Raw genomic sequence first — 255,348 nt, forward strand, 5'->3', positions numbered from 1 at the left:
GCTCTGTTCTAGGGCTTGCCTATAAATGTGCTTGATATATATTAGTATACATGCACTTCATACGCCTTCCACTAGATGTCAACAGGCAGTGAGAGAAGAAATGGAGTGTATAACTTGATCTGAGGTCGAATAAAAGCTCTTGGCATGACGTGACACCAGTTTCCTGTTTTCTGGAGCGCGCGAGAAGGGACCTGGTATTGCCTTCTGAAAAGCTGTCGTTATAGACGACTAATATCTCCGGCTTTGATTTTATTTGATAAATGTGACAATATCATCGTAAAGTATGTTTTTTCAATATAGTTTTATTAGATTATTGAAATTTTTTCGGGACGTTAGGCGTGTTGCTTTGTCTGCGTTTGTTCACGAAGGAGAGCTTCGCGCCACTTTGCTAGCTTTCCGTGCTAATTGACTGCAGAAGAGGACATTCTAAAACCAAACAACGATTGTTCCCGACAAAGGACCCATTGTACAACATTCTGATGGAAGATCATCAAAAGTAGGACCCATTTTATGATGCTATTTCATATATCTGTCGTACATGTGTACTATTAGTTTGCGCCCAGATTTTGGGCACTCTCTCGCCATAACGTAAGCTGGATGTCGTAATGAAGTTATTTTTAGAATTCTAACACGGCGATTGCATTAAGAACTAGTGTATCTATAATTTCCTATACAACATGTATTTTTTAGTAACGTTTATGAATAGTTATTTGGTCAGAATAGGTGAGTGTCCTAAAAATATCCGGACTTTCTGGGAAAAAGATGCTACGTTAGCACAATGTATAACCACTGATTTCAGCTCTAAATATGCACATTTTCGAACAAAACATAAGTGTATGTATAACCTGATGTTATAGGACTGTCATCTGATGAAGCTTGTCGAGGTTAGTCAAAAATTATATATCTTTTGCTGGTTTGTTACGATCGCTAGCTTTTGCTGCTGGTAAATGTCTTGTGTTTCTGGCTATTGTGGTAAGCTAATATAATGCTATATTGTGTTTTCGCTGTAAAACACTTAAAGAATCGGAAATATTGGCTGGATTCACAAGATGTTTGTCTTTAATTTGCTGTACACCATGTATTTTTCATAAATGTTTTATGATGAGTATTTAGGTATTTCAATTTGGTCTCTGAAAAATGTCTGTGCTTTTATATTTGTATTTGGTGGTGAGCTAACATAAATATACGTGGTGTTTTCGCTGTAAAACATTTTAAAAATCGGACATGTTGGCTGGATTCACAAGATGTTTATCTTTCATTAGCTGTATTGGACTTGTTAATGTGTGAAAGTTAAATATTAAAAAAATATATTTTTTGAATTTCACGCTCTGCCTTTTCAGTGGAATGTGGGAGGAGTGGCGCTAGAGGAACCCCTGTCCTAGACAGGTTAAGGAAGTGTGTAGGTCGCATTCTGTATCATACAGCTATGAAAGTTATATATTTAGAACAGCTATGAAAGTTATATATTTAGAACCACCTGCTCAATTGGAATCCAGCGACGTCTGTGTCCTAGAACTGTTTAGTTTTTTGTGTTCGGACTGGTAAAACAGGATGAGTAAAATAAGTAATGTAAACATATCAGTAATTACCAGGAAGCTCTACATTTATTTTAAAATCACACTAAGATTGTTAAAACTGGCCTCAGGTTATTGAGGGATCTGATTAGGATTTGCCCTCATAGCAAGGTTGATTTATCATGTGGAGGTTTCATTCAGGTCTCTATTTTTTAAAAACACACTGTCTTTGGCAGGAGAAAGACCAGACTCAGAGGAACCAGAGCCAGGGATGTCCAAACCAGCAAGACGACACCAGTGCTCCCACTGTGGAAAGGGATGGAACCGATTATGGGACCTGAAACAACACAAGAGAATACACACAGGGGAGAAGCCTTACCACTGCTCCCAGTGTGGAAAGCGGTTTAACCAGAAAGGTCATCTGAATGAACATGAGAGAATACACAGAGGGGAGAAGCCTTACCACTGCTCCCAGTGTGGAAAGTGTTTTAAACAGCCAGGGGAGCTGAAACGGCATGAGAGAATACACACAGGGGAGAAGGCTTACCACGAGAGAATACACACAGGGGAGAAGGCTTACTACTGCTCCCAGTGTGGAAAGGGTTTTGACGAGCCGGGGGAGCTGAAATGTCATGAGAGAATACACACAGGGGACTTGCTGTCTTATATTGTTGACTGATAATGATTACCTGTTTTTACCATATGAACTTGAATTGTACAAAGTATACTAAAACATATATTTGTATGTTTTTATTAGAAAACATGAATTGAATATGGAGTTTGAATATAGAGTAGGTCAGATTCCTTCTGTTTTAAATGGTCCTTTTTTAAACTCTGACACTGTGTGTGTGTTTATCTGTGTGTCATTCCTCCAGCACTGCAGATAATCAAGTGATATTTGGATGTGATGCATTTGTTCCGTTGTTTACATTTGCAATGTTGGCCCACTGATGATTTAATGAAATGAAAATGTTCACAGACTCTGTAATGCAAAATGTTAATTGTATGTGTCCACATATCTGAGTATGTGACTTGTGGTGGATGAATCAGAATTAGTTGGGTAACATAGATAATTAAGATCTCTTATCTGCATAATATGCTGATGTGATATACTTGTTATTAGAATGTATCCCTTCGGACTCTGGTGATGGCAGTTGCACTTCTTCCCTCAGCTGGGGCTCAGTCACCTGGGTCCCAGAGAGGGCAGAGGTCAGGCTTGTCTTTCACATGTCCCTGGTGCTATGCAGAATATCAGGAAGGGAAGAGGACAGGAGGGAACATTGTCTTCATATGTGAATGTATCTGTTAAACTATGTGAAGGGATGGTGTGATTAATGGGGAACCACTTACTGGTTTCCACAATGTCTGTGCGCAAGTCACTCCCTCCTTTGGCATTGGGGGGAGGTGTATGGCAGTGTCTGGAACCATTGTATGTCCTCTCTGATGTTGCACTTATCCTGGGATAGTGTATGACCTAGAGGCTCACTCCCCTCAGTGAGCGTGTCCAGGAGTGGGGTCAAGAAGGGGTTTTACTTGAGATGGGGGTATCTAGAGTTGACAATTGAGTTATGCCATTGGATGAGTTGGTGTTTTTGTGCTATGAAGTACCAGGAATGAGAATAGAACCTCGTCTTAGGGACCAAACTGAATGATAAATTATAGAGAATGCTATCTGGCTACGGGATACTCCTTTCTCATTATAAAATCTCACTTTGTAAACTGTTCCTAATATCTGTGGTTTATGTCGACTAGGGGGTGGATCTTTGCTATAAAAGATCTCAGTAGCCATTGTGTTGCCACTCTCAACGGTTCATTAGAAATAGTGAATTGTTGAAAGTCATTGCAAAGATCTTATTATTAAAGATGTAGTTTAAGTATAACTCTGATTGGTGTGTGAAGTTTTTAAGTATAACTGATTAGTGTGTGAAGTTTGTCTCTCATTTGGTAATACAGAAATTAACCACCACAGACTAACCTTGTGAAACTGACCTATTATAATCTCCTGTTCCTGGGAGTATCATCCTGTGTTGCAAACCAGCTGAACCTGCGTCCTTGTATGAATAAAGTCCCTCCCAGGAACAGGAAACTATAAAGATATGTGCTCATCACCCAATGCTTCAGGAATTCAAACTGTCTACACTGCGCTGTGTAACTGTTATTCTCTCTGAGCTCAGAAATAAAGAATCTTGGTTTGACTTGGACTCCAGCAGATCCTTATTTTATAATATCCACCACAACTCTCCCACAGATTGCTGTTTATCATTGTCTCAATGAAGAGTTCTTTGTTTTACTTTCCTGGGGTCAAACTGTTGCGTGAAATAGAAAATGTCCTCTTGTCCCGTGCACTGTAGTCAGCAGCTCACATATACAGTGATGGTAGGCTACATACACAATGAGATTATTATGGATGAGAGCAATATTATTTGTCAAATGGCAACCAAGCATCAATCATCATGTCACCAGAATAAGACCATCCAAATGTATTGGAAAGGAACATCAAGCTCATCACATGCAGTTTCACCACCCTGTGAAGTTCATTACTTATTTCATCTGTAGCCTAATAAACTACATGGTTTCCCAAGTCGTAGAGGGAGGACCACACAACATATCATCACTTGACTCCAAGTTAACTAAGATGTGATGTTTATTATATACATATTTGCTCATAAAGGAGTTTCCACCTCCATTTCTCACTTATACATTTTTACTGACACAAAAAGACCCCACCATGTCAAACGAACTAACATCTGTCTGCATTTATAAAAGTGTACAGGCATATCCTGTTTCCATCAGCCCCGTCATTACTTTAGAAATGGTTGGATCAATATCCACCTTCATGATATGGATGAAGCCTGATTTGGAATGTCTGAGTAGTTCTGATGTCATAATACACTCCTGTGATAATCAAGTGATATTTGGAATGTCTGAGTAGTTCTATCTGATGTCATAATACACCCCTCTGATAATCAAGTGATATTTAGAATGTCTGAGTAGTTCTTGCTGGCTTCATAGTTTACTCCTCTGATAATCAAGTGATATTTACATGTGATACATTTGCTCCATTGTTTCCATTTGACGTCAGGAAGAGAATGGGCTGATCGTGGTGGTACTATTCTATAGGTAAGGCTGTCCAATATGAATGTTCACACAATAGGTTTGATCGGTAGCCAGTTAGCTAGCTGCTACGTCTTTGTCCACACAGCAGCTAGCTATCAACAAAGTAAAAATGCCCTCCAGGACTGGTGGTGGCAGCAGTGTACTACAACCACTGTTTACCGGAGCTTCCTGAGGGGGAAAAAATTTGGCTGTATTTTGCTTGATTAACCATCCAAAATGTTATGTGAGTAAAGTCATACCTTATAAAAAAAACTCACAACAGGTGTGATGGAAACAGGTTCTCAGAAGACTGAGGTGGGTTTTCCTCAAACTTTTTACCTGGGCTTTGCTCCTTTCATATTTATTTTGATCCTGACAAACTCCCCAGTCCCTGCTGGTGACAAGCATACCCATAACATGATGCTGCCACCACAATGCTTATTGTGTGGTTAATGTGTGGTCTATCTCCAGGTCATCAGACTGATAAATAGTCACCTCTAGCCAGCCTCCGCACAGTATCCTGCCCTGAACTTTAGTCACTGTTACACTGCCGTCTACCACCCAGTACTCCACCCTGTATTCTAGTCAAGGCTCATCCTATATAACTACTACTGTACACACCTTTTCTATTCATATACAGTCCATAATGTCTATGCACACCATCATATACATTGTAAACTAACTGTATATATATTTATATTCCAGACTCTGACATTGCTCGTTCTACTATTTCTATATTTCTTCATCCTTGAAATAAATTGTGGGGATTTGCATGTATTGATTTGTATTGTTAGATATTACAGCACTGTTTCAATACAACAGGGATGACATCAGAGAAATATGTGTATGAGACCAATAACATTTGATTTGATCTGGTCAGAGGTGTGCAGACAACAGATGGTGTTTATGGTGCAGAGGACTGTGGACTCAGTGGAGGACATCCCAGCCACTTGGCAGTGTTGACACTGTTACTTCCTACCTGACTGGTAGTAGGACTTCACTGCTACTTCCTATCTGACTGGTAATAGGACTTCACTGCTACTTCCTATCTGACTGGTAATAGGACTTCACTGCTACTTCCTATCTGACTGGTAATAGGACTTCACTGCTACTTCCTATCTGACTGGTAATAGGACTTCACTGCTACTTCCTATCTGACTGGTAATAGGACTTCGCTGCTACTTCCTACCTGACTGAAGGCTGTAGGAATGAAGATATACGATAGCATAACTTCCTGTAGGCAGTGTAGCAGAACTTCCTGTAGGCAGTGTAGCATAGCTTCCTTTAGGCAGTGTAGCATAACTTCCTGTGGGCAGTGTAGCAGAACTTCCTGTAGGCAGTGTAGCATAACTTTCTGTAGGCAGTGTAGCAGAACTTCCTGTGAAAGTAGTGAAATGAATGACATTGAATGAAAAGGTGTGGCATTTACTTCTGTGTATGTCCAATGTATATTGTGTGATCAAAATCTACTATAGAAATGATAGTTTTCTTAGTTGATCATACTTCAATCAACTTTCCCAGCATGAACAGCAGCCTCAGAACAATTTCGTATTTATAATGACAGCATGGCAAAATGCCTCCTATGGGGCAGTAAACACAGATCTGGTTACTTTGAAATTCTGCCCCTGAACAAGGCAGTTAACTTCTCTTGGGTAGGGGGAAGCATTCGGAATTTTGGATGAAAAGCATGCCCAAATTAAACTGCCAGCTACTCATCCCCAGAAGATATGCATATTATTAGTAGATTTGGATAGAAAAAAACTCTGAAGTTTCTAAAACTGTTTGAATCATGTCTGTGAGTATAACAGAACTTATTTAGCAGGTGAAACCCTGAGGACAAACCATTCAGATTTATTTTTTTGAGGTCACTGTCTTTTCAATGAGGTTTCATTGGGACACCAGATTTCTAAGGGACCTTCTTGCAGTTCATACCCCTTCCACTGGATGTCAACAGTCTTTAGAAATTGGTTGAGGTTATTCCTTTGTGTAATGAAGAAGTACGGCCATCTTGAAGGAGGGTCACTCGAAGTGTCCTGTTTGTTAGAAGCGCGTGACCAGAAAGCTAGCTACAGTTGGTTTTAATCCTGTATTGAACACAGATCATCCCGTCTTCAATTTTATCGATTATTTACGTTAAAAAATACCAAAAGGTGTATTACAAAAGTAGTTTGACATTTTTTGCCAAAGTTTACAGGTAACCTTTGAGATATTTTGTAGTCACGTTTCACAAATTGGAACCGGTGTTTTTCTGGATCAAACGCGCCAAATAAATGGACATTTTGGATATATATATCGATGGAATTAATCGAAAAAAAGGACAATTTGTGATGTTTATGGGACATATTGGAGTGCCAACAACAGAAGCTCGTCAAAGGTAACATGAATTATATTTTTATTTCTGCGTTTTGTGTCGCGCCTGCAGGGTTGAATTATGCTTCTCTTTCTTTGTTTACAATGGTGCTATCCTCAGATAATAGCATTGTTTGCTTTCGCCGAAAAGCCTATTTGAATTCTGACATGTTGGCTGGATTCACAACCAGTGTAGCTTTAATTTGGTATCTTTCATGTGTGATTTAATGATAGTTAGATTTTTATAGTAATTCATTTGAATTTGGCGCTCTGCATTTTCTCTGGCTTTGGCCAAGTGAGACAGTAGAGTCCCGCCTAAACTCAGATTTTTGGATATAAATATGAACTTTACCGAACAAAACATACATGTATTGTGTAACATGAAGTCCTATGAGTGTCATCTGATGAAGATCATCAAAGGTTAGTGATTAAAACCTCTTAGAACTACCCCCCCCCCCTTCTTTCAATTTCCACCTGAAGACATACCCAAATCTAACTGTCTCTAGCTCAGGCCCAGGAGCAAGGATATGCATATTCTTGGTACCATTTGAAAGAAAACACTCTGAAGTTTGTGTAAATGTGAATTGAATGTAGGAGAATATAACACAATAGATCTGGTTTAGATAATACAATGAAAAAACAATACGTTTTTTATTTTTAATTGTTGTATCATCATCTTTAAAATGAACAAGATAAAACAAACATTTAGATATGAATATGGGGACAATTTCAGTGGAAAACATAAGGCAACAGTACTTGTGCAAAGTTTCAGATTGATCATTTCCAAAATGAGTGTGCTACATGACATTAATCATGAAGCCACCCAGGTGTCCCACACATGTAGCCCAAATGTACCCAAGTGGCCAAATTGGTGAAGGTATACATTTTGAAACAAATAACTATATACAAAATACCAAAATGGTATTCTAACACCACCCCCCACAAAAAAAATTGAGGGGAAAAATATATATGTACCGGTCTTTTCCTGCTGCGTCTTGCGCGCGATGGACTTCGGACTTGCTCGCTTTCCAAGCGTTGGTTTAGCCACTTATATATCGCCTGTCATGTTTTTACTCGTTATAGGTGTTAAAAACATCATAAGGTAGTTAATTTAAACCGTTTTATAGCAATTTATATCCGTTTAGTGCGATTTTGAGGCATTGCTTTGTGATGCATATTGAAGCACCGGGCACGTTTCGGGGTCCCGGTCGAACGTTAGTGGTCATTTCGACGGACAAGAGGACAGCTTTCGACCAAAAGAAGATTAGACCCAAGAAAGGATACATTGCCCAAGATACTGATGGAAGAACAGCTCACAGTAAGAACTATTTATGATGATAAATCGTTGTTCTGTCGAAAAATGTTATACGCGTATTCCGCCATTTTGTTTGGTATAGCTTCGCTTGGCGAACCCTGTATTGCACAGTAAGGATAATTTTAGAAATGTTATTCAGCGATTGCATTAAGAACTAATTTGTCTTTCGATTGCTGTCCACCCTATATTTTTTAGTCAAGTTTACGATTAGTTATTCATTACGCCAGATCACTGTCCAAAATGGCCCCCGACATTTTCAGGCTAGTTTTGCTAGTATTGTCATGTTATAACCACGGTTTTTTGTGGCTAAATATGCACATTTTCGAACAAACTGTATATGTATGTTGTAAAATGATGTTACAGGAGTGTCATCGGAAGAATTCTGAGAAGGTTAGTGAAAAAATTAATACATTTTGGCGATGATTACGTTATCCCTCTCTTTGGCTTGTATCAATGCTCGGGTAACGTTTGCACATGTGGTATGCTAATATAACGATTTATTGTGTTTTCGCTGTAAAACGCTTAGAAAATCTGAAATATTGTCTGAATTCACAAGAACTGTGTCTTTCCATTGCTATGCTTTGTCTATTTTTATGAAATGTTTTATGATGAGTAAGTTGGTAATACACGTTGCTCTCTGTAGTAATTCTAGTCGCTTTGGGGAGATTTGTGATGGTGGCTGCAATGGCAAACTATGATTTATACCTGAAATATGCACATTTTTCTAACAAAACCTATGCTATACAATAAATATGTTATCAGACTGTCACCTGATGAGGTTTTTTCTTGGTTAGTGGCTATTTATTTCTTTATTTGGTCGAATTGGTGATAGCTAGTGATGGAGTGGAAAAATAGTGGATTAAAGAAAATGGTGTCTTTTGCTAACGTGGTTAGCTAATAGATTTACATATTGTGTCTTCCCTGTAAAACATTTTAAAAATCAGAAATGGTGGCTAGATTCACAAGAAGTGTATCTTTCATCTGGTGTCTTGGACTTGTGATTTAATGATATTTAGATGCTACAATTTACTTGTGACGCTATGCTAGCTATGCTAGTCAGTGGGGGGTGGTGGGGGGTGCTCCCGGATCCGGGTTTCTGAGGCAGTAAAAGTTAATATGACTATTTGTGGCGATCACCGTATGTTGTCTATTTTCAAACCCGGATCCGGGATCGGTAGTTAAGAGAAGTTCATTTTACCTCTATTTCTGCTTTTTGTTACTCCTCTCTTTGGCTGGAAAAATGGCTGTATTTTTCTGTGACTTGGCTCTAACCTAACATAATCGTTTGGTGTGATTTCGTCGTAAAACCTTTTTGAAATCGGACACTTCAGCTGGATTTACAACAGGTGTATCTTTAAAATGGTGTGAAACACTTGTATGTTTGAGGAATTTAAATTATGGGATTTCTGTTTTGAATTTGGCGCCCGGCAGTTTCACTGGCTGTTGACGAGGTGGGACGCTACCGTCCCACATACCCTAGTGAGGTTAACAAGAAATTTGTGGAGTGGTTGAAAAACAAGTTATAATGACTCCAACCTAAGTGTATGTAAACTTCGACTGTGTGTATAAATATATAAAAAAATATATATATATAATATCAAATGAATATGCGACCATTTAAACAACTGCATTAGCATGAGAAGCAAAAACCTATTTTACTTACTGATCTAAAAGTGGATCTTTTCCTTCCAAAAACATTTCTTCCGCGCTGGAATCATAACTGTGGTCACTCACAGAGTCCTCATCCATTCCTTCTGTGTCACTCTCCTGGTCAATTTCTGCAATAATATCATCAAAATGTTTATACTTGGACTGAGATTTAGCTTTTCCACTCTTAGTAGCCATGTTTAACTTTTTCAGATTTGAGAAGTTTGTAGAAGAGAAGGAACTGCTGTGAAACGTAAACTACAGTGCGTCCTGTTTCCTTTCACCAGAGAATGAACTCTGTTGCGCACAGCTCTAGCATGATGGCTGTTTGTCCTACAAACGGCATTCACATACTGCTGGAAAGCCCAGCTCATTGGCTATCTAGCTAGGTTTCAAAACGATAGGTGGTCATTGGACCAAGACCCTTCATGGGCTAATTCAGGTGTTGTATAGCCAATACATCATGTAGAATGATGAAACAAGTTTGGTTGCCTTCTAGAGTGTCTGAAGATTGCACAGAAACCGAACTTGACCATGTTAAACAATGTTAGATTTCTAACAAAATTAGATTTCATAAAATTGTTTTGTTGCAAGTTCAGTCGGAATTCATGCAGAATGCTGTTTACAACATGGATGGTGTGAGGATATATAATACCATTCATGAGTTCGGAGTCACTTAGAAATGTCCTTGTTTTTGAAAGAAAACCTATTTTTTTGTCCATTTAAAATAACATCAAATTGATCATAAACACAGTGTAGACATTGTTAATGTTGTAAATGACTATTGTAGCTGGAAATGGCTGATTATCTACATAGGCGTAGAGAGGCCCATTATCAGCAACCATCACTCCTGTGTTCCAATGGCACGTTGTGTTACCTAATCCAAGTGTATAATTTTAAAAGGCTAATTGATCCATTTTGAGCCTGTAATCAAACCCACAAATGCTGATGCTCCAGACACTCAACTGGTCTAAAGAAGGCCAGTTTTATTGCTTCTTTAAATCAGCATAACAGTTTTCAGCGGTGCTAACATAATTGCAAAAGGGTTTTCTAATGATCAATTAGCCTTTTAAAATTATAAACTTGTATTAGGTAACACAAAGTGCCATTGGAACACAGGAGTGATGGTTGCTGATAATGGGCCTCTGTACGCCTATGTAGATATTCCATAAAACAATCTGCCATTTCCAGCTACAACAGTCATTTACAACATGAACAATGTTTACACTGTATTTCTGATCAATTTGATGTTATTTTATTGGACTTTTTTTAAACATTTTCTTTCAAAAACAAGGACATTTCTAATTGACCCCAAACTTTTCAACGGTAGTGTATATATAGATATACACATTTAAAATTTGCACCAATTGATTGGTGGAAAGAACAGGTGACTAAGTCAAACAAGATGTTTATTAGTCTGTGACAGCCCTACTAGTAAAAGATACCAGTCCATCTTCATGTCAACTAACACAACTCTGCTGGTTGTCCTGGTAACAGATACCAGTGGGCAGATCTATTGTATTTGTTCAAACTACACTACAGCACTTACTTTGACGTGTCAAATCTGATCCTTTCTTCTCTTCTCTTCCTCTCACAGTTCCACTCAGCCCCGTTGTTTTCCTGCAGTCCACCAGCTGCACAGACAACCTCTTCATACCCAGCAGTGAGCCGCTACCGGGAGAGGCACGACATGGGGACTCTGGGAGGGTGGAAGGGCTAGCATTGTCCTGGTAACCATAAAGAGGGGACAGACACATATCATTATGGATGCTTATGTCACTGTTGACATAAAGTGCTTTACAGAAACCCAGCCCAGACCCCGATAGAGCAAGCTGTATACTAGACCAAACCAAGCTGTACCATCTGGTGTTCTGATCTGGAGAGACTCTTCTCTTCCTCGTCAGCAGGATGTTGTTGATGCTCCCCAGAGGATCCAGGATAGTCATGTCTCTCTCCTGTGTGAACGAGAACATCAAACAGATGGTAAACTTATGACCATCTATTGCAATTACAGTGTTACAAGAGGCATGAATATATGTCTAAAAAGGGCCTAAATTAGCCACTTTAATTATACTTTTTCTTTTTTTGTGATCAGTGGTATAAAGTACTTAAGTAAAAAATACTTTAAAGTACGATTTAAGTAGTTTTTCAGGGAATCTGTACTTCACTATTTTTGACTAATTTGACTTTTACTTCACTATATTCCTAAAGAAAATGATGTACTTTTTACTCCATACATTTTCCCTGACACCCAAAAGTACTCATTACATTTTGAAGGCTTAGTTGGACAGGAAAATGGTCCAAATCACACACTAATCAAGAGAACATCCCTGCCTCTGATCTGGCAGACTCACTAAACACACGTTTCAATTGTAGATTGTCTGAGAGTTGGAGTGTGTCCTGGCTATCTATAAAAATAAAAAAAATTAAACTAGAAAATGGCACCATCTGGTTTGCTTAATATAAGGAATTTGAAATTATTTATATACTTTTACTTTTGATACTTCAGTATATTTTAGACTTTTACTCAAGTAGTATTTTACTGGGTGACTCACTTTTACTTGAGTAATTTTCTATTCAGGTATCTGTACTTTACTCAAGTATGACAATTGCGTACTTTTCCCACAACTGTGATGCAAATGTTAAAGGGCCGTTCCACAAAATGGGTGCATTTTGCGTCCCTTTGATATTTTAAGTAGAAATGATGCACTGTATATTATATTTTAAAAGCCTGTTATATTAGAATAAGTGCACTTTAATATAGGCCACATAGAGAATTCAATAAATACAATTTTGAAGTCCCCAAAATATATGTACCAATGGGAGATTGCCCCTTAAACAATTCCTACAGTACTGAACAACATATCAAAGTGCAGAACTTCAGTATACTGCCCCTTTAAAAAACACAGTTCAACAACTGCATAGTTTGTGTCCCTGTTTTTAAGACAGTACTCACTGGTGGTAATCGGAACTTCAGTCTCCTCTTTTATTGAGATATCCTCCTCTTTTACTCGAAAAGGTTCTTCCTCTTCTTTCAATTTTACGGCATCTTCCTCCTTTTTGATTCTGAAAGCTTCTTCCTCTTTTTCCACTTTGACAACCTCTTTCCCATATTCCTCTTTCACTGTAATATCATCCTCTTGTTTCTCCATTTTCATTCTTCAAGCTTCTTTGCCTCCTTTCACCAGGGTTTCTTTCTCCGTCTAGATTTGTGCGTTTATGCTCCGGGAAATTAACCTAGTGCAGTATCAATGTAACACATTGCTAATTTAACAAGCAAATTACGTTTATAAATGAACCAGTAGATAGGTAAACAGAATTATGTTCGAAACACAAAGAGTAATATACACAAGAATGGTCTAAAGAGTTTTAGGTTTGCTAGCAAAGCACCGCGTGGTTAAACCAGAAGCCTTTTGTCGCTGTTGAAGAAGCCTCCTGTCCCGTCCACTAGATTATACGTCACGCAAGAAGCATCACCTGAAAGACGCCCATCACCTTCTGCTGACTGGAGTGGGTAACGCAGTTTGGAAACAATAGTTACTACACTTTTGTATTGGAAAGAACGTCATAATAATTTAACAATAAGCTGATATATTTTCTCTTACGTCTTACAAATAATACCGTCCTGTATACAGACGTAGAAGCTTAATAGTGTAATAATAATAGCGACCCTGGGTTTATAATTGCGGGAAAATCGACCCTGCCGCACGAGCATGCTTTTGCGGCACAGTCGATAGCCCGCCGGACCTCGGGCTAGAAGGTCGAGGGTTCGAGACCTGCTCCCTACTGTTTCATTACAATATGAATATGTAAATGTTGAATAAATACTTATTTGATTAGGTAGTGTTTTAATACACATTTGCTCTGTTCATTTTTTACATTCGTTTTTATTTAGATGTGACGGTACTATTCCCTTAAAGCTACGCTCTTTAAGATACAAATCATCCTGTAAACCAGGGGTGGGCAACTCCAGTCCTCGGGGCCTGATTGATGTCACACTTTTTCTCCCTCCCTAGCAAACACAGCTGATTAATCAAATTGCATTCTAAACTGAAGATCATGAATTGTTGATTATTGGAGTCAGGTGTGTTAGCTGGGGCTGGGGCAAAACTGTGACACTAATCAGGCCCTCGAGGACTGGAATTTCCCAACCCCGCTGTAAACAATAGAGCAAATGCGTCACATTCAAATAGCACTTGATTATCTGTAGTGCTTTACACTGAGTCTACAAAACATTAAGAACACCTGCTCCTTCCATGACATAAACTGACTAGGTGAATCCAGGTGAATGCTATGATCCCTTATTGATGTCACAAGTTAAATCCACTTCAATCAGTGTAGATGAAGGGGAGGAGTCAGGTTAAATAAGGATTTTTAAGCCTTGATACAAATGAGACATGGATTGTGTATGTGTATCATTCAGAGGGTGAATGGGGAAGACAAAATATTTAAGTGTCTTTGAACGGGGGATGGTAGTAGGTGCCAGGTGCACCGGTTTGTGTCAAGAACTGCAAAGTTGCTGGGTTTTTCCAGCTCAACAGTTTCCCATGTGTAGCAAGATGGTCCACCATCCTAACAGTGCCGTTTAAGATGAGGCAGAACGATTTGTTTTTTCATGAGCATGGCCTTATTTCTATTACAGCATATTAGATGACTGCCAATCATATTCCATTAACATTGTTCAATGTAACAGCGATAGGTTTAGACTACTACATGATACTAACATTTCCCCTATACCTATCATGAGGTTTCTACAACCTAGCCTATGAATTAAAGTTTACAACGTAGGTGCACACAGGTCGAGAGAAAAATTTGAGGTGACAGACAGTGACACATTCAATACCGCCTTGCACACTCTTGCCTGCATCTAGCTGATATACGGTGTAATCATTAGTCCAACAGTTGCAAACGAGAGTTTCTATTGGACAAATTCAGGTATGTTTATCCCCGTTTTGTTCCGTTTAAGAAACGTTTTTCAACAACAATCGGAGGAATGTGTGATCTAACTTGAACTTTAAGTAGCCTATATTTGATGTGATATATTCCTTTCGAGACAGGATTGTGTCACGGCACAGATCTGGGGAAGTGGACCAAAACATTTCTGCCACATTGAAGGTCACAAAGAACACAGTGGCTTCCATCATCCTTAAATGGAAGAAGATTGGAACCACCAAGACCCTTCCTAGTGCTGGCGACTCAGCCAAACTGAGCAATAGGGGGAGATGGGCCTTGGTCAGAGAGGTGACCAAGAACCTGATGGTCACTCTGACAGAGCTCTATAGTTCCTCTGTGGAAATGGGAGAACCTTCCAGAAGAACAACCATTTCTGCAGCACTCCACCAATTAGTCCTTTATGGTAGAGTGGCCAGACGGAAGCCACTTCTCCGTAAAAGACAAAAGAAAGCCAGCTTGGAGTTTGCCAAAAGGCACCTAAAGGACTTTCAGACCATGAGAAACAAGATTCTCTGGTCTGATGAAACCAAGATTGAACTCTTTGGCCTGAATGCCATGTGTCACATCTTTAAGAAACCTGCTATCATCCCTACGGTGAAGCATGGTGGTGGCAGCATCATGCTGTGGGGATGTTTTTCAGTGGCAGGGACTGGGAAACTAGTCAGGATCAAGGGAAAGATGAATGGAGAAAAGTATAGAGAGATCCTTGATGAAAACCTGCACCAGAGCTCTCTCCAGAGATGTTCGATCCGGTTCAAGTCTGAGCTCTGGCTGGCCCACTCAAGGACGTTCCGAGACTTGTCTCGAAGCCAATTTTGCGATGTCTTGGCTGTGTGCTTAGGGTCATTGTCCTGTTGGAAGGTGAACCTTTGTCCCAGTCTGAGGTCCTGAGCAGGATTTTATCAAGGATCTCTCTGTACTTTGCTCCGTTCATCTTTGCCTCGATCCTGACTTGTCTCCCAGTCCCCTTTTAAATTATACAAGAAAAAAATATTCAATTGTATTTATATCAGCAAGCAAGAATAAATTAAATAGGACTATTTATATAATGAATATGAATTCGGAGGGCAGAAATGATTAATTATTAAAGCATTAGATCTCTAACTAAAAGCTTCAATCATACAAAAGTTATACTTTTATCCCGACCTGGTTCTCTATCAGATTAGTAAGAATGTCTCACCCGATGTTCAAGAATGGCCTTTTTCTCTTTATTCAGATTACAACCTCTCACTTTCAGTTATTTGAAAATGAAATAATCTCCAAAAGATCGTTATTTTTAAAACAAGCCTTAGAAAGTTGGTTGCAATTTCAGTTTAATCCACCAGAAAAGACCAAACAAATAATACAAAAAAATGGTTAAACTCAAATATAGTAACTGATCAAAATAAATAAATACAATTGATTACATGAAAAAGGTATAATCTTTGTAAATTATACCATCAATAGGACTGGTGGAGTTGTCACACATGCAGCTCATAAACATATATGGAAATGTCTGCTCTACCCAAAATTACAACCAACTAATTGCAGCATTACCACAAAAATGGAAGAGACAAGTGGAAGGGGGGAAAACTAAGAATCTTGTCTGTCAGCCCTGCTTTAAAGACCAAACTTGGTTAGGGTAACTGAAGGATAGGACTGGATGGTCTTCAGAGATAGATGGGAGAGGTTTAGGGTAACTGAAGGATAGGACGGGGTGGTCTTCAGAGATAGATGGGAGAGGTTTAGGGTAACTGAAGGATAGGATTAAAAACGAACTAAATATATCTATTGTAAAATACATTGTGTCCGTAAAATGTACATAGTATGTAGAAGCTGGACGTAGAAGCCTAATAGTTGTTGTGCATTAGTTTACTCTAATTAGGGGATGGATGGTAGGGTTAGTGGAAAACATGTTTTTATATACATACAGTGCCTTCGGAAAGTATTCAGGTTCTTAGAAATGTTTGCAAATGATAGAAAATCAAAATAAATACTTTATTTACATAAGTTTTCAGACCCTTTGATATGAGACTCGCTCAGGTGCATGCTGTTTCCATTGATCATCCTTGAGATGTTTCTACAACTTGTGGTAAATTCAATTGATTGGACATGATTTGGAAAGGCACACAACTGTCTATATGAGGTCCCACAGTTCACAGTGCATGTCAGAGCAAAAACCAAGCCACGAGGGCGAAGGAATGGTGCGTAGAGCGCCGACACAGGATTGCTTTCATTGTGCATCTGTAAATATTTGTGAGTGTTTTAGGTGACAAGCCAACTTTCTTTAGCCTCCTGAGGTTGAAGAGGCTCTGTTGCGCCTTCTTCACCACACTGTGTTCTTGGGGTCCTTCAATGCTGCAGAAGTGTTTTGGTACCCTTCCCAAGATCTGTGCCTCGACGCAATCCTGTCTCGGAGCTATACGGACAATTCCTTCTACCTCATGGCTTGATTTTTGCTCTGACAGTCTCATAGCAAAGGGTCTGAATACTTACTGTTATGTAAATAAGGTATTTCTGTTTTTTATCTTTAATAAATTCACTAAATTTTCATAAAACCTGTTTTTGTTTTCTCATTATGGGGTATTGTGTGTAGATTGCTGAATATGTATTTTTTAAATCCATTCTAAAATAAGGCTGTAATTTAACAAAATGTGGAAAAAGTAAAGTGGTCTGAATACTTTCTGAATCCACCGTACAAACATCACATTGAATATTCAACTCACTTTTGAAAAGCTCCATGAGGAAGAAAGGATTCCCAGATTATCTTTTAGATGTTCTGTCTTCAGGATGTTCTGGGTTGATGTCTGTTGGAGAGGGGAGGGGCAATTGAGTGAGCTGGGGGCCTTTTATTACCCTGCCTCTGGGAGCCTGTCAGCTTGTGACATGATGAGAGAGAGTGAAAGAGGGTCTACCTGTAAGATAGTTAGGCAAATTTAACAATGACTTGCAGGCAGTGGGTTCAGAATAAAAATGACAAAAAAATGAATACAGATTATACCACCACCCAAAAGGACACTTTAGAGATTGGAAGGGAAAAGGGGCATGAGCTCTACACAGGTAGAGGCGTATCTGTCCATGTTACCTTCAACAAAGCAGGCACTGCTTCATGTGGCCTCACCTACACTCACCTTAATAGCCCATATGCCACTGGGTGATAGAAATTGTCATAGGTTTAGGGCAACATTATGTGAGGTGTTATTATGTGTTGTTAGCGATGAGCTTTGGTCAATTTAGCTCGTAAAATGCCACCCTCGTCAATCTGTCACCTAATCCTGCCTAATGGGCAGACCAGCCCTGGAGGAAAGTATTGGCTGTAAGAAGGAAGAGAAAACATAACATCTGGTTGTTTTTTCTCCAATCTGCGTTACCCACTCCAGCCAGCTGATGGCGACATGAGTCTTTCGGGTGATGCTTCTTGCGTGACGTGTATTCTAGTGGACGGGACAGGATGCTTCTTCAACTGCGACAAAAGGCTTCTGATTCAATCAACGCGGTGGTTTGCTAGCTGGCTCATAATTATGTTTACGTATCTACTCGTTCATTTAAACGTAATTTGAGTCTTAAATTAGCAAATGTGTTAAATTGATACTGCACTAGGATAATCGCCCGGAGCATGAGCTCACTAAGCTCGACGGAGAAAGAAGCTCTGATGAAAGGAGAGGGAGAAGCTTTCAGGATGATAAAGGAGGAAGAGGAGGCTATCACATTGACAGAAGAGGATGATATTACAGTGAAAGAGGAAGATGGGAAAGAGGTTGTCAAAGTGGAAGAGGAGGAGGTAGTAACTTTCAGAATCAAAAAGGAGGAAGATGCCATAACATTGAAAGAAGAGGAAGAACATTTTAGAGTAAAAGAGGAAGAGGAGGCTATCTCAATAAAAGAGGAGGAGAGGGAATTTCCGATTACCACCAGTGAGTACTGTCTTAAAACCAGGGTCACAAACGATGCAGTTGTTGAACTAATGGGGTCTAATTTGTGGAACGTCCCAACAGGAATCTGTTCCAAAATCTTCGTAAAGTACAAGGATGCCAACAAACGCCGCATGCAAAGTAGCATGGTCAATTCACCTAGCTAACACGCTGCCGAATAGGCATCAACTCACCACGTAGCTTATTCTTAATGTTTGTCCGTAGGCTACCAGAGTGGATTAACGTGGTGAGTGAAACACGTAATGAAATAGCCCACTCCCTTCCCGGTGTCTTATTCTGCCTCTATACAACTTTGTATGCGCTGTTTGTTGGCAACCTTGTTATTTACGAAGTTTTTGGAACATATTCCTGTTGGAAAGTTACACAAATTATAACCTGAACTAATGTGTGGTTTTAAAGGGGCATTCTACTGAAGTTCTACACTTGAATATGTTGTTCAGTAAGGTAGGAAATGTTTAAGTGGTAATCTGCCATTGGTACATATATTTTTGGGACTTTTAAATTCGATTTATTGAATTCTCCATGTGGTCTATATTAAAGTGCACTTAACTTTGCATAACAGGCTTTTAAAATTCAATATTGGTGCATCATTTCTACTTAAAATATCAAAGGGGTGCAAAAAGCCTCCATTTAGTGGAACGACCCTTTTACATTTACAACACAAACAATATTTTACAAAATCATGATGAAAGTGCCCATTTTAAGCCCTTTTTAGACATTCATGCCTCTTGTAAGACCCTATGATTGTAGTAGAAGATCATAAGTTGACTGTCTGTCTGATGTTGTCGTTCACACAGGAGAGAGACATGACTATCGTGGATCCTCTGGGGAGCCTCAACAACATCCTGATGCTGACGAGTCAGAGAAGAGTCTTTCCAGACCAGAACACCAGATGGTACAGCTTGGTCTGGTCTAGCATACAGCTTGCTCTATCTGGGTCTGGGCTGGGTTTTTGTAACGCACTTCATGACAACAGTGACATCAGCATCCATAATGATATGTGTCTGTGTCCCCTCTTTATGGTTACCAGGACAACGCTAGCACTTCTGTCCTACTGAAGTCCCTATGTCGTGCCTCTCCCGGTAGCAACTTACTGCTGGGTATGAAGAGATTGTCTGTGCAGCTGGTGGACTGCAGGAAAACAACGGGGCTGAGTGGAACTGTGAGAGGAGAAGAGAAGAAAGGATCAGATTTGACTCATCAAAGTAAGTAGTTTAGTTTGAACAAATACAATGGTTCTGCTTCTGACTGGTATCTGTTACCAGGACAACCAGCAGAGTTCTGTTCAATTCATTATTTCTCAATGATGCTTTAAAGGAGAAGTTTACCCAACATCCAGAAACTCCTAAGTGATTCCATACATTGAAACTAGTCCAGTGGATATTTTCCCTCTTTCTCCCTGTAGTGCTGTACTGAAACAGCTGCAAAAACGTGACTTGTGATGTTGCTGCATGCGGGCCTCGTTCTGCTGCTTTGCCAGTTAATTTGTTATTTTATTAAAGCTTTGGCCTTTGGCCTTTGGATTGGATTGTTTATTTATGTCTGAGGGGAAAAAATGTCAACCCATAAATCCTATCCAAACATGATGATGTCATAGTGAATTCATGACATCTGAATAAATATTTTCATGCTTTATAATATGGTTATATACAGTTTATATATTTATATATGTACTGAACAAAAATATAAACGCAACATGCAACAATTTCAACGATTTACAGTTCAAATAAGGAAATCGGTCAATGTAAATAAATTCACTAGGCCGTAAGCTATGGACTTCGCGTGACTGGGCAGGGGCGCAGCCATTGGTGGGCCTGGGAGGGCATAGGCCCACTCATTGGGGTTCCAGGCCACAAAAGGGTTTTATTACGGAGAGACATACTGGCTGGTCTCAGTTTCCCATAGGTGAAGAAGCCGGATGTGGATGTACTGGGCCGGCGTGGTTACATTTGGTCTGCAGTTGTGAGGCCGGTTGGACGTACTGCCAAATTCTCTAAAACAACGTTGGAGGCGAATTATGGTAGAGGAATTTACAGTACCAGTCAGAAATTGACATTCCAGGGTCTTTTTTAATTTTTAAAAACTATTTTCTACATTGTAGAATAATAATGAAGACATGAACTCTGAAATAACACATATGGAATCATGTAGTAACCAAAAAAAGTGTTAAACAAATCAAAATATATTTTATATTTAAAAAATCTTAACGTAGCCACCCTTTGCCTTGATGACAGCTTTGCACACTCTTGGCATTCTCTCAACCAGCTTCATGAGATAGTCACCTGGAATGCATTTCAATTAATACGTGTACCTCGTTAGAAGTTCATTTGTGGAATTTCTTTCCTTCATAATTATTTTGAGCCAATCAGTTGTGTTGTTACAAGGTAGGGGTGGTATACATTTACATTTAAGTCATTTAGCAGACGCTCTTATCCAGAGCGACTTAAAAATTGGTGCATTCACCTTATGATATCCAGTGGAACAACCACTTTCAATAGTGCATCTAACTCTTTTAAGGGGGGGGGGGGGGGGGGGGGGGTTAGAAGGATTACTTTATCCTATCCTTGGTATTCCTTAAAGAGGTGGGGTTTCAGGTGTCTCCGGAAGGTGGTGATTGACTCCGCTGACCTGGCGTCGTGAGGGAGTTTGTTCCACCATTGGGATGCCAGAGCAGCGAACAGTTTTGACTGGGCTGAGCGGGAACTGTACTTCCTCAGAGGTAGGGAGGCGAGCAGGCCAGAGGTGGATGAACGCAGTGCCCTTGTTTGGGTGTAGGGCCTGATCAGAGCCTGAAGGTACGGAGGTGCCGTTCCCCTCACAGCTCCATAGGCAAGCACCATTGTCTTGTAGCGGATGCGCGCTTCAACTGGAAGCCAGTGGAGAGAGCGGAGGAGCGGGGTGACGTGAGAGAACTTGGGAAGGTTGAACACCAGACGGGCTGCGGCGTTCTGGATGAGTTGTAGGGGTTTAATGGCACAGGCAGGGAGCCCAGCCAACAGCGAGTTGCAGTAATCCAGACGGGAGATGACAAGTGCCTGGATTAGGACCTGCGCCGCTTCCTGTGTGAGGCAGGGTCGTACTCTGCGAATGTTGTAGAGCATGAACCTACAGGAACGGGTCACCGCCTTGATGTTAGTTGAGAACGACAGGGTGTTGTCCAGGATCACGCCAAGGTTCTTAGCACTCTGGGAGGAGGACACAATGGAGTTGTCAACCGTGATGGCGAGATCATGGAACGGGCAGTCCTTCCCCGGGAGGAAGAGCAGCTCCGTCTTGCCGAGGTTCAGCTTGAGGTGGTGATCCGTCATCCACACTGATATGTCTGCCAGACATGCAGAGATGCGATTCGCCACCTGGTTATCAGAGGGGGGAAAGGAGAAGATTAATTGTGTGTCGTCTGCATAGCAATGATAGGAGAGACCATGTGAGGATATGACAGAGCCAAGTGACTTGGTGTATAGCGAGAATAGGAGAGGGCCTAGAACAGAGCCCTGGGGGACACCAGTGGTGAGAGCACGTGGTGCGGAGACAGATTCTCGCCACGCCACCTGGTAGGAGCGACCTGTCAGGTAGGACGCAATCCAAGCGTGGGCCGCGCCGGAGATGCCCAACTCGGAGAGGGTGGAGAGGAGGATCTGATGGTTCACAGTATCAAAGGCAGCCGATAGGTCTAGAAGGATGAGAGCAGAGGGGAGAGAGTTAGCTTTAGCAGTGCGGAGCGCCTCCGTGACACAGAGAAGAGCAGTCTCAGTTGAATGACTAGTCTTGAAACCTGACTGATTTGGATCAAGAAGGTCATTCTGAGAGAGATAGCAGGAGAGCTGGCCAAGGACGGCACGTTCAAGAGTTTTGGAGAGAAAAGAAAGAAGGGATACTGGTCTGTAGTTGTTGACATCGGAGGGATCGAGTGTAGGTTTTTTCAGAAGGGGTGCAACTCTCGCTCTCTTGAAGACGGAAGGGACGTAGCCAGCGGTCAAGGATGAGTTGATGAGCGAGGTGAGGTAAGGGAGAAGGTCTCCGGAAATGGTCTGGAGAAGAGAGGAGGGGATAGGGTCAAGTGGGCAGGTTGTTGGGCGGCCGGCCGTCACAAGACGCGAGATTTCATCTGGAGAGAGAGGGGAGAAAGAGGTCAAAGCACAGGGTAGGGCAGTGTGAGCAGCGCCAGCGGTGTCGTTTGACTTAGCAAACGAGGATCGGATGTCGTCGACCTTCTTTTCAAAATGGTTGACGAAGTCATCCGCGGAGGGGGGAGGAGGATTCAGGAGGGAGGAGAAGGTGGCAAAGAGCTTCCTAGGGTTAGAGGCAGATGCTTGGAATTTAGAGTGGTAGAAAGTGGCTTTAGCAGCAGAGACAGAAGAGGAGAATGTAGAGAGGAGGGAGTGAAAGGATGCCAGGTCCGCAGGGAGGCGAGTTTTCCTCCATTTCCGCTCGGCTGCCCGGAGCCCTGTTCTGTGAGCTCGCAATGAGTCGTCGAGCCACGGAGCAGGAGGGGAGGACCGAGCCGGCCTGGAGGATAGGGGACATAGAGAGTCAAAGGATGCAGAAAGGGAGGAGAGGAGGGTTGAGGAGGCAGAATCAGGAGATAGGTTGGAGAAGGTTTGAGCAGAGGGAAGAGATGATAGGATGGAAGAGGAGAGAGTAGCGGGGGAGAGAGAGCGAAGGTTGGGACGGCGCGATACCATCCGAGTAGGGGCAGTGTATACAGAAGATAGCTCTATTTGGTAAAAGACCAAGTCCATATTATGTCAAGAACAGCTCAAATAAGCAAAGAGAAACAACAGTCCGTTACTTTAAGGACCACCACAGGAATGGAAGACCCAGAGTTACTTCTTCTGCAAAGTATAGGTTCATTAGAGTTACTAGCCTCAGAAATTGCAGCCCAAATAAATGCTTTACAGAGTTCAAGTAACAGACACATCTCAACATCAACTGTTCAGAGGAGACTGCATGAATCAGGCCTTCATGGTTGAATTTCTGCAAGAAAACCACTACTAAAGGACACCACTACTAAAGGACACCACTACTAAAGGAAACCACTACTAAAGGAAACCACTACTAAAGGACACCACTACTAAAGGAAACCACTACTAAAGGAAACCAACAAGAAGAGACTTGCTTGCACCAAGAAACACGATCAAGGGCCATTAGACTGGTGGATATCTGTCCTTTGGTCTGATGAGTCCAAATTTGCGATCTTTGGTTTCAAACGCAAGTAGGTGAACGGATGATCTCCGCATGTGTGGTTCCCACCGTGAAGCAAGGAGGAGAAGGTGTGATGGTGTGCGTGTGCTTTGCTGTTGACACTGATTTATTTAGAATTCAAGGCACACTTAACCAGCATGGCTACCACAGCATTCTGCAGCGATATGCCACCCCATCTGGTTTGTGCTTAGTTAGACTATCATTTGTTTTTCAACAGGACAATGACCCAACACACCTCCAGGTGGTGTAAGGGATAATTGACCAAGACGGAGGGTGATGGAGTGCTGCATCAGATGACCTGGCCTCCACAATCCCCCGACCTCAACCAAATTGAAATGGTTTGGGATGAGTTAGACCGCAGAGTGAAGGGAAGGCAGCCAACAAGTTCTCAGCATATGTGGGAACTCCTTCAAGACTGTTGTTGGAAAAGCATTCCAGGTGAAGCTGGTTGAGAGAAGAGTGTGCAAAGCCGTCAAGGCAAAGGGTGGCTAATTTGAAGAATCTAATATATATTTTGATGTAACCCTTTTTTGGTTACAACATGAGTCCATGTATTTTTTCATAGTTTTGATGTCTTCACTATTATTCTACAATGTATAAAATAGTAAATATAAAGAAAACCCCTTGAATGAGTAGGTGAGTCCAAACCTTTGACTGGTACTGTACATTAAATTCCCTGGCGACAGCTCCAGTGGACATTCCTGCAGTCAGCATGCCAATTGCCCGCTCCCTCTGAGACATCTGTGGCATTGTTGTGTGACAAAACGGCACATTTTAGCGGCCTTTTATTGTCCCCAGCACAAGGTGCACCTGTGTAATGATAATGCTGTTAAATCAGATTCTTGATATGCCACACCTGTCAGATGGATGGATTATCTTGGCAAAGGATAAATGTTCACGAACAAGGATGTGAAAATTTGAGAGAAAATAGCTTTTTGTACATATGGGAAAATTCAATCTTTTTTTTCAGCTCATGAAACATGAAACCAACACTTTACATGTTGAGTTTATATTTGTGTACAGTGTAGTTTCTATCAGTTTTAGGAACATCTGCTGTCATAGTGAATTCATGTGAATGAACAAGCCTTTTCAGACTTTAAAATATGGCTGTATATAAACTTACTATATATAGTTACTATCAGTTTTAGGAACATATGCTGTCATTGTGAATGAACAAGCCTTTTCAGACTCTATGATATGGCTGTATATAAACTTACTATATATAGTTACTATCAGATTTAGGAATGTCTACCCAAAATATCTCACCGTATTTTTTACTTTACCCAAACTGTCATGACATCAGTAACAGTCAAAATGTTGAAAATTTGTCAACGTCTAAATAACAAACTGGGCCATTTTTAAATAGTGTGTCAAACGGGGAGATGTTATGTTCTTAAGTTATTTTATGTTTAAGGAAGTGCGTAGGTCACATTCTGTATCATACAGCTATGAAGTTAGATATTTAGAACCACGTGCTCGATTGGAATCCAGCGACGTCTGTGTCTTCAGTGTCCTAGAACTGTTTAGTTTTTTGTGTTCTGACTTGTAAAACAGAATGAATAAAATAAGTAATGTAAACATATTATTAGTAATTACCAGGAAGCTCGACAACATTTCTTTTAAAATCACACTAAGATTGTTAAAACTGGCCTCAGGTTATTGAGGGATCTGATTAGGATTTACCCTCGTAGCAAGGCCGTTTTATCATGTGGAGGTTTCATTCAGGTCTCTATTTAAAAAAACACACTGTCTTTGGCAGGAGAAAGACCAGACTCAGAGGAACCAGAGCCAGGGACGTCCAAACCAGCAAGACGACACCAGTGTTCCCACTGTGGAAAGTGTTTTAACCAGTTTGGGGACCTGAAACGACATGAGAGAATACACACAGGGGAGAAGCCTTACCACTGCTCCCAGTGTGGAAAGGGTTGTTACCTCTTATGGGAGCTTAAACAACACGAGAGAATACACAATGGGGAGAAGGCTTACCATTGCTCCCAGTGTGGAAAGAGTTTTAACCAGAAAAGCTACCTGAAAAAACATGAGAGAATACACACAGGGGAGAAGCCTTTTCACTGCTCCCAGTGTGGGAAGTGTTTTTACCAGTTAGGGGACCTAAAGCGACATGAGAGAATACACACAGGGGAAAAGCCTTATCACTGCTCCCAGTGTGGAAAGTGTTTTAACCAGTTAGGGGACCTAAAACGACATGAGAGAATACACACAGGGGAGAATCCTTACCAATGCTCACAGTGTGGAAAGAGTTTTAACCAGAAAAGCTACCTGAAAAAACATGAGAGAATACACATTGGGGAGAAGCCTTACCACTGCTCCCAGTGTGGAAAGTGTTTCAACCAGTTAAGGGACCTAAAACGACATGAGAGAATACACACAGGGGAGAATCCTTACCAATGCTCACAGTGTGGAAAGAGTTTTAACCAGAAAAGCTACCTGAAAAAACATGAGAGAATACACATTGGGGAGAAGCCTTATCACTGCTCACAGTGTGGAAAGCGTTTTACCCACTTACATAACCTGAAAACACATGAGCTAAAACACAGGTGGTGAAGCCTTACCACTGCTCCCAGGGTGCAAAGGTTTTGCCCATTTTAGGAAGCCTGAAAGAACACATGAGACAGCACACAGAGGAGAAGGCTTAGAAAAGCTCAGACTGCGGGAAAACATATTACTCATCACAGTCACTTAAACATCATGTGCGAATCCACACAGGAGAGAATAATTACTTCTCCTAGTGTGTAAATTTATATTTCACATCACATTAACTTAAAATTCATCAGAGAACATACACAGTGCTCCAATTGTCTTATATTGTTGCCTGAGAATGTGTTTACCTGTTTGTACCATATTAAATGAAATGGTTCAAAGTATACTCAAATGTATGTTTTTGTAATAAAACATGAATTGAATATGGAGTATGTCAGTTTGAATATAGAGTAGATCAGATTCCATGTGTTTAAATGGTCATTTCTGTTTATCTGTGTGTCATTCCTCCAGCACTACAGATAATCAAGTGATATTTGCCTGTAATGCATTTGCTCCATTGTTTAAATTTGCATTGTTGGTCCACTGATGATTTAATGAAATGAAAATGTTCACAGACTCTGTAATGCAAAATGTTAATTGTATGTGTCCACATATCTGCGTATGTGACTAACCTCGTGAAACTGTCCTATTATAATCTCCTGTTCCTGGGAGTATCATCCTGTGTTGCAAACCAGCTGCACCTGTGTCCTTGTATGAATAAAGTCCCTCCCAGGAACAGGAAACTATAAAGATATGTGCTCATCACCCAATGCTTCAGGAATTAGACTGTCTACACTGCGCTGTGTAACTCTGTTATTCTCTCTGAGCTCAGAAATAAAGAATCTTGGTTTGACTTGGACTCCAGCAGATCCTTATTTTATAATATCCACCACAACTCTCCCACGGATTGCTGTTCATCATTGTCTCAATGAAGAGTTCTTTGTTTTACTTTCCTGGGGTCATTTACAAGCCTCCCACTGGTTGAATAAATGTTGTTTCCACGTCATTTCAACAAAACAAATCCATGTGATGATGTTAGATCAATGCAGAAAACTGATTGGATTTGTAAAAAGCCATCAACATCAGGAATCTTTATTTATTTTTCACCCAACTTGTAAGCTAAATCCAATGACAGGTGACATTTTGTGTTGATTTCATGTTGAATTCACGACTCAAAGAAATGTAAATAGAAACTAGATGTTGAGCTGACGTCTGTGCCCAAAGGGCTGGTTTGAATAAGTGGCAGGTGTTGGATCAATATCCACCTTAGTAGCTAAGTTTCCGTGCAATTTGCGACAGATTTTCATGTGAATATTCTCAAATATGTACAAAACAATATATGCATTTTCTCACCAGAAATGTTTCTTTCAAACAGACTAATTGCAGACATAAGGCTTTGTGTGACAAATAAAAAAACTTTTGCTGTTAAAATCCCATATACCGTATGAAAAATACAAGTTACATGGGTTTCCATCACATTTTCAACTCTACTGAGGGTTTAAAAAGCTGTTTATATATTATATAGCAAACGTGCTCTTGTCCTGTGCACTGTAGTCAGCAGCTCACATATACAGTGCTGGTAGGCTACCTACATGATGAGATTATTATGGATGAGAGAGATATTATTTTATTTGTCAAATGGAAACCAAGCATCAATCATCATGTCACCAGAAGAATACCATCAAAATGTATTGGAAAGGAGCATCAAGCTCATCACATGCAGTTTCACCACCCCGTGAAGTTCATAACTTATTTAATCTGTAGCCTAATAAACTGCATGGGTTCCCAAGTCGTAGAGGGAGGACCACACAACATATCATCACGTGACTCCAAGTTAACTGAGATGTGATGGTTATTATATAAATATTTGCACATGAAGGAGTTTCCATCGCCATTTCTCATTCATACATTTTTACTGACACAAAAAGACCCCACCATGTAAAACGAACTAACAAATTGTCTGTCTGCATTAATAAAATTGTACAGGCATATCCTGTTTCCATCAGCCCCGTCATTACTTTTGAAATGGTTGGATCAATATCCACCTTCATGATATGGATGAAGCCTGATTTGGAATGTCTGAGTAGTTCTATCTGATGTCATAATACACCCCTCTGATAATCAAGTGATATTTAGAATGTCTGAGTAGTTCTATCTGATGTCATAATACACCCCTCTGATAATCAAGTGATATTTGGAATGTCTGAGTAGTTCTATATGATGTCATAATACACCCCTCTGATAATCAAGTGATATTTAGAATGTCTGAGTAGTTCTATCTGATGTCATAATACACCCCTCTGATAATCAAGTGATATTTGGAATGTCTGAGTAGTTCTATATGATGTCATAATACACCCCTCTGATAGTGATACATTTGCTCCATTGTTTCCATGTGTCACGTCCTGACCATAGTGCTTATGTGTTTTGCTTGTTTTAGTGTTGGTCAGGATGTGAGCTGGGTGGGCATTCTATGTTGTGTGTCTAGTTTGTCTGTGTTCGGCCTAATATGGTTCTCAATCAGAGGCAGCTGTCAATCGTTGTCCCTGATTGAGAATTATATATAGGTGGCTTGTTTTGTGTTGGGATTTTGTGGGTGGTTGTTTCCTGTCTTTGTGTTTTCTATGCACCAGCTAGGACTGTATCGGTTTGCCACATTTTGTTATTTTGTATTTGTAGTGTTCACTGTTTATTCCTTTAATTAAACATGTTGAGCACTGGCTACGCTGCGTGTTGGTCTGATCCCTGTTACACCCCCTAATCTAGTAAAGAGAGTGAAGGCTGCCGTTACATCATGTCAGTTGGTTTCCCACTCTGATGATTTATATCTGACAGAGGGGCTGTAAAGGAATAGTATGGTGACATCTTAGTGGGGCATATTTGGAATGTCTGAGTAGTTCTATATGATGTCATAATACACCCCTCTGATAATCAAGTGATATTTGGAATGTTTGAGTAGTTCTATATGATGTCATAATACACCCCTCTGATAATCAAGTGATATTTGGAATGTCTGAGTAGTTCTATATGATGTCATAATACACCCCTCTGATAATCAAGTGATATTTGGAATGTCTGAGTAGTTCTATATGATGTCATAATACACCCCTCTGATAGTGACACATTTGCTCCATTGTTTCCATGTCAGTTGGTTTCTCTGATGATTTATATCTGACAGAGGGGCTGTAAAGGAATAGTATGGTGACATCTTAGTGGGGCATATTTGGAATGTCTGAGTAGTTCTATATGATGTCATAATACACCCCTCTGATAATCAAGTGATATTTGGAATGTTTGAGTAGTTCTATATGATGTCATAATACACCCCTCTGATAATCAAGTGATATTTGGAATGTCTGAGTAGTTCTATATGATGTCATAATACACCTCTCTGATAATCAAGTGATATTTGGAATGTCTGAGTAGTTCTATATGATGTCATAATACACCCCTCTGATAGTGACACATTTGCTCCATTGTTTCCATGTCAGTTGGTTTCCCACTCTGATGATTTATATCTGACAGAGGGGCTTTAAAGGAATAGTATGGTGACATCTTAGTGGGGCTTTAAATAAATAGTATGGTCACATTTACAGGTTGTGGCTCAGTATTCTTAGTATGATGTGAAAAAAGAACAATCAACTATTTATTGATAATGTATATTCCTATTCAGCTTCTACATCTGCATAGAGGCAAACAGTATCTTAAAGTTGAATATATATATATATATAAATTGTACACTTCTATTTTCACAATTTGAATTATTATTCATCAAAAACTATACCAACAATACACTGCAGCTTTGACATCAAGAAGAGATTGGGCTGATGGGTGTTGGTGCTACTATACAGGTAAGGCTGTCCAATATGAATGTTCAATACACACAATAGGTTGATCAGTAGCCAGTTAGCTAGCTGCTACAGTCCAATATAAATGTTCAATACACACAATAGGTTGATCGGTAGCCAGATAGCTAGCTGCTACAGTCCAATATGAATGTTCAATACACACAATAGGTTGATCGGTAGCCAGTTAGCTGTGCTGCTACAGTCCAATATGAATGTTCAATACACACAATAGGTTGATCAGTAGCCAGTTAGCTAGCTGGGCCAGTAACCGAAAGATCTCTGGTTTGAATCCCAAAGACAACTAGGTGAAAAATCTGTCAATTTGCCCTTGAGGACAGCAGCAGCAGGAGCCTCATGTTTCTCCCATTCTTCTCTGCAGATCCTCTCAAACTCTGTCAGGTTGGATGGGGAGTGTCACTACAAAACTATTTTCAGGTCTCTCCGGAGATGTTAAATCGGGTTCAAATCTCTACCATAACGTCCTGCTTGGTGGAGTGATGCAGAGATGGTTGTCCTTCTGGAAGGTTCTCCCATCTCCACAGAGGAGCTCTGTCAGAGTGACCATTGGGTTCTTGGTTACCTTCCTGACCAAGGCCCTTCTCCCCCGATTGTTCAGTTTGGCCGGGCTGCCAGCAGTAGGAAGGGTTTTGGTGGTTTCAAACTTCTTCCTTTTAAGATGATGGGGACCTTCAATGTGGCAGAAATGTTTTGGTCCACTTCCCCAGATCTGTGCCGTGACACAATCCTGTCTCGAAAGGAGTATATCACATCAAATACAGGCTACTTAAAGTTCAAGTTAGATCACACATATGCTCGTACACTTGTCTCATTTTTACAAAAATAGAATTGTGCTTTTGGTCATGCAATATTTTCTTTATATATATATATATACTGATCATACCAAACATTTGGAGAGAAATAAACGTCCTAATATAGACTAGGAACCTCCTCCTTTTCCCTCAGAAGAGCCTCAATTTGTCGGGGCATGAACTCTTCAAAGTGTCCAGAGCCTTCCACAGGGATGTTGGCACATGTTGACTCCAATGCTTCCCACAATTGTGTCATGTTGGCTGGATGTCCTTAGGGTGCAGTGAAGGCTCCTCAGGGAAGGATGGTCTTCCCCTTCCTCCTCTGAGGAGCCTCCACTGCACCCAAAGGACATCGAGCCAACATGACATAATTGTGGGATGGGATTTTCAGTGAGTTTCAGAAGAAAATAAATTGCTAAAACATTTTTAAAAAATCCTTTTTGATAAAACTATACTAAATATAATCACATCACCATCATCATTAAATAAAAAAATAATTGAATAAAACATACTATTTTGCATCCTCCTCTGGGTACATTGACTTCAATACAAAACCTAGGAGGCTCATGGTTCTCAAGGCTTCCATAGACTTAAACAGTAATTATGACAACTTCCGGAGGACATCCTCCAACCTATCAGAGCTCTTTCAGCATGAACCTTCTCCGCTGTGCAATGCGGTTTCCGAGCTGGTCATGGGTGCACCTCAACCCCGCTCAAGGTACTAATCGATATTATAACCGCCATCGAGAAGAGACAATACTGTGCAGCCGTATTCATGGGTTGGCACCCCCCATTGGGTTGTGCCATGGCGAAGATCTTTGTGGGCTATACTCGGCCTTGTCTCAGGATGGTAAGTTGGTGGTTGAAGATATCACTCTAGTGGTGCGGGGGGTGTGCTTTGGCAAAGTGGGTGGGGTTATATCCTGCCTGTTTGGCCCTGTCCGGGGGTATCATCGGATGGGGCCACAGTGTCTCCTGACCCCTCCTGTCTCAGCCTCCAGTATTTATGCTGCAGTAGTTTATATGTCGGGGGGCTGGGGTCAGTCTGTTATATCTGGAGTATTTCTCCTGTCTTATCCGGTGTCCTGTGTGAATTTAAGTATGCTCTCTCTAATTCTCTCTTTCTCTCTTTCTTTCTTTCTTTCTTTCTTTCTTTCTTTCTTTCTTTCTTTCTTTCTTTCTTTTTCTCTCGGAGGACCTGAGCCCTAGGACCATGCCTCAGGACTACCTGGCATGATGACTTCTTGCTGTCCCCAGTCCAGCTGGCCGTGCTGCTGCTCCAGTTTCAACTGTTCTGCCTGCGGCTATGGAACCCTGACCTGTTCACCGGAGGTGCTACCTGTCCCAGACCTGCTGTTTTCAACTCTCTAGAGACAAACGTTTCTTAAACAGAAAAAAACGGGATAAACATACCTGAATTTGTCAAATAAAATCAAACTTTATTTGTCAAATGCGCCGAATACAACAAGTGTAGACCTTACAGTGAATTGCTTACAAGCCCTTAACTAACGGTACAGGTCAGGAAGATTTAAGAAAATGAGCAAATGACCAAAAGAAAAAAATTATAAAAAGTAACGCAATAAAATAACAATAACAAGGCTATATACAGGGGGTACTGGTACCGAGTCAATGTGCGGGGGTACAGGTTAGTCGAGGTCATTTGTACATGTAGGTAGGGGTGAAGTGACATTTCATAGATAATAAACAGCAACTAGCAGCAGTGTACAAAACAAATGGAGGTGGGGTCAATGTAAATCGTCCGGTGGGCCATTTGATTAATTGTTCAGCAGTCTTATGGCTTAGGGGTAGAAGCTGTTAAGGAGCCTTTTGGTTCTAGACTTGGTGCTCCGGTACCGCTTGACGTGCGGGAGCAGAGAAAACAGTCTATGACTTGGGTGACTGGAGTATCTGACAATTTTTTGGGGCTTCTTTATAATTGTCCTGGATGGCAGGAAGCTTGGCCCCAGTGATGTTCACTACCCTCTGTAGTGCATTACGGTCAGATGCCGAGCAGTTGCCATACCAGGCGGTAATGCAACCGGTCAGGATGCTCTCGATGGTGCAGCTGTAGAACTTTTTGCGGATCTGGAGACCCATGCCAAATCTTTTCAGTCTCCTGAGGTGGAAAAGTTGTTGTCGTGCCCTCTTCACGACGGTCTCGGTGTGTTTGGACCATGATAATTAGTTGGTGATGTCTTCAAGACTGTCTCTCACCTAAAAAACCTATCTCGACCTGTGTGCACCTACGTTCTAAACTTTCATTCATAGGCTAGGTTGTAGCAATCTCATGATGGGTATAGGGAAAATTCTAGTATCATGTAGTAGCCTAAACCTATTGCTGTTACATTGAACAGGGTGAATGGAATATGAATGACAGTTATCCAATATGCTGTAATAGAATTAAGGCCATGCTCATAAAAAAACAAATCGTTCTGCCTCATCTTAAACGGCACTGTTAGGATGGTGGACCACTCTTAGTACACATGGGAAACTGTTGAGCTGGAAAAACCCAGCAACTTTGCAGTTCTTGACACAAACCGGTGCACCTGGCACCTACTGCCATCCCTCGTTCAAAGACACTTCAATATTTTGTCTTCCCCATTCACCCTCTGAATGATACACATACACAATCCATGTCTCATTTGTCTCAAGGCTTACAAATCCTTATTTAACTCATCTCCTCCCTTTCATCTACACTGATTGAAGTGGATTTAACTAGTGACATCAATAAGGGATCATAGCTTTAGCCTGTATTCACCTGGTCAGTTTATGTCATGGAAGGAGCAGGTGTTCTTAATGTTTTGTAGACTCAGTATAAAGCACTACAGATAATCAAGTGCTATTTGAATGTGATGCATTTGCTCTGTTGTTTACAGCGGGGTTGGGAAATTCCAGTCCTCGAGGGCCTGATTAGTGTCACAGTTTTGCCCCAGCCCCAGCTAACACACCTGACTCCAATAATCACCTAATCATGATCTTCAGAATGCAATTTGATTAATCAGCTGTGTTTGCTAGGGAGGGAGAAAAAGTGTGACATCAATCAGGCACCGAGGACTGGAGTTGCCCACCCCTGGTTTACAGGATGATTTGTATCTTAAAGAGCGTAGCTTTGAGGGAATAGTACCGTCACATCTAAATAAAAACGAATGTAAAAAATGAACAGAGCAAATGTGTATTAAAACACTACCTAATCAAATAAGTATTTATTCAACATTTACATATTCATATTGTAATGAAACAGTAGGGAGCAGGTCTCGAACCCTCGACCTTCTAGCCAGAGGTCCGGCGCGCTATCGACTGTGCCGCAAAAGCATGCACGTGCGGCATGGTCGATTTCTGCGATTATAAACCCAGGGTCGCTATTATTATTACACTATTAAGCTTCTACGTCTGTATACGGGACGGTATTATTTGTAAGACGTAAGAGAAAATATATCATCTTATTGTTAAATTATTATGACGTTCTTTCCAATACAAAAGTGTAGTAACTATTGTTTCCAAACTGCGTTACCCACTCCAGCCAGCAGAAGGTGATGGGAGTCTTTCAGGTGATGCTTCTTGCGTGACGTATAATCTAGTGGACGGGACAGGAGGCTTCTTCAACAGCGACAAAAGGCTTCTGGTTTAACCACGCGGTGCTTTGCTAGCAAACCTAAAACTCTTTAGACCATTCTTGTGTATATTACTCTTAGTGTTTCGAACATAATTCTGTTTACCTATCTACTGGTTCATTTATAAACGTAATTTGCTTGTTAAATTAGCAAATGTGTTACATTGATACTGCACTAGGCTAATTTCCCGGAGCATAAACGCACAAATCTAGACGGAGAAAGAAACTCTGGTGAAAGGAGGCAAAGAGGCTTGAAGAATGAAAATGGAGAAACAAGAGGATGATATTACAGTGAAAGAGGAAGATGGGAAAGAGGTTGTCAAAGTGGAAAAAGAGGTAGAAGCTTTCAGAATCAAAAAGGAGGAAGATGCCGTAAAATTGAAAGAAGAGGAAGAACCTTTTAGAGTAAAAGAGGAGGATATCGCAATAAAAGAGAAGGAGACTGAAGTTCCGATTACCACCAGTGAGTACTGTCTTAAAAACAGGGACACAAACTATGCAGTTGTTGAACTGTGTTTTTTAAAGGGGCATTCTACTGAAGTTCTGCACTTTGATATGTTGTTCAGTACTGTAGGAGTTGTTTAAGGGGCAATCTGCCATTGGTACATATATTTTGTGCACTTCAAAATTGTATTTATTGAATTCTCTATGTGGTCTATATTAAAGTGCACTTATTCTAATATAACAGGTTTTTAGAATATAATATACAGTGCATCATTTCTACTTAAAATATCAAAGGGACGCAAAATGCACCCATTTTGTGGAACGGCCCTTAAACATTCGCATCACAGTGGTGGGAAAAGTACGCAATTGTCATACTTGAGTAAAGTACAGATACCTGAATAGAAAATTACTCAAGTAAAAGTGAGTCACCTAGTAAAATACTTCCTGAGTAAAAGTCTAAAATATACTTTAGTATCAAAAGTATATAAATAATTTCAAATTCCTTATATTAAGCAAACCGGATGGTGCCATTTTCTAGTTACATTTTTTATTTTATTTACGGATAGCCAGGGACACACTCCAACTCTCAGACAATCTACAATTGAAACGTGTGTTTAGTGAGTCTGCCAGATCAGAGGCAGTGATGATTACCAGGGATGTTCTCTTGATTAGTGCGTGAATTGGACCATTTTCCTGTCCAGCTAAGCCTTCAAAATGTAATGAGTACTTTTGGGTGTCAGGGAAAATGTATGGAGTAAAAAGTACATCATTTTCTTTAGGAATGTAGTGAAGTAAAAGTCAAATTAGTCAAAAATAGTAAAGTACAGATTCCCCGAAAAACTACTTAAATCGTACTTTAAAGTACTTTTTACTTAAGTACTTTATACCACTGATCACAAAAAAAAGAAGCATAATTAAAGTGGCTAATTTAGGCCCTTTTTAGCCATATATTCATTGTAACACTCTGTAATTGCAATAGAAGTTCATAAGTTTACTGTCTGTTTGATGTTCTCGTTCACACAGGAGAGAGACATGACTATCCTGGATCCTCTGGGGAGCCTCAACAACATCCTGCTGACGAGGAAGAGAAGAGTCTCTCCAGATCAGAACACCAGATGGTACAGCTTGGTTTGGTCTAGTATACAGCTTGCTCTATCGGGGTCTGGGTTTCTGTAAGGCACTTTATGACAACAGTGACATCAGCATCCATAATGATATGTGTCTGTCCCCTCTTTATGGTTACCAGGAAAATGCTAGCCCTTCCACCCTCCCGGAGTCCCCGTGTCGTGCCTCTCCCGGTAGCACCTTACTACTGGGTATGAAGAGGTTGTCTGTGCAGCTGGTGGACTGCAGGAAAACAACGGGGCTGAGTGGAACTGTGAGAGGAGGAGAAGAGAAGAAAGGATCAGATTTGACACATCAAAGTAAGTGCTGTAGTTTAGTTTGAACAAATACAATAGATCTGCCCACTGGTATCTGTTACCAGGACAACCAGCAGAGTTCTGTTAGTTGACATGAAGATGGACTGGTATCTTTTACTAGTAGGGCTGTCCCAGACTAATAAACATCTTGTTTGACTTAGTCACCTGTTCTTTCGACCAATCAATTGGTACACATTTTAAACGTGTATTTCTATATATACACTACCGTTGAAAAGTTTGGGGTCAATTAGAAATGTCCTTGTTTTTGAAAGAAAAGCACATTTTTTGTCCAATAAAATAACATCAAATTGATCAGAAATACAGTGTAAACATTGTTAATGTTGTAAATGACTGTTGTAGCTGGAAATGGCAGATTGTTTTATGGAATATCTACATAGGCGTACAGAGGCCCATTATCAGCAACCATCACTCCTGTGTTCCAATGGCACTTTGTGTTACCTAATACAAGTTTATAATTTTAAAAGGCTGATTGATCATTAGAAAACCCTTTTGCAATTATGTTAGCACAGCTGAAAACTGTTATGCTGATTTAAAGAAGCAATAAAACTGGCCTTCTTTAGACCAGTTGAGTGTCTGGAGCATCAGCATTTGTGGGTTTGATTACAGGCTCAAAATGGATCAATTAGCCTTTTAAAATGATAAACTTGGATTAGGTAACACAACGTGCCATTGGAACACAGGAGTGATGGTTGCTGATAATGGGCCTCTGTACGCCTATGTAGATAATCAGCCATTTCCAGCTACAATAGTCATTTACAACATTAACAATGTCTACACTGTGTATATGATCAATTTGATGTTATTTTAAATGGACAAAGAAATTGCTTTTCTTTCAAAAACAAGGACATTTCTAAGTGACCCCGAACTAATGAATGGTATTGTATATCCTCACACCATCCATGTTGTAAACAGCGTTCTGCATGAATTCCGACTCAACTTGCAACAAAACAATTTTATGAAATCTAATTTTGTTAGAAATCTAACATTGTTTAACATGGTCAAGTTCGGTTCCTGTGCAATCTTCAGACACTCTAGAAGGCAACCAAACTTGTTTCATCATTCTACATTACGTATTGGCTATACAACACCTGAATTAGCCCATGAAGGGTCTTGGTCCAATGACCACCTATCGTTTTGAAACCTAGCTAGATAGCCAATGAGCTGGGCTTTCCAGCAGTATGTGAATGCCGTTTGTAGGACAAACAGCCATCATGCTAGAGCTGTGCACAACAGAGTTCATTCTCTGGTGAAAGGAAACAGGACGCACTGTAGTTTACGTTTCACAGCAGTTCCTTCTCTTCTACAAACTTCTCAAATCTGAAAAAGTTAAACATGGCTACTAAGAGTGGAAAAGCTAAATCTCAGTCCAAGTATAAACATTTTGATGATATTATTGCAGAAATTGACCAGGAGAGTGACACAGAAGGAATGGATGAGGACTCTGTGAGTGACCACAGTTATGATTCCAGTGCGGAAGAAATGTTTTTGGAAGGAAAAGATCCACTTTTAGACCAGTAAGTAAAAAAGGTTTTTGCTTCTCATGCTAATGCAGTTGTTTAAATGGTCGCATATTAATTTGATATTATATATATATATATATATATATACACACAGTCGAAGTTTACATACACTTAGGTTGGAGTCATTATAACTCGTTTTTCAACCACTCCACAAATTTCTTGTTAACCTCACTAGGGTATGTGGGACGGATAAGTTCCCACCTCGTCAACAGCCCGTGAAACTGCCGGGCGCCAAATTCAAAACAGAAATCCCATAATTTAAATTCCTCAAACATACAAGTATTTCACACCATTTTAAAGATACACCTGTTGTAAATCCAGCCAAAATGTCCGATTTCAAAAAGGTTTTACGACGAAAGCACACCAAACGATTATGTTAGGTTAGAGCCAAGTCACAGAAAAATACAGCCATTTTTCCAGCCAAAGAGAGGAGTAACAAAAAGCAGAAATGGAGGTAAAATGAATCACTAACCTTTGATGATCTTCATCAGATGACACTCATAGGACTTCATGTTACACAATACATGTATGTTTTGTTCGGTAAAGTTCATATTTATATCCAAAAATCTGAGTTTAGGCGGGACGCTACTGTCTCACTTGGCCAAAAGCCAGAGAAAATGCAGAGCGCCAAATTCAAATGAATTACTATAAAAATCTAACTTTCATTAAATCACACATGAAAGATACCAAATTAAAGCTACACTGGTTGTGAATCCAGCCAACATGTCAGAATTCAAATAGGCTTTTCGGTGAAAGCAAACAATGCTATTATCTGAGGATAGCACCATTGTAAACAAAGAGAGAGAAGCATATTTCAACCCTGCAGGCACGACACAAAACGCAGAAATAAAAATATAATTCATGCCTTACCTTTGACGAGCTTCTGTTGTTGGCACTCCAATATGTCCCATAAACATCACAAATTGTCCTTTTTTTCGATTAATTCCGTCGATGTATATCCAAAATGTCAATTTATTTGGCGCGTTTGATCCAGTAAAACACCAGTTCCAATTTGTGAAACGTGACTACAAAATATCTCAAAGGTTACCTGTAAACTTTGGCAAAAAATGTCAAACTACTTTTGTAATACATCTTTTGGTATTTTTTTACGTAAATAATCGATAAAGTTGAAGATGGGATGATCTGTGTTCAATACAGGATTAAAACCAATTGTAGCTAGCTTTCTGGTCACGCGCTTCTAACAAACAGGACACTTTCGAGTGACCCTCCTTCAAGATGGCCGTACTTCTTCATTACACAAAGGAATAACCTCAACCAATTTCTAAAGACTGTTGACATCCAGTGGAAGCGGTAGGAACTGCAAGAAGGTCCCTTAGATATCTGGTTTCCCAATGAAAACTCATTGAAAAGAGAGTGACCTCAAAAAATAAATCTGAATGGTTTGTCCTCAGGGTTTCGCCTGCTAAATAAGTTCTGTTATACTCACAGACATGATTCAAACAGTTTTAGAAACTTCAGAGTGTTTTCTATCCAAATATATCATAATCATATCTTATCTTCTGGGGATGAGTAGCATGCAGTTTAATTTGGGCATGCTTTTCATACAAAATTCTGAATGCTGCCCACTACCCAAGAGAAGTTAACTGCCTTGTTCAGGGGCAGAATGACATATTTTTACCTTGTCAGCTCTGGGACTCGGTCCGCCAACCTTTGGGTTAGTGGCCCAACGCTCTAACCACTAGGTTACCTTATCGCCCCAAGGTTCCACATCATCAAGCAACATGGTCTGTTTGGTGCTGTTCCATTCACTCCATTCCATTGTTATATAAATAGCCATTGGAGGCTGTTGAGGGGAGGGCGGCCCACAACAATGGCCGGAATGGAGTAGAATGGAACAGCACCAAACAGACCATGTTGCTTGATACCATTCCACTCACCCCACCCCGGCCACCACTATGAGCCGTTCTCCCCTGACCAGCCTTATTCACCATTGATAAACACACACTTCACCGTCGTGATTATGTTCCCTCTACTCTATATAATAGACATCTGTTTATTTTACGTGTCGATACAGGGCTCATCTGTAGAAGTATTCTTACTGATTGTTTTTTTCTTACACAGTGCCAGGGACTCGGATGAACAATGGGAACCCACAATGTCAAGGTGTCCATCCCCCACTAATTCAGACGCTGAAGCTGGTTCATCCAGCCGGACCCCTGCTGTCTCCTGCTCCACACCTTCCCCTGCCCGGCCATCTAGAGGTGTGAAGAGGCCAGCCCAGAAGCGGAGGAGGCCCAGTGAACCAGCGGCAACTACCACCGAGGCAGAGGACCGTTGGCACACTGTGCTAGAAGATGATGTGGAGCCACTTCCACCAACATTTAGACCGAAAAGGCAGCCAGGACCTCAGCTGGACATGACTGCAAAGTACAGCCCCCTTCATCTTTTCCAGATGTTTTTCTCCTTGTCAGTTCTTGATTCGCTGGTTTCTAACACCAACAAGTATGGGGCTAAGACACAAGCAGGCAAGAAAGAGGCATGGAACCCCATTTCCGTCCAAGACCTGTACTGTTACATCTCACTGGTTATTTACATGGGGTTTGTGAAGTGTAAAAACCTCAAGGACTACTGGAGAACGTCAACACTCTACCAACTGCCTTTCCCCTCCACTGTCATGTCTTCTAAAAGGTTTCTGACTATCTCGCAGGCGCTTCATATCAGTGACCTACAAGTTGATGAGGACAATGACAAGAAGAGAGGCACAGCAAGCTTTGATAGGCTCTGCAAAATCAAACCTCTCTACCCCAGCATGGTTGAGGCTTGCAAGACCCATTTTCAACCCAACCAGAACCTGTCCATAGATGAGAGGATGGTAGCCTCAAAGGCTGGAATTGGCCTCAAACAATATATGAGTAACAAGCCAACAAAAGGGGGGTACAAACTGTTTGTTTTGGACGATTCTGTGTGTGCCTACACTTGGAATTTTTTTGTTTACGAGGGGAAATCCATCTCAGCCACCGGTAAGGGACTTAGTTATGATTCCGTTATGGAATTATTAGATTTTCAACTGCTGGGGACGGGCTACAAACTGTTTGTGGACAACTTCTACACAAGCCCTACCCTGTTCACAGACCTGAGGAAGCTGAATGTGTGGGCTTGTGGCACCATTCGTCCCAACAGAGTGGGTTTTCCCAAAACAAAAGTCAACGACATGCCTAAGCGGGCTGATAGGGGTACCATGCGATGGATTCGTAAAGATGACCTGCTCTTTGTAAAGTGGATGGATACCAGAGAGGTGGTCATGTGCTCCAGTATCCACAAATCGTACAGTGGCGATCAAGTCGTCAGGCGTGTGAAGGACGCTAATGGGGAACAGACCACTAAAAATGTTCCCATTCCTGCTGCTGTGAAGGATTACAACAAGAGCATGGGAGGTGTGGACCTGTCAGATGCTCTGATAGGCTACTACAATGTTCTCCACAAGACAACGAAATGGTACAGAACATTGTTTTATCATTTCATCGACATTGCTGTGGTGAATGCATTCGTCCTTCATAAGGAAATGGCTAAGAGCTGTGGACAGACCCCCATGACACAGCTAGCCTTCAGAAAGCTGCTCATCCAGGAGCTTGCTGGCTACGGCACAAAGTCCACTGCAGCACCTTCTGCCCCCTCTACCTCTGTCCCTTCTGCTCCTGCCACCAGTGGTGTTCACATGCCCGAATTCATAACTGCAGGCATGAATGTGCCTCGGGGCAAAAAGGCCACAGCATGGAGGCGTCGTTGTGTTCTTTGTCACATGAAGTCCCCCATCACCTGCACGACTTGTTCGGTTTGCCTCTGCTTTACAGCAGAAAGAGACTGCTTTGGGACTTGGCATCAGCAGCACAATATTGTGTAGAGGACTGAGGATCTTCCAAATACTGTCATTCTAAAGTTGTTTTATTTTATTTTTTACTTTGTGTGGTTTGTGGTGTTGTTCAACAGTGATATTGGATCCCTGGGCTGCTAACTTGGCCCTTAAATGTTTCACTTCTGTGTTTGGAGATATTGGATCAGCATTCTTGTCACATTTCCCGTTAGTACCTTTTATGTAGGGAAGCTAATGATCCATCATTTATGACATTCCTGGGAGTGTGTAGACTAAGCATTTTTGTATTTTCTATGTAGTTATTTTCTTGAAAAAAATCAATTTGGCCATTTGGGCAACTCGTGTGGGACACCTGGGTGACTTCATACTAAATGTCATGTAACTCGCTCATTCTTGACGTTATCAGTCTGACTTTGCACATGTACTGTTGCCCTGTTGTGGACAACATATAAATGACCCCCAGCGTCCTATATCAATGTATGTCCTTTCTTTTGCATTTCAAAGATTATCAAATAAAAATTTAAAACATGTTTTTATCTTTTACCAGCTGTGTTATATTCTCCTACATTAATTTCACATCTCCACAAACTTCAGTGTTCCCTTTCAAATAGTATAGAATATGCATATCCTTGCTTCAGGTCCTGAGCTACAGGCAGTTAGATTTGGGTAATTTTAGGTGGAAATTGAGATGAAGGGTCCTATCCGGACGAGGTTTTAACCTGACCCAACCATTCTCCTCCCTCTCCTGCTGGCTTTCGCAGATTGTGCCATTACTCTCCTGAAGTTGCCGCATTGACCAATCATGTCAATGAGAAGCTATACAGAGCTGTCCTCATTGGTACAACATTTGGGAGGCGCTTGGCGGTTCAGTACGGAGCTCCATTTGGCCTCTGGAGGCTGAGACTAAAATCCAATTTATGCTTTATCCAAAAATTTAGTATTTTTTAGGATTAGTCCCTACAACCGCCTTTCTTAAAGTATGGGTCAGCCTGTCAGTGTACATTTATAATTGTTCACAACACCACAAAAATTGCAAAAAATTTCAAACCTGTTTTCACTGTCATTATGGGGTATTGTGTGTTGATTGATGAGGGGGGAAAAAACGATTTAATCCATTTTAGAATAAGGCTGTAAGGTGAAAGGTCAAGGGGTCTGAATACTGTATGTGCCAAGTTAAAATATTCCCAAGAGACATGTTCTAAACTCTGCTTCTGGCTCCTCAGCAACTTTGGCACAGAAGAGAAGAGGGGACTTCCGAGTGGACTTCTAGTCATACTCAGGAGGCGGGCACACCATGTACAAAGAATAATAATGCAATTTAACCAGTAATGGATGGTGATGAAAATAATGACATCACCAGTAGTCATGTTAAAGTTTTCAATGTTTATTGGTGGAGTTGATGTATTTGCATGTGGCTGTGCATTATATGATGCCTGAATAGGAAACATAGTCTGATCGTGACTACTGGTTTTCTTAATAAATTATTGATCAAAACCTTCTTTGGGGTTAATTCCAAATATCTACTTGCATTGCTTGGTAGTGTATTCGCATAGTATGATACATAAATAATAACATTTAAGTAAAATAAAACAAACGGTATTATCCTGAATTCAGACGTGAATAACATTTTTGTTATCACATCAACAAAACCTTTCAGAATGTACCTGTTTTCATTATAGAACGTTGGCTAGTAAGCTGCTGATCTGTCTGAACCAGTAGCCTTGTGTCGAACGGTCCCGTCGACTAGATTATACGTCACGCAAGAGACAACTTGAAAGAATCATCTGCTGACTAGTTTGGGTGACTCAGTTTGGGAAAATGTTAATTACATTGTTTATTCTTGCTAACAACTTAATACAAAGTATTTTCAAAATAACCAGATCTGTGTTTACTGCCCCACAGAAGGCATTTTGCCATGCTGTCATTGTAAATACGAATTTGTTTCCGAGGCTGCTGTTCATGCTGGGAATGTTGATTGGCAATTCAGTTTGGTAAACTAAGAAAACTATCATTTCTATAGTAGATTTTGATCACACAATATACATTGGACATACACAGAAGTAAATACCACACCTTTTCATTCCATGTCATTTATTTCACTACTTTCACAGGAAGTTCTGCTACACTGCCTACAGGAAGTTCTGCTACACTGCCTACAGGAAGTTATGCTACACTGCCTACAGGAAGTTATGCTACACTGCCTACAGGAAGTTATGCTACACTGCCCACAGGAAGTTATGCTACACTGCCTACAGGAAGTTATGCTACACTGCCCACAGGAAGTTATGCTACACTGCCCACAGGAAGTTCTGCTACACTGCCTACAGGAAGTTATGCTACACTGCCTACAGGAAGTTATGCTACACTGCCTACAGGAAGTTATGCTATACTGCCTACAGGAAGTTATGCTACACTGCCTACAGGAAGTTATGCTACACTGCCTACAGGAAGTTATGCTACACTGCCTACAGGAAGTTATGCTATCTTATATCTTCATTCCTACAGCCTTCATCACCGCCCCCGGAGTCTCTTCACTGTCTGATCTTCAGCCCCATGTTCACAGGAGAGCCCACCTGCACTCAGCTGGTCAGGTGCCTTAACAGGAAAAGGATATGACATCAGACAGGGAGAAAGGCAACGGCAGTGGTGCCCTGTATGTCCAAGGTGTCTCTGGGCCAGATGACTGTAAAATAACTTTGTGACCGCTGCTGAGGTAAAAAAAAAAGGCCATACAAATTTGCTTGATTGATTGTATAAATAGAAGTCCTACTACCAGTCAGGTAGGAAGTAGCAGTGAAGTCCTATTACCAGTCAGATAGGAAAAAGCAGTGAAGTCCTATTACCAGTCAGGTAGGAAGTAGCAGTAAAGTCCTACTACCAGTCAGGTAGGAAGTAGCAGTGAAGTCCTATTACCAGTAAGATAGGAAGTAGCAGTGAAGTCCTATTACCAGTCAGGTAGGAAGTAGCAGTGAAGTCCTATTACCAGTCAGGTAGGAAGTAGCAGTAAAGTCCTACTACCAGTCAGGTAGGAAGTAGCAGTGAAGTCCTATTACCAGTAAGATAGGAAGTAGCAGTGAAGTCCTATTACCAGTCAGGTAGGAAGTAGCAGTGAAGTCCTATTACCAGTCAGGTAGGAAGTAGCAGTGAAGTCCTATTACCAGTCAGGTAGGAAGTAGCAGTAAAGTCCTACTACCAGTCAGGTAGGAAGTAGCAGTGAAGTCCTATTACCAGTAAGATAGGAAGTAGCAGTGAAGTCCTATTACCAGTCAGGTAGGAAGTAGCAGTGAAGTCCTATTACCAGTCAGATAGGAAGTAGCAGTGAAGTCCTATTACCAGTCAGGTAGGAAGTATTAGTGAAGTCCTGTTACCAGTCAGGTAGGAAGTAGCAGTGAAGTCATATTACCAGTCAGATAGGAAGTAGCAGTGAAGTCATATTACCAGTCAGGTAGGAAGTAACAGTGTCAACACTGCCAAGTGGCTGGGATGTCCTCCACTGAGTCAACAGTCCTCTCCACCATAAACACCTCCACCACCGTCTGTTTTCAACACATTCATGTTTCTTATAAAAATAAGAAGTGATGCAGTCAGTCTCTCCTCAACTCTTAGCCAAGAGAGACTGGCATGCATAGTATTTATCAGCCCTCTGATTACAATTAAGAACAAAACGTGCCGCTCTGTTCTGGGTCAGCTGCAGCTTTACTAGGTCTTTCTTTGCAGCACTGGACCACACGACTGGACAATAATCAAGATTAGACAAAACTAGAGCCTGCAGAACTTGCTTTTTGGAGTGTGGTGTCAAAAAAGCAGAGCATCTCTTTATTGCGGCTAGACCTCTCCCCATCTTTACAACCACTGAATCTATATGTTTTGACCATGACAGTTTACAATCTAAGGTAATGCCAAGTAATTTAGTCTCCTCAACTTGTTCAACAGCCACACAATTCATTACCAGATTCAGCTGAGGTCTAGAACTTAAGGAATGATTTGTACCAAATACAATGCTCTTATAGTTTTAGAGATGTTCAGGACCAGTTTATTACTGGCCACCCATTCCAAAACAGACTGCAACTCTTTGTTAAGGGTTTCAGTGACTTCTTTAGCTGTGGTTCCTGATGTGTATATGGGTGAATCATCAGCATACATGGACACACATGCTTTGTATAATGCCAGTGGCAGGTCATTGGTAAAAAAAAGAAGTACATCACACTTTACATGTTTGACATTAGAGAAGCTTCCATTAAAAACCTGTTGAATTCAATTAGGTAGATAGCCCTGAATCCACGATATGGCAGAGGTTGAAAAGCCATAGCACAGACATTCTTAAACAACAGGTTATGGTCAATAATATCAAAGGCTGCACTGAAATCTGCACAATCATCAGTCATTTGTGTCAGTGCGTACATGTTGAGTGCCCTTCTCTATGAGCATGCTGAAAATCTGTTGTTACTTTTTCTACAGACAAATAGCATTGTATTTGGTCAAACACGATTTTTTCCAACAGTTTGCTTAGAGCTGGCAGCAAGATTATAGGTCTGCTGTTAGAACCAGTAAAGGCCGCTTTACCACTCTTGGGTAGCGTAATTACTTTGGCTTCCCTCCAGGCTTGAGGACAACGACTTTCCTCTAGGCTCAGATTAAAAATATGACAGATAGGAGTGGCTATAGAGTCAGCTACCATCCTCAGTAGCTTCCCATCTAAGTTGTCAATGCCAGGAGGTTTGTCATTATTGATCGATAACAATTTTTCCACCTCTCCCACACTAACTTTACAACGTTCAATACTTGCAATGCTTTTCTTTCATTATGTTTTTTTTACAAGTTTGTTTCCATCATTCTTTATATCATTGATCTTGGATTCATAATAAAGTTTATTATTTTTGTTGAGTTTGGTCACATCATTTCTCCATTTGCAGTACGTAAGCCAGCCAGATGTGCAGCCAGACTTATTAGCCACTCCTTTTGCCCCAACTCTTTCAAACATACAGTTTTTAAACTCCTCATCAATCCACGGAGCCTTAACAGTTCTAACAGTCAGTTTCTTAACAGGTACATGTTTATCAATAATTGGAAGAAGCAATTTCATATGGTTTTCAAGTGCAGTGTCTGGATGCTCCTCATTAATCAAATCAGACCAACAAATATTTATAACATCTTCCACATCAGAGTCACAGCAGAATCTTTGTTTAATAACCTCTTATACAATAGTTACACAGCGAAGTGGAGACGGTTTCAATTCCGGAGCATTGGGAGACGAGCACATATCTTTATAGTTTCCTGTTCCTGGGAGGAACTTTGTTCATACAAGGACGCAGGTGGAGCTGGTTTGCAACACAGGAAGATACTCCCAAGAACAGGAGATTATAATAAGTCAGTTTCACAAGGTTAGTCACATACTCAGTTATGTGGACATATACAATTACCATTTTCCATTACAGTCTGAACATTTTCATGTCATTAAATCATCAGTGGGCCAACAATGCAAATGTCAACAATGGAGCAAAAGAATCACATCCAAATACCACTCGATTATCTGTAGTTCTGGAGGAATGACACCCAGATAAACACACATAGTCAGAGTTTAAAAAAGGACCATTTAAACACATGGAATCTGATCTACTCTATATTCTCTATATATATATATACTCTGACATACTCCATATACAATTTGTTTTCTAATAAAAACATACAAATATATGTTTGAGTATACTGTGTACAATTCAATTTCATATGGTATAAACAAGTAAACACATTATTAGTCAACAATATAAGACAATGGGAGCACTGTGTATGTTCTCTGATGAATTTTAAGTCAATGTGATGTGAAATATCAATTTACATAGTAGGAGAAGTAATTATTCTCTCTTCTGTGTGGATTCTCTCATGACGTTTAAGTGACTGTGAAGAGTAATATGTTTTCCCACAGTCTGAGCTTTTGTAAGCCTAGGCAAACTCTTTGCACACTGGGAGCATGTAAGGCTTCTCCCCTGTGTTGTTTCTGGTCCCCTAACAGGTTAAAACCCTTTCCACATTGGGAGCAGTGGTGAGGCTTCACCCCGTGTGTATTTGTTCATGAGTTTTCAGGTGACATAAGTGGGAAAAACTCTTTCCACACAGGTAACAGAGGTACAGCTTCTCTCCTGTGTGTATTCTCTCATGTATTTTCAGAGTCCCAAACATTGCAAATCGCGTTCCACACTGGGAGCAGTGGTAAGGCTTCTCCCCTGTGTGTATTCTCTCATGTTTTTTTAGGTAGCTTTTCTGGTTAAAACGTTTTCCACACAGGGAGCAGTGGTAAGCCTTCTCCCCTGTGTGTATTTTCTCGTGCTGGTTCAGTTGTCCTTTCTGGTTAAAACTCTTGCCGCACTGGGAGCAGTGGTAAGGCTTCTCCCCTGTGTGTATTCTCTCGTGCTGTTTCAGCTCCCATAAGAGGTTAATACCCTTTCCACACTGGGAACAGTGGTAAGGCTTCTCCCCTGTGTGTAATCTCTCATGTCGTTTCAGGTACCCTAACAGGTTAAAACTCTTTCCACACTGGGAGCAGTGGTAAGGCTTCTCCCCTGTGTGTATTCTCTCATGTTGCTTCAGCTCCCATAAGTGGTTACAACCTTTTCCACAGTGGGAGCACTGGTGTCTTCTTGCTGGTTTGGACGTCCCTGGCTCTGGTTCCTCTGAGTCTGGTCTTTCTCCTGCCAAAGACAAGTGTGTTTTTTAAAAAAGAGACCCAAATGAAACCTCCACATGATAAAACAGCCTTGCTACGAGGGTAAATCCTAATCAGATCCCTCAATAACCTGATGCCAGTTTTAACAACCTTGGTGTGATTTTAAAACAAATGTTGTAGAGTTTCCTGGCAATTACTGATAATATGTTTACATTACTTATTTATTCATCCAAAACTAAACAGTTCTAGGACACTGAAGACAGACGTCGCTAGATTCCAATTGAGCAGGTGGTTCTAAATATATAACCTTCATAGCTGTATGATACAGAATGCGACCTACACACTTCCTTAAACATAAAATAAGTAAATAAGTAATTTTAAGTGGAAGTCCAAAACTTGTTTTTACATCGAAGACACAAAGCACATCAGTAACATCTCCCCGTTGTTGAAAGGGTTTGACACCTGCTGTTGAAATGGCCCAATTTGTTATTTAGACGTTCACAGATTTTCAACATTTTGACTATCGCTGATGTCATATTTTGGGTAAAGTAAAAAATAAGGTGAAATATTTTGGGTAGATGTTCCTAAAACTGATAGTAACTACAATAAACAAAAATATAAACGCAACATGTAAAGTGTTGGATGTTTAATGAGCTGAAATAAAAGATTGCAGAATTTTTTACATCCCAGTTAGTGAACATTTATTCTTTGCCAAGATAATCCATCCACCTGACAGGTGTGGCATATCAAGAAGCTGATTGAACAGTTTGATTATTATACAGGTGTACCTTGTGCTGGGGACAATAAAAGGCCACTCTAAAATGTGCAGTTTTGTCACACAACAATGCTACAGATGTCTTAGTGCAATTGGCATGCTGACTGCAGGAAGGTCCACAGGAGTTGTTGCCAGGGAATTTCATGTACAGTACCAGTCAAAAGTTTGGACTCACCTACTTATTCAAGGGTTTCTTCATTTTTACTATTTTCTACATTGTAGAATAATAGTGAAGACATCAAAACTATTAAAAAACACATATGGAGTCATGTAGTAACCACAAGTGTTAAACAAATAAACAAATATATTTTTATATCTATAATATATATAGATTCTTCAAAGTAGCCACCCTTTGCCTTGATGACAGCTTTGCACACTCTTGGCATTCTCTCAACCAGCTTCACCTGGAATGCTTTTCCAACAGTCTTGTAGGAGTTCCCACATAAGCTGAGAACTTGTTGGCTGTTCTAAAACTTTTGACCAGTAGTGTAGAATAATATATCTGTAGATCAGATGTTAATGAAGCAATACAGACAGATTTGAAGTGTCTTTTTTCTTTTGTTTTCCTGTTCTACAGTCTTGTAAAGATAGGGGGGGTTGACTGGGACAGGCATTGTAACATCCATAATGATTTGACTTTTTTTTTGTAAAACATGCACCTGACATCAGATCGTCTTTAAACTTTCTCTCTAAAGCTAACTTTCATCAAGGCCTTATATGGTCTATTGGTTTCTCTCTTTTCAGTGGCAGTAACCTTTTTCAGTGTTATGATATTCATAACATCCATATCCACCAGTCTATCTTCATGTCAACTAACAGAACTCTGCTGGTTGTACTGGTAACAGATACCAGTGGGCAGATCTATTGTATTTGTTCAAACTAAACTACAGCACTTACTTTGATGTGTCAAATCTGATCCTTTCTTCTCTTCTCCTCCTCTCACAGTTCCACTCAGCCCTGTTGTTTTCCTGCAGTCCACCAGCAGCACAGACAACCTCTTCATACCTAGCAGTAAGGCGCTACCGGGAGAGGAACAACACGGGGACTCCGGGAGGGAGGAAGGGCTAGCGTTGTCCTGGTAACCATAAAGAGGGGACACAGACACATATCATTATGGATGCTGATGCCACTGTTGTCATGAAGTGCTTTACGGAAACCCAGCCCAGACCCAGACGGAGCAAGCTGTATGCTAGACCAGACCAAGCTGTACCATCTGGTGTTCTGATCTGGAGAGACTGTTCTCTGCCTCGTCAGCAGGATGTTGTTGAGGCTCCCCAGAGGATCCACAATAGTCGTGTCTCTCTCCTGTGTTAATGAGAACATCAAACAGATGGTAAACTTATGCCCATTGTCGTGGAAATATTGAATCAAATATTTCTCAGATACCGGAGCATGTGAATTCAAATAGACTTCATTACAAAATTAACAAAGCCAAGCATTTCCATTGAAGAACTGACTCTCCCTTACATAACATCGTCACCCCACTTTTACATAAATGATTGATACCTTCTAGCCTTGGCCACCCTAGTCTTGCTGCCTTTCTTATTGGCTCAGACATTAGGGCATAGATTCTATTGGTGGCGTGACACACAGACATGAACACTCCTACTGTCTAATGGTTCCTATAACTGATTAGCTAATGTTCCTGTCCAAAGGTCTTCACAAGTTCAGGCTGATGTTGTCTATGTATGATTAACCCATGTGCATGTCCAGTAGCCTTCACAAGATCAGATATGGCCCAGACCAGTCTGTGTTGGTCTACCTTGCCTCATCCACACGGATTCTGCTTACGTTCTGTTTGTTACATGTCTAATGGTTAACTCCATGTTGATCCAGCTCCGTACATTCACATGGGCTCAGCCTTCATTCTGCTTACACATGGCTAATATTTTACCTTATATCGATTCTGCTTTCTCCTTCAAAGAAAACAGTATGGGTACTGAAAATCTCCAGACGACTGGAAATTCTCTAACACCATCTATTGCAATCACAGAGTCTTACAAGAGGCATGAATATGTCTAAAAAGAGCCTACAATGGCCACTTTCATCATGATTTTGTAAAATGTTGTTTGTGTTGTAAATGTGAAAGGGTCGCTCCACTAAATGGGTGCCTTTTGCGTCCCTTTGATATTTTAAGTATAAATGATGTTACCAATACTGAATTTTAAAAGCCTGTTACATCAGATGAGGGGAACTTTCATGTAGACCACATGGAGAATTCAATACATCTAATTGAAAAGTCCCAAAAATATATGTACCAATGGCAGATTGTCCCTTAAACAATTCCTACCTTACTGAACAACATATTCAAGTGTAGAACTTCAGTAGAATGCCCCTTTAAAAGACACATTAGTTCAACAACTGCATAGTTTGTGCCCCTGTTTTTAAGACAGTACTCACTGGTGGTAATCGGATCTTCAGTCTCCTCATTTTTCACTCCCCAAACGTCTTCCTCCTCTTTTACTGAGATAGCCTCCTCTTTCACTCCAAAAGGTTCCTCTTTCACTCCAAAAGGTTCCTCTTTCACTCCAAAAGGTTCTTCCTCTTCTTTCAATACATTCTCCTCTTTCAATGTGATAGCCTCCTCTTCCTCCAAAACACAAAGATTAATATACACAAGATTGGTCTAAAGAGCTTCAATGTCTCGGTTTTAAATTCGCTAGCAAACCACCACGTTGGTTAAATCAGTAGTCTGTTGTCGCTCTTCAATAAACTTTTTTTTCTTATTTTTTCGCTGTTGAAGAAACCTCCCGTCCCGTCCACTAGAATATACGTCACGCAAGAAGCATCACCTGAAAGACGCACATCCCCATCTGCTGACTGGAGTGGGTAACGCAGATTGTTTTATATATTTATTAGAAGTAATTTTAAAAACAACCAGATGTTATGTTTTCCCTTACTTCTTACAGCCAATACTTTCCTCCAGGGCTGACCTGCCCATTAGGTAGGATTAGGTGACAGATTGATGAGTATTCATTTTTTGTCATAGTTATTCTGAACCCACTGCCTGCAAGTTGACATTAAATTAGCCTCAGTGATTTGTATTTTCCTTAAACTTTCTGAAGAGGAAACAGCCCGGAAATCCCCCTGTCTGAGTGCATTTGTCTACCACTATGTTTAGCTGTTAGCGATGATGCTAATGACAACCATCTTCTGGTTGATAGAAAAGTTCTCACACAAACCTTGTCAATTAAATGTTAACTACAAAGTAGTCTATGCCTACCTGGCAGAATGATATCATGATTATTTGCATCAATCCAGTTGTGATTTGTTCAGCAAACTGTGCAATAACATGTGTGCTACAGAGACACCACTAACCAAGCAAGGCTCTTGCTGGTGCCTCTTGAATTAAAGGGTATCTACAAACAAAAATGAATTTTTTTTCAAAAGTGGTCTCCTGATGTAGTTTGAGTATTGTTGAGGACTTAGAACATCCAATGTTGATGTTTTTCTATTAACAGTGTATTTAAGAGAAAAAACAGAAAAACAGGGACAAATCAGAAACCTGGAAAAACGGAGAAAATGGAATTAGGTTAAAAACAAAAAAAAGGATTTGATAGAGATGTTATATATAGATAGAGATGTTATAGAGCCCTAAATAATGTAGAAATGTTCTCTTATTACTGGATTATCTAGGGATAGTGTAGAGTAACAGCTGTGTCCTGAAGTGACCTTTAACCTCCCTGCTCCTCAATACTTCTTCCACTGGATCAAAGCTTCAGCCAAGTAGGATACATGATAGTGGCAACACATGGAGCTGGGTTGGATATAGTCATGGTAGGATACATGACAGTGGCAACACATGGAGTAGGGTTGGATATAGTCATGGCAGGATACATGATAGTGGCAACACATGGAGTAGGGTTGGATATACATGATAGTGGTAACACATGGAGCTGGGTTTGATATAGTCATGGTAGGATACATGATAGTGGTAACATATTGAGTAGGGTTGGATATAGTCAGGGTAGGATACATGATAGTGGAAACACATGGAGTTGGGTTTGATATAGTCATGTTAAGCAAAATACTTTTCTCAACGTATTGTGCAGCTTTCTGTTGCAGGATCTTTTTATGGGGGGGTGCCCTTTGTTGTTTACACTTCACACACATGGTTATGGGCTTTAAAAAAGAAGACACCAGTACCATGTCAGATACAGTTTAAATGTATTCATATTTGAATTTACATCCCAATATGACACTTTAAATACATCATCAGAAGACTGAAATGTAACAAAATGCCTATTGTGTTTATTGAACTGTACACTGAGATGCTCAGTTGGTCAACATTCCCCTCCAGTGATTCCCCAACATCTTGTCAACATGTGCCACAAAAATGGAGCTGATATCTTATACCAGTCATTCTTTATAGACATGTATCCATAACAAGGCTTAGGCCTCCCATATAGTCTGCAAAAACCTCTCCAAAATGTCACATTTTTTAAATATCTTTATTTTCATGCATATAACTTAATCTTTTTTATTACCAAATTCTATCTTTCGTGTGGACAATATTTTTTTCATGTTTTCATGAGTGTTTGAGATTAGGTCCCTGAATGGTCAAAAACCTCTTCAAATAGAAGTACATTTATAACACAATATATCTTACAGGTAGGTCCTCTCTCACTCTCTCTCATCATGTCACAGCTGACAGGCTCCCAGAGGTAGGGTAGGTCCTCTCTCACTCTCTCTCATCATGTCACAGCTGACAGGCTCCCAGAGGAAGGGTAGGTCCTCTCTCACTCTCTCTCATCATGTCACAGCTGACAGGCTCCCAGAGGTAGGGTAGGTCCTCTCTAACTCTCTCATCATGTCACAGCTGACAGGCTCCCAGAGGTAGGGTAGGTCCTCTCTCACTCTCTCTCATCATGTCACAGCTGACAGGCTCCCAGAGGAAGGGTAGGTCCTCTCTCACTCTCTCTCATCATGTCACAGCTGACAGGCTCCCAGAGGTAGGGTAGGTCCTCTCTAACTCTCTCATCATGTCACAGCTGACAGGCTCCCAGAGGTAGGGTAGGTCCTCTCTCACTCTCTCTCATCATGTCACAGCTGTCAGGCTCCCAGAGGAAGGGCAATAAAAGGCCCCAGCTCTCTCAACTGCCCCTCCCCTCTCCCCTCTCCAACAGCCATCAACCCAGAACATCCTGAAGACAGAACATCTAAAAGATCATCTGGGAATCCTTTCTTTCTCATGGAGCTTTTCAAAAGTGAGGAGAATATTCAATGTGATGTTTGTACAGTGCCTTCGGAAAGTATTCAGACACCATGACTTTTTCCACATTTTATTAAGTTACAGCCTTATTTTAAATGGATTTAATTTTTTTTTTTTTACATATTCAGCAAACTACACACAATAGCCCATCATTTGGGGCGGCAGGTAGCCTATTGGTTAAAGCATTGGGCTAGTAACCATAAGGTTGATGGATCGAATCCCAGAGCTGACAAGGTAAAACTCTGTTGTTCTGACCCTGAACAAGGCACTGTTCAGTGGTAGGCCGTCATTGTAAATAAGAATTTGTTCTTAACTGACTTGCCTAGTTAAATATAAAACATTTAAATGACAAAGCAAAAACAGGTTTATAGAAACATTTATTAAAGATAAAAAATATACCTTCTTTACATAACAGTAAGTATTCAGACCCTTTATTATGAGACTGTCAGAGTAAAAACCAAGCCATGAGGTAGAAGGAATTGTCTGTAGAGCTCCGAGACAGGATTGGGTCGAGGCACAGATCTTGGGAAGGGTACCAACACATTTCTGCAGCATTGGAGGTCCCCAAGAACAGAGTGGCCTCCATCATTCTAAAATGGAAGAAGTTTGGAACCACCAAGACTCTTCCTAGAGCTTGCGGCACGGCCAAACTGAGCAGTCGGGGGAGATGGGCCTTGGTCAGGGAGGTGACCAAGAATCTGATGGTCACTCTGACAGAGCTCTAGAGTTCCTCTGTGGAAATGGGAGAAACTTCCAGAAGGACAACATCTCTCCACCTCTCCACCAATCAAGCCTTTATGGTAGAGTGGCCTGACGGAAGCCACTCCTCAGTCAAATGAACATGACAGCCCACTTGGAGTTTGCCAAAAGGCACCAAAAGGACTTTCAGACCATGAGAAACCAGATTCTCTCGTCTGATGAAACCAAGATTGAACTCTTTGGCCTGAATACCAAGCGTCACGTCTGGAGGAAACCTGTCACCATCCCTAGGGTGAAGCATGGTGGTGGCAGCGTCATGCTGTGGTGATGTTTTTCAGCGGCAGGGACTAGGAGACTAGTCAGGATCAAGGGAAAGATGAACTGAGCAAAGTACAGAGAGATCCTTGATGAAAACCTGCTCCAGAGCGCTCAGGACCTCAAACTGAGGGTGAAGGTTCACCTTCCAACAGGACAACAACCCTAAGCACACAGCCAAGACAATGCAGTAGTGGCTTCGAGTCAAGTCTCTGAATGTCCTTGAGTGGCCGAGCCAGAGCCTGGACTTGAACCCGATCTAACATCTCTGGAGAGACCTGAAAATAGCTGTGCAGCAACACTCCCCATCCAACCTGAAACCTGACAAAGCTTGAGAGAATCTGCAGAAAAGAATGGGAGAAACTCCCCAAATACAGGTGCCAAGCTTGTAGCATCATACCCAAGAAGACTCAATGCTGTAATCGCTGCCAAAGGTGCTTCGACAAAGTACTGAGTAAAGGGTCTGAATACTTATGTAAATGTTATTTTTCAGTTTTTTATTTTTTAATAAATTAGCAACAATTTCTAAAGACCTGTTTTTGTTTTGTCATTATGGGATATTGTGTGAAGATTGATGAGAGGGAAAAAATGATTTAATACACAATAGAATAAGGCTGTAACGTAACAAAATGTGGAAAAAGTCAAGGGGTCTGAATACTTTCTGAAGGCATTGTATATAGCCATGTTTTAAAGTATGAAAAGGCTTGTTCATTCACATGTCATGAATTCACTATGACATCATCATATTTGTATATATCCTAATTAAACAACTTTTGATGGAAACATGGTTATTATTTATTTAACAAGGTAAGTCAACTGAGAACACATTCTCATTTACAGCAACAACCTGGGGAATAGTTACAGGGGAGAGGAGGGAGAATGCATGAGCCAAATTGTAAACTGGGGATGATTAGGTGACCATGATGGTATGAGGGCCAGATTGGGAATTAATCGAGGACACCAGAGTTAACACCCCTACTCTTATGATAAGTGCAATGGGATCTTTAGTGACCACAGAGAGTCAAGACACCCGTTTAACGTCCCATCTGAAAGATGGCACCCTACACAAGGCAATGTCCTCAATCTGAATACTTTACAAAGGCACTGGAAGTGATTGAGGAGAGACCATAATTGCTATATTCTAATTAAAATTATTGACCCATAAGAGAACACATGACCAAAGCAAGGCGTAACCATTTAGAAATAAAACAATATTCTTAATGATAAACATGATCTAATAAACAAATGTTTGCATAACCAACCAGGACCAACCCTGTTTAGCTTCAGAAGCAAGCCAGCTGTGGGAAGAAGGGTGGTATGCTGCTGGCTCCAAAATCAAGCTATATACAGCCTAATTGTTTCCCCTCAGGAAGCTCTGGTAAACAGTTGATGTAGTACACTGCTGCCACCACCAGGCCTGGAGGGCATTTTGACTTTGTTGATAGCGAGTTGTGTTGCTAAAAACGTAGCAGCTAGCTAACTGGCTACTGATGAACCTATTGTGTGTATTGAACATTCATATTGGACTGTAGCAGCTAGCTAACTGGCTACCGATCAACCTATTGGGTGTATTGAACATTCATATTGGACTGTAGCAGCTAGCTAACTGGCTACCGATCAACCTATTGTGTGTATTGAACATTCATATTGGACTGTAGCAGCTAGCTAACTGGCTACTGATCAACCTATTGTGTGGATTGAACATTCATATTGGACTGTAGCAGCTAGCTAACTGGCTACTGATCAACCTATTGTGTGTATTGAACATTCATATTAGACTGTAGCAGCTAGCTAACGGGCTACTGATCAACCTATTGTGTGTATTGAACATTCATATTAGACTGTAGCAGCTAGCTAACTGGCTACTGATCAACCTATTGTGTGTATTGAACATTCATATTAAACTGTAGCAGCTAGCTATCTGGCTACTGATCAATCTATTCTGTGTATTGAACATTCATATTGGACTGTAGCAGCTAGCTAACTGGCTACTGATCAACCTATTGTGTGGGTTGAACATTCATATTGGACTGTAGCAGCTAGCTAACTGGCTACTGATCAACCTATTGTGTGTATTGAACATTCATAATAGACTGTAGCAGCTAGCTAACTGGCTACTGATCAACCTATTGTGTGTATTGAACATTCATATTGGACTGTAGCAGCTAGCTAACTGGCTACTGATCAACCTATTGTGTGGATTGAACATTCATATTGGACTGTAGCAGCTAGCTAACTGGCTACTGATCAACCTATTGTGTGTATTGAACATTCATATCGGACAGCCTTACCTATAGAGTAGCACCACCACCCATCAGCCCAATCTTTTCTTGACGTCAAAGCTCCAGTGTATTGTTGGTATAGGAGTTTATGATTAATGATTAATCCTATTTATTTAAAGCCCCACTAAGATGTCACCATACTATTCCTTTAAAGCCCCTCTGTCAGATATAAATCATCAGAGTGGGAAACCAACTGACATGGAAACAATGGAGCAAATGTATCACTATCAGAGGGGTGTATTATGACATCAGATAGAACTACTCAGACATTCCAAATATCACTTGACTATCAGAGGAGTGTATTATGACATCAGATAGAACTACTCAGACATTCCAAATATCACTTGATTATCAGAGGAGTGTATTATGACATCATATAGAACTACTCAGACATTCCAAATATCACTTGATTATCAGAGGGGTGTATTATGACATCAGATAGAACTACTCAGACATTCCAAATCAGGCTTCATCCATATAATGAAGGTGGATATTGATCCAACCATTTCAAAAGTAATGACCGGGCTGATGGAAACAGGATATGCCTTTACAATTTTATAAATGCCGACAGACAATTTGTTTGTTCGTTTTACATGGTGGGATCATTTTGTGTCAGTAAACATTTATGAGCGAGAAACGGTGGAAACTCCTTCATGCGCAAATATTTATATAATAACCATCATATCGACGTTAACTTGAAGTCATGTGATGATATGTTGTGTGGTCCTCCCTCTACGACTTGGGAACCCATGTAGTTTATTAGGCTACAGATGAAATAAGTTATGAACTTCACAGGGTGGTGAAACTGCATGTGATGAGCTTGATGCTCCTTTCCAATACATTTTGAGGGTCTTATTCTGGTGACATGATGATTGATGCTTGGTTGTCATTTGACAAATAAAATAATATCTCTCTCATCCATAATGATCTCATCAAGTAGGTAGCCTACCAGCACTGTATATGTGAGCTGTTGGCTACAGTGCACGGGACAAGAACACATTTTCTATTTTACACAAGTTTTTAAAACCATCAGTATAGTTGAAAATGTGATGGAAACCCATTTAACTTGTATTTTTCCATTCGGCACATGGGAATTCAACAGCAAAAGTATTTTTTTGTCTCGTAAAGCCTTTGATCAGCAATAAGTCTGTCTGATAGAAACATTTCTGGTGGGAAAATGCATATATTGTTTTGTACAAATTTGAGAATATTCACATGAAAATCTGTCGCAAATTGCACGGAAACTTAGCTACTAAGGTGGATATTGATCCAACACCTGCCACTTATTCAAACCAGCCCACTGGGCACAGATGTCAGTTCAACATCTAGTTTCTATTTACATTTCTTTGAGCCGTGAATTCAACATGAAATCAACACAAAATGTCACCTGTCATTGGATTTAGCATACAAGTTGGGTGAAAAATAAATAAAGATTCCTGATGTTGACGGCTTTTTACAAATCCAATCAGTTTTCTGCATTGATCAAACATCATCACATGGATTTGTTTTGTTGAAATGACGTGGAAACAACATTTATTCAACCAGTGGGAGGCTTGTAAATGACCCCAGGAAAGTAAAACAAAGAACTCTTCTTTGAGGCAATGATAAACAGCAATCTGTGGGAGAGTTGTGGTGGATATTATAAAATAAGGATCTGCTGGAGTCCAAGTCAAACCAAGATTCTTTATTTCTGAGCTCAGAGAGAATAACAGAGTTACACAGCGCAGTGTAGACAGTCTAATTCCTGAAGCATTGGGTGATGAGCACATATCTTTATAGTTTCCTGTTCCTGGGAGGGACTTTATTCATACAAGGACACAGGTGCAGCTGGTTTGCAACACAGGATGATACTCCCAGGAACAGGAGATTATAATAGGTCAGTTTCACAAGGTTAGTCACATACGCAGATATGTGGACACATACAATTAACATTTTCCATTACAGACTCTGTGAATATTTCATGTCATTAAATCATCAGTGGACCAACAATGCAAATGTAAACAATGGAACAAATGCATCACAACCAAATATCACTTGATTATCTGTAGTGCTGGAGGAATGACACACCCAGATAAACACAAAGAGTTTAAGAAATGACCATTTAAACACATGGAATCTGATATTATTCATACAAGGACGCAGGTGCAGCTGGTTTGCAACGCAGGATGATACTCCCAGGACCAGGAGATTATAATAGGTCAGTTTCACAAGGTTAGTCTGTGGTGGTTAATTTCTGTATTACCAAATGAGGAGAGACAAAGTTCACACACCAGTCAGTTAAATTACATCTTTAATAATAAGATCTTTGCAATGACAAACACAAACTCAGCAAGAAAAGAAACGTCCCTTTTTCTTCCACAGAAAATAAATGTACGGATCTTTTTCAGGACCCTGTCTTTCAAAGACTATTCGTAAAAATCCAAATACTTCACAGATCTTTGTTGTAATGGGTTTCAACACTGTTTCCCATGCTTGTTCAATGAACCATAAACAATTAATGAACATGCACCTGTGGAACGGTCGTTAAGCCACTAACATCTTATAGACGGTAGGCAATTAAGGTCACAGTTATGAAAACTTAGAACACTAAAGAGGCCTTTCTACTGACTGAAAAACACCAAAAGAAATATGCCCTGGGTCCCTGCTCATCTGCGTGAACATGCCTTAGGCATGCTGCAAGGAGGCATGAGGACTGCAGATGTGGCCAGGGAAATAAATTGCAATGTCCGTACTGTGAGCGCCTAAGACAGCGCTACAGGGAGACAGGACGGACAGCTGATCGTCTTCGCAGTGGCAGACCACGTGAAACAACACCTGCACCGGATCGGTACATCCGAACATCACACCTGCGGGACAGGTACAGGATGGCAACAACAATTGCCCGAGTTACGCCAGGAATGTACAATCCCTCTATCAGCGCTCAGACTGTCCGGAATAGGCTGAGAGAGGCTGGACTGAGGGCTTGTTGTAAGGCAGGTCCTCACCCGACATCACCGTCAACAATGTCGCCTATGGGCATAAACCCATTGTCACTGGACCAGACAGGACTGGCAAAAAGTGCTCTCACTGACGAGTCGCGGTTTTGTCTCACCAGGAGTGATGGTCGGATTCGCTTCATCGTCGAAGGGATGAGCGTTACACCGAGACCTGTACTCTGGAGCAGGATCGATTTGGTGGTGGAATGTCCATCATGGTCTGGGGCGGTGTGTCACAGCATCATCAGACTGAGCTTGTTGTCATTGCAGGCAATCTCAACGCTGTGCGTTACAGGGAAGACATCCTCCTCCCTCATGTGGTACCCTTCCTGCAGGCTCATCCTGACATGACCCTCCAGCAGGACAATGCCACCAGCCATACTGCTCCTTCTGTGCGTGATTTCCTGCAAGACAGGAATGTTAGTGTTCTGCCATGGCCAGCGAAGAGCCCGGATCTCAATCCCATTGCGCACGTCTGGGACCTGTTGGATCGGAGGGTGAGAGCTAGGGCCATTCCCCCCAGAAATGTCCAGGAACTTGCAGGTGCCTTGGTGGAAGAGTGGGGTAACATCTCACAGCAAGAACTGTCAAATCTGGTGAAGTCCATGAGGAGATGCACTGCAGTACTTAATGCAGCTGGTGGCCACACCAGATACTGAATTCTACTTTTGAATTTGACCCCCCCTTTGTTCAGGGACACATTTCTGTTAGTCACAAGTCTGTGGAACTTGTTCAGTTTGTCTCATTTGTTGAATCTTAGGTTCATACAAATATTTACACATGTTAAGTTTATTGAAAATAAACGCAGTTGACAGTGAGAGGACGTTTCTTTTTTTGCTGAGTTTACAATTACCATTTTCTATTACAGAGTCTGTGATCATTTTCATTTCATTAAATCATCAGTGGGCCAACAATGCAAATGTAAACAATGGAGCAAATGCAGAACATCCAAATATCACTTGATTATCTGTAGTGCTGGAGGAATGACACAGCCAGATAAACACACACAGTCAGAGTTTAAAAAAGGACCATTTAAACACATGGAATCTGATCTACTCTATATTCAAACAGACAGACTCCATATTCACATACAAATATATGTTTAAGACTACTTTGTACAATTCAATTTCATATGGTATAAACAAGTAAACACATTCTCAGTCAACAATATAAGACAATTGGAGCACTGTGTATGTTCTCTGATGAATTTTAAGTCAATGTGATGTGAAACATGAGTTTACACACGAGGAGAAGTAATTATTCTCCCGTGTGGATTCTCACATGACGTTTAAGTGACCGTGATGAGTAATATGTCTTCCCACAGTCTGAGCATTTGCAAGGGTTCTCCCCTGTGTGCAGTCTCATGTGTTCTTTCAGCTTTCCTGAATGGTTAAAACGCTTTCCGCAGTGGGAGCAGCGGTAAGGCTTTTCCCCTGTGTGTATTCGCTTATGAGCGTTCAGGTTTCCTGACTCTCTAAAACTCTTTCCACAATGGGAGCAGTGGTAAGGCTTCTCCCCTGTGTGTATTCGCTCATGAGATTTCATGTTTCCTAACTTGTTAAAACTCTTTCCACACTGGGCGCAATGGTGTGGCTTCGCTCCTGTGTGTATCCTCTCATGTCTTTTCAGGCTTCCTAATCTGGTAAACCTAGTTCCACACTGGGAGCAGTGGTAAGGCAACTCCCCTGTGTGTATTCGCTCATGAGCTTTCAGGCTTCCTAACTGGTTAAAACTCTTTCCACATTGGGAGCAGAGGTGTCGTCTTGCTGGTTTGGACATCTTTGGTTCCTCGAAGTTTGGTTTTCCTCCTGCCAAAGACAGTGTTTATTTAAAGAGAGACCTGAATGAAACCTCTTCATGATAATGCTGCCTTGTATGAGGTGTCATGACCGTACCGATTATCTCTCACCCCCAACTTAGGAGAGATCTAGGGGTATGAAGATGTGGGGGGTTTTTGACCCCTCACGCCCATTGTAAATCTTAGGCAACAGACAAAATTCTTTTGTCCTCTCACTATGGAGAACCGGCCTCAGAACATTAAACATGGAATAAATGGACTTTGGAACAATGGTTTCCGTCAGCCACAATGGTGGTAATGACGATAGATGGAATATGAAAATTAATGTCATTTTTGTTTTGTTATTAAAGGTTAAAGGACGAAGTCATTATGAAAACATTGTAACTTTAAGAGTTTTCCTAGTATATGCTTGATGTTTATACATTGTGCGTTGTGTGAAAAATGTTCAAATCAAAGAGAATGTTTTGGTAAAGATGAAATGTGAAGTTAGTTGTCTAAAATTGGATTTGAGAAAAATCTAGACCTTGCCTCATAACTTCGTAAGCCCAGAGAATTGCCTTAAAAGCGGTTACGCCCACGTCTGACCCGAGGGTATAAGACATGTGAGTTAAGAATTAACATATCAGGCTAAGTGACCCGAGCTGCAGCAAAGGTCTGAGTAGTCAACGAACCCAAAACACAACACGAGGTTGAAGACAAAGGAATCCTTTTCTACTCATGCTATGGATGAATAGCTGCGTCTAAGCGGGTGAATTCAAGCCGGACCACCCGGTCTCCACCCACCATCGAATCGTGGTATCTACACTGTTTTCATTCCTACGCTGTGAGCCCTGAGTTACAGGGCTGGCTGTCCTCAGAAGAACCCTTTCAGAACAAGGGTGAGGAATCAGACCACTAAGCAAAAAGGACACTGACATCGTGAGGACAACCAGAGAGTTGCACCAGAGAAGTGCGTCATTTCTTGAAGCCTAAAAGCCCACGCAGAGAGACCCACAGCGGAGACCTTCAACACGTAATTACATCATTATATTCTGACCCATAAGAGCGGCAGTTCGGGGCAAGGTTAGGGTTAAAATAAGCATAGCTGACAAATGCACCCAAATGTATATTTCTCTCGTGTACTTTCTCTTTTTCTCTCTTTTAAATCCCCATTTTGTGTAACACGCGTCAGAGTGTGTTGGCCCGTTGTACTAAGTTCTAATCAACAGCCTAGACTGTGTTTTTGTGTATGCGTACCTTTTATTATCATTTTAGCTTTCTAGTAAATAAATAATCAACTAAAATTGGTGTGGTTACAAACTCATTGGTGGGACTCGGGTTTGTGCAGATTCCCGGATTATGCGACGTTCAGAATGAGACTGTAGAGGAAATTGATTAATTAGCTTTGAGGTAATTTGTGAAATAGAAACTCAATAAAACTAATTTTCCCATGGTGCCCAGGTTAATGAGTTAATAATTGTCTGATTCATTTAATCACGCAATTATAAACCGTTAATCATTCGATGAGCAGCAGTCGTCACATTAACTAATACAACGTCACGACATATTGGCACCCCGTGGGAGGCATCAAAGATAAAACTATGGCTGCACTTTGGGTTAATTCCATACCAATTGTGTAGCAAGATACATATATACCATTAACTTCTCTTATCTACGGATACCGGATGCGGGTTTGAATTCGACAACATACGGTGATCGCCACAAATAGTCATATTAAACATTCCTGAAAATACAAGTGTCTCACATGCTTCAAAAGCCTAGAATCTTGCTAATCCAACTGCGTTGTCAGATTTAAAAAAGGATTTACTGCGAAAGAATACGATGTGATTATCTGAGCACAGAGCCCCATACCAAACTACTTTTTCAACCAACACAGGCGTAACAAAATCACAGATAGCAATGAAATAAATTGTTTACCTTTGAAGATCTTGCTCTGTTTGCAATCCCAAGGCTCATTGTTACACAATGAATGGTCTTTTGTTCGGTTAAATCCATTTTTATAGCCTAACACGAAACATTTTGTGAACGCTTATCTCGTTGAATTTCGTGTCATTCAATTTTCGACTAAACATTCGACGTAAATACACAGACTAAACCTGACTTTATCCAGTCATGTTTGGTTTCCTTGCAATCAACTGTTTGTTTGTAACACAACCAAACTTGATGGGTCATTTCGCGGGACGTGTTGACCCGAAAAAAACCGATTGGAAGACAACAAGTAATGACCTCATTGTGCACCAATTATATGACCGCTGTTTCGTTGATTGACTGTATTTTAACCCAATGACCACCGATCGTCTTGAAATCTAGCTGGGTAGATAGCCAATGAGCAGAGGTAAACGGCAATATCTAATGTTTGTGTTTTGGAAGACCAACCCATGTAGTAAACTCCGGCGTAAAGATCGTCATTCGCCATTGAAGTTTCATACTGGAAGTAGCCAAACTCATTACGCACAGCACTGTTTCGGTAACAAGCATCTTCAGATGTTTATATATCGAAAATCATGGCGAATAAATCAGGGAAAGCGAAATCTAAGACTAGATATATGAATGTAGACAGAATTATAGAGGAAATTAATCGTGAAAGTGAAACATATGCTTTTGGAAGACGACTCAGTTAGCGACCATGACTCAAATGGAAGCATATTTTTTGAATGGAGAGGACATTGTTTTGGACTGGTAAGTTCTTCTCATGCTAATGCCGTTGTTTGAAATTAATAATATAAAATATTATTTGTGATTGTTTTTACATTTTATTTGCAATATATAAAAATGTAATGAAATGTGTAAAGTACACATTGGCTATACTTCCTCCAGCGCATGCTTCCTCAACTCAGTCTACATATTATGGATTAGAGGGAGCATGGTCGAGATGCGTGTGTCTGCCGCCAACGTGTCCATCCCCAACGTGTGTCCATCCCCCTCTGAAGCTGGTTCATCCAGAGCCATCTAGAGGTAAACTGTTCATATTTACTCTTGAGGGCTATATAAATTGATTTGATTTGATAGAGGACTGAGGGTCTTCCAAATATTGAAAGTGTGTAAATAGTTACCCATGTTATTTTGTAAATGGATATATATTTTTTCCCTTTTTTTTCTCTTCTTTTTTTTCTCCCTCCATTTTTTGGGGGGGGGGGGGGGGGTGTTAGAATACCATTTTGGTATTTTGTATATAGTCATTTGTTTCAAAATGTATACCTTCACCAATTTGGCCACTTGGGTACATTTGGGCTACTTGTGTGGGAAAAACACCTGGGTGACTTCATGATAAATGTCATGTAGCACACTCATTTTGGAAGTTATCATTCTGAAACTTTGCACAAGTACTGTTGCCTTATGTTTTCACTGAAATTGTCCCCATATTCATATCTGAATGTTTGTTTTATCTTGTTCATTTTAAAGATGATGATACAACAATTAAAAAGAAAAAAATTATGTTTTTTTCATTGTATTATCTAAACCAGATCTATTGTGTTATATTCTCCAACATTCAATTCACATTTACACAAACTTCAGAGTGTTTTCTTTCAAATGGTACCAAGAATATGCATATCCTTGCTCCTGGGCCTGAGCAAGAGGCAGTTAGATTTGGGTATGTCTTCAAGCGGAAATTGAAAGGGGGGGGGGGTTAGCTGTAAGATTAATAGCTATAGGCAGGACTGGTGTGGGAGAAGCGTGTGTGTGTCGTTCCATTTCACCCAGATACTGGTCGGGAGAGAACCACCCCTGTGGTACATCTGACGAATGTCAGTGTGTCGGAGGGTCTACTGAATGCTACGAGCTAGGGCATATGTACCAGCCGATGTAGACATTCTGAGAATAATACTAGTGGCCCAACTAGTAGGTCGCTTTCAGGAGTGATCTGACTCGGTCATAAGCAATTCCTAGAGCATGAGCCAGCCATTACGGAAATTTGAGTAGATATATTCGTTTGACCGAAGCGAAGCCATTATCTTTCTACCTCTCGCATTTGGTCACGTGAAGAGTTTAAGGGTTGAACGTGAGACGTCACCTAGTAAACCCGTTCCCTTGTTGGGGGGAACTTCCCTTGCGGCGCGAAGTGGAAACCCCGCGCAAGAAAAGCTAAGCATTGCCCCAGATGCTAAGCTAACAAAGGGGAGCAGCCATTTTTGTTTTCCCCTTTGTTCATAGTGAATTCCCGCGCCGGGTGGGAATCATGTGAGATCTCAGCTTGCGCTATCAGTAACCTCTGGCGAAGAATCGGCAGTCATTTTTCATTAAATAATTCAGGTTACGCTGTAGGATATCAATCCAATCTCAACTGATTGGATATCATTGTCTCATTCAATTTAATACATACATTAAATTGATACACTACCTTTCCAGGTTGGTTATTGGAATAATACACAAACTAATGTCTTCTAACCAATGAGACATAGTTAAACTTTTCAACGTTAACCTGTTTGGGCTGCAGGGGCAGTATTGAGTAACCAGATAAAAGGTGCCCATTTCAAACGGCCTCGTACTCAATTCTTGCTCGTACAATATGCATATTATTATTACTATTGGATAGAAAATACTCTCTAGTTTCTAAAACCGTTTGAATTATATCTGTGAGTCAAACAGAACTCATTTGGCACAAACTTCCTGACCAGGAAGTGGAAAGTCTGAAATCGAGGCTCTGTTCTTCTTCCTGCCTATAAATGGGCATGATACGTATGAGTATACATGCACTTCATAGACCTTCCCCTGGATGTCAAGAGGCGGTGAGAGAAGAAATTTAGTGTTTATCTTGGTCTGAAGTGGAATACAAGCTCTTTGTATGACGTGTCCCCCATTTCCGGTTTTCTGGAGAGCACGAGGTGGTACCTGGATTTGCCTTCTGTTTAGCTGCCGTTATAGGCGACTACTATCTCCGGCTTTGATTTTATTTGATACATGTGACCATATCATCGTAAAGTATGTTTTTTCAATATAGTTTAATCAGATTATTGAAATTTTTTCGGGAGTTTTGCCGTGTTCCGTTCTCTGACTTTGTTGACGATGGAGAGATCCGTGCCACTTGGCTAGTGTGCTTGCTAATTCAAGAGGGAAAATGGACGTTCTAAATCCAAACAACGATTGTTCTGGACAAAGGACCCATTGTCCAACATTCTGATGGAAGATCAGCAAAAGTAAGAAACATTTTATGATGCTATTTCATATATCTGTCGTAGATGTGAACTAGTCGTCGGCGCCCAAGTTTTGGGTACTCTCTCGCTATACCGAAGCTGGATGTCGTAATAAAGTTATTTTTTAGAATTCTAACACGGCGATTTCATTAAGAACTAATGGATCTATCATTTCCTATACAACATGTATTTTTTAGTTATGTTTATGAATAGCTATTTGGTCAGAATATGTGTGTCAGAAAAAGTGTCAGAAAAATATCCGGACGTTGTGGGAAATAGTAGCTACGTTAGCACATTGTATAACCACTGATTTCAGCTCTAAATATGCACATTTTCGAACAAAACATAAGTGTATGTATAACCTGATGTTATAGGACTGTCATCTGATGAAGAATATCAAGGTTAGTCAAAAATTATATATCTTTTACTGGTTTGTCACGATCGCTAACTTTTACTGCTGGGAAATGGCTTGTATTTTTGGCTATTGTGGTAAGCTAATATAACGCTATATTGTGTTTTCGCTGTAAAACACTTAATAAATCGGAAATATTGGCTGGAATCACAAGATGCCTGTCTTTCATTTGCTGTACACTATGTATTTTTCAGAAATGTTTTATGATGAGTAATTAGGTATTTGACGTTGGTGTCTGTAATTATTATGGCTGCTTTCGGTGCAATTTCTGATTGTAGCTGCAATGTAAACTATGATTTATACCTGAAATATGCACATTTTTCGAACAATACATAGATTTATTGTATAACATGTTATAAGACTGTCATCTGATGAAGTTGTTTGTTGGTTAGTTTGGTTGGTTCTTGGTTAGTTAGGTTGGCTTTGTGCATGCTACCTGTGCTGTGAAAAATGTCTGTCCTTTTTTGTATTTGGTGGTGAGCTAACATAAATATACGTGCTGTTTTCGCTGTAAAACATTTTAAAAATCGGACATGTTGGCTGGATTCACAAGATGTGTACCTTTCATTTGCTGTATTGGACTTGTTAATGTGTGAAAGTTAAATATAAAGAAATATATATCTTTTGAATTTCACGCCCTGCACTTGAAGTGGCTGTTGTCATAAGTGTACCGACGCCGGGCTGCAGCCATAAGAAGTTAATGAAGCAATACAGACAACATTGAAGTGTCTGGAGTTTAGTTTGTGTGTTCTAGAGTCTTGTAAAGAAAGGGGGGGTTGACTGGGACAGACAATGTAACATCCATAATATTTTGAGAAAATGTTTATGTAAAACATGCACCTTACATCAGATCATCTTGAAACTTTCTCTCTAAAGCTAACTTTCATCAAGGTCTTATATGGTCTATTGGTTTCTCTCTTTTCATTGGCAGAATCCTTTTTCAGTGTTATATTCATAACATCCATATCCACCAGTCTATCTTCCTGTCAACTAACAGAACTCTGCTGGTTGTCCTGGTAACAGATACCAGTCTATCTTCATGTCAACAGAACTCTGCTGGTTGTCCTGGTAACAGATACCAGTGGGCAGATCTATTGTATTTGTTCAAACTAAACTACAGCACTTACTTTGATGAGTCAAATCTGATCCTTTCTTCTCTTCTCCTCCTCTCACAGTTCCACTCAGCCCCGTTGTTTTCCTGCAGTCCACCAGCAGCACAGACAACCTCTTCATACCCAGCAGTAAGGCGCTACCGGGAGAGGCATGACACAGGGACTCCGGGAGGGAGGAAGGGCTAGCGTTGTCCTGGTAACCATAAAGAGGGGACACAGACACATATCATTATGGATGCTGATGTCACTGTTGTCATGAAATGTTTTACAGAAACCCAGCCCAGACCCAGACGGAGCAAGCCGTATGCTAGACCAGACCAAGCTGTACCATCTGGTGTTCTGATCTGGAGAGACTCTTCTCTGCCTTATCAGCATCAGGATGTTGTTGAGGCTCCCCAGAGGATCCACAATAGTCATGTCTCTCTCCTGTGTTAATGAGAACATCAAACAGATAGTGAACTTAAGACCGTCTATTATAATCATAGGGTCTTTACAAGAGGCATTAATCTCTCTAAACAGGGCCTAAAATGCAAATGTTAAAGGGCCGTTGCACTAAATGGGTGCCTTTTGCGTCCCTTTGATATGTTAAGTATAAATTATGCTCCAACATTGCATTTTAAAAGCCTGTTATACTAGATGAGATGCACTTTAATGTAGACCACATGGATAATTTAATAAATCTAATTTAAAAGTCCCCAAAATATATGTACCAATGGCAGATTAAAACTAACAAAGGCAGATGGCCCCTTTAACAATTCCTACAGTAGTGAACAACATATTCAAGTGTAGAACTTCAGTAGAATGCCCCTTAAATCCCCACATTAGTTCAACAACGGCATAGTGTGTGACTCTGTGTTTAAGACAGTACTCACTGGTGTTAATCTGATATTCTGTCTCCTCCTCTTTCACTCCCAAGACGTCTTCCTTCTTCACCTCTACTGAGATAGCATCCTCTTCCTCTCTAAAAGGTTCTTCCTCTGTTTCCTCTATAACACCCTCTTCTTCTTTCACGACAATGTTCAGCCTCAGAGCTTCATTCTGCATACAGCAGACCTCTTCTTCTTTAACGGGGGATGAGTAGTTTAGTGAGCTCATGGTCTGGGATGTTAGAATTAGCGACTAGCGACTAGCCTAACGCTAGGCTCAGTATCAATGTTTAACAACTTTGCAAATTAGGTTAAAGTTAACCAGTTGATACGTCAACCGAACTGCGTTTAAAACACTGAGATTAGCTAATGTACATTAACATGGTCTAAAGCGTCAATCTTTCAGTTTTATGTTGGCTAGCAAGCTACCGAGGTGTTTGAAAGAGTAGCCGTGTTGTTGTTCCTGAAGAAGCGTCCCGTCCAGTCCATTATACGTCACGCAAGAATCAACACCTGAAAGACGCATATCGCCATCTGCTGGCTGGAGTGGGTAACGCAGTTTGGAAACAATAGTTACGATACTTTTTGTATTGGAAAAAACGTCATAATAATTTAACAATAAGCTGATATATTGTAAATGATGAATACATACTTCTATGAATAGGTAGTGTTTTAATAAACATTTGCTCTGTTCATTTTTCACATTCGTTTTTATCTAGATGTGACGGTACTATTCCATTAAAGCTACGCTCTTTAAGATACAAATCATTCTGTAAACCAGGGGTGGGCAACTCCAGTCCTCGGGGGCCTGATTGATGTCACACTTTTTCTCCATCGCTAGCAAACACATCTGATTAATCAAATTGCATTCTAAACTGAAGATCATGAATTGTTGATTATTGGAGTCAGGTGTGTTAGCTGGGGCTGGAAGCTATGATCCCTTATTGATGTCACTAGTTAAATCCCCTTCAATCAGTGTAGATGAAGGGGGAAAGACAGGTTAAATAAGGCATTTTAGGCCTTGAGACAAATGAGACATGGATTGTGTATGTGTGCCATTCAGACGGTGAATGGGGAAATCTAAATATTTAAGTGTCTTTGAACGGGGGATGGTAGTAGGTCCCAGGCGCCGGTTTGTGTCAAGAACTGCAACGCTGCTGGAGTTTTCCAGCTCAACGGTTTCCCATGTGTACCAAGAATCATCCACCACCCAAACAGTGGTGTTTAAGATGAGGCAGAACGATTTGTTTTTTCATGAGCATGGCCTTAATTCTATTACAGCATATTGGATGACTGTCATTCATATTCCATTCACCCTGTTCAATGTAACAGCAATAGGTTTAGGCTACTACATGATACTAGAATTTTCCCTATACCCATCATGAGATTGCTATAACCTAGGCTATGACTGAAAGTTTAGAACGTAGGTGCACACAGGTCGAGATATGTTTTATAGGTGAGAGACAGTCTTGAAGACATCACCAACTAATTATCATGGTCCAAACACACCGAGACAGTCGTGAAGAGGGCACGACAACAACTTTTCCACCTCAGGAGACTGAAAAGATTTGGCATGGGTCTCCAGATCCGCAAAAAGTTCTACAGCTGCACCATCGAGAGCATCCTGACCGGTTGCATTACCGCCTGGTATGGCAACTGCTCGGCATCTGACCGTAATGCACTACAGAGGGTAGTGAACATCACTGGGGCCAAGCTTCCTGCCATCTAGGACAATTATAAAGAAAGCCCCAAAAATTGTCAGATGCTCCAGTCACCCAAGTCATAGACTGTTTTCTCTGCTCCCGCACGTCAAGCGGTACCGGAGCACCAAGTCTAGAAACAAAAGGCTCCTTAACAGCTTCTACCCCCAAGCCATAAGACTGCTGAACAATTAATCAAATGGCCACCCGGACTAATTTACATTGACCCCACCTCCATTTGTTTTGTACACTGCTGGTACTTGCTGTTTATCTATGAAATGTCACTTCACCCCTACCTACATGTACAAATTACCTCAACTAAACTGTACCCCCGCACATTGACTCGGTACCAGTACCCCCTGTATATAGCCTTGTTATTGTTATTTTATTGTGTTACTTTTTATTATTTTTTACTTTTGGTCATTTTCTCATTTTCTTAACTCTTCTTGAACTGTACTGTTAGTTAAGGGCTTGTAAGTAAGCAATTCACTGTAAGGTCTACACTTGTTGTATTCGGCGCATTTGACAAATAAAGTTTGATTTTATTTGACAAATTCAGGTATGTTTATCCCGTTTTTTTCTGTTTAAGAAACGTTTGTCTCTAGAGAGTTGAAAACAGCAGGTCTGGGACAGGTAGCACCTCCGGTGAACAGGTCAGGGTTCCATAGCCGCAGGCAGAACAGTTGAAACTGGAGCAGCAGCACGGCCAGCTGGACTGGGGACAGCAAGGAGTCATCATGCCAGGTAGTCCTGAGGCATGGTCCTAGGGCTCAGGTCCTCCGAGAGAGAGAAAGAGAGAAAGAGAGAAAGAGAGAATTCGAGAGAGCATACTTAAATTCACACAGGACACCGGATAAGACAGGAGAAATACTCCAGATATAACAGACTGACCCCAGCCCCCCGACACATAAACTACTGCAGCATAAATACTGAAGGCTGAGACAGTATGAGTCAGGAGACACTGTGGCCCCATCCGATGATACCCCCGGACAGGGCCAAACAGGCAGGATATAACCCCACCCACTTTGCCAAAGCACAGCCCCCACACCACCAGAGGGATATCTTCAACCACCAACTTACCATCCTGAGACAAGGCCGAGTATAGCCCACAAAGATCTTCGCCATGGCACATCCCAATGGGGGGTGCCAACCCATGAATACGGCTGCACAGTATTGTCTCTTCTCGATGGCGGTTATGATATCGTTTAGTACCTTGAGCGGGGTTGAGGTGCACCCATGACCAGCTCGGAAAACCACATTGCACAGCGGAGAAGGTTCATGCTGAAAGAGCTCTGATAGGTTGGAGGATGTCCTCCGGAAGTTGTCATAATTACTGTTTAAGTCTATGGAAGCCTTGAGAACCATGAGCCTCCTAGGTTTTGTATTGAAGTCAATGTACCCAGAGGAGGACGCAAAATAGTATGTTTTATTCAATTATTTGGTGATGTGATTATATTTAGTATAGTTTTATCCAAAAATGATTTTATTTTAATGTTTTACCAATTTATTTTCTTCTGAAACTCACTGAAAATCCCTTCCCACAATTATGTAATGTTGGCTCGATGTCCTTTGGGTGCAGTGGAGGCTTCTCAGAGGAGGAAGGGGAAGACCATCCTTCTCTGAGGAGCCTTCACTGCACCCAAAGGACATCCAGCCAACATGACACAATTGTGGGAAGCATTGGAGTCAACATGTGCCAGCATCCCTGTGGAAGGCTTTGGACACTTTGAAGAGTTCATGCCCCGACAAATTGAGACTCTTCTGAGGGAAAAGGAGGAGGTTCCTAGTCCATATTAGGACGTTTATTTCTCTCCAAATGTTTGGTATGATCAGTGTACATATATATATAAAGAAAATATTGCATGACCAAAAGCACAATTCTATTTTTGTAAAAATGAGACAAGTGTACGAGCATATGAGACAAGTGTACGAGCATATGTGTGTTCTCTCATGAACTTTAAGTAGCCTGTATTTGATGTGATATACTCCTTTCGAGACAGGATTGTGTCACGGCACAGATCTGGGGAAGTGGACCAAAACATTTCTGCAGCATTGAAGGTCCCCATCGTCTTAAAAGGAAGAAATTTGAAACCACCAAAACCCTTCCTACTGCTGGCTGCCCGGCCAAACTGAACAATCGGGGGAGAAGGGCCTTGGTCAGGGAGGTGACCAAGAACCCAATGATCACTCTGACAGAGCTCCTCTGTGGAGATGGGAGAACCTTCCAGAAGGACAACCATCTCTGCATCACTCCACCAAGCAGGACAATATGGTAGAGTTGCCAGACGGAAGCCACTCCTCAGTAAAAGGCACATGAAAGCCAGCTTGGAGTTTGCCAAAAGGCACCTAAAGGACTATCAGACCATGAGTAACAAAATTCTCTGGTCTGATGAATGCCAAGGGTTACGTCTGGAGGAAACCTGGCACCATTCCTACGGTGAAGCATGGGGTTGGCAGCATCATGCTGTGGGGATGTTTTTCAGCAGCATGGACTGGGAGACTCGTCAGGTTCGAGGGAAAGATGAACGGAGCAAAATACAGAGAGATAATTTTTGAAAACTTGCTCCAGAGCACTCAGGACCTCAGACTGGGGCAAAGGTTAACCTTCCAATAGGACACCGACCCTACGCACAAAGCCAAGACAACGCAGGAGTGGCCTTGGGAGATGTCTCTGAATGTCCTTGAGGGGCCCAGCCAGAGCCCGGATTTGAACCCGATTTAACATCTCTGGAGAGACCTGAAAATAGCTTTGTAGTGACACTCCCCATCCAACCTGACAGAGTTTGAGAGGATCTGCAGAGAAGAATGGGAGAAACATGAGGCTCCTGCTGCTGGTGTCCTCAAGGGCCAATTGACAGATTTTTCACCTAGTTGTCTTTGGGATTCAAACCAGAGATCTTTCGGTTACTGGCCCAACACTAGTAACCGCTAGGCTACCTGCAGCAGGAGCCCCATGTTGACAGCAGAGCCCATCTTTATTTTTCCCTTATTATGAACATTCATATTGGTCAACAGTCAACCTATTGTGTGTATTGAACATTCATATTGGACTGTAGCAGCTAGCTAACTGGCTACCGATCAACCTATTGTGTGTATTGAACATTCATATTGGACTGTAGCAGCTAGCTAACTGGCTACCAATCAACCTATCCTGTGTATTGAACATTCATATTGGACTGTAGCAGCACAGCTAACTGGCTACTGATCAACCTATTGTATGTATTGAACATTCATATTGGACTGTAGCAGCTAGCTAACTGGCTACTGATCAACCTATTGTATGTATTGAATATTCATATTGGACTGAAGCAGCTAGCTAACTGGCTACTGATCAACCTATTGTGTGTATTGAACATTCATATTGGACAGCCTTACCTGTAGAGTAGCACCACCACCCATCAGCCCAATCTCTTCTTGATGTCAAAGCTGCAGTGTATTTTTGGTATAGTTTTTGATGAATAATAATTCAAATTGTGAAAATAGAAGTGTACAATTTATATATATATATATATATATATATATATATATATATTTAATCAACTTTAAGATACTGATTGCCTCTATGCAGATGTAGAAGCTGAATAGGAATATACATTATCAATAAATAGTTGATTGTTCTTTTTTCACATCATACTAAGAATACTGAGCCACAACCTGTAAATGTGACCATACTATTCCTTTAAAGCCCCTCTGTCAGATATAAATCATCAGAGTGGGAAACCAACTGACATGGAAACAATGGAGCAAATGGATCACTATCAGAGTGTATTATGACATCAGATAGAACTACTCAGACATTCTAAATATCACTTGATTATCAGAGGGGTGTATTATGACATCAGATAGAACTACTCAGACATTCCAAATATCACTTGATTATCAGAGGGATGTATTATGACATCAGATAGAACTACTCAGACATTCCAAATATCACTTGATTATCAGAGGGGTGTATTATGACATCAGATAGAACTACTCAGACACTTCAAATCAGGATTCATCCATATCATGAAGGTGGACATTGATCCAACCATTTCAAAAGCAATGACCGGGCTGACGGAAACAGGATATGCCTGTACACTTTTATTAATGCAGACAGACAATTTGTTAGTTTGTTTGACATGGTGGGGTCTTTTTGTGTCAGTAAAAATGTATGAGCAAGAACTGGCGGTGGAAACTCATTTATCCACAAATATTTATATACTAACCATCACATCTTATTTAACTTGGAGTCACGTGATGATATGTTGTGTGGTCCTCCCTCTACGACTTGGGAAACCATGCAGTTTATTAGGCTACAGACAAAATAAGTTATGAACTTCACAGGGTGGTGAAACTGCATGTGATGAGCTTGATGCTCCTTTCCAATACATTTTGAGGGTCTTATTCTGGTGACATGATTGATGCTTGGCTGCCATTTGACAAATAAAATAATATCTCTCTCATCCATAATAATCTTATCATGTAGGTACCCTACCAGCACTGTATATGTGAGCTGCTGACTACAGTGCACGGGACAAGAGCACGTTTTCTATTTTACACAAGTTTTAAAACCATCAGGGGAGTTGAAAATGTGATGGAAACCAATTTAACTTGTATTTTTCATTCGGTACATGGGAATTTAACAGCAAACGTTATTCTTCTTGTGCACTACGTCATAACGCAAAGCCTTTTATCCGCAATAAGTCTGTTTGATGCAAACATTTCTGATGGGAAAATGTGTATACCGTTTTCTGCAGATTTGAGAATATTCACATGGATATCTGGCGCAAATTGCATGGAAACTTAGCAACGAAAGTGGATATTGATCCAACACCTGCCACGTATTCAAACCAGCCCACTGGGCACAGACGTCAGTTCAACATCTAGTTTCTATTTACATTTCTTTGATTCGTCAACTAAAGTGAATTCAACATGAAATCAACACAAAATGTCACCTGCCATTGGATTTAGGTTGCCAGTTCGTGAAAAATTAAAAATACCTGATGTTCATGGCTTTTTCAAAATCCAATCAGTTTTCCACATTAATCAAACATCATCACATGGAGTTGTTTTGTTGAAATGATGTGGAAACAAAGTTTATTCAACCAGTGGGAGGTTTGTAAATGACCCCAGGAAAATAAAACAAAGAACTCGTCATTGAGACAATGATAAACAGCAATCCGTGGGAGAGTTGTGGTGGATATTATAAAATAAGGATCTGCTGGAGTCCAAGTCAAACCAAGATTCTTTATTTCTGAGCTCAGAGAGAATAACAGTTACACAGCGCAGTGTAGACAGTCTGAATTCCTGAAGCATTGGGTGATGAGCACATATCTTTATAGTTTCCTGTTCCTGGGAGGGATATTATTCATACAAGGACGCAGGTGCAGCTGGTTTGCAACACAGGATGATACTCCCAGGACCAGGAGATTATAATAGGTCAGTTTCACAAGGTTAGTCTGTGGTGGTTAATTTCTGTATTACCAAATGAGGAGAGACAAAGTTCACACACCAATCAGAGTTATACTTAAACTACATCTTTAATAATAAGATCTTTGCAATGACTTTCAACAATTCACTATTTCTAATGAACCGTTGAGTGTGGCAACACAATGGCTACTGAGATCTTTTATAGCAAAGATCCACCCCCTAGTCGACATAAAACCACATATATTAGGAACAGTTTACAAAGTGAGACTTTATAATGAGAAAGGAGTATCCCGTAGCCAGATAGCATTCGCTATAATTTATCATTCAGTTTGGTCCCTAAGACGAGGTTCTAATCTCTTTCCTGGTACTTCATAGCACAAAAACACCAACTCATCCAATGGCATAACTCAATTGTCAACTCTAGATACTCCCATCTCAAGTAAAACCCCTTCTTGACCCCACTCCTGGACAAGCTCACTGAGGGGAGTGAGCCTCTAGGTCATACACTATCCCAGGATAAGTGAAACATCAGAGAGGACATACAATGGTTCCAGACACTGCCATACACCTCCCCCCAATGCCAAAGGAGGGAGTGACTTGCGCACAGACATTGTGGAAACCAGTAATTGGTTCCCCATTAATCACACCATCCCTTCACATAGTTTAACAGATACATTCACATATGAAGACAATGTTCCCTCCTGTCCTCTTCCCTTCATGATAGTCTGCATAGCACCAGGGATATGTAAAAGACAAGCCTGACCTCTCCCCTCTCTGGGCCCCAGGTGACTGAGCCCCAGCTGAGGGAAGAAGTGCAACTGCCATCACCAGAGTCCGAAGGGATACATTCTAATAACAAGTATATCACATCAGCATATTATGCAGATAAGACATCTTAATGATCTATGTTACCCAACTAATTCTGATTCATCCACCACAAGTCACATACTCAGATATGTGGACACATACAATTAACATTTTGCATTACAGAGTCTGTGAACATTTTCATTTCATTAAATCATCAGTGGGCCAACATTGCAAATGTAAACAACGGAACAAATGCATCACATCCAAATATCACTTGATTATCTGCAGTGCTGGAGGAATGACACACAGATTGACACACACACAGTGTCAGAGTTTAAAAAAGGACCATTTAAAACAGAAGGAATCTGACCTACTCTATATTCAAACTCCATATTCAATTCATGTTTTCTAATAAAAACATACAAATATATGTTTTAATATACTTTGTACAATTCAAGTTCATATGGTAAAAACAGGTAATCATTATCAGTCAACAATATAAGACAGCAAGTCCCTTGTGTGTATTCTCTCATGACATTTCAGCTCCCCCGGCTGGTTGAAACTTCTTCCACATTGGGAGCAGTGGTAAGGCTTCTCCCCTGTGTGTATTCTCTCATGTCTTTTCAGATCCCCTGACTGGTTAAAACACTTGCCACAATGGGAGCAGTGGTAAGGATTCTCCCCTGTGTGTATTCTCTCATGCCAATTCAGATCCGCAGGCCATTTGAAACCCTTTCCACACTGGGAGCAATGGTAAGGCTTCTCCCCTGTGTGTGTTCTCTCATGTCTTTTCAGGTTACCTACCTGGCTAAAACTCTTTCCACACTGGGAGCAGTGGTAAGGCTTCTCCCCGGTGTGTATTCTCTCATGTTGTTTCAGGTCCGATAAGTGGTTAAAACCCTTTTCACAGTGGGAACACTGGTGTCTTCTTGGTGGTTTGGACGTCCCTGGCTCTGGTTCCTCTGAGTCTGGTCTTTCTCCTGCCAAAGACAATGTGTTTAAAAAAAAATTAGAGATCTGAATGAAACCTCCACATGATAAAACGGCCTTGCTACGAGGGTAAATCCTAATCAGATCGCTCAATAACCTAAGGCCAGTTTTAACAATCTTGGTGTGATTTTAAAACACATGTTGTAGAGTTTCCTGGTAATTACTGATAATGTTTACATTACTTATTTATTCATTCTGTTTTACAAGTCAGAACACAAAAAACTAAACCGTTCTTGGACACTGAAGACATAGATGTCGCTTAATTTCAATCGAGCAGGTGGTTCTAAATATATAACTTTCATAGCTGTATGTATGATACAGAATGCGACCTACAGTCGTGGCCAAAAGTTTTGAGAATGACACAAATATTAATTTCCACAGTTTGGTGCTTCAGTGTCTTCAGATATTTTTGTCAGATGTTACTATGAAATACTGAAGTATAATTACAAGCATTTCATAAGTGTCAAAGGCTTTTATTGGCAATGACATGAAGTTGATGCAAAGAGTCAATATTTGCAGTGTTGACCCTTCTTTTTCAAGACCTCTGCAATCCACCCTGGTGTCAATTAACTTCTGGGCCACATCCTAACTGATGGCATCCCATTCTTGCATAATAAATGCTTGGAGTTTGTCAGAATGTGGGTTTTTGTTTGTCCACCCGCCTCTTGAGGATTGACCACAAGTTCTCATTGGGATTAAGGTCTGGGGAGATTCCTGGCCCTGGACCCAAAATATTGATGTTTTGTTCCCCGAGCCACTTATCACGTTTGCCTTATGGCAAGGTGCTCCTTCATGCTGGAAAAGACATTGTTCGTCACCGAACTGTTACTGGATGGTTGGGAGAAGTTGCTCTCGGAGGATGTGTTGGTAGCATTCCTTATTCATGGCTGTGTTCTTAGGCAACATTGTGAGTGAGCCCACACCCTTGGCTGAAAGCAACCCCACACATGAATGGTCTCAGGATGCTTTATCGTTGTCATGACACAGGACTGATGGAAGCGCTCACCTTGTCTTCTCCGGACAAGCTTTTTTCCAGATGCCCCAAACAATCGAAAAGGGGATTCATCAGAGAAAATGACTTTACCCCAGTCCTCAGCAGTCCAATCCCTCTACCTTTTGCTGAATATCAGTCTGTGTGCAGATGCACTCACACCTGCCTGCTGCCATTCCTGAGCAAGCTATGTGCTGGTGGCGCCGCGATCCCGCAGCTGAATCAACTGTAGGAGACGGTCCTGGCGCATGCTGGACTTTCTTGGGTACCCTGAAGCCTTCTTCACAACAATTGAAACGCTCTGAAGCCTTCTTCACAACAATTGAAACGCTCTCCTTGAAGTTATTGATGATCCGATAAATGGTTGATATAGGTGCAATCTTACTGGCAGCAATATCCTTGCCTGTGAAGCCCTTTTTGTGCAAAGCAATGATGACGACACGTGTTTCCTTGCAGGTAACCATGGGTGACAGAAGAAGAACAATGATTCCAAGCACCACCCTCCTTTTGAAGCTTCCGGTTTTGGGGGGGATTCAGTTCATTTGCATGGCAAAGAGGGACTTTGCAATTAATTACAATTCATCTGATCACTCTTCATAACATTCTGGAATATATGCAAATTGCCATCATACAAACTGAGGCAGCAGACTGTGAAAATTCATATTTGTGTCATTCTCAAAACTTTTGGCCACAACTGTACACACTTCCTTAAACATAAAATAAGTAAATAAGTAATTTTAAGTGGAAGTCCAAAACTTGTTTTTACGTCGAAGACACAAAGCACATCAGTAACATCTCCCCGTTGTTGAAAGGGTTCGACACATGATGTTTAAATGGCCCAATTTCTTATTTAGACGTTCACAGATTTTCAACATTTTGACTATCACTGATGTCATATTTTGGGTAAAGTAAAAAAATAAAGTGAAATATTTGGGAAGATGTTCCTAAAACTGAGAGTAACTACAATAAACAAAAATACACTGCTCAAAAAAATAAAGGGAACACTTAAACAACACAATGTAACTCCAAGTCAATCACACTTCTGTGAAATCAAACTGTCCACTTAGGAAGCAACATTGAATTTCACATGCTGTTGTGCAAATGGAATAGACAAAAGGTGGAAATTATTGGCAATTAGCAAGACACCCCCAATAAAGGAGTGGTTCTGCAGGTGGTGACCACAGACCACTTCTCAGTTCCTATGCTTCCTGGCTGATGTTTTGGTCACTTTTGAATGCTGGCGGTGCTTTCACTCTAGTGGTAGCATGAGACGGAGTCTACAACCCACACAAGTGGCTCAGGTAGTGCAGCTCATCCAGGATGGCACATCAATGCGAGCTGTGGCAAGAAGGTTTGCTGTGTCTGTCAGCGTAGTGTCCAGAGCATGGAGGCGCTACCAGGAGACAGGCCAGTACATCAGGAGACGTGGAGGAGGCCGTAGGAGGGCAACAACCCAGCAGCAGGACCGCTACCTCCGCCTTTGTGCACGGAGGAGCACTGCCAGAGCCCTGCAAAATGACCTCCAGCAGGCCACAAATGTGCATGTGTCTGCTCAAACGGTCAGAAACAGACTCCATGAGGGTGGTATGAGGGCCCGACGTCCACAGGTGGGGGTTGTGCTTACAGCCCAACACCGTGCAGGACGTTTGGCATTTGCCAGAGAACACCAAGATTGGGAAATTCGCCACTGGCGCCCTGTGCTCTTCACAGATGAAAGCAGGTTCACACTGAGCACATGTGACAGACGTGACAGAGTCTGGAGACGCCGTGGAGAACGTTCTGCTGTCTGCAATCTCCTCCAGCATGACCGGTTTGGCGGTGGGTCAGTCATGGTGTGGGGTGGCATTTCTTTGTGGGGCCGCACAGCCCTCCATGTGCTCGCCAGAGGTAGCCTGACTGCCATTAGGTACCGAGATGAGATCCTCAGACCCCTTGTGAGACCATATGCTGAGACATGCACATTTTTACTATCATTCTTCATGTCATTTATCTGTTTCATAGTGTAGTTTCTTCTTTTTATTCAGTTTAGTCACATGATTTCTCAATTTGCAATACGTTTGCCAATCAGTTATACAGCCAGACCTATTTGCCATCTCTTTTGCCTCCCTCTTCATCATACCATTTTTTGATTCCTCATCAATCCACGTGGATTTAACAGTTTTTACAGTCATTTTCTTATCGGGTGCATGCTTATTAGTAACTGGGATAAGCAATTTCATAAATGTGTCAAGGGCAGCGTCTGGTTGCTCATTACACACCACGGACCAACAAATATTATTTACATCAACAACATAGGAATCAATACAAAACGTATTGTATGACCTCTTTTACACAATATTAGGGCCAGCCTTTGGAACTTTGGTTTTCCTAGACATGGCTACTATATTGTGATCACTACATCTGAAGGATCTGGATATTGCTTTAAAACACATTTCTGCAGCATTAGTAAAGATATGATCAAAACATGTTGATGATTTCATTCCTCTACTGTTTGTAACTACCCTGGTAGGTTGATTGATAACCTGATCCAGGTTGTAGGCACTGGTTACAGTTCGAAGCTTTCTCTTGAGTGGGCAGCCTGATCACAGCTTTCCTCCAGTATTAGTTAATTAATTAACAGTGTCTGGAGTTTTGTTTGCCTGTTCAAAAGTCTTGTAAAGATAGGGGGGTTGACTGAGACAGGCAATGTAACATCCATAATATTTTATGGAAGTTTTTGTAAAACAAGCACTTTACATTGGATCATCTTTTAACTTTCTCTCTAAAGATAACTTTCATCAAGGTTTTATATGGTCTATTGGATTCTCTCTTTTCATTGGCAGAATCCTTTTTCAGTGTTATATTCATAACATCCATATCCACCAGTCTATCTTCCTGTCAACTAACAGAACTCTGCTGGTTGTCCTGGTAACAGATACCAGTGGGCAGATCTATTTTATTTGTTCAAACTGAACTACAGCACTTACTTTGATGTGTCAAATCTGATCCTTTCTTCTCTTCTCCTCCTCTCACAGTTCCACTCAGCCCCGTTGTTTTCCTGCAGTCCACCAGCAGCACAGACAACCTCTTCATACCCAGCAGTAAGGTGCTACCGGGAGAGGCACGACACGGGGACTCCGGGAAGGAGGAAGGGCTAGCGTTGTCCTGGTAACCATAAAGAGGGGACACAGACACATATCATTATGGATGCTGAAGCCACTGTTGTCATAAAGTGCTTTACAGAAACCCAGCCCAGACCCCGATAGAGCAAGCTGTATGCTAGAACAAACCAAGCTGTACCCTCTGGTGTTCTGATCTGGAGAGACTCTTCTCTGCCTCTTCAGCATCAGGATGTTGTTGAGGCTCTCCAGAGGATCCACCATAGTCATGTCTCTCTCCTGTGTGAACGAGAATAGCAAACAGACGTAAACTTATGACCATCTATTACAATCAAGAGGCATGAATATGTCTAAAATGGCCTTTTTCATCATGATTTTGTCAAATATTGTTTGTGTTGCAAATGTATAGGGTCAATTCCAATTCTCTCCACTGGGATTCTCTGCCTCTAACCCTATTACAGGGGCTGAGTCACTGGCTTACTGATGCTCTTTCATGTCGTCCCTTGGAGGGGAGCGTCACTTGAGTGGGTTGAGTCACTGACTTGATCTTCCTGTCTGGGTTGGCGCTCCCCCTTTGGTTGTGCCGTGGCTGAGATCTTTGTGGGCTATACTCGGCCTTGTCTCAGGATGGTAAGTTGGTGGTTGAAGATATCCCTCTAGTGGTGTGGGGGCTGTGCCTTGGCAAAGTGGGTGGGGTTATATCCTTCCTGTTTGGCCCTGTCCGGGGGTATCATCGGATGGGGCCACAGTGTCTCCTGACCCCTCCTGTCTCAGCCTCCAGTATTTATGCTGCATTAGTTTATGTGTCGGGGGGCTAGGGTCAGTTTTTTATATCTGGAGTACTTCTGTCTTATCCGGTGTCCTGTGTGAATTTAATTATGCTCTCTCTAATTCTCTCTTTCTCTCTCGTAGGACCTGAGCCCTAGGACCATGCCTCAGGACGACCTGACATGATGACTCCTTGCTGTCCCCAGTCCACCTGGCCGTGCTGCTGCTCCAGTTTCAACTGTTCTGCCTGCGGCTAAGGAACCCTGACCTGTTCACCGGACGTGCTACCTGTCCCAGACCTGCTGTTTTCAACTCTCTAGAGACCGCAGGAGCATTAGAGATACTCTTAATGATCGGCTATGAAAAGCCAACTGACATTTACTCCTGAGATGCTGCACCCTCGACAACTACAGTGATTATTATTATTTGACCATGCTTGTCATTTATGAACATTTGAACATCTTGGCCATGTTCTGTTATAATCTCCACCCGGCACAGCCAGCAGAGGACTGGCCACCCCTCATAGCCTGGTTCCTCTCTAGGTTTCTTCCTAGGTTTTGGCCTTTCTAGGGAGTTTTTCCTAGCCACCGTGCTTCTACACCTGCATTGCTTGCTGTTTGGGGTTTTAGGCTGGGTTTCTGTACAGCACTTTGAGATATCAGCTGATGTACGAAGGGCTATATAAATACATTTGATTTGATTTAGAATGCCCCGTTAAAACAATACATTATTTCAAGAACTTCATAGTGCCCCTGTTTTTAAGACAGTACTCACTGTTTGTAATCCGATCTTCAGCCTCCTCCTTTTTCACTCCCAAAACGTCTTCCTCCTCTTTTATTGAGATAGCCTCCTCTTCCTCTTTTGCTCTAAAAGGTTCTTCCTCTTCTTTCACTACATTCTCTTCTTTCAATGTTATGGCATCTTCCTCCTTTTTGATTCTGAAAGCTTCTACCTCCTCCTCTTCCACTTTGACAACCTCTTTCCCATCTTCCTCTTTCACTGTAATATCATCCTCTTCTTCTTTCAATGTGATAGCTTCCTCTTTCTCCTTTTTCATCCTGAAAGCTTCTTCCTCTCCTTTCATCAGAGCTTCTTTCTCCGTCGAGCTTAGTGAACTCATGCTCCGGTCGATTAGCCTAGTGCATTATCAGTTTACCACATTTGCTAATTTAACAAGCAAATTACGTTTAAATGAACGAGTAGACAAATTAAACACTAAGAGTAAAATACACAAGATTGGTCTAAAGCGCTTCAATGTTTCGGTTTTAGGTTCGCTAGCAAATCACCACGTTGGTTGAATCAGAAGCCCTTTGTCGCTGTTGAAGAAGCCTCCAGTTCCGTCCACTAGATTATACGTCACGCAAGCAGCATCACCTGAAAGACTCAAATCGCCATCTGTTGACTGGAGTGGGTAACGCAGATTGGAAAAATATTAATTACAATGTTTATTCTTGCAAGCAATGTCATGAGAGCTAATAAAAAATAAAAAAACAGATGTTATGTTTTCTCTTACTTCTTACAGCCAATACTTTACTCCAGGGCTGACCTGCCCATTAGGTAGGATTAGGTGACAGATAAAAGAGTTTTCATTTTTATGTCATAGTTATTCTGAACCCACTGCATGCAAGTCGTCTAAATTAGCCTAAGTGATTTGTATTTTCCTTCAACTTTCTGAAGAGGAAAAAGCCCTGAAATGCCCCTATCTGAGTGCATTTGTCTACCATTATGTTTAGCTGTTGGGCGATTATGCTAATGACAACCATCTTCTGGTTGATGGAAAAGCTTTCCCAAAAACCTTGTCAATTAAATGTTAACTACAAAGTAGTCTATGCCTACCTGGCATAATGATATCATGATTATTTGCATCAATCCTGTTGTGATTTGTTCAGCAAACTCTGCAATCACATGTGTGCTACAGAGACACCACCAACCAAGCAAGGCTCTTGCTGGTGCCACTTGAATTAAAGGGTATCTACACACAAAAATGAAAATTTCTTAGATTTTTCTCAGACTTCAAAAGTGGTCTCCTGATGTGGTTTAAGTATTGTTGTGGACTTAGAACATCCAATGTTGTTGTTTTTCTATTAACAGTGTGATTTAGAGAGAAAAACAGAAAAACAGGGACAAATCAGAAACCTGGAAAAACGGAGGAAATGGAATTAGGTTAAAAAAAGAAAAGAAAACGGATTTGATAGGGCCCTAAATATTCTATTCAGTTTCTCTCATTACTGGATTATCTAGGGATAGTGTAGAGTAACAGCTGTATCCCGAAGTGGCCTTTAACCTCCCTGCTCCTCAATACTTCTTCCACTGGATCAAAGCTTCAGCCAAGTAGGATACATGATAGTGGCAACACATGGAGCTGGGTTGGATACAGTCGTGGTAGGATACATGATAGTGGCAACACATGTAGTTGGGTTGGATATAGTCATGGTAGGATACATGATAGTGGAAACACATGTAGTTGTAGTTGGGTTGGATATAGTCATGGTAGGATACATTGGGCGGCAAGATGTTCTTTACCATTCGGCCATCAGATTTGCCACCAATGCTCCTAATAGGACACCTCACTGCACTCTATACTCCTCTGTAAACTGGTTATCTCTGTATACCAGTCGCAAGACCCACTGGTTTAATGCTTATTTATAAAACCCTCTTAGGCCTCACTCACCCCTATCTAAGATATCTACTGCAGCCCTCATCCTCCACATACAACACCCGTTCTGCCAGTCACATTCTGTTAAAGGTCCCCAAAGCACACACATCCCTGGGTCGCTCCTCTTTTCAGTTCACTGCAGCTAGCGACGGGAACAAGCTGCAAGAAACACTCAAACTGGACAGTTTAATCTCCATCTCTTCATTCAAGGACTCAATCATGGACACTCTTACTGACAGTTGTGGCTGCTTCGCGTGATGTATTGTTGTCTCTACCTTCTTGCCTTTGTGCTCTTGTCTGTGCCAAATAATGTTTGTACCATGTTATGTTGCTGCCATGTTGTGTTGCTACCATGTTGTTGTCATGTGGTGTTGCTACCATGTTGTTGTCATGTGGTGTTGCTACCATGTTGTTGTTATGTGGTGTTGCTACCATATTGTTGTCATGTAGTGTTGCTACCATGTTGTTGTTATGTGGTGTTGCTACCATGTTGTGTTGCTGCCATGTTGTGTTGCTACCATGTTGTTGTTATGTGGGGTTGCAACCATGTTGTTGTCATGTGGTGTTGCTACCATGTTGTTGTTATGTGGTGTTGCTACCATGTTGTGTTGCTACCATGTTGTTGTCATGTGGGGTTGCAACCATGTTGTGTTGCTACCATGTTGTGTTGCTACCATGTTGTTGTTATGTTGTGTTGCTACCATGTTGTTATGTGGGGTTGCTACCATGTTGTTGTCATGTGGTGTTGCAACATGTAATAATAACATGTATGATTTATATAAAGTTCTTTAGTAAAAAACATTAGTGACATAATTTAGTATTTAATATTACATAGTAAACATTAATAATTGTAATATGTATGTTTAAATGACTGTACTAAAGTTTTTGAATAAAATAAAAGGTTTGAAAGAAAATGTAATTTACCTTCAATGAAATATATCTCTCTCTCTTTCTCTCCCTCTATCTCTCCCCTTGGCTGGGAATGTTAAGGGTCAAGAAGTTGTGAATCTAGGGGGCTCTTGCACACAGGGGAACTATATGTACACAAAATAACTAACAACCTGGACCCCCAGGTGTCTTTCAAAACATATCTTTTACTGACCTAAACAGATAATTTATTAATTATTTAATAGTTATGGGGGGAGGTCCGGGGGATGTCTGTCTTTGAAAGGGTCATTGTAATATTTAAGATGTCCCCTTTACTGATGACCTAAACCTAAAAGTCAAGGGGTCTGAATACTTTCCAAAGAAACTGTACCCAGGCGCGAACCAGGGACCCTCTGCACACATCAACAACAGTCACCCATCGTTACCCAAAAGCCGCGGCCCTTGCAGAGCAAGGGGAACCACTACTTCAATGTCTCAGAGCAAGTGACGTCAACGACTGAAAGGCTGCTAGCGCGCACCACCGCTAACTAGCTAGCCATTTCACATCGGTTACATGTACACAAAATAACTAACAACCTGGACCCCCAGGTGTCTTTCAAAACATATGTTTTACTAACGACCTAAACAGATAATTTTTACCCTGTTAAAAATAGTTATGGGGGGAGGTCCGGGGGATGTCTCTGTCTTTGAAAGGGTCATTGTAATCTTTAAGATGTCCCCTTTACTGATGACCTAAACAGATACATTTTACCCCCCATAAAAGAGTGTCCGAGGGATGTCTCAGTCAACCCCCCCAAAACAAGCCCCAGAGGCCTCACACCATCCTCTTTGAAAGGGTCATTGTACTCTTAAACTATACTTCCTTTACTGACGACCTAAACAGATCACTTTTACCCTTTAAAAAATAGTTGTCAGCTATCCAGATGTAATGGTCAAGAGGTCGTGAACCTAGAGGGGCCCTTGCACACATGTTGTGTTTAGGCAGACATATGTTTTCTGTTTATGAAGGAATAAATGATTGACAGGATATAGACCACAAAACAACAACAAAAAAGATAACTGTATTCTTAACGATGTGCCCTTTACTAATGACTTAACCAGATCATTTTACTCCATGAATAACCTTTTACTGCAGGGGGCTAAATCAGGGGCCTTCAATGCTGCAGAAATGTTTTGGTACCCTTCCCCAGATCTGTGCCTCAACACAATCCTGTCTCGGAGCTCTACGGACAGTTCCTTCAACCTCATGGCTAGGTTTTTGCTCTGATCTGCACTGTCAACTGTGGGACCTTATATAGACTGGTGTGTGCCTTTCCAAATCATGTCCAATCAATTGAATTTACCACAGGTGGACTCCAATCTAGTTGTAGAAACATCTCAAGGATGATCAATGGAAACAGGATGCAACAGAGCTCAATTACGAGTCTCATAGCAAAGGGTCTGAATACTTATTTAAATAATTTTTTTGTGATTAATACATTTGCAGAAATTTACAAAAAGCCTGTTTCCGCTTTGTCATTATGGGGTATTGTGATGTCATTATGGGGTATTGTGATGTCATTATGGGGTATTGTGTGTAGATTGCTGAGGAAATTGTTTGATTTAATCCATTTAAGAATAAGGCTGTAACGTAACAAAATGTGAAAAAAGTCAAGGGGTCTGAATACTTTCCAAAGAAACTGTAAGTGATTGAGGAGAGAGCATCATTGCTATATGACAAATATAATCTAATAAACAAATGTTTGCATAATCAAAGACATGAAAACTGGCACCGACATTGTATTTAGCTAGGATTTCATATGGCCAGGAAGTTATTGAGAATAACAATAGACAATAGTTATTGTTGCTAGTTTAGGGATGAAGATAGTGAAGGCTTGTAAATGCCCCCAGGAAAGTAAAACAAAGAACTCTTCATTGAGACAATGATAAACAGCAATCTGTGGGAGAGTTGTGGTGGATATTATAAAATAAGGATCTGCTGGAGTCCAAGTCAAACCAAGATTCTTTATTTCTTAGCTCAGAGAGAATAACAGAGTTTGGTATTTTATTAGGATCCCCATTAGCTGTTGCAAAATCAGCAGCTACTCTTCCTGGGGTCCACACAAAACATGACACATAATACAGCACATCAATAGACAAGAACAGCTCAAGGACAGAACTACATACATTTTGTAAAAGGCACACGTAGCCTACATATCAATACATACACACAAACTATCTAGGTCAAATAGGGGAGAGGGGCTGTGCCGTGAGGTGTTGCTTGATCTGTTTTTTGAAACCAGGTTTGCTGTTTATTTGAGCAATATGAGATGGAAGGAAGTTCCATGCAATAAGGGCCCTATATAATACTGTACGCTTTCTTGAATTTGTTCTGGAAACTTGGGGACTGTGAAAAGACCCCTGGTGGCATGTCTGGTGGGATAAGTGTGTGTGTCAGAGCTGTGTGTAAGTTGACTTGTAAGAACTTTGATGATATCTGTACATTATAGGAACACCTGTGATGACAAAAGTACAATGATTCTTGTGTTGCTTTAACTTGAGATTAAGAATCAGTGGTTGACACCTTGCAAGTGCATGAAAAGGTCAACTGTACAAAGTCAGATGTCTATGTGTTGAAACTATATTTTAGGTAACAGATGGATAAAGGGAACTAAGAGTTCCTGTTGATACTATGTTCCAGTCTTACTTCCAGTCTTACATGATAGCAATAAGGGGAAGAGTGATTGGGAAACTAACAGCCAATAACGCAATAAGCTGAACTCCGCCTAGCAGAGACATCTTTGTATTAGCAACTATTAATTATGAGCTTATATGATATTAAAGTTAAGGGACATCACCCTGGGCGGGGTGATCCTCAGTAGGGGATAAAAAGGGAAAACACCATTTTTTGAACAGAGTGTCTTGCTTGCAAATTGCTGTAAGTGTAAACTCCGGGTTGCAATCCTTATTAAACAAACTAAGCTCTGATCAAATACGTTTTCCTGTGGTCTCTTCTGTGCACATAGGGCAGAATTCCCTTACAGACTATGCAAACAATTTGGGATTTTCAACACATTCATGTTTCTTATAAAAAGAAGAAGTGATGCAGTCAGTCTCTACTCAACTCTTAGCCAAGAGAGACTGGCATGCATAGTATTTATATCAGCCCTCTGATTACAATTAAGAGCAAAACGTGCCGCTCTGTTCTGGGCCAGCTGCAGCTTTACTAGGTCTTTCCTTGCAGCACTGGACCACACGACTGGACAATAATCAAGATTAGACAAAACTAGAGCCTGCAGAACTTGCTTTTTGGAGTGTGGTGTCAAAAAAGCAGACCATCTCTTTGAGGCTAGACCTCTCCCCATCTTTACAACCATTGAATCTATATGTTTTGACCATGACAGTTTACAATCTAAGGTAATGCCAAGTAATTTAGTCTCCTCAACTTGTTCAACAGCCACACAATTCATTACCAGATTCAGCTGAGGTCTAGAACTTAAGGAATGATTTGTACCAAATACAATGCTCTTAGTTTTAGAGATGTTCAGTACCAGTTTATTAGTGACTTCATTAGCTGTGGTTGCTGATGCGTATATCGTTGAAACATCAGCATACATGGACACACATGCTTTGTTTAATGCCAGTGGCAGGTCATTGGTAAGAAAAGAAAAGAGTAGAGGGCCTAGAGAGCTGCCCTGAAGTACATTACACTTTATATGTTTGACATTAGAGAAGCTTCCATTAAAAACCCTCTGAGTTCTAGTAGATAGATAGCTCTGAATCCACATTATGGCAGAGGTTGAAAAGCCATAGCACAGACATTCTTAAACAACAGGTTATGGTCAATAATATCAAAGGCTGCATTGAAATCTAACAATAGAGCTCTCACAATCTTCTTGTTATCAATTTCTCTCAATCAATCATCAGTAATTTGTGTCAGTGCAGCACATGTTGAGTGCCCTTCTCTACAAGCATGCTGAAAGTCTGTTTTTAATTTGTTTACAGAGAAATATCATTGTATTTGGTCAAACACAATTTTTCCCAACAGTTTGCTAAGAGCTGGCAGCAAGCTTATAGGTCTGCTGTTAGAACCAGTAAAGGCCGTGTTTACCACTCTTGGGTAGTGGAATTACTTTGGCTTTAAAAGACTTTCCTTTAGGCTCAGATTAAAAATATGACAGATAGGAGTGGCTATAGAGTCAGCTACTGTCCTCAGTAGCTTCCCATCGAAGTTGTCAATGTCATTATTGATCGATAACAATTTTTCCACCTCTCCCACACTAACTTTACAAAATGTAATACTTGCACTGCTTTTCTTTCATTATGATTTTTTTCCCATCATTCTTTATATCATTGATCTTGGCTTCCTAATAAGGTGTATTATTTTGTTGAGTTTGGTCACATCATTTCTCCATTTGCAGTACGTAAGCCAGCCAGACTTATTAGCCACTCCTTTTTCCCCAACTCTTTCAAACATACAGTTTTTAACTTCCTCATCAATCCATGGAGCCTTAACAGTTCTGTCAGTTTCTTAACAGGTACATGTTTATCAATAATTGGAAGAAGCAATTTCATAAGGTTTTCCCACAGTCTGAGCTTTTGTAAGCCTTCTCCTCTATGTGCAGTCTCATGTGTTCTTTCAGGCTTCCTAAATGGGCAAAAGCTTTGCACCTGGGAGGAGTGGTAAGGCTTCTCCCCTGTGTGTATTCTCTCGTGTTTGTTCAGGTCCCCTGACCAGTTGAAACACTTTCCACACTGAGCAGTGGTAAGGCTTTTCAACTGTATGTATTCTCTCATGTTGTTTCAGGTTCCCTAACTGGTTAAAACACTTGCCACACTGGGAGCAGTGGTAAGGCTTCTCCCCTGTGTGTATTATCTCATGAACTTTCAAGTTCCTTAAATGGTTATAACTCTTTCCACATTGGGAGTAGTGGTAAGGCTTCTCCCCTGTGTGTATTCTCATGTTTTTTCAGATCCCCTGACTGGTTAAAACACTTGCCACACTGGGAGCAGTGGTAAGGCTTCTCACCTGTGTGTATTCTCTCGTGTTGTTTCAGGCTCCTTAACAACCTCTTATGGCTGCAACCCTTGTTCTCAATTTCCGCCTGAAGACATACCCTAATCTAACTGCCTGTATCTCATGCCTAGAAACAAGGATATGCATATTCTTGGTATCATTTAAAAGGAAACATTCTGAAGTTTGTGGAAATGTTAATTGAATGTAGGAGAATATAACACAATAGATCTGGTAGAAGAAAATACAAGGAAATAAACATATGTTTTCTGTTTTTATTGTTGTAGCATCCTTTTTCACATGTACTGGAATAGCCAAACAGTCAGATAGGATGCTGGGGACAATTTAGATGGAGAACACAAGAGGGCAACTGTAGTTGTGCAACGTTTTAGACTGATAACATTTAGCATGAAGTCACCCAGGTGTCCCACACAAGTTGCCCAAATGTACCCAAGTGGCCGAATTGGTGAAATGACCTATAACTATATACAACAGTGCAAATAACTATATACAACATATCAAAAAGCAATTCTAACACACAAAAAAAATAAATGTTTAAAAAAATATTTAAAAAAAAAAAACAGGGGTAGAGCCTTTAGAGGGTTAGGGTTAGGATTGGTGAAATGATATATAACTATATACAACAGTGCAAATTAGAAAAAATAAAAAATAGGGGTAGAGCCTTTAGAAGTCCTCTACACAATATTTTGCTGCCTGTGCCATGTCCCATAGCAGTCTCTTTCTGAGGTAAAGCAGAGACAAACTGAACACGTGGTGCAGATGATGGGGGACTTCATGTGACACAGAACACAACGACGCCTCCATGCTGTGGCCTTTTGGCCATGAGGCACAGTCATGCCTGCAGTAATGAACTGTGGCATATGAACACCACTGGAGGCAGGAGTAGAGGGGTCAGAGGTAGAGGGGTCAGAGGTAGAGGGGTCAGAGGTAGAGGGGTCAGAGGTAGAGGGGTCAGAGGTAGAGCGGGCAGAGGTAGAGCGGGCAGAGGTAGAGCGGGCAGAGGTAGAGGGGGCAGAGCGTGATGCAGTGGACTTTGTGCGATAGGCAGCAAGCTCCCGGATGAGCAGCTCCCTGAAGGCTAGCTGTGTGATGGGGGGCTGTCCACAGCTCTTCGCCATTTCCTTCTGCAGGATGAAGGAATTCACCACAGCAATGTCAATGAAGTGGTAAAACAATGTCTTGTACCACTTCTTTGTTTTGTGTAGAACATTGTAGTACCCTATCAGTGCGTCTGATAGGTCTACACCTCCCATGCTCTTGTTGTAGTCCTTGATGGCTGCAGGAATGGGGACATTTTTGGTGGTCCATGCACCCATGGCGTCTTTCACACGCCTACTGACATGGTCGCCACTGAAGGGCTTGTGAATAGTGGAGCACATCACCACCTCTCTGGTGTCCATCCACTTTACAAAAAGCAGGCCATCTTCACGGATCCATCGCATGGTCCCCCGCTCAGCCTGCTTAGGCATGTCATTTACCTTGGTCTTTGGAAAGCCCACCCTGTTGGTCCGAATAGTGCCACAAGCCCACACTTCCCGCTTCCTAAGGTCTGCAAACAGGGTAGGGCTTGTGTAGAAGTTATCCACAAACAGTATGTAGCCCTTCCCCAGCAGTTGGAAATCCAATAACTCCATTACAGAGTCATAGCCAAGTCCCTTACCGGTCACACAAGTGTTCTTCCCCTCATAGACAAAGAAATTGCATGTGTATGCACACACAGAATCAGCCAAAACAAACAGCTTGTAACCCCACTTAGTTGGCTTGTTACGCATGTATTGTTTTAGGCCAATTCTGGCCTTTGAGGCTACCATCCTCTCATCTATGGACAAGTTCTGGGCGGGCTGAAAATGGGTCTTGCAAGCCTCAACCATGCTGGCGTAGAGAGGTTTGACTTTGCAGAGCCTGTCAAACCGTGCGGTGCCTCTCCTCCTGTCATTCTCCTCATCAACTTCTGGGTCACTGATGTGAAGCGCCCGTGAGATATTTAAAAACCTTGTAGAGGACATGACAGTGGGGGGGAAAGGCAGTTGATAGAGTTCAGATGTTTTCCAGTAATCCTTTAGGGTTTTCAACTTCACCAGCCCCATGTAAATTACCAGTGAAAGGTAGCAGAAAATGTCTGACATGGAAATGGGCTTCCATTCCTGTTTCTTTCCTGCTTGCTTCCTAGCCCCATACTTGTTAGTATTGCAAACAAGGGAATCAACAACTGCCGGGGTGAAAAACAGTTGGAAAAGTTGCATCGGGCTATAATTCGATGTCATATCAAGCTGAGGTCCGGGTTGCCTTTTAGGTCTGAAAATTGGAGCACGAGGCTCCACATCTTCCTCCAGCACAGAGTGCCATTGCCCCTCTACCTCTCTACCAGCAGGTTCCACACTTCCCTTCCTCCGCTTCTTTGTTACCCTCTTCCCACCTCTCACCCGGACGGGGGTAGGTGTGGAGCCGGAGACAGCAGGAGTCCGGCTGGATGAACCCGCTTCAGTGGGGGATGGGCACCTTGGCACCGGAGGCTCCCAGTCGGAGACGCTATCACTGTGAAAGAAAACATTAAAAAAATATTTGTATTGTATGAGCCTTTTATCATCACATGAAATAAACAGATATGTATTGTATAGAATACTTCACTAAGGTGAAGTGCTGTTCCATTCAACTGCGGCCATTGTTGTGGGCCTGCCCTCCCCCCAACAGCACCCAATGGCTATTTCATATGGAAATGGAGAGGAGTAGCAGGCGCAGTGGCCATGTGTGTGTGTTTGCTGTTCTACTCCATTTGAATAAAAAATGGAAAATATATATATCTGACATGGAATATATATATATATATACACACACTATGTAAAGCCAATGTGTACTTTACACATTTCATCACACATTTCATTACAAAATGCAAATTTCAACAAAAAAAATTTTTTTTTTTGCAATAAATAAATAATAATATTTATATTTCAAACAACGGCATTAGCATTTACCGGTCCAGAACTGCGTCCTGTCCTTGCAGAAAGAACTCCTCAATGTTGGAATCATAACTGTATTCACTCACAGATTCTTCAAACAAAAATTCCGTCTCACTTTCTCGATCAATCTCGTCTATAATCTGGTGCAAATCTGTATATTTAGACCTGGATTTAGCTTTTCCAGATTTATTCGCCATGATGTCTTCAATGAAATCTTAGAAATAACCCTTTCCAAAATACAACTTTCCCAACAGTGCCGTGTGTAATGAGCTCTGCTGCAACTAGTCCGAAGGTCTATAGCGAAAGAACGTTTGTTACGCTAGCGTTCACAAACAAGGGATGGTGGTCCAACCCATAACATCACATACTGGCATTTACCTCCACTCATTGGCTATCTACCCAGCTAGATTTCAAGAAGATCTGTGGTCATTGGGCAGACATACAGTCAATCAACGAAGCTTCGCCAATATTACTGGTGCGCAAAGATGTCATTGCTTGTTGTCATCAAATCAGCTCACTTCGGTCAATACTCCCCGCAAAAAAAACAGTTACGTCTGGCTGGGTTGCAAACATCCAGAGGATTGCAATGAAACCAACCATGACTAGATAAACGATTGTTTACTGTATGTAATTACGTCGAATGCTCCGTAAAAAGTTGATAGAGATGGAAGTCGCGAGGCAAACGGTTTCCAAAATGTTTAGTTTTAGACTACAAAAATTGATTTTATCAAAGAAAACGGCACTTTGTTTGATCACTGGGACCCTCGGGAAGAGAAATAAGAGCAAGATATCAGAATGTAAATCATAATTTTACCTTCAGATGTGAATTTGTCGCTCTTCTCAAACAAAAGCATGGCATTTGTTCTCTGTAATAGCTATTTTAAATCGGAAAACGTAGTTTGATTACCAAGATTCTAATCTTTTGAAGCATGTAAGACACTTGCATTTTCAAGAATGTTTAATGTTACGACGTTTTATTTTAGTTAGTCATTATGAAATTTTCCCGGATGTTGTACCGATATCGGTACAGCAGCCATAAGAAGTTTTAAGAGAAGTTAATTTTACCTCTATTTCTGCTTTTTGTTACTAAATTGATGTATTTTTCTGTGACTTGGCTCTAACCTAACAATCGTTTGGTGTGCTTTCGTCGTAAAACCTTTTTGAAATCGGACACTTTGGCTGGATTTACAACAGGTGTATCTTTAAAATGGTGTGAAATACTTGTATGTTTGAGGAATTTAAATTATGAGATTTCTGTTTTGAATTTGGCGCCTTGCAGTTTCACTGGCTGTTGACGAGGTGGGACGCTACCGTCCCAGATACCCTAGTGAGGTTAACAAGAAATTTGTGGAGTGGTTGAAAAACGAGTTATAATGACTCCAACCTAAGTGTATGTAAACTTCGAATGCGTGTATAAATATATATATATATATAAATATATATATATATAAATAAATCAACAAAAAATATCAAATGAATATGTGACCATTGAAACAACTGCATTAGCATGAGAAGCAAAAACCTATTTTACTTACTGGTCTAAAAGTGGATCTTTTCCTTCCAAAAACATTTCTTCCACGCTGGAATCATAACTGTAGTCACTCACAGAGTCCTCATCCATTCCTTCTGTGTCACTCTCCTGGTCAATGTCTGCAATAATATCATCAAAATGTTTATACTTGGACTGAGATTTAGCTTTTCCACTCTTAGTAGCCATGTTTAACTTTTTCAGATTTGAGAAGTTTGAAGAAGAGAAGGAACTGCTGTGAAACAAACTACAGTGCGTCCTGTTTCCTTTCACCAGAGAATGAACTCTGTTGTGCACAGCTCTAGCATGATGGCTGTTTGTCCTACAAACGGCGTTCACATACTGCTGGAAAGCCCAGCTCATTGGCTATCTAGCTAGGTTTCAAAACGATAGGTGGTCATTGGACCAAGACCCTTCATGGGCTAATTCAGGTGTTGTATAGCCAATACATAATGTAGAACGATGAAACGAGTTTGGTTGCCTTCTAGAGTGTCTGAAGATTGCACAGAAACCGAACTTGACCATGTTAAACAATGTTAGATTTCTAACAAAATTAGATTTCATAAAATTGTTTTGTTGCAAGTTCAGTCGGAATTCATGCAGAATGCTGTTTACATTATGGATGGTGTTAGGATATACAATACCATTCAAGAGTTCGGGGTCACTTAGAAATGTCCTTGTTTTTGAAAGAAAAGCTATTTTTTTGTCCATTTAAAATAACATAAATTTGATCATAAACACAGTGTAGACATTGTTAATGTTGTAAATGACTATTGTAGCTGGAAATGGCTGATTATCTACATAGGCGTAGAGAGGCCCATTATCAGCAACCATCACTCCTGTGTTCCAATGGCACGTTGTGTTACCTAATCCAAGTTTATAATTTTAAAAGGCTAATTGATCCATTTTGAGCCTGTAATCAAACCCACAAATGCTGATGCTCCAGACACTCAACTGGTCTAAAGAAGGCCAGTTTTATTGCTTCTTTAAATCAGCATAACAGTTTTCAGCTGTGCTAACATAATTGCAAAAGGGTTTTCTAATGATCAATTAGCCTTTTAAAATTATAAACGTGTATTAGGTAACACAAAGTGCCATTGGAACAGGAGTGATGGTTGCTGATAATGGGCCTCTGTACGCCTATGTAGATATTCCATAAAACAATCTGCCATTTCCAGCTACAACAGTCATTTACAACATTAACAATGTTTACACTGTATTTCTGATCAATTTGATGTTATTTTATTGGACAAAAAATTTGCTTTTCTTTCAAAAACAAGGAAATTTCTAATTGACCCCAAACTTTTCAACGGTAGTGTATATATAGAAATACACGTTTAAAATGTGCACCAATTGATTGGTCGAAAGAACAGGTGACTAAGTCAAACAAGATGTTTATTAGTCTGTGACAGCCCTACTAGTAAAAGATACCAGTCCATCTTCATGTCAACTAACAGAACTCTGCTGGTTGTCCTGGTAACAGATACCAGTGGGCAGATCTATTGTATTTGTTCAAACTAAACTACAGCACTTACTTTGATGAGTCAAATCTGATCCTTTCGTCTCTTCTCCTCCTCTCACAGTTCCACTCAGCCCCGTTGTTTTCCTGCAGTCCACCAGCTGCACAGACAACCTTTTCATACCCAGCAGTAAGGTGCTACCGGGAGAGGCACGACACGGGGACTCCGGGAGGGTGGAAGGGCTAGCATTTTCCTGGTAACCATAAAGAGGGGACAGACACATATCATTATGGATGCTGATGTCACTGTTGTCATAAAGTGCCTTACAGAAACCCAGACCCCGATAGAGCAAGCTGTATACTAGACCAAACCAAGCTGTACCATCTGGTGTTCTGATCTGGAGAGACTCTTCTCTTCCTCGTCAGCATCAGGATGTTGTTGAGGCTCCCCAGAGGATCCACGATAGTCATGTCTCTCTCCTGTGTGAATGAGAACATCAAACAGGTGGTAAACTTATGACCGTCTATTGCAATCATAGTGTTACAAGAGGCATGAATATATGTCTAAAGGGCCTAAATTAGACACTTTAATTATGCTTTTTTGGTGATCAGTGGTATGAAGAACTTAAGTAAAAAACACTTTTAAGTACGATTTAAGTAGTTTTTCAGGGAATCTGTACTTTACTATTTTTGACTAATTTTACTTTTGCTTTACTAAATTCCTAAATAAAACAATGTACTTTTTACATCATACATTTTCCCTGACACCTAAAAGTACTCATTACATTTTGAATGGTTAGCTGAACAGGAAAATGGTCCAATTCACGCACTAAACAGAGAACATCCCTGGTCATCCCTACTGCCTCTGATCTGGAGGACTCACTAAACACACGTTTCAATTGTAGATTGTCTGAGAGTTGGAGTGTGTCCCTGGCTATCCGTAAATGTAAAAAAAAAAAAAAACTAGAAAATGGCACCACCTGGTTTGCTTAATATAAGGAATTTGAAATTATTTATATACTTTTACTTTTGATACTTCAGTATATTTTAGACTTTTACTCAGGAAGTATTTTACTAGGTGACTCACTTTTACTTGGGTAATTTTCTATTCAGGTATCTGTACTTTTACTCAAGTATGACAATTGCGTACTTTTCCCACCACTGTGATGCAAATGTTAAAGGGCCGTTCCACAAAATGGGTGCATTTTGCGTCCCTTTGATATTTTAAGTAGAAATGATGCACTGTATATTATATTTTAAAAGCCTGTTATATTAGAATAAGTGCACTTTAATATAGACCATAGAGAATTCAATAAATACAATTTTTAAGTGCACAAAATATATGTACCAATGGCAGATTGCCCCTTAAACAACTCCTACAGTACTGAACAACATATTAAAGTGCAGAACTTCAGTATAATGCCCCTTAAAAACCACACATTAGTTAAACAACTGCATAGTTTGTGCCCCTGTTTTTAAGTCAGTACTCACTGGTGGTAATCGGATCTTCAGCCTCCCTTTTCACTCCCAAAACGTCTTCCTCCTCTTTTATTGAGATAGCCTCCTCTTCCTCTTTTACTCCAAAAGGTTCTTCCTCTTCTTTCACTACATTCTCTTCTTTCAATTTTACGGCATCTTCCTCCTTTTTGATTCTGAAAGCGCCTACCTCTTTTTCCACTTTGACAACCTCTTTCCCATATTCCTCTTTCACTGTAATATCATCCTCTTGTTTCTCCTTTTTCATTCTTCAAGCTTCTTTGCCTCCTTTCCCCAGAGTTTCTTTCTCCGTCTAGATTTGTGCGTTTATGCTCCGGGAAATTAGCCTAGTGCAGTATCAATGTAACACATTTGCTAATTTAACAAGCAAATTACGTTTATAAATGAACCTGTAGATAGGTAAACAGAATTATGTTCGAAACACTAAGAGTAATATACACAAGAATGGTCTAAAGAGTTTTAGGTGTGCTAGCAAAGCACCGCGTGGTTAAACCAGAAGCCTTTTGTCGCTGTTGAAGAAGCCTCCTGTCCCGTCCACTAGAATATACGTCACGCAAGAAGCATCACCTGAAAAACTCGCCTTCTGCTGACTGGAGTGGGTAACGCAGTTTGGAAACAATAGTTACTACACTTTTGTATTGGAAAGAACGTCATAATAATTTAACAATAAGCTGATATATTTTCTCTTACGTCTTACAAATAATACCGTCCTGTATACAGACGTAGAAGCTTAATAGTGTAATAATAATAGCGACCCTGGGTTTATTGTCGCGGAAATCAACCCTGCCGCACGAGCATGCTTTTGCGGCACAGTCGATAGCGCGCCGGACCTCGGGCTAGAACAGGGGTGTCAAACTCATTCCACGGAGGGCCTAGTGTCTGCAGGATTTTGGTTTTTCCTTTCAATAAAGCCCTAGACAACCAGGTGTGGGGAGTTCCTAACTAATTAGTGATGTTAATTCATCAATCAAGTACAAGGGAGGAGCGAAAACCCGCAGACACTCGGCCCTCCGTGGAATGAGTTTGACACCCCTGGGCTAGAAGGTCGAGGGTTCCCGACCTGCTCGCTACTGTTTCATTACAATATGAATATGTAAATGTTGAATAAATACTTATATGATTAGGTAGTGTTTTAATACACATTTGCTCTGTTCATTTTTTACATTCGTTTTTATCTAGATGTGACGGTACTAAAGCCCCTTAAAGCTACGCTCTTTAAAATACAAATAATCCTGTAAACCAGGGGTAGGCAACTCCAGTCCTCGGGGCCTGATTGATGTCACACTTTTTCTCCCTCCCTAGCAAACACAGCTGATTAATCAAATTGCATTCTAAACTGAAGATCATGAATTGTTGATTATTGGAGTCAGGTGTGTTAGCTGGGGCTGGGGCAAAACTGTGACACTAATCAGGCCCTCGAGGACTGGAATTTCCCAACCCCGCTGTAAACAATAGAGCAAATGCGTCACATTCAAATAGCACTTGATTATCTGTAGTGCTTTACACTGAGTCTACAAAACATTAAGAACACCTGCTCCTTCCATGACATAAACTGACTAGGTGAATCCAGGTGAATGATATGATCCCTTATTGATGTCACTAGTTAAATCCACTTCAATCAGTGTAGATGAAGGGGAGGAGATGGGTTAAATAAGGATTTTTAAGCCTTGAGACAAATGAGACATGGATTGTGTATGTGTATCATTCAGAGGGTGAATGGGGAAGACAAGATATTTAAGTGTCTTTGAACGGGGGATGGTAGTAGGTGCCAGGTGCACCGGTTTGTGTCAAGAACTGCAAAGTTGCTGGGTTTTTCCAGCTCAACAGTTTCCCATGTGTAGCAAGATGGTCCACCATCCTAACAGTGCCGTTTAAGATGAGGCAGAACGATTTGTTTTTTCATGAGCATGGCCTTATTTCTATTACCGCATATTAGATGACTGCCAATCATATTCCATGTTTCATGTTTATCCCCGTTTTGTTCTGTTTAAGAAACGTTTTTCAACAACAATCGGCGGAATGTGTGATCTAACTTGAACTTTAAGTAGCCTATATTTGATGTGATATATTCCTTTCGAGACAGGATTGTGTCACGGCACAGATCTGGGGAAGTGTACCAAAACATTTCTGCCACATTGAAGGTCCCAAAGAAGACAGTGGCCTCCATCATTCTTAAATGGAAGAAGATTGGAACCACCCTTCCTAGTGCTGGCGGCTCAGCCAAACTGAGCAATAGGGGGAGAAGGGCCTTGGTCAGAGAGGTGACCAAGAACCCGATGGTCACTCTGACAGAGCTCAAGAGTTCCTCTGTGGAAATGGGAGAACCTTCCAGAAGACCAACCATCTCTGCAGCACTCCACCAATTAGGCCTTTATGGTAGAGTGGCCAGACGGAAGCCACTTCTCCGTAAAAGACAAAAGAAAGCCATCTTGGAGTTTGCCAAAAGGCACCTAAAGGACTTTCATACAATGAGAAACAAGATTCTCTGGTCTGATGAAACCAAGATTGAACTCTTTGGCCTGAATGCCAAGCGTCACATCTGGAAGAAACCTGGCATCATCCCTACGGTGAAGCATGGTGGTGGCAGCATCATGCTGTGGGGATGTTTTTCAGTGGCAGGGATCGAGGGAAAGATGAATGGAGAAAAGTACAGAGAGATCCTTGATGAAAACCTGCACCAGAGCTCTCTCCAGTGATGTTCGATCCGGTTCAAGTCCGAGCTCTGGCTGGCCCACTCAAGGACGTTCCGAGACTTGTCTCGAAGCCACTTTTGCGATGTCTTGGCTGTGTGCTTAGGGTCATTGTCCTGTTGGAAGGTGAACCTTTGTCCCAGTCTGAGGTCCTGAGCAGGATTTTATCAAGGATCTCTCTGTACTTTGCTCCGTTCATCTTTGCCTTGATCCTGACTTGTCTCCCAGTCCCCTTTTAAATTATACGAGAAAAGAATATTCAATTGTATTTATATCAGCAAGCAAGACTAAATTAAATAGGACTATTTATATAATGAATATGAATTCGGGGGGCAGAAATGATTAATTATTAAAGCATTAGATCTCTAACTAAAAGCTTCAATCATACAAAAGTTATACTTTTATTCCGACCTGGTTCTCTATCAGATTAGTAAGAATGTCTCACCCGATGTTCAAGAATGGCCTTTTTCTCTTTATTCAGATTACAACCTCTCACTTTCAGTTATTTGAAAATGAAATCATCTCCAAAAGATCATTATTTTTTAAAACAAGCCTTAGAAAGTTGGTTGCAATTTCAGTTTAATCCACCAGAAAAGACCAAACAAATAATTTAAAAAAATGGTTAAACTCAAATATAGTAACTGATCAAAATAAATAAATAAAATTGATTACATGAAAAAGGTATAATCTTTGTAAATTATACCATCAATAGGACTGGTGGAGTTGTCACACATGCAGCTCATAAAAATATATGGAAATCTCTGCTCTACCCAAAATTACAACCAACTAATTGCAGCATTACCACAAAAATGGAAGAGACAAGTGGAAGGGGGGAAAAGTCAGAATCTTGTCTGTCAGCCCTGCTTTAAAGACCAAACTTGGTTCATGAAAATTGTGAATGACACCAGATTCAAAACTTAGAATTTTTCAATTGAAATTATTATACAAAATATATATGGGGATACAACGAACCCCTGCAGATTTAGCTGCGAAGAGACAGAATCATTAGATCATTTGTTTTGGTACTGTCCATATGTTGCTTGTTTTTGGTCGCAGGTCAAGGAATGGCAACATTTACCTGGAGCTAACTCTGCATACAGCACTACTGAATGATTTGAAAAGTCATAGTCAATTGATTAATAAAATAATAATACTTTTAGCAAACATGTTTATTTTAATTTACAATCTGTAGCAACGATGAGATTATAAAAGTCAATAACTTTTGTGAAACAGCACAGTTAAAAATATATGGCAAATAGAAATCAAAGAGGGTGGTCTTCAGAGATAGATGGGAGAGGTTTAGGGTAACTGAAGGATAGGACTGGGTGGTCTTCAGAGATAGATGGGAGAGGTTTAGGGTAACTGAAGGATAGGACTGGGTGGTCTTCAGAGATAGATGGGAGAGGTTTAGGGTAACTGAAGGATAGGACTGGATGGTCTTCAGAGATAGATGGGAGAGGTTTAGGGTAACTGAAGGTTAGGACTGGATGGTCTTCAGAGATAGATGGGAGAGGTTTAGGGTAACTGAAGGATAGCACTGGATGGTCTTCAGAGATAGATGGGAGAGGTTTAGGGTAACTGAAGAATAGGATTAAAAACAAACTAAATATAAATATTGTAAAATACATTGTGTCCGTAAAATGTACATAGTATGTAGAAGCTGGACATAGAAGCCTAATAGTTGTTGTGCATTAGTTTACTCTAATTAGGGGATGGATGGTAGGGTTAGTGGAAAACATGTTTTTATATACATACAGTGCCTTCGGAAAGTATTCAGGTTTTTAGAAATGTTTGCAAATTGTAGAAAATCAATAGAAATACCTTATTTACATAAGTTTTCAGACCCTTTGATATGAGACTCGCTCAGGTGCATGCTGTTTCCATTGATCATCCTTGAGATGTTTCTACAACTTGATTGGAGTCCACCTGTGGTAAATTCAATTGATTGGACATGATTTGGAAAGGCACACAACTGTCTATATAAGGTCCCACAGTTCACAGTGCATGTCAGAGCAAAAACCAAGCCACGAGGTGGAAGGAATGGTGTGTAGAGCGCCGACACAGGATTGTGTCGAGGCACATCTGGGGAAGGGAGACACATTTTTTTGCAGCATTGAAGTTCCCAAAGAACACAGTGGCTGTAGCCAAGACCATAAGCAAATAGTTGAACTGGGATATGACTACTGAGGGTAGTGCGTACAGCACGGTGCATCACTGGGGTCAAGTTTCCTGCCATCCAGGACGTATATCAAATCCAATTTTATTGGTCACATACACGTTATTAGCAGATGTTATTGCTGGTGTAGCGAAATGCTTGTGTTTCTAGCTCCAACAGTGCAGTAATATCTAACAAATTGCACAACATATAGCCAATACACACAAATATAAGTAGGAATGAATTAAGACTATATACATAAGGACGAGCGATATCAGAGCGGAACGGACTAGGATACCGTAGACTAGTATAGAATACAGTATATACATATGAGATGAGTAATGCCAGATATGTAAACTTATTAAAGTGACTAGTGTTCCATTCCTTAAAGTGGCTAGTGATTTCTAGTCTATGCCTATAGGCAGCAGCCTCTAGTGTGCTAGTAAAGGCTGTTTAACAGTCTGATGGCCTTGAGATAGAAGTTGTTTTTCAGTCTGTCAGTCACAGATTTAATGCACTTGTACTGACCTCGCCTTCTGGATGATAGCGGGGTGAACAGGCAGTGGCTCGGGCGGTTTATGTCCTTGATTATATATTCTTGGGCATCGGGTGCTGTAGGTGTCCTGGAGGGTGGGTAGTTTGCCCCCGGTAATGCATTGGGCAGACTGCACCACCCTCTGGAGAGCCTTGCAGTTGTGGGTGGTGCAGGTGCCGTACCAGGCGGTAATACAGCCCGACAGGATGCTTTCATTGTGCATCTGTAAAAATTTGTGAGTGTTTTAGGTGACAAGCCAACTTTCTTTAGCCTCCTGAGGTTAAAGAGGCTCTGTTGCGCCTTCTTCACCACACTTTGTTCTTGGGGTCCTTTAATGCTGCAGAAGTGTTTTGGTACCCTTCCCAGGATTTGTGCCTCATCGTAATCCTGTCTCGAAGCTCTACGGACAATTCCTTCTACCTCATGGCTTGGTTTTTGATCTGACAGTCTCATAGCAAAGGGTTTGAATACTTACTGTTATGTAAATAAGGTATTTCTGTTTTTTATCTTTAAGAAATGTGCTAAATTTTCATAAAACCTGTTTTTGTTTTCTCATTATGGGGTATTGTGTGTAGATTGCTGAATATGTAATTTTTTTAATCCATTCTAAAATAAGGCTGTAATTTAACAAAATGTGGAAAAAGTAAAGGGGTCTGAATACTTTCTGAATCCACTGTACAAACATCACATTGAATATTCAACTCACTTTCAAAAATCTCCATGATGAAGAAAGGATTCCCAGATTATCTTTAAGATGTTCTGTCTTCAGGATGTTCTGGGTTGATGTCTGTTGGAGAGGGGAGGGGCAGTTGAGTGAGCTGGGGCCTTTTATTGCCCTGCCTCTGGGAGGCTGACATCTTGTGACATGATGAGAGAGAGTGAAAGAGGGTCTACCTGTAAGATAGTTAGGCAAATTTAACAATGACTTGCAGGCAGTGGGTTCAGAATAACTATGACAAAAAATGAATACAGATTATTCGACCACCCAAAAGGGCACTTCAGAGACTGTAAGGGCAAAGGGGCATGTGCTCTTCAAAGGTAGAGTCCTATCTGTCCACGTCCTATCTGTCCTTAAACAAAGCGGGCACTGCTACATGTGGCAACAGCAACATTCTCCTAAATAGCCCACATGCCACTGGGTGAGAGAAGTTTTCATTATTTTTTGGGCAGCATTATGTGATGTGTTATTATTTATTATGTGTCTTACTGATGAGCCTTGGTCAATTTAGCTCGGAATATGCCACCATTGTCAATCTGTCACCTAATCCTGCCTAATGGGCAGGTCAGCCCTGGAGGAAAGTATTGGCTGTAAGAAGGAAGAGAAAACATAACATCTGGTTGTTTTAAAATAACTTCTTATGACATTGCTTGCCAGAATAAACATTGTAATGGAGATTTTTCTCCAGTCTGCGTTACCCACTCCAGTCAGCAAATGGCGATGTGAGTCTTTCAGGTGATGCTTCTTGCGTGACGAATAATCTAGTGGACGGGACTGGAGTCTTCTTCAACAGTGACAAAAGGCTTCTGATTCAATCAACGCGGTGGTTTGCTAGCAAACATAAAACTGAAACATTGAAGCGTTTAAAGATAAACTTCTCATTTAAACTTCTTAAGGCTAGGAACCCCTAGACAACATCAACTAAAATGGCAGAGCGCGAAATTCAAACATATTTTTGGGAATATTTAACTTTCATACATTCACAAGTGCAATACACCAAATTAAAGCCGATTTCAAAAAGTTTAAAGGTCACTTCAGAATACAGCTGTTACTCTACACTATCCCTAGACAATCCAGTAATGAGAGAAAATGTATAGAATTTTTAGGGCTCTATAACATCTCTATCTAATTTTTTAAAAACGAATTCAATTTTCTCCATTTAGTTTTTCCAGGTTTCTGATGTCCCTGTTTTTCTGTTTTTCTCTCTAAATCACACTGTTAATAGAAAAACAACAACATTGGATGTTCTAAGTCCACAACAATACTTAAACCACATCAAGAGACCACATTTGAAGTCTGAGAAAAATCTAAGAAATTTTCATTTTTGGGTGTAGATACCCTTTAATTCAAGTGTCACCAGCAAGAGCCTTGCTTGGTTAGTGGTGTCTCTGTAGCACACATGTGATTGCAGAGTCTGCTGAACAAATCACAACTGGATTGATGCAAATAGTCATGATATCATTCTGTAAGGTAGGCATAGACTACTTTATAGTTAACATTTAATTGACAAGGTTTGTGGGAAAGCTTTTTAATCAACCAGAAGATGGTTGTCATTAGCATAATCGCCCAACAGCTAAACATAATGGTAGACAAATGCACTCAGACAGGGGCATTTCAGGGCTTTTTCTTCTTCAGAAAGTTGAAGGAAAATACAAATCACTTAGGCTAATTTAGACGACTTGCAGGCAGTGGGTTCAGAACAACTATGACATAAAAATGAAAACTCTTTAATCTGTCACCTAATCCTACCTAATGGGCAGGTCAGCCCTGGAGTAAAGTATTGGCTGTAAGAAGTAAGAGAAAACATAACATCTGTTTATTTTTATTTTTATTACCTCTCATGACATTGCTTGCAAGAATAAACATTGTAATTCATATTTTTCCAATCTGCGTTACCCACTCCAGTCAGCAGATGGCGATTTGAGTCTTTCAGGTGATGCTGCTTGCGTGACGTATAATCTAGTGGACGGAACTGGAGGCTTCTTCAACAGCGACAAAAGGCTTCTGATTCAACCAACGTGGTGATTTTCTAGCGAACCTAAAACCGAAACATTGAAGCGCTTTAGACCAATCTTGTGTATTTTACTCTTAGTGTTTTGAATATAATTCTGTTTACTTATCTACTAGTTCATTTAAACGTAATTTGCTTGTTAAATTAGCAAATGTGGTACGTTGATAATGCACTAGGCTAATCGACCGGAGCATGAGTTCACTAAGCTCGACGGAGAAAGAAGCTCTGGTGAAAGGAGAGGAAGAATCTTTCAGGATGAAAAAGGAGGAAGAGGAAGCTATCACATTGAAAGAAGAAGAGGATGATATTACAGTGAAAGAGGAAGATGGGAAAGAGGTTGTCAAAGTGGAAGAGGAGGAGGTAGAAGCTTTCAGAATCAAAAAGGAGGAAGATGCCATAACATTGAAAGAAGAGAATGTAGTGAAAGAAGAGGAAGAACCTTTTAGAGTAAAAGAGGAAGAGGAGGCTATCTCAATAAAAGAGGAGGAAGACGTTTTGGGAGTGAAAAGGGAGGAGGCTCAAGATAAGATTACAAACAGTGAGTACTGTCTTAAAAACAGGGGCACTATGAAGTTCTTGAAATAATGTATTGTTTTAACGGGGCATTCTAAATCAAATCAAATGTATTTATATAGCCCTTCGTACATCAGCTGATATCTCAAAGTGCTGTACAGAAACCCAGCCTAAAACCCCAAACAGCAAGCAATGCAGGTGTAGAAGCACGGTGGCTAGGAAAAACTCCCTAGAAAGGCCAAAACCTAGGAAGAAACCTAGAGAGGAACCAGGCTATGAGGGGTGGCCAGTCTTCTTCTGGCTGTGCCGGGTGGAGATTATAACAGAACCTGGCCAAGATGTTCAAATGTTCATAAATGACCAGCATGGTCAAATAATAATAATCACAGTAGTTGTCATGGTGCAGCACCTCAGGAGTAAATGTCAGTTGGCTTTTCATAGCCGATCATTAAGAGTATCTCTACCGCTCCTGCGGTCTCTAGAGAGTTGAAAACAGCAGGTCTGGGACAGGTAGCACGTCCGGTGAACAGGTCAGGGTTCCATAGCCGCAGGCAGAACAGTTGAAACTGGAGCAGCAGCACGGCCAGGTGGACTGGGGACAGCAAGGAGTCATCAGGCCAGGTAGTCCTGAGGCATGATCCTAGGGCTCAGGTCCTCAGAGAGAGAGAGAATTAGAGAGAGCATACTTAAATTCACACAGGACACCGGATAAGACAGAAGTACTCCAGATATAACAAACTGACGCTAGCCCCCCGACACATAAACTAATGCAGCATAAATACTGGAGGCTGAGACAGGAGGGGTCAGGAGACAATGTGGCCCCATCCGATGATACCCCCGGACAGGTCCAAACAGGAAGGATATAACCCCACCCACTTTGCCAAGGCACAGCCCCCACACCACTAGAGGGATATCTTTAACCACCAACTTACCATCGTGAGACAAGGCCGAGTATAGCCCACAAAGATCTCCGCCACGGCACAACCCAAGGGGGAGCGCCAACCCAGACAGGAAGATCACGTCAGTGACTCAACCCACTCAAGTGACGCACCCCTCCTAGGGACGGCATGAAAGAGCACCAGTAAGCCAGTGACTCAGCCCCTGTAATAGGGTTAGAGGCAGATAATCCCAGTGGATAGAATTGGAATTGACCCTATACATTTGCAACACAAACAATATTTGACAAAATCATGATGAAAAAGGCCATTTTAGACATATTCATGCCTCTTGATTGTAATAGATGGTCATAAGTTTACGTCTGTTTGCTGTTCTCGTTCACACAGGAGAGAGACGTGACTATCGTGGATCCTTTGGGGAGCCTCAACAACATCCTGATGCTGACGAGGCAGAGAAGAGTCTCTCCAGATCAGAACACCAGATGGTACCGCTTGGTTTGTTCTAGCATACAGCTTGCTCTATCGGGGTCTGGGCTGGGTTTCTGTAAAGCACTTTATGACAACAGTGGCTTCAGCATCCATAATGATATGTGTCTGTGTCCCCTCTTTATGATTACCAGGACAACGCTAGCCCTTCCGCCCTCCCGGAGTCCGTGTGTAGTGCCTCTCCCGGTAGCACCTTGCTGCTGGGTATGAAGAGGTTGTCTGTGCTGCTGGTGGACTGCAGGAAAACAACGGGGCTGAGTGGAACTGTGAGAGGAGGAGGAGAGAAGAAAGGATCAGATTTGACTCATGAAAGTAAGTGCTGTAGTTTAGTTTGAACAAATTAAATAGATCTGCCCACTGGTATCTGTTACCAGGACAACCAGCAGAGTTCTGTTAGTTGACAGGAAGATAGACTGGTATCTGTTACCAGGACAACCAGCAGAGTTCTGTTGGTTGACAGGAAGATAGACTGGTATCTGTTACCAGGACAACCAGCAGAGTTCTGTTGGTTGACAGGAAGATAGACTGGTATCTGTTACCAGGACAACCAGCAGAGTTCTGTTAGTTGACAGGAAGATAGACTGATATCTGTTACCAGGACAACCAGCAGAGTTCTGTTAGTTGACAGGAAGATGGACTGGTATCTGTTACCAGGACAACCAGCAGAGTTCTGTTAGTTGACAGGAAGATAGACTGGTATCTGTTACCAGGACAACCAGCAGAGTTCTGTTAGTTGACAGGAAGATAGACTGATATGTTACCAGGACAACCAGCAGAGTTCTGTTAGTTGACAGGAAGATGGACTGGTATCTGTTACCAGGACAACCAGCAGAGTTCTGTTAGTTGACAGGAAGATAGACTGGTATCTGTTACCAGGACAACCAGCAGAGTTCTGTTGGTTGACAGGAAGATAGACTGGTATCTGTTACCAGGACAACCAGCAGAGTTCTGTTAGTTGACAGGAAGATAGACTGATATCTGTTACCAGGACAACCAGCAGAGTTCTGTTAGTTGACAGGAAGATAGACTGGTATCTGTTACCAGGACAACCAGCAGAGTTCTGTTAGTTGACAGGAAGATAGACTGGTATCTGTTACCAGGACAACCAGCAGAGTTCTGTTAGTTGACAGGAAGATAGACTGGTGGATATGGATGTTATGAATATCATAACACTGAAAAAGGATTCTGCCAATGAAAAGAGAAACCAATAGACCATAAAACCTTGATGAACGTTAGCTTTAGAGAGAAAGTTAAAAGATGATCCAATGTAAGGTGCTTGTTTTACAAAAACTTTTCCTTAAAACATTATGGATGTTACATTGTCTGTCCCAGTCAAACCCCCAAACAAGACTGTTGAACAGGCAAACTAAACTCAAGACACTGTTAATTAATTAACTAATACTGGAGGAAAGCTGTGATCAGGCTGCCCACTCAAGAGAAAGCTTCAAACTGTAACCAGTGCTGTCAACCTGGTTCAGGTTATCAGTCAACCTACCAGGGTAGTTACAAACAGTAGAGGAATGAAATTATCATGTTTTGATCATATCTTTACTAATGCTGCAGAAATGTGTTTTAAAGCAGTTTCCAGATCCATCAGATGCAGTGATCACAATATAGTAGCCATGTCTAGGAAAACCAAAGTTCCAAAGGCTGGGCCTAATATTGTGTAAAAGAGGTCATACAATAAGTTTTGTGGTGATTCCTATGTTGTTGATGTAAATAATATTTGTTGGTCCGTGGTGTGTAATGATGAGCAACCAGACGCTGCCCTTGACACATTTATGAAATTGCTTATCCCAGTTACTAATAAGCATGCACCCGATAAGAAAATGACTGTAAAAACTATTAAATCCACGTGGATTGATGAGGAATCAAAAAATGGTATGATGAAGAGGGAGGCAAAAGAGATGGCAAATAGGTCTGGCTGTATAACTGATTGGCAAACGTATTGCAAATTGAGAAATCATGTGACTAAATAAAAAGAAGAAGAAACTACACTATGAAACAAAGATAAATGACATGAAGAATGATAGTAAAAATCTTTGGAGCATCTTCAATGACATTTTGGGCAAAAATATCAACAATGACTTGTCACCTGTGTCTGACAACGTGGATGGAAAATTGAGGATAATAGCGGCCGATATTGCCACTCCTATTTGCCTTGTCTTTAATTTAAGCGTACTAGAAAGTGTGCGCCCTCAGGCCTGGAGGGAAGCTAAAGTCATTCAGGGATTGGACTGCTGAGGACTGGGGTAACGTCATTTTCTCTGATGAATCCCCTTTCCCGAATGTTTGGGGCATCCGGAAAAAAGCTTGTCCGGAGAAGACAAGGTGAGCGCTACCATCAGTCCTGTGTCATGCCAACAGTAAAGCATCCTGAGACCATTCATGTGTGGGGTTGCATCTTAGCCAAGGGTGTGGGCTCACTCACAATGTTGCCTAGGAACACAGCCATGAATAAAGAATGGTACCAACACATCCTTTGAGAGCAACTTCTCCCAACCATCCAGGAACAGTTCGGTGACGAACGATGCCTTTTCCAGCATGATGGAGCACCTTGCCGTAAGGAAAAAGTGATAACTAAGTGGCTCGGGGAACAAAACATCAATATTTTGGGTCCATGGCCAGGAAACTCGCCAGACTGTAATCCCATTGAGAACTTGTGGTCAATCCTCAAGAGGTGGGTGGACAAACAAAAACCCACAAATTCTGACAAACTCCAAGCATTGATTATGCAAGAATGGGCTGCCCTCAGTCAGGATGTGGCCCATAAGTTAATTGACAGCAGGGCGGATTGCAGATGTCTTGAAAAAGAAGGGTCAACACTGCAAATATTGACTCTTTGCATCAACTTCATGTCATTGTCAATAAAAGCCTTTGACACTTATGAAATGCTTGTAATTATACTTCAGCATTCCATAGTAACATCTGACAAAAGTATCTAAAGACACTGAAGCAGCAAACTTTGTGGAAATTAATATTTGTGTCATTCTCAAAACTTTTGGCCGCGACTGTAGGTCGCATTCTGTATCATACAGCTTTGAAAGTTATATATTTAGAACTGTTTCGTTTTTTGTGTTCTGACTTGTAAAACAGAATGAATAAATAAGTAATGTAAATATTAGTAATTACCAGTAAACTCTACAACATTTGATTTAAAATCGCACCAAGATTGTTAAAACTGGCCTTAGGTTATTGAGGGATCTGATTAGGATTTACCCTCGTAGCAATGCCGTTTTATCATGTGGAGGTTTCATTCGGGTCTCTATTTTAAAAAACACACTTTCTTTGGCAGGAGAAAGACCAGACTCAGAGGAACCAGAGCCACGGACGTCCAAACCAGCAAGAAGACACCAGTACAGTACTTTCTATAGATTTTTGAAGACCCCTAAACAATTTAGAGAAATAAAAAATGGTTTGACCATTAAGCAAAAACAAGCCTGTTTTGAGGCTGAATATATCCCAAAATAGGAAAGTCACAGTCATAGCTCACACATGCTCTGTTCCAGTGTGCCCATACCTATAATTTGAGACCATTTTTGGAAAGTTTTGAGCTTTTTTCGATTTTTAAACACCCCCAGACAATTTAGACAAATAGGCCATGATTTCAACATACAGTAAAAACAACCTTGGTTTGAGGCTGAACGTACAGCCAAAACAAGCCAGTTTTGAGGGTGCATAGATCCGTGATCATAGATCAGTGATGTATCACACATGCTCTGTTCCAGTGTGACTAGAGCTATACTTTGAGACCATTTGTGTAAACATTGGAGCTTTTTTGAGATTTTAGACATCCGCAGACTAATTTGAAAAACAAACCTGAATTGAATTTTCAGCAAAGAAATTCACATTTTTGAGCGTGCATAGATCCATAAATTGGACAGTCACAGTGATGTATCACACATGCTCTGTTCCAGTGTGACTAGGTCTCTAATTTGAGACCATTTTTGTAAACATTTGAGCTTTTTTACCGTCCCACATATCCCAGAGAGGTTTTAAGTATTAACTTCATTACATGTACTTATTGTGCATTCACTGTGTTACAGAAAACAAAGAAGGATCCCTATTGTGTGCAGATTTTGCATGAAGAACCAGGAAAACATATCTATACATCTCAGCAGAGTCTGCATGAAGACAGAATCAAAACAAAAGATTGATCAGGAAGTTCGTAATTCCCGCGACTCCATGATAGAGCATCTTTGGCATGGCAGGATTATTGACTACAGAATACTCAGCTGTATTGTGACACAACAGGACGCACTCCAACCTCTGATTAAGAACCGTGAACAAATGGGTCATTTTGTTACGAACAAGCCAGAAGCCAAACTAATAACTGGGTAAGCTACTATTTTGCACTGATAAAATAATATATGTGCAAGTTATATGCTATTGGAACTCATTTGAACTGTTGTCCAATTATGTTTGATTGTAAAATAATATAAATGTTTTTGTTAATCTGTATGATATTTCAGCCAAGTGGAAGTGGCTCAAGTGTTGGCACCAACTACAGATGAAAATATAGATGAAGAATCAGACGTCAACATGGAAGATGACCAGTCGGCGCTGTACCAACCGTAAGTAAATACAAATAGAAATCATTTTCATTAACAAGTACTACGTATAAGTATATAAGCAAACATGGATGTATTTTATTTATTCTAATCTGCATACCAAATATTTTCTAGACCATTGAACCAGGTATGGGACACCAAACTGAGAAAGGTGATGCAAAGCAGTGGTTTATACCAAAAGCACCCTCTGGATTGTGATCTGCTGGCTGGATTTGGGAAATATCTCCGTGACGACAACAAAATTCCCAATTTCAAACAGGAGGTATGTACAGAGATGTTACTTTAATTTAACTGTTTACATATTTTAATGAGAATTAATAGATTTTAAAGTAGTTATTAACTATGTAATTAATATTATTTTCATGTACAGGTTGCAAATGTGTCAAGGTTTTTGTTTTACATGGACTCAAACAAACCATCGCTGGATTTTGTTAATAACTTGGAAAAAAGCAGATCATTTTTTACCAAGCTTGCAGACATCGGACAGAAGAAGCAAACCATTGCCAACTACATGAAGAATTTGAAGAGATTTATTCGCTACAACATCACCACTACAAGCCTTATTCAGACAGACAGAGCCGTGTTTGAGCAATGCAAGCATTTCCTCCTATGCTTGAATGAACTGCAGAAGTCCATGAGCAAGCAGGTGTCTCAGGAAACTACTGGGAAAAGGTATATATTTCCAATTGATCCTCACAGAATTGTATTTTATTTTAAATAAGTGTGTATTATCAACGTTCTTAAAATAATGTATGTATTAATGTTTTTCTGCAGATACATACAGATGGTGTCAGTTGCGAAGACACCAAAAGAATGTTGGGAAATTTTGAGGGTGGCGAAGAACGAATTTCTGTGTATCATTGGGAAGGCCATGAATGAAGAATCCTTGCTGGAAACTGAACAACTGCATGTTCTGTACTACCTTGAGTCTCTGCTCATGCTCAAACATCTCCAAAGGGCTGGAGTGATCAAACATTTGACCGTAAGTTAACTAATGTCATAAATTTGCTATAATGTTGAATTGTATTTGCTTCTTTGGCATTTGTTTTATTAATATGTCACTGTTCCAATTGCAGCTGAGCGAATGGCTCTCGAGGAGCGCGTGCAAGTTGCCAGATGGTGAGAATTGGACTGTCGTCGGTGTTAAGAAGCACGAAACAGCAACGCAGCAAGTTGCAACCATTTTGTTAGATGAGGAGGAACATGCAGTAAGTATATTTACTACAATCTGTTATTGTGAATGTGATTTAATACAGGATCCGGGATCCTCCTCATCAGAAACGCTGACTAGCATAGCCTAGCCTAGCGCCACAGGGAATATCATATAATATATTTTCATGAAATCACAAGTCCAATACAGCAAATGAAAGATAAACATCTTGTGAATCCAGCCAACATGTCCGATTTTTAAAATGTTTTACAGCGAAAACACAACATATATTTATGTTTGCTCACCACAATAGCCCAAAACACAACGGCAGTTTTGCACCGCAAAGATAGCTTTCACAAAACCCACAAATAGAGATAAAATTAATCACTAACCTTTGAACAACTTCATCAGATGACAGTCTTATGACATCATGTTATACAATACATTTATGTTTTGTTCGAAAATGTGCATATTTATAGCTACAAATCTGGGTTTTACATTGCAGCCATGGTCACAAATGGCACCAAAATGTCTGGAGAAATTTTAGACAGCCACGTAATCTAACAGAAAAACTCATCATAAACTTTGCTGAAAAATACAAGTTGCATATATAATTAAAGATACACTGGTTCTTAATGCAACCGCTGTGTTAAATTTAAAAAAAAAAAAAAAATACTTTAGTACAAAGCACAGCATGCAATAATCTGAGACAGCGCTCAGCCATTCTCCGCCATGATGGAGTCCAAAGAGTCCACAAAAATACGAAATTACATCATAAATATTCCCTTACCTTTGATGATCTTTCATCAGAATGCAGTGCCAGGAATCCTAGTTCCACAATAAATCGTTGTTTTGTTTTAGAATGTCCATTTCTTCTGTTGAATTAGCAACTTTGGCTAGCATAGTGGAGCTCACGTGTCCATGAAGATTTTACGCATGAACGAAAAATTCAAAAAGTCATAATAATAGTCGAATAAACTGGTCAAACTCAGTTGAGAATCCATCTTTAGGATGTTTTTCAGAAATCAATCCAATAACTTCCCAGACGGAGCATTTCTTCGTGTCTACCTAATGCATTGCAGAAAACGATATGACAAACCGAAGTGCGTAGCCAAGTACTACTAATATGGCTGACCTCTCACTCCAACGAGTCCCATCCGGTCCCAGGAAAGGCTAGAGACTTCATTCCACGTTCTACTGCCTGTTGACATCTAGTGGAAGGCGTGTGAAGTGCATACAGATCCATAAATAAAAGACAATTGAATAGGCAATGCCTTTCACAGAGACCCATTTCAGAATTTTCACTTCCTGTTTGGAAGTTTGCCTGCCAAATGAGTTCTGTTTTTCTCACAGATATAATTCAAACAGTTTTAGAAACTTCAGAGTGTTTTCTATCCAATAGTAATAATAATATGCATATCATATAATCTAGGACAGAGTACGAGGCCGTTTAAATTGGGCACGATTTTATCCAGAAGTGAATCGGGTTCCCCCTATTTACATGTATTAATGTTGTCTATATTTTCAGTGGTTCGATGTGTACTACCGACATGTTCGACCAGCTTTTCTTAAAAACTCTGATGACATGCAAGAAGATGAGAGATTCTTCATTTCCACAACCGGGAAACCCATCTACAACCCATCCAATGACCTACAAAGGTTTCATGCAAAGTAAGTACACCACTGTTAAGGAGAACACTGTTTAATCATTCCACAATACTTTTTTTGACAGTACAGTTTTCTGAAACCAAACTGTTTTTCTTGTTCTTTCATCAGATACAACTTGCCCAACATCACGAGCCAGGTAGCAAGAAAAGTTTTTGAGACAAATACCAAAGCCAGCTTCACAGACCAAGAGATGTCCCTTGTTGCTGACTACTTGGCCCATACAACTGCTACAACTAAAAAGCATTACCGCTTGAAGACAACAGTCAATGCCTGCATGGAAATGAAGCTGATCTCCAAAGTTGCCATGTCCATTGAATCTGAGTAAGTATTTACACAAATTATATAAATTACACTTTACATTGTCTTGTAAATGCTGCTACATATAGATACAAATGTGTTATGTTCCCTTTTTCAAGTAGTGAGACTGCAGGCCCCTCCTGTGCAAGCACAAGGAGAAAAGGAGCATTGTCCAGCAGCAAAAAGTTGGATGAGGCACAGACCTTGAAACTCTTCTATGAACACTTCCCTGTCACAATTGATGGACAATCAATCAAGACGAAGGACAGACGACTGATTGCAGGAACGTATGAGAGATACTGCTATGACAAGTGGAGAAGCCAGCAAGAGAAAATGAGACGTGATTATGTGATCGGTATGAAGCAGCTAAAATACACTAAACTAAATACAATTTTGTTATATTATATATTACAAAAATGTACTTTATTTAGTCAGTAAATAAAGTACTACTTGATAAGGGCTTCTACTATTGAATAAATGAAATTATTAATAACACTTATTTTTTGGTTACAGCGCACTTCCCCAGAAGACAGCCCACTGCAAGTCAAGTAGAGAGATACATTGAAAGGCAGAACTGGGAGAAGAACAAAGTGAAAGTGGAGAATGTCCTTTGTTACTGGCAACCTTCAATTAACACTGACACACCAAAAGACAACAAGGCAATTAAGAAGCTGGTGAAGTCCCAGAAGTGGAAAGGACTGTACATTGCCACTGACCCTGATAAAGGAAAAAAGGTCATGACGACACGTCCATTTGCTAAAGGGGAAGTTGTCTGTGACTACCACGGTCTCCCACTCTCAGGGAAGCAGGGGAAAGAATTGTTGGAAGCAACAGATAATGACGAGATGGGGTTCCTTTACTTCTACAAGGAATCGTCAGGGAAAACGTACTGTATAGATGCAAAGACTGTGCCCTGCCCTTGCCACCCAGAGATGGACACAATTGGACGTAGGATAAATCATTCCAGAAAGAGAAGCAACATAAAGGGTCAGCTTCAGCAATTAGAAGAGGATGGCCACGTGTGGAACATCATCCTTTTCATTGCCCTACGAGACATTCAGGTGCAACAAGAACTGTTATTTGACTATGGGCTGTCAAGAAAATCTTTTGTTGGAGAAGGAGAAGATTTGGAATGGCTTGACAACTAGGTCCGTCAGCTTGAAATCTGATGGGTCTCAAAACAACCCCCCTTGGGTGGTGCTGTGGCGGAGATAAGAGAGTGACCTTTGGAAGTGATCTTCCCAGCCTGTCAACATTTCGTTTTCTTCTGTTGTTATACATATTGAAAGAGAATGTGCAATATTAAATAATAGATCATCACACACACACAAACATGGCTTCATCGTTGTTCACAGTTTATTCATAGTTTCTCACCATTTTTAATTATCGCTTATGATCATAGTTTGAATATAGTTGGCCATAGTTTCTAATCATAGTTTCTAAATGTACTTTCTAATTGTATTTTCTAGTCTGAGAAGTTTTGGTACAATAATAAAGTCAAATGCAACCGAACAGGCCAGAAGCAATTGTTTGTCCCTGTAGTTTTGAATGTTTCCCTGTCAGAAAATTTGAGAGGCTAAGAGAATGACCTTTGGAGGTGAACTTCCCAGGATGTCAACATTTCGTTATCTTCTGTTGCAGAGGGGAGGGGCAGTTCAGTGAGCTGGAGCCTTTGATTGCCCTGCCTCTGGGAGCCTGTCAGATATGTTCAAAATATCAGTAAGATATATCTGTAAAATATTTTGACCTACAAACATACTTCTTCTATTTGGAGAGTTTTTTTTTAAACCATTCAGGGATCTACTATCAAACAGTCAAGAAATCATTAAAAGATTAATGTTTACACTGCTCCACTGCTGTGACAAGTGGAGAAGCCAGCAAGAGGAAAGGAGATGATTTATGTGATTGGTAAGGTGCACCTAAAATACAGTAAACTGAATACAATTTTGTTGTATTAGGTATTACGAAAATGGGCCATGATTTGAACGTACAGTAAAAACAAGCTTGTTTTGAGGCTGCATAGATCCATAGATTGGACAGTCACAGTGATGTATCACAAATGCTCTGTTCCAGTGTGACTAGACCTATATTTTGAGAGCATTTTGGGAAAGTTTTGAGCTTTTTTCCATTTTTAAACATCCCCAGACATTTACACCCTCTTCCCCAGAATTTCAAGGGCCTGGACTCACCGGGCTCACCGGACGCCGCCGGAACCGCGATGCTTTCCAGGGCTTGGGCCTCTCTCTCGGGGCGAACCCATTCCAGGGCGCCCTGCCCTTCACAAAGAAAAGAGAACTCTCCCCGGGGCTCCCGCCAGCTTCTCCGGGATCGGTCGCGTTACTGTACTGGACGCCTCGCGGCGCACATCTCCGCCACTCCGGATTCGGGGATCTGAACCCGACTCCCTTTCGGTTGGCCGGGGGCGACGGAGGCCATCGCCCCTCCCTTCCGAACGGCGTTCGCCCATCTCTTAGGACCGACTGACCCATGTTCAACTGCTGTTCACATGGAACCCTTCTCCACTTCGGCCTTCAAAGCTCTCGTTTGAATATTTGCTACTACCATCAAGATCTGCAACCGCGGCGGCTCCACCCGGGCCCGCACCCTAGGCTTCCGTTCTCACCGCAGCGGCCCTCCTCCTCATACATGTGACATTTAAAAATAAAAAATGTTTTTTATTCTACAATAACCTTTACCCCCTCCTTTTGGGAATGTCTCCTCACTTCCAGTAGAATAGCTTTCATAAAGATGTATCCAAAGGAGCAATAGAGTTGGAGAACATGCGCCCGTTTATTTTGTTCTCTTTGAGGTCCATTTTCTCCGAAACCTAAACCTAACCCGCCAGAGCCCTGTTCTCCTATTGAACAAACTGCTATCTTGAAATGTTGAAAAAGTTGTGTTCATAGGAAGCATGGGCGGTTTTCTCTCAAGACAAAAAAGTAGGCCCAAAATGAGGCCTGACCTAAATTTAAGGTGATTTTGGGTAACAGCGGCCAATCCGTTGAGGCTAGAAACACAATTAAACCACAGGAATGTTTTTGAGGTCCTCCATATATTCTCTGACCATGTGAAATGAACCCTTAACAGTGAATAAATTCCAAAATGTACCTTCTCTCTTTACTGCTAGGTCCATCTGCTTGAAATCTAATGGGACACAATACTATCCATTAACATGTTTGGTTCTAAATATTAGAGTAAGAACTTGACGGACAAATATTCTCAGAACCCAACAAACCTCTCTTTAAAAATTCAAAAACTGTCATTTCTGTAATATGTTTAGCCATGCAAGTTTGACTGAAAATGTCAGGTCCTCACGGGTAATTGAATGATTTGCCTTGCAAAATCACCTACAATGACAGCTCATCAGGCTACTATAAGGATTACCTTTACTGATTTAAGCTATGGACCTGGAGCCACAGGAAAGGCTTAAATTGTCCCTGTAGTTTGAATGTTTCCCTGTCAGAAAATTGTTGATAGGCTAAGAGAATGACCTTTGGAGGTGATCTTCCCAGGATGTCAACATTTCATTATCTTCTGTTGCAGAGGGGAGGGGCAGTTCAGTGAGCTGGAGCCTTTGATTGCCTTGCAGAGGGGAGCCTGTCAGATATGGTCAAAATATCTGTAAGATATATCTGTAAGATAATTTGTGATACAAACATACTTCTATTTGGAGAAGGTTTTTTTTCCCATTCAGGGATCTACTATCAAACAGTCATGAAATCATAAATAAATGAATGTCTACACTAAAGTATGTGGATTTGGTGGACTTTCTAACCTTAAAGGGCCAAGAACCAAAGTACAAATGCCAATGAAGTCCCTGCTCAGCCCTGATCCTTTAATTTTTTTAAATTCTGGTCTCTTCTAAAGTTCCGGCCTTTCTAGGGAGTTTTTCCTAGCCACCATGCTTCTACACCTGCATTGCTTGCTGTTTGGGGTTTTAAGCTGGGTTTCTGTACAGCACTTTGAGAAATCAGCTGATGTGAGAAGGGCTTTATAAATAAATTTGATTTGAGTCAATGCCATGTCTGTTGTCTTTTGTCATAGAGAGAGAGAATCTATTTCATAAAGGTATCCATTAAGATAGGGAGAGAGTGTGTACATTCTAGGCCCAGAATGAAGCCTGACCTAAATTTAAGGTGCTTTTGGGTTACAGCAGCCAAACCGTGGAGGCTAGAAACACAATTCAACCACAGGAATGCTTGGGAGGTCCTCCTTATTTACTCAGACCATTTGAAATGAACCCTTAACAGTGAATCAATTCCTAAATGTGCCTTAGTTCTCTCCCCTTAGGAATACATTGCCTGCGGCTCGAAATTCAACTGGATGACTGAGTGGGTTAGGGTTACCCTAGAAAACTATCATCAATAACAACTAATCAGGCTACTATAAGGATTACCTGTGTTGTTTTTCAGCTTCCTGGAGCAACCGGAAGTGGTTAAGTTGACCCTAAAAGAGGTATTCAACCCTATGAAAATCAATCAGTTTTTAACATAAAGACTTGAAACTCAGGATTATGTAAACGGGTGTCCCAGTGAGGAAATGTGTTTAATTGTAGCTTCCTGTGACAACCGGAAGTGCCTTACATTGAGGTCATAGGTGCTGTTTTGAGGGGTTAAAAAGGTCACATCTTTCCAAAATGTCATATGTGTGATTAGGCAACCCTCATGAACTGATACATACAAGACTGATAATAGGACTTCACTGCTACTTCCTATCTGGTAATAGGACTTCACTGCTATTTCATGGTTTTGATGTCTTCATATATTATTCTACAATGTATAAAATAGTGAAAATAAAGAAAAACCCTTGAATGAGTAGATGTGTCCAAACTTTTGACTGGTTCTGTATCCTTATGCTACTGTCACATAACATAATACAATGTCAGTGTCAGTATCCTTAGATGCTGTGGGAATGTGTTATATTGTGTGCATGTACCCCTTGTTGATATTCCTTAACATCTTAGATACTAGTACATTAGTAGTACATAACAGTGTAATAGTCTAGTACTACAGTACGGTCCTGTCTTGACGTTTGAAACTAAAAAGTTTATTGTCAGAACCAGCTTTTTGGACATGTGTAGTATATAAAATATCAGGGACTCCTTGATTCACCAAAGGTTCTTGTTCTCTACAGTTTAACATAAACTGTATTTACCTCCCCTCTAAAAACATACTTTTGGATTATAAACATGTCAATAAAAAAAGATGACTAAAGTATCTTGACATGTCATATACATCGTAACCCAAGGGTGGTCAAATTGTTGTTCAAATGTTGCATATAAAATCTTTAGTTCCTAGGCATTGTTTTATATGCTAGAATGTCTAATAAACAACTATATTGTATACGTTAACAATATTGTTTTGTCAAAATAAACTGCTTCCTGCATCTGTATGCAGACGATACAGTTGTGTACTATATTGCCCACCCTGCTGATCAGTCTCTATCTGAACTACAGTATGCTGTCATTATTTTACAGAAAACCTTTATTGACCTTATATTGTTATTGAATCTGTGTAATACTAAATATATGGTATATTTTTTTCTACCCACAGATGCGTACGTCATAAACATGACGGGGACGAAGCCCAAAGCAAACACGTATATTTTACACGAGGCTGTAACCCAAACAATGAGCGAGGTGTAAACCTCTAATAAATACACGGGACGAGACCCATAGTAACAATACACGGGACGAGACCCGTAATGACAATACACGGGACGAGACCCGTAATGACAATACACGGGACGAGACCCGTTACAACAATACACGGGACGAGACCCGTAATGACAATACACGGGACGAGACCCGTAATGACAATACACGGGACGAGACCCGTAATGACAATACACAGGACGAGACCCATAGTAACAATACACGGGACGAGACCCGTTACGACAATACACGGGACGAGACCCGTTACGACAATACACGGGACGAGACCCGTAATGACAATACACGGGACGAGACCCGTAATGACAATACACGGGACGAGACCCGTTACATCAATACACGGGACGAGACCCGTAATGACAATACACGGGACGAGACCCGTTACAACAAGACCCGGTACAACAATACAAAAAAAACTAAGTATATGTTGTTTTCTAGATTGTACAAAAATAATTCTAATGATTGAAGTGTGTGTACCTTGTATGGTGTATCTGACGTTAACCTGTCTTTTAAAAACCATATTGATGAGTTAGTTAAGATGCTGAGTTGGTGTTTTAGGCTGGGTTTCTGTCTAGATGTTAAGCTGTCTTTTAAAAACATATTGATGAGTTAGTTAATTAAGATGCTGAGTTGGGGTTTTAGGCTGGGTTTCTGTCTAGACGTTAAGCTGTCTTTTAAAAACATATTGATGAGTTAGTTAATTAAGCTGCTGAGTTGGGGTTTTAGGCTGGGTTTCTGTATAGACATTAAGCTGTATTTTAAAAAGATATTGATGAGTTAGTTAATTAAGATGCTGAGTTGGGGTTTTAGGCTGGGTTTCTGTATAGACATTAAGCTGTCTTTTAAAAACCATATTGATGAGTTAGTTAATTAAGATGCTGAGTTGGGGTTTTAGGCTGGGTTTCTGTATAGACATTAAGCTGTCTTTTAAAAACCATATTGATGAGTTAGTTAATTAAGATGCTGAGTATGAAAAGGGTCTTCTTCTATAGAAATAGGTCAGGCCTCTTGCTTAATAGTACAAAGCAGATCATTCAATCGATGTTCTTACTGGTCCTAGACTATGGTGACATCATCTATATGAATACAGCTGCCACTTCATTAAAAGCCATTAGATGCATTTGACCATAATGCACTTTGTTTTATTCTGGGTACAGGTTCAGTACACCTCCCTGCATTCTCCATCAGGAAGTAGGCTGACCCTCTTTGTGGTCACGTAGGTCCATTCATTGCTCTCTTTGCATTTATAAATCTCTTTGACAGTAACTCCCTCTGTAGCTAACATCTACAATAACCATTAGAGGTAAGAGTTGGTGTTATCATATACAGTCTCAGGGATGGCTAGCTCTGGGAATTCCTTTGGTCTGTACAGTTAGGTAAATCAGCTCTTAGCACCTTACTTGTGGAATAATCTCCAAACTTCTCTAAAAGTTGATGTTTTGGTGCCTCTAGGTTAATTCAGACTGCTGATTGAGGACCGGTTACAATTTACTTACAAAACCTTTAAAGGAGTTCATGAAACCATTCAGTCATGGATGTATGTAAACATATTTACCAGGTATTGCTTGTTACAGAAGACTACTGTTGTACATTGAATAGCCATTCATCACTGTTACACCTCCTTGACGTGATGGTTTTCTATGTCTGTACATAGTGTGAATAGTGGTTTCCAAAAAGTTATTTCTCCCTAAACACGAATGTTAAATGACCTTTATGATCTTTTGTACCACTATTACTTTGGGGTTCTAATCCCCCTCTGTCAACATCCACACACACATCTTTAACATTCATGAACCTTCACTATCTTCATCCCTAAACTAGCAACAATAACTATTGTCTATTGTTATTCTCAATGACCTTCCTGGCCATATGAAAGCCAAGCTAAATACAATGTTTTCATGTCTTTGATTATGCAAACATTTGTTTATTAGATTATATTTCTCATTAAGAATAATGTTGTTTTAATTCTATATGGGTCACGCCTTGCTTTCGTCAGGTGTTCTCTTAATGGTCAATAATTTTAATTCGAATATAGCAATGATGCTCTCTCCTCAATCACTTCCAGTGCCTTTGGAAAGTATTCAGACCCCTTGACTTTGTCCACATTTTGTTATGATGTCTTATTCTAAAATGGATTAAATAAAACTATTTCCTCAGAAATCTACACACAATACCCCATAATGATAAAGCGATAAAAGGTTTTTATAAATTTTGCAAATATATTTAAAACAAAAAATAGAAAACCTTATTAACGTAAGTATTCAGACCCTTTGATATTAGATGTGAAACTGAGCTCAGGTGCATCCTGTTTCCATTGATCAGACTTGAGATGTTTCTACAACTTGATTGGAGTCCACTTGTGGTAAATTCAATTATTATTTGGTTATTGTGTGTAGATTCATGAGGGAAAATTTTAAGTAATACATTTTAGAATACGCTGTAATGTAACAAAATGTGGAAAAAGTCAAGGGGTCTGAATACTCTCCGAATGCACTGTACAAACTTCACATTGAATATTCACCCCACTTTTGAAAAGCTCCATGAGGAAGAAAGGATTCCCAGATGATCTTTTAGATGTTCTGTCTGCAGGATGTTTTGGGTTGATGTCTGTTGGAGAGGGAAGGGGCAGTTGAGTGAGCCTCTGTCTTTTATTGCCCTGCCTCTGGGAGCCTCTCAGCTTGTGACATGATGAGAGAGAGTGAGAGAGGGCCTACCTGTAAGATATTTTGTGCTATAAACGTACTTCTGTTTGAAGAGGTTTTTGACCATTCAGGGACATAATCTTTAATTTATATTCTACTTTTAGTTTTTCAAGGTTTCTGATTGTCGCTGTTTTTCTGTTTTTCGCTTCCAAAATCACACTGTTAATAGAAAAACAACAACATTGGATGTTCTAAGTCCACAACAATAATTAAACCACATCAGGAGACCACTTTTGAAGTCTGAGAAAAATATTTGAGATATCTGAGAAGATATTTTCATTTTTTGGGTGTAGATAACGACAACTTGCAGGCAAGGTTCAGAATAACTATGGCAAAAATGAATACAAATTATACCACCAGATGAGCCTTGGTCAATTTAGCTAGGAATATGCCATCCTCTTCAATCTGTCACCTAATCCTGCCTATTGGGCAGACCAGCCCTGGAGGAAAGTATTGGCTGTAAGAAGGAAGAGAAAACATAACAGCTGGTTGTTTTTAAATTACTTCTTATGACATTGCTTGCCAGAATAAACATTGTAATGGGGATTTTTTCCCAGTCTGCGTTACCTACTCCAGGCAGCAGACGGCGATGTGAGTCTTTCAGTTGATGGTTCTTGTGTGACGTATAATATAGTGGACGGGACGGGAGACTTCTTCAACAGCGACAAAAGGCTTCTGATTCACCCACCGCGGTGGTTTGCTAGCGAACATAAAACCGAAACGTTTAAGATCTTTAGACCAATCTTGTGTATTTTACTCTTAGTGTTTAGAACATCATTCTGTTTACGAATCTACTTGTTCATTTAAACGCAATTTGCTTATTACATTAGCAAATGTGTTACATTGGTACTGCACTAGGCTAATCTCCAGGAGCATTTTTTATTTGTATTTATTTCACCTTTATTTAACCAAGTAGACTAGTTGAGAACAAGTTCTCATTTACAACTGCGACCTGGCATGAGCTCACTAAACTAGACGGAGAAAGAAGCTCTGATGAAAGGAGAGGAAGAAGCTTTCAGGATGAAAAATGAGGAAGAGGAGGCTATCTCATTGAAAGAAGAGGACGATATTACAGTGAAAGAGGAAGATGGGAAAGAGGTTGTCAGAGTGGAAGAGGAGGAGGTAGAAGCTTTCAGAATCAAAAAGGAGGAAGATGCCATAACATTGAAAGAAGAGAATGTAGTGAAAGAAGAGGAAGAACCTTTTGGAGTAAAAGAGGAAGAGGAGGCTATCTCAATAAAAGAGGAGGAGGACGTTTTAGGAGTGAAAAGGGAGGAGGCTGAAGATCCGTTTAACTCCAGTGAGTTCTGTCTTAAAAACAGGGGCACAAACTATGCCGTTGTTGAACTAATGTGGGGTTTTTAAGGGGCATTCTAAATCAAATTTATTTATATATAAGGGACATTCTACTGAAGTTCTACACATGAATATGTTGTTCAGTACTGTAGAAATTGTTAAAAGATCGATCTGCCATTGGTGCATATATTTTTGGGACTTTTAAACGAGATATATTGAATTCTCCAGGTGGTCTATATTAAAGTACACTTCATCTAAAATAACAGGCATAAACTTAAAATATCAAAGGGACGTAAAAGGCTCTTAGTGTTGTGACTCTTTCACATTTACAACACAAACAATATTTGACAAAATCATGATGAAAGTGGTCATTTTAGGCCGTTTTTATACATGTTCATGCCTCTTGTAAGACTCTATGATTGTAATAGATGGTCATAAGTTTACCATCTGTTTGATGTTCTCATTCATACAGGAGAGAGACATGACTATTGTGGATCCTCTGGGGAGCCTCAACAACATCCTGATGCTGACGAGGCAGAGAAGAGTCTCTCCAGATCAGAACACCAGATGGTACAGCTTGGTTTGGTCTAGCATACAGCTTGCTCTATCTGGGTCTGGGCTGCGTTTCTGTAAAGCACTTTATGACTACAGTGACATCAGCATCCATAATGATATATGTCTGTGTCCCCTCTTTATGGTTACCAGGACAACGCTAGCCCTTCCTCCCTCCCGGAGTCCCCGTGTCGTGCCTCTCCCGGTAGCGCCTTACTCCTGGGTATGAAGAGGTTGTCTGTGCTGCTGGTGGACTGCAGGAAAACAACGGGGCTGAGTGGAACTGTGAGAGGAGGAGGAGAGAAGAAAGGATCAGATTTGACACATCAAAGTAAGTGCTGTAGTTTAGTTCGAACAAATACAATAGATCTGCCCACTTGTATTTGTTACCAGGACAACCAGCAGAGTTATGTTAGTTGACAGGAAGATGGACTGGTGGATATGGATGTTATGAATATCATAACACTGAAAAAGGATTCTGCCATTGAAAAGAGAGAAACCAATAGACCATATAAAACCTTGGTGAAAGTTAGCTTTAGAGAGAAAGTTTCAAGATGATCTGATGTAAGGTGAATGTGTAAAAGTATAACTTTAGTCCGTCCCCTCGCCCCGGCACGGGCGCGAACCAGGGACCCTCTGCACACACCAACAACAGTCACCCACGAAGCATCGTTACCCATCGCTCCACAAAGGCCGCGGCCCTTGCAGAGCAAGGGGAACCAGTACTTCAAGGTCTCAGAACAAGTGACGTCACCGACTGAAAGGCTATTAGCGCACACCACCGCTAACTAGCTAGCCATTTCACATCCGTTACACATGTTTTACAAAATCTTTCCCTAAAAACATTATGGATGTTACATTGCCTGTCCCAGTCAACCCCCCTATCTTTACAAGACTCTAGAACACACAAACTAAACTCCAGACACTTCAATGTGGTCTGTATTGCTTCATTAACATCTGATCTACACAACAAATGTATTGTTTAAAACAAACTCTGTAAGCCTTTTCTAAAAGCCATGAAATATGTATAAATGAAAAGCATTTTTTGTGAGACTTGGCCTCCGTCTCTGTAATGGACAAAATTAATTTCATTTCCTACTTTATCAGGTCAAGTGAAGGCTGAACTCCAACATAGACTTTAAAGAACATTGTTTCATTTGGAAATTACTAACTTTTTTGACATCAATGTGCTGCTAACAGTTTAGCTTCCTCCTCTGTCCCCATACTTGGCTCAAACTAGTGATCCTCTGCTTCTCAACACACGTGACCGTCCTCCTTGACATTGAACCGATTGAAGATATGCAAAAGGTACCTGTTGGTTATCTCCATCTGTGACGTTTCAAGCTCGCTATGGAGTGAGTTTACGGCCCGTTCTCACCCCTGTTACACATGTTCAGTTTGACTTTCCCACGGAATCGACCATATATGAATGCTGCCCTGCATCCCCAACATCAATTACTGTTGTTGTTTACGCTCCGGTACCGCTTGCCGTGTGGTACCGCTTGCCGTGTGGTACCGCTTGCCGTGTGGTACCGCTTGCCGTGTGGAACCGCTTTCCGTGTGGTACCGCTTGCCATGTGGTACTGCTTGCCGTGTGGTACCGCTTGCCGTGTGGTACCGCTTTCCGTGTGGTACCGCTTTCCGTGTGGTACCGCTTGCCCTGTGGTACCGCTTGCCGTGTGGTACCGCTTGCCGTGTGGTACCGCTTGCCGTGTGGTACCGCTTTCCGTGTGGTACCGCTTGCCATGTGGTACTGCTTGCCGTGTGGTACCGCTTTCCGTGTGGTACCGCTTGCCATGTGGTACTGCTTGCCATGTGGTAAAAGAGAGAACAGTCTATGACTAGGGTGGCTGGAGTCTTTAACAATTTTTAGGGCCTTCCTCTGACACCGCCTGGTATATATGTCCTGGATGGCAGGAAGCTTGGCCCCAGTGATGTACTGTAGTGCCTTGTGGTCGGAGGTCGAGCAGTTGCCATACCAGGCAGTGATGCAACCAATCAGGAGGCTCTCGATGGTGCAGTTATCAGGCCTACCACTGTTGTCATCGGCAAACTTAATGATGGTGTTGGAGTAGTGCCTGGCCGTGCAGTCATGAGTGAACAGGGAGTACAGGAGGGGACTGAGCATGCACCCCTGAGGGGCCCCCGTGTTGAGGATCAATGTGGCTGATGTGTAGTTACCTACCCTTACCACCTGGGGGCGGCCCGTCAGGAAGTCCAGGATCCAGTTGCAGAGGGAGGTGTTTAGTCCCAGGGTCCTTAGCTTAGTGATGAGCTTTGAGGGCACTATGGTGTTGAATGCTGAGCTGTAGTCAATGAATAGCATTCTCACATAAGCGTTCCTTTTGTCCAGGTGGGAAAGGGCAGTGTTGAGTGCAATAGAGATGGTATCGTCTGTGGATCTGTTGGGGCGGTATGCAAATTGGAGTGGGTCTAAGTGTTACTGGGATAATGGTGTTGATGTGAGCCATGACCAGCCTTTCAAAGCACTTCATGGCTACAGACGTGAGTGCTACAGGTCGGTAGTAATTTAGGTAGGTTACCTTAGTGTTCTTGGACACAGGGACTATGGTGGTCTGCTTGAAACATGTTGGTAATACAGACTCGGTCAGGGCTAGCTCGGAGTACACATCCGGGTAATTCGTCTGGCCCTGCGGCCTTGGGAATGTTGACCCGGAACAGCTGATGCTCTCATGCATGCTTCAGTGTTACTTGCCTCGAAGCGAGCATACAAGTAATTTAGCTCATCTGGTAGGTGTCACGGGGCAGCTCGCGGCTGTGCTTCTCTTTATAGTGTGTGATAGTTTGCAAGCCCTGCAAATATCCGACGAACCTCGGAGCCGGTGTAGTATGATACGATCATAGTCCTGTTTTGACTCTTTGCCTGTTTGATGGTTCGTCGGAGGGCATAGCGGGATTTCTTATAAGCTTCCGGATTACTACCCTTTAGCTCAGTGGGGATGTTGCCTGTAATCCATAACTTCTGGTTGGGGTATGTACCGATTATGATTTTTCAACGCCGATACGGATTTATTGGAGGACCATAAATAGCCAATACCGATTAATCGGCACATTTTTATATATATATTTGTAATAATGACATTTACAACAATACCGAATGAACAATTTTATTTGAACGTAATATAATACATAAATAAAATCTATTTAGTCTCAAATAAATAATGAAACATGTTCAATTTGGTTTAAATAATGCAAAAACAAAGTGTTGGAGAAGAAAGTAAAAGTGCAGTATGTGCCATGTAAAAAAGCTAACGTTTAAGTTCCTTGCTCAGAACATGAGAACATATGAAAGCTGGTAGTTCCTTTTAACATGAGTCTTCAATATTCTCAGGTAAGAGGTTTTAGGTTGTAGTTATTATAGGAATTATGAGACTATTTCTCTCTATACCGTTTGTATTTCATATACCTTTGAGTATTGGATGTTCTTATAGGCACTTTAGTATTGTCAGCCTAATCTCGGGAGTTGATAGGCTTGAAGTCATAAACAGCGCTGTGCTTCAAGCATTGCTAAGAGCTGCTGGCAAACGCAGGAAAGTGCTGTTTGAATGAATGGTTACGAGCCTGCTGCTGCCTACCACCGCTCAGTTAGACTGCTCTGTCAAATATCAAATCATAGACTTAATTATAATAAACACACAGAAATACAAGCCTTAGGTCATTAATATGGTAAAATCCAGAAAGTTTAATTTAGAAAACAAAACGTTTATTCTTTCAGTGAAATACGGAACCGTTCCATATTTTATAAAACGGGTGGCATCCATAAGTCTAAATATTGCTGTTACATTGCACAACCTTCAATGTTATGTCATGATTACAGTTGAAGTCAGAAGTTTACATACACCTCAGCCAAATACATTTAAACTCAGTTTTTCACAATTTCTGACATTTAATCCTTGTAAAAATGCCCTGTCTTAGGTCAGTTAGGATCACCACTTTATTTTAAGAATGTGAAATGTCAGAATAATAGTAGAGAGAATGATATATTTCAGCTTTTATTTCTTTCATCACATTCCCAGTGTGTCAGAAGTTTACGTTTCGGGTAGCCTTCCACAAGCTTCCCACAATAAGTTGGGTGAATTATGGCCCATTCCTCCTGACAGAGCTGGTGTAACTGAGTCAGATTTGTAGGCCTCCTTGCTCACACACGCTTTTTCAGTTCTGGCCACACATTTTCTATAGCATTGAGGTCAGGGCTTTTCGCACCAAAGTACGTTCATCTCTAGGAGTCAGAACGCGTCTCCTTCCGTAGCTGTATTAATTTATTTTTTATTTGACCAGGTATGTTGACTGAGAACACATTCTCATTTACAGCAACAACCTGGGGAATAGTTACAGGGGAGAAGAGGGGGATGAATGAGCCAATATGACGGCTGCGTGGTCCCATGGTGTTTATACTTGCGTACTATTGTTTATACAGATGAACGTAGTACCTTCAGGCATTTGGAAATTACTCCCAACAATGAACCAGACTTGTGGAGGTCTACAATTTTTTTTCTGAGGTCTTGGCTGATTTCTTTTGATTTTCCCATGATGTCAAGCAAAGAGGCACTGAGTTTGAAGGTAGGCCTTGAAAAACATCCACAGGTACACCTCCAATTGACTCAAATGAGGTCAATTGGCCTACCAGAGGCGTCTAAAGCCATGTCATAATTTTCTGGAATTTTCCAAGCTGTTTAAAGGCACAGTCAACTTAGTGTATGTAAACTTCTGACCCACTGGAATTGTGCTACAGTGAATTAAAAGTGAAATAATCTGTCTGTAAACAATTGTTGGAAAAATTACTTGTGTCATGCACAAAGTAGATGTCCTAACCGACTTGCCAAAACTATAGTTTGTGAGCAAGAAATTTGTGGAGTGGTTGAAAAACAAGTTTTAATGACTCCAACATAAGTGCATGTAAACTTCCGACTTCAACTGTATCAATGATGTCGCTCTTGCTGCTGGGGATTCTCTGATCCACCTCTACGCAGACGACACCATTCTGTATACATCTGGCCCTTCTTTGGACACTGTTTTAACAAACCTCCAAACGAGCTTCAATGCCATACAACACTCTTTCGTGGCCTCCAACTACTTTTAAATGCTAGTAAAACTAAATGCATGCTCTTCAACCGATTGCTGCCCGCACCCGCCCGCCTGACTAGCATCACTACTCTGGACGGTTCTGACTTAGAATATGTGGACAACTACAAATACTTAGGTGTCTGGTTAGACTGTAAACTCTCCTTCCAGACTCACATTAAGCATCTCCAATCCAAAATTAAATCTAGAATCGGCTTCCTATTTCGCAACGAAACCTCCTTCACTCATGCTGCCAAACATACGCTTGTAAAACTGACTATCCTACCGATCCTTGACATCGGCGAAGTCATTTACAAAATAGCCTCCAACACTCTACTCAGCAAATTGGATGTAGTCTATCACAGTGCCATCCGTTTTGTCACCAAAGCCCCATATACTACCCACCACTGCAACCTGTATGCTCTCGTTGGCCCTCTCTACATATTCGTCGCCAAACTCACTGGCTCCAGGTCATCTATAAGTCTTGGCTGATTTCTTTTGATTTTCTCATGATGTCAAGCAAAGAGGCACTGAGTTTGAAGGTAGGCCTTGAAATACATCCAAAGTTACACCTCCAATTGACTCAAATGATGTCAATTAGCCTATCAGAAGCTTCTAAAGCCATGCCATAATTGTCTGGAATTTTCCAAGCTGTTTAAATGCACAGTCAACTTAGTGTATGTAAACGTCTGACCCACTGGAATTGTGATACAGTGAAATAATCTGTCTATAAACAATTGTTGGAAAAATTACTTGTGTCATGCACAAAGTAGATATCCTAACCGACTTGGCAAAACTATAGTTTGTGAACAAGTGGTTGAAAAACGAGTTTTAAAGACTCCAACCTAAGTTAATGTAAACTTCCGACTTCAACTCTGTCAAATTCTGGCATATTAGTTCACAGTTCACAACGAGCCCGGCGGCCCTAACTGTTCCATATACCCTGACTCTGCTTGCACTGAACACAAGAGAAGTAACACAATTTCCCTAGTTAATATTGCCTGCTAACATGAATTTCTTAACTAAATATACAGGTTTAAAAAAAAATCAACTTCTGTGCATTGATTTTAAGTTGATGTTTATAGTTGGATACATTTGTGCAAAGATTGTGCTTTTTTCAGCAATGCACTTTTTTTAATCATCACCTATTTGGCGAAGTTGAAGTAGGCTGTGATTCGATGATAAATTAACAGGCACAACATTGATTATATGCAACGCAGGACAAGCTAGTTAACCTAGTAATATCATCAACCATGTGTAGTTAACTAGTGATTATGTGAAGATTGATTGTTTTTATAAGATAAGTTTAATGATAGCTAGCAACTTACCTTGGCTCTGTGCAACACAAGGTCCTTTTGACGCTGCACTTGTGTAACGAAGTCAGCCTGCCACGCAGTTTCCTCGTGGATTGCAATGTAATCTGCCATAGTCAGCGTCCAAAAAGGCCGATTACTGATTGTTATGAAAACTTGAAATCGGCCCTGATTAATCGGTCGACCTCTAGTATGTACGTACGGTCACTGTGGGGACGACATCATCAATGCATTTATTGATGAAGCCAGTGACTGATGTGGTGTACTTCTCAAAGCCATCGGAAGAATCCCGGAACATATTCCAGTCTGTGCAAAATAGTCCTGTAGCTTCTGCTTCATCTGACCACTTTCTTAGTGACCGAGTCACTGGTGCTTCCTGCTTTAGTTTTTGCTTTTAAGCAGGAATCAGGATAGAATTATGGTCAAATTTGCCACATGGAGGGCGAGGGAGAGCTTTGTATCAAATCAAAACAAATGTTATTTGTCTCATACACATGGTTAGCAGATGTTAATGCGAGTGTAGCGAAATGCTTGTGCTTCTAGTTCCGACAATGCAGTAATAACCAACGAGTAATCTAACAATTCCACAACTACTACGTTATACACACAAGTGTAAAGGATATGTACATAAAGATATATGAATGAGTGATGGTACAGAACGGCATAGGCAAGATGCAGTAGATGGTATAGAGTACAGTATATACATATGAGATGAGTAATGTAGGGTATATAAACATAAAGTTGCATAGTTTAAAGTGGCTAGTGATACATGTATTACATAAAGATGGCAAGATGCAGTAGATGATATAGAGTACAGTATATACATATGAGATGAGTAATGTAGGGTATGTAAACATTATATTAAGTGGCATTGTTTAAAGTGGCTAGTGATACATTTTTACATACATTTCCATCAATTCCCATTATTAAAGTGGCTGGAGTTGAGTCAGTATGTTGGCAGCGGCCACTAAATGTTAGTGGTGGCTGTTTAACAGTCTGATGGCCTTGAGATAGAAGCTGTTTTTCAGTCTCTCGGTCCCTGCTTTGATGCACCTGTACTGACCTCGCCTTCTGGATGATAGCGGGGTGAACAGGCAGTGGCTCGCGTGGTTGTTGTCCTTGATGATCTTTATGGCCTTCCTGTGACATCGGGTGGTGTAGGTATCCCGGTGATGCGTTGTGCAGACCTCACTACCCTCTGGAGAGCCTTACGGTTGTGGGCGGAGCAGTTGCCGTACCAGGCGGTGATACAGCCCGACAGGATGCTCTCGATTGTGCATCTGTAGAAGTTTGTGCGTGCTTTTGGTGACAAGCCAAATTTCTTCAGCCTCCTGAGGTTGAAGAGGCGCTGCTGTGCCTTCTTCACAACGCTGTCTGTGTGGGTGGACCAATTCAGTTTGTCCGTGAAGTGTACGCCGAGGAACTTAAAACTTACTACCCTCTCCTCTACTGTCCCGTCGATGTGGATAGGGGGGTGCTCCCTCTGCTGTTTCCTGAAGTCCACAATCATCTCCTTTGTTTTGTTGACGTTGAGTGTGATGTTATTTTCCTGACACCACACTCCGAGGGCCCTCACCTCCTCCCTGTAGGCCGTTTCGTCGTTGTTGGTAATCAAGCCTACCACTGTAGTGTCGTCCGCAAACTTGCGTCTATGTGTGGAGTAAAGGTGGTCTAGCGTTTTCCTCTGGTTGCACAATTTACGCGCTGGTAGAAATTATGTAAAACAGATTTCAGTTTTCCTGCATTAAAGTCTCCGGCCACTAGGAGCGCCACCTCTGAGTGTTTTCCTGTTTGCTGTTGGCCATATCTTTATTGAACCTTTATTTAACTAGTCAGTTAAGAACAAGTTCTATTTTACAATGACGTCCTACATCAGACGACGCTTGGCCAATTCTGAGTCGCCCTATGGGACTCCCAACAATAGCTGGTTGTGATATGATGACTCGGTGAAACAGTTTTTTATGTCCCGTTGGTAGGATATATACGTAATCGTACTTCGTCTTTTATCGATTGATTGTACGTTGGCTAATAGGACCGATGGTAAAGGTAGATTACCCTCTTGGCGACGGATCCTTACAAGGACCCGGACCTTCGTCCCTGATACCTCCGACGAGGATGAGGGCCTTGTCCGGCTTTTGAAGTAAATCCTTCATTGAAGAAAAAGTATTTCTCCAGTATGGGGTGAGTAATCGCTGTCCTGATATCTAGAAGCTATTTTCGGTCATAAGACACGGTGGCAGAAACATTATGTACAAAATAAGTTACAAATAACGAGAAGAAGCATACACAATCGCACAATTGGTTACGGGATCGTAAAATGGCAGCCGTCTCCTTCAGCGCCATTCTTCATATGATCTATTACATCATAAAACACTCTTCAACCCGTATGATCTATTACATCATAAAACACTACTCAAACCCATATGATCTATTACATCATAAAACACTACTCAACCCGTATGATCTATTACATAATAAAACACTACTCAACACATATGATCTATTACATCATAAAACACTACTCAACCTATATGATCTATTACATCATAAAACACTACTCAACCCATATGATCTATTACATCATAAAACACTACTCAACCCATATGATCTATTACATCATAAAACACTACTCAACCCATATGATCTATTACATCATAAAACACTAAACCCATATGATCTATTACATCATAAAACACTTTTCAACCCATATGATCTATTACATCATAAAACACTACTCAACCCATATGATCTATTACATCATAAAACACTTTTCAACCCGTATGATCTATTACATCATAAAACACTTTTCAACCCGTATGATCTATTACATCATTAAACACTACTCAACCCGTATGGTCTATTACATCATAAAACACTACTCAACCCGTATGATCTATTACATCATAAAACACTACTAAACCCGTATGGTCTATTACATCATAAAACACTACTCAACCCATATGATCTATTACATCATAAAACACTACTCAACCCGTATGATCTATTACATCATAAAACACTACTCAACCCGTATGATCTATTACATCATAAAACACTACTCAAACCACATTACCTATTACATCATAAAACACTACTCAACCCACATGATCTATTACATCATAAAACACTGTTCAACCCATATGATCTATTACATCATAAAACACTACTCAACCCACATGATCTATTACATCATAAAACACTACTCAACCCACATGATCTATTACATCATAAAACACTACTCAACCCACATGATCTATTACATCATAAAACACTACTCAACCCGTATGATCTATTACATCATAAAACACTACTCAACCCGTATGGTCTATTACATCATAAAACACTTTTCAACCCGTATGATCTATTACATCATAAAACACTACTCAACCCGTATGATCTACTACATCATAAAACACTACTCAACCCGTATGATCTATTACATCATAAAACACTTTTCAACCCATATGATCTATTATTTAGATGGTGATTTAGATGCACTATTGTAAAGTGGTTGTTCCACTGGATATCATATGGTGAATGCACCAATTTGTAAGTCGCTCTGGATAAGAGCGTCTGCTAAATGACTTAAATGTAAATGTATTACATCATAAAACACTTTTCAACCCATATGATCTATTACATCATAAAACACTACTCAACCTATATGATCTATTACATCATAAAACACTACTCAACCCATATGATCTATTACATCATAAAACACTACTCAACCCATATGATCTATTACATCATAAAACACTACTCAACCCATATGATCTATTACATCATAAAACACTAAACCCATATGATCTATTACATCATAAAACACTTTTCAACCCATATGATCTATTACATCATAAAACACTACTCAACCCATATGATCTATTACATCATAAAACACTACTCAACCTATATGATCTATTACATCATAAAACACTACTCAACCTATATGATCTATTACATCATAAAACACTTTTCAACACATATGATCTATTACATCATAAAACACTAAACCCATATGATCTATTACATCATAAAACACTTTTCAACCCATATGATCTATTACATCATAAAACACTTTTCAACCCATATGATCTATTACATCATTAAACACTACTCAACCCATATGATCTATTACATCATAAAACACTTTTCAACCCATATGATCTATTACATCATAAAACACTACTCAACCCATATGATCTATTACATCATAAAACACTACTCAACCCATATGATCTATTACATCATAAAACACTAAACCCATATGATCTATTACATCATAAAACACTACTCAACCCATATGATCTATTACATCATAAAACACTACTCAACCCGTATGATCTATTACATCATAAAACACTACTCAACCCGTATGATCTATTACATCATAAAACACTACTCAACCCGTATGATCTATTACATCATAAAACACTACTCAACCCACATGATCTATTACATCATAAAACACTACTCAACCCACATGATCTATTACATCATAAAACACTACTCAACCCACATGATCTATTACATCATAAAACACTACTCAACCCACATGATCTATTACATCAAAACACTGTTCAACCCATATGATCTATTACGTCATAAAACACTACTCAACCCACATGATCTATTACATCATAAAACACTACTCAACCCACATGATCTATTACATCATAAAACACTACTCAACCCACATGATCTATTACATCATAAAACACTACTCAACCCACATGATCTATTACATCATAAAACACTACTCAACCCATATGATCTATTACATCATAAAACACTACTCAACCCGTATGGTCTATTACATCATAAAACACTACTCAACCCGTATGATCTATTACATCATAAAACACTTTTCAACCCATATGATCTATTACATCATAAAACACTACTCAACCCGTATGATCTATTACATCATAAAACACTTTTCAACCCATATGATCTATTACATCATAAAACACTTTTCAACCCACATGATCTATTACAGAATAAAAGTCTAATAAAACATTTACAAATATGATGTCATAGTGAATTCATGACGTGAATGAACAAGCCTTTTCATACTGTATAATATGGCTATATATAGACTGAACAAAACATAAACGCAACAATTTCAACGATCTACAGTTCATATATGTCAGTCAATGTCAATACATTCATTAGGCCCTGATCTACGGACTTCACATGACTGGGCATAGGCCCACCCACTGGGGAGCCAGGCCCAGCCAATCAGAATTTGTTTTCCCCCTCAAAATGGCTTTATTACAGATAGACGTTCTACTCGGTGCCATCAGCTGTCCAGGTGGCTGGTCTCAGTCTCCCGCAGGGGAAGAAGCCGGATGTGGAGGTCCTGGGCTGGCTGGTTACACGTGGTCTGCATTTGTGAAGCCGGTTGGACGTACTGCCAAATTCTCTAAAATGACGTTGGAGGCGGCTTATGGTAAAGGAATTTACAGTACCAGTCAAAAGTTTGGACTACTCATTCCAGGGTTTTTCTTTATTTGTACTATGTTCTACATTGTAGAATAATAGTGAAGACATCAACTATGAAATAACACATATGGAATCATGTAGTAAACAAAAAAGTGTTCAACAAATAAATATATTTTATATTTGAGATTCTTCAAATTAGCCACCCTTTGCTTCGATGACAGCTTTGCACACTCTTGGAATTCTCTCAACCAGCTTGATGAGGTAGGCTCGTAGAATGCATTTTAATTAACAGGTGTGCCTTCTTAAAAGTTAATTTGTGGAATTTATTTTATTCTAAATGCATTTGTGCCAATCAGTTGTGTTGTGACAAGGTAGGGGTGGTATACAGAAGATAGCCCTATTTGGTAAAAGACCAAGTCCATATTATGGAAAGAACAGCTCAATTAAGCAAAGAGAAAAGACAGTCCATCATTACTTGAAGGTCAGTCAATCCGGAAAAGTTCAAGAACTTTTTAAATGTTTCTTCAAGTACAGTCGCAAAAGAGCTATGATGAAACTGGCTCTCATGAGGACCACCACAGGAAAGGAAGACCCATAGTTACCTCTGCTGCAAAGGAAAAGTTCATTAGTTACCAGCCTCAGAAATTGCAGCCCAAATAACTGCTTCACAGAGTTCAATTAACCTTTTACGGGGGCAGCCCGACACCGGTACACTTATGACAACATCCAGCTCAAGTGCAGGGCGCGAAATTCAAAAGCAATTTTTTTTAAATATTTAACTTTCACACATTAACAAGTCCAAGACACCAGATGAAAGATAAACTTCTTGTGAATCAAACCAACATGTCCGATTTTTAAAATGTTTTACAGGGAAGACAAAATATGTAAATCTATTAGCTAACCACGTTAGCAAATGACACCACTTTTCTAACTCCATCAGTTTCTTACTCCATCAGGTGCTATCACAAATTCGACCAAATAAAGATATAAATAGCCACTAACCAAGAAACAAATTCATCAGATGACAGTCTGATAACATATTTATTGTATAGCATATATTTTTTTCGAAAAATTTGCATATTTCAGGTATAAATCATATTTTACATTTCAGCTACAATCAGAAAGTGCACGGAAAGCAGCCATAATATTTACAGACACCAACGTCAAATAGCTAATTACTCATCATAAAACATTTCCGAAAAATATATAGTTCGCAGCAATTGAAAGATAGGCAACTTGTGATTCCAAACAATATTTCCGATTTATTAAATGTTTTACAGCGAAAACAAAATGTATCGCTATATTAGCGTAGCCACAAAAGAGAGAAACACTTGGGCGCCCACGGCACGTTCACATGCACGACAGATATATGAAATAACATCATAAAATGAGTCTTACTTTGGCTGATCTTTCATCAGAATGTTGAAAAGGGGGTCCTCTGTCCAGATGAGTCGTTGTTTCGATTCAGAATGAGAAATATCCCTCTTCATTTACCATTTCCAGTATCCGAGTGTCCCAAATCTCTCAGACGTAAACACAGTCAGGCGACGGAACACGGTCAAACTCCCGAAAAAATTTCAATAATCTGATTAAACTATATTGAAAAAACATACATTACGATGATATGGTCACATGTATCAAAAAGAATTCGAGCCGGAGATGTTAGCCGTTCCTTACGAAGGCAAAACAGAAATCAATCCCACTTCCTTCAGAGTACCGGAAGTGGACGCTCAGGTCAAAGAAATAGGTTTTTTTCCACCACAGACAAGATGAGAAGAAAAATTTCTTCTCTGACATCCTCTTTACACCAATAGGAAGGCGTATAGAGTGTCAGCAGACTCCTAAGTGTCAAGACCATGTATAGGCATCAAGTTGAAAAGGGCATAGATTTCTGACATTTCACTTCCTGGTCAGGAAAAGTGCTGCAGAAGGACTTCTGTTTCACTCAGAGAAATAATTCCAACTGTTTTAGAAACTAGAAAGTGTTTTCTATCCAAAAAGAATAATAATATTCATATTGTACGAGCAAGATTTGAGTTGGAGGCCGTTTGAAATGGGCACGATTTCACTGGCTACTCAACACTTTGCCTTGCAGCCATAAGAAGTTAAGAGACACATCTCAACATCAACTGTTCAGAGGAGACTGTGTAATCAGGCCTGCATGGTCAAATCGCTGCAAACATACCACCAACAAATGCTCAGCATATGTGGGAACTCCTACAAGACTGTTGGAAAAGCATTCCAGGTGAAGCTGGTTGAGAGAATGCCAAGCTGTCATCAAGGCAAAGGGTGGCTACTTTGAAGAATCTAATATATATTTAGATTTGTTTAACACTTTTTTGGTCACTACATGTTTCCATATGTGTTTTTCATATTATTGATGTCTTCACTATTATTCCACAATGTAGAAAATAGTAAAAATTAAGAAAAACCCTTGAATGAGTAGGTGAGTCCTAACTTTTGACTGGTACTGTACATTAAATTCCCTGGCAACAGCTCCAGTGGACATTCCTGCAGTCAGCCAATTGCCCGCTCCCTCTGAGACATCTGTGGCATCGTGTTGTGTGACAAAACTGCACATTTTAGAGTGGCCTTTTATTGTCCCCAGCACAAGGTGCACCTGTGTAATGATAATGCTGTTTAATCAGCTTCTTGATATGCCACACCTGTCAGGTGGATGGATTATTTTGGCAAAGGAGAAATGTTCACTAACAGGGATGCAAAATTTGTGCCCAATTCAAGAGAAAAAAGCATTTTGTACGTATGGGGAAAAATTCTGCTATCTTTTTTTTCAGCTCATGAAACATGGGACCAACACTTTACATGTCGCGTTTATATTTTTGTTCAGTGTAGTTGCTATCAGTTTTAGAAACATATGATGTCATAGGTTATTCATCACATGAGAATGAACAAGCCTTTTCAGACTCTATGATATGGCTGTAGACTTACTATATATAGTAACTATCAGTTTTAGGAACATCTACCCCAAATATTTCACCTTATTTTTTACTTTACCCAAAATATGACATCGGCGATAGTCAACATGTTGAAAACCTGTGAAGGTCTAAATAAGAAATTGGGCCATTTAAACAGCATGTGTCGAACTCTTTCAACAACGGGGAGATGTTACTGATGTGCTTTGTGCCTTCGACGTAAAAACTAGTTTTGGACTTCCACACAAAATTACTTCTTTACTTATTTTATGTTTAAGGAAGTGTGTAGGTCACATTCTGTATCATATACAGCTATGAAAGTTATATATTTAGAACCACCTGCTGATTGGAATCCAGCGACGTCTGTGTCTTCAGTGTCCTAGAACTGTTTAGTTTTTTGTGTTCTGACTTGTAAAACAGGATAAATAAAATAAGTAATGTAAACATATTATCAGTAATTACCAGGAAGCTATACAACATTTGTTTTAAAATCACACTAAGACTGTTAAAACTGGCCTTAGGTTATTGAGGGATCTGATTAGGATTTACCCTCGTAGCAAGGCCGTTTTATCATGTGGAGGTTCCATTCAGGTCTCTATTTAAATGAACACTCTGTCTTTAGCAGGAGAAAGACCAGACTCAGAGGAACCAAAGCCACGGACGTCCAAACCAGCAAGAAGACACCAGTGTTCCCACTGTGGAAAGAGTTTTAACCAGAAAGGACACCTGAACCAACATGAGAGAATACACACCGGGGAGAAGCCTTACCACTGCTCCCAGTGTGGAAAGGGTTTTAACCAGAAAAGCTACCTGAAAAAACACAAGAGAATACACACAGAGGAGAAGCCTTACCACTGCTCCCAGTGTGGAAAGAGTTTTACCCACTTGTGTAATCTGAAAACACATGAGAGAATACACATAGAAGAAAAGCTGTACCGCTGCTCCCAGTGTGGAAGGAGTTTTACCCACTTACGTAACCTGAAAACACATGAGAGAATACACACAGGGCAGAAGCCTTACCATTGCTCCCAGTGTGGAAATAATTTTACCCACTTAAATAACCTGAAAACACATGAGCAATTACACACAGGGGAGAAGCCTTACTGCTGCTCCCAGTGTGGAAAGCGTTTTAACCAGAAAAGCTACCTGAAAAAACATGAGAAAATACACACAGGAGAAAAGCCTTACCACTGCTCCCAGTGTGGAAAGCGTTTTAACCAGAAAAGCTACCTGAAACAACATGAGAGAATACACACAGGAGAAAAGCTGTACAATTGCTCCCAGTGTGGAAAAGGTTGTAACCGCTTAAGTGACCTGAAACGACATGAGAGAATACACACAGGAGAAAATCTGTACTATTGCTCACAGTGTGGAAAGGGTTGTACCCACTTAGGTGACCTGAAACGACATGAGAGAATACACACAGGAGAAAAGCTGTACCACTGCTCCCAGTGTGGAAAGATTTTTACCCACTTACGTAACCTGAAAACACATGAGATAATACATACAGGGGAGAAGCCTTACCACTGCTCCCAGTGTGGAAAGCGTTTTATCCACTTATGTAACCTGAAAACACATGAGCAGTTACACACAGGGGAGAAGCCTTACCACTGCTCCCAGTGTGGAAAGAGTTTTAATCAGAAAAGCTACCTTAAAAAACACGAGAGATCACACACAGGGGAGAAGCCTTACCACTGCTCCCAGTGTGGTAAGGGTTGTAACCAGTTAGGGGACCTGAAACAACATGAGAGAGTACACACAGGAGAAAAGCTGTACCACTGCTCCCAGTGTGGAAAGAGTTTTACCCAGTTAGGGGCCCTGAAACGGCATGAGAGAATACACACAGGAGAAAAGCTGTACCACTGCTCCCAGTGTGGAAAGATTTTTACCCAGTTATTGAACCTGAAAACACATGAGAGAATACACACACAGGGGAGAAGCCTTACCACTCCTCCCAGTGTGGAAATTGTTTTAATCAGTTAGGTAACATGAGATATAACACACAGGAGATAAGGATGTAGGCTACTGAACAGTAGGAAAGAGGACAGATTTAGGCTGCTGAACAGTAGGATAAATATATGCCTCTGAACAGTGGGACATAGGAGAGGTGCAAGCCCTATACGTGGTGGGAGAGTAGGCTGCAGAGACTCGGGAAATTCGTGTTAGGTATTGACTTTCCAGTGTTTTCACTACTGCATGTATTTTTATATAAATAAACTGTTATCTCAGAATGATGTTGGGGATAATTAAGTACTGGTGCTATAATGTCTGGCGCCGCCTCCACTGGCCCATAGGGATGTGTGTCATAGTATCATAGGGTATCATAGGGATGGGTATCATAGGGTATCATAAGTATATCATAGGGATGTGTGTCATAGTATCATAGGGTATCATAGGGATGGGTATCATAGGGTATCATAAGTATATCATAGTGCTGTGTATCATAGTAGTGTGCTGAATAACTGATGAATAAGTAGTGGTCCTATAATGTAAACTCCAACAGGAAATACATTCTAATGTATAACTTCAAGATCATTTTCACTCTGGTTTCAATTACATTTTCATCCAAACTAACAAGCAAATACTTTATGAATTTATTGTTTCCAAATCAACTTGCAAGGTTCCACAGATCAAAAGAGCAAAGCCTTGCAGATTGATGGCTGGGGTCCATCCGATGATAAGAGTCTGGGAAGATCAAAGCCTTGCAGATTGGTGCCTGGGGTCCATCCGATGATAAGAGTCTGGGAAGATCCAATAGCCGTATTTGCCAAATTTGTTAGAAGTAGTGTAAGATAGTAGTTAATAGTGTAAAAATTTGAGTTGTGTAATTTTGCCAAATCAAAATGTATTGGGGGTATGTGAGACAATGAAGATGTACCATAGTTGTTTATTATATTGTGATTGTCTTGTATATATATATATTAGGGATTGATTGTTTATATATTAAGGGTATGTGAGACAAGGAAGACGTACCATAGTTGTTTATTAGGAAAGGAAATTGTATTAATTATCGGATGTTGTGAAACAAACAACAATTGTGTCTGTCATTGTCTGTTGTCATTACAATCGCCGCCTAACCTTGTTGTATTCCCCTTTCCCTTTTGAAAAGGACCACCATGTAAATATCTGTTAAGCATTATTGTGTTATCCTTCATGATTTTCTTAAATTGTATGTGGAGGCGTCACCAGCTGGAGCACCCTTATTGTATGTATTTTACAAACTGTCAAATAAATTCAATCAATATACATGTTCATATTAAGCTTATACTTCTGTGTACAGGAAAGTATTATTTGTAAGATGGAAGAGAAAATATATCAGCTTATTGTTAAATTATTATGACGTTATTTCCAATACAAAAAGTGTAGTAACTGTTGTTTCCAATCTGCGTTACCCACTCCAGTCAGCAGATGGCGATTTGCGTCTTTCAGCTGACTCTTCATGCGTGACGTATAATGGACTGGACGGGACGCTTCTTCAGGAACAACAACACGGCTACTCTTTCAAACGCCTCAGTAGCTTGCTAGCTAATTTAAATGCGAAACATTGACGCTTTAGACCATGTTTATGTACATTAGCTAATCTCAGTGTTTTAAACACAATTCTGTTGACGTTTCTACTGGTTAACTTTAAGCTAATTTGGTTGTTCAATTTGCAAACTTGTTAAAGATTGATACTGAGCCTAGCACTAGGCTAGTCGCTAATGTTAACTAGCTAGCTAACATCCCGGACCATGAGCTCACTAAACTACTCGCCCCTTGCTAAAGAAGAGGAGGTCTACTGGACTGAGAAAGAAGCTCTGGGGCTGAACATTGTCGTCAAAGAAGAAGAAGAAGAGGGTGTTACAGTGAAAGGAGAGAAGTCTCCGTTTGGAGAGGAAGAGGGGATGGAGGCTCTCACAGTGGAAGAGGAGGAGGAAGAAGCTTTCAGAATGAAAAAGGAGAAAAAGGAGAATATCACACTGAAAGAAGAGGATGAGGGTATTACAGTGAAATATGAGAAAGAACATATTGTAGTGAAAGAGGAAGAGGGGATAGAGGCTGTCACAATGGTAGAGGAGGAGGTAGACACTTTCAGAATGAAAGAGGAGGATGTTATAGGGGAAAAAGAGGAAGAACCTTTTAGAGAGGAAGAGGATGCTATCTCAATAAAGGTGAAGGAGGAAGTCGTTTTGGGAGTGAAAGAGGTGGAGACAGAAGATCAAATTAACACCAGTGAGTACTGTCTTAAACAGGGGCACAAACTCTGCCATTGTTGAACTAATGTGGGGTTTTAAAATTCAATATTGGTGCATAATTTATACTTAAAAGGAATGCAAAACTCACCCAATTCGTGGAACGACCCTTTTACATTTGCATCACAAAAAGATATTTAATAAAATCATGATGGAAGTGGCCATTTTAGGCCCTTTTTAGACATATTAATGCCTCTTGTAAGACTCTGTGATTGTAATAGAAGATCATAAGTTTACAATCGGTTTGATGTTCTCGTTCACACAGGAGAGAGACATGACTATTGTGGATCCTCTGGGGAGCCTCAACAACATCCTGATGCTGACGAGGCAGAGAAGAGTCTCTCCAGATCAGAACACCAGATGGTACAGCTTGGTCTGGTCTAGCATACATCTTGCTCTATCCGGGGCTGGTTTTCTGTTAAGCACTTTATGACAACAGTGACATCAGCATCCATAATGGTCTGTGTCCCCTCTTTAGGGTTACCAGGACAACGCTAGCCCTTCCGTCCTCCCGGAGTTCCCGTGTTGTGCCTCTTCTGGTAGCGCCTTACTGCTGGGTATGAAGAGGTTGTCTGTGCTGCTGGTGGACTGCAGGAAAACAACGGGGCTGAGTGGAACTGTGAGAGGAGGAGGAGAGAAGAAAGGATCAGATTTGACTCATCAAAGTAAGTGCTGTAGTTTAGTTTGAACAAATAAAATAGATCTGCCCTCTGGTATCTGTTACCAGGACAACCAGTTATGAAGGAGTTCCCACATATGCTAAGCACATGTTGGATACTTTTGCTTCACTCTGCGGTCCAACTCATCCCAAACCTTCTCAATTGGGTTGAGGTCGGTTGATTGTGGATGCCAGGTCAACTGCTGCAGCACCACATCATTCTCCTAATTGGTCAAATAGCTCTGGGTGGCGGGTGCTCAGACGATGTGGAAGTCCTGGCCTGGCGTTGTTATACATGGTCTGCGGTTGTGAGACCGGTCGGATGTACTGCCAAATTCTCTAAAACAACGTTGGAGGCGGCTTATGGTAGAGAAATTAACATTACATTCTCTGGTAACAGCTCCGGTGGATATTCCTGCAGTCAGCATGCCAATTGCACGCTCCCTCAAAACTTGAGACATCTGTGGCATTGTGTTGTGTGACAAAACTGAACATTTTAGTGGCCTTTTATTGTCCCCAGCACAAGGTGCACCTGTGTAATGATCATGCTGTTTGATCAGCTTCTTGATATGCCACACCTGTCAGGTGAATGGATTATCTTGGCAAAGGAGAAATGTTCACTAACAGGGATATAAACAAATTTGAGGTAAATTATCTTTCATGCGTGTGGAAAAATTCTAAGATCTTTTATTTCAGCTCATGAAACATGGGACCAACACTTTACATATTGATATTTTTGGAACATCTACCCAAAATATTTCATTATTTTTTTACTTTACTCAAAATATCATGACATTAATGATAGTCAAAATGTAAAAAAAAAAATGTCTAAATAAATAAAAAATGCCTTTTTTTCCCACCTTTATTTATCCAAGTTCTCATTTCCAACTGCGACCTGCCAAGATAAAGCAAAGCAGTGCTACAAAAACAACACAGAGTTACACATAAACAAACGTACAGTCAACAACACAAAAGAAAAGGTCTATGTACAGCGTGTTAAAATGTAGTGAGATTAGGGAGGTAAGGAAATAAATAGGCCATAGAGGCAATTTAGCATTAACACTGGAGTGATAGATGTGCAGATGATGATGTGCAAGTCGAGATACTGGGGTGCAAAAAAATCTAAATAACAATATGGGGATGAGGTAGTTGGTTGTGCTATTTACAGATGGGCTGTGTACAGGTAAGCTGCTCTGACAACTGATGCTTAAAGTTAGAGAGGGAGATATAAGTCTCCAGCTTCAGTGATTTTTGCAATTTGTTCCAGTCATTGGCAGCAGAGAACTGGAAGGAAAGGCGGCCAAAGTAGGTGTTGGCTTTGGGGGTTACCAGTGAAATATACCTGCTGGAATGCGTGCTACTGGTGGGTGTTGCTATGGTGACCAGTGAGCTGAGATAAGGCGGGGCTTTACCTAGCAAAGACTTATAGATGACCTGGAGCCAGTGAGTTTGGCAACGAATATGTAGAGAGGGCCAGCCAACGAGCATACAGGTCGCAGTGGTGGGTAGTATATGGGGCTTTGGTGACAAAATGGATGGCACTGTGATAGACTACATCCAATTTTCTGAGTAGAGTGTTGGAGGATATTTTGTAAATTACATCGCCGATGTCAAGGATCGGTAGGATAGTCAGTTTTACGAGCGTATGTTTGGCAGCATGAGTGAAGGAGGCTTTGTTGTGAAATAGGAAGCCGATTTTAGATTTAATTTTGGATAAGATATGCTTAATGTGAGTCTGGAAGGAGAGTTTACAGTCTAACCAGACACCTAGGTATTTATAGTTGTCCACATATTCTAAAATATTCAAAATTCGGTTGAAGCGCATGCATTTAGTTTTACTAGCATTTAAAAGCTGGCCACGGAAGGAGTGTTGTATGGCATTGAAGCTCGTTTGGAGGTTTGTTAAAACAGTGTCCAAAGAAGGGCCAGATGTATACAGAATGGTGTCGTCTGCGTAGAGGTGAATCAGAGAATCCCCAGCAGCAAGAGCGACATCATTGATACAGTTGAAGTCGGAAGTTTACATGCACTTATGTTGGAGTCATTAAAACTCATTTTTCAACCACTCCACAAATTTCTTGTTCACAAACTATAGTTTTGGCAAGTCGGTTAGGATATCTACTTTGTGCATAACACAAGTAGTTGTTCCAACAATTGTTTACAGACAGATTATTTCACGTTTAATTCACGGTATCACAATTCCAGTGGGTCAGAAGTTTACATACACTAAGTTGACTGTGCCTTTAAACAGCTTGGAAAATTCCAGAAAATGATGTCATGGCTTTAGAAGCTTCTGATAGGCTAATTGACATCATCTGAGTCAATTGGAGGTGTACCTGTGGATGTATTTCAAGGCCTACCTTCAAACTCAGTGTCTCTTTGCTTGACATCATGGGAAAATCAAAAGATATCAGCCAAGACCTCAGAAAACAAATTGTAGACCTCCACAAGTCTGGTTCATCGTTGGGAGTAATTTCCAAATGCCTGAAGGTACTACGTTCATCTGTAGTACCTGGAGCAACGAACCGCCCTTGCTGTCTCTGCCAGGCCGGTTCCCCTCTCTCCACTGGGATTCTCTGCCTCTAACCCTGTTACAGGGGCTGAGTCACTGGCTTGCTGGTGCTCTTTCATGCCGTCCCTAGGAGGGGTGCGTCACTTGAGTGGGTTGAGTTACTGACGTGATCTTCCTGTCTGGGTTGGCGCCCCCCCTTGGTTTGTGCTGTGGTGGAGACCTTTGTGGGCTATACTCGGCCTTGTCTCAGGATTGTAAGTTGGTGGTTGAGGATTTCCCTCTAGTGGTGCGGGGGCTGTGCTTTGGCAAAGTGGGTGGGGTTATATCCTTCCTGTTTGGCCCTGTCCGGGGGTTTCTTCGGATGGGGCCACAGTGTCTCCTGACCGCTCCTGTCTCAGCCTCCAGTATTTATGCTGCAGTAGTTTATGTGTCGGGGGGCTAGGGTCAGTTGGTTATACCTGGAGTACTTCTCCTGTCTTATCCAGTGTCCTGTGTGAATTTAAGTATGCTCTCTCTAATTCTCTCGTTCTCTCTTTCTCTCTGAGAACCTGAGCCCTAGGACCATACGTCAGGACTACCGGGCATGCTGACACCTTACTGTCCCCAGTCCGCCTGGCCTTGCTGCTATTCCAGTTTCAACTGTTCTGCCTGCGGTTACGAAACCCCTACCTGTCCCAGACCTGCTGTTTTCAACTCTTAATGATCGGCTATGAAAAGCCAACTGAGATTTATTCCTGATTATTATTTGACCATGCTTGTCATTTATGAACATTTTGAAAATCTTGGCTCTCTCTAATTTTCTCCTTCTCTCTTTCTTTCTCTCGGAGGACCTGAGCCCTAGGACCATACGTCGGGACTACCGGCCGTGGTGACTCCTTGCTGTCCCCAGTCCGCCTGGCCTTGCTGCTATTCCAGTTTCAACTGTTCTGCCTGCGGTTATGGAACCCCTACCTGTCCCAGACCTGCTGTTTTCAACTCTTAATGATCGGCTATGAAAAGCCAACAGATTTATTCCTGATTATTATTTGACCATGCTTGTCATTTATGAACATTTTGAAAATCTTGGCTCTCTCTAATTTTCTCCTTCTCTCTTTCTTTCTCTCGGAGGACCTGGGCCCTAGGACCATGCGTCGGGACTGCCGCCCGTGGTGACTCCTTGCTGTCCCCAGTCCGCCTGGCCTTGCTGCTATTCCAGTTTCAGCTGTTCTGCCTGCGGTTATGGAACCGCCACCTGTCCCAGACCTGTTGTTTTTCAACTCTTAATGATCAGCTATGAAAAGCCAACTGAAAATTATTCATGATTATTATTTGACCATGCTTGTCACTTATGAACATTTTTGAACATCTTGGCATAGTTCTGTTATAATCTCCACCCGGCACAGCCAGAAGAGGACTGGCCACCCCTCATAGCCTGGTTCCTCTCTAGGTTTCTTCCTAGGTTTTGGCCTTTCTAGGGAGTTTTTCCTAGCCACCGTGCTTCTACACCTGCATTACTAGCTGTTTGGGGTTTTAGGCTGGGTTTCTGTACAGCACTTCGAGATATTAGCTGATGTACGAAGGGCTATATAAAAAAATAAAATTGAATAAAATAAAATTGTATAAACAATAGTACGCAAGTATAAACACCATTAGACGACTCAGCCATCATACCGCTCAGGAAGGAGACGCGTTCTGTCTCCTAGAGATGAAGGTACTTTGGTGCGAAAAGTGCTATTCAATCCAAGAACAACAGCAAAGGACCTTGTGAAGATGCTGGAGGAAACAGGTACAAAAGTATCTATATCCACAGTAAAACGAGTCCTATATCGACATAACCTGAAAGGTCGCTCAGCAAGGAAGAAGTCACTGCTCCAAAACTGCCATAAAAAAGCCAGACTCCGGTTTGCAACTGCACATGGGGACAAAGATCGTACTTTTGGTCTGATGAAACAAAAATAGAACTGTATGGCCATCGTTATGTTTGGAGGAAAAAGGGAGAGGCTTGCAAGTCAAAGAACACCATCCCAACCATGAAACACGGGGGTGGGAGCATCATGTTGTGGGGGTGCTTTGCTGCAGGAGAGACTGGTGCACTTCACAAAATAGATGGCTTCATGAGGAAGGAAAATGATGTGGATATATTGAAGCAACATCTCAAGACATCAGTCAGGAAGTTAATGCTTGGTCGCAAGTGGGTCTTCCAAATGGACAATGACCCCTAGCATACTTCCAAATTTGTGGTAAAATGCCTTAAGGACAACAAAGTCAAGGTATTGGAGTGGCCATCACAAAGCCCTGACCTCAATCCCATAGAATATTTGTTGGCAGAACTGAATAAGCATGTGCGAGCAAGGAGGCCTACAAACCTGTCTCAATTACAATTTTTGCCCTGTCAGGAAGGAATGGGCCAAAATTCACCTAACTTATTGTGGGAAGCTTGTGGAAGGCTACCCGAAACTTTGACCCAAGTTAAACAATTTAAAGCCAATCCTACCAAATACTAATTGAGTGTATGTAAACTTCTGATCCACTGGGAATGTGTTGAAAGAAATAAAAGCTGAAATAAATCATTCTCTCTACTATTATTCTGACATTTCACACCTAAAATAAAGTGGTGATCCTAACTGACCTAAGACAGGGAATTTTTACTGGGATTAAATGTCAGGAATTGTGAAAAACTGAGTTTAAATGTATTTGGCTAAGGTGTATGTAAACTTCCGACTTCAACTGTATATACAGAGAAATTGAACCCTGCGTCACCCCCATAGAGACTGCCAGAGGTCCGGACAACAGGCCCTCCGATTTGACACACTGAACTCTATCTGAGAAGGAGTTGGTGAACCAGGCGAGGCAGTCATTTGAGAAACCAAATCTATTGAGTCTGCCGATAAGAATGCGTTGATTAACAGAGTCGAAAGCCTTGGCCAGGTTTATGAAGACGGCTGCACAGTACTGTTTTTTATCGATGGCGGTTATGATATTGTTTAGGACCTTGAGCATGGCTGAGGTGCACCCATGACCAGCTCGGAAACCAGATTGCATAATGGAGAAGGTACAGTGGTATTCGTAATCGTCGGTGATCTGTTTGTTAACTTGGCTTTCAAAGATTTTAGAAAGGCAGGGCAGGATGGGAATAGGTCTATAACAGTTTGGGTCTAGAGTGTCTCCCCCTTTGAAGAGGGGGATGACCGCGGCAGCTTTCCAATCTTTGGGGATCTCAGACAATACGAAAGAGAAGTTGAACAGGTTAGTAATAGTTAGGGTTAGGGTGGGGTTTGCAACAATTTTGGGAAAGAGAGGTTCCAGATTGTCTAGCCCAGCTGTTTTGTAGGGATCCAGATTTTGCCGCTCTTTCAGAACATCAGCAGATCTGTACCACATTGGGGGAGGCGGGTTGCAGGAAAGTTAATTCAGTCCGTAAATGGAAAGTGAGATTACAATATATACGAAATGAAAACAATATATACAAATATTTACATGGGACAGGACGGGACAAGACAAAACACACGTCCGACTGCTACGCCATCTTGGAATGTGTCGACCCTATCGACAATGGGGAGATGTTACTGATGTGCTTTGTGTCTGTCTCCAATGTAAAAATGAAACTTCCACACAAAATGACTTCTTTACTTAATTTAGGTTCAAGGAAGTGTGTAGGTCACATTCTGTATCATACAGCTATGAAGGTTATATATTTAGAACCACCTGCTGATTGGAATCCAGTCTGTGTCTTCAGTGTTCTAGAACTGTTTAGGGTTTTGTGGTCTGACTTATATAACAGAAAGAATAATAAGTAATGTAAACATATTATCAGTAATTACCAGGAAGCTCTACATCATTTGTTTTAAATTATGAAATGTTTGAAAACTGGCATCAGGATATTGAGGGATGTGATTTGGATTAAACCTCAGCAAGGCAGTTTTATCATGTGGAGATTTCATTCTGGCATCTCTTTAAAATTAACACTGTCTTTTGCAGGAGGAAAACCAACCTTGGAGGAACCAAAGACGTCCAACCCAGCAAGACGACACCTCTGCTCCCATTGTGGAAAAAGTTTTAACCAGTTAGTTAGCTTGAAAAGACATGAGAGGGTACACATAAGAACGAAGCCACTCCATTGCTCCCAGTGTGGAAAGAGTTTTAAGCGGTTAGACACCCTCAAAGCTCATGAGCGAATACACACAGGGGAGAAGCCATGCCATTGCGCCCAGTGTGGAAAGAGAATGTGGAGTGTGGAAAGAATGGCTCACTGATTGATACAAACATAATTCTTTATAAAAAAATATATAAAAAGGACCATTTAAACACATGGAATCTGATCTACTCTATATTCAAACTGACATACTCCATATTCAATTCATGTTTTATTACAAAAACATACATTTGAGTATACTTTGTACCATTTCATTTAATAAAATAAACACATTCTCAGGCAACAATATAAGACAACAATATAAGACAGTGGGAGCACTGTGTATGTTCTCTGATGAATTTTAAGTTAATGTGATGTGAAATATAAATTTACACACTAGGAGAAGTAATTATTCTCTCCTGTGTGGATTCGCACATGATGTTTAAGTGACTGTGATGAGTAATATGTCTTCCCACAGTCTGAGCATTTGTAAGGCTTCTCCCCTGTGTGCAGTCTCATGTGTTCTTTCAGCTTTCCTGAATAGTTAAAACGCTTTCCACAGTGGGAACAATGGTAAGGCTTCTCCCCTGTGTGTATTCGCTCATGAGCTTTCAGGTTTCCTAAATGGGTAAAACGCTTTGAACACCGGGAGCAGTGGTAAGGCTTCTCCCCTGTGTGCAGTCTCTTGTGTTCTTTCAGGTTTCCTAAATGGGTAAAACGCTTGGCACACTGGGAGCAGTGGTAAGGCTTCTCCCCTGTGTGCACTCTCATGTGTTCTTTCAGGCTTCCTAATTGGATAAAACACTTTGCACAATGTGAGCAGTGGTAAGGCTTCTCCCCTGTGTGTATTCGCTCATGAGCTTTCAGGCTTCCTGACTGATTAAAACTCTTTCCACACTCGGAGCAGTGGTAAGGCCTCTCCCCTGTGTGCAGTCTCATGTGTTCTTTCAGGCTTCCTAATTGGGTAAAACTCTTTAAGTGGTCATTTCTTAAACTCTGACTGTGTGTGTTTATCTGGGTGTGTCTTTCCTCCAGCACTACAGATAGTACAGTGATATTTGGATGTAATGCATTTGCTCCATTGTTTAAATTTGCATTGTTGGCCCACTGATGATTTAATGAAATGAAAATGTTCACAGACTCTGTAATGCAAAATGTTAATTGTATGTGTCCACATATCTGAGTATGTGACTAACCTTGTGAAACTGACCTATTATAAAATCCTGTTCTTGGGAGTATCATCCTGTGTTGCAAACCAGCTGCACCTGTGTCCTTGTATGAATAAAGTCCCTCCTAGGAACAGGAAACTATAAAGATATGTGCTCATCACCCAATGCTTCAGGAATTAGACTGTCTACACTGCGCTGTGTAACTGTTATTCTCTCTGAGCTCAGAAATAAAGAATCTTGGTTTGACTTGGACTCCAGCAGATCCTTATTTTATAATATCCACCTCAACTCTCCCACGGATTGCTGTTTATCGTTGTCTCAATGAAGAGTTCTTTGTTTTACTTTCCTGGGGGCATTTACAAGCCTCCCACTGGTTGAATAAACGTTGTTTCCACGTCATATTAAAAAACATTTTTAACATTGATGAACCTTCACTATCTTCATCCCTAAACTAGCAACAATAATTATTGTCTATTGTTATTCTCAATAACTTCCTGGCCATATGAAATCCTAGCTAAATACAATGTTGGTGCCAGTTTTCATGTCTTTGATTATGCAAACATTTGTTTATTCAATTATATTTGTCATATAGCAATGATGCTCTCTCCTCAATCACTTACAGTTTCTTTGGAAAGTATTCAGACCCCTTGACTTTTTTCACATTTTGTTACGTTACAGCCTTATTCTAAAATGTAATAATTAAAACAATTTCCTCAGCAATCTACACACAATACCCCATAATGACAAAGCGGAAACAGGCTTTTTGTAAATGTCTGCAAATTTATTAATCACAAAAAAATTATTTAAATAAGTATTCAGACCCTTTACTATGAGACTCGAAATTGAGCTCAGGTGCATCCTTTTTCCATTGATCATCCTTGAGATGTTTCTACAACTAGAATGGAGTCCACCTGTGGTAAATTCAATTGATTGGACATGATTTGGAAAGGCACACACCTGTCTATATAAGGTCCCACAGTTGACTGACAGTGCAGATCAGAGCAAAAACCAAGCCATGAGGTTGAAGGAACTGTCCGTAGAGCTCCGAGACAGGATTGTGTTGAGGCACAGATCTGGGGAAGGGTACCAAAACATTTCTGCAGCATTGACGGCCCTTGATTTAGCCCCCTGCAGTTAAAGGTTATTCATGGAGTAAAACTATCTGTTTAAGTCATTAGTAAAGGGCACATCGTTAAGAATACAATTATCTTTTTTTTGTGGTCTATATCCTCTCAATCATTTATTCCTTCATAAACAGAAAACGTTTACCTAAACACAACATGTGTGCAAGGGCCACTCTAGGTTCACAATCTCTTGACCATTAAATCTGGATAACTGACAACTATTTTTTAAAGGGTAAAAGTGATCTGTTTAGGTCGTCAGGAAAGGAAGCATAGTTAAAGAGTACAATGAACCTTTCAAAGAGGATGGTGTGAGGCCTCTGGGGCTTATTTTGGGGGGGTTGACTGAGACATCCCTCGGACAGTCTTTTATGGGGGGTATCTGTTTAGGTCATCAGTAAAGGGGACATCTTAATATTACAATGACCCTTTCAAAGACAGAGACATCCCCCGGACATCTCCCCTATAACTATTTTTGAAAGGGTAAAAGTGATCTGTTTAGGTCGTTAGTAAAACATATGTTTTGAAAGACACCTGGGGGTCCAGGTTGTTAGTTATTTTGTGTCCATATAGTTCCCCTGTGTGTAAGAGCCCCCCTAGATTCACAACTTCTTGACCCTTAACATTCCCAGCCAAGGGGAGAGACAGAGGGAGAGGAAGATTTAATTCATTGAAAGTAAATTAAATTTTCTTTCAAACCTTTTATTCTTTTCAAAAACTTTAGTACAGACAAACATACATATTACAATTATTAAAGTTTACTATGTAATATTAAATACTAAATTATGTCACTAATGTTTTATTACTAAAGAACTTTATATAAATCACACATGTCGTTATTATTACATGTAGAAACACCACATGACAACAACATGGTAGCAGCACAACATAACAACAACATGGTAGCAACACAACATGGTTGCAACACAACATAACAACAACATGGTAGCAACACAACATTACAACAACATGGTAGCAACACCACATGACAACAACACAACATTACAACAACATGGTAGCAACACAACATTACAACAACATGGTAGCAACACCACATGACAACAACATGGTAGCAACACAACATGGTAGCAACACCACATGACAACAACATGGTAGCAACACCACATGACAACAACATGGTGGCAACACCACATGACAACAACATGGTAGCAACACCACATGGTAGCAACACCACATGACAACAACATGGTAGCAACACAACATGGCAGCAACACCACATGACAACAACATGGTAGCAACACCACATGACAACAACATGGTAGCAACACAACATGGCAGCAACACCACATGACAACAACATGGTAGCAACACCACATGACAACAACATGGTAGCAACACAACATGGCAGCAACACAACATGGCAGCAACACAACATGGTAGCAGCACAACATGGTAGCAACACAACATGGCAGCAACACCACATGACAACAACATGGTAGCAACACCACATGACAACAACATGGTAGCAACACAACATGGTAGCAACACAACATGGCAGCAACACAACATGGTAGCAGCACAACATGGTAGCAACACAACATGGTAGCAACACAACATGGCAGCAACACAACATGGTAGCAACACAACATGGTAGCAACACAACATGGTAGCAACACAACATGGTACAAACATTGTGTTGGTGTTGTATGTGAAGGATGAGGGTTGCAGTACATATCTTAGATAGGGGTAAATGAGGCCTAAGAGGGTTTTATAAATAAGCATTAAACCAGTGGGCCTTGCGACTGGTATACAGAGATAACCAGTTTACAGAGGAGTATAGAGTGCAGTGAGGTGTCCTATAAGGAGCACTGGTGGCAAATCTGATGGCCGAATGGTAAAGAACATCTTGCCGCTCAATGTATCCTACCATGACTATATCCAACCCAGCTCCATGTGTTACCACTATCATGTATCCTACCATGACTATATTCAACCCTACTCCATGTGTTGCCACTATCATGTATCCTACCATGACTATATTCAACCCAGCTCCATGTGTTGCCACTATCATGTATCCTACAATGACTATATCCAACCCAACTACATGTGTTGCCACTATCATGTATCCTACTTGGCTGAAGCTTTGATCCAGTGGAAGAAGTATTGAGGAGCAGGGAGGTTAAAGGTCACTTCTGGATACACCTGTTACTCTACACTATCCCTAGATAATCCAGTAATGAGAGAAAATGTATAGAATATTTAGGGCCCTATAACATCTCTATCTATATATAACATCTGTATAAAATCTGTTTTATTTTATTTTTTTAACCTAATTACATTTTCTCCGTTTTTCCAGGTTTCTGATTTGTCCCTGTTTTTCTGTTTTTCTCTCTAAATCACACTGTTAATAGAATATCAACAACATTGGATGTTCTAAGTCCTCAACAATACTTAAACCACATCAGGAGACCACTTTTGAAGTCTGAGAAAAATCTAAGAAATGTTCATTTTTGTGTGTAGATACCCTTTAATGTTAGTGGCACCAGCAAGAGCCTTGCTTGGTTAGTGGTGTCACTGTAGCACACATGCGATTGCAGAGTTTGCTGAACAAATCACAACAGGATTGATGCAAATAATCATGATATCATTATGCCAGGTAGGCATAGACTACTTTGTAGTTAACATTTAATTGACAAGGTTTTTGGGAAAGCTTTTCCATCAACCAGAAGATGGTTGTCATTATTATCATCGCTAACAGCTAAACATAGTGGTAGACAAATGCACTCAGACAGGGGCATTTCAGGGCTTTTTCCTCTTCAGAAAGTTGAAGGAAAATACAAATCACTTAGGCTAATTTAGACGACTTGCAGGCAGTGGGTTCAGAATAACTATGACATAAAAATGAAAACTATTTAATCTGTCACCTAATCCTACCTAATGGGCAGGTCAGCCCTGGAGTAAAGTATTGGCTGTAAGAAGTAAGAGAAAACATAACATCTGTTTTTTTATTTTTTATTACCTCTCATGACATTGCTTGCAAGAATAAACATTGTAATTAATATTTTTCCAATCTGCGTTACCCACTCCTGTCAGCAGGTGGCGATTTGAGTCTTTCAGGGGATGCTGCTTGCGTGACGTACAATCTAGTGGACGGAACTGGAGGCTTCTTCAACAGCGACAAAAGGCTTCTGATTCAATCAACGTGGTGGTTTGCTAGCGAACATTAAACCGAAACATTGAAGCGTTTAAGACAAATCTTGTGTATATTATTCTTAGTGTTTTAAACACAATTCTGTTTACATATCTACTAGTTCATTGAAACGTAGATTGCTTGTTAAATTAGCTAATGTGTTAAATTGATACTGCACTAGGCTAATCGCCCGGAACATGAGCTCACTAATCTCGACGGAGAAAGAAGCTCTGGTGAAAGGAGAGGAAGAAGCTTTCAGGATGAAAAGGGAGGAAGAGGAGGCTATCTCATTGAAAGAAGAAGAGGATGATATTACAGTGAAAGAGGAATATGCGAAAGAGGTTGTCAGAGTGGAAGAGGAGGAGGTAGAAGCTTTCAGAATCAAAAAGGAGGAAGATGCCATAACATTGAAAGAAGAGAATGTAGTGAAAGAAGAGGAAGAACCTTTTAGAGTAAAAGAGGAAGAGGACGCCATCTCAATAAAAGAGGAGGAAGACGTTTTGGGAGTGAAAAAGGAGGAGGCTGAAGATTCGATTACAAACAGTGAGTACTGTCTTAAAAACAGGGGCACTATGAAGTTCTTGATTTAATGTATTGTTTTAACGGGGCATTCTAAATCAAATCAAATGTATTTATATAGCCCTTCGTACATCAGCTGATATCTCAAAGTGCTGTACAGAAACCCAGCCTAAAACCCCAAACAGCAAGCAATCTAGGTGTAGAAGCACGGTGGCTAGGAAAAACTCCCTAGAAAGGCCAAAACCTAGGAAGAAACCTAGAGAGGAACCAGGCTATGAGGGGTGGCCAGTCATCTTCTGGCTGTGCCGGGTGGAGATTATAACAGAACATGGCCAAGATGTTCAAATGTTCATAAATGACCAGCATGGTCAAATAATAATCACAGTAGTTGTAGAGGGTGCAGCACCTCAGGAGTAAATGTCAGTTGGCTTTTCATAGCCGATCATTAAGAGTATCTCTACCGCTCCTGCTGTCTCTAGAGAGTTGAAAACAGCAGGTCTGGGACAGGTAGCACGTCCGGTGAACAGGTCAGGGTTCCATAGCCGCAGGCAGAACAGTTGAAACTGGAGCAGCAGCACGGCCAGGTGGACTGGGGACAGCAAGGAGTCATCATGTCAGGTCGTCCTGAGGCATGGTCCTAGGGCTCAGGTCCTCCGAGAGAGAGAAAGAAAGAGATAATTAGAGAGCAGCATAAATACTGGAGGCTGAGAACGGAGGGGTTAGGAGACACTGTGGCCCCATCCGATGATACCCCCGGGCAGGGCCAAACAGGAAGGATATAACCCCACCCACTTTGCCCAGGCACAGCCCCCACACCACTAGAGGGATATCTTCAACCACCAACTTACCATCCTGAGACAAGGCAGAGTATAGCCCACAAAGATCTCCGCCACGGCACAACCCAAGGGGAGGCACCAACCCAGACAGGAAGATCACGTCAGTGACTCAACCCACTCAAGTGACGCACCCCTCCTAGGGACGGCATGAAAGAGCACCAGTAAGCCAGTGACTTGGCCCCTGTATTAGGGTTAGAGGCAGAGAATCCCAGTGGAGAGAATTGGAATTGACCCTATACATTTGCAACACAAACAATATTTGACAAAATCATGATGAAAAAGGCCATTTTAGACATATTCACGCCTCTTGATTGTAATAGATGGTCATAAGTTTACGTCTGTTTGCTGTTCTCGTTCACACAGGAGAGAGACGTGACTATCGTGGATCCTCTGGGGAGCCTCAACAACATCCTGATGCTGACGAGTCAGAGAAGAATCTCTCCAGATCAAAACACCAGATGGTACAGTTTGGTCTGGTCTAGTATACAGCTTGCTCTATCTGGGTCTGGGCTGGGTTTCTGTAAAGCACTTCATGACAACAATGACATCAGCATCCATAATGATATATGTCTGTGTCCCCTCTTTATGATTACCAGGACAACGCTAGCCCTTCCGGAGTCCGTGTGTAGTGCCTCTCCCGGTAGCGCCTTACTGCTGGGTATGAAGAGGTTGTCTGTGCTGCTGGTGGACTGCAGGAAAACAACGGGGCTGAGTGGAACTGTGAGAGGAGGAGGAGAGAAGAAAGGATCAGATTTGACACATCAAAGTAAGTGCTGTAGTTTAGTTTGAACAAATACAATAGATCTGCCCACTGGTATCTGTTACCAGGACAACCAGCAGAGTTCTGTTTGTTGACAGGAAGATAGACTGGTATCTGTTACCAGGACAACCAGCAGAGTTCTGTTAGTTGACAGGAAGATAGACTGATATCTGTTACCAGGACAACCAGCAGAGTTCTGTTAGTTGACAGGAAGATAGACTGATATCTGTTACCAGGACAACCAGCAGAGTTCTGTTAGTTGACAGGAAGATAGACTGGTATCTGTTACCAGGACAACCAGCAGAGTTCTGTTAGTTGACAGGAAGATAGACTGGTATCTGTTACCAGGACAACCAGCAGAGTTCTGTTAATTGACAGGAAGATAGACTGGTGGATATGGATGTTATGAATATCATAACACTGAAAAAGGATTCTGCCAATGAAAAGAGAGAAACCAATAGACCATATAAAACCTTGATGAAAGGTAGCTTTAGAGAGACAGTTATAAGATGATCCTATGTAAGGTGCTCGTTTTTCAAGAACATTTTCTCAAAATATTATGGATGTTACATTGCCTGTCCCAGTCAACCCCCCTATCTTTATAAGACTGTTGAACAGGAAAACTAAACTCCAGACACTGTTAATTAATTAACTAATACTGGAGGAAAGCTGTGATCAGGCTGCCCACTCAAGAGAAAGCTTCAAACTGTAACCAGTGCCGTCAACCTTGTTCAGGTTATCAATCAACCTACCAGGGTAGTTACAAACAGTACAGAAATTAAATCATCAACATATTTTGATCATATCTTTACTAATGCTACAGAAATGTGTTTTAAAGCAGTTTCCAGATTCATCAGATGTAGTGATCACAATATAGTAGCCATGTCTAGGAAAACCACAGTTCCAAAGGCTGGGCCTAATATTGTGTAAAAGAGGTCATACAATACGTTTTGTAGTGATTCCTATGTTTTTGATGTAAATAATATTTGTTGGTCCGTGGTGTGTAATGATGAGCAACCAGACGCTGCCCTTGACACATTTATGAAATTGCTTATCCCAGTTACTAATAAGCATGCACCCGATAAGAAAATGACTGTAAAAACTGTTGAATCCACGTGGATTGATGAGGAATATAAAAATGGTATGGTATATATGCAGTGGTTGCCAAACGTTTTATAGTCCGATACCCCTTCAAACATTCAACCTCCAGCTGTACCCCCTCTAGCACCAGGGTCAGCGCACTCTCAAGTGTTGTATTTTGCATCATTGTAAGCCGGTCACACACACACACTATACGATACATTTATTAAACATAAGAATGAGTGTGAGTTTGTCAAAACCCAGCTCTTCCTATAAGAGTTCTTATAGCACCAGCGCACAACTAATATAATAATAATAAATGATTTTGCTCTTTATTTAACAATCTTACATATTAAACCTTATTTGTTCTTTGAAATTTGTAAATAACTCACCACAGGTTAATGAGAAGGGTGTGCTTGAAAGGATGCACATAACTCTGCAATGTTGTATTGGAGAGAGTCTGTCTAAAATAATTTTCCACACAGTCTATGTCTGTATTTAAAATGTGTCAATACTTTGCGCCCTTGATAACCAGCGCGCTTCTGTATTTTGTAAAAGCGTTACATGCCCATATCATTGCATCGTGCAGAAAATACACAAGAGTTCAGTTAACCATTTTCACTGTAGTGTCCAAAACGTCTTTCAAGCAGTCAGGTATTCCCTTGGCAGCAAGAGCCTCTCGGTGGATGCTGCAGTGTACCCAAGTGGCGTCGGGAGCAACTGCTTGCACGCGTGTTACCACTCCACTATGTTTCCCTGTCATGGCATTTGCTCCATCAGTACAGATACCAACATGAGCAGCAGCTACGTTTGGATACATATGGACCGTTAGTGGAATTCCCGCGAGAGAGTAACGGTTAATGTGATTGGATGTTAAGTATTTGATTAGGCTTCATGTATTTGACATTGTGTTGTTATTTCGCTGAACACTCGATGGTTTAATTTGATTTTTGGCAGGGAAATGAGGCTACTCAGGTGAGAAAAAACCTCACCCAAATGTATAGCCCCGTTGGGAAATATAAATGGACTGTTTGAAAATGTGAATCACATTTTTATTTGGCGTATCCCAGTTTGGGAATACCTGGTGTAGAGGGAGGCAAAAAAAGAGATGGCAAATAGGTCTGGCTGTACAACTGATTGGCAAACTTATTGCAAATTCAGAAATCATGTGACTAAACTGAATAAAAATAACTACTACACTATAAAACCAAGATAAATGACAAAGAATGATTGTAAAAAGCTTTGGAGCATCTTCAAGTAAATTTTTTGGGGAAAAAGGCTAACTCTGCTCCATCGTTCATTGAATCAGATGGCTCATTCATCACAAAACCCACTGATATTGCCAACTACTTGAATTATTTTTTAATTGGCAAGATTAGCAAACTTAGGCATGACATGCCAGCAACAAATGCTGACACTACACATCCAAGTATATTGGACCAAATTATGAAAGACAAGCATTGTAATTGTGAATCTGTAAAGTAAGTGTGGAAGAGGTGAAACAATTGTCTATCAACAATGACAAGTCACCGGGGTCTGACAACGTGGATGGAAAATGATTGAGGATAATAGTGGATGATATTGCCACTCCAATTTGCCATATCTTCAATTTAAGCCTACTAGAAAGTGTGTTCCCTCAGGCCTGGAGGGAGGCAAAAGTCTTTCCGCTACCTAAGAATAGGAAAGCACCCTTTACTGGCTGAAATTGCTGACCAATCAGCCTGTTACCAACCATTACACTTTTTGAAAAAATTGTTTGACCAGATACAATGCGATCATAGCCTGCTGCTGGAAAAACTTGTTATGGCTTTACACCCCCTGCTATATTGTGGATAAAAAGCTACCTGTCTAACAGAACACAGAGGGTGTTCCAGAATGGAAGCCAGTACAACAGAATCAAGGTATAATCGGGAATTCCCCAGGGCAGCTGTCTAGGCACCTTACTTTTTTCAATTTTTACTAACGACATAGCCAGTGTGTCTAGGTATGAGGATGACTCAACACTATACACGTCAGCTACCACAGCAACTGAAATGACAGCAACACTTGACAAAGAGCTGAAGTTAGTTTCAGAATGGGTGGCAAGGAATAAGTTAGTCCTAAATATTTCAGGTAACCTTAAGTTACATTGGCCTACTATGCTAATTCTGTAGCTGTATTGTTCGAGGAGCGTAAAGATAAAGATTTTGTTGCGGCGCCAGGCAGGTATTAACCTGCTGAAAGGAAAAGAGTAGAGTAGTGCTACCAGGCACACATCAGCAGAAGATACTGAATAGAGTGGAGCCTGTTGGCCAGATAGCCAGTAGAGACTAGAGTGGAGCCTATTGTCCAGATAGCCAGTGGAGACTAAAGTGGAGCCTGTTGGCCAGATTGCCAGTGGGGAGAGAACATAAGACCCACCATATAAAACGCCCGTCACAGCCCAGGGGTAACCCAACCAATAATACCTCATACAATAATAATGGCAGAGCAATTTAATGGCAACTTCATAGAAACAATTCGCAAGAAAGAACACAATCATCAACATTAGAGGATTTGCAATAATCTGTATTACCTCCCAGTGGTGGAGTGCAGGGGGGTATGCATGGGTGTGTTGGTGGGTGTGTTCATAGACAACAAAGGCCTTAAAATGTAAACAGTCCCACAAAAAATCAATACAATTCAAACGACAATAAACATGAGCTCTCACGCAAACTCCCTCTAACTTCTTATGGACAGAAGTCTGTGTCTGGACGGTAGCGTCCCACCTGGCCAACATCCGGTGAAATTGCAGAGCGCGAAATTCAAACTACAGAATTATAAATATTTAACTTTTATAAAATCACAAGTGTAATACATCAAAATAAAGCTTAACTTCTTGTTAATCCAGCCGCTGTGTCAGATTTCAAAAAGGCTTTGTGGCGAAAGCACACCATGCGATTATCTGAGGCCAGCGCCCAGCGTACAAAAGCATGAAAAACATATTTCAACCAGGCAGGTGCGCCACGAAAGTCAGAAATAGCGATATAATGAATGCCTTACCTTTGATCTTCTTCTGTTGGTACTCCAAAAGGTCCCAGATACATCACAAATGGTCCTTTTGTTCGATAATGTCCTTCTTTATATCCATAAAAACTCAGTTTAGCTGGCGTGCTTCAGTCAATAATCCACCCAGTTTCCCTCCATCAAAATGCATACAAAATGAATCCCAAACATTACTAATTAACTTTTCCAAACAAGTCAAACAACGTTTATAATCAAACCTTAGGTACCCTAATACGTAAATAAACAATCAAATTTAAGACGGAGAATCGTTACTGTCTTTACCGGAGGAAAATACCAAAGAACGCGCTCTCTTCCATGCGCTTGGAAACAATACAGCCAAAATGGGAGCCACCTAGAAAAGCTACGATTTCTGTCTCATTTTTCCAAAAACCAGTATGAAACTCTTTCTAAAGAAGATCTAAAGCTCTTAAAGTGACAGCGCATGGTGAAGGCTCCATGCAGGATTTCGCCACAATTTCTCTGTATAAAATGGCCCATAACTTTAACACTAGCAGAGATCCTGGAACTGATATACCCTTACAGTATATTATATTCAACAATGTATACAAAAATCAACATTTATATTTTCAATATTCATGTAAGAAATGTTAGAATGAAATCCGAATACTACTCATATTACAGAGCAAGTGGTAAAGATTCATATTACACCCATTGTTGATTTGTAGCCTGTAGCATCTAATGATGAAACATTATGGAGGACTGTAGCAGCTAATGATGATACATTATGGAGTCTTAAAACTTCTTTTGGCTAGTGGAACCCCTCGACAACATTCCGCTGAAAAGGCAGAGCGTTGAATTCAAAAATATTTTTTTGATGCATTCACAAGTGCAATACACCAAATTAAAGCTTAACTTCTTGTTAATCTACCCATCGTGTACGATTTCAAAAAAGCTTTACAGCGAAAGCACATCATATAATTATGTTAGGTCAGAGCCTAGTCACAAAAACACACACAGCCATTTTCCAGCCAAAGAGAGGAGTCACAAAAAGCAGAAATATAGATTAAATTTAATTTATCACTAACCTTTGATGATCTTCATCAGATGGCACTTATAGGACTTCATGTTACACAATACATGTATGTTTTGTTCGATAAAGTTCATATTTATATCCAAAAATCTCAGTTTACATTGGCGCTTTATGGTCAGTAATGTTGTGCATCGAAAACATCCGGCAAATTTTCAGAGGCACATCAATTTACAGAAATACTCATAATAAACATGTAAAAGTTGATAAAAGATACAAGTATTATGCACAGAATTATAGATATACTTCTCCTTAATGCAACCGCTGTGTCCGATTTCAAAAAAGCTTTACGGAAAAAGCAAACCATGCAATAATCCGACTACGGCGCTCAGACACAAGCCATGCAGATACCCGCCATGTTGTTGAGTCAGAAATAGCGTTTTAAATATTCACTTTGATGATCTTCATCAGAATGCACTCCCAGGAATCCCAGTTCAACAATAAATGTTTGTTTTGTTCGATAAAGTCCAACATTTATGTCCAAATACCTCCTTTTGTTAGCGCGTTTGGTAAACAAATCCAAACTCACGAGGCGCGGGCAAGTCCAGGCGAAAGTTCGGATGAAAAGTTCAAAAATGTATATTACAGTTCGTAGAAACATGTCAAACGATGTATAGAATCAATCTTTAGGATGTTTTTAACATAAATCTTCAATAATGTTCCAACCAGAGAATTCCTTTGTCTTTAGAATTGCAATGGGACGCAGGTCGCTCTCACGTTTAGGCGCGTGATCAGCTCATGCCACTCTGGCAGACCTCTGGTTGAAACAGCTCTCATTCCCCCCTCCTTCACAGTAGAAGCCTCAAACAATGTTCTAAGACTGTTGACATCTAGTGGAAGCCTTAGGAAGGCTGCAATATGACCCCATAGACACTGTACATTCGATAGGCAATGAGTTGAAAGCTACAAACCTCAGATTTCCCACTTCCTGGTTGGATTTTTCTCAGGTTTTCGCCTGCCATATGAGTTCTGTTATACACACAGACATAATTCAAACAGTTTTAGAAACTTCAGAGTGTTTTCTATCCAATATTACTAATAAGATGCATATATTAGCTTCTGGGCCTGAGTAGCAGGAAGTTTGCTCTGGGCATGCTTTTCATCCGAACGTGAAAATGCTGCCCCCTTATCCCAAACAGGTTAAGTACTGCAGTGCATCTCCTCCTCATGGACTGCACCAGATTTGACAGTACTTGCTGTGAGATGTTACCCCACTCTTCCACCAAGGCACCTGCAAGTTCCCGGACATTTCTGGGGGGAATGGCCCTAGCTCTCACCCTCCGATCCAACAGGTCCCAGACGTGCGCAATGGGATTGAGATCCGGGCTCTTCGCTGGCCATGGCAGAACACTGACATTCCGGTCTTGCAGGAGATCACGCACAGAAGGAGCAGTATGACTGGTGGCATTGTCATGCTGGAGGGTAATGTCAGGATGACCCTGCATGAAGGGTACCACATGAGGGAGGAGGATGTCTTCCCTGTAACGCACACCGTTGAGATTGCCTGCAATGACAACAAGCTCAGTCTGATGATGCTGTGACACACCGCCCCAGACTATGACGGCCCCTCCACCTACAAATCCCCTCCTTCGACGATAAACGCGAATCCGACGATAAACGCGAATCCGACCATCACCCCGGGAGATAAAACCGCGTCTTGTCAGTGAAAAGCACTTTTTGCCAGTCCTGTCTGGTCCAGTGACGGTGGGTTTGTGCCCAGAGGCGACGTTGTTGCCGGTGATGTCTGGTGAGGACCTGCCTTTTCAACAGGACTATAAGCCCTTAGTCCAGCCTCTCTCATTCAATTGCGGACAGTCTGAGCTAGAGATCGACCGATTAAGCGGAATGGCCGATTGATTAGGGCCGATTTCAAGTTTTCATAATCGGAAATCGGTATTTTTGGGCGCCGAATTATTATTATTATTATTATTTTATTTTTTATACCTTTAATTAACTTGGCAAGTCAGTTAAGAACACATTGTCAGCCCGGGGGATCCAATCGTGCAACCTTACAGTTAACTAGTCCAACGCAATAACGACCTGCCTCTCTCTCGTTCCACTCCACAAGGAGACTGCCTGTTACGCAAATGCAGTAAGCCAAGGTAAGTTGCTAGCTAGCATTAAACTTATCTTATAAAAAACAATCAATCATAACTACTAGTTAACTACACATGGTTGATGATATTACTAGGTATTATCTAGCGTGTCCTGCGTTGCATATAATCTGACTGAGCATACAAGCATACAAGTATCTAAGTTTCTGACTGAACGGTGGTAGGCAGAAGCAGGCGCGTAAACATTCATTCAAACAGCACTTTCAAGCAGCTCTTCGTTGTGCGTCAAGCATTGCGCTGTTTATGACTTCAAGCCTATCAACTCCAGAGATGAGGCTGGTGTAACCGAAGTGAAATGGCTAGCTAGTTAGCGCGCGCTAATAGCGTTTTAAACGTCACTCGCTCTGAGCCTTCTAGTAGTTGTTCCCCTTGCTCTGCATGGGTAGCGCTGCTTCGATGGTGGCTGTTGTTGTGTTGCTGGTTCGAGCCCAGGGAGGATCGAGGAGAGGGACGAAAGCTATACTGTTACACTTGCAATACTAAAGTGCCTATAAGAACATCCAATAGTCAAAGGTTAATGAAATACAAATGGTAGAGAGGGAAATAGTCCTATAATTCCTATAATAACTACAACCTAAAACTTCTTACCTGGGAATATTGAAGACTCATGTTAAAAGGAACCACCAGCTTTCATATGTTCTCATGTTCTGAGCAAGGAACTGAAATGTTAGCTTTCTTACATAGCACATATTGCACTTTTACTTTCTTCTCCAACACTTTGTTTTTGCATAATTTAAACCAAATTTAACATGTTTCATTATTTACTTGAGGCTAAATTGATTGTATTGATGTATTATATTAAGTTAAAATAAGTGTTCCTTCAGTATTGTTGTAATTTTCAGTATTACAAATAAATAAATAAAAATCGGCCGATTAATCGGTATTGGCTTTTTTGGTCCTCCAATAATCGGTATCGGCGTTGAAAAATCATAATCGGTCGACCTCTAGTCTGAGCACCGATGGAGGGATTGTGCGTTCCTGGTGTAACTTGGGCAGTTGTTGTTGCCATCCTGTACCTGTAAGTGTGATGTTCGGATGTACCGATCCTGTGCAGGTGTTGTTACACGTGGTCTGCCACTGCGAGGTCGATAAGCTCTGTCCGTCCTGTCTCCCTGTAGCGCTGTCTTAGGCGTCTCACAGTACGGACATTGTAATTTATTGCCCTGGCCACATCTGCAGTCCTCATGCCTCCTTGCAGAATGCCTAAGGCACGTTCACGCAGATGAGCAGGGACCCTGGGCATCTTTTTTCTGTGTTTTTCAGAGTCAGTAAAAAGGCCTCTTTAGAGTCCTAAGTTTTCATAACTGTGACCTTAATTGCCTACCGTCTGTAAGCTGTTTGTGTCTTTACGACCGTTCCACAGGTGCATGTTCATTTATCGTTTATGGTTCATTGAACAAGCATGGGAAACAGTGTTTCAACTCTTTACAATGAAGATCTGTGACGTTATTTGGATTTTTACGAATATTCTTTGTAAAACAGGGTCCTGAAAAAGACCCGTAATTTTTTTTTGCTGAGTTTATTTTGTATATGTTTTATGTTGAAAAGTGTTTTTTTCTCAGACATAAATAAACAACTCCAGGTGAAAGACAAAGGCCAAAGCTGTAATAAAATAACAAATTAACTGGCAAAGCAGCAGTGCGAGGCCCGCATCCAGCAACGTCATGAGTCACATTTTGCAGCTATTTCAGTACAGCACTACAGGGAGAGGGAAATAATCCACTGGACTAGTTTCAATGTATGGAATCACTTAGGAGTTTCTGGATTTTGGTTAAACTTCTCCTTTAAAGCATCAGACTCCATAGTAATTCATCATTAGAAGCTACAGTCCTCCTTTAATGCAGCTGGTGGCCACACCAGATACTGACTTACTTTTTATTTTGACCCCCCCCACTTTGGTCAGGGACACATTATTCAATTTCAGTTAGTCACATGTCTGTGGAACTTGTTCAGTTTATGTCTGTTATTGAATCCTGTTATGTTCCAACAAATATTTACACATGTTAAGTTTGCTGAAAATAAAAGCAGTTGACAGTGAGAGGACGTTTCTTTTTTTTGCTGAGTTTAGATTGACGAGGGGGGGAAAACAATTGAATCAATTTTAGAATAATGCTGAAATGTAACAAAATTTGGAAAAGGTGATGGGGTCTGAAAACTTAAAACCTCTCTGGGATATGTGGGACGCTAGCCTCCCACCTGGCCAAAAGCCAGTAAAAATGCAGTGTGCCAAATTCAACTAAAATACTATAAATATCAAACTTTCATTAAATCACACATGCAATATACCAAATTAAAGCTACACTTGTTGTGAATCCAGCCAACATGTCAGATTTCAAATGGGCTTTTCGGCGAAAGCAAACGATGCTATTATCTGAAGATAGCACCATAGTAAACAAAGAGAGAGAAGCATATTTCAACCCTGCAGGCGCGACACAAAACGCAGAAATAAAAATATAATTCATGCCTTACCTTTGACGAGCTTCTTTTGTTGGCACTCCAATATGTCCCATAAACATCACAAATGGTCCTTTTGTACGATTTAATTCTGTCGATATATATATCCAAATGTCCATTTATTTGGCGCGTTTGATCCAGAAAAACACCGGTTCCAACTTGCGCAACGTGACTACAAAGTATCTCAAAAGTTACCTGTAAACTTTGCCAAAACATTTCAAACTACTTTTGTAATACAACTTTTGGTATTTTTTTACGTAAATAATCGATAAAATTGAAGACGGGATGATCTGTGTTCAATACGGGAGGAAAACAAACTGTAGCTAGCTTTCTGGTCACGCGCCTCTAACAGTACACTTCAAGTTACCCTCGTTCTGGATGGCCGTACTTCTTCATTACACAAAGGAAAAACCTCAACCAATTTCTAAAGACTGTTGACATCCTTTGGAAGCGGTAGGAACTGTCCCTTAGAAATCTGGATTCAATGAAAAATAATTGAAAAGAGAGTGACCTCAAAAAAAACAAAATCTGAATGGTTTGTCCTCTGGGTTTCGCCTGCTAAATAAGTTCTGTTATACTCACAGACATGATTCAAACAGTTTTAGAAACTTCAGAGTTTGTTCCATCCAAATCTACTAATAATATGCACATCTTATCTTCTGAGGATGAGTAGCTGGCAGTTGAATTTGGATATGCTTTTCATCCAAACGTGAAAATGCTGACCCCTATCCTAGAGAAGTTTTTAACGAATGCACTGTGTGTGTGTATACTGAACCAAAATATAAACAAAGATTTACAGTTTATATGAGTCAGTGATTTTAAATAAATAAATGAGGCCCTAATCTATGGACTTTACATAACTGGGCAGGGGCGCAGCCATTGGTGGGCTCTGGAGGGCATACGCCCACCCATTGCGGAGCCAGGCCCAGCCAATCAGAATGAGTTTTTCCCCACAAAAGGGCTTCATTACAAAGAGAAATAAACTCGGGTGGCTGGTCTCAGACAATGTGGAGCTCCTGGGCTGGCGTTTTACATGTGTTCTGTGTTTGTGAGGCCAGTTGGATGTACTGCCAAATTCTCTAAAATGACGTTGGAGGTGGCTTCTGGTAGAGGATTTAACATTCAATTATCTGGTAACAGCTCCAGTGGATATTCCTGCAGTCAGCATGCCAATTGCACGCTCCCTTAAAACTTGTGGCATTGTGTTGTGTGCCCGAACTGCACATTTTAGTGGCCTTTTATTCTCCCCAGCACAAGGTGCACATGTGTAATAATCATGCTCTTTAATCAGCTTGATATGCCACACCTGTCAGGTGGATGGATTATCTTGGCAAAGAATACATGTTAACTAACAGGGATGTAAAAAATTCTGCAATCTTTTTTTTCATCTCATGAAACATCCAACACTTTACATGTTGCGTTAATAGTTTTGTTTATTGTAGTTACTCTCAGTTTTAGGAACATCTTCCCAAATATTTCACTTTATTTTTTACTTTACCCAAAATATGACATCAGCGATAGTCAAAATGTTGAAAATCTGTGAACGTCTAAATAACAAATTGGGCCATTTAAACAGCAGGCGTCGAACCCTTTCGACAACGGGGAGATTTTACTGATGTGCTTTGTGTCTTCGACGTAAAAACAAGTTTTGGACTTCCACTTAAAATTACGTATTTACTTATTTTATGTTTAAGGAAGTGTGTACAGTTGTGGCCAAAAGTTTTGAGAATGACACAAATATGAATTTTCAGTCTGCTGCCTCAGTTTGTATGATGGCAATTTGCATATACTCCAGAATGTTATGAAGAGTGATCAGATGAATTGTAATTAATTGCAAAGTCCCTCTTTGCCATGCAAATGAACAGAATCCCCCCCCAAAACTGGAAGCTTCAAAAGGAGGGTGGTGCTTGGAATCATTGTTCTTCCTCTGTCACCCATGGTTACCTGCAAGGAAACACGTGCCGTCATCATTGCTTTGCACAAAAAAGGCTTCACATGCAAGGATATTGCTGCCAGTAAGATTGCACCTAAATCAACCCTTTATCGGATCATCGATAACTTCAAGGAGAGCGGTTCAATTGTTGTGAAGAAGGCTTCAGAGCAGTTTAATTGTTGTGAAGAAGGCTTCAGGGCACCCAAGAAAGTCCAGCAAGCGCCAGGACCGTCTCCTAAAGTTGATTCAGCTGCGGGATCGGGGCACCACCAGTACAGAGCTTGCTCAGGAATAGCAGCAGGCAGGTGTGAGTGCATCTGCACACAGACTGATATTCTGCAAAAGGTACAGGGATTGGACTGCTGAGGACTGGGGTAAAGTCATTTTCTCTGATAAATCCCCTTTTCGATTGTTTGGGGCATCTGGAAAAAAGCTTGTCCGGAGAAGACAAGGTGAGCGCTTCCATCAGTCCTGTGTCATTGCCAATGGTAAAGCATCCTGAGACCATTCATGTGTGGGGTTGCTTTTCAGCCAAGGGTGTGGGCTCACTCAATGTTGCCTAAGAACACAGCCATGAATAAGGAATGCTACCAACACATCCTCCGAGAGCAACTTCTCCCAACCATCCAGGAACAGTTCGGTGACGAACAATTCTTTTTCCAGCATGAAGGAGCACCTTGCCGTAAGGCAAACGTGATAAGTGGCTCGGGGAACAAAACATCAATATTTTGGGTCCAGGGCCAGGAATCTCCCCAGACCTTAATCCCATTGAGAACTTGTGGTCAATCCTCAAGAGGCGGGTGGACAAACAAAAACCCACAAATTCTGACAAACTCCAAGCATTGATTATGCAAGAATGGGCTGTCATCTAAGGTTGTGGCCCAGAAGTTAATTGACACCAGGGTGGATTGCAGAGGTCTTGAAAAAGAAGGGTCAACACTGCAAATATTGACTCTTTGCATCAACTTCATGTCATTGCCAATAAAAGCCTTTGACACTTATGAAATGCTTGTAATTATACTTCAGTATTTCATAGTAACATCTGACAAAAATATCTGAAGACACTGAATCAGCAAACTTTGGAAATTAATATTTGTGTCATTCTCAAAACCTTTGGCCACAACTGTAGCTCGCATTCTGTATCATACAGCTATGAAAGTTATATATTTAGAACCACCTGCTCGATTGGAATTAAGCGACGTCTGTGTCTTGAGTGTCCAAGAACGGTTTAGTTTTTTGTGTTCTGACTTGTAAAGCAGAATGAATAAAAAAGTAATGTTAACATTATCAGTAATTACCAGGAAACTCTACAACATTTGTTTTAAAATCACACCAAGATTGTTAAAACTGGCCTTAGGTTATTGAGCGATCTGATTAGGATTTACCCTCGTAGCAAGGCCTATTTATCATGTGGAGGTTTCATTCAGGTCTCTTTTTTTAAAAACACACTGTCTTTGGCAGGAGAAAGACCAGACTCAGAGGAACCAGAGCCAGGGACGTCCAAACCAACAAGAAGACACCAGTGTTCCCACTGTGGAAAGTGTTTTAACCAGTTAAGGGACCTGAAACAACATGAGAGAATACACACAGGGGAGAAGCCTTATCACTGCTCCCAGTGTGGCAAGTGTTTTAACCAGTTAGGGAACCTGAAACAACATGAGAGAATACATACAGTTGAAAAGCCTTACCAGTGTTCCCACTGTGGAAAGTGTTTTAACCAGTTATGGGACCTGAAACAACATGAGAGAATACACACAGGGGAGAAATCTTACCACTGCTCGCAGTGTGGAAAGAGTTTTAACCGGTCAGGGTATCTGAAAAAGCATGGGAGAATACATACAGGGGAGAAGCCTTACCACTGCTCCCAGTGTGGCAAGTGTTTTAAACAGTTAAGGAACCTGAAAGAACATGAGAGAATACACACAGGGGAGAAGCCTTACCACTGCTCCCAGTGTGGCAAGTGTTTTAAACAGTTAAGGAACCTGAAAGAACACGAGAGAATACACACAGGGGAGAAGCCTTACCACTGCTCCCAGTGTGGAAAGTTTTTCAGCCAGTCAGGGGAGCTGAAACGGCATGAGAGAATACACACAGGGGAAAAGCCTTACCACTGCTCACAGTGTGGAAAGGGTTTTAACCAGAAAAGCAACCTCAACCAACATGAGAGAATACACACAGGAGAGAAGCCTTACCACTGCTCCCAGTGTGGAAAGAGTTTTAACGATTTAGGGAGCCTGAAAAAACATGAGAGAATGCACACAGGGGAGAAGCCTTACCACTGCTCCCAGTGTGGAAAGTGTTTTAACGATTTAGGGAACCTGAAAAAACATGAGAATACACACAGGGGAGAAGCCTTACCACTGCTCCCAGTGCGGAAAGAGTTTTAAAGATTTAGGGAACCTGAAAAACATGAGAGAATATACACAGGGGAGAAGCCTTACCGCTGCTCCCAATGTGGAAGGAGTTTCAACCAGCTGGGGGAGCTGAAATGGCATGAGAGAATACACACAGGGGACTTGCTGTCTTGTATTGTTGACTGATAATGATTACCTGTTTTTACCATATGAACTTGAATTGTACAAAGTATAATAAAACATATATTTGTATGTTTTTATTAGAAAACATGAATTGAATATGGAGTTTGAATATAGAGTAGGTCAGATTCCATGTGTTTAAATGGTCCGTTTTTAAACTCTGTGTTTGTGTTTATCTGGGTGTCTTTCCTCCAGCACTACAGATATAAAGTGATATTTGGATGTGATGCATTTGTTCCGTTGTTTACATTTGCAATGTTGGCCCACTGATGATTTAATGAAATGAAAATGTTCACAGACTCTGCAATGCAAAATGTTAATTGTATGTGTCCACATATCTGAGTATGTGACTTGTGGTGGATGAATCAGAATTAGTTGGGTAACATAGATAATTAAGATGTCTTATCTGCATAATATGCTTATGTGATATACTTGTTATTAGAATGTATCCCTTCGGACTCTGGTGTTGGCAGTTGCACTTCTTCCCTCAGCTGGGGCTCAGTCACCTGGGGCCCAGAGAGGGGAGAGGTCAGGCTTGTCTTTCACATGTCCCTGGTGCTATGCAGAATATCAGGAAGGGAAGAGGACAGGAGGGAACATTGTCTTCATATGTGAATGTATCTGTTAAACTATGTGAAGGGATGGTGTGATTAATGGGGAACCAATTACTGGTTTCCACAATGTCTGTGCGCAAGTCACTCCCTCCTTTGGCATTGGGGGGAGGTGTATGGCAGTGTCTGGAACCATTGTATGTCCTCTCTGATGTTGCACTTATCCTGGGATAGTGTATGACCTAGAGGCTCACTCCCCTCAGTGAGCTTGTCCAGGAGTGTGGTCAAGAAGGGGTTTTACTTGAGATGGGAGTATCTAGAGTTGACAATTGAGTTATGCCATTGGAAGAGTTGGTGTTTTTGTGCTATGAAGTATCACGAAAGAGATTAGAACCTCGTCTTAGGGACCAAACTGAATGATAAATTATAGCGAATGCTATCTGGCTACGGGATACTCCTTTCTCATTATAATGTCTCACTTTGTGAACTGTTCCTAATATCTGTGGTTTGTTATGTCGACTAGGGGGGTGGATCTTTGCTATAAAAGATCTCAGTAGCCATTGTCTTGCCACTCTCAACGGTTCATTAGAAATAGTGAATTGTTGAAAGTCATTGCAAAGATCTTATTATTAAATATGTAGTTTAAGTATAACTCTGATTGGTGTGTGAAGTTTGTCTCTCCTCATTTGGTAACACAGACATTAACCACCACAGACTAACCTTGTGAAACTGACCTATTATAATCTCCTGTTCCTGGGAGTATCATCCTGCGTTGCAAACCAGCTGCACCTGCGTCCTTGTATGAATAAAGTCCCTCCCAGGAACAGGAAACTATAAAGATATGTGCTCATCACCCAATGCTTCAGGAATTCAGACTGTCTACACTGCGCTGTGTAACTGTTATTCTCTCTGAGCTCAGAAATAAAGAATCTTGGTTTGACTTGGACTCCAGCAGATCCTTATTTTATAATATCCACCACAACTCTCCCACGGATTGCTGTTTATCATTGTCTCAATGAAGAGTTCTTTGTTTTACTTTCCAATAAACATTGTTTCCACGTCAAAATAAAAAACATCTTTAACATTGATGAACCTTCACTATCTTCATCCCTAAACTAGCAACATTAACTATTGTCTATTGTTATTCTCAGTAACCTTCCTGGCCATATGAAATCCTAGCTAAATACAATGTTCCCTACCAGTTTTCATGTCTTTGGTTATGCAAACATTTGTTTATTAAATTATATTTCTCATTGAGATTAATATATTTTTAATTCTGTATGGGTCACGCATTGCTTTGGTCATATGTTCCCTTATGGGTCAATGATTTTAATTAGAATATAGCAATTATGCTTTCTCCTCAATCACTTACAGTTTCTTTGGAAAGTATTCAGACCCCTTGACTTTTTCCCATTTTGTTATGTTACAGCCTTATTAAAAAATTTATTAAATGAAACAATTTCCTCAGCAATCTACACACAATACCCCATATGACAAAGCGGAAACAAGTTTTTTATACATTTTTGCAAATGTGATTTACATAAGAAGCTCAGGTGCATCCTGTTTCCATTGATCATCCTTGAGATGTTTCTACAACTAGAATGGAGTCCACCTGTGGTAAATTCAATTGATTGGACATGATTTGGAAAGGCACACACCTGTCTATATAAGGTCCCACAGTTGACAGTGCAGATCAGAGCAAAAACCTAGCCATGAGGTTGAAGGAATTGTCCGTAGAGCTCCGAGACAGGATTGTGTTGAGGCACAGATCTGGGGAAGGGTACCAAAACATTTCTGCAGCATTGAAGGCCCCTGATTTAGCCCCCTGCAGTAAAAGGTTATTAATGGAGTTAAATGATCTGTTTAAGTCATTTGTAAAGGGCACATCGTTAAGAATACAAGAATCTTTTTTTTGTGGTCTATATCCTCTCAATCATTTATTCCTTCATAAACAGAAAACGTTAACCTAAACACAACATGTGTGCAAGGGCCCCTCTAGGTTCACAATCTCTTGACCATTAAATCTGGATAGCTGACAACTATTTTTTAAAGGGTAAAAGTGATCTGTTTAGGTCGTCAGTAAAGGAAGTATAGTTAAAGAGTACAATGACCCTTCCATAGAGGATGGTGTGAGGCCTCTGGGGCTTATTTTGGGGGGGGGTTGACTGAGACATCCCTCGGACAGTCTTTTATGGGGGGTAAAATGTATCTGTTTAGGTCATCAGTAAAGGGGACATCTTAAAGATTACAATGACCCTTTCAAAGACAGACATCCCCCGGACCTCCCCCCATAACTATTTTTAAAAGGGTAAAAAATATCTGTTTAGGTCGTTAGTAAAACATATGTTTTGAAAGACACATGGGGGTCCAGGTTGTTAGTTATTTTGTGTACATGTAACCGATGTGAAATGGCTAGCTAGTTAGCGGTGGTGCGCGCTAGCAGCCTTTCAGTCGTTGGCGTCACTTGCTCTAAGACATTGAAGTAGTGGTTCCCTTTGCTCTGCAAGGGCAGCGGGTTTTGTGGAGCGATGTGTAACGATGGGTGACTGTTGTTGATGTGTGCAGAGGGTCCCTGGTTCGCGCCCGGGTTTGGGCGAGGGGACGGACGTAAAGTTGGTTCACCAACTACTTCTCTGATCGAGTTCAGTGTGTCAAATCGGAGGGTCTGTTGTCCGGACCTCTGGCAGTCTCTATGGGGGTGCCACAGGGTTCAATTCTTGGACCGACTCTCTTCTCTGTATACATCAATGATGTCGCTCTTGCTGCTGGTGAGTCTCTGATCCACCTCTACGCAGACGACACTATTCTGTATACTTCTGGCCCTTCTTTTGACACTGTGTTAACAACCCTCCAGGCGAGCTTCAATGCCATACAACTCTCCTTCCGTGGCCTCCAACTGCTCTTAAATACAAGTAAAACTAAATGCATGCTCTTCAACCGATCGCTGCCTGCACCTGCCCGCCTGTCCAACATCACTACTCTGGACGGCTCTGACTTAGAATATGTGGACAACTACAAATACCTAGGTGTCTGGTTAGACTGTAAACTCTCCTTCCAGACTCACATCAAGCATCTCCAATCCAAAGTTAAATCTAGAATCGGCTTCCTATTCCGCAACAAAGCATCCTTCACTCATGCTGCCAAACATACCCTTGTAAAACTGACCATCCTACCAATCCTCGACTTCGGTGATGTCATTTACAAAATAGCCTCCAAAACCCTACTCAATAAATTGGATGCAGTCTATCACAGTGCCATCCGTTTTGTCACCAAAGCCCCATATACTACCCACCACTGCGACCTGTACGCTCTCGTTGGCTGGCCCTCGCTTCACACTCGTCGCCAAACCCACTGGCTCCAGGTCATCTACAAGACCCTGCTAGGTAAAGTCCCCCCTTATCTCAGCTCGCTGGTCACCATAGCAACGCCCACCCGTAGCACGCGCTCCAGCAGGTATATCTCTCTGGTCACCCCCAAAACCAATTCTTCCTTTGGCCGCCTCTCCTTCCAGTTCTCTGCTGCCAATGACTGGAACGAACTACAAAAATCTCTGAAACTGGAAACACTTATCTCCCTCACTAGCTTTAAGCACCAGCTGTCAGAGCAGCTCATAGATTACTGCACCTGTACATAGCCCATCTATAATTTAGCCCAAACAACTACCTCTTTACCTACTGTATTTATTTATTTTGCTCCTTTGCACCCCATTATTTCTATCTCTACTTTGCACCTTCTTCCACTGCAAACCAACCATTCCAGTGTTTTTTTTACTTGCTATATTGTATTTACTTCGCCACCATGGCCTTTTTATATTTTTATTTATTTATATATATATTTTGTTTGCCTTCACCTCCCTTATCTCACCTCACTTGCTCATATTGTATATAGACTTATTTTTCACTGTATTATTGACTGTATGTTTGTTTTACTCCATGTGTAACTATGTGTTGTTGTATGTGTCGAACTGCTTTGCTTTATCTTGGCCAGGTCGCACTTGTAAATGAGAACGTGTTCTCAATTTGCCTACCTGGTTAAATAAAGGTGAAATAAAAATAAAAATAAATAAAGTTATACTGTTACATACATATAGTTCCCCTGTGTGCAAGGGCCCCCCTAGATTCACAACTTCTTGACCCTTAACATTCCCAGACAAGGGGAGAGATAGAGGGAGAGAAAGAGAGAGAGATGTATTTCATTGAAGGTAAATTACATTTTCTTTCAAACCTTTTATTTTATTCAAAAACTTTAGTAGTCATTTAAACTTACATATTACAATTATTAAAGTTTACTATGTAATATTAAATACTAAATTATGTCACTAATGTTTTTTTACTAAAGAACTTTATATAAATCATACATGTTATTATTACATGTAGCAACACCACATGACAACAACATGGTTGCAACCCCACATAACAACATGGTAGCAACACAACATGACAACAACATGGTTGCAACCCCACATAACAACAACATGGTAGCAACACAACATAACAACAACATGGTAGCAACACCACATGGCAGCAACACAACATAACAACAACATGGTAGCAACACTACATGACAACAATATGGTAGCAACACCACATAACAACAACATGTTAGCAACACCACATAACAACAACATGGTAGCAACACAACATAACAACAACATGGTAGCAACACCACATAACAACAACATGGTTGCAACACCACATAACAACAACATGGTAGCAACACCACATAACAACAACATGTTAGCAACACAACATAACAACAACATGGTAGCAACACAACATGACAAAAACATGGTAGCAACACCACATAACAACAACATGTTAGCAACACCACATAACAACAACATGGTAGCAACACAACATAACAACAACATGGTAGCAACACAACATGACAAAAACATGGTAGCAACACCACATAACAACAACATGTTAGCAACACCACATAACAACAACATGGTAGCAACACAACATAACAACAACATGGTAGCAACACAACATGACAAAAACATGGTAGCAACACCACATAACAACAACATGGTAGCAACACAACATAACAACAACATGTTAGCAACACCACATAACAACAACATGGTAGCAACACCACATAACAACAACATGGTAGCAACACAACATAACAACAACATGGTAGCAACACCACATGACAACAACATGGTAGCAACACCACATGGTAGCAGCACCACATGACAACAACATGGTAGTAACACAACATGACAACAACATGGTAGCAACACCACATGGTTGCAACACCACATGACAACAACATGGTAGCAACACAACATGGTAGCAACACCACATGACAACAACATGGTAGCAACACAACATGGTAGCAACACAACATGGTACAAACATTATTGGGCACAGACAAGAGCACAAAGGCAAGAAGGTAGAGACAACAATACATCACGCGAAGCAGCCACAACTGTCAGTAAGAGTGTCCATGATTGAGTCCTTGAATGAAGAGATGGAGATAAAACTGTCCAGTTTGAGTGTTTTTTGCAACTTGTTCCCGTCGCTAGCTGCAGCGAACTAAAAAGAGGAGCGACCCAGGGATGTGTGTGCTTTGGGGACCTTTAACAGAATGTGACTGGCAGAACGGGTGTTGTATGTGGAGGATGAGGGCTGCAGTAGATATCTTAGATAGGGGTGAGTGAGGCCTAAGAGGGTTTTATAAATAAGCATTAAACCAGTGGGTCTTGCGACTGGTATACAGAGATGACCAGTTTACAGAGGAGTATAGAGTGCAGTGAGGTGTCCTATAAGGAGCATTGGTGGCAAATCTGATGGCCGAATGGTAAAGAACATCTTGCCGCCCAATGTATCCTACCATGACTATATCCAACCCAACTACATGTGTTTCCACTATCATGTATCCTACCATGACTATATCCAACCCAACTCCATGTGTTTCCACTATCATGTATCCTACTTGGCTGAAGCTTTGATCCAGTGGAATAAGTATTGAGGAGCAGGGAGGTTAAAGGTCACTTCAGGATACAGCTGTTACTCTACACTATTCCTAGATAATCCAGTAATGAGAGAAACTGAAGAGAATATTTAGGGCCCTATCAAATCGGTTTTTTTTTTTTTTTTTACCTAATTCCATTTTCTCCATTTAGTGTTTCCAGGTTTCTGATTTGTCCCTGTTTGTCACGTTCCTGACCTGTTTTCCTTTGTTATGTATTTGTTTTAGTTGGTCAGGGCGTGAATTGGGTGGGTTAGTCTAGGTTTCTATTTCTATGTGGGGTTTTGTGTTCGGCCTGGTATGATTCTTAATCAGAGACAGGTGTGGGTCGTTTGTCTCTGATTGAGAGTCATACTAAGGCAGCCAGGGTTTCACTGGTGGTTTGTGGGTGTTTGTTCCTGTGTCAGCGTTTGGGCCACACAGGACTGTTGCAGGTTAGTCACGTTTGTTGTTTTGTTAATTTGTAGTGTTTGTTGGTTTGCCATTAAAACATGAATTCCTACTACTCCGCATCTTGGTCCGATCCATGCTCCTCCTCGTCTGAGGAGGAGAACGACATTGACAGCCATTACACTGTTTTTTGTTTTTTCTCTCTAAATCACAATGTTAATAGAAAAACAACAACATTGGATGTTCTAAGTCCACAATAATACTTAAACCACATCAGGAGACCACTTTTGAAGTCTGAGAAAAATCTAAGAAATTTTCATTTTTGTGTGTAGATACCCTTTAATTCAAGTGGCACCAGCAAGAGCCTTGCTTGGTTAGTGGTGTCTCTGTAGCACACATGTGATTGCAGAGTCTGCTGAACAAATCACAACTGGATTGATGCAAATAATCATGATATCATTCTGCCAGGTAGGCATAGACTACTTTGTAGTTAACATTTAATTGACAAGGTTTGTGGGAAAGCTTTTCCATCAACCAGAAGATGGTTGTCATTAGCATCATCGCTAACAGCTAAACATAATGGTAGACAAATGCACTCAGACAGGGGCATTTCAGGGCTTTTTCCTCTTCAGAAAGTTGAAGGAAAATACAAATCACTGAGGCTAATTTAGATGACTTGCAAGCAGTGGGTTCAGAATAACTATGACATAAAAATGAAAACTCTTTAATCTGTCACCTAATCCTACCTAATGGGCAGGTCAGCCCTGGAGGAAAGTATTGGCTGTAAGAAGTAAGAGAAAACATAACATCTGTTTATTTTTATTTTTATTAGCTCTCATGACATTGCTTGCAAGAATTAACATTGTAATTAATATTTTTCCAATCTGCGTTACCCACTCCAGTCAGCAGATGGCGATTTGAGTCTTTCAGGTGATGTTGCTTGCGTGACGTATAATCTAGTGGACGGAACTGGAGGCTTCTTCAACAGCGACAATAGGCTTCTGATTCAACCAACGTGGTGATTTGCTAGCGAACCTAAAACCGAAACATTGAAGCGCCTTAGACCAATCTTGTGTATATTACTCTTAGTGGTTTGAATATAATTCTGTTTACTTGTCTACTAGTTCATTTAAATGTAATTTGCTTGTTAAATTAGCAAACGTGGTAAATTGATAATGCACTAGGCTAATCGCTCGGAGCATTAGCTCACTAAGCACGACAGAGAAAGAAGCTCCGGTGAAAGGAGAGGAAGAAGCTTTCAGGATGATAAAGGAGGAAGAGGAGGCTATCACATTGAAAGAAGAAGAGGATGATATTACAGTGAAAGAGGAAGATGGGAGAGAAGTTGTCAGAGTGGAAGAAGAGGAGGTAGAACCTTTCAGAATCAAAAAGGAGGAAGATGCCATAACACTGAAAGAAGAGGAAGAACCTTTTGGAGTAAAAGAGGAAGAGGAGGCTATCTCAATAAAAGAGGAGAAGGAAGACGTTTTAGGAGTGAAAAAGGAGGAGGAGGAGTCAGAATATCCGATTACCACCAGTGAGTACTGTCTTAAAAACGGGCACAAACTGCAGTTGTTGAACTAATGTGTGATTTTTAAAGGGGGATTCTACTGAAGTTCTACACTTGAATATGTTGTTCAGTACTGTAGGAATTGTTGAAGGGGCAATCTGCCATTGGTACATATATTTTTGGGACTTTTAAATGAGATGTATTTAATTATCCCTGTTGTCTATATTAAAGTGCACTTCATCTAATATAACAGGCTTTTAAAATGCAAAATTGGTGCATAATTATTATTTGAAGTATCAAAAGGCACCCATTTCATGGAACGACCCTTTTACATTTGCATCACAAACAATATTTTTTTTAAACATAATGAATGTAGCCAATTTAGGCCATTTTTAGACATATTAATAGCTCTTGTAAGACCCAATGACTGCAATAGAAGATCATAAGTTTACCATCTGTTTGATGTTCTCATTCACACAGGAGAGAGACATGACTATGGTGGATCCTCTGGGGAGCCTCAACAACATCCTGATGCTGACGAGGCAGAGAAGAGTCTCTCCAGATCAGAACACCAGATGGTACAGCTTGGTCTGGTCTAGCATACAGCTTGCTCTATCGGGGTCTGGGCTGGGTTTCTGTAAAGCACTTCATGACAACAGTGGCTTCAGCATCCATAATGATATGTGTCTGTGTCCCCTCTTTATGGTTACCAGGACAACGCTAGCCCTTCCACCCTCCCGGAGTCCCCGTGTCATGCCTCTCCCGGTAGCGCCTTACTGCTGGGTATGAAGAGGTTGTCTGTGTTGCTGGTGGACTGCAGGAAAACAACAGGGCTGAGTGGAACTGTGAGAGGAGGAGGAGAGAAGAAAGGATCAGATTTGACTCATCAAAGTAAGTGCTGTAGTTTAGTTTGAACAAATACAATAGATCTGCCCACTGGTATCTGTTACCAGGACAACCAGCAGAGTTCTGTTAGTTGACAGGAAGATGGACTGGTGGATATGGATGTTATGAATATCATAACACTGAAAAAGGATTCTGCCAATGAAAAGAGAGAAACCAATAGATCATATAAAACCTTGATGAAAGTTAGCTTCAGAGAGAAAGCTAAAAGATGATCCAATGTAAGGTGCTAGTGTAACGGATGTGAAATGGCTAGCTAGTTAGCGGGTACGCGCTAGTAGCGTTTCAATCAGTTACGTCACTTGCTCTGAAACCTAGAAGTAGTGTTGCCCCTTGCTCTGCAAGGGCCGTGGCCTTTGTGGAGCGATGGGTAACGATGCTTCGTGGGTGACCGTTGTTGATGTGTGCAGAAGGTCCCTGGTTCGCGCCCGTGTCGGGGCGAGGGGACGTACTAAAAGATATACTGTTACACTTGTTTTACAAAAACCTTTCCTTAAAACATTATGGATGTTACATTGTCTGTCCCAGTCAACCCCCCTATCTTTACAAGACTGTTGAACAGGCAAACTAAACTCCAGACACTGTTAATTAATGAACTAATATTGGAGGAAAGCTGTGATCAGGCTGCCCACTCAAGAGAAAGCTTCAAACTGTAACCAGTGCCGTCAACCTTGTTCAGGTTATCAATCAACCTACCAGGGTAGTTCCAAACAGTCCAGAAATTAAATAATCAACATATTTTGATCATATCTTTACTAATGCTGCAGAAATGTGTTTTAAAGCAGTTTCCAGATCCATCAGATGTAGTGATCACAATATAGTAGCCATGTCTAGGAAAGCCACAGTTCCAAAGGCTGGGCCTAATATTGTGTAAAAGAGGTCATACAATAAGTTTTGTAGTGATTCCTATGTTTTTGATGTAAATAATATTTGTTGGTCCGTGGTGTGTAATGACGAGCAACCAGACGCTACCCTTGACACATTTATGAAATTGCTTATCCCAGTTAATAATAAGCATGCACCCGATAAGAAAATGACTGTAAAAACTGTTAAATCCACATGGATTGATGAGGAATATAAAAATGGTATGGTATATATGCAGTGGTTGCCAAACGTTTTATAGTCCGATACCCCTTCAAACATTCAACCTCCAGCTGTACCCCCTCTAGCACCAGGGTCAGCTCACTCTCAAGTGTTGTATTTTGCCATCATTGTAAGCCGGTCACACACACGACATACGATACATTTATTAAACATAAGAATGAGTGTGAGTTTGTCAAAACCCAGCTCTTCCTATAAGAGTTCTTATAGCACCAGCGCACAACTAATATAATAATAATAAATTATTTTCCTCTTTATTTAACAATCTTACATATTAAACCTTATTTGTTCTTTGACATTTGTAAATAACTCACCACAGGTTAATGAGAAGGGTGTGCTTGAAAGGATGCACATAACTCTGCAATGCTGTATTGGAGAGAGTCTCAGTCTTAAATAATTTTCCACACAGTCTGTGTCTGTATTTAAAATGTGTCAATACTTTGCGCCCTTGATAACCAGCGCGCTTCTGTATTTTGTAAAAGCGCTACATGGTCGCTGCCCATATCATTGCATCGTGCAGAAAATACAAGGGAGTTCAGTTAACCATTTTCACTGTAGTGTACTAAACGCCTTTTAAGCAGTCAGGTGTTCCTTTGGCAGCAAGAGCCTCTCGGTGGATGCTGCAGTGTACCCAAGTGGCGTCGGGAGCAACTGCTTGCACGCACGTTACCACTCCACTATGTTTCCCTGTCATGGCATTTGCTCCATCAGTACAGATACCAACATCAGCAGCAGCTACGTTTGGATACATTTGGACCGTTAGTGGAATTCCAGCAAGAGAGTAACGGTTAATGTGATTGGATGTTTAAGTATTTGATTAGGCTACCTGTATTTGACATTGTGTTGTTATTTCGCTGAACACTAGATGGTTTAATTTGATTTTTGGCAGGGAAACGAGGCTACTCAGGTGAGGAAAAAAACCTCACCCAAATGTATAGCCCCGTTGGAAAATATAAATGGACTGTTTGAAAATGTGAATCACATTTTTATTTGGCGTATCCCAGTTTGGGAATACCCCGTGTAGAGGGAGGGAAAAAAAGAGATGACAAATAGGTCTGGCTGTACACCTGATTGGCAAACTTATTGCAAATTGAGAAATCATGTGACTAAACTGAATAAAAAGAACTACTACACTATAAAACCAAGATAAATGTAAAGTAAGTGTGGAAGAGGTGAAACAATTGTCTATCAACAATGACAAGTCACCGGGGTCTGACAACGTGGATGGAAAAGGATTGAGGATAATAGTGGATGATATTGCCACTCCAATTTGCCATATCTTCAATTTAAGCCTACTAGAAAGTGTGTTCCCTCAGGCCTGGAGGGAGGCAAAAGTTTTTCCGCTACCTAAGAATAGTAAAGCACCCTTTACTGGCTGAAATTGCTGACCAATCAGCCTGTTACCAACCATTACACTTTTCAAATCAAATCAAATTTTATTTGTTACATACACATGGTTAGCAGATGTTAATGCGAGTGTAGCGAAATGCTTGTGCTTCTAGTTCCGACAATGCAGTAATAACCAACAAGTAATCTAACCTAACAATTCCACAACTACTACCATAAAGATATATGAATGAGTGATGGTACAGAACGGTATAGGCAAGATGCAGTAGATGGTATAGAGTACAGTATATACATATACAAATGAGATGAGTAATGTAGGGTATGTAAACATTATATTAAGTGGCATTGTTTAAAGTGGCTAGTGGTACATTTTTACATAATTTCCATCAATTCCCATTATTAAAGTGGCTGGAGTTGAGTCAGTATGTTGGCAGCGGCCACTAAATGTTAGTGGTGGCTGTTTAACAGTCTGATGGCCTTGAGATAGAAGCTGTTTTTCCAGTCTCTCGGTCCCTGCTTTGATGCACCTGTACTGACCTCGCCTTCTGGATGATAGCGGGGTGAACATGCAGTGGCTTGGGTGGTTGTTGTCCTTGATGATCTTTATGGCCTTCCTGTGACATCGGGTGGTGTAGGTGTCCTGGTGGGCAGGTAATTTGCCCCCGGTGATGCGTTGTGCAGACCTCACTACCCTCTGGAGAGCCTTACGGTTGTGGGCGGAGCAGTTGCCGTACCAGGCGGTGATACAGCCGGACATGATGCTCTCGATTGTGCATCTGTAGAAGTTTGTGAGTGCTTTTGGTGACAAGCCACATTTCTTCAGCCTCCTGAGGTTGAAGAGGCGCTGCTGCGCCTTCTTCACAACGCTGTCTGTGTGGGTGGACCAATTCAGTTTGTCCGTGATGTGTACACCGAGGAACTTAAAACTTTCCACCTTCTCCACTACTGTCCCGTCGATGTGGATAGGGGGGTGCTCCCTCTGCTGTTTCCTGAAGTCCACAATCATCTCCTTTGTTTTGTTGACGTTGAGTGTGAGGTTATTTTCCTGACACCACACTCCGAGGGCCCTCACCTCCTCCCTGTAGGCCGTCTCGTCGTTGTTGGTAATCAAGCCTACCACTGTAGTGTCGTCTTCAAACTTGATGATTGAGTTGGAGGCGTGCATGGCCACGCAGTCGTGGGTGAACAGGGAGTACAGGAGAGGGCTCAGAACGCACCCTTGTGGGGCCCCGGTGTTGAGGATCAGCTGGGTGGAGATGTTGTTACCTACCCTCACCACCTGGGGTGACCCGTCAGGAAGTCCAGGACCCAGTTGCACAGGGCGGGGTCGAGACCCAGGGTCTCGAGCTTGATGACGAGTTCGGAGGGTACTATGGTGTTAAATGCTGAGCTGTAGTCGATGAACAGCATTCTCACATAGGTATTCCTCTTGTCCAGATGGGTTAGGGCAGTGTGGTTGCGAATGCGTTGTCTGTGGACCTATTGGGTCGGTAAGCAAATTGGAGTGGGTCTAGGGTGTCAGGTAGGGTGGAGGTGATATGGTCCTTGACTAGTCTCTCAAAGCACTTCATGATGACGAAAGTGAGTGCTACGGGGCGGTAGTCGTTTAGCTCAGTTACCTTAGCTTTCTTGGGAACAGGAACAATGGTGGCCCTCTTGAAGCATGTGGGAACAGCAGACTGGGATAAGGATTGATTGAATATGTCCTTAAACACACCAGCCAGCTGGTCTGCGCATGCTCTGAGGACGCGGCTGGGAATGCCGTCTGGGCCTGCAGCCTTGCGAGGGTTAACACGTTTAAATGTTTAACTCACCTCGGCTGCAGTGAAGGAGAGCCCGCAGGTTTGGGTAGAGGGCCGTGTCAGTGGCACTGTATTGTCCTCAAAGCGAGCAAAAAAGTTATTTAGCCTGTCTGGGAGCAAGACATCCTGGTCCGCGACGGGGCTGGTTTTCTTTTTGTAATCCGTGATTGACTGTAGACCCTGCCACATACCTCTTGTGTCTGAGCTGTTGAATTGCGACTCTACTTTGTCTCTATACTGGGACTTAGCTTGTTTGATTGCCTTGCGGAGAGAATAGCTACACTGTTTGTATTCGGTCATGTTTCCGGTCACCTTGCCCTGGTTAAAAGCAGTGGTTCGCGCTTTCAGTTTCACGCGAATGCTGCCATCAATCCACGGTTTCTGGTTTGGGAATGTTTTAATTGTTGCTGTGGGTACGACATCGTCAATGCACTTTCTAATGAACTCGCTCACCGAATCAGCGTATTCGTCAATATTGTTGTTGGACGCAATGCGGAACATATCCCAATCCACGTGATCGAAGCAGTCTTGAAGCGTGGAATCAGATTGGTCGGACCAGCGTTGAACAGACCTGAGCGAGGGAGCTTGTTGTTTTAGTTTCTGTTTGTAGGCTGGAAGCAACAAAATGGAGTTGTGGTCAGCTTTTCCGAAAGGAGGGCGGGGGAGGGCCTTATATGCGTCGCGGAAGTTAGTATAACAATGATCCAAGGTTTTACCAGCCCTGGTAGCACAATCGATATGCTGATAGAATTTAGGGAGTTTTGTTTTCAGATTAGCCTTGTTAAAATCCCCAGCTACGATGAATGCAGCCTCAGGGTGTGTGGTTTCCAGTTTACAAAGAGTCAGATAAAGTTCGTTCAGGGCCATCGATGTGTCTGCTTGGGGGGGAATATATACGGCTGTGATTATAATTTTTGAAAAAATTGTTTGACCAGATACAATGCGATCATAGCCTGCTGCTGGAAAAAATTGTTATGGCTTTACACCCCCTGCTATATTGTGGATAAAGAGCTACCTGTCTAACAGAACACAGAGGGTGTTCCAGAATGAAAGCCAGTACAATAGAATCAAGGTATAATCGGGAATTCCCCAGGGCAGCTGTCTAGGCATCTTACTTTTTTCAATTTTTACTAACGACATGCCACTGGGTAAAGCCAGTGTGTCTAACGACATGTCTTTGGGTAAAGCCAGTGTGTCTAGGTTTGAGGATGACTCAACACTATACACGTCAGCTACCACAGCAACTGAAATGACAGCAACACTTGACAAAGAGCTGAAGTTAGTTTCAGAATGGGTGGCAAGGAATAAGTTAGTCCCAAATATTTCAGGTAACCTTAAGTTACATTGGCCTACTATGCTAATTCTGTAGCTGTATTGTTAGAGGAGCGTAAAGATAAAGATTTTGTTGGGGCGCCAGGCAGGTATTAACCTGCTGAAAGGAGTAGAGTAGTGCTACCAGGCACACATCAGCAGAAGATACTGAATAGAGTGGAGCCTGTTGGCCAGATTGCCAGTGGGGAAAGAACATAAGACCCACCATATAAAACACCCGTCACAGCCCAGGGGTAACCCAACCAATAATACCTCATACAATAATAATGGCAGAGGAATTTAATGGCAACTTCATAGAAACAATTTGCAAGAAAGAACCCAATCATCAACATTAGAGGATTTGCAATAATCTGTATTACATCCCAGTGGTGGAGTGCAGGGGGGTATGCATGGGTGTGTGGGTGGGTGTGTTCATAGACAACAAAGGCCTTAAAATGTAAACAGTCCCACAAAAAATCAATACAATTCAAACGACAATAAACATGAGCTCTCACGCAAACTCCCTCTAACTTCTTATGGACAGAAGTCTGTGTCTGGACGGTAGCGTCCCACCTGGCCAACATCCGGTGAAATTGCAGAGTGCGAATTTCAAACTACAGAATTATAAATATTTAACTTTTATAAAATCACAAGTGTAATACATCAAAATAAAGCTTAACTTCTTGTTAATCCAGCCGCTGTGTCAGATTTCAAAAAGGCTTTAAGGCGAAAGCACACCATGCGATTATCTGAGGCCAGCACCCCGCGTACAAAAGCATGAAAAACATATTTCAACCAGGCAGGTGCGCCACGAAAGTCAGAAATAGCGATATAATAAATGCCTTACCTTTGATCTTCTTCTGTTGGTACTCCAAAAGGTCCCAGATACATCACAAATGGTCCTTTTGTTCGATAATGTCCTTCTTTATATCCATAAAAACTCAGTTTAGCTGGCGCGCTTCAGTCAATAATCCACCCAGTTTCCCTCCATCAAAATGCATACAAAATGAATCCCAAACGTTACTAATTAACTTTTCCAAACAAGTCAAACAACGTTTATAATCAAACCTTAGGTACCCTAATACGTAAATAAACAATCAAATTTAAGACGGAGAATCGTTATTGTCTTTACCGGAGAAAAATACCAAAGAATGCGCTCTCTTCCACGCGCTTGGAAACAATACAGCCGAAATGGGAGCCACCTAGAAAAGCTACAATTTCTGGCTCATTTTTCCAAAAACCAGCATGAAACTCTTTCTAAAGAAGATCTAAAGCTCTTAAAGTGACAGCGCATGGTGAAGGCTCCATGCAGGATTTCACCACAATTTCTCTGTATATAATGGCCCATAACTTTAACACTAGCAGAGCTCCTGGAACTGATATACCCTTACAGTATATTATATTCAACAATATATACAAAAATCAACATTTATATTTTCAATATTCATGTAAGAAATGTTTGAATGAAATCCGAATACTACTCATATTACAGAGCAAGTGGTAAAGATTCATATGACACCCATTGTTGATTTGTAGCCTGTAGCATCTAATGATGAAACATTATGGAGTCTTGAAGGAGGACTGGAGCAGCTAATGATGAAACATTATGGAGTCTTACAGGAGGACTGTAGCATCTAATGATGAAACATTATGGAGTCTTGAAGGAGAACTGTAGCATCTAATGATGAAACATTATGGAGTCTTAAAACTTCTTATGGCTAGTGGAACCCCTCGACAACATTCCGCTGAAAAGGCAGAGCGCTAAATTCAAAAATATTTTTTAGAAATATGTAACTTTGATGCATTCACAAGTGCAATACACCAAATTAAAGCTTAACTTCTTGTTAATCTACCCATCGTGTCCGATTTTCAAAAAAAGCTTTACAGCGAAAGCAGACCATATAGTTATGTTAGGTCAGAGCCTAGTCACAAAAACACACAGCCATTTTCCAGCCAAAGAGAGGAGTCACAAAAAGCAGAAATATAGATTAAATTAAATTTATCACTAACCTTTGATGATCTTCATAAGATGGCACTTATAGGACTTCATGTTACACAATACATGTATGTTTTGTTCGATAAAGTTCATATTTATATCCAAAAATCTCAGTTTACATTGGCGCTTTATGGTCAGTAATGTTGTGCATCGAAAACATCCGGCAAGTTTTCAGAGGCACATCAATTTACAGAAATACTCATAATAAACATGTAAAAGTTGATAAAAGATACAAGTATTATGCACAGAATTATAGATATACTTCTCCTTAATGCAAACGCTGTGTCAGATTTCAAAAAAGCTTTACGGAAAAAGCAAACCATGCAATAATCCGAGTACGGCACTCAGACACAAGCCATGCAGATACCCGCCATGTTGTTGAGTCAGAAATAGCGTTTTAAATATTCACCTACCTTTGATGATCTTCATCAGAATGCACTCCCAGAAATCCCAGTTCAACAATAAATGTTTGTTTTGTTTGATAAAGTCCAACATTTATGTCCAAATACCTCCTTTTGTTAGCGCGTTTGGTAAACAAATCCAAACTCACAAGGCGCGGGCAAGTCCAGACAAAGTTCAAAAATGTATATTACATTTCGTAGAAACATGTCAAACGATGTATAGAATCAATCTTTAGGATGATTTTAACATAAATCTTCAATAATGTTCCAACCAGAGAATTCCTTTGTCTTTAGAATTGCAATGGAACGCAGGTCGCTCTCACGTGTAGGCGCATGACCAGCTCATGCCACTCTGGCAGACCTCTGGTTGAAACAGCTCTCATTCCCCCCTCCTTCACAGTAGAAGCCTCAAACAATGTTCTAAGACTGTTGACATCTAGTGGAAGCCTTAGGAAGGCTGCAATATGACCCCATAGACACTGTACATTCGATAAGCAATGAGTTGAAAATTACAAACCTCAGATTTCCCACTTCCTGGTTGGATTTTTCTCAGGTTTTCGCCTGCCATATGAGTTCTGTTATACTCACAGACATAATTCAAACAGTTTTAGAAACGTCATTGTGTTTTCTATCCAATACTACTAATAATATGCATATATTAGCTTCTGGGCCTGAGCAGGAAGTTTACTCTGGGCAGACTTTTCATCCGAACGTGAAAATGCTGCCCCCTTATCCCAAACAGGTTAAGTACTGCAGTGCATCTCCTCCTCATGGACTGCACCAGATTTGACAGTACTTGCTGTGAGATGTTACCCCACTCTTCCACCAAGGCACCTGCAAGTTCCCGGACATTTCTGGGGGGGAATGGCCCTAGCTCTCACCCTCCGATCCAACAGGTCCCAGACGTACGCAATGGGATTGAGATCCGGGCTCTTCGTGGGCCATGGCAGAACACTGACATTCCGGTCTTGCAGGAGATCACGCACAGAAGGAGCAGTATGGCTGGTGGCATTGTCATGCTGGAGGGTCATGTCAGGATGACCCTGTGGGAAGGGTACCACATGAGGGAGGAGGATGTCTTCCCTGTAACGCACAGCGTTGAGATTGCCTGCAATGACAACAAGCTCAGTCTGATGATGCTGTGACACACCGCCCCAGACCATGACGGCCCCTCCACCTACAAATCGATCCCGCTCCAAAGTGAAGGCCTCGGTGTAACGCTCATTCCTTCGACGATGAACGCGAATCCGATGATAAACGCGAATCCGACCATCACCCCTGGAGACAAAACCGCGACTTGTCAGTGGAAGGCACTTTTTGCAAGTACTGTCTGGTCCAATGACGGATTGTTTGTGCCCAGAGGCGACGTTGCCGGTGATGTCTGGTGAGGACCTGCCTTTCAACAAGCCTACAAGCCCTTAGTCCAGCCTCTCTCATTCAATTGCGGACAGTCTGAGCTAGAGGTCGACCGATTAATGGAATGGCCGATTAATTAGGGCCGATTTCAAGTTTTCATAATCAGAAATCGGTATTTTTGGGCGCCGAATTATTATTATTTTTATTTTTATACCTTTAATAAACTAGGCAAGTCAGTTAAGAACACATTCTTATTTTCAATGAAGGCCTAGGAACGGTGAGTTAACTGCCTTGTTCAGGGGCAGAACGACAGATTTTCACCTTGTCAGCCCGGGGGATCCAACCTTGCAACCTTACAGTTAACTAGTCCAACGCAATAATGACCTGCCTCTCTCTCGTTCCACTCCACAAGGAGACTGCCTGTTACGCAAATGCAGTAAGCCAAGGTAAGTTGCTAGCTAGCATTAAACTTATCTTATAAAAAACAATCAATCATAACCACTAGTTAACTACACATGGTTGATGATATTACTAGGTATTATCTAGCGTGTCCTGCGTTGCATATAATCTGACTGAGCATACAAGCATACAAGTATCTACATTTCTGACTGAACGGTAGTAGGCAGAAGCAGGCGCGTGAACATTCATTCAAAAAGCACTTTCGTGCGTTTTGCCAGCAGCTCTTTGTTGTGGTCAAGCATTGCGCTGTTTATGACTTCAAGCCTATCAACTCCCGAGATGAGGCTTGTGTAACCGAAATGAAATGGCTAGTTAGTTAGCGCGCGCTAATAGCGTTTCAAACGTCACTCGCTCTGAGCCTTCTAGTAGTTTGTTCCCCTTGTTCTGCATGGGTAGCGCTGCTTCGATGGTTGCTGTTGTCGTTGTGTTGCTGGTTCGAGCCCAGGGAGGAGCGAGGAGAGGGACGGAAGCTATACTGTTACACTTGCAATACTAAAGTGCCTATAAGAACATCCAATAGTCAAAGGTTAATGAAATACAAATGGTATAGAGGGAAATAGTCCTATAATTCCTATAATAACTACAACCTAAAACTTCTCACCTGGGAATATTGAAGACTCATGTTAAAAGGAACTGCCAGTTTTCATTTCATATGTTCTCATGTTCTGAGCAAGGAACTGAAACGTTAGCTTTCATACATAGCACAAAGGAACTGCCAGTTTTCATTTCATATGTTCTCATGTTCTGAGCAAGGAACTGAAACGTTAGCTTTCATACATAGCACATATATTTTCATTTCATATGTTCTCATGTTCTGAGCAAGGAACTGAAACGTTAGCTTTCATACACTGAAGGAACACTTATTTTAACTTAATATAATACATCAATACAATCAATTTAGCCTCAAGTAAATAATGAAACATGTTCAATTTGGTTTAAATTATGCAAAAACAAAGTGTTGGAGAAGAACTTTTTACTTTTTACACTTTTACTTTCTTCTCCAACACTTTGTTTTTGCATAATTTAAACCAAATTGAACATGTTTCATTATTTACTTGAGGCTAAATTGATTGTATTGATGTATTATATCAAGTTAAAATAAGTGTTCCTTCAGTATTGTTTTAATTTTCATTATTACAAATAAATAAAAATCAGCCGATTTAATCGGTATCGGCTTTTTTGGTCCTCCAATAATCGGTATCGGTATCGGCGTTGAAAAATCATAATCGGTCGACCTCTAGTCTGAGCACCGATGGAGGGATTGTGCGTTCCTGATGTAACTTGGGCAGTTGTTGTTGCCATCCTGTACCTGTAGGTGTGATGTTCGGATGTACCAATCCTGTGCAGGTGGTGTTACACGTGGTCTGCCACTGCGAGGACGATAAGCTGTCCGTCCTGTCTCCCTGTAGCGCTGTCTTAGGCGTCTCACAGTACGGACATTGCAATTTTTTGCCCTAGCCACATCTGCAGTCCTCATGCCTCCTTGCAGAATGCCTAAGGCACGTTCACGCAGATGAGCAGGGACCCTGGGCATCTTTCTTTTGGTGTTTTTCAGTCAGTAGAAAGGCCTCTTTAGAGTCCTAAGTTTTCATAACTGTGACCTTAATTGCCTACCGTCTATAAGCTGTTTGTGTCTTAACGACCATTCCACAGGTGCATGTTCATTAATTGTTTATGGTTCATTGAACAAGCATGGGAAACAGTGTTTCAACACTTTACAATGAAGATCTGTGACGTTATTTGGATTTTTACGAATATTCTTTGTAAAACCCGTAATTTTTTTTGCTGAGTTTATTTTGTATATGTTTTATGTTGAAAAGTGTGTTTTTCTCAGACATTAATACACAACTCCAGGTGAAAGACAAAGGCCAAAGCTGTAATCAAATAACAAATTAACTGGCAAAGCAGCAGAGCGAGGCCCGCATCCAGCAACGTCATGAGTCACGTTTTGCAGCTGTTTCAGTACAGCACTACAGGGAGAGGGAAATAATCCACTGGACTAGTTTCAATGTATGGAATCACTTATGAGTTTCTGGATTTTGGGTAAACTTCTCCTTTAAAGCATCCGACTCCATAATAATTCATCATTAGAAGCTACAGGCCTCCTTTAAGACTCCATAATGTTTAATCATTAGATGCTACAGTCCTCCTTTAATGCAGCTGGTGGCCACACCAGATAGTGACTTACCTTTTATTTTGACCCCCCCCCACTTTGTTCAGGGACACATTATTCATTTTCAGTTAGTCAATGTCTGTGGAACTTGTTCAGTTTATGTCTGTTATTGAATCTTGTTATGTTCCAACAAATATTTACACATGTTAAGTTTGCTGAAAATAAAAGCAGTTGACAGTGAGAGGACGTTTCTTTTTTTTGAGTTTAGATTGACGGGGGGGGGGGAAACAATTGAATCAATTTTAGAATAATGCTGAAATGTTACAAAATTTGGAAAAGGTGATGGGGTCTGAATACTTAAAACCTCTCTGGGATATGTGGGACGCTAGCCTCCCAAGTGGCCAAAAGACAGTAAAAATGCAGTGTGCCAAATTCAACTAAAATACTATAAATATCAAACTTTCATTCAATCACACATGCAATATACCAAATTAAAGCTACACTTGTTGTGAATCCAGCCAACATGCCAGATTTCAAATAGGCTTTTCGGCGAAAGCAAACGATGCTATTATCTGAGGATAGCACCATAGTAAACAAAGAGAGAATCATATTTCAACCCTGCAGGCGCGACTCAAAACGCAGAAATAGAAATATAATTCATGACTTGCCTTTGACGAGCTTCTTTTATTGGCACTCCAATATGTCCCATAAACATCACAAATGGTCCTTTTGTTCGATTAATTCCGTCGATATATATCCTAAATGTCCATTTATTTGGCACGTTTGATCCATAAAAACACCGGTTCCAACTTGCGCAACGTGACTACAAAGTATCTCAAAAGTTACCTGTAAACTTTGCCAAAACATTTAAAACTACTTTTGTAATACAACTTTAGGTATTTTTTTACGTAAATAATCGATAAAATTGAAGACGGGATGATCTGTGTTCAATACAGGAGGAAAACCGGTAAACCGGAAAATACAGGAGGAAAACCGGAAAATGCCTTTTCCAGCAAGAAGGAGCACCTTGCCATAAGGCAAACGTGATAAGTGGCTCGGGGAACAAAACATCAATATTTTGGGTCCAGGGCCAGGAATCTCCCCAGACCTTAATCCCTTTTGAGAACCTGTGGTCAATCCTCAAGAGGCGGGTGGACAAACAAAAACCCATAAATTCTGACAAAACTCCAAGCATTGATTATGCAAGAATGGGCTGCCATCAGGATGTTTTAGCCCAGAAGTTAATTGACATCAGGGTGGATTGCAGAGGTCTTGAAAAAGAAGGGTAAACACTGCAAATATTGACTCTTTGCATCAACTTCATGTCATTGCCAATAAAAGCCTTTGACACTTATGAAATGCTTGTAATTATACTTCAGTATTTCATAGTAACATCTGACAAAAATATCTGAAGACACTGAAGCAGCAAACTTTGTGGAATTTAATATTTGTGTCATTCTCAAAACCTTTGGCCACGACTGTAGGTCGCATTCTGTATCATACAGCTATGAAAGTAATATATTTAGAACCACCTGCTCGATTGGAATTAAGCGACGTCTGTGTCTTGAGTGTCCAAGAACGGTTTAGTTTTTTGTGTTCTGGCTTGTAAAACAGAATGAATAAAAAACGAATGTAAACATTATCAGTAATTACCAGGAAACTCTACAACATTTGTTTTAAAATCACACCAAGATTGTTAAAACTGGCCTTAGGCTATTGAGCGATCTGATTAGGATTTACCCTCGTAGCAAGGCCTATTTATCATGTGGAGGTTTCATTCAGGTCTCTTTTTTTAAAAACACGTTGTCTTTGGCAGGAGAAAGACCAGACTCAGAGGAACCAGAGCCAGGCACGTCCAAACCAACAAGAAGACACCAGTGTTCCCACTGTGGAAAGCGTTTTAACCAGTTAAGGAACCTGTACCGACATGAGAGAATACACACAGGGGAGAAGCCTTACCACTGCTCCCAGTGTGGAAAGAGTTTTAACCAGTTAGGGAACCTGAAACAACATGAGAGAATACACACAGGGGAGAAGCCTTACCACTGCTCCCAGTGTGGAAAGAGTTTTAACCAATTAAGCAGCCTGAAAAAACATGAGAGAATACATACAGTTGAAAAGCCTTACCACTGCTCAGAGTGTGGAAAGTGTTTCAACCGGTCAGAGGATCTGATAAAACACGAGAGAATACACACAGGGGAGAAGCCTTACCACTGCTCCCAGTGTGGAAAGGGTTTCAACTGGTCAGGGGATCTGAAAAGACATGAGAGAATACACACAGGGGAGAAGCCTTACCACTGCTCCCAGTGTGGAAAGAGTTTCAGCCAATTAAGCAGCCTGAAAAAACATGAGAGAATACATACAGTTGAAAAGCCTTACCACTGCTCAGAGTGTGGAAAGTGTTTCAACCGGTCAGGGGATCTGAAAAAACACGAGAGAATACACACAGGGGAGACGCCTTACCACTGCTCCCAGTTAAGCTACCTGAAAGAACACATGAGACTGCACATAGAGGAGAAGGCTTACAAAAGCTCAGACTGTGGGAAAACCATATGAAATTGCTTATTCCAATTACTAATAAACATGTACCTGTTAAGAAACTGACTGTTAGAACTGTTAAGGCTCCATGGATTGATGAGGAATTTAAAAACTGTATGTTTGAAAGAGTTGGGGCAAAAGGAGTGGCTAATAAGTCTGGCTGCACATCTGGCTGGCTTACGTACTGCAAATTGAGAAATTATGTGACCAAACTCAACAAAATAATACACTTTATTAGGAAGCCAAGATCAATGATATAAAGAATGATGGAAAAAAATCTCGTAAAAAATCATAATGAAAGAAAAGCAGTGCAAGTATTGAATGTTGTTTAGTTAGTGTGAGAGAGGTGGAAAAATTGTTATCGATCAATAATGACATTGACAACTTAGATGGGAAGCTACTGAGGACAGTAGCTGACTCTATATCCACTCCTATCTGTCATATTTTTTATCTGAGCCTAGAGGAAAGTCTTTGTCCTCAGGCCTGGAGGGAAGCCAAAGTAGTTCCACTACCCAAGAGTGGTAAAGCGGCCTTTACTGGTTCTAACAGCAGACCTATAAGCTTGCTGCCAGCTCTTAGCAAACTTTTGGGAAAAATTGTGTTTGACCAAATCAATGATATTTCTCTGTAAACAAATTAACCTCTAACGCCTCACAAACCCGGATCCGGGATCCCCCCCATACAAAAGCTGACTAGCATAGCCTAGCCTCAAGTTACAGGGATATCATAAAATAAAATGTTCATGAAATCACAAGTCCAAGACACCAAATGAAAGATACAGATCTTGTGATTCAAGCCATCATCTCTGATTTTTAAAATGTTTTACAGGGAAGACACAATATGTAAATCTCTTAGCTAACCACGTTAGCAAAAGACACCACCTCATTACTCCACCATTTTCTTACTGCATCAGTAGCTATCACAAATTCGACCAAATAAAGATATAAATAGCCACTAAGCAAGAAACAACCTCATCAGATGACAGTCTGATAACATATTTATTGTATAGCATAGGTTTTGTTAGAAAAATGTGCATATTTCAGGTATAAATCATAGTTTACAATTGCAGCCCCCATCCCAACTCTCCCCAAAGCGACTAGAATAACTACAGAGGCCATCGTGTATTAGCTAATTACTCATCATAAAACATTTCTTAAAAATACACAGCGTACAGCAGATGAAAGACACAGATCTGGTGAATCCAGCCAATATTTCAGATTTTCTAAGTGATATACAGCGAAAACACAATATAGCGTTATCTTAGCTTACTACAATAGTCAGTCACACAGCAGCATTGATTCAAGGCAAAATAGCAATAACGTTATAAACCAGAATTCTTCAGATGACAGTCCTGTAACATCATATTACACAATTCATATAGTTTTTTTTCGAAAATGTGCATATTTAGCCGCACAATTAGTGGTTACACAACTTGAATAGTGGGAAAAAATCAAGCAATCTGTCATGCGCCATCTTGGAAAGGCATGTACTCTAATCAATAAATAATCGTAAACTTGACTAAAAAATACAGGTTGGACATCAAATGAAAGATGCATTAGTTATTAATGCAACCGCTGAGTTAGATTTTTAAAATTAACGTTACTAGACATACAGTGTGCGTTACAGCTAGACTAGTGACGCAATAATGGTGGACAAATCCGTTTACATTTTTCCACATAAATACGGAATAACATCATAAATAGCTCTTACTTTTGGACGAGCTTCCATCAGAGTCTTGGGATAGGCGTCCTTGGTCAAAAAGAATCTTTGAAAGGTTGGAAAACGTCGTCTTACACGTTGCAATTAGCCGGAAACTTTACCACGAAAAAGAGAGAAACCCAACTTTAGACAGGGCTCAGAAAATAAATATCCGAAAATCGTAATATACTGACATAAACTGATATAATTCGGTTCAAAATAACAAGATTATGATGTCTTTAACCTGTCTAGGACTGGGGTGCCGCTAGCGGCACTCCTCCCACATCCCACTGAAAAGGCAGAGCACGAAATTCCCAAAAAATATTTTTTTCAAATATTTAACTTTCACACATTAACAAGTCCAATACAGCTAATGAAAGACACAGATCGTGTGAATCCAGCCAACATGTCCGATTTTTAAAATGTTTTACAGGGAAGACACAATATGTAAATATGTAAATCTATTAGCTAAACACATTAGCATAAGACACCATCTTTTCTTTGTCCACCAACACCAGTAGCTATCACCAATTCGGCTAAACTAAGATATTGATAGCCACTAACCAAGAAAAAAACTCATCAGATGACAGTCTGATAACATATTTATGGTATAGGATAGGTTTTGTTAGAAAAATGTGCATATTTCAGGTAGATATCATAGTTTACAATTGCACCCACCGTCACAAATGGACTAGAATAAATACATAGAGCAACGTGTTTACCTAATTACTAATCATCAAACATTTCGTAAAAATACACAGCATACACTAATCGAAAGACACAGATCCTGTGAATACAGACAATATTTCAGATTTTCTAAGTGTCTTACAGCGAAAACACAATAAATCGTTATATTAGCATACCACATATGCAAACGTTACCAGAGCATTGATTCTAGCCAAAGAGAGCGATAACGTAAACATCGCCAAAATATATTAATTTTTTCACTAACCTTCTCAGAATTCTTCAGATGACACTCCTGTAACATCATATTACAACATACATATACAGTTTGTTCGAAAATGTGCATATTTAGCCACAACAATCATGGTTAGACAATGACAAAAGTTGCCCAGCTGGTCAGACAATGTCGTGCGCCATATTAGACAGTGATCTAGTCGTATACATAAATACTCATAAACGTGACAAAAAAATATAGGGTGGACAGCGATTGATAGACAATTTAATTCTTAATACAATCGCTGATTTACATTTTTTTAATTATCCTTACTTTTCAATACAGTTTGCGCCAAGCGAAGCTACGTCAAACAAAATGGCGTCATAAGCGATTAACATTTTTCGACAGAAACACGATTTATCATAATAAATTGTTCCTACTTTGAGCTGTTCTTCCATCAGAATCTTGGGCAAAGAATCCTTTCTTGGGTCTAATCGTCTTTTGGTCGAAAGCTGTCCTCTTGCCATGTAGAAATGCCCATTGCGTTCGGCATGAACTGGAACCGTGCCCAGAGATTCACAGTGTCTCAGAAATAAATGTCCCAAAATCGCACTAAACGGATATAAATTGCTATAAAACGGTTTAAATTAACTACCTTATGATGTTTTTAACTCCTATAACGAGTAAAAACATGACCGGAGAAATATTACTGGCTACACTAATGCTTGGAAAAAGAGCAGGTCGGTGTCCACCGCGCGTCCGGCGCATCTGGAAAAGAGTTCCTACCTACACTTTTTTTTGTTTTATAGTGGCTGTGATTGCGCAATCGACACCATTCAAAGCGTCATCACGTAAAGGCATCCAGGGGAAGACGTAAGCAGTGTCTGTATCCTCATAGCGTTCACAGTGGCCTTTAAACTGACTCCAGATCAGGGGCCAAAATGTGTGAAATCTGACTCCATGTCAGGGAAATTGCTGTAGAATGAGTTCTGTTCCACTCAGAGACAAAATTTCAACGGCTATAGAAACTAGAGACTGTTTTCTATCCAATAATAATAATAATATGCATATTGTACGATCAAGAATTTAGTAGGAAGCCGTTTAAAAATTACACGATTTCCAGAAATAGTGACAACAGCACCCCCTAGCCTCAACAGGTTAAAGCCTATATCAAATAAAAACTGAGTCGGATATAACTAGTTTCTAAAACCAACGGTTCTAAAAAAACGTTCCAAGTCCCTCTTCGCGTCAGCGCGAGGATCCAAAAGGCTGGTCACCTCGGTTCCAATCAATTTATCAACTTTCTGAACTGCGTAGAGACTCAATTTAAACTCTACCTATTCGCTAAGAGCCAGGGGAAGGCGTATGCAGTGTCCCTCAACCAATAGAAGACAGTAAAAGTTAATGGCAGATCTCAGAGTCAATGAGAAAATTTGCCATTCTCACACAGACATAGGAAAAATGCTCTAACTCAAGTTCTGTTTCACTCAGAGACATAATTCGAACTGTTTTAGAAACTAGATAGTGTTTTCTATCCAATAGTAATAATAATATGCATATTGTACGAGCAAGAATTGATTACGAGGCAGTTTAATTTGGAGATGTCGAAATGGCACCCCCCTAGTGGCAAGAAGCTAACAACAGACTTTCAACATGCTTATAGAGAAGGGCACTCAGCATGTGCTGCACTGACACAAATGACTGATGATTGGGTGAGAGAAATTGATAAGAAGATTGTGGGAGCTCTATTGTTAGATTTCAATGCAGCCTTTGATATTATTGACCATAACCTGTTGTTGAAAAAACGTATGTGCCTATGGCTTTTCAACCTCTGCCATAATGTGGATTCAGAGCTATCTATCTACTAGAACTCAGAGGGTTTTTAATGGAAGCTTCTCTAATGTCAAACATATAAAGTGTAATGTACCTCAGGGCAGCTCTCTAGGCCCTCTCCTCTTTTCTATTCTTACCAATGACCTGCCACTGGCATTAAACAAAGCATGTGTGTCCATGTATGCTGATTATTCAACCATATACGCATCAGCAACCACAGCTAATGATGTCACTGAAACACTTAACAAAGAGTTGCAGTCTGTTTTGGAATGGGTGGCCAGTAATAAACTGGTACTGAACATCTCTAAAACTAAGAGCATTGTATTTGGTACAAATCATTCCTTAAGTTCTAGACCTCAGCTGAATCTGGTAATGAATTGTGTTGCTGTTGAACAAGTTGAGGAGACTAAATTACTTGGCATTACCTTAGATTGTAAACTGTCATGGTCAAAACAAATAGATTCAGTTGTTGTAAAGATGGGGAGAGGTCTAGCCTCAAAGAGATGGTCTGCTTTTTTGACACCACACTCCAAAAAGCAAGTTCTGCAGGCTCTAGTTTTGTCTAATCTTGATTATTGTCCAGTCGTGTGGTCCAGTGCTGCAAGGAAAGACCTAGTAAAGCTGCAGCTGGCCTAGAACAGAGCGGCACGTTTTGCTCTTAATTGTAATCAGAGGACTGATATTAATACTATGCATGCCAGTCTCTCTTGGCTAAGAGTTGAGGAGAGACTGACTGCATCACTTCTTCTTTTTATAAGAAACATGAATATGTTGAAAATCCCAAATTGTTTGCATAGTCTGTAAGGGAATTCTGCCCTATGTGCACAGAAGAGACCACAGGAAATCCGGATTTGATCAGAGCTTAGTTTGTTTAATAAGGACTGCAACCCGGAGTTTACACTTACAGCAATTTGTAAGCAAGACACTCAGTTCAAAAGATGGTGTTTTCCCTTTTTATCCCCTACTGAGGATCACCCCGCCCAGGGTGATGTCCCTTAACTTTAACACCATATAAGCTCATAATTAATAGTTGCTAATACAAAGATGTCTCTGCCAGGCAGAGTTCAGCTTATTGCGTTATTGGCAGTTAGTTTCCCAATCACTCTTCCCCTTATTGCTATCATGTCAGACTGGAAGTAAGACTGGAACATAGTATCAACAGGAACTCTTAGTTCCCTTTATCCATCTGTTAACTAAAATATAGTTTCAACACGCAGACATCTGACTTTGTACAGTTTACCTTTTCATGCACTTGCAAGGTGTCAACCACTGATTCTTAATCTCAAGCTAAAGCAACACATGAATCATTGTACTTTTGTCATCACAGGTTTGAGTTTGAGTTTGAGTTTATTTTTACAGGGACAGTGCACATTAATCAACGTTTCAGTAAAAGTGCCGGTTTTAGCCAGCCGGCTAATTTTCAACCGCAGTCCCAGGTTATTAAAAACAATTACAATATAGACAATAGCAACATAGAACAAGACATAGCATACAGACATAGCAACATAGGACAAGCAAGACGTAGCATACAGACAGAGCAACATAGAACAAAAAGCAGCAAGACAAAATTCATAAAAGCAACAAAGTGTTTACACACCTCACAAGTTACAGACAACAGACATGGAAAGCGGCAACACACAGCTAGGGACCATGTTCACAAATCTGATTGACCTTTAGCCATGTCTTCAAGCATTTTGTGAAAGTGTGGTATGTGGTGCAGTTATGTGTGTCTGATGGCAGTGTATTCCAGACATGGGAAGCTCTCACAGAGAAAGCGGATTTACTAAAGGTGCTTTTCCTTAGGGGAACTACACAGTCACCTCTCATGGCAGACCTTGTGGATCTGCTGCCATATGTTTGGGTTTTCTGTTTAACAAAAATACTGAGTGGAGGGGGAGCCAAGCCATTTAGGATCTTGAATACAAGACATGCATCGGTGTATTGCACAAGATTTTCCCAACTCAGGAGCTCATGCTTTCTGAGGATGTGACAGTGATGATGGCTATTGGGCTTCCTATCAAGCACTTTGAGAGCCTGTTTGTAGACAGACTGAATAGGTCTTACTGTTGTACAGCAAGCTTGGGCCCAACTAGTCAAGCAGTATGTTAAGTGGGGGAGTATCATAGATTTGAAGTACAGTTTTGCTACCTCTGTAGTCAAACAATTTCGTATAAATCGGAAATTAGCTAGGTTGAATTTGGTTATTTGAAATACCTTTTTCACATGCTTTTTATAAGAGAGGTTTGAATCAAGTATGATGCCAAGGTACTTAAAATCAGATACCACCTGGAGCTTCTCCCCTGACACATAGACATCTGGCTCAGTAGCATCTGTTGTCCTCTTTGTGAAGAACATGCAAACAGTTTTTTTCACATTGAGATGCAAACAGGAGTCACTGAGCCACTTTGTAACCTGGACCATTACAGTAGTGAGTTCTTGTGCAGCTTGTTGTTTGCTCTTTGCATGCACATATATCACTGTATCATCTGCATACATTTGAACTTCAGACCCAGTACAGACAGAAGGCAGATCATTAATGCACAGGCTGAACAGGAGGGGCCCCAGTATTGACCCTTGGGGCACACCCACATCATAGCTAAGAGTGGGCGACACCTCATTGCTCACTCTGACACACTGAGTTCTGCCTTCAAGGTATGATTTCATCCATCTCAAGGCATCGGGGGAAAAGTTGAACTTGGACAATTTTGTGATAAGAATCTCATGGTTAACAGTATCAAAAGCCTTCCTTAGGTCCAGAAACACAGCCCCAACAACACCCCCTTTGTCCATCTTGGACTTCACATTTTCCAGAAGAAAGCAGTTGGCCGTTTCTGTGGAGTGTTTCGCTCTGAAGCCAAACTGCATGGAATGTAATGTGAAGGGGCTGTTGTTGAGGTGGGCAATCAGTTGTTCTGCTACACACTTTTCAACAACCTTTGACACCACAGGTAGTATACTAATGGGCCTGTAGTTACTCACGTCAGCAGGGTCGCCGGATTTAAAGATGGCCGTTATTATGGCCGACTTCCATACCCTTGGAAACACCCCGAGACCAATAGATGTGTTGGTGACCTTAGTAATGGGGCCAATGAGTGACTCTTTGTAGTTTTTAAGAAAGGTAGAGTCCATCCCAAACACATCTTTGGCTTTAGAGTTCTTTAGTGAGCTAATCACCTTGTCCACCTTTGACTCAGAAACCTCCCTTATGATGAAGACAGGTTGAGCATCATTTACTAGCACTGAGCCCAAGAAACCAGTGGAGGGGTTCTGTGTCAGTACCCTGACAGGGTCAATAAAGTAGGAATTGAAGGCTATTGCTATTTCGACTGCATCCTGTGTTAGATTGTTATTCACCATGATTTCTAGTCTTTTTGCAGTGTTACTATGGTCTTTCCCTGTTAACTTTTTTAGATTCTCCCAGATCAGTTTAGAATTTCCCTTTGCTTCACCAATTATGTTAATAAAAAAGTTTGCCTTGGCCTGTCTGATTTCTTTCATCACCTTTTTTCTCAACATGGTAAACCTACGTCTGTCATGCTCTAATTTGGATCTTAGGGCTATTTTTAGATAATAATCTCGTTCTTTCATCAATTTCCAGATTTCTCCATTTAGCCAAGGAAGAGTGCTCTTTTGGCCAGGTTTGGATTTGATTTTCTTTAGGAAACCATTTAATGTAGTCTGGATTGTGGATAGAAAAACTTGACTATCAGCTTCCACGTCTGCATAGGACAAGAGATCATTCCAGTTAATTCCCTTAATTGCGTTTTCAAAATAGCTTAATTCACTCTTAGGTATTCTTAGTTGATCAGGCTTTCTAACAGTAGAGAGGTTAAACCGGCTCTTAGACAGCTTTCTGGCTATAAGTGTCAGATTATGATCAGATAGCCCAGTAACCATATTGAATGATTTAGTCACTCTCTGGTTTATTACTGAACACCAAATCAATCTGTGTTTTAGAGCAACAAGTCACCCTGGTTGACCCTTTAACTAGCTGTGTAAGGTCAAAGGCATTGGTGATCCGTTTGAGGGTTTTCCTACAACACTTGTCTTCATAATTAATGTTAAAATCTCCCATTAAGATGACCTCTTTCCCAAAATCACATTCCCTAAGCATGTTATTAAACTGATCAAAAAACACACTATTGGTGGAAGGTGGCCTATACATTCCAATGAGGGTAAAAGACATTTGGGGAGACAGTGTAATGTTCAGGCCAATACATTCTAGTTCATTATCACACGACCACTCAATTTGTTTACATCGGATATGTTCTTTAATGTAAATCATCACACCCCCTCCTCTTCCTTCAGTCCTGTCTCTCCTGAAAACATTGTAGCCAGGCACAATCAAAGCAGCAGATGGAGAGTTTTTATGGAGCCATGTCTCTGAGAGGCAGAGAAAGTCAAGGTTGGAGTCTGTGAGTAGATGTTGAATTTGATCACTTTTTGGAATGACACTACGAATGTTCAAGTGCCCCCCTAGTAGTCCCTTGGGCTTAGCTCGTGGGTCCCAGATGACTCGAGAGTGATTGACACATTGAAAAAAGTTAAATTTTCTGTGTTTTCTGACGGCTGGGTTTAGGCCGTTTTGTTTAGTTTTGATTAGGGGCAGTTCGGTAGCGCAATTAACAATCCCTCCCGCCTGCACTGGATGCGGGGAACTAATTAAAACAGCTTGCGTACCAGAAGCAGAGTCAGGGATCGCATATAGCGACTTTGGTATGTGTTACGTTCCCCAGTTTCTGTGTTGTATTTGAGTGTGTGTTTCAGGAGATGGCTTCCTGGAAGCCTCCCCAACCAGCTGATTGGTTGACCCAGGCTAATTGATGATTGGAGCTGACCCCGCCCCCTCGTCAAGATGCAGCTGTATCCAATTAGACTCCTGAAGATATAAAAGCCAGTGTTCTGTTCAGAAGGAAAGAGAAATGATTAGAGAGAGAGAGAGATTGAATGTTTTGGAGAAATGATTAGAGAGAGATTAGAGAGATTTTTGGAGAATTTGATAGTGATAAAGTGTTGGTTGTTTCTCAAAGAGATTTGGTATGTACTATGTAAGTTGTTGCTGAGGGAGCTGATTGGTTATGTCTGTTATATGTTATAGGACGCACTGTTTTGATTATTGAAATTGTTTGTTGTTCTGTATCATTTGTTTCCAGGGGGGAAGGAGAAGGCACTTTGGGAGTGCTTAGGCAAGAGGCCCGCGGGCATACATATACCTGTGGTATATTCAATGTCTAGGCACACTAGGTAAGACCTGGGCGGACCACCCCCTGTATTTTGGTTAGGGCACCAGGTGGTGTTAAGATAGGTAAGTTAAGTGGGTAGGCAGGTTAGATAGGTGAGGGGGAGCTTTGATATTTACTTTCTTTCCTTTGGTTCCATCCAGCCCCTTTTCCCTATATTACCGTGTAGGAAAATAATCCTAGTAACGGTAAATTCTGCCTTTGTCGTCCTTTCTCGCACCTACGGTCCATACCTCTTTCGTTTCGCGGAGAGTTGAGTTGCAGCAGGGAGTTGCGTTCCCTCTTTATAGAGGCGTGCGTAACAGTATGTTTGAAGAGTCAAAATCTATCCTGGAGCCGGGTGAGTCGAGAAACCATAGGACCATAGCACTCACCCACTTCCACAGCAGCGACGATCAGTGGACGAGGCCATCCACCGCTTTCCACTCTGGTGCGTATCGCTGGCTCGGTGATGTTGGGCCCAGGATTGAGTTGCACATCCCCGGAGAGCAGGAGGGTAGTGAACAGGTAGTTTAACAGTTTCCGATAAATGTTGGACTTGTGTTTGTTGCGCCTAAGCGGTTCAGTAGAATAAGGAGCGAGGTAGACTTGGCCATTATTCAGAACATTATGGTATGCTGTGTACTGTCCGCTCCCGTGGAACGGTGAACCAATGTGTTTGGTGTTGATATTCTCCGGTAGTAGACTGATTGTGCCATCCCAGCAAGGACGCACTGAGATTATCAGTAGAGCAGCTACATAACTGACAATCATGGCAGAGTACTGGAGATAAAACACATAATTGCGCTTTAACTCTTTGCATGAGTTACTTAACTGGGGTCGGTGTACACCTGATGGTTTAGATAAAATTACAGCATTCGAATGAGAAGCGGCACCTGCCGCACCATCCTGTCTTCCGTCCGCCATTTTGCCAGTTGCCATAGTGGTGCTCCTATAATGTACAGATATCATCAAAGTTCTTACAAGTCAACTTACACACAGCTCTGACACACACACTTATCCCACCAGACATGCCACTGGGGGTCTTTTCACAGTCCCCAAGTTTCCAGAACAAATTCAAGAAAGCGTACAGTATTATATAGGGCCCTTATTGCATGGAACTTCCTTCCATCTCATATTGCTCAAATAAACAGCAAACCTGGTTTCAAAAAACAGATCAAGCAACACCTCACGGCACAACCCCTCTCCCCTATTTGACCTAGATAGTTTGTGTGTATGCATTGATATGTAGGCTACGTGTGCCTTTTACAAAATGATTTTGGTTAGGCCGGGGTGTGACTCGAGTGGAAATTCCAGTTTCTTTATTTCTATGTTTTCTATTTCTTTGTTTTTGGCCGAGTGTGGTTCCCAATCGGAGGCAGCTGTCTATCGTTGTCTCTAATTGGGAATCATACTTAGGCAGCCTTTTTCCACCTGTGTTTTGTGGGTAGTTGTTTTCTGTATAGTTGATTTGCCCTACAGAACTGTTCGTTCTTCTCTTTGTTATTTTGTTCGAGTGTTTTTTGATTAAATAAAAATCATGAACACTTACCCCGCTACGCTTTGGTCCATGCCTTCCGACGAGAGACGTGACAATTATGTGTCATGTTTTGTGTTGACCCCAGGAAGAGTAGCTGCTGCTTTTGCAACAAATAATGGGGATCCTAATAAAATACCAAATACCGAACTCTGTTATTCTCTCTGAGCTCAGAAATAAAGAATCTTGGTTTGACTTGGACTCCAGCAGATCTTTATTTTATAATATCCACCACAACTCACCCACAGATTGCTGTTTATCATTGTCTCAATGAAGACTTCCTCATTCCACTTTCCTGGGGGCATTTACAAGCCTCCCACTGGTTGAATAAACGTTGTTTCCACGTCAAATTAAAATTCATCCTTAACATTGATGAACCTTCACTATGTTCATCCCTAAACTAGTAACATTAACTATTGTCTATTGTTATTCTCAGTAACCTTCCTGGCCTTATGAAATCCAAGCTAAATACAATGTTCCCACCAGTTTTCATGTCTTTGGTTTTGCAAACATTTGTTTATTCAATTATTTTCTCATTTAAGATGAATATTGTTTTAATTCTATATGGGTCATGACTTGCTTTGGTCATGTGTTCCCTTATGGGTCAATGATTTTAATTAGAATATAGCAATTATGCTCTCTCCTCAATCACTTACAGTTTCTTTGTAAAGTATTCAGACCCCTTGACTTTTAGGTTTAGGTCATCATTAAAGGGGACATCTTAAATATTACAGTGACCCTTTCAAAGACAGACATCCCTCGGACCTCCCCCCATAACTATTTTTAAAAGGGTAAAAATGATCTGTTTTCTATAGCATTAAGGTCAGGGCTTTGTGATTCCCACTCCAATACCTTGACTTTGTTGTCCTTAAGCCATTTTGCCACAACTTTGGAAGTATGCTTTGCGTCATTGTCCATTTGGAAGACCCATTTGCGACCAAGCTTTAACTTCCTGACTGATGTCTTGAGATGTTGCTTCAATATATTCACATAATTTTCCTCCCCCATGATGCCATCTATTTTGTGAAGTGCACCAGTCCTTCCTGCAGCAAAGCACCCCCACAACGTGATGCTGCCACCTGTGTGCTTCACGGTTGAAATGGTGTTCTTCGGCTTGCAAGCATCCCCCTTTTTCCTCCGAACATAACGATGGTCATTATGGCCAAACAGTTCTATTTTTGCTTCATCAGACCAGAGGACGCCTTCGGGCGTTTGGAAATCGCTCCCAAGGATGAACCAGACTTGTTGAGGTCTACAATTTTTTTTCTGAGATCTTGGCAGATTTTATTTTATTTTCCCATGATGTCAAGTAAAGAGGCACTGAGTTTCAAGGTAGGCCTTGAAATACATCCACACGTGCTCTTCCAATTGACTCAAATGATGTCAATTAGCCTATCAGAAGCTATGAAAGCTATGACATAATTTTCTGGAATTTTCCAAGGCTGCTTAAAGGCACAGTCAATTTAGTGTATGTAAACTTCTGACCCACTGGGATTGTGATACAGTGAATGGTAAGTGAAATAATCTGTCTGTAAACAATTGTTGGAAAAATGACTTGTGTCATGTACACAGTAGATGTCCTAACCGACTTGCCTAAACTATAGTTTGTTAACAAGAAATGTGTGGAGTGGTTGAAAAATGTGTTTTAATGACTCCAACCTAAGTGTATGTGAACTTCGACTTCAACTGTATCCTTCACTATCTATTCTTTACTATCTATTGCATCTTAGCCGCTCTGTTACTGCTCATACATATGTTTTATACTTATATATATCCCATTCCTTTACTAGATTATATGTATTAGGTTTAGTTGTGGAATTTGTTAGATATTATCTGTTTTATACTGCTGCACTGTCGGATCTAGAAGCATAAGCATTTTGCTACACTCACAATAACATCTGCTAACCATGTGTATGTGAGCAATAACATCTGCTAACCATGTGTATGTGAGCAATAACATCTGCTAACCATGTGTATGTGACCAATAACATCTGCTAACCATGTGTATGTGACCAATAACATCTGCTAACCATGTGTATGTCACCAAAAACATCTTCTAACCATGTGTATGTGACCAATAACATCTGCTAACCATGTGTATGTGACCAATAACATTTGATTTGATTTCAACAAAACAAATCCATGTGATGATGTTTGATTAATGTAGAAAACTGATTGGATTTGTAAAAAGCCATGAACATCAGGTATTTTTTATTAATTTTCACCCAACTTGCAACCTAAATCCAGTGACAGGTGACATTTTGTGTTGATTTCATATTGAATTCACTTAACTTGACGACTCAAAGAAATGTAAATAGAAACTAGATGTTGAACTGACGTCTGTGCCCAGTGGGCTGGTTTGAATAAGTAGCAGGTGTTGGATCAATATCCACCTTAGTAGCTAAGTTTCCATGTAATTTGCGCCAGATTTCCATGTGAATATTCTCAAATCTGCATAAAACAATATACACATTTTCCCATCAGAAATGTTTGCATCAAACAGACTTATTGCTGATAAAAGGCTTTGCGTTATGACGTAGTGCACAAGAAGAATAACGTTTGCTGATAAATTCCAATGTACAGAATGAAAAAAACAAGTTAAATTGGTTTCCATCACATTTTCAACTCTACTGATGCTTTTAAAACTGTTGTGTGAAATAGAAAACGTGCTCTTGTCCCGTGCACTGTAGCCAACAGCTCACATATACAGTGATGGTAGGCTACCTACATGATGAGATTATTATGGATAAGAGAGATATTATTTTATTTGTCAAATGGCAGCCAAGCATCAATCATCATGTCACCAGAATAAGACCCTCAAAATGTATTGGAAAGGAGCATCAAGCTCATCACATGCAGTTTCACCACCCTGTGAAGTTCATAACTTATTTCATCTGTAGCCTAATAAACTGCATGGTTTCCCAAGTCGTAGAGGGAGGACCACACAACATATCATCACGTGACTCCAAGTTAAATAAGATGTGATGGTTAGTATATAAATATTTGTGGATAAATGAGTTTCCACCGCCATTTCTTGCTCATACATTTTTACTGACACAAAAAGACCCCACCATGTCAAACAAACTAACAAATTGTCTATCTGCATTAATAAAAGTGTACAGGCATATCCTGTTTCCGTCATCCCGGTCATTACTTTTGAAATGGTTGGATCAATATCCACCTTCATGATATGGATGAAGCCTGATTTGGAATGTCTGAGTAGTTCTATATGATGTCATAATACACCCCTCTGATAATCAAGTGATATTTGGAATGTCTGAGTAGTTCTATATGATGTCATAATACACTCCTCTGATAATCAAGTGATATTTAGAATGTCTGAGTAGTTCTATCTGATGTCATAATACACTCTGATAGTGATCCATTTGCTCCATTGTTTCCATGTCAGTTGGTTTCCCACTCTGATGATTTATATCTGACAGAGGGGCTTTAAAGGAATAGTATGGTCACATTTACAGGTTGTGGCTCAGTATTCTTAGTATGATGTGAAAAAAGAACAATCAACTATTTATTGATAATGTATATTCCTATTCAGCTTCTACATCTGCATAGAGGCAAACAGTATCTTAAAGTTGATTAAATATATATATATATATAAATTGTACACTTCTATCTTCACAATTTGAATTATTATTCATCAAAAACTATACCAACAATACACTGCAGCTTTGACGTCAAGAAGAGAATGGGCTGATGGGTGGTGGTGCTACTCTACAGGTAAGGCTGTCCAATATGAATGTTCAATACACACAATAGGTTGATCAGTAGTCAGTTAGTTAGCTGCTACAGTCCAATATGAATGTTCAATACACACAATAGGTTGATCAGTAGCCAGTTAGCTGTGCTGCTACAGTCCAATATGAATGTTCAATACACACAATAGGTTGATCGGTAGCCAGTTAGCTGTGCTGCTACAGTCCAATATGAATGTTCAATACACACAATAGGTTGATCAGTAGCCAGTTAGCTAGCTGCTACAGTCCAATATGAATGTTCAATACACACTAGGTTGATCGGTAGCCAGTTAGCTGTGCTGCTACAGTCCAATATGAATGTTCAATACACACTAGGTTGATCGGTAGCCAGTTAGCTAGCTGCTACGTCTTTAGCCGCACAGCTAGCTAACACAGCTCGCTATCAACAAAGTCAAAATGGACTCCAGGCTTGGTGGTGGCAGCAGTGCACTACAACCACTGTTTACCGGAGCTTCCAGAGTGAATTTTTTTTTGCGCTATATAAAGAGGGCACGACAAAACCTATTTCCCCTCAGGAGACTGAAAAGGTTTGGCATGGGTCTTCAGATCACAACGCAGGGCCAGACGGATTACAAGGACGTGTACTCCGAGCATGCGCTGATCAACTGGCAAGTGTCTTCACTGACATGTTCAACCTCTCCCTGCCTGAGTCTGTAATACCAAAATGTTTCAAGCAGACCACCATAGTCCCTGTGCCCAAAGAACACCAAGGTAACCTACCTAAATGACTACCGACCCATAGCACTCACATCTGTAGCCATGAAGTGCTTTGAAAGGCTGGTCATATCTGTGGAGATGGGAGAACCTTCCAGAAGGACAACCACCTCTGCAGCACTCTGCCAATTAGGCCCTTATGGTAGAATGGCCAGACGGAAGCCACTCCTCAGTAAAAGGCACATGACAGCCCACTTAGAGTTTGCCAAAAGGCACCCAAAAGATTCTCAGACCATGAGAAACAAGATTCTCTGGTCTGATGAAATCAAGATTGAACAATGGCCTGAATGCCAAGCGTGACGTCTGGAGGAAACCTGGCACCCTCCCTACGGTGAGGCATGGTGGTTGCAGAATCATGCTGTGAGGATGTTTTTCAGCGGCAGGGACTGGGAGGCTAGTCACAATTGAGCCAAAGATGAACAGAGCAACAGAGAGATCCTTGATGAAAACCTGCTCCAGAGATCTCAGGACCTCAGACTGGGGCGAAGGTTCACCTTCTAACAGGACAACGACCCTAAGCACACAGCCAAGATAACGCAGGAGTGGCTTCAGGACAAGTCTCTGAATGTCCTTGAGTGGCCCAGCCAGAGCCCGGTCTTAAACCTGATTGAACATCTCTGGAGAGACCTGAAAATAGCTGTGCTGCAACGTTCCCAATCCAACCTGACAGAGTTTGAGAGGATCTGCAGAGAAGAATGGGAGAAGCTACCCAAATACAGGTGTGCCAAGCTTGTGTCGTCATATCCAAGAAGGCTCGAGGCTGTAATCACTGACAAAGGTGCTTCAACAAAGCACTGAGTAAAGGGTCTGAACACTTATGTAAATTTAGTTTTTCAGTTCAAATTTCTAAAAACCTGTTTTTGCTTTGTCATTATGGGGTATTGTGATGACGGAAAAACATATTTTTGGAAAAAGTCAAGGCGTCTGAATACTTTTCGAATGCTGTCCTCTCCAAATGTAGTTGTATTTTATTGGTTGTAATTGTTTTAAGATGGCCATACCGTGGATTATTTAGCTGTTTGATTTTTAATTCTAGGACCTCTTTAGGTATAAAAAATATATGTTTTAAAATATACAGTACCAGTCAAAAGTTTGGACACACCTACTCATTCCAGAGATTTTCATTATTTTTACTATTTTCTGCATTGTAGAATAATAGTGAAGACATCAAAACTATGAAATAACATATATGGAATCATGTAGTAACCAAAAAAGTGTTAAACAAATATAAATATATTTTATGTTTGAGATTCTTCAAAGTAGCCACCCTTTGCCTTGATGACAGCTTTGCACACTCTTGGCAATGTAGAAAATAGTTAAAATAAAGAAAAACCCTGCAATGAGTAGGTGTGTCCAAACTTTTGACTGGTACTATATATACACTGCTCAAAAAAATAAAGGGAACACTTAAACAACACAATGTAACTCCAAGTCAATCACACTTCTGTGAAATCAAACTGTCCACTTAGGAAGCAACACTGATTGACAATAAATTGCACATGCTGTTGTGCAAATGGAATAGACAAAAGGTGGAAATTATAGGCAATTAGCAACACACCCCCCAAAACAGGAGTGATTCTGCAGGTGGTGACCACAGACCACTACTCAGTTCCTATGCTTCCTGGCTGATGTTTTGGTCACTTTTGAATGCTGGCGGTGCTCTCACTCTAGTGGTAGCATGAGACGGAGTCTACAAGCCACACAAGTGGCTCAGGTAGTGCAGTTCATCCAGGATGGCACATCAATGCGAACTGTGGCAAAAAGGTTTGCTGTGTCTGTCAGCGTAGTGTCCAGAGCATGCAGGCGCTACCAGGAGACAGGCCAGTACATCAGGAGACGTGGAGGAGGCCGTAGGAGGGCAACAACCCAGCAGCAGGACCGCTACCTCCGCCTTAGTGCAAGGAGGTGCACTGCCAGAGCCCTGCAAAATGACCTCCAGCAGGCCACAAATGTGCATGTGTCAGCATATGGTCTCACAAGGGGTCTGAGGATCTCATCTCGGTACCTATTGGCAGTCAGGCTACCTCTGGCGAGCACATGGAGGGCTGTGCGGCCCCACAAAGAAATGCCACCCCACACCATGACTGACCCATCGCCAAACCGGTCATGCTGGAGGATGTTGCAGGCAGCAGAACGTTCTCCACGGCGTCTCCAGACTCTGTCACGTCTGTCACATGTGCTCATGTGCTCAGTGTGAACCTGCTTTCATCTGTGAAGAGCGCAGGGCGCCAGTGGCGAATTTGCCAATCTTGGTGTTCTCTGGCAAATGCCAAACGTCCTGCACGGTGTTGGGCTGTAAGCACAACCCCCACCTGTGGATGTCGGGCCCTCATACCACCCTCATGGAGTCTGTTTCTGACCGTTTGAGCAGACACATGCACATTTGTGGCCTGCTGGAGGTCATTTTGCAGGGCACTGGCAGTGCACCTCCTTGCACAAAGGCGGAGGTAGCGGTCCTGCTGCTGGGTTGTTGCCCTCCTACGGCCTCCTCCACGTCTCCTGATGTACTGGCCTGTCTCCTGGTAGCGCCTGCATGCTCTGGACACTACGCTGACAGACACAGCAAACCTTTTTGCCACAGTTCGCATTGATGTGCCATCCTGGATGAACTGCACTACCTGAGCCACTTGTGTGGCTTGTAGACTCCGTCTCATGCTACCACTAGAGTGAGAGCACCGCCAGCATTCAAAAGTGACCAAAACATCAGCCAGGAAGCATAGGAACTGAGAAGTGGTCTGTGGTCACCACCTGCAAAATCACTCCTGTTTTGGGGGGTGTCTTGCTAATTGCCTATAATTTCCACCTTTTGTCTATTCCATTTGCACAACAGCATGTGAAATTTATTGTCAATCAGTGTTGCTTCCTAAGTGGACAGTTTGATTTCCCAGAAGTGTGATTGACTTGGAGTTACATTGTGTTGTTTAAGTGTTCCCTTTATTTTTTTGAGCAGTGTATATACAGTGGGGAGAACAAGTATTTGATAAACATGTTGATAACCGGGAAAAAAAATGTTTTTTTAAGGAATAAGGTTTTGAAGTGTCTGTCCTATATCTAGGCGATATAAGAAAGCTCAGGTAATATTTTATATATTGTTTTACATATATTTAACCCCTTATTTTGGGGGGCACAAAACTACCTCCGTACTTCCATGTGTGTGTATAGGTTACATTCAAACGAGTTCCGATGAGCAACATTGAGAACACCGTTATGTTGGTGAGTCTCCCCTTTTCCATTTGATTTTGTAGCTCAAACGGTTTGGATGCTACAGACATTTTTTCGTGAGAAGACCCGATATTTGGGATGTCTTATGGTCTGACAAAAACCGCTGTAGCGACCACCTTCCACCTCACAGGCGGAAGGCCGACATTTGCAGATGTGATGGATTGAGACGCAGCCCATGCAACAAAACAGATCTTTATCTTAAACTGATAGATTTGGATGGGGATTTTTTTTTTACTATGTTACTTAGATTGACGCACAGGTGCTTCAATAGACTCTTAAGGATTATCATCACCAGTAGGCTAAGGCTATCACATCCTTATGATATACAGTATCTATTTTCATAAGAGTAACGAGACTGCATTAACATCACCAGTAGGCTAAGGCTATCACATCCTTATGATATACAGTATCTATTTTCATAAGAGTAATGTGACTACATTAACATCACCAGTAGGCTAAGGCTATCACATCCTTATGATATACAGTATCTATTTTCATAAGTGCAACGTGTCTGCAAGAGACAGGTCGGAAATGTCAGACTGTTTTACGGGACAAATCAACCTTTTTTTCTAAATTAGTGGCGTTTGAATTTGTTGATAAAATGCAGGACATGATTGTTTGATTGTGCGGGACTGTCCGGGACATGTGGTCACCCTAATTACCCGCCTCACTGACTCTCCCTTGGCCAGGTGAAATGACATCTCTCTCAGAAGCACTTCTCTCGCTTCAGTTACTCAGCCACTCTTTTACCATCAGATGGTCCGTCAATCTGTAAGTCTCTGCTTTCTTCGCTTTTGATGTGCTGGTTTTGTTTTTGTTGTGTTCTGTGGTCTCCTGCCTGTGCTACTTGGTCTCGAGTTGTTAACAATGTTGGGCTCTGGCTTGCTACTTACTACTTACTGTGGTGGTTGGCTAGCTAGGCTAGTTAGCTGGCTAGGCTAGCAGGTTAAAATAGCTAATGTTAGCTGGCTGGCTAACATAACTGCATGTAACATGATTTGATAACTGGTTAGATGGCATTGGTTATTTACAAAACTTTGGCTCAATTTGCTATTAAAGCTGTATATTACAGCTAGCTCATGCAGAGCTGAAGTAGGTAGGTCTGGTAGGGCTACCATTAGCAGGCTAGTTGCCTAGCAACCTTGCAAGCTTATCTGTAACCGTCAATTCATAAAGTATTTGCTTGTAAGTTGGCTGAAGATGTTATTGAAACCACTAGTCATGAGTGCACACGATTTGGTTTAATTTGAAGTGATCTATTTGAAGATGTTTCTGTCAGAGTTTACATTGTAGGGAATAGGCTGGCTAGCCGGGTCCTCCATATTACTTCACAGCCTGTAAAAAAACATTCTGACATGACTTCGGCATTCTTTGGAATTCTGATCGGTTTTATGTACTCTAGAAATAGAAAAGAGAGGTGTAACTTTGCATTGGGACGTGTGATGCTATACTAATGCAGATCCATATGTTACATGTGGTTACATTTAGCTACCGTCACTTTAAGGGAGTTGTATGGCCACATTTAGATGTGAAAAAATAACAGACAGAGAAAACAATTTCTATTCTAACAGTATTTGGGTCATTCTTGAGCTCTGGTAATATTTCAGTCCCACTGACTGATTTTGATTATAAATTGAAATGTCCAGTATAATGAATTGAAATAAATATAGAATGAATTTAAACTTTATTATTACAAAATCATATTTTTTTAACTGACACCAAGAATTGTTTCATGTCCCCCAGGCGTTTCAATAAATTTTTACTTGGGAAATTAATATTAAAATGTGCACATAATTTAATGCGAACATACATTTGTGTTATTTTGTTGAGAAAGTATTTTTTATCAAATAAATGCATGATTATTGATTAAATTTACACAATTTAGCTCTGTCCTTCAGTCTACATGTAACGGGTTGTAAATCTGTGACAGGGTTGAGTTATTTACTTTATTTATGAATATTGCATCTAAACAAATTAATAATTGAATATATTATACATTATATATTGTTTATATTCACTTATGAAACATGCTGTAACGTGTTCCATGTAAACAGAAAATATATTTTATGGCAGGTAGCCTGGTGGTAGGAGAGTTGGGCAAGACTCTTCAGTTGTTCCTTTAAGTTGCTCTGGATCCTAAATTACTCAATGATTATAGTGTATACATGTATATATTCTAAGAATCTTTGATTTAATGTTATTCCATTGAAACATCTAGGGAATGATGGCACCCACATCAGCAGCAGAACGACAAAGGCAGTGTCTAGCACGTCACAATGCTGACCCAGTAAAAAGGGAACAGTACTTTGAGAGGGAGAGATGGAAAAGGAATGTTGATTCAGGGGGAAAAAGAAAAGATAATTGATTTATTAAGTGAGAGAGACCAGCATCAGAAGTGTAAACAGTGGAGAACAGCATACAAAAGAAGCAAGGAGAGGAAAGGAGCACTGAGGAACTTGACCACTAAGTCCACATCATGAACGTTGAAGAGAACGGCTGACAGGTTGGTGGCTAAGGGCCGTGATGTCAGTGATGCACGGGACCTTTACAAGGCCTCCATCAGACAAACACGTCAGTGAAGCTGTTCTGTGTGAAGAGTGCCGATGTTGAACGTGCGATGGAGATGATGCCAAGACCCATTAAAAGCAGTGCCCTCCACCATGAGAATACACCAGGTCATCACCATGGCTCCTGGTGAGCTGATGTCTGGTGATGTCAGTTGCCTTTGTTCAACAACGAAGGACCTAAACTGTACATGCTTTAATAACACACAGCACTTCAGTTTCAGGCAGAAGGTCCTGGCTGCTCCAGAACAGCCAGCCAATGAGGAAAATCCTTTTTTATCCAGGCATCATCCTCGGCACGGATGAAGTTAGTGTATAAGTGAAATATATACATCGCGTAGGACCAAACAGATTTTTCTGGAATTCTCCAGACGACTTCCACTAGTGTCAGTTTGATGAAGTCCTTGAGATGATTCCAGTCCTTGAGTCCTTGAGATGACCTCCCTACTCTTCTACATTTGCACACACTGTACATTGATTTTTCTATTGTGTTATTGACTGCACATTTGTTTATGTGTAACTCTGTGTTGTTGTTTTTGTCGCACTGCTTTGCTTTATCTTGGCCAGGTCACAGTTGTAAATGAGAACTTGTTCTCAATTGGCCTACCTGGTTAAATAAAGGTGAAATGAATACAAATAAAAAAATACCTTCATGAGGTTCTATAGTAGCAAGGATCTGACACCTCCGGAGGGCTTGATGGCTCAATCCACCAGAGGTATGGCTACAACATAGGCATTGTTCATAGGCATCTCTGTTCAAGAGATCTGTAATGCAGCATGTTGTGGTGATGTACCTTCATGAGGTTCTACTGACTGGACATCACTACACATACGGTGAGTAGAGTGGGGACCTCTGAGGGATGATCCTGTCTAGACTTGGCATCAGAGAGTATATGAGCTCTGTGGTAGTTGGTAGTTGACTAGGTTACCTTTCACACATGGAAGACAAACGTACTTAGATGTGAAGACGGGAGAGACTATGGCCCTTATATAGGAAGTGGAGTCATCTGCTATTAGCTGTTGCTTGACAGACGTTGTTTGATTGGATCTCCCTAGACTCCGCCCCTAATGAGGCTTATAATATCATAGAACAGGGGTTATCTTAGGTAACCTTAAGTTACATGTCCTACTATGCTAATTTCTCTGTATTAAATTGCCCATAACTTTAACACTAGCAGAGATCCTGGAACTAATATACCCTTAAAGTTTATTATGGTCAACAATATATATAAAAAATCGAAACATTTATATTTTCTATATTTATATTTTCTATATTAATAAATTCATGTAAGAAATGTATGAATGAAATCAAAATACAAATCAAATTAAGTGTCGACCTTACAGTGGAATGCTGACTTACAAGCCCTTAACCAACAATGCAGTTTTAAGAAAAATAAGTGTTATATAAAAAATACAAATAATTAATATTAAAGAGCAGCAGTAAAATAACAGTAGCGAGGCTGTATACAGGTATTACCGGTACAGAGTCAATGTGGAGGCTGTATACAGGGGGTACCGGTACAGAGTCAATGTGGAGGCTATATACAGTTATTACCGGTACAGAGTCAATGTGGAGGCTATATACAGGTATTACCGGTACTGAGTCAATGTGGAGGCTGTATACAGGAGGTACCGGTACAGGGTCAATGTGGAGGCTGTATACAGGAGGTACCGGTACAGAGTCAATGTGGAGGCTATATACAGGAGGTACCGGTACAGAGTCAATGTGGAGGCTATATACAGGAGGTACCGGTACAGAGTCAATGTGGAGGCTATATACAGGAGGTACCGGTACAGAGTCAATGTGGAGGCTATATACAGGAGGTACCGGTACAGAGTCAATGTGGAGGCTATATACAGGAGGTACCGGTACAGCGTCAATGTGCGGGGGCACAGGTGAGTCGAGGAAAAATACTACTCCTATTACAGAGCAAGTGGTAAAGATTCAAATGACACCCATTGTTGGAGGACTGTAGCATCTAATGATGAAACATGTAGAATCTCCACAGAGGAGCTCTGTCATGATTGTAGCAGGTTTACTAACGCGTTACTTATATTAGCTGTGTTGACTATGACGTTACTTTAGCTAATATGGTGACAACGATGCTGTGTGTAGCAGTTATGAAATGGTTTGGTTTGGAAAGTTTTTTTTTCTCCTGGTCACCTACAGCTGACGTCCACAAGCGAAGGGAAAAGGTGAGCGAATTGATGTGAGAGGAAATACAACGTGGCAGTTGTGAAAGTGAACTGTGTTTACGCGTCATCAAACCAGGAATAGGGGAAATGTTAGTATCATGTGCACCTACATTCTAAACTTTCATTCATAGGTGGGGTTGTAGCAATCTCAAGATGGGTATAGGGGAAATGTTAGTATCATGTAGTAGCCTAAACCTATTGCGTTACATTGAACAGGGTGAATGGAATATGAATGACAGTCATCTAATATGCTGTAATAGAAATAAGGCCATGAATAAACAAATCGTCCTGCCTCATCTTAAATGGCACTGACCGCCACTGTTTGGGTGGTGGGCCTTTCTTGGGAAACTGTTGAGCTGGAAAAACCCAGCAACTTTGCAGTTCTTGACACAAACCGATGAGCCTGGCACCTACTACCATACCCCGTTCAAAGACACTTAAATATGTTGTCTTCCCCATTCACCCTCTGAATGGCACACATGCACAATCCATGTCTCATGTCTCAAGGCTTAAAATTCCTTATTTAACCTGACTCTCCCCCTTCATCTACACTGATTGAAGTGGATTTATCTAGTGACATCAATAAGGGATCATAGCTTTAGCCTGTATTCACCTGGTCAGTTTATGTCATGGAAGGAGCAGGTGTTCTTAATGTTTTGTATACTCAGTGTTTAGCACTACAGATAATCAAGTGCTATTTGCATGTGATGCATTTGCTCTATTGTTTACAGTATGATTTGTATCTTATACAGCGTGACTTTAAGGGAAAAGTACCGTCACATCTAGATAAAAACGAATGTGAAAATAAACAGAGCAAATCTGTATTAAAACACTACCTATTCATAGATGTATTTATTCATCATCTACATATTCATATTAAGCTTCTACGTCTGTGTACAGGAACGTATTATTTGTAAGACGTAAGAGAAAATATATCAGCTTATTGATAAATTATTATGACGTTCTTTCCAATACAAAAGTGTAATAACTATTGTTTCCAAACTGCATTACCCACTCCAGCCAGCAAATGGCGATTTGCATCTTTCAGGTGATGCTTCTTGCGTGACGTATAATGGACTGGACGGGACGCTTCTTCAGGAACAACAACACGGCTACTTTTTCAACCACCTCGGTAGCTTGCTAGCCAACATGAAACCGATAGATTGACGCGTTACACCGTGTTAATGTACATTATCTAATCTCAGTATTTTAAACACATTTCTGTTGATTTATCAACTGATGACCTTTAGCCTAATTTGCTTGTTCAATTTGCAAACTTGTTTAAGATTGATACTGAGCCTAGCACTAGGCTAGTCGCTAATGCTAACTAACTAGCTAACATCCCCGACCATGAGCTCACTAAACTACTTATCCCCTGCTAAAGAAGAGGGGGTCTGCTGTATGGAGAAAGAAGCTCTGGCACTGAACAATGTCGTGGAAGATGAGGGTGTTACAGTGAAAGAAGAGGAGGCTGTTACAGTGAAAGAAGAGGAGGCTGTTACAGTGAAAGAAGAGGAGGCTGTTACAGTGAAAGAAGAGGAGGCTGTTACAGTGAAAGAAGAGATAGCATCCTCTTCCTCTCTAAAAGTTTCTATCTCAATAAAGGTGAAGGGGGAAGACGTTTTGGGAGTGAAAGAGGAGGAGACAGAATATCTGATTAACACCAGTGAGTGCTGTCTTAAACAGGGGCACAAACTGTTGTTGAACTAATGTGTGATTTTAAAGGGGCATTCTACTGAAGTTCTACACTTGAATATGTTGTTCTGTACTGTAGGAATTGTTTCAGGGGCCATCTGCTGTTGGTACATATATTTTTGGGACTTTTAAATGAGATTAATCGAATTCTCCATGTGGTCGACATTAAAGTGCACCTCATCTAATATAGCAGGCTTTTCAAATTCAATATTGTTGCATATTTTGTACATTAAATATCAAAGGGACACAAAAGGCACCCATTTCGTGAAACTACCTTTTCACATTTGCAACACAAACATTATTTTATAAAATCATGATGAAGTGGCCATTTTAGGCCCTTTTTAGACATATTAATGCCTCTTGTAAGACTCTGTGATTGCAATAGAAGATCATAAGTTTACAATCGGTTTGATATTCTCGTAAACACAGGAGAGAGACATGACTATTGTGGATCCTCTGGGGAGCATCAACAACATCCTGATGCTGAGGAGGCAGAGAAGAGTCTCTCCAGATCAGAACACCAGATGGTACAGCTTGGTCTGGTCTAGCATACAGCTTGCTGCATCTGGGCTGGGTTTCTGTAAATCACTTTATGACAACCGTTACATCAGCATCCATAATGATATGTCTCTGTGTCCCCTCTTTATGGTTACCAGGACAACGCTAGCCCTTCCACCCTCCCGGAGTCCCCATGTCGTGCCTCTCCCGGTAGCACCTTACTGCTGGGTATGAAGAGGTTGTCTGTGCTGCTGGTGGACTGCAGGAAAACAACGGGGCTGAGTGGAACTGTGAGAGGAGGAGAAGAGAAGAACGGATCAGATTTGACACATAAAAGTAAGTGCTGTAGTTTAGTTTGAACAAATACAATAGATCTGCCCACTGGTATCTGTTACCAGGACAACCAGCAGAGTTCTGTTAGTTGACATGAAGATAGACTGGTATCTGTTACCAGGACAACCAGCAGAGTTCTGTTAGTTGACAGGAAGATAGACTGGTGGATATGGATGTTATGAATATCATAACACTGAAAAAGGATTCTGCCAATGAAAAGAGAGAAACCAATAGACCGTATTAAACCTTGATGAAAGTTAGCTTTAGAGAGAAAGTTCTAAGATGATCCAATGTAAGGTGCTCGTCACCGGTGTTTGATTTCTATTTTACCTTTATTTAACTAGGAAAGTCAGTTAAGAGCAAATTCTTATTTTCAATGACGGCCTAGGAACAGTGGGTTAACTGCCTTGTTCAGGGGTAGAACAACAGAGTTTTAGCTTGTCAGCTCGGGGATTCGATCCAGCAACCTTTAGGTTACTGGCCTAACGCTCTAACAACTAGGCTACCTGCCGCCCCAGAGCTACCTGTCTAACAGAACACAGAGAGTGTTCATTAATGAAAGCCTGTACAACAAAATCAAGGTAGAATCAGGAATTCCCCAGGGCAGCTGTTTGGCACCTGCTTGTTTCAATCTTTACCAACGACATGCCAACGACATTTGAGTAAAGCCAGTGTGTCTATGTATGCGGATGACTCAACACTGTACACGTCAGCTACCACAGCAACTGAAATGACAGCAACACTTAACAAAGAGCTAAAGTTAGTTTCAGAATGGGTGTCAAGGAATAAATTTGTCCTAAATATTTCAGATTACCTTAAATTACATGGCCTACTATGCTAATTCTGTAGCGGTATTGTTAGAGGGGGGTAAATATAAAGATTTTGTTAGGGCGCCAGGCAGGTATTAACCCTAGTTATTAAAGTTAGTTATTACTTATTACAACATTATTATTATTATTAAATATTATTAAAACCGAAAGGATAAGAGTAGAATAGATAGAGTATCGCTTCCAGACACATTCTAAACATGATGGAGTCTTAAAGGAGGACTGTAGCATCTAATGATGAAACATGATGGAGTCTTAAAGGAGGACTGTAGCATGGAGTCTTAAAGGAGGACTGTAGCATCTAATGATGAAACATGATGGAGTCATAAAGGAGGACTGTAGCATCTAATGATGAAACATGATGGTGTCTTAAAGGAGGACAGCCTTACCTGTATAGTAGCACCAACACCCATCAGCCCATTCTCTTCTTGATGTCAAAGCTGCAGTGTATTGTTGCTATAGGAGTATTAAATTAATGAATAATCCTATTTATTTAAAGCCCCGCTAAGATGTCACCATACTATTCCTTTAAAGCCCCTCTGTCAGATATAAATCATCAGAGTGGGAAACCAACTGACATGGAAACAATGGAGCAAATGTATCACTATCAGAGGGGTGTATTATGACATCAGATAGAACTACTCAGACATTCCAAATCAGGCTTCATCCATATCATGAAGGTGGATATTGATCCAACCATTTCAAAAGTAATGACCGGGCTGATGGAAACAGGTTATGCCTGTACAATTTTATTAATGCAGATAGACAATTTGTTTGTTTGTTTTACATGGTGGGGTCTTTTTGTGTCAGTAAACATTTATGAGCGAGAAATGGTGGAAACTCCTTCACGAGCAAATATTTATATAATAACCATCACATCTTAGTTAACTTGGAGTCACGCGATGATATGTTGTGTGGTCCTCCCTCTACAACTTGGGAACCCATGCAGTTTATTAGGCTACAGATGAAATAAGTTATGAACTTCACAGGGTGGTGAAACTGCACGTGATGAGCTTGATGCTCCTTTCCAATACATTTTGATGGTCTTCTTCTGGTGACATGATGATCGATGCTTGGTTGCCATTTGACAAATAAAATAATATTTCTCTTATCCATAATACTCTCATCATGTAGGTAGCCTACCAACACTGTATATGTGAGCTGCAGGCTACAGTGCACGAGACGAGCACGTTTTCTATTTTACGCAAGTTTTTAAAACCATCAGTAGAGTTGAAAATGTGATGGAAACCCATTTAACTTTATATGTATTTTTCCATTCGGCACATGGGAATTCAACAGCAAAAGTATTTTTTTGTCTCGTAAAGCCTTTGATCAGCAATAAGTCTGTCTGATAGAAACATTTCTTGTGGAAAAATGCATATATTGTGTAATGCAGATTTTAGAATATTCACATGAACATCTGTTGCAAATTACATGGAAACTTAGCTACAAAGGTGGATATTGATCGAACACCTGTCATTGGATTTGGGTTGCATGTCCATGAAACAAAAGGTGTTTTGTTGAAATGACGTGGAAACAACATTTATTCACCCAGTGGGAGGCTTGTAAATGACCCCAGGAAAGTAGAACGAGGAACTCTTCATTGAGACAATGATAAACAGCAATCCGTGGGAGAGTTGTTGTGGATATTATAAAATAAGGATCTGCTGGAGTCCAAGTCAAACCAAGATTCTTTATTTCTGAGCTCAGAGAGAATAACAGTTACACAGCGCAGTGTAGACAGTCTGAATTCCTGAAGCATTGGGTGATGAGCACATATCTTTAAAGTTTCCTGTTCCTGGGAGGGACTTTATTCATACAAGGACACAGGTGCAGCTGGTTTGCAACGCAGGATGATACTCCCAGGGACAAGAGATTATAATAGGTCAGTTTCACAAGGTTAGTCTGTGGTGGTTAATTTTTGTATTACCAAATGAGGAGAGACAAACTTCACACACCAGTCAGTTAAATTACATCTTTAATAATAAGATCTTTGCAATGACAAACACAAACTCAGCAAGAAAAGAAACGTCCCTTTTTCTTCCACAGAAAATAAATGTACGGATCTTTTTCAGGACCCTGTCTTTCAAAGATTATTCGTAAATATCCAAATAGCTTCACAGATCTTTGTTGTAATGGGTTTCAACACTGTTTCCCATGCTTGTTCAATGAACAATAAACAATTAATGAACATGCACCTGTGGAATGGTCGTTAAGCCACTAACATCTTATAGACGGTAGGCAATTAAGGTCACAGTTATGAAAACTTAGGACACTAAAGAGGCCTTTCTACTGACTCTGAAAAGCACCAAAAGAAAGATGCCCAGGATCCCTGCTCATCTGCGTGAACGTGCCTTAGGCATGCTGCAAGGAGGCATAAGGACTGCAGATGTGGCCAGGGAAATAAATTGCAATGTCCGTACTGTGAGATGCTTAAGACAGCGCTACAGGGAGACAGGACGGACAGCTGATCGTCTTCGCAGTGGCAGACCACGTGTAACAACACCTGCACCGGATCGGTACATCCGAACATCACACCTGCGGGACAGGTACAGGATGGCAACAACAATTGCCCGAGTTACACCAGGAATGTACAATCCCTCTATCAGCGCTCAGACTGTCCGGAATAGGCTGAGAGAGGCTGGACTGAGGGCATGTTGTAAGGCAGGTCCTCACCAGACATCAACGTCAACAATGTCGCCTACGGGCATAAATCCATCGTCACTGGACCAGACAGGACTGGCAAAAAGTGCTCTCACTGACGAGTCGCGGTTTTGTCTCACCAGGAGTGATGGTCGGATTCGCGTTCATCGTCGAAGGGATGAGCGTTACACCGAGGCCTGTACTCTGGAGCAGGATCGATTTGGTGGTGGAATGTCCATCATGGTCTGGGGCTGTGTGTCACAGCATCATCAGACTGCCTGCAATGACAACAAGCTCAATCTCAACGCTGTGCGTTACAGGGAAGACTTCCTCCTCCCTCATGTGGTACCCTTCCTGCAGGCTCATCCTGACATGACCCTCCAGCATGACAATGCCACCAGCCATACTGCTCCTTCTGTGCGTTATTTCCTGCAAGACAGGAATGTCAGTGTTCTGCCATGGCCAGCGAAGAGCCCGGATCTCAATCGCATTGAGCACGTCTGGGACCTGTTGGATCGGAGGGTGAGGGCTAGGGCCATTCCCCCCAGAAATGTCCAGGAACTTGCAGGTGCCTTGGTGGAAGAGTGGGGTAACATCTCACAGCAAGAACTGTCAAATCTGGTGAAGTCCATGAGGAGATGCACTGCAGTACTTAATGCAGCTGGTGGCCACACCAGATACTGAATGCTACTTTTGAATTTGACCCCCCCCCTTTGTTCAGGGACACATTTCTGTTAGTCACAAGTCTGTGGAACTTGTTCAGTTTGTCTCATTTGTTGAATCTTAGGTTCATACAAATATTTACACATGTTAAGTTTATTGAAAATAAATGCAGTTGACAGTGAGAGGACGTTTCTTTTTTTGCTGAGTTTACAATTACCATTTTCTATTACAGAGTCTGTGATCATTTTAATTTCATTAAATCATCCATGGGCCAACAATGCAAATTTAAACAATGGAGCAAATGCATCACATCCAAATATCACTTGACTATCTGTAGTTCTGGAGGAATGACACACCCAGATAAACACACACACAGTCAGAGTTTAAAAAAGGACCATTTAAACACATGGAATCTGATCTACTCTATATTCAAACTGACAGACTCCATATTCACTTCATGTTTTCTCGTAAAAACATACAAATATATGTTTAAGACTACTTTGTACAATTCAATTTCATATGGTATAAACAAGTAAACACATTCTCAGTCAACAATATAAGACAATTGGAGCACTGTGTATGTTCTCTGATGAATTTTAAGTCAATGTGATGTGAAACATGAATTTACACACGAGGAGAAGTAATTATTCTCCCGTGTGGATTCTCACATGACGTTTAAGTGACCGTGATGAGTAATATGTCTTCCCACAGTCTGAGCATTTGCAAGGGTTCTCCCCTGTGTGCAGTCTCATGTGTTCTTTCAGCTTTCCTGAATGGTTAAAACGCTTTCCGCAGTGGGAGCAGCAGTAAGGCTTTTCCCCTGTGTGTATTCGCTTATGTACGTTCAGGTTTCCTGACTCTCTAAAACTCTTTCCACAATGGGAGCAGTGGTAAGGCTTCTCCCCTGTGTGTATTCGCTCATGAGATTTCATGTTTCCTAACTTGTTAAAACTCTTTCCACACTGGGCGCAATGGTGTGGCTTCGCTCCTGTGTGTATCCTCTCATGTCTTTTCAGGCTTCCTAATCTGGTAAACCTAGTTCCACACTGGGAGCAGTGGTAAGGCAACTCCCCTGTGTGTATTCGCTCATGAGCTTTCAGGCTTCCTAACTGGTTAAAACTCTTTCCACATTGGGAGCAGAGGTGTCGTCTTGCTGGTTTGGACATCTTTGGTTCCTCGAAGTTTGGTTTTCCTCCTGCCAAAGACAGTGTTTATTTAAAGAGAGACCTGAATGAAATCTCTTCATGATAACGCTGCCTTGTATGAGGTGTCATGACCGTACCGATTATCTCTCACCCCCAACTTAGGAGAGATCTAGGGGTATGAAGATGTGGAATTTTTTGACCCCTCACGCCCATTGTAAATCTTAGGCAACAGACAAAATTCTTTTGTCCTCTGACTATGGAGAACCGGCCTCAGAACATTAAACATGGAATAAATGGACTTTGGAACAATGGTTTCCGTCAGCCACAATGGTGGTAATGACGACAGATGGAATATGAAAATTAATGTCATTTTTGTTTTGTTATTAAAGGTTAAAGGACGACGTCATTATGAAAACATTGTAACGTTAAGAGTTTTCCTAGTATATGCTTGATGTTTATACATTGTACGTTGTGTGGAAAATGTTCAAATCAAAGAGAATGTTTTGGTAAAGATGAAATGTGAAGTTAGTTGTCTAAAATTGGATTTGAGTCAAATCTAGACCTTGCCTCATAACTTGGTACGCCCAGAGAATTGCCCTAAAGGCGGTGACGCCCACATCTGACCCGAGGGTATAAGACATGTGAGTTAAGAATTAACATATCAGACTAAGTGACCCGAGCTGCAGCAAAGGTCTGAGTAGTCAACGAACCCAAAAGGCAACACGAGGTTGAAGACAAAGGAATCCTTTTCTACTCATGCTATTGATGAATAGCTGCGTCTAAGCAAAGGTCTGAGTAGTCAACGAACCCAAAAGGCAACACGAGGTTGAAGACAAAGGAATCCTTTTCTTCTCATGTGTGGAAGGACCACCAGAGGGCAGGCTGGGCCCAACAAGGCATGGGAGACAAGTGAACCAGAGGCAATTAAGCACAGCTGACACTACTAATGAGATATTCTCCTTCCCCTATAAGAGAGAGTATGGAACCAGCAAGAAGAGGGGACTATCTCTGGAAGATGGCCACCGAGACAGAGGAGCTATCTAGGAAGAACCATTAAGACGGTGACAATGTCGTGACTTTTTGTGGTAATTTAAAGACAATCGTATTGTGTTCCTGTTTTGCTCTGGAGAAGAAGATATGTTTTTTTCCTTTGGAGAGTTTCATTGATTCTGTTGGAGTGTTTGTGTTGTCCAAATGCCCTCAATATAGAACTTTGTTCAATCAAGAAAACCTACTCCTGACTCGTTTGTTCCACCTTCCCGCTTTAGAGTGTTTGTAACACAACCAAACTTGATGGGTCATTTCGCGGGACGTGTTGAGCCGAAAAAAACGATTGGAAGACAACAAATAACGACCTCATTGTGCACCAATTATATGACCGCTGTTTCGTTGATTGACTGTATTTTAACCCAATGACCACCGATCGTCTTGAAATCTAGCTGGGTAGATAGCCAATGAGCAGAGGTAAACGGCAATATCTAATGTTTGTGTTTTGGAAGACCAACCCATGTAGTAAACTCCGGCGTAAAGATCGTCATTCGCCATTGAAGTTTCATACTGGAAGTAGCCAAACTCATTACGCACAGCACTGTTTCGGTAACAAGCATCTTCAGATGTTTATATATCGAAAATCATGGCGAATAAATCAGGGAAAGCTAAATCTAAGACTAGATATACGAATGTAGACAAAATTATAGAGGAAATTGATCGTGAAAGTGAAACATATGCTTTTGGAAGACGACTCAGTTAGCGACCATGACTCAAATGGAAGCATATTTTTTGAACGGAGAGGACATTGTTTTGGACTGGTAAGTTCTTCTCATGCTAATGCCGTTGTTTGAAATTAATAATATAAAATATTATTTGTGATTGTTTTTACATTTTATTTGCAATATATAAAAATGTAATGAAATGTGTAAAGTACACATTGGCTATACTTCCTCCAGCGCATGCTTCCTCAACTCAGTCTACATATTATGGATTAGAGGGAGCATGGTCGAGATGCGTGTGTCTGCCGCCAACGTGTCCATCCCCAACGTGTGTCCATCCCCCTCTGAAGCTGGTTCATCCAGCTGGACCCCTGCTGTCTCTGGCTCCACACCTCCCGGGCCATCTAGAGGTAAACTGTTCATATTTACTCTTGAGGGCTATATAAATTGATTTGATTTGATAGAGGACTGAGGGTCTTCCAAATATTGAAAGTGTGTAAATAGTTACCCATGTTATTTTGTAAATGTATATATTTTTCCCCCCTTTTTTTCTCTCCATTTTTTGGGGGTGTGTGTTAGAATACCATTTTGGTATTTTGTATATAGTTATTTGTTTCAAAATGTATACCTTCACCAATTTGGCCACTTTGGTACATTTGGGCTACTTGTGTGGGACACCTGGGTGACTTCATGATAAATGTCATGTAGCACACTCATTTTGGAAGTTATCATTCTGAAACTTTGCACAAGTACTGTTGCCTTATGTTTTCCACTGAAATTGTCCCCATATTCATATCTGAATGTTTGTTTTATCTTGTTCATTTTAAAGATGATTGATTGTATTATTAAGATTGTACTATCTAAACCAGATCTATTGTGTTATATTCTCCTACATTCAATTCACATTTACACAAACTTCAGAGTGTTTTCTTTCAAATGGTACCAAGAATATGCATATCCTTGCTCCTGGGCCTGAGCTAGAGGCAGTTAGATTTGGGTATGTCTTCAAGCGGAAATTGAAAGGGGGGGGGGGGGTAGCTGTAAGTTTAATAGTTATAGGCAGGACTGGTGTGGGAGAAGCGTGTGTGTGTGTCGTTCCATTTCACCCAGATCCTGGTCGGGAGAGAACCACCCCTGTGGTACATCTGACGAAAGCCAGTGTGTCGGAGGGTCTACTGAATGCTACGAGCTAGGGCATATGTACCAGCCGATGTAGACATTCTGAGAATAATACTAGTGGCCCAACTAGTAGGTCGCTTTCAGGAGTGATCTGACTCGGTCATAAGCAATTCCTAGAGCAGAGGACATATGAGCCAGCCATTACGGAAATTTGAGTAGGTATATTCGTTTAACCGAAGCGAAGCCATTATCTTTCTACCTCTCGTATTTAGTCACGTGAAGAGTTTAGGGGTTGAACGTGAGACGTCACCTAGTAAACCCGTTCCCTTGTTGGGGGGAACTTCCCTTGCGCCGCGAAGTGGAAACCCCGCGCAAGGAAGGCTAAGCATTGCGCCAGATGCTAAGCTAACAAAGGGGAGCAGCCATTTTTGTTTTCCCCTTTGTTCATTGTGAATTCCCGCGCCGGGCGGGAATCATGTGAGATCTCAGCTTGCGCTATCAGTAACCTCTGGCGAAGAATCGGCAGTCATTTTTCATGAAATAATTCAGGTTACGCTGTAGGATATCAATCCAGTCTCAACTGATTGGATATCATTGTCTCATTCAATTTAATACATACATTAAATTGATACACTACCTTTCCAGGTTGGTTATTGGAATAATACACAAACTAATGTCTTCTAACCAATGACACATAGTTAAACTTTTCAATGTTAATGAAGCAATACAGACCACATTGAAGTGTCTGGAGTTTAGTTTGTGTGTTCTAGAGTCTTGTAAAGAAAGGGGGGTTGACTGAGACAGGCAATGTAACATCCATAATGTTTTTAGGAAGAGTTTTTGTAAAACATGCACCTTACATCAGATCATCTTGAAACTCTCTCTCTAAAGCTAACTTTCATCAAGGTCTTATACGGTCTATTGGTTTCTCTCTTTTCGTTGGCAGTAACCTTTTTCAGTGTTATGATATTCATAACATCCATATCCACCAGTCTATCTTCCTGTCAACTAACTGAACTCTGCTGGTTGTCCTGGTAACAGATACCAGTCTATCTTCATGTCAACAGAACTCTGCTGGTTGTCCTGGTAACAGATACCAGTGGGCAGATCTATTGTATTTGTTCAAACTAAACTACAGCACTTACTTTGATGTGTCAAATCTGATCCTTTCTTCTCTTCTCCTCCTCTCACAGTTCCACTCAGCCCCGTTGTTTTCCTGCAGTCCACCAGCAGCACAGACAACCTCTTCATACCCAGCAGTAAGGCGCTACCGGGAGAGGCACGACACGGGGACTCCGGGAGGGAGGAAGGGCTAGCGTTGTCCTGGTAACCATAAAGAGGGGACACAGACACATATCATTATGGATGCTGATGTCACTGTTGTCATGAAATGTTTTACAGAAACCCAGCCCAGACCCAGACGGAGCAAGCCGTATGCTAGACCAGACCATTGGTTAGAAGACATTAGTTTGTGTATTATTCCAATAACCAACCTGGAAAGGTAGTGTATCAATTTAATGTATGTATTAAATTGAATGAGACAATGATATCCAATCAGTTGAGACTGGATTGATATCCTACAGCGTAACCTGAATTATTTCATGAAAAATGACTGGCGATTCTTCGCCAGAGGTTACTGATAGCGCAAGCTGAGATCTCACATGATTCCCGCCCGGCGCGGGAATTCACTATGAACAAAGGGGAAAACAAAAATGGCTGCTCCCCTTTGTTAGCTCAGCATCTGGCGCAATGCTTAGCTTTCCTTGAGCGGGGTTTCCACTTCGCGGCGCAAGGGAAGTTCCCCCCAACAAGGGAACGGGTTTACTGGGTGACGTCTCACGTTCAACCCTTAAACTCTTCACGTTACCAAATGCGAGAGGTAGAAAGATAATGGCTTCGGTCAAACGAATATATCTACTCAAATTTCCGTAATGGCTGGCTCATATGTCCTCTGCTCTAGGAATTGCTTATGACCGAGTCAGATCACTCCTGAAAGCGACCTACTAGTTGGGCCACTAGTATTATTCTCAGAATGTCTACATCGGCTGGTACATATGCCCTAGCTCGTAGCATTCAGTAGACCCTCCGACACACTGGCTTTCGTCAGATGTACCACAGGGGTGGTTCTCTCCCGACCAGTATCTGGGTGAAATGGAACGACACACACACACGCTTCTCCCACACCAGTCCTGCCTATAGCTATTAATGGTATATATGTATCTTGCTACACAATTGGTATGGAATTAACCCAAAAGTGCGGCCATAGTTTTATCTTTGATGCCTCCCACGGGGTGCCAATATGTCGTGACGTTGTATTAGTTAATGTGACGACTGCTGCTCATCGAATGATTAACGGTTTATAATTGCGTGATTAAATGAATCAGACAATTATTAACTCATTAACCTGGGCACCATGGGGAAATTAGTTTTATTGAGTTTCTATTTCCCAAATTACCTCAAAGAATATCAGAATATCGATTTGACAACAGTCGCTAATTAATCAATTTCCTCTACAGTCTCATTCTGAACGTCGCATAATCCGGGAATCTGCACAAACCCGAGTCCCACCAATGAGTTCGTACCACAACAATTTTAGTTGATTATTTATTTACTAGAAAGCTAAAATGATAATAAAAGATACGCATACACAAAAACACAGTCTAGGCTGTTGATTAGAACTTAGTACAACGGGCCAACACACTCTGACGCGTTACCCAAAATGGTTATTTAAAAGAGAGAAAAAGAGAAAGTACACGAGAGAAATATACATTTGGGTGCATTTGTCAGCTATGCTTATTTGAACCCTGACCTTGCCCCGAACTGCCGCACTTATGGGTCAGAATATAATGATGTAATTACGTGTTGAAGGTCTCCGCTGTGGGTCTCTCCGCATGGGCCGTTTAGGCTTCAAGAAATGACGCACTTCTCTGGTGCAACTCTCTGGTTGTCCTCACGATGTCAGTGTCCTTTTTGCTTAGTGGTCTGATTCCTCACCCTTGTTCTGAAAGGGTTCTTCTGAGGACAGCCAGCCCTGTAGCTCAGGGCTCACGGCGTAGGAATGAAAACAGTGTAGATACCACGATTCGATGGGGGGGTGGAGACCGGGTGGTCCGGCTTGAATTCACCCGCTTAGACGCAGCTATTCATCCATAGCATGAGAAGAAAAGGATTCCTTTGTCTTCAACCTCGTGTTGTGTTTTTGGTTCGTTGACTACTCAGACCTTTGCTTAGACGCAGCTATTCATCCATAGCATGAGAAGAAAAGGGTTCCTTTGTCTTCAACCTCGTGTTGCCTTTTGGGTTCGTTGACTACTCAGACTTTTGCTGCAGCTCGGGTCACTTAGTCTGATATGTTAATTCTTAACTCACATGTCTTATACCCTCGGGTCAGACGTGGCCGTAACTGCTTTTAAGGCAATTCTCTGGGCTTACGAAGTTATGAGGCAAGGTCTAGATTTTTCTCAAATCCAATTTTAGACAACTAACTTCACATTTCATCTTTACCAAAACATTCTCTTTGATTTGAAAATTTTTCACACAACGTACAATGTATAAACATCAAGCATATACTAGGAAAACTCCTAAAGTTACAATGTTTTCATAATGACTTCGTCCTTTAACCTTTAATAACAAAACAAAAATGACATTAATTTTCATATTCCATCTATCGTCATTACCACCATTGTGGCTGACGGAAACCATTGTTCCAAAGTCCATTTATTCCATGTTTAATGTTCTGAGGCCGGTTCTCCATAGTGAGAGGACAAAAGAATTATGTCTGTTGCCTAAGATTTACAATGGGCGTGAGGGGTCAAAAACCCCCCACATCTTCATACCCCTAGATCTCTCCTAAGTTGGGGGTGAGAGATAATCGGTACGGTCATGACACCTCATACAAGGCAGCATTATCATGAAGAGGTTTCATTCAGGTCTCTCTTTAAATAAACACTGTCTTTGGCAGGAGGAAAACCAAACTTCGAGGAACCAAAGATGTCCAAACCAGCAAGACGACACCTCTGCTCCCAATGTGGAAAGAGTTTTAACCAGTTAGGAAGCCTGAAAGCTCATGAGCGAATACACACAGGGGAGTTGCCTTACCACTGCTCCCAGTGTGGAACTAGGTTTACCAGATTAGGAAGCCTGAAAAGACATGAGAGGATACACACAGGAGCGAAGCCACACCATTGCGCCCAGTGTGGAAAGAGTTTTAACAAGTTAGGAAACATGAAATCTCATGAGCGAATACACACAGGGGAGAAGCCTTACCACTGCTCCCATTGTGGAAAGAGTTTTAGAGAGTCAGGAAACCTGAACGCTCATAAGCGAATACACACAGGGGAAAAGCCTTACCGCTGCTCCCACTGCGGAAAGCGTTTTAACCATTCAGGAAAGCTGAAAGAACACATGAGACTGCACACAGGGGAGAACCCTTGCAAATGCTCAGACTGTGGGAAGACATATTACTCATCACGGTCACTTAAACGTCATGTGAGAATCCACACGGGAGAATAATTACTTCTCCTCGTGTGTAAACTCATGTTTCACATCACATTGACTTAAAATTCATCAGAGAACATACACAGTGCTCCAATTGTCTTATATTGTTGACTGAGAATGTGTTTACTTGTTTATACCATATGAAATTGAATTGTACAAAGTATACTCAAACATCTTAAACATATATTTGTATGTGAATATGGAGTCTGTCAGTTTGAATATAGAGTAGATCAGATTCCATGTGTTTAAATGGTCCTTTTTTAAACTCTGACTGTGTGTGTGTTTATCTGGGTGTGTCATTCCTCCAGCACTGCAGATAGTACAGTGATATTTGGATGTTCTGCATTTGCTCCATTGTTTACATTTGCATTGTTGGCCCACTGATGATTTAATGAAATGAAAATGATCACAGACTCTGTAATAGAAAATGGTAATTGTAAACTCAGCAAAAAAAGAAACGTCCTCTCACTGTCAACTGCGTTTATTTTCAATAAACTTAACATGTGTAAATATTTGTATGAACCTAAGATTCAACCAATGAGACAAACTGAACAAGTTCCACAGACTTGTGACTAACAGAAATGTGTCCCTGAACAAAGGGGGGGTCAAATTCAAAAGTAGAATTCAGTATCTGGTGTGGCCACCATCTGCATTAACACTGCAGTGCATCTCCTCATGGACTCCACCAGATTTGCCAGTTCTTGCTGTGAGATGTTACCCCACTCTTCCACCAAGGCACCTGCAAGTTCCTGGACATTTCTGGGGGGAATGGCCCTAGCTCTCACCCTCCGATCCAACAGGTCCCAGACGTGCGCAATGGGATTGAGATCCGGGCTCTTCGCTGGCCATGGCAGAACACTAACATTCCTGTCTTGCAGGAAATCATGCACAGAAGGAGCAGTATGGCTGGTGGCATTGTCATGCTGGAGGGTCATGTCAGGATGAGCCTGCAGGAAGGGTACCACATGAGGGAGGAGGATGTCTTCCCTGTAACGCACAGCGTTGAGATTGCCTGCAATGACAACAAGCTCAGTCCAGTCCGATGATGCTGTGACACACCGCCCTAGACCATGATGGACATTCCACCACCAAATCGATCCCGCTCCAGAGTACAGGCCTCGGTGTAATGCTCATCCCTTCGACGATGAACGCGAATCCGACCATCACTCCTGGTGAGACAAAATTGCAACTCGTCAGTGAGAGCACTTTTTGCCAGTCCTGTCTGATCCAGTGACGATGGGTTTATGCCCGTAGGCGACATTGTTGACGTTGATGTCTGGTGAGGACCTGCCTTACAACAAGCCCTCAGTCCAGCCTCTCTCAGCCTATTCCGGACAGTCTGAGCGCTGATAGAGGGATTGTACATTTCTGGTGTAACTCGGGCAATTGTTGTTGCCATCCTGTACCTGTCCCGCAGGTGTGATGTCCGGATGTACCGATCCGGTGCAGGTGTTGTTACACGTGGTCTGCCACTGCGAAGACGATCAGCTGTCCGTCCTGTCTCCCTGTAGCGCTGTCTTAAGCATCTCACAGTACGGACATTGCAATTTATTTCCCTGGCCACATCTGCAGTCCTCATGCCTCCTTGCAGCATGCCTAAGGCACGTTCACGCAGATGAGCAGGGACCCTGGGCATCTTTCTTTTGGTGTTTTTCAGAGTCAGTAGAAAGGCCTCTTTAGTGTCCTAAGTTTTCATAACTGTGACCTTAATTGCCTACCGTCTATAAGATGCTAGTGGCTTAACGACCGTTCCACAGGTGCATGTTCATTAATTGTTTATGGTTCATTGAACAAGCATGGGAAACAGTGTTGAAACCCATTACAACAAAGATCTGTGAAGTATTTGGATTTTTACGAATAATCTTTGAAAGACAGGGTCCTGAAAAAGATCCGTCCATTTTTTTCTGTGGAAGAAAAAGGGACGTTTCTTTTCTTGCTGAGTTTGTGTTTGTCATTGCAAAGATCTTATTATTAAAGATGTAATTTAACTGACTGGTGTGTGAAGTTTGTCTCTCCTCATTTGGTAATACAAAAATTAACCACCACAGACTAACCTTGTGAAACTGACCTATTATAATCTCTTGTCCCTGGGAGTATCATCCTGTGTTGCAAACCAGCTGCACCTGTGTCCTTGTATGAATAAAGTCCCTCCCAGGAACAGGAAACTTTAAAGATATGTGCTCATCACCCAATGCTTCAGGAATTCAGACTGTCTACACTGCGCTGTGTAACTGTTATTCTCTCTGAGCTCAGAAATAAAGAATCTTGGTTTGACTTGGACTCCAGCAGATCCTTATTTTATAATATCCACAACAACTCTCCCACGGATTGCTGTTTATCATTGTCTCAATGAAGAGTTCCTCGTTCTACTTTCCTGGGGTCATTTACAAGCCTCCCACTGGGTGAATAAATGTTGTTTCCACGTCATTTCAACAAAACACCTTTTGTTTCATGGACATGCAACCTAAATCCAATGACAGGTGTTCGATCAATATCCACCTTTGTAGCTAAGTTTCCATGTAATTTGCAACAGATGTTCATGTGAATATTCTAAAATCTGCCTTATTGCTGATCAAAGGCTTTACGAGACAAAAAAATACTTTTGCTGTTGAATTCCCATGTGCCGAATGGAAAAACACATATAAAGTTAAATGGGTTTCCATCACATTTTCAACTCTACTGATGGTTTTAAAAACTTGCGTAAAATAGAAAACGTGCTCGTCTCGTGCACTGTAGCCTGCAGCTCACATATACAGTGTTGGTAGGCTACCTACATGATGAGAGTATTATGGATAAGAGCAATATTATTTTATTTGTCAAATGGCAACCAAGCATCGATCATCATGTCACCAGAAGAAGACCATCAAAATGTATTGGAAAGGAGCATCAAGCTCATCACGTGCAGTTTCACCACCCTGTGAAGTTCATAACTTATTTCATCTGTAGCCTAATAAACTGCATGGGTTCCCAAGTTGTAGAGGGAGGACCACACAACATATCATCGCGTGACTCCAAGTTAACTAAGATGTGATGGTTATCAAATAAATATTTGCTCATGAAGGAGTTTCCACCATTTCTCGCTCATAAATGTTTACTGACACAAAATGATCCCACCATGTAAAACAAACAAACAAATTGTCTATCTGCATTAATAAAATTGTACAGGCATATCCTGTTTCCATCAGCCCGGTCATTACTTTTGAAATGGTTGGATCAATATCCACCTTCATGATGTGGATGAAGCCTGATTTGGAATGTCTGAGTAGTTCTATCTGATGTCATAATACACCCCTCTGATAGTGATCCATTTGCTCCATTGTTTCCATGTCAGTTGGTTTCCCACTCTGATGATTTATATCTGACAGAGGGGCTTTAAAGGAATAGTATGGTGACATCTTAGCGGGGCTTTAAATAAATAGGATTATTCATTAATTTAATACTCCTATAGCAACAATACACTGCAGCTTTGACATCAAGAAGAGAATGGGCTGATGGGTGTTGGTGCTACTATACAGGTAAGGCTGTCCTCCTTTAAGACTCCATAATGTTTCATCATTAGATGCTACAGTCCTCCTTTAAGACTCCATAATGTTTCATCATTAGATGCTACAGTCCTCCTTTAAGACTCCATGCTACAGTCCTCCTGTAAGACTCCATAATGTTTCATCATTAGATGCTACAGTCCTCCTTTAAGACGCCATCATGTTTAGAATGTGTCTGGAAGCGCTACTCTATCTATTCTACTCTCATCCTTTCGGTTTTAATAATATTTAATAATAATAATAATGTTATAATAGGTAATAACTAACTTTAATAACTAGGGTTAATACCTGCCTGGCGCCCCAACAAAATCTTTATATTTACCCCCCTCTAACAATACCGCTACAGAATTAGCATAGTAGGCCATGTAATTTAAGGTAATCTGAAATATTTAGGACAAATTTATTCCTTGACACCCATTCTGAAACTAACTTTAGCTCTTTGTTAAGTGTTGCTGTCATTTCAGTTGCCGTGGTAGCTGACGTGTACAGTGTTGAGTCATCCGCATACATAGACACACTGGCTTTACTCAAATGTCGTTGGCATGTCGTTGGTAAAGATTGAAACAAGCAGGTGCCAAACAGCTGCCCTGGGGAATTCCTGATTCTACCTTGATTTTGTTGTACAGGCTTTCATTAATGAACACTCTCTGTGTTCTGTTAGACAGGTAGCTCTGGGGCGGCAGGTAGCCTAGTTGTTAGAGCGTTAGGCCAGTAACCTAAATGTTGCTGGATCGAATCCCCGAGCTGACAAGCTAAAACTCTGTTGTTCTACCCCTGAACAAGGCAGTTAACCCACTGTTCCTAGGCCGTCATTGAAAATAAGAATTTGCTCTTAACTGACTTTCCTAGTTAAATAAAGGTAAAATAGAAATCAAACACCGGTGACGAGCACCTTACATTGGATCATCTTAGAACTTTCTCTCTAAAGCTAACTTTCATCAAGGTTTAATACGGTCTATTGGTTTCTCTCTTTTCATTGGCAGAATCCTTTTTCAGTGTTATGATATTCATAACATCCATATCCACCAGTCTATCTTCCTGTCAACTAACAGAACTCTGCTGGTTGTCCTGGTAACAGATACCAGTCTATCTTCATGTCAACTAACAGAACTCTGCTGGTTGTCCTGGTAACAGATACCAGTGGGCAGATCTATTGTATTTGTTCAAACTAAACTACAGCACTTACTTTTATGTGTCAAATCTGATCCGTTCTTCTCTTCTCCTCCTCTCACAGTTCCACTCAGCCCCGTTGTTTTCCTGCAGTCCACCAGCAGCACAGACAACCTCTTCATACCCAGCAGTAAGGCGCTACCGGGAGAGGCACGACACGGGGACTCCGGGAGGGAGGAAGGGCTAGCGTTGTCCTGGTAACCATAAAGAGGGGACACAGACACATATCATTATGGATGCTGATGTCACTGTTGTCATGAAATGTTTTACAGAAACCCAGACCCAGACGGAGCAAGCCGTATGCTAGACCAGACCAAGCTGTACCATCTGGTGTTCTGATCTGGAGAGACTCTTCTCTGCCTTATCAGCATCAGGATGTTGTTGAGACTCCCCAGAGGATCCACAATAATCATGTCTCTCTCCTGTGTTAATGAGAACATCAAACAGTTAGTGAACTTACGACCATCTATTATAATCATAGGGTCTTACAAGAGGCATGAATCTCTCTAAACAGCCTAAAATGCAAATGTTAAAGGGTCGTTCCACTGAATGGGTGCCTTTTGCATCCCTTTGATATTTTAAGTATAAATTATGCTCCAACATTGCATTTTAAAAGCCTGTTATACTAGATGAGATGCACTTTAATGTAGACCACATGGATAATTTAAATAATCTAATTTAAAAGTCCCCAAAATATATGTACCAATGGCAGATTAAAACTAACAAAGGCAGATGGCCCCTTTAACAATTCCTACAGTACTGAACAACATATTCAAGTGTAGAACTTCAGTAGAATGCCCCTTAAAATCCCCACATTAGTTCAACAACGGCATCGTGTGTGGCTCTGTTTTTAAGACAGTACTCACTGGTGTTAATCTGATATTCTGTCTCCTCCTCTTTCACTCCCAAGACGTCTTCCTTCTTCACCTCTACTGAGATAGCATCGTCTTCCTCTCTGAAAGGTTCTTCCTCTGTTTCCTCTACAACATCCTCTTCTTCTTTCACGACAATGTTCAGCCTCAGAGCTTCTTTCTGCATACAGCAGACCTCTTCTTTAACGGGGGATGAGTAGTTTAGTGAGCTCATGGTCTGGGATGTTAGAATTAGCGACTAGCCTAGTGCTAGGCTCAGTATCAATGTTTTAACAACTTTGAAAATTGAACAAGCAAATTAGGTTAAAGTTAACCAGTTGATACGTCAACTGAACTGCGTTAACAACACTGAGATTAGCTAATGTACATTAACATGGTCTAAAGCGTCAATCTTTCAGTTTAATGTTGGCTAGCAAGCTACCGAGGTGGTTGAAAGAGTAGCCGCGTTGTTGTTCCTGAAGAAGCGTCCGGTCCAGTCCATAATACGTCACGCAAGAATCAACACCTGAAAGACTCATATCCCCATCTACTGGCTGGAGTGGGTAACGCAGTTTGGAAACAATAGTTACTACACTTTCTGTATTGGAAAAAAAACGTCAGAATAATTTAACAATAAGCTGATATATTGTAAATGATGAATACATACTTCTATGAATAGGTAGTGTTTTAATAAACATTTGCTTTGTTCATTTTTCACATTCGTTTTTATCTAGATGTGACGGTACTATTCCCTGAAAGCTACGCTCTTTAAGATACAAATCATCCTGTAAACCAGGGGTGGGCAACTCCAGTCCTCGGGGCCTGATTGATGTCACACTTTTTCTCCATCGCTAGCAAACACAGCTGATTAATCAAACTGCATCCTAAACTGAAGATTATGATTAGGTGGTTATTGGAGTCTGGTGTGTTAGCTGGGGCTGGAATCTATCATCCCTTATTGATGTCACTAGTTAAATCCCCTTCAATCAGTGTAGATGAAGGGGAGGAGACAGGTTAAATAAGGCATTTTAGGCCTTAAGACAAATGAGACATGGCTTGTGTATGTGTGCCATTCAGACGGTGAATGGGGAAAACAAAATATTTAAGTGTCTTTGAACGGGGGATGGTAGTAGGTCCCAGGCACCGGTTTGTGTCAAGAACTGCAACGCTGCTGGGGTTTTCCAGCTCAACGGTTTCCCATGTGTACCAAGAATCATCCACCCCCCAAACAGTGGTGTTTAAGATGAGGCAGAACGATTAGTTTTTTCATGAGCATGGCCTTAATTCTACTACAGCATATTGGATGACTGTCATTCATATTCCATTCACCCTGTTCAATGTAACAGCAATAGGTTTAGGCTACTACAAGATACTAGAATTTTCCCTATACCCATCATGAGATTGCTACAACCTAGCCTATGAATTAAAGTTTAGAACGTAGGTGCACACAGGTCGAGATAGGTTTTTTAGGTGAGAGACAGTCTTGAAAACATGACCAACTAATTATCATGGTCCAAACACACCGAGACAGTCGTGAAGAGGGCACGACAACAACTTTTCCACCTCAGGAGACTGAAAAGATTTGGCATGGGTCTCCAGATCCTCAAAAAGACTTACAGCTGCACCATCGAGAGCATCCTGACCGGTTGCATCACCGCCTGGTATGGCAACTGCTCGGCATCTGACCGTAATGCACTACAGAGGGTAGTGAACATCACTGGGGCCAAGCTTCCAGCCATCCAGGACAATTATAAAGAAAGCCCCAAAAATTGTCAGATGCTCCAGTCACCCAAGTCATAGACTGTTTTCTCTGCTCCCGCACGTCAAGCGGTACCGGAGCACCAAGTCTAGAACCAAAAGGCTCCTTAACAGCTTCTACCCCCATAAGCCATAAGGCTGCTGAACAATTAATCAAATGGCCACCTGGACTATTTACATTGACCCTCCATTTGTTTTGTACACTGCTGCTACTTGCTGTTTATTATCTATGAAATGTCACTTCACCCCGACCTACATGTATAAATTACCTCGACTAACCTGTACCCCTGCACATTGACTCGGTACCAGTACCCCCTGTATATAGCCTTGTTATTGTTATTTTATTGCGTTACTTTTTATAATTTTTTTATTTTGGTCATTTGCTCATTTTCTTAAATCTTCCTGACCTGTACTGTTAGTTAAGGGCTTGTAAGCAATTCACTGTAAGGTCTACATTTGTTGTATTCGGCACATTTGACAAATAAAGTTTGATTATATTTGACAAATTCAGGTATGTTTATCCCGTTTTTTTCTGTTTAAGAAACGTTTGTCTCTAGAGAGTTGAAAACAGCAGGTCTGGGACAGGTAGCACCTCCGGTGAACAGGTCAGGGTTCCATAGCCGCAGGCAGAACAGTTGAAACTGGAGCAGCAGCACGGCCAGCTGGACTGGGGACAGCAAGGAGTCATCATGCCAGGTAGTCCTGAGGCATGGTCCTAGGGCTCAGGTCCTCCGAGAGAGAGAAAGAAAGAAAGAGAGAAAGAAAGAGAGAATTCGAGAGAGCATACTTAAATTCACACAGGACACCGGATAAGACAGGAGAAATACTCCAGATATAACAGACTGACCCCAGCCCCCCGACACATAAACTACTGCAGCATAAATACTGGAGGCTGAGACAGGAGGGGTCAGGAGACACTGTGGCCCCATCCGATGATACCCCCGGACAGGGCCAAACAGGCAGGATATAACCCCACCCACTTTGCCAACAAAGTGGGTGGGGTTATATCCACAGCCCTCACACCACTAGAGTGATATCTTCAACCACCAACTTACCATCCTGAGACAAGGCCGAGTATAGCCCACAAAGATCTTCGCCATGGCACAACCCAATGGGGGGTGCCAACCCATGAATAAGGCTGCACAGTATTGTCTCTTCTCGATGGCGGTTATGATATCGTTTAGTACCTTGAGCGGGGTTGAGGTGCACCCATGACCAGCTCGGAAACCATATTGCACAGCGGAGAAGGTTCATGCTGAAAGAGCTCTGATAGGTTGGAGGATGTCCTCCGGAAGTTGTCATAATTACTGTTTAAATCTATGGAAGGGCTTGAGAACCATGAGCCTCCTAGGTTTTGTATTGAAGTCAATGTACCCAGAGGAGGACGCAAAATATATGTTTTATTCAATTATTTGGTGATGTGATTATATTTAGCATAGTTTTATCCAAAAATGATTTTATTTTAATGTTTTACCAATTTATTTTCTTCTGAAACTCACTGAAAATCCCTTCCCACAATTATGTCATGTTGGCTCGATGTCCTTTGGGTGCAGTGGAGGCTTCTCAGAGGAGGGAGGGGAAGACCATCCTTCTCTGAGCAGCCTCCACTGCACCCAAAGGACATCCAGCCAACATGACACAATTGTGCGAAGCATTTGACTCAACATGTGCCAGCATCCCTGTGGAAGGCTTTGGACACTTTGAAGAGTTCATGCCCCAACAAATTAAGGCTCTTCTGAGGGAAAAGGAGGAGGTTCCTAGTCCATATTAGGACGTTTATTTCTCTCCAAATGTTTGGTATGATCAGTGTATATATATATAAAGAAAATATTGCATGACCAAAAGCACATTTATATATATTTTTTAAATGAATCAAGTGTACGAGCATATATGTGTTCTCTCAAGAACTTTAAGTAGCCTGTATTTGATGTGATATACTCCTTTCGAGACAGGATTGTGTCACGGCACAGATCTGGGGAAGTGTACCAAAACATTTCTGCAGCATTGAAGGTCCCCATCATCTTAAAAGGAAGAAGTTTGAAACCACCAAGACCCTTCCTACTGCTGGCTGCCCGGCCAAACTGAACAATCGGGGGAGAAGGGCCTTGGTCAGGGAGGTAACCAAGAACCCAATGGTCACTCTGACAGAGCTCCTCTGTGGAGATGGGAGAACCTTCCAGAAGGACAATCCTCTCTGCATCACTCCACCAAGCAGGACATTATGGTAGAGTTGCCAGACGGAAGCCACTCCTCAGTAAAAGGCACATGAAAGCCAGCTTGGAGTTTGCCAAAAGGCACCTAAAGGACTATCAGACCATGAGTAACAAAATTCTCTGGTCTGATGAATGCCATGGGTCACGTCTGGAGGAAACCTGGCACCATTTCTACGGTGAAGCATGGGGTTGGCAGCATCATGCTGTGGGGATGTTTTTCAGCGACATGGACTGGGAGACTCGTCAGGATCGAGGGAAAGATGAACGGAGCAAAATACAGAGAGATAATTTTTGAAACTTGCTCCAGAGCACTCAGGACCTCAGACTGGGGCAAAGGTTAACCTTCCAATAGGACAACAACCCTACGCACAAAGCCAAGACAACGCAGGAGTGGCTTTGGGAGAGGTCTCTGAATGTCCTTGAGGGGCCCAGCCAGAGCCCGGATTTGAACCCGATTTAACATCTCTGGAGAGACCTGAAAATAGCTTTGTAGTGACCCTCCCCAGCCAACCTGACAGTTTGAGAGGATCTGCAGAGAAGAATGGGAGAAACATGAGGCTCCTGCTGCTGTTGTCCTCAAGGACAAATTGACAGATTTTTCACCTAGTTGTCTTTGGGATTCAAACCAGAGATCTTTCGGTTACTGGCCCAAAACTAGTAACCGCTAGGCTACCTGCAGCAGGAGCCCCATGTTGACAGGAGAGCCCACATTTATTTTCCCTCATTATGAACATTCATATTGGTCAACAGTCAACCTATTGTGTGTATTGAACATTCATATTGGACTGTAGCAGCTAGTTAACTGGCTACCGATCAACCTATTGTGTGTATTGAACATTCATATTGGACAGCCTTACCTATATAGTAGCACCACCACCCATCAGCCCATTCTCTTCTTGATGTCAAAGCTGCAGTGTATTGTTGGTATAGGAGTATTAAATTAATGAATAATCCTATTTATTTAAAGCCACACTAAGATGTCACCATACTATTCCTTTAAAGTCCCTCTGTCAGATATAAATCATCAGAGTGGGAAACCAACTGACATGGAAACAATGGAGCAAATGGATCACTATCAGAGGGGTGTATTATGACATCATATAGAACTACTCAGACATTCCAAATATCACTTGATTATCAGAGGGATGTATTATGACATCATATAGAACTACTCAGACATTCCAAATCAGGCTTCATCCATATCATGAAGGTGGATATTGATCCAACCATTTCCAAAGTAATGACGGGGTTGACGGAAACAGGATATGTCTGTACACTTTTATAAATGCCGACAGACAATTTGTTAGTTTGTTTTACATGGTTGGGTCTTTTTGTGTCAGTAAAAATTTAGAAACGAGAGATGGGTGTGGAAACTCCTTTATGCACAAATATTTATATAATAACCATCACATCTTAGTTAACTTGGAGTCACATGATGATATGTTGTGTGGTCCTCCCACTATGACTTGGAAACCCATGCAGTTTATTAGGCTACAGATTAAATAAGTCATGAACTTCACGGGGTGGTGAAACTACATGTGATGAGCTTGATGCTCCTTTCCAATACATTTTGAGGGTTATTCTGGTGACATGATGATCGATGCTTGGCTGCCATTTGACAAATAAAATAATATCTCTCTTATCCATAATAATCTCATCATGTAGGTAGCCTACCAGCACTGTATCTGTGAGCTGCTGACTACAGTGCACGGGACAAGAGCACGTTTTCTATATAACGCAAAAGTTGAAAATGCGATGGAAACCCATTTAACTTGTATTTTTCATACGGTATATGGGATTTTCACAGCAAAAGTTTTTTTTATTTGTCACACAAAGCCTTATATCTGCAATTAGTCTGTTTGAAAGAAACATTTCTGGTGGGAAAATACACATATTGTTTTGTAAATATTTAAGAATATTCACATGAAAATCTGTCGCAAGTTGCACGGAAACTTAGCTACTAAGGTGGATATTGATTCAATCCAGCCCACTGGGCACAGACGTCAGTTCAACATCTTGTTTCTCTTTACATTTCTTTGAGTCGTCAACTAAAGTGAATTCAACATGAAATCAACACAAAATGTCACCTGTCATTGGATTTAGCTTACAAGTTGGGTGAAAAATAAATAATGTTGATGTTCATGGATTTTTACAAATCCAATCAGTTTTCCACATTAATCAAACATCATCACATGGATTTGTTTTGTTGAAATGACGTGGAAACAAAGTTAATTCAACCAGTGAGAGGCTTGTAAATGCCCCCAAGAAAGTAAAACAAAGAAGTCTTCATTGAGACAATGATAAACAGCAATCCGTGGGAGAGTTGTGGTGGATACTATAAAATAAGGATCTGCTGGAGTCCAAGTCAAACCAAGATTCTTTATTTCTGAGCTCAGAGAGAATAACAGAGTTACACAGCGCAGTGTAGACAGTCTGAATTCCTGAAGCATTAGGTGATGAGCACATATCTTTATAGTTTCCTGTTCCTGGGCGGGACTTTATTCATACAAGGACACAGGTGCAGCTGGTTTGCAACACAGGATGATACTCCCAAGAACAGGAGATTATAATAGGACAGTTTCACAAGGTTAGTCACATACTCAGTTATGTGGACACATACAATTAAAATGTTCCATTACATTATATTTTCATGTCATTAAATCATCAGTGGGCCAACAATGCAAATGTAAACAATGGAACAAATGCATCACATCCAAATATCACTGTATTATCTGTAGTGCTGGAAGAATGACACACTCAGATAAAAACACACATAGAGTTTAAGAAATGACCATTTAAACACATGGAATCTGATCTACTCTATAATCAAACTGAAATACTCCATATTACCTTCATGTTTTCTAATAAAAACATAAGAATATATGTTTGAGTATACTTTGTACAATTCAATTTTATATGGTAAAAAACAGGTAAACACATTCTCAGTCAACAATATAAGACAATTGGAGCACTGTGTATGTTCTCTGATGAATTTTAAGTCAATGTGCTGTGAAATATCAATATTCACACTAGGAGAAGTAATTCTTCTCTCCTGTGTGGATTCTCACGTGACTTTTAAGTGACTGTGAAGAGTAATATGTCTTCCCACAATCTGAGCATTTGTAAGACTTGTTGTTGTTGTTTCAAGTAGTTTTTAACCCCAAAACTTTTTTCACACTGGGAGCAGTGGTAAGGCTTCTCCCCTGTGTGTATTCTCTCATGTTGTTTCAGGTCCCATAACCGGTTACAACCCTTTCTACAGTGGGAGCACTGGTGTCGTCTTGCTGGTTTGGACGTCCCTGGCTCTGGTTCCTCTGAGTCTGGTCTTTCTCCTGCCAAAGACAGTGTTAAAAAAAAATTGAGACCTGAATGAAACCTCCACATGATAAAACGGCCTTGCTACGAGTGTAAATCCTAATCAGATCCCTAAATAGCCCGAGGCCAGTTTTAACAATCTTGGTTTGATTTTAAAACAAATGTTGTAGAGCTTCCTGGTAATTACTAATAATATGTTCCCATTACTTATTTTATTCATCCTGTTTTACAAGTCAGAACACAAAAAAACTAAACAGTTCTATGACACTCAAGACACAGACATCGCTGGATTCCTATCAAGCAGGTGGTTCTAAATATATAACCTTCATAGTTGTATGATACAGAATGTGACCTACACACTTCCTTAACTTCTCTAGGATAGGGGGCAGAGTTTTCACTTTGGAAAAAATAGCGTGCCCAATTTCATTTTCGTTCTACTCATCCCCAGAATATAAGATATACATATTATTAGTAGATTTGGATGGAAAACACTCTGAAGTTTCTAAAACTGTTTGAATCATGTCTGTGAGTATAACATAACTTATTTAGCAGGCGAAACCCAGAGGACAAACCATTCAGATTTTTTTTTAGGTCACTCCCTTTTCAATGATAATCCAGATTTCTAAGGGACCTTCTTGCAGTTCCTATCGCTTCCACTGGATGTCAATGTCTTTAGAAATTGGTTGAGGTTTTTCCTTTGTGTAATGAAGAAGTACGGCCATCCAGAACGAGGGTAACTTGAAGTGTACTGTTAGATAGAGGCGCGTGACCAGAAAGCTAGCTACAGTTTGTTTTCCTCCTGTATTTGAACTACAGTTAACAACCTTTCTGCAATTCCTAGATTATTGTCCAATCACCGTATTGCGAATACTACTCACATGCAGAGAGGTATTGTTAGTAGTAATCTTGTCCCCATAAAATTGAGCTCTGTCAATAGCTCGAAAATGGTTTATTGCTCATCCAGTGCAGCTTCAGGTGCTACCTTGGATACTCCATCTGATATGAATTCCCGTAGCAATGGTATTGGAATAATTCATTTGAATGCTAGAAGCCTGATCCAAAAGTTGGACTTTATTGAAATTTTGGTCTCACAATCAAATGTTGACGTTCTGATTGTATCTGAATCGTGGCTGTGTGATTCTGTGCCAGATTCAGATGTTCAGTTGATTGGATACAATATTTATAGAACTGATAGAGTTGGTAGAGGTGGTGGTATTGCGATTTATGTTAAATGCTGCTTAAATGTTTCTGTGTCCATATCAACCTCTGTCTCAAAGCAATATGAATGTCTAGTTTTAAACGTGGTACTTGGTAATAATGCTCATTTAACTCTAGCAGGGGTATATCGCCCCCCCTCAGCTCCTCCTTGTACTCTATGCAAATTATCTGATATACTGTCTAATTATGCAAACTCTGAATTACTAATTTTGGGAGATTTTAACCTGGATTGGCTCTCACCAGTATCCGATAAATTAAAAGGCATTTGTACTGAGCTAAATCTAACTCAGCTGATAACTAAACCAACCCGTCCCAACTTTAAGAACCCAGTAAAATCCACTCTACTAGACATTATTCTAACAAATACCCCCATAAATACACAGCCAGTGGGGTTTTTGCAAATGATATCAGTGACCACTGCCCTATTGCTTGTATTAGAGATACCAGGCTGAAACACTCTGATCCCTGTATAATCTCTAAGAGAAATTATAAACATTTCTCACAGCAAGCTTTTATCCTTGACTTATATCACTCTGAGCTTTTATCCACTTGCTGCTTTCTGGACCCGGTTTTAGCCCTTGCTTTTTTCTCTTCTATTGTTACCTCTATGTCTGATAAACATGCCCCGCTTAAGAATCACAGAGTAAGAAACCGAACCAGTTCTTGGTTCTCTCCTGAATTGTCAGGTCTTTTCCTGCAAAAGAATCGGGCCTGGGCCTTGGCGAGGAAAACAGGTACTCCAGCTGATTGGCTGTTTTTTAGGCAATTGAGAAATAAATGTACTGCAGCTGTCAAAAAGGCAAAATCAAATTACTTCCTTAATGCTATGACAGATTCTGCAGGAGATCCTGCAAAATTCTGGAAAACCGTTAATTCACTGAAACGGGGGAATTCTGCTGTTTCTCTTCCTAAGCAAATTACCTCAGACTTCTGTATTCTAACTGAAAAAAATGATATTTGTGATGCTTTTAATAAGCATTTCATCTCTGCTGGTTTTTTATTTGAAAGGAAAAGTGGACTTTGTGGTACTGGCCAGTTAGTTGATTCTTCGTCTTGCTTTTCAACCGTTACTCTGAAAAATGGTAACCCTGTTTTTAGTTTCCAGCAAATAACTGAAGCAGAGGTTCTAATTGCCCTGTGTGCCATTGATACTAAGAAATCCTTAGGCGCTGACAATTTAGACCCGTACTTACTTAAGTGTGCTGCACCTATTTTTGCTGGTTCAGTAACACACATTTTTAATCTAACATTAAGCACAGGAAATATCCCTAAGGTGTGGAAAGCAGCTTTTGTTCTGCCATTACATAAGGGAGGTGACGGTAGTGATTTGGATAACTATCGACCCATCTCTAGGCTCCCTTGTCTGGTAAAGATTCTAGAATCTATAGTCAACAAACAGTTACAATCTTTTCTTTCTGCTAACAGTATTCTTAGTACCAATCAATCTGGTTTTAGATCTAAACACAGTACCACATCGGCCACTATGCTTGTTGTAAATGATATTGCAAATGCCTTAGACGATAGAAAGCACTGTGCTGCGTTGTTTGTAGATTTGTCAAAAGCTTTTGACACTGTAGACCATGCTATCCTTTTGAGTAAGCTGTCATCTATAGGACTGGGCACTGATGCCTGCCGATGGTTTTATGACTATCTTAAAGATAGAACTCAAGCCGTCATGGTCGATGGGGTCAAGTCTGACCCCTTACAGTTACTTAAAGGGGTCCCTCAGGGTTCAATAATTGGCCCACTATTGTTCTCACTTTATATAAACAACATTGGTGATGATGTCAGATATTGTAAATTCCATTTATATGCAGATGACACAGTGATGTACTCTATTGCTCCAACAGCGGACCAAGCTTTAATGCAGTTGGAGTCTGATTTTAGGATACTACAGGGGTCTCTTTTACAGCTTAAACTTGTTTTAAACGCTAAGAAAACAAATGTCATGTTTTTTTCTAGGTCTAAACTCTCAGTTAGAAACACGTTTGTAATCACTAGCTTGGATGGTACTCAAATCAATAAGGTCTCTGCATATAAATACTTAGGGGTATGGTTAGATGATAGGCTTTCTTTTAAAAAACATGTTACTGAATTGGGAAAAAAGCTCAAATTCAAGATAGGATTCCTTTACAGAAACAGGGCTTGTCTGTCCTCTGTAAATAGGAAAAAAATTGTGCAGGCTACTTTTATGTCCGTTTTAGATTATGGTGATATTATCTATATGCATGCATCGGCAAACACATTAAAACCACTGGATGCTATTTACCATTGTGCACTCAGGTTTATCACGGGTGATAGTTACAGAACTCATCACTGTATCCTATATCAACATGTGGGTTGGGTCTCTCTATCTGTGAGGCGAGAGCAACATGCTCTCTTGTTTATTTATAAAGCACTTCTTTTAAAACTACCTCCATATATATCATCATTAATTTCCACAAGATGTACTAATTTTAAAACCAGATCACAGATGTGGATTACATTAGAGACTCCTGCGGTCTCCACAGAGTTGGGTAGGACTGCCATCAGTTCCTTTGCACCTTATTTATGGAACAAACTGCAGATCCAACTTAAGTTAGACACTCTGGTGTCCCTTGCCCATTTTAAAATGTTTATGGAGGATCAATATGATGTTGTCTGTGATTGTTTCTGTTGAATTGTGTATGTTTTGAAATGTTCTTGTCTGTATGTCTAAAACTGTACATGTCAACATGTTTACACAGGGCACAGCCGTAAAAGAGATCCAGGTCTCAGTCTG

The 255,348-nt window shown here is 40.9% G+C and overlaps 2 protein-coding genes and 1 pseudogene across 2 annotated transcripts; all 3 read left to right on the forward strand.

Moving 5' to 3' along the window:
• Nucleotides 1–25,823: 25,823 nt before the first annotated feature.
• On the forward strand, nucleotides 25,824–199,800 carry LOC120041403 (annotated as a pseudogene).
• Nucleotides 38,164–42,563, forward strand: LOC120041405 (piggyBac transposable element-derived protein 4-like). The gene is made up of 2 exons (XM_038986361.1): nucleotides 38,164–38,195; nucleotides 40,284–42,563. The coding sequence occupies exon 2, from the start codon at nucleotides 40,318–40,320 to the stop codon at nucleotides 42,061–42,063; it is 1,746 nt and encodes a 581-aa protein (XP_038842289.1). The 5' UTR covers nucleotides 38,164–38,195; nucleotides 40,284–40,317; the 3' UTR covers nucleotides 42,064–42,563.
• On the forward strand, nucleotides 114,094–119,231 carry LOC120041404. Its single transcript, XM_038986360.1, has 10 exons — nucleotides 114,094–114,378; nucleotides 114,514–114,615; nucleotides 114,727–114,874; nucleotides 114,983–115,284; nucleotides 115,387–115,594; nucleotides 115,689–115,820; nucleotides 117,291–117,433; nucleotides 117,539–117,751; nucleotides 117,847–118,082; nucleotides 118,241–119,231. The coding sequence occupies exons 1-10, from the start codon at nucleotides 114,125–114,127 to the stop codon at nucleotides 118,873–118,875; spliced, it is 2,373 nt and encodes a 790-aa protein (XP_038842288.1). The 5' UTR covers nucleotides 114,094–114,124; the 3' UTR covers nucleotides 118,876–119,231.
• Nucleotides 199,801–255,348: the final 55,548 nt, after the last annotated feature.

Source organism: Salvelinus namaycush, unplaced genomic scaffold, assembly GCF_016432855.1.
Source record: "Salvelinus namaycush isolate Seneca unplaced genomic scaffold, SaNama_1.0 Scaffold46, whole genome shotgun sequence".
Taxonomy (NCBI): Eukaryota; Metazoa; Chordata; class Actinopteri; order Salmoniformes; family Salmonidae; genus Salvelinus; species Salvelinus namaycush.

Excerpts from the sequence above, each read along its gene's own strand:
- LOC120041405 (XM_038986361.1), top strand. The coding sequence starts at position 40,318 with ATGTCAAGGTGTCCATCCCCCACTAATTCAGACGCTGAAGCTGGTTCA.
- LOC120041404 (XM_038986360.1), top strand. The coding sequence starts at position 114,125 with ATGAAGAACCAGGAAAACATATCTATACATCTCAGCAGAGTCTGCATG. Across the intron at positions 114,616-114,726 it reads CAGTCGGCGCTGTACCAACC|ACCATTGAACCAGGTATGGG; the intron begins GTAAGTAAATAC and ends AATATTTTCTAG. Across the intron at positions 115,595-115,688 it reads GAGTGATCAAACATTTGACC|CTGAGCGAATGGCTCTCGAG; the intron begins GTAAGTTAACTA and ends TTCCAATTGCAG.